At 46.9% G+C, this 230,874-nt stretch overlaps 2 protein-coding genes across 3 annotated transcripts; both read left to right on the top strand.

Moving 5' to 3' along the window:
- Window positions 1-43,567: 43,567 nt before the first annotated feature.
- Window positions 43,568-120,627, top strand: LOC137521966 (uncharacterized). 2 transcript variants are annotated; one of them, XM_068241938.1, is made up of 6 exons: window positions 43,568-43,723; window positions 55,450-55,505; window positions 74,890-74,946; window positions 106,108-106,386; window positions 110,431-110,665; window positions 119,428-120,627. In XM_068241938.1, exons 2-6 carry the CDS (start codon window positions 55,493-55,495, stop codon window positions 119,555-119,557), a joined length of 714 nt encoding a protein of 237 aa, XP_068098039.1. In that variant the 5' UTR covers window positions 43,568-43,723; window positions 55,450-55,492; the 3' UTR covers window positions 119,558-120,627. The 2 variants fall into 2 exon arrangements, with proteins under 2 accessions (XP_068098039.1, XP_068098038.1); XM_068241937.1 differs by lacking the exons at window positions 43,568-43,723; window positions 55,450-55,505 and having other exon boundaries at window positions 74,720-74,946.
- Window positions 120,628-143,845: 23,218 nt separating this feature from the next.
- Window positions 143,846-202,422, top strand: LOC137523073 (uncharacterized). Its single transcript, XM_068243271.1, has 7 exons — window positions 143,846-144,061; window positions 170,313-170,405; window positions 175,622-176,952; window positions 182,326-182,385; window positions 183,667-184,011; window positions 191,436-191,634; window positions 202,242-202,422. Exons 2-7 carry the CDS (start codon window positions 170,323-170,325, stop codon window positions 202,309-202,311), a joined length of 2,088 nt encoding a protein of 695 aa, XP_068099372.1. The 5' UTR covers window positions 143,846-144,061; window positions 170,313-170,322; the 3' UTR covers window positions 202,312-202,422.
- The last annotated feature ends 28,452 nt before the right edge of the window (window positions 202,423-230,874 follow it).

Here is a 230,874-nt window from a genome sequence, read left to right as displayed (position 1 = left end):
TAGAGAACTAATATTGTACTTGGGGGAGGGCCCCTTGGGACCCATCTGACCCAAGGGCCCCAATGCGGTCGCTACCTCTGCAACCCCTTCTGCTACGCCACTGCATGTGCGAGAGATCAGGTCCACTTTAAAATTAGGCACCGCCCTGATGATATCACACACCACTCCGTTCCGCCCGCTGATTGGCCCCCAGGATCCAGGTAGAAGAGAGGATCTCGGTGTCCGGGAATAGGAGCCTGGAGTCCAGCTGGACAGCGCTAATCACACGCGGGACCCAGGTAAGGCTGCAGTGCAGTGATTTTAGCTACCCCAAGCTGAGCTCGGGGCTACCGCTCCTTTGCTATTTTTTCCTACCACCAGGGAGATCAAAGGAATACTGTAGGGGGTCGGGGGAAAAAGAGTTGAACTTACCCGGGGCTTCTAATGGCCCCAGGCAGACCTCTTGTGCCCGCGCAGCCACTCACCGATGCTCCGGCCCCTGCCTCAAGTTCACTTCTGGAATTGCCAACTTTAAATTCGGAAAACCACTGTGCCATCATTGCTGTGTCCTCGCTCCCGTTGACATCACCAGGAGCATACTGCGCAGTCGTAGACCGTACTGGGCCTCTGCAATACACTCCTGGTGACGTCAGTGGGAGCGAGAACGCGGCCGTCCAGGTGCTGTGGTTTTCCCACTTTAAAGTTGCAAAGTCGGGGCGTGGCTTACGCGGAGAGGAAGACGGACTCGCTCTGAGGTAGCTCCGTCTAAAGCCTGGACAAAGCGGCTCCAAACACTGACCCACCCGGAGAAAAACCAACCATGGCCAGCCAAGAGGAGATGGAGATGGTAGCAGACCCAGACCCCTCGCGTAAGAGGAAAGGCGCATTCTCCCGGCCGAAAAAGCTGACAGACTTCTTTGCCCCAGCAGCGGAGATGCGCTCTCAAGATGGCGCCGGCCCGAGTCCTACGCAGCAGCCAGACTCACAGGCAAACAGCGGAGATCCGCAACAACCATTGGAGGAGATGCCCCAGTCTTCCTACCCTGTCTCCCCCACCGACAGCCCAGCAAAATCAAAGCCCAGACGGGAACAGGACAACGCGGAAAGCAGAAGGGTAGGTCAATCTGACGCTCCACTCACAACATGCGCAGGCCTAGCCGCGCCATACCCTATGGAAGCCTTCCCTGCTACGGAGCAGCCTGCTTCGCAGGCATTCATAAAAGACATATTACTGACATTCAGAACATCCCTGTTCACAGAAATCTCTGTTATCACATCTGAACTGCGTCAGGGCCTAGCAAATATGGGTGAAAGGATACACAGATCAGAATGCAAAATATCAGAACTGACTAAAGAACACAACACAATGGTGGATGTTACTGAGGCCCACACTGCTGATATTGCATGGCTAAAAACAAAGTCGGCTGACTTGGAACATAGGAGTAGACGGAATAATCTGAAATTCAACAAATCTCCACAAACGAACTCAAACCTTATATTAAATCAGTAATCAAATCGGTCCTTCCACAAGTATCTGATATAGAATTGACCATAGATAGAGCTCACCGACTACCAAAGCCAGCATTCTTAGCCGACACAGTGCCAAGGGATGTAATCATTCGCTTTTTGTTTTACGAAGTTAAAGAAGAGCTTATGATAGCTATCCGGAAAGCGGGCTCCTTCCCAGACCCATATGCCCACATTCATTTGTATGCGGACCTTTCACCAGCAACGCTGCAGCTTCGCAAAGAACTCCAACCATTCACTAAGACACTCCAATCCTTACAAGTTCAATATAAATGGGGGTTCCCTACGAAGCTTATTTTTTCTTTCAGAAATAAACAATATGTGATCATATCCTACGACTCTGGCTTCAAGCTGTTTAAGCAGCTCCAAATTCAGATCCCGAGCGACTACCAGCGTAATGCAACCACGGCCACCTCTTGCAAAATTGCACAAGATTGGAGGGTTCAAAATAAGCGTTGAAACCAGGTTTTAGCCCAATAGACCTGCCTCTCTTTTTCTCTCTCCAATGCCTTCAGTTGGAGTTTGTGACAAATTGACGAAAGATGGTATATCTTACAGTTTATGTCCCAAAACTGGTGCAGGTCGTGGAACTTTGCTGCACCTATTATTGCAGCCACTTACTTGGTTTATGTTTAAACATAGTTGTGATAGTTTAGTATGTTTAATCCTTAGTGTTTATATTACTCTTAAGTATATCGGTCCTAGCTGTGCATATTCGTACTGCTTATATGTGATTTATCCCTATCTAGAAATGGCACTATTTAAATCTTATGCTACTTTTTTCCAGCACTACCATTTTCCATGTCCCTAAACTGCACATCCCTTAATGTGAGGGGTCTAAACTCCCCCTTCAAAAGAAATATCTTTTGGAAAGAAATATTATCCTGCTCTGCTCAAATTGTATTAGTCCAGGAAACCCACCTTATCGCCAAAGATACACATTTATGCACCCATCCAAGGTTCCCAATTATATACCACAGCACATTTATAAAAAAAAAGAGGGGTATTATTGGCCTTTAACAAGGACCTAAAGGTAACTCCGTCAACTGTTGATATTGATCCATTAGGGAGATTTATTATCCTTGTGGGGCACATTAATGACAGAATGATCAAGATTGTAGCGGTTTATGGCCCCAATACAGGGCAAAAAAACTTCTTCCATAAGCTTCTGGAGAGGGTAAATGCGGTCAAACAAGGCCTGGTGTTGCTGGGGGGGACTTCAATGCAACTATGTCCCCATTGGACTCATCCTCCAGCTCCAGCAGATCCTCTGTCTCAATAGACAAACAATTGAAATGGTTTAATCTATATGACCCTTGGAGAATCTTACATGGTTCAGAGAGGGACTACTCTCACTTTTCCCACGTACATAGATCACATTCAAGGATCGACTTTTTCTTAACAGACAAGATTATGCTTCAAGAAGTGATATCAGCGACAATAGGAATTAAAACCTGGTCGGACCATGCACCGGTCCATATCTGCATCAAGGATGGCCCAATCATACAAAAACCCCTTTTCTGAAAAATTAACAGCTCTTTACTCACCGACCAAGTCTTTGTACAAAAGCTTAAAAACGAAATCAAAGAATTTCCGGAGAGAAATGACAACCCAGACAGTAGCCCAGCCTTAACCTGGTCCGCACTTAAAGCGTTTATTAAAGTTGGGCCGAACCTCCGATTTTTCGGTTCGGTTCACGTTAAAGTTCGCGAACCGCAATAGACTTCAATGGGGATGCGAACTTTGAAAAAAAAAAAATTATGCTGGCCACAAAAGTGATGGAAAAGATGTTTCAAGGGGTCTAACACCTGGAGGGGGGCATGACGGAGTGGGATACACGCCAAAAGTCCCCGGGAAAAATCTGGATTTGACGCAAAGCAGCGTTTTAAGGGCAGAAATCACATTGAATGCTAAATTGCAGGCCTAAAGTGCTTTAAAACATCTTGCATGTGTATACATCAATCAGGTAGTGTAATTAAGGTACTGCTTCACACTGACACACCAAACTCACCGTGTAACGCACCGCAAACAGCTGTTTGTGTAGTGACGGCCGTGCTGGACTGGAGCGCACCATGGCGAGAGTGCAGGTTTTGGTGGCTTTACAGCCCATATGGTCGCCTGGCTGATGTAGCTGAATGACAGAACAGTGACTGTCCAGCTGATCAAATTTGGTCTGACCACAATGAAGCAACGACCTTATTATCTTTTGTGTGCCCCCCGCAGAGGCGTATCTGGGCAAAATAGCGCCTATGGCAAACACTGAAATTGCGCCCCCCCCCCAACACACACACACGGTCAGAGCCCCCTTCCCCAGTAAAAACAGCATTCTTTCTCACATTCATGGTTGTCTGGGTAAGTTATAGATTATACTGTACACATTGGGGGTAGCAGAGATCAGCACATACTGCAGCTGGTTTATGATCAATACAGGCACACAGAGTAACAGCTTATACAGTACATACTGGGGGTTGCAGAGATCAGTACATACTGCAGCTGGTTTACTATCAGTACAGGCACAGAGTAACCGCTTATACTGTACATACTGGAGGTAGCAGAGATCAGCACACACTGCAGCTAGTTTACTATCAGTACAGGCACAGAGTAACAGCTTATACTGTACATACTGGAGGTAGCAGAGATCAGCACACACTGCAGTCAGCTTGCTATCAGTACAGTACAGGCACATGGAAGCCCATTATTATATTAACCACACTTTGCTACTGAAGGGGAGGATGGGGGTTTATTCGCCATGCTATATGGGGGTAAAGAAGGCGTGCAACACTTGATACAAGGGAGGAGGGAGGGGCCCCATAAAGGGGGAAAACATCTCTATATAAGTATATAAATATATAATTTGTGCATATACATTTACAAACATACATACACACACCATACATTTATACTATGCATAGTCAGATACAGCACAAATACAGCACACACACACACACACAAGCAGCAATTTACGCACGGATCCATGCATCAGCGCACACACACATACAAGCAGCCATTCGCACACAGATCCATAAATCAGCACACACATACAAGCAGCCATTTGCACACACAGATCCGTACATCAGCACACACATACAAGCAGCCATTCGCACACACAGATCCGTACATCAGCACACACATACAAGCAGCCATTCGCACACACAGATCCGTACATCAGCACACACATACAAGCAGCCATTCGCACACACAGATCCGTACATCAGCACACACATACAAGCAGCCATTCGCACACACAGATCCTTACATCAGCACACACATACAAGCAGCCATTCGCACACAGATCCATACATCAGCACACACATACAAGCAGCCATTTCCACACACAGATCCATGCATCAGCACACACATACAAGCAGCCATTTCCACACACAGATCCATGCATCAGCACACACATACAAGCAGCCATTTCCACACACAGATCCATGCATCAGCACACACATACAAGCTGCCATTTCCACACACAGATCCATGCATCAGCACACACATACAAGCAGCCATTTCCACACACAGATCCATACATCAGCACACACATACAAGCAGCCATTTCCACACACAGATCCATGCATCAGCACACACATACAAGCTGCCATTTCCACACACAGATCCATGCATCAGCACACACATACAAGCAGCCATTCGCACACAGATCCTTACATCAGCACACACATACAAGCAGCCATTCGCACACAGATCCATACATCAGCACACACATACAAGCTGCCATTTCCACACACAGATCCTTACATCAGCACACACATACAAGCAGCCATTTCCACACACAGATCCATACATCAGCACACACATACAAGCAGCCATTTCCACACACAGATCCATACATCAGCACACACATACAAGCAGCCATTTCCACACACAGATCCATGCATCAGCACACACATACAAGCAGCCATTTCCACACACAGATCCATGCATCAGCACACACATACAAGCTGCCATTTCCACACACAGATCCATGCATCAGCACACACATACAAGCAGCCATTTCCACACACAGATCCATGCATCAGCACACACATACAAGCAGCCATTTCCACACACAGATCCATACATCAGCACACACATACAAGCTGCCATTTCCACACACAGATCCATGCATCAGCACACACATACAAGCAGCCATTTCCACACACAGATCCATGCATCAGCACACACATACAAGCTGCCATTTCCACACACAGATCCATGCATCAGCACACACATACAAGCAGCCATTTCCACACACAGATCCATACATCAGCACACACATACAAGCAGCCATTTCCACACACAGATCCATGCATCAGCACACACATACAAGCAGCCATTTCCACACACAGATCCATGCATCAGCACACACATACAAGCTGCCATTTCCACACACAGATCCATGCATCAGCACACACATACAAGCTGCCATTTCCACACACAGATCCATGCATCAGCACACACATACAAGCTGCCATTTCCACGCACAGATCCATGCATCAGCACACACATACAAGCAGCCATTTCCACGCACAGATCCATACATCAGCACACACATACAAGCAGCCATTTCCACACACAGATCCATACATCAGCACACACATACAAGCAGCCATTTCCACACACAGATCCATACATCAGCACACACATACAAGCAGCCATTTCCACACACAGATCCATACATCAGCACACACATACAAGCAGCCATTTCCACACACAGATCCATGCATCAGCACACACATACAAGCAGCCATTTCCACACACAGATCCATGCATCAGCACACACATACAAGCAGCCATTTCCACACACAGATCCATGCATCAGCACACACATACAAGCTGCCATTTCCACACACAGATCCATGCATCAGCACACACATACAAGCTGCCATTTCCACACACAGATCCATGCATCAGCACACACATACAAGCAGCCATTTCCACACACAGATCCATGCATCAGCACACACATACAAGCAGCCATTTCCACACACAGATCCATGCATCAGCACACACATACAAGCAGCCATTTCCACACACAGATCCATGCATCAGCACACACATACAAGCAGCCATTTTCACACACAGATCCATGCATCAGCACACACATACAAGCAGCCATTTCCACACACAGATCCATGCATCAGCACACACATACAAGCAGCCATTTCCACACACAGATCCATGCATCAGCACACACATACAAGCAGCCATTTCCACACACAGATCCATGCATCAGCACACACATACAAGCAGCCATTTCCACACACAGATCCATGCATCAGCACACACATACAAGCAGCCATTTCCACACACAGATCCATGCATCAGCACACACATACAAGCTGCCATTTCCACACACAGATCCATGCATCAGCACACACATACAAGCTGCCATTTCCACACACAGATCCATGCATCAGAACACACATACAAGCTGCCATTTCCACACACAGATCCATGCATCAGCACACACATACAAGCTGCCATTTCCACACACAGATCCATGCATCAGCACACACATACAAGCTGCCATTTCCACACACAGATCCATGCATCAGCACACACATACAAGCTGCCATTTCCACACACAGATCCATGCATCAGCACACACATACAAGCTGCCATTTCCACACACAGATCCATGCATCAGCACACACATACAAGCTGCCATTTCCACACACAGATCCATGCATCAGCACACACATACAAGCTGCCATTTCCACACACAGATCCATGCATCAGCACACACATACAAGCTGCCATTTCCACACACAGATCCATGCATCAGCACACACATACAAGCTGCCATTTCCACACACAGATCCATGCATCAGCACACACATACAAGCTGCCATTTCCACACACAGATCCATGCATCAGCACACACATACAAGCTGCCATTTCCACACACAGATCCATGCATCAGCACACACATACAAGCTGCCATTTCCACACACAGATCCATGCATCAGCACACACATACAAGCTGCCATTTCCACACACAGATCCATGCATCAGCACACACATACAAGCTGCCATTTCCACACACAGATCCATGCATCAGCACACACATACAAGCTGCCATTTCCACACACAGATCCATGCATCAGCACACACATACAAGCTGCCATTTCCACACACAGATCCATGCATCAGCACACACATACAAGCTGCCATTTCCACACACAGATCCATGCATCAGCACACACATACAAGCTGCCATTTCCACACACAGATCCATGCATCAGCACACACATACAAGCTGCCATTTCCACACACAGATCCATGCATCAGCACACACATACAAGCTGCCATTTCCACACACAGATCCATGCATCAGCACACACATACAAGCTGCCATTTCCACACACAGATCCATGCATCAGCACACACATACAAGCTGCCATTTCCACACACAGATCCATGCATCAGCACACACATACAAGCTGCCATTTCCACACACAGATCCATGCATCAGCACACACATACAAGCTGCCATTTCCACACACAGATCCATGCATCAGCACACACATACAAGCTGCCATTTCCACACACAGATCCATGCATCAGCACACACATACAAGCTGCCATTTCCACACACAGATCCATGCATCAGCACACACATACAAGCTGCCATTTCCACACACAGATCCATGCATCAGCACACACATACAAGCTGCCATTTCCACACACAGATCCATGCATCAGCACACACATACAAGCTGCCATTTCCACACACAGATCCATGCATCAGCACACACATACAAGCTGCCATTTCCACACACAGATCCATGCATCAGCACACACATACAAGCTGCCATTTCCACACACAGATCCATGCATCAGCACACACATACAAGCTGCCATTTCCACACACAGATCCATGCAGCAGCACACACATACAAGCTGCCATTTCCACACACAGATCCATGCAGCAGCACACACATACAAGCTGCCATTTCCACACACAGATCCATGCAGCAGCACACACATACAAGCTGCCATTTCCACACACAGATCCATGCAGCAGCACACACATACAAGCTGCCATTTCCACACACAGATCCATGCAGCAGCACACACATACAAGCTGCCATTTCCACACACAGATCCATGCAGCAGCACACACATACAAGCTGCCATTTCCACACACAGATCCATGCAGCAGCACACACATACAAGCTGCCATTTCCACACACAGATCCATGCAGCAGCACACACATACAAGCTGCCATTTCCACACACAGATCCATGCAGCAGCACACACATACAAGCTGCCATTTCCACACACAGATCCATGCAGCAGCACACACATACAAGCTGCCATTTCCACACACAGATCCATGCAGCAGCACACACATACAAGCTGCCATTTCCACACACAGATCCATGCAGCAGCACACACATACAAGCTGCCATTTCCACACACAGATCCATGCAGCAGCACACACATACAAGCTGCCATTTCCACACACAGATCCATGCATCAGCACACACATACAAGCTGCCATTTCCACACACAGATCCATGCATCAGCACACACATACAAGCTGCCATTTCCACACACAGATCCATGCAGCAGCACACACATACAAGCTGCCATTTCCACACACAGATCCATGCATCAGCACACACATACAAGCTGCCATTTCCACACACAGATCCATGCATCAGCACACACATACAAGCTGCCATTTCCACACACAGTTCCATGCATCAGCACACACATACAAGCTGCCATTTCCACACACAGATCCATGCATCAGCACACACATACAAGCTGCCATTTCCACACACAGATCCATGCATCAGCACACACATACAAGCTGCCATTTCCACACACAGATCCATGCATCAGCACACACATACAAGCTGCCATTTCCACACACAGATCCATGCATCAGCACACACATACAAGCTGCCATTTCCACACACAGATCCATGCAGCAGCACACACATACAAGCTGCCATTTCCACACACAGATCCATGCAGCAGCACACACATACAAGCTGCCATTTCCACACACAGATCCATGCAGCAGCACACACATACAAGCTGCCATTTCCACACACAGATCCATGCAGCAGCACACACATACAAGCTGCCATTTCCACACACAGATCCATGCAGCAGCACACACATACAAGCTGCCATTTCCACACACAGATCCATGCAGCAGCACACACATACAAGCTGCCATTTCCACACACAGATCCATGCAGCAGCACACACATACAAGCTGCCATTTCCACACACAGATCCATGCAGCAGCACACACATACAAGCAGCCATTTCCACACACAGATCCATGCATCAGCACACACATACAAGCTGCCATTTCCACACACAGATCCATGCAGCAGCACACACATACAAGCAGCCATTTCCACACACAGATCCATGCAGCAGCACACACATACAAGCAGCCATTTCCACACACAGATCCATGCATCAGCACACACATACAAGCTGCCATTTCCACACACAGATCCATGCATCAGCACACACATACAAGCTGCCATTTCCACACACAGATCCATGCATCAGCACACACATACAAGCTGCCATTTCCACACACAGATCCATGCAGCAGCACACACATACAAGCTGCCATTTCCACACACAGATCCATGCAGCAGCACACACATACAAGCTGCCATTTCCACACACAGATCCATACATCAGCACACACAAACAGCAGTGGCGTTCCTACCGTCAAGCGGCAGGGGCGGCCCGCACCGGGTGTCTTGATGCTTAGGGGGTGACACCCGGAGTCCTGTTTTGCCGCCCCTGCCGCCAGTGCACATGTTGTGCAAATTTGGGATTTTACACCCCCCCCCGTGGCCGTCCCCGCTGACAACCTATGTGTGTCGTCCCCTCCCCCCCCGGGGCCTTCCCCGGTGACAGGCAGGACTCAGGAGCAGCCCAGCTTCAGACCTCCGACCAGCCGGCGACCAGTATGCGGGCGCTAGGACCCAGCGGACACCGCACTGATATGCGGAAGTGACATCACTTCCGCATATACGGCGTGGTGTTCACTGAGTTCGGTGCGCCCGCATACTGGTCGCCGGCTGATACTGAGGTCTGAAGCTGGGCTGCTCCTGCCTGTCACCGGGGAAGGCCTGTGAGGTGAGGGGGGGGGGGGGGTAGGTTGTCAGCGGGGACGGCCACGGGGGGTGTAAAATCCCAAATTTGAACAACGAGTGAAGGGCACCTGTCACTATCTAACCTGCGGGGGATCCCTATTACTATCTAACCTAGGGGGTCCCTGTCACTAACTGGGGGTCGCTGTCACTATCTTACCTGGGGCAGTGGGGGGTCCCTGTCACTATCTAACCTGGGGGGTCCCTGTCACTATCTAACCTGGGGGGGTCCCTGTCACTAACCTGGGGGTCGCTGTCACTATCTAACCTGGGGGGGTCCCTGTCACTCTCTAACCTGGGGGGGTCCCTGTCACTATCTAACCTGGGGGGGTCCCAGTCACTAACTAACCTGGGGGTCGCTGTCACTATCTAACCTGGGGGGTCACTGTCACTATCTAACCTGGGGGTCACTGTCACTATCTAACCTGGGGGTCGCTGTCACTATCTAACCTGGGGGTCGCTGTCACTATCTAACCTGGGGGGGTCCCTGTCACTAACCGGGGGTTGCAGTCACTAACTAACCTGGGGGTCGCTGTCACTATCTAACCTGGGGGGTCCCTGTCACTATCTAACTGGGGGTCGCTGTCACTAACTAACCTGGGGGTCGCTGTCACTATCTAACCTGGGGGGTTGCCGTCGCTGTCACTATCTAACCTGGGGGGTCGCTGTCACTATCTAACCTGGGGGGTCGCTGTCACTATCTAACCTGGGGGGTCGCTGTCACTATCTAACCTGGGGGGTCCCTGTCACTATCTAACCTGGGGGGTCCCTTTCACTAACCTGGGGGGTCGCTGTCACTATCTAACCTGGGGGGTCCCTGTCACTATCTAAACGGCGGTCGCTGTCACTAACCTGAGGGTCGCTGTCACTAACCTGGGGGGTCCCTGTCACTGCCTAACCTGGGGGGTCCCTGTCACTGCCTAACCTGGGGGGTCCCTGTCACTGCCTAACCTGGGAGGTCCCTGTCACTGCCTAACCGGGGGTTGCTGTCACTAACCTGGGGGTCGCTGTCACTATCTAACCTGGGGGGTCCCTGTCACTATCTAACCTGGGGTCGCTGTCACTAACCTGGGGGTCCCTGTCACTATCTAACTGGGGGTTGCTGTCACTATCTAACCTGGGGGGTCCCTGTCACTATCTAACCTGGGGGGTCCCTGTCACTATCTAACCGGGGGTCGCTGTCACTAACCTGGGGGTCGCTGTCACTAACCTGGGGGGTCCCTGTCACTATCTAACCTGGGGGGTCGCTGTCACTATCTAACCTGGGGGGTCCCTGTCACTATCTAACCGAGGGTCGCTGTCACTATCTAACCTGGGGGTCCCTGTCACTATCTAACCTGGGGGGTCCCTGTCACTATCTAACCGGGGGTCGCTGTCACTATCTAACCTGGGGGGTCCCTGTCACTATCTAACCTGGGGGGGTCCCTGTCACTATCTAACCGGGGGGGTCGCTGTCACTATCTAACCTGGGGGTCGCTGTCACTATCTAACCTGGGGGATCCCTGTCACTATCTAACTGGGGGTCGCTGTCACTATCTAACCTGGGGGGTCCCTGTCACTATCTAACCTGGGGGTCGCTGTCACTATCTAACCTGGGGGGTCGCTGTCACTACCTAACCTGGGGTTTCCTGTCACTATCTAACCTGGGGGTCGCTGTCACTATCTAACCTGGGGGTCACTGTCACTATCTAACCTGGGGGTCACTGTCACTATCTAACCTGGGGGTCACTATGTAACCTGGGGGGGTCCCTGTCACTATCTAACCTGGGGGGTCCCTGTCACTATCTAACCTGGGGGGTCCCTGTCACTATCTAACCTGGGGGGGGTCGCTGTCTAACCTGGGGGGGGTCGCTGTCTAACCTGGGGGGGGTCGCTGTCTAACCTGGGGGGGTCGCTGTCTAACCTGGGGGGGGGTCGCTGTCTAACCTGGGGGGTCGCTGTCGCTATCTAAACTGGGGGTCCCTGTCACTATCTAGAATTCAAATATACCAGCACTCCAGCTTTCTCAAAGAATCACGCTCTTTTATTGATATTGGTAACCACACACGCCTTGAGAAAGGGGGACCCTGCGAGGCCCCGAAACAATTGTCGGTCATTTCTGTGGATATGTTAGCTCAATAAAAGAGCGTGATTCTTTGAGAAAGCTGGAGTGCTGGTATATTTGAATTCTGGACTTATACTTTGGTGGTTTGCCTATACCACAATACCAAGCACCCTACCTAAGATGGTGTGCCCAGTCACAACTTTTCCTGTTCCTGTCACTATCTAAACTGGGGGCACCAGTCACTAGCTGAACTGGGGGGCACCAGTCACTAGCTGAACTGGGGGGCACCAGTCACTAGCTGAACTGGGGGGCACCAGTCACTAGCTAAACTGGGGGGCACCAGTCACTAGCTAAACTGGGGGGCACCTGTCACTAGCTGAACTGGGGGGCACCTGTCACTAGCTGAACTGGGGGGCACCTGTCACTAGCTGAACTGGGGGGCACCTGTCACTACCTAAACTGGGGGGCACCTGTCACTACCTAAACTGGGGGGTACCTGTCACTACCTAAACTGGGGGGTACCTGTCACTAACTGAACTGGGGGGCTCCAGTCACTAATTGAGCTGGGGGGCTCCTGTAACTACTTAAACTGGGGGGCTCCTGGCACTACCTAAACTGTGGGGCACCTCTCACTACCTAAACTATCTAGGCCAGCCAGCCCAACATAACCACCAGCCAACCAGCCCAGAATCACTGGCAAAAAGGCCACAGCATCACCACCAGTCAGGCCAGCATTTACTTCAACCAGCCAGTCCAGCCACAGCATCACCGCCAGCCAGCCCAGCCACAGCATCACCGCCAGTCAGGCCACAGCATCACTGCCAGGCCTTTCAGCTCACACATCATCGCCAATCCAGACAAAAATAGTATTGCCAGCCAGGCACAGCAGCCAGTAGAGGAGAATTCAGAAGCCAGGTGAGAGGTGTCTACCATATTAATGGGGCATTTTGCCTATTTATTTGAAATGCTGTCTATTTATGTGCCTCATGACTGCTGAATTTGTCTTGTTGGTGGCCTCATGGTTACTGGATTTGTCTTTTTGGGGGCCTCATGATTTGTTGTGGGCCTCAAGATTGCTGAATTTGTCTTGCTGGGGGCCTCATGATTGCTGAATTTGTCTTGTTGGGGGACTCATTTATTGGGGGCCTCATGATTGCTGAATTTGACTTGTTGGGGGCCTCAAGATTGCTGAATTTGTCTTGTTGGGGGCCTCATGATTTGTTGGGGGCCTCAAGATTGCTGAATTTGTCTTGTTGGGGGCCTCATGATTGCTAACTGCGAGACTATGGGAAAAGCGGAATCAACCTCATATGAGACAATAGCATTGAGGCCTGGAACCCACTGAAAACCGCAAACGCAAAACGCAACCGCTAGCGTTTTGTCTGAGCGGTTTGCAAGCGGATTCATGCGCGTTTTTGGTCGTGTTTTGCAACATTGTATTTTTTTGCTCAGCGGTTGTGTAGCGTTTTGCGTTTTTATCCTGATTGGTCCTGTGAATTATTTTTCATTTTGTTACAGTGTGCTGAACCGCAAAACGCTAGCAAAACCGCTCAGTTTAGGTTTTGCTGAGCGTTTCCGCTAGCGGTTCAATACTTTACATTGAAGCGCTAACGCTCCCAAAATGCTGCATGTCCTGCGTTTGCGTTTCTGGGAAATGCAAACGCTCCTGTGGAAGTTGCCCCATCCATTAACATTAGCCCAGCGTTTTGGCAAACTGCTAGCGTATCGCAGTGCTGCCAAAACGCTGCCAAAAGCGCTCCTGTGGGTTCCAGCCCTAAAGGAGTTATCCGGGCAGTTTTAATAAAATTAACCGGGGGCTTCCTCCAGCCCCAAGCTCCCAGGACCTCCCTCGCCGCATCTCTGCTCTCAGCCGTTCGCCGGAGCTCCGACTCGGTCCCCGGCGATGATGTCAGAGCGACCTGGAGGTTGCTCTGTACTGCGCCTGCGCGATCGGCGCTGTCAATCACCGCCACGTGGGCCGGAGCGGACTGCGCAGGTGGTAGTAGTTCTTAGCCTCCGGCGAACGGCTGAGAGCAGAGATGCGGCGAGGGAGGTCCTGGGAGCTTGGGGCGTTCATTTTATTAAAACTGCCCGGATAACTCCTTTAAACCTACTTTTTTTTTTTTTTTTTTTTTTTAGCTTTTTAAAACAGAAAATAAAACTGGGGGGGTTTTAAAAAAAAAAAAAATACATTTTTCAGGAGTAGGATGGATGAAATTGTTTATCTTCACAGTTTATTTTCAACTTGGATTTTCCATAATGTTCATGTATGAGTTAAAATGTTTGTATTTAGTTTAAATTGCTGTTGGCACTTTGCGATAGATAAGTGACTTTTCGCCACCACTGTCCTAATCTAATGTCCCACCATTGCTAAGTTCATGTAAACTAGTCTCCACCCGTGACCACACCCACATTTTGGTATATGACCACACACATTTTTTGCGCAACGTAGCCCCAATTACGGGGGGGCAGGGCTGTGGAGTCTGAGTCGAAGAGTCGGAGTCTGGGCAATTTTGGGCACCTGGAGTTGGAGTTGGAGTCGTTGATTTCATAAACTGAGGAGTCGGGTGATTTTGGTACAAAATCCACAGCCCTGTTAAGTATTAAGACTAAGGAGTCGGAGTTGAAGCTATTTTGGGTAGTCGGAGTTGGAGTCGTGGTTTCATAAACTGAGGAGTCGGAAGATTTTTGTACCGACTCCACAGCCCGGGGGGGGGGGGGGGGGGGGTGACTGTGGATAACCAGCACCGGGTGCCAAATACCCTAGGTACGCCACTGACAAACAGTACACACATACAAGCAGCCTTTTCCACACACAGATCCATACATCAGCACACACATACAAGCTGCCATTTCCACACACAGATCCATGCATCAGCACACACATACAAGCTGCCATTTCCACACACAGATCCATGCATCAGCACACACATACAAGCTGCCATTTCCACACACAGATCCATGCATCAGCATCAGCACACACATACAAGCTGCCATTTCCACACACAGATCCATACATCAGCACACACATACAAGCAACCATTTCCACACAGATCCGTACATCAGCACACACATACAAGCTGCCATTTCCACACACAGATCCATGCATCAGCACACACATACAAGCTGCCATTTCCACACACAGATCCATGCATCAGCACACACATACAAGCTGCCATTTCCACACACAGATCCATACATCAGCACACACATACAAGCTGCCATTTCCACACACAGATCCATACATCAGCACACACATACAAGCAGCCATTTCCACACACAGATCCATACATCAGCACACACATACAAGCAGCCATTTCCACACACAGATCCATGCATCAGCACACACATACAAGCTGCCATTTCCACACACAGATCCATGCATCAGCACACACATACAAGCTGCCATTTCCACACACAGATCCGTACATCAGCACACACATACAAGCTGCCATTTCCACACACAGATCCATGCATCAGCACACACATACAAGCTGCCATTTCCACACACAGATCCATGCATCAGCACACACATACAAGCAGCCATTTCCACACACAGATCCATGCATCAGCACACACATACAAGCTGCCATTTCCACACACAGATCCATGCATCAGCACACACATACAAGCTGCCATTTCCACACACAGATCCATGCATCAGCACACATATACAAGCTGCCATTTCCACACACAGATCCATGCATCAGCACACACATACAAGCAGCCATTTCCACACACAGATCCATGCATCAGCACACACATACAAGCTGCCATTTCCACACACAGATCCATGCATCAGCACACACATACAAGCTGCCATTTCCACACACAGATCCATGCATCAGCACACACATACAAGCTGCCATTTCCACACACAGATCCATGCATCAGCACACACATACAAGCTGCCATTTCCACACACAGATCCATACATCAGCACACACATACAAGCTGCCATTTCCACACACAGATCCATACATCAGCACACACATACAAGCTGCCATTTCCACACACAGATCCATACATCAGCACACACATACAAGCTGCCATTTCCACACACAGATCCATACATCAGCACACACATACAAGCAGCCATTTCCACACACAGATCCATACATCAGCACACACATACAAGCTGCCATTTCCACACACAGATCCATGCATCAGCACACACATACAAGCTGCCATTTCCACACACAGATCCATGCATCAGCACACACATACAAGCTGCCATTTCCACACACAGATCCGTACATCAGCACACACATACAAGCTGCCATTTCCACACACAGATCCGTACATCAGCACACACATACAAGCTGCCATTTCCACACACAGATCCGTACATCAGCACACACATACAAGCTGCCATTTCCACACACAGATCCGTACATCAGCACACACATACAAGCTGCCATTTCCACACACAGATCCGTACATCAGCACACACATACAAGCTGCCATTTCCACACACAGATCCGTACATCAGCACACACATACAAGCTGCCATTTCCACACACAGATCCATGCATCAGCACACACATACAAGCTGCCATTTCCACACACAGATCCATACATCAGCACACACATACAAGCTGCCATTTCCACACACAGATCCATGCATCAGCACACACATACAAGCTGCCATTTCCACACACAGATCCGTACATCAGCACACACATACAAGCTGCCATTTCCACACACAGATCCATGCATCAGCACACACATACAAGCTGCCATTTCCACACACAGATCCATGCATCAGCACACACATACAAGCTGCCATTTCCACACACAGATCCGTACATCAGCACACACATACAAGCAGCCATTCACACACACAGATCCGTACATCAGCACACACATACAAGCAACCATTTCCACACACAGATCCATACATCAGCACACACATACAAGCTGCCATTTCCACACACAGATCCATACATCAGCACACACATACAAGCTGCCATTTCCACACACAGATCCATACATCAGCACACACATACAAGCTGCCATTTCCACACACAGATCCGTGCATCAGCACACACATACAAGCTGCCATTTCCACACACAGATCCGTACATCAGCACACACATACAAGCAGCCATTCACACACACAGATCCGTACATCAGCACACACATACAAGCAACCATTTCCACACACAGATCCATACATCAGCACACACATACAAGCTGCCATTTCCACACACAGATCCATACATCAGCACACACATACAAGCTGCCATTTCCACACACAGATCCGTACATCAGCACACACATACAAGCAGCCATTTCCACACACAGATCCGTACATCAGCACACACATACAAGCTGCCATTTCCACACACAGATCCATACATCAGCACACACATACAAGCAGCCATTTCCACACACAGATCCATACATCAGCACACACATACAAGCTGCCATTTCCACACACAGATCCATGCATCAGCACACACATACAAGCTGCCATTTCCACACACAGATCCGTACATCAGCACACACATACAAGCTGCCATTTCCACACACAGATCCATACATCAGCACACACATACAAGCTGCCATTTCCACACACAGATCCATACATCAGCACACACATACAAGCTGCCATTTCCACACACAGATCCATGCATCAGCACACACATACAAGCTGCCATTTCCACACACAGATCCATACATCAGCACACACATACAAGCTGCCATTTCCACACACAGATCCATGCATCAGCACACACATACAAGCTGCCATTTCCACACACAGATCCATGCATCAGCACACACATACAAGCTGCCATTTCCACACACAGATCCATGCAGCAGCACACACATACAAGCAGCCATTTCCACACACAGATCCATACATCAGCACACACATACAGCACACACATACAAGCTGCCATTTCCACACAGATCCGTACATCAGCACACACATACAAGCAGCCATTCACACACAGATCCGTACATCAGCACACACATACAAGCAGCCATTCACACACAGATCCGTACATCAGCACACACATACAAGCTGCCATTTCCACACACAGATCCATGCATCAGCACACACATACAAGCTGCCATTTCCACACACAGATCCATACATCAGCACACACATACAAGCTGCCATTTCCACACACAGATCCATGCAGCAGCACACACATACAAGCTGCCATTTCCACACACAGATCCATGCATCAGCACACACATACAAGCTGCCATTTCCACACACAGATCCATGCAGCAGCACACACATACAAGCTGCCATTTCCACACACAGATCCATGCATCAGCACACACATACAAGCTGCCATTTCCACACACAGATCCATGCATCAGCACACACATACAAGCTGCCATTTCCACACACAGATCCATACATCAGCACACACATACAAGCTGCCATTTCCACACACAGATCCATACATCAGCACACACATACAAGCTGCCATTTCCACACACAGATCCATACATCAGCACACACATACAAGCAGCCATTTCCACACACAGATCCATACATCAGCACACACATACAAGCTGCCATTTCCACACACAGATCCATACATCAGCACACACATACAAGCTGCCATTTCCACACACAGATCCATACATCAGCACACACATACAAGCTGCCATTTCCACACACAGATCCATGCATCAGCACACACATACAAGCTGCCATTTCCACACACAGATCCATACATCAGCACACACATACAAGCTGCCATTTCCACACACAGATCCATGCATCAGCACACACATACAAGCTGCCATTTCCACACACAGATCCATGCATCAGCACACACATACAAGCTGCCATTTCCACACACAGATCCATGCATCAGCACACACATACAGGCTGCCATTTCCACACACAGATCCATGCATCAGCACACACATACAAGCTGCCATTTCCACACACAGATCCGTACATCAGCACACACATACAAGCTGCCATTTCCACACACAGATCCGTACATCAGCACACACATACAAGCTGCCATTTCCACACACAGATCCATACATCAGCACACACATACAAGCTGCCATTTCCACACACAGATCCGTACATCAGCACACACATACAAGCTGCCATTTCCACACACAGATCCGTACATCAGCACACACATACAAGCTGCCATTTCCACACACAGATCCATACATCAGCACACACATACAAGCTGCCATTTCCACACACAGATCCATGCATCAGCACACACATACAAGCTGCCATTTCCACACACAGATCCATACATCAGCACACACATACAAGCTGCCATTTCCACACACAGATCCATGCATCAGCACACACATACAAGCAGCCATTCACACACACAGATCCGTACATCAGCACACACATACAAGCAACCATTCACACACACAGATCCGTACATCAGCACACACATACAAGCTGCCATTTCCACACACAGATCCGTACATCAGCACACACATACAAGCTGCCATTTCCACACACAGATCCATGCATCAGCACACACATACAGGCTGCCATTTCCACACACAGATCCATGCATCAGCACACACATACAAGCTGCCATTTCCACACACAGATCCATGCATCAGCACACACATACAAGCTGCCATTTCCACACACAGATCCATACATCAGCACACACATACAAGCTGCCATTTCCACACACAGATCCATGCATCAGCACACACATACAAGCTGCCATTTCCACACACAGATCCATACATCAGCACACACATACAAGCTGCCATTTCCACACACAGATCCATGCATCAGCACACACATACAAGCAGCCATTCACACACACAGATCCGTACATCAGCACACACATACAAGCAACCATTTCCACACACAGATCCATACATCAGCACACACATACAAGCTGCCATTTCCACACACAGATCCATACATCAGCACACACATACAAGCTGCCATTTCCACACACAGATCCGTACATCAGCACACACATACAAGCTGCCATTTCCACACACAGATCCGTACATCAGCACACACATACAAGCTGCCATTTCCACACACAGATCCATACATCAGCACACACATACAAGCAGCCATTTCCACACACAGATCCGTACATCAGCACACACATACAAGCTGCCATTTCCACACACAGATCCATACATCAGCACACACATACAAGCAGCCATTTCCACACACAGATCCATACATCAGCACACACATACAAGCAGCCATTTCCACACACAGATCCATACATCAGCACACACATACAAGCAGCCATTTCCACACACAGATCCATACATCAGCACACACATACAAGCAGCCATTTCCACACACAGATCCATGCATCAGCACACACATACAAGCTGCCATTTCCACACACAGATCCATACATCAGCACACACATACAAGCTGCCATTTCCACACACAGATCCATGCATCAGCACACACATACAAGCTGCCATTTCCACACACAGATCCGTACATCAGCACACACATACAAGCTGCCATTTCCACACACAGATCCGTACATCAGCACACACATACAAGCTGCCATTTCCACACACAGATCCGTACATCAGCACACACATACAAGCTGCCATTTCCACACACAGATCCATACATCAGCACACACATACAAGCTGCCATTTCCACACACAGATCCGTACATCAGCACACACATACAAGCTGCCATTTCCACACACAGATCCATACATCAGCACACACATACAAGCTGCCATTTCCACACACAGATCCATGCATCAGCACACACATACAAGCAGCCATTCACACACACAGATCCGTACATCAGCACACACATACAAGCAACCATTTCCACACACAGATCCATACATCAGCACACACATACAAGCTGCCATTCACACACACAGATCCGTACATCAGCACACACATACAAGCTGCCATTTCCACACACAGATCCGTACATCAGCACACACATACAAGCAGCCATTTCCACACACAGATCCGTACATCAGCACACACATACAAGCTGCCATTTCCACACACAGATCCATACATCAGCACACACATACAAGCAGCCATTTCCACACACAGATCCATACATCAGCACACACATACAAGCTGCCATTTCCACACACAGATCCATGCATCAGCACACACATACAAGCTGCCATTTCCACACACAGATCCGTACATCAGCACACACATACAAGCTGCCATTTCCACACACAGATCCATGCATCAGCACACACATACAAGCTGCCATTTCCACACACAGATCCATACATCAGCACACACATACAAGCTGCCATTTCCACACACAGATCCATGCATCAGCACACACATACAAGCTGCCATTTCCACACACAGATCCATACATCAGCACACACATACAAGCTGCCATTTCCACACACAGATCCATGCATCAGCACACACATACAAGCTGCCATTTCCACACACAGATCCATACATCAGCACACACATACAAGCTGCCATTTCCACACACAGATCCATGCATCAGCACACACATACAAGCTGCCATTTCCACACACAGATCCATGCATCAGCACACACATACAAGCTGCCATTTCCACACACAGATCCATGCATCAGCACACACATACAAGCTGCCATTTCCACACACAGATCCATACATCAGCACACACATACAAGCTGCCATTTCCACACACAGATCCATGCAGCAGCACACACATACAAGCAGCCATTTCCACACACAGATCCATACATCAGCACACACATACAGCACACACATACAAGCTGCCATTTCCACACAGATCCGTACATCAGCACACACATACAAGCAGCCATTCACACACAGATCCGTACATCAGCACACACATACAAGCAGCCATTCACACACAGATCCGTACATCAGCACACACATACAAGCTGCCATTTCCACACACAGATCCATGCATCAGCACACACATACAAGCTGCCATTTCCACACACAGATCCATGCATCAGCACACACATACAAGCTGCCATTTCCACACACAGATCCATACATCAGCACACACATACAAGCTGCCATTTCCACACACAGATCCATGCAGCAGCACACACATACAAGCTGCCATTTCCACACACAGATCCATGCATCAGCACACACATACAAGCTGCCATTTCCACACACAGAACCATGCAGCAGCACACACATACAAGCTGCCATTTCCACACACAGATCCATGCAGCAGCACACACATACAAGCTGCCATTTCCACACACAGATCCATGCATCAGCACACACATACAAGCTGCCATTTCCACACACAGATCCATGCAGCAGCACACACATACAAGCTGCCATTTCCACACACAGATCCATGCATCAGCACACACATACAAGCTGCCATTTCCACACACAGATCCATACATCAGCACACACATACAAGCTGCCATTTCCACACACAGATCCATACATCAGCACACACATACAAGCTGCCATTTCCACACACAGATCCATACATCAGCACACACATACAAGCTGCCATTTCCACACACAGAACCATGCATCAGCACACACATACAAGCTGCCATTTCCACACACAGATCCATACATCAGCACACACATACAAGCTGCCATTTCCACACACAGATCCATGCATCAGCACACACATACAAGCAGCCATTCGCACACACAGATCCGTACATCAGCACACACATACAAGCTGCCATTTCCACACACAGATCCATGCATCAGCACACACATACAAGCAGCCATTCGCACACACAGATCCATACATCAGCACACACATACAAGCTGCCATTTCCACACACAGATCCATGCATCAGCACACACATACAAGCAGCCATTCGCACACACAGATCCGTACATCAGCACACACATACAAGCAGCCATTCACACACAGATCCATACATCAGCACACACATACAGCACACACATACAAGCTGCCATTTCCACACACAGATCCATGCAGCAGCACACACAAACAGCACACACATACAAGCAGCCTTTTCCACACACTATGCATACATAAAATAAGCACCTCCATCTCACAGCACTCTGTAACGCTGTCTCCCGTGCACATGCGTCTGTTTCTCTCTCTCTCTCCCTCCTCTTCTCCCGGCGTCCTCATTTTCCCGAGGGAGGGGGAAGCTGGACGGGCTCACATTCCTCCAGTTCCTCTGTCTGTGTTATCAGCTCAGCAGTGCGCAGAGCTGAAGCTGTACATTTCTGGGCAGAAGGGAAATGTAAATCAGGCTCCAGCCTGATCTAACAGTATATTTAATTTTACACGTAGCAGCTTGTTACAACTTCCCCCCTCCCCTGGTAAAAGTGGTGCATCCCCTGCACCCAACGCACACTAATGATTCGTCTGACAGGAAGTCAGCGGGCCAGCGGGGACAGCAGCAGCGCTGATCAGAGCAGCAATAAGGAGACAGCGGGCAGCACAGAACGGGCAGGCATGGCGCCCATGGGTGCTATGGCGCCCATGGCACTAGCCATGCCTGCACCCCTCTAAATACGCCACTGCCCCCCCGAGACACTCATCTAGGCGCCAGTCATTGCTTCATTGTGATACGCAAGCCCCTTCACCATGGCAAGGTAATGATCACGAAGGGGAATGGGCGCATGTACATGCCTTTTCTTTTGTTGTTGCAGCTGCCCGCAGTGCAGCCAGAAAAATTAGGCAGTCATGTACACGCACCAGAAAAATTATTACAGCGGCCGCTGGTAGCAGCGGCCTAAAAAAATCAGCAATCCGCCTGGAGTCCCTCCCCCTGTTGGTGGTGGCGGAGAAGGTAGTCAAGCGGCCTGCAGGCAGACATGCTGTGTGGAGGAACTGGGAGCGACTTAGTCTTCTTGGGGCAGGCCAGGCAGCCAGTCACACGGCGTGCAGGCAGAGATGCTGTGTGTGCGGGGACTGACTTAGTCTTGGGGCGGGCAGCAGCCCTCCGGGATCCATGCCTCATTCATTTTGATAAAGGTGAGGTACTTAACACTTTTGTGACTTAGGCGACTTCTCTTCTCAGTGACAATGCCTCCAGCTGCGCTGAAGGTCCTTTCTGACAGGACGCTTGCGGCAGGGCAGGAGAGAAGTTGGATGGCAAATTGGGACAGCTCTGGCCACAGGTCAAGCCTGCGCACGCAGTAGTTCAAGGGTTCCTCATCGCTGTTCACAGCAGTGTCTACATCCACACTTAAGGCCAGGTAGTCGGCTACCTGCCGTTCCAGGCGTTGGTGGAGGGTGGATCCAGAAGGGCTACGGCGAGGCGTTGGACTAAAGAACGTCCGCATGTCCGACATCACCATGAGATCGCTGGAGCGTCCTGTCTTTGACTGCGTGGACACGGGAGGAGGATTAGTGGCAGTGGTACCTTGCTGGCGTTGTGCTGTCACATCACCCTTAAAGGCATTGTAAAGCATAGTTGACAGCTTGTTCTGCATGTGCTGCATACTTTCCACCTTCAAGTGAGTTGGTAACAGGTCCGCCACTTTGTGCCTGTACCGAGGGTCTAGTAGTGTGGCCACCCAGTACAGCTCATTCCCCTTGAGGTTTTTATACGGGGGTCCCTCAACAGGCAGGACAGCATAAAAGATTACATCTGCACAAAGTCGGATCCAGTACCCTCCATCTCCTCTTGCTCTTCCTCAGTGACGTCACGTAAGTAAACCTCCTCCCCCCAGCCGCGAACAATACCACGGGAAGGTTGAGCAGCACAAGCCCCCTGCGACGCCTGCTGCGGTTGTTCTCCTGCCGCCGTCCCCTCCTCCTCCCCCAAAGAAACACCTTGCTCATCATCCTCTGAGTCTGACTCGTCTTCTGCACACGACTTCTCTTCTTCTTCCTCCTCCCCCCTCTGTGCTGCCGCAGGTGTTGAGGAAACAGCTGGGTCTGATGAAAATTGGTCCCATGCCTGTTCCTGCCGTAACGGTTCCTGGTCACGCTCATTCGCAGCTTCATCCGCCACTCTACGCACAGCACGCTCCAAGAAGTAAGCGTAGGGAATGAAGTCGCTGATGGTGCCCTCACTGCGGCTCACCAGGTTGGTTACCTCCTCAAACGGCCACATGAGCCTGCATGCATTTTTCATCAGTGTCCAGTTGTCGGGCCAGAATATGCCCATCTTCCCAGACTGTTTCATTCTACTGTAGTTGTAGAGGTACTGGGTGACGGCTTTCTTCTGTTTTAGCAGGCGGGAGAACATGAGCAGGGTCGAATTCCAGCGAGTCGGGCTATCGCAAATCAGGCGTCTCACCGGCATGTTGTTTTTCCGCTGAATTTCCGCAAAGCGTGCCATGGCTGTGTAAGACCGCCTCAAATGCCCACAGAACTTCCTGGCCTGCTTCAGGACATCCGCTAAGCCAGGGTACTTTGCCACAAATCTTTGAACAACTAGATTCATGACATGTGCCATGCAGGGTATGTGTGTCAGCTTCCCCATATGCAAAGCGGCAAGCAGATTGCTGCCGTTGTCGCACACCACGTTGCCTATCTCCAGGTGGTGCGGGGTCAGCCACTCATCCACCTGTTTCTTAAGAGCAGCCAGGAGAGCTGCTCCAGTGTGACTCTCCGCTTTTAGACAAGACATGTCTAAGATGGCGTGACACCGTCATACCTGGCATGTAGCATAGGCCCTGCGGAGCTGGGGCTGTGTAGCTGGAGAGGAGAACTGCCACTCAGCCAAGGAGGAGGAGGACAGCAAAGAGCATGTAGCAGGAGGAGAGGAGGTGGCAGGAGGCCTGCCTGCAAGCCGTGGAGGTGTCACAATTTGGTCCGCTGCGCCCTGCTTGCCATCGTTCACCACCAGGTTGACCCAATGGGCTGTGTACGTAATGTAGCGGCCCTGCCCGTGCTTGGCAGACCAGGCATCCGTGGTCAGGTGGACCCTTGACCCAACGCTCTTCGCAAGAGATGACACCACTTGCCTCTCAACTTCACAATGCAGTTGGGGTATGGCCTTTCTCGAAAAATAAGTGCGGCCTGGCATCTTCCACTGCGGTGTTCCGATGGCCACAAATTTACGGAAGGCCTCAGAGTCCACCAGCCGGTATGGTAACAGCTGGCGAGCTAACAGTTCCGCCACGCCAGCTGTCAGACGCCGGGCAAGGGGGTGACTGGCCGAAATTGGCTTCTTCCGCTCAAACATTTCCTTCACGGACACCTGACTGCTGCTGTGGGCAGAGGAGCAGGAAGCGCTCAAGGGCAGAGGCGGAGTGGAGGAGGGTGCCTGTGAAGGTGGAAGGGAGAAAGCGGCAGAAGCAGATGATGCACCTGAAGGAGGAAGAGGAGAAGGAGGGTGACTTTTCTTTTGTGTGCTGCTGCTGCTTTTGCTCAGGTGGCCATCCCATTGCTGTTTGTGCCTTTTCTCCAGGTGCCTTCGTAAGGCACTTGTCCCTACGTGAGTGTTGGCCTTTCCACGGCTCAATTTTTGTTGGCAGAGCGAACAGATGGCTTTGGTCCGATCTGAGGCACACACATTAAAAAATTTCCACACCGCTGAGCCACCCTGGGATGTGGGCACTTTGGGGACCTCAGCAGCTGATGCTGAAGGGCAAGTTGGCTGGCTGTACATAGGTGGCGATACATGGTGCCGGACACTGCCACCAGCTGTTTCTGACGAAGAGCTGCCCCAGCTTCTTTTAGCAACTTCTCTCCTCCTACTCCCCCTCTGAACTGTGCCCCTCTTCATCTCCTCTATTGGGAACATACAGAGGATCCCTATCATCGTCATCATCGTAATCATCCTGCCCAGCTTCGCTTGCCTCCGAAAAATCCAAACATGCACCATCAGTAGGTCCTTCATCCTCCTTACACGTTACATCCATAGTGTTGCCGCGTAACTCAGACATATGAGCTGGTGAAAATTCATCTGGCTGTAACAATGGCTGTGCATCAGTGATTTCAACACTAAATAATTCTTGCGAAGTGTCAAATGCAGCGGAAGTGGTGCTAGTAGTAGCGCTGGTGGCTGAGCAAGATGAGGTGTTCTGTGTCGCAAAATACTCAACCACGTCCTGACAATCTTGGGATGTGATGGGAAGTGCCTTCTTCCGAGCACTGTACTGTGGGCCAGGTCCACACGAAATTACATTTACACGACCTCGCGCAGACCTGCCGGGTGGCCTTCCTCTGGCTCTGGCACTACCTCTTCCTCTACCTGTTTTGTCCATATCGGGTATGCACGGAGTGGTATATCACACTGCGTGCACTCACGTAGGTAGGTGGGTTCACTTAACTACACAGGTATGCACACTGATGCGGTGGGTTCACTGAATAGAACAGGTATACAGTGGCGGGTTCACTGAACAGTACAGGTATACAGTGGCGGGTTCACTGAACACAACAGGTATGCAGTGGCGGGTTCACTGAACAGAACAGGTATACAGTGGCAGGTTCACAGAACAGAACAGGTTTGCAGTGGCGGGTTCACAGAACAGGTATGCAGTGGCAGGTTCACTGAACACAACAGGTATGCAGTGGCGGGTTCACTGAACAGAACAGGTATACAGTGGCGGGTTCACTGAAAAGAACAGGTATGCAGTGGCGGGTTCACAGAACAGGTAGGCAGTGGCAGGTTCACTGAACACAACAGGTATGCAGTGGCGGGTTCACTGAACAGGTATACAGTGGCGGGTCCACTGAACAGAACAGGTATGCAGTGGCAGGTTCACTGAACACAACAGGTATGCAGTGGCGGGTTCACTGAACAGAACAGGTATGCAGTGGCGGGTTCACTGAACAGAACAGGTATACAGTGGCGGGTTCACTGAACAGTACAGGTATGCAGTGGCAGGTTCACTGAACACAACAGGTATGCAGTGGCGGGTTCACTGAACAGAACAGGTATACAGTGGCGGGTTCACTGAACAGTACAGGTATACAGTGGCGGGTTCACTGAACACAACAGGTATGCAGTGGCGGGTTCACTGAACAGAACAGGTATACAGTGGCGGGTTCACTGAACACAACAGGTATGCAGTAGCGGGTTCACTGAACAGGTATACAGTGGCGGGTTCACTGAACAGAACAGGTATACAGTGGCGGGTTCACTGAACACAACAGGTATGCAGTGGCGGGTTCACAGAACAGGTATGCAGTGGCAGGTTCACTGAACACAACAGGTATGCAGTGGCGGGTTCACTGAACAGGTATACAGTGGCGGGTTCACTGAACACAACAGGTATGCAGTGGCAGGTTCACTGAACACAACAGGTATGCAGTGGCGGGTTCACTGAACAGGTATACAGTGGCGGGTCCACTGAACAGAACAGGTATGCAGTGGCGGGTTCACTGAACACAACAGGTATGCAGTGGTGGGTTCACTGAACAGGTATGCAGTGGCAGGTTCACTGAACAGGTATGCAGTGGTGGGTTCACTGAACATGTATGCAGTGGTGGGTTCACTGAACAGGTATGTAGTGGTGGGTTCACAGTACAGGTATGCAGTGGTGGGTTCACAGAACAGGTATGCAGTGGTGGGTTCACAGAACAGGTATGCAGTGGCGGGTTCACAGAACAGGTATGCAGTGGCAGGTTCACTGAACACAACAGGTATGCAGTGGCGGGTTCACTGAACAGGTATACAGTGCCGGGTCCACTGAACAGAACAGGTATGCAGTGGCGGGTTCACTGAACACAACAGGTATGCAGTGGTGGGTTCACTGAACAGGTATGCAGTGGTGGGTTCACAGAACAGGTATGCAGTTGTGGGTTCACAGAACAGGTATGCAGTGGCAGCCTGGCAGGTTCACTGAACAGGTATGCAGTGGTGGGTTCACAGAACAGGTATGCAGTGGCAGCCTGGCAGGTTCACCGAACAGGTATGCAGTGGTGGGTTCACAGAACAGGTATGCAGTGGCGGTTTCAATGAACAGGTATGCAGTGGTGGGTTCAATGAACAGGTATGCAGTGGTGGGTTCACAGAACAGGTATGCAGCCAGGAACAAGCTAAGCCTAACTAATCTTTCCCTATGAGAGACAGTCTGCAGCAGCTCGCCCTACTCTCACTAATGCAGGCAGCACACGAGTGACTGTAATGGCCGCCGCTGCCTGCCTTATATAAGGGAGGTGGGGCTCCAGGGGCTAGTGTAGCCTAATTGGCCCCATTTCAGACTATATAGATCATTTCCTACAGCCCCTGGTTCAACAAACAGAAGCTTACACAAGGGACTCATTGCACGTATTAGAAATCCTTGAACAATATCAGTGGAAAGAGGGGTATATTTGGGCATCCCTTGATGTCTGTTCATTGTACACTTGTATCCCTCACGATAAAGGCATTGAGGCAGTCAAATTCCATCTACTTTAGGATGGTTCCTTTAATCCTGAACAGGCGCAGTTTATCTTGGACCTCCTGAGTTTCGCGCTCAAACACAACTATTTTACTTTCTTGGATCAATTCTACCTCCAGACATGCGGAACGTCGATGGGGACAGGATTTGCCCCCAGTTTCGCAAACCTATTCATATCTCACTGGGAACATCAATATATTTGGTCTGACCATGCCTATAGAGAAAATATAATACTCTATACTCGTTATATTGACGATATCCTGCTAATCTGGGATGGCCCACGGAAAAATTCGAGGAATTTGTGAGGTATTGCAACAACAGTACAACTGGTTTGGAGTTCACATCTGTAATGGACAGAGAAAAAATAATCTTCCTTGACTTAGAGTTGTTCATAGATGATAAATCCCAGATATGTACCCAGACCCACTTTAAACCCACAGCGGGCAACTTTTATCTGCATGCTGATAGTTGCCACCATCCCAAATGGGTGTATAATATTCCACGCAGCCAATTTTGTCGACTAAGGAGGAACTGCACAAAAGACCCAGATTACCAAAGACAATCAAAACAGCTGGCAGACAAATTCTTGGAAAAAGGGTACAAAAGCAGTGTGGTAAATAGGGCAATAGAAGAGTTCAAAGATAAAGAAAAAACGGGACAGAATAGGAATATGGAACAAAAGGATCAAACTCCAACATTCATCACTGGCTATACGGAAAGTTCTCGCCGTATCCAAAGTATTGTCAGAAAAAACTGGCCGATTATACTACAGGACCCTTTACTCAAAACCTCTCTTCAAAAAGGCACGCTCCCTAAAAAACCAAATAGCACCGAGTAATAGGAAACAGAAGACACCACAGACATGGTTAAGAACCACCATCATTGGCAATTACAGACACGATGTGGATGCTGCTCGTTCATGATGCACGGCGTAAAACAATTTGTCCATCCAACAGGGTGGTCCATCGCACAAAAACAATTTTTTAACTGTGCATCAGAATTTGTTATATATGTCCTGGAATGTAGCTGCAGACAACTTTATGTAGGAAGAACTACTAGACCCCTAAGAAAACGTTTGGGGGAGCATAAATGCAATATTCTTTCTAAAACCGAAAAACATAGTGTCCCCAGACACTTCAATAAATTCCATCAGTCGGATCCTGGGTGCCTGAAGATTTATGGTTTAGAACAAATCTCAGCCTCTCTTACTAGAGGGTTGAGATACAAAAAACTCTGTGAACAGGAAGTATTCTGGATCTTCAAGCTGAACACTTTGTCTCCGGAAGGTCTGAATGAAGACCTAGAAGTCCGCAGTTTCCTGCAGTGATGCCGCCAGCCCCAAACACAATAGAAATAGACATTGGACTCCTTAGTTATCCCCTTCCCCTCCCCCCCTCCCCTCTTTCCTACTTTTCCTTTCCCTCCTGATCCTTCACGTGGTCTCTTCTCCTTTCACCTCCTTTCCTCACAACCCTGGGGGTGTTCACGGGCACACCATCCCTCCCCTTCCCCTGTCCCTCTCCCACTCCCTTTCCGCCCCCCCCCTTCTTTTCCCCCCTCCCCCTTTTTTTCCTATCCCGCTCCTTGGGGTTCCCGGGTCAACTTGTCCTTAGGTCCCCCACGCCCCCCCCCCCCTTTTTTTCCCGTCTCTCTGGTCCATTAGCGTATACCTGTAGTGTATCATGGTTGTTATATTTGTATGTCATTTAACCGTACCATCTGTTTGTTTCAACTGTAATAGCATACATGAATGCGTATCACTGTGCAATGCACAGTGACATCAGCCATCACGAATGCGACCTAATGGTCGCACTTCGAAGGCTCTGACCTGTATATAAAATGAGCGTCCCTGCGTTAAGCAGTTTGTGGATGAATTGCTGCTATTCCCCATAGCTGCAATCTCCCTAGGACTAACGCCCATAGGCGCATTTCCCTCGTTCCCATGTGTGTCCATCCCCTCCCAAGATGAGATGAAATGGGAGCAAATAGCCCCATACTTTATGAGGTGAGGACATCTATGGTAGGGATAACCTGACGCCGGCGCATAAGCTGCGCGGTGCCAGCAACTAACACTAATAAAATCCGGGCCAACCGCTAATAAAATGCTGAGCCAGCCGCCAACAAAACCCCTTTCGCCCCCCTCCCGCCTGACATGGGCGCAGATATTGCGCAGACATAGGCTGTGATGGGCCAGCCGCTAATAAAACCTGGGCCAGCCGCTAATTAAACGCTGGGCCAACCGCCAACAATACCCCTTCCGCCTGATAAGAGCGCAGATATTGCGCTAGGTCAGCCGCTCAATAGGCACATCATCTCTTTAGTCCCCGCCCATTTAAACTAGGGAGCGCGACACGGCATTGATACCATCTAGTAGTGGAAGTAGCTAATTGACATAGAGCAAGATTGCGGAGGACGCATAATAAGCATAATAATAATAATCCAGTGGACCAAATGGGGTGCATCCACATTTCTAAAAAATTCCATTTTTATACAATTCCACTTATAGTAAGGCTTGCGCTCATCACTCAATAATAGATGGCGACGGAATCTCCTTGCCCAGTTATATATGGGTCGTCCCCTATAATTAAACACCACTGACAGGCCAGTCACCTATAACTAAGTGTTTTGTTTTATTAATAATAACAATCATAAGGAACCGCGCTCCTCCGACCGGACATTGAGTCTGTGGCTGATTGATGACTTTCAAAGTTTAAATTGTATTTAGTAATTTTTAATTTTTAATTGTTTCTAACAGTTTATTGTTGCAGAACGTGTTTCTTATACAAAATTAGCATTTGCTAACAGGTCGGCGAATAGCCGATGATTCTTAATTTAAGCAGGGCAAATTTCCCCGTTCGCTTGGAGTGACACAAGCAGTCACTCCCCCATCCCTCCCACATCGGGTAGTATAAAACAGAGCCGCACACGCCGTCACGTCACCTGATGAAGGCGTGGTTAGTGCCGAAACGCGTCGTGACGTCAGACGGCTCCAGCGTGACCAAGCCCCGCCCACCGAATCCAGCTCCGCGTCGGGAGACACCGCACCTGCTGTTTTGGCCAAACACAGGGTAGGAGAGGACGGCTGGCAGGCCTGAGAAGCGCTTTTGTTTTTAACCCACTGTTAGTGTAACCTGTATGCGTGAAATTTTAAGTAAAGAAATGTATTACACCAAAGGAGCGCTCTTGTCTCTTCTACTATTTTTCTTAGGTCACTGGCACCACCCAGCAACCAGGAGCAGCACCTTGAAACCATCACAGCCCATACCGAGTAAGGGGGTAGCGCAGGAGAATCTCTTCCTTCAATACACTGGGCCTGCTGACTGTGATGTAGAGGGTCAAAGTTGACCCTCAATGGTGCATTATGGGGCGAACCGAACTTCCGCAAACGTTCGCCTGCGGGACGCGAACGCGAACCACGGAAGTTATCATTGAACCGTTCGCAGGCGAACCGTTCGGCCCAACTCTAGCGTTTATGCGAGGCCTCTTAATAAGACAGGGTTCCATAGTTAAAAGAGACAGGACTAAAAAATACAACGACTTACTGGCCCAAATCCAATCCAAGGAAAAGATTTTTAAAATCTCTAGTACACTAGAAGTAGAAAGAGAATTATTTCACCTCAGGGAGGAACTTCGTTCCCTCCTCCTCCACCAATACGATTTTATGCTACAAAAAGCAAACTTAACATTTTATTCTCAGAACAACAAGGCCAGCAAACTCCTAGCTAGACAATTACAAAGCAAACGTCTGAAATTCAGAATACATTTCATGACTCACCCTATCTCCAAGAACAAAATCACTAACCCTAAAGAGATTGCAGATCTATTTAGTGATTTTTATGCCAACCTATACAATCTTAAAAATGACCCACAGACTCCACAACCTTCAGAAGACTCTATAAATACATTTTTAGAATCTATTAAATTACCCAAGGTATCAGAATCACAGCTAGAATCTCTAAATAACCCGTTTACTGAATCAGAAATCCTGAAAACCATCAAAAACGTAAAACGAAATAAGGCACCAGGCCCGGATGGCTACAACAACGAATATTATCTAACATTTGCAGAGTCTTTAGCTCCCTCTCTTAAATCATTATTTAACTCCTTCCAAGAAGGGAATAATATTCCGAGTGAATACCTAGAAGAAATTATAACCGTTATCCCCAAACCTGGGAAAGATCAGTCCTCTCCAGCAAACTTCCGACCCATTTCATTACTAAACACCGACCTTAAATTGTATGCAAAACTTTTGGCTAATCGCTTGATGCAGATAACTCCAAATCTACTGGCATTTGATCAAGTGGGTTTTACCAGGGGAAGACAAGTCAATGATGGAACTAGACGTCTGCTGGGTATATTGAGACATGTAGAGCTCTGTTGAATGCCTTCGGTGCTTCTTACACTGGACGCGGAGAAGGCATTCGACAGAGTTCATTGGCAATTCCTCAAAAGCACACTTATTAAATTTGGATTTTCCGGCTCTATATTAACAGCAATACTTGCTTTATATACAGTACCGTCGGCCAGAGTCAATGCGGCAGGTTTCATTTCAAAATCTTTTAGTATATCGAACGGAACCCGACAAGGGTGCCCCCTCTCGCCAATTATATTCGTACTCTTAATGAAGACATTGGCCCAAAAAATCCGTTCCAACCCTAAGATAAAAGGGGTTCAGATTGGTAATAACCAACATGTTATAAACATGTTCGCAGACGACGTAGCATTGATTCTGACCGAACCGGTTAATTCTTTAGAGCAAGTAATGAAGGAATTAAAATTATTCTCAGAAGCCTCATTATATAAACTACCGTATTTTTCGGACTATAAGACGCACTTTTTCTCCCCCAAAAGTGGGGAGAAAAAGTCCCTGCGTCTTATAGTCCGAAGGTAGCAAAAAAAAAAGTACAAATATTGCAAAAAAACAAAAACCGTTTCTCACTATTTCCGTCTGTGATGCTCTGGGTGTGTGGTTTGCTCCATGCCGCCAGTCTGCCTCATTGCCCGCTCTCCATGCAGCCAATGATCCGCCTCCATTCCCCTCTATGCAGCCGCCAATCTGCCTCATTGCCCGCTCTCCATGCAGCCAATCATCCGCCTCCATTCCCCTCTATGCAGCCGCCAATCATCCGCCTTGATGCCCGCAATGATCCGCCTCTGGCCAGCTCTTCATGCTTCCATACCATGTGCTTGCACGGAAGCTGCAGCGGCTGCGGCGGGGGCAGCGATTCAGGGCTAATTGCAGTGGCTGTTATCTTCTAAGTTGCTGCATGGCGGCGGGCAGAAGAGGCGCGATCCCAGGCTAATTGAAGGCAGCGGCTGTTATCCTGTATCCAGCACGGCGGCGGCAGCGTGGCATTAGACGGGAGATCGTAGCGGTAGTTATGACTACCGATGCCTCAGTACTTCCTTGTTTACGCCCCCTCATGACGTAGGACACGCATGAGCGTCCTACGTCATGAGGGGGCGTTAACAAGGAAGTACTGAGACATCGGTAGTCATAACTACCGCTACGATCTCCCGTCTAATGCCACGCTGCCGCCGCCGTGCTGGATACAGGATAACAGCCGCTGCCTTCAATTAGCCCTGGGTCGCTATTCATCTGGCCCCCCCGCCGCCGTGCAGTAACTTAGAAGATTACAGCCGCTGCCTTCAATTAGCCTTGGATCGCTCCTCATCTGGCCCCCCCGCCGCCGTGCAGGAACTTAGAAGATTACAGCCGCTGCAATTAGCCCTGAATCGCTGCTCTTCTGCACCCCAAAGCCCCCCACCGCCAGCCACAATACCTGGAAGAGGACAGCCGATGCAGCTCCTGCTGAGATGCCTGACTTGTGACAACACTCCTCTGCCACGTCAATCATCACAGCTGACAACAAAGGACAGGACAACTCAGGGACAACTAAATAGGTGAGATCATCTATGTTGAAGTGTTTAGTTATTGTAACTGGTGGGGAGGCAGGGGTTAGTTTAATGTAGGGTGTAGTGTTACTGGTGGGGCAGCAGGGGTGGGTTAGTGTGGTGTAGTAACTGGTGGGGGAATCAGGGACTAGTGTAATGCAATGTAGTGTGGTGCAAGGTTATTGGTGGGGCATCAGGCTTTAGTGTAGGGTACTTAGTCTAGCTGGTGGGGCAGCAGGAGCTAGTGTAGCTGGGCACTGAAGCTTAGTTATTGTGTAGCTGGTGCAGACAGCTTGGGGGGGAAAAGGCCTACAAGACACCCCTGCACCATGGATGCACCCAGGTTTAATATATTTTTTTTCTTGGTTTTTGTCCTCTAAACCTGGGTGCGTCTTATAGTCCGGAGCGTCTTATAGTCCGAAAAATACGGTAAACCATAACAAGTCGCTTCTCCTAGATTTTAATATATCTCCCACAGAGAAGGCCAAAATAACAGACGAGTTCCCCTTTCCATGGGAAGATTCTGAGGTTCCATACCTAGGAATAAAAGTACCTAATGCCACTGATAAACTATTTTCCTGCAATTATGTACCCCTGCTGACTTCTATTAAAAAAGAGTGTACGAAAGTGTCAAAAAAATGGATGTCCTGGTCCGGCCGAATTGCCGCTCTCAAAATGTTCATTCTCCCAAAAATCCTCTACATGTTCAGAACGGTCAATATCCCACTGAACAAATCGTACCTATCAGAGTTAAAAAAATGTGTATCCCACTTTGTTTGGCAAGGGAAAAAAGTAAGGGTTCCCCACAAGATTATGATCTTGCCAAAAAAATGGGGAGGTATGGGCCTCCCGTGTATAGACTCATACTACTACGCCACCTTACTAGATATGATTAAAAACTGGTGGAACCCCTCGCTCTCTAAACCCTGGGCAGAAATGGAGAAATGTTTTCTAACTAAAGATCCCCGCCTAACATTAATGAGCATGGTTTTAGGAGCAAAGGCCCCTACTTCGCAATATCCAACAATCAAATCATTGCTGCTTGCATGGGAACACTTCCTTAAACATCCTCCTGACATCAATCTGAAACATAGTCCTATTTTCCCCCTTTCAGTGGTAAAGCAATTCATTCCAGACCTAAATTTGAATTCTTGGCAAGCAAAGAAACCTATGTCCTTTAACAATTTATTCAATGGTGCAGAGATAAAAAGATTTACTGATTTACAGACAGAATACAAGCTTCCCTCGTCCCAACTTTTTAACTACCACAGAATATACCATTGGATAAAATCTCACAACGTAAGTCTTCCCAAACTACCAGACCACATACTTACCCTAATAAATTTCAAAGGTCCAAGCAGAGGAGAGATATCCACCTGGTATGAAACATTACTCACCACATCAAAATCGCCCCTTGAACGATACGCCCTAAGTTGGTCAAACGACCTAAACTGCCAGATCTCATCAGACCAACTAACTGCAGCCACTAACACAACCTTAAAGATCTCCAAATGTAACTCCCACTGGGAACAGACTCGAAAGCTCCTATTTCGTTGGTATTAAACCCCAAGAAGGCTAGCATCATTCACAAAGGAAGTCTCTCCCTTATGTTGGCATTGTGCATCCGCACAAGGTACACTAGTACACATGTTTTGGGATTGTCCAGTGATATTTACCTTCTGGAAACAGATTGAGGCCTTAATAAACAACGCCTTTAAGCTAAACCTGAAAATCTCACCACAATTAGCATGACTACTAGTGGGATTAGAGAAGCTCCCAAAACAAATCAGACCTCACATAACCCATGTTATACTGACAGCGCTCACACTTATATCCGCAAACTGGAAAACAGCAAACCAAATCTCAATAGAACAGTTAAAACATACAGTCAAAAGAAACCTGCTTATGGAACAAAAAGTCAAAGACAGATCAATGGGGGGAAAATATGACTTTTATATCCCAGAGTCCTGGATGGGGAACTAATTCAACTAATTCAGAGAATGAATATGGATCGATACTTAAGATTTCCTTTTCCTTTTATTGATATTAGGTTTTTAAGTTCAATGCTAAGGCTTTTATCGGTTAAATGCCCACTTAGGCCAATTAAACAGATCTGAGTCATTTCATGCTGAAGAAGCAAATGTCCAAATGCATGTACCAACTGATTAGTGAATTCCAAGATGCACGGTAATTTTTCAGTTATAATTCTTAACCTATTGAGGCTCCCCTGAGCCAGCTAATCAATAGGATCAGGTTTGTCCATTCCAGGAGTAGGGAGAGAAAATTACCTCCAGCTGCTCTGAGAAATGACAAAACAACGATGAGTGCATAAATGAATATATATATGATTAATCAGCATAAAGTTCATGAGTACTGTGTGAATGTTTATGGCGCTTTTGAACCCAAAGTGACTTTGTATGCAACAAGCATCGTTCTGTTTGAACACAATGTATGACCGTTTTCATTCAATAAACGTTTTATGAAAAAAAAAGTTGCAAAGTCCGTAAGTGAACTGGAGATGGAGCCCGGAGCATCGGCAAGCAAACACAGTGAATCCAGCGCAGGAGACTTGGGCGCACAGCGAGTAACGTTGGCTCCGTCAGAATAATTTGGCTTTCAGCAATTATTGGAAGCCGAATTATATCATTCCCCACCATCCATGGCAGCCTGGAGGGGGAATAGTAATTAACACGGCCCGGACTTGTGCAGCAGCAGGATCAGCCATATACCGGCTGTATCCTGCACCCAAGTCTCCCGCACCGCTTCCTCTCGTACTCTCGGTGAGTGGCTGCATGGGCGCAGGACGTCTGCGGGGAACCATTAGAAGCATCCATGTGATGTCACGTCAGTACGTCCATGTCTGTGAGGAGGGGAGGAGGGAAGAGGCGCTCTGCTCAGCTTGCTGTTGCCGCAGTGCGTTCATCTCACCACAAGGGGCAAGGTGGAAAGCGAGGCAGAGGAAACCATGGCAACCGGGCCAGCGTGGAATCAGGTAAAGTATATTCCTCCCTGTCTGCCATTCACTTCGGAGAGTAGTCAGGGGGGGGTGGGTCTGTGGGCTAACCTTCAGGGTTTACCCTTGGGCCCCGGGGGCCCTTAAACCAGCCCTGGGAAGCCCCCCCCCCCGTCTATGTGAGCAGGCAGCTAAAATCGCAACATGCTGCGTAAGATATCAAAAGGAGAGAAATGGGGACACAAGGAGAGGCATCACTAGAAATCATCAGGCCCCCCTGCAAAGATTTGGATGCCCCCAGGCCCGCTCAGGGCTGTTTTGGGGGGCAGGAGAAGTTGCAGCATGAGGGGAAAGCGTCGCCACATATCAGTGGGTAGGGGGGACAGCCCCCTTCACCTCGCGCTCTCCCCTCAGTGCTCCCCTCTAGCATCAGTGGCAGCAGGCGGTGGACGGGAACACATACCTCCATCCACCGCGGAGGTCTGATCTCTAAGTGCCTCACGCTACTTCCTGTTTGAACAGGAAGTAGCATCAGACTGATCAGTGATTGATGCTGGAGGGGAGCGCTGAGGGGAGAGCCCGAGGTGAGGGACTGTCCCTGAACACGCTGATGTGTGGCCACGCTCTCCCCTCATGCTGCAAGCCCTCCAACCCCCAAGATGGGCCTCCCTGCGGGTGCGGGGGCTGCAGCCCCTGTTGTTACACCACTGGACACAAGAAACAAACTGTACAGTATAATGTCTAAAACATTGTGCAAACTTAATTGGAGTGCAAAAAAATAGTCCAACAACTGAAACAATGCAATGCTTAATAGTGCTGTCAACAACCAAATCTAAAATTAGTAGACCGACACATCGCATTTTATACCGACAATCACACAACCCCATACAGTATAACACTATTTATGCATGTCCCAGAAGGACTGTAATGTCCACAATGAGACAGCTCGCTGTACATAAGGATCCCGCAGTAAGCCAGAAGCAGACACTACAAGTAAGTTTATTAGTCCACAAGACAGTGCGAAGCCAAATATATAACCTACTGCACACACAGAGGGCTCCAAGCAGTAGGAAATGACCAGGTTATAGCATAGGCATAGACATAAACAAAAGCATATGTTGGCGAGTGCGTTTAGAAAGCAAGTCCACATCTATCCAATTGTAGCAGAAGTTTAACTAAAAATCATGGGGGCCCCAGCAAAACTATAATGTAACCCCCCAATGCTCACACCTCTTCCCTTGCCAACCCCTAGTGTCCCTCACAGCCTGGGGGCCCATCTCATAAGGGTCATAAAACAAGTGTGGACTTCATGATCGTCACACCCATAACAAGTGTAGCCACAAAACCACCTGATCTGAAGGATAGTCCCCTGTATCAGAGGAAGGGAAGGTTAGTAGTTGGAGCCCCCACAGCTCTGGGCCCCCCTGCAGGGGCTGCTCGCTCACCTGTAATTATTCCCCTGAATTGTAGCCAAAGGTGTATTAATGCTTATTTGGAATGGTAACAGCAACAGCAAGCTATGTAAGAAGCACACATGGCCTCACCTGTCCTGCAAGCACGTGTCTGCATATGCTAGCATGCCATCTATGACAACATATGCCCATATAAGGAATCCACCTGTGAGTGCCGCTGAGACCTGTCACTTCCGGATCTCGGCGCTTGTCCCCCGCTGCTGGCCCTGCCGGTGACTCACTGGCCGCTCATGCTGATAGACGGAGGGCGTGTTCTAAGTTCACCCTCCGCAAAGGTAAACAATAGTCAGCTGGCCCGCTCAGCTGACTAGAGCGATGTCAGCTGACCTAGTGCTTTACAGGGCGGTGCTGTGTGATTGGTTGTGCGGAAGGTGGCCGGCCAATGATTGGATTGTGAATGATATTTAAATGTGCAGAGTGCTCCCAGTAATCACCCGTGATAAGCATAGCTTTGGCTAGTTGCTGGGTGAGCACTTTGATCGTGGTTTGATATTCTGGACTTTGACCTTGGATTGTGTTTGACTATTCTGCTGTGATTAACCTTTGCTTGCTTCCTGGACATCGCTTGTCTGCTGCCTGGATTGACCTTGCCTGTTTACTGGATACTCCCTTGTCTGCTGCCTAGATTGACCCTTGCTTGTTTACCGCATACTCTCTGCCTGCTGCCTGGACCGACCATTGCCTGCTATTGGATACCTCTTACATGTTATCTAGGTTGTTACCTGGGGGCTTGCCTGTCCTCCTTGTTACTGACTCTCAACGCTGATTGCTTCAGTTCCTCTGAATCCAGGTAATGACCTATGTGATACCTCTGAACTGTTGAACTGTGTTATTAGTCTTAGTAGTAGTTCCTGGTGGTATATCTGCCTTCTACGTCAGCTTGTATGCCTTGCTCGCCTAAGTCCTAATTAGGGCCAGCTAGCGGTGTGCCAGGCAGGAATAGCTAGGTGAAGAGTGAGACCTATCACCTGGGCATACACGCTGACTCCTAAAAATATATCACCAAGCCTTACAGCCCAGAAGTGGTGTGGACCACAGATCTCACCACACTTGATCCTCCTGCTTGTCAAGTGGAACCGTCTACTGCTCACCAAAGATGCTGTGTCCGCAAAGTCCACATGCAATCAAAATCTGGCCATGGTAAAGTCCAGACAGGTCATGCCACCCGCTTAAAGATACCAATGTGTTTCACCCAGCAGCTTTGTTGGGATTCCTCATAGCGAAAAAAAGTTCTTGCACGCCAGAGCCTTTTTCCACCGCACAGCTGAATTGCAAAATCACAAATCGCCAGAGAAATCGTGAGATGTATTTTCCACTATAGTGATTCGATTTGGAAATCGCAAATCATAATCGCTTTTTGGAGCGATTTTTAGAGTGACAATGCAATGCAAATGAAAAATCGCAATCGCAAAACAGAATTAATAGCTGACATTTGTATTTTGTGATGTGATTGCTAGTGGAAAAGGGCCCTAATAAAGTTAGCACGATGATCTAGACCATATACGGCTTGAACCTTGTGCCCACCCTTGTTCCTTCATTCTGATATCTATTGCATCTTTAGGCCTACACCTCTGCACTATAGGTGAGTCAGTGACAGCTACCATATATTTAAAAAGGCACCTATTGTCCCATTCCAGTTACCCCTTTTCCCAACTTAAAAATGTTCCATAAGATAGCAGCAAAGGGAGAAGCAGGGAAAGTGTTCGTTACATTGCCTGGTATGGGCACGCCGCCAATAAAATGGCCATGTGGTTCAGAATTAATTATCAGAGCTTACAGTGGACATCTATTCAAAATTTCACCTGCGCTGTAAAAGGCTAACCATGCAAATTTCATAAATGTACTTAAAGGAGTGATCCAAGCTACTAAAAAAAAAAGATCCACTTACCTGGTGCTTTCTCCAACCAGTGGCAGCCATCCTGTGCCCTCGCAGCAGCTCCGGTGGCTCCCGGTCTTCTCCGCTGGCGCAGCCGACCTCTCCAGGTCAGGTTCCAGGTCGGCTTTCTTCTGCGCTCCACCACACGGTTCACGTGGTCTCTCCGACGTCATCAGGACAGTACTGTGCAGGCGCAGAACTACTGTGCCTGCGCAGTACCGTCCTGATGACGTCGGATAGACCACGTGAGAAGCCGACCCGGAACTCGACCTGGCGAAGTCAGCTGCGCCAGCGGAGAAGACCGGGAACCACCGGAGCTGCGGCAAGAGCACAGGACGGCTGCCACGGGCTGGAGGAAGCCCCAGGTAAGTGGATATTTTTTTTTAGTAGCTTGGATGTATCCTTTAAAGTAAATTTGGAAAAAAAAGTTGGATACTTGCCTAAGCAGAGGCAAGGCTCTGGATCTTGTTGAGCTTTCCTGGTCCTCTCTCCTGCCCTCATTCCAGCTCTGTTCCCTGGTGAAGTTATTCGACCAGCTGGTTGACCGCACCTTCAGTACTCTTCATGATGGCTTTGAAAGTACTTGGGTCTCCCAGCACCTCTGAAGACGAATGGATCACGCATGCACAAATACGGGCTCGCACATGCACAGTACAAACCGTGCCCATCTTTGGAAGCACTCAGGGACAAGAGTGCTTCTGAAGCGTGTTAAGGTGTCCAGAAGACACAGAATTTCCACAGGGGATGCAGTGGACCGAGAGCACAGTGAGGGGATCGGGAAGACTCTATGGCATCCAGAGCATTTCCTCTACATAGGTGAGTATTCATCTTTTTTTTTTTCAGCGTCACTTCAAATTTGCTTTAAAAGGTTAACAGACTGGTGATGTTTCTCAATTGCTTGCCAAAGATTATTATTGCCAAGGAAAGTCCCCGGATTGCTCTTTGAACACTAACGACAGCTAATAAAACTCAAAAGGCTTTTTTTTTTGTTTCTTTTTATCTGCAGAATTCCATAACTGGAAGCCGCTCTGTAAGCGTGATAAACATGCTGGAATGGATTTCCATATTATGACAGCTCCTAGCAATGCTGTAACCGCAGCTGGGTGGACTTGTGGTTTGTACACAGAATATCACTTTGTGTCAAATGCAATAGAATAACTAAAATAAAGACAATAAAGGGCAATAAAGATCAGGGAAAAAATGTTTGTATTGCATGTTATGCCTCCTATGCATTCTCCTCTCATGAGTTTATTACTAAAAGTAAACATAATATTTGTAGCCTGTGGTATCTAGCAACACACAGTTATTATCAGGTTAATATGATGCAACACTGACAGCTTTCTATTGTGTGAGCGTCTGGCCACTAAGTTACATTATGATGAATCATTTCAGTGGGCGTAACAAGCAGCAGGAAACTTTTTGAACGAGTTCAAAACTTCATCAGAGACGACAAGCACAGTCGCTGTGCAGATCTTCTTTCGCTTTATGTGTTTTTCAGCCTTGCATGGAGACCCTTCTCCTTTAGGAGCAGATTGTGGGGAAGCCATTTAACAGTCTCATGGTCAGAAGGAACAGCCAGAAGACATAGGATTAGCATCTCCAGCCCAGGTAGGTCATTGAATGAAGATCCAAATCTACTCACTAGTTCTTTCCACAAGTAGGGATGATCAATTACATGCTTATAATTCTTTATTGATACAAATTTATGCTAATTTAATGGAAATGTAAGCAGCATAAGCTTGCCTAAATTAGCATCTCCCAATCACCGAAATATGTTATGATGTTGTTTGACCTGTATTATATCATCCTGAGTTTTTTATTATTATCTACTATTGGAATGTGATGTTAAAGAGAACCCGAGGTGTGTTTAAAGAATGTTATCTGCATACAGAGGCTGGATCTGCCTATACAGCCCAGCCTCTGTTGCTATCCCAAACCCCCCTAAGGTCCCCCTGCACTCTGCAATCCCTCATAAATCACAGCCGTGCTGTGAGGCTGTGTCTACATCTGTAGTGTCAGTCTCAGCTGCTCCCCCGCCTCCTGCATAGCTCCGGTCCCTGCCCCCGTCCCTTCCCTCCAATCAGCAGGGAGGGAAGGGATGCAGGCGGGGACTGGAGCTCTGCAGGAGGCAGGGAGAGCAGCAGACTGACACTATAGAGATAAACACAGCCAGCTCTGACAAGCTGTTTGTCAGCAGCGTGGCTGTGATTTATGAGGGATTGCAAAGTGCAGGGGGACCTTAGGGGGGTTTGGGATAGCAACAGAGGCTGGGCTGTATAGGCAGATCCAGCCTCTGTATGCAGATAATATTCTTCAAACCCACCTCGGGTTCTCTTTAAGTGTTTATAGGCTGTGGTTTATCTACCTGCTAAGAGGGCACTCCGCTCACGGACTTCCTGCACATATTGTAGCCAACTTGGCTACCCAGAGGTTTTTTAAATAGTATTAAAAAGCCCAACCAGTGCCTGTGCCAGCATTTTAATCCATTAGCAGCTTGAAACTAATTTTTCGTTTGAAAGCTGCTGTGCATTCTAAACCTGTCGCAATCTCATTTGGCCGCCAGGGCCGGCGCTACCATAGAGGCAAAGGGGGCAATTGCCCCAGGGCCCCAGAGCTTGTAGGGGCCCCCAGTGGCTACAAGAGGAAAAAAAATTCAAATCGACCTTATAGTTTTTGAGAAAATCGATTTTAAAGTTTCAAAGGAAAAAAAATACACATTTAAAAACCCGCCGACTTTAATGGTTAATAGCAAATCCACCTTAAATGCTAGAAACCCTACATTTGCAGGATATGTTAAGGAGATCATTGGGAATAAGAGGAAACAACTATTTTTCAAAAAGACCTTATAGTTTTTGAGAAAATCGATTTTAAAGTGTTGAAGGAAAAAAGTATACTTTTAAATGCAGTAAATGTCACTTTCAGTAGCAAACCTAACGGTAGTATAATTTTACATGCATCAAAAGAAAGAGCAATACATTTCCTGACGTGGTTTCCAGGGGGTCCATACGCAGCCGCAGCGCTTTGGCCAGGGATCGCTATACAGCCGCAATATGGCTGTATGAAGATCCCTGGCATTTTTTCCTATTTTCCCAATATTTTTTTTTTATGTTTAGAGTGTGGGAATTTTTAAAAAAAAATTATGTGGGGTCCCCCCTCCTGAAAGTTTTTAACCCCTTGTCCTCAATGCAGGCTGGGATAGCCGGAATGTGGAACTCCGACCAATTGGGACTTCACACCCTGACTATACCAGCTGCAAAAAAGGTCCCTTAATGCCGATTTTTGTTCCGGGGTATCTGTTGGGGGGGCCCCCGAGGTTTATTTTGCCCTTGGGCCCCATTGTTGCTTAAACCGGCCCTGTTGGCCGCCTAGTGAAGCCATGCGAAGTGGGCGGCAGGGAGCGGTTATAGTTACCTGTTCTGGACGGCTTCTTCTGTTTCTCCAACTCTGGCTCTGAAATTACGACAGGTCTTCCGGGTCCCGATCACATCCGATCACATAATACGACATTTACGACATGACATCACATTTTCCGAGAATTGCTAGCAATCGCTGCAGTGAGATCACTGCCATAAACTTTTAAAGCGGAATGAAACCCTGCATTTCTTCTTTGCTGTAATAGATTATTCAAAGCATATTATATACAACCAGCATTTTTTTTTTACTAGAACAGCATTCAAAGGGTTACACACAAAGCTGGAGGAATCCAAACTAGAGATAATGTTATGTTGTGTTTAATTGTATCAAGTGAGAAATGTAAACAAACACTCCTCTGACACTGCAGGCTCTCCTGAAGACAGTGAGACAATCAGAAAGTATCAGAAAGCATTTCTGCTTACTTTAGAAAATGAATAAAGCAGTTATGAATAAAATGCAAAGTCAGCTTTCAGAGCAAAAAAAGTGTACTTTGGTAACGTATAATATCTAAATAAGTAATAATACTTATGCACAAATGCAAATATAATAACCGTATGGCATATAAAAAGTAGGAAAACATGTTTTTATTGACTATTATGTCAGGGTTTTATACCGCTTTAATAACTCTAGTGCTTTTCAAAGGGTAAGAACACATCGCTCCCAGTGTGCTCCCAGCATCTCTACTCACGCCTCCTGTGACAGAGCTCTGAGACCTATACAGTAGCTGACAGTTCTGCAGTCACTGAGCATCAAAATTACAGTTCAGCTCCTCTGATCAGTAGTTAATTGTGAAGGATAGCGGAATAGCCGCCGCGTGCTCTGACGGCGTGGCGGCTGTTTCCGCATCTTCCCTGGCGGTTTACGAGCGGCGACATGTCTCTGATTTCGTTCAGCCCTCCTGTGCACACAGGCTGAGGAATACGCGCGCGCGCGTGGAGAGGCAGAAGCTTTATGGGAAGCAGAGACGGATCAGCTGACTCCCTTGGTCAGCTGATCCGAGTATGGAAGCGGATTGGCTGGCAGGGACTGGGCGGCGCTGATTAGTGCCGCACTATATAACCACTTGTCCCTCAGTCTCTCGTTGTCTGCCGTTGCAAATGCTTAACGTGTTAGCACTCAGACCTCAGTCAGATCCTACAGTGTGTTAGAACCAGGAAGGACCTGGGAAATCACACTGAGCTAGATTATTCTCGCATGTCTTGTATATTATGCTTAAGACTAGTTCCAGGGTGTTGTGACTACGGACCTCACACCCAAGCTTAGGAAACTGTCTTAAATGCTATGTTATACTCTAGACTAGTTCCAGGGTTTTGTGACTACGGACCTCACACCCAAGCTTAGGAAACTGTCTTAACCACTTGCCGACCGCCTACTTCATATTGGCGGCGGCAAAGTGGCAGCCCCAGGACCACGTAACGCAGATTGGCGTCAGGTCCTGGGGCACTCTCTGGCCGGGGATCGCGCGCTGGGATGCGCGCGCATCCACCGGCAATAGGCTCCGCCCACCCGCGACGTCAACCCGCCGGCCAATCGGAAGCGCCGGCGGGTTGTTAATCCGACGATCGCCGGATAGGAAGCGTATAATACGCTTTGTAATGTTTACAAAGTGTATTATACAGGCTGCCTCCTGCCCTGGTGGTACCAGTGTCCGAGGGACCACCAGGGCAGACTGCAGCCACCCTAGTCTGCACCCAAACACACTGATCTGCCCTCCCCTGCCCCCTGATCGCCCGCAGTACCCCTCAGACCCCCCCCTGCCCACCCCCCAGACCACCATTTGCACACAATCACCCCCCTAATCACCCATCAATCACTCCCTGTCACTATCTGTCAACGCTATTTTTTTTTTTAGTCCCTAAACTGCCCCCTGCTCCCTCCTGATCACCCCCCCACCCCTCAGATTCTCCCCAGACCCCCCCAGACCCTCCCCCCCCCTGTGTACTGTATGCATCTATCCCCCCTGATCAACTGTCAATCACCTGTCAATCACCTGTCAATCACCTGTCAATCACCCGTCAATCACCCCCTGTCACTGCCACCCATCAATCAGCCCCTAACCTGCCCCTTGCGGGCAATCTGATCACCCACCCACACCAATAGATCGCCCGCAGATCCGACATCAGATCACCTCCCAAATCCATCGTTTACATCTATTCTCTCCTCAAAACACCCACTAATTACCCATCAATCACCCATCAATCACCCCCTATCACCACCTGTCACTGTTACCCATCAGATTAGACCCTTGCGGGCACCCAATCGCCCGCCCACACACTCAGATTGCCCTCAACCCCCCCTTATCGATTCGCCAGTGCATTATTTACATCCGTTCTTCCCTGTAATAACCCACTGATCACCTGTCAATCACCCCCTGTCACTGCCACCCATCAATCACCCCCTGTCACTGCCACCCATCAATCAGCCCCTAACCTGCCCCTTGCGGGCAATCTGATCACCCACCCACACCAATAGATCGCCCGCAGATCCGACATCAGATCACCTCCCAAATCCATCGTTTACATCTATTCTCTCCTCTAAACACCCACTAATTACCCATCAATCACCCCCTATCACCACCTGTCACTGTTACCCATCAGATTAGACCCTTGCGGGCACCCAATCGCCCGCCCACACGCTCAGATTGCCCTCAAACCCCCCCTTATCGATTCGCCAGTGCATTATTTACATCCGTTCTTCCCTGTAATAACCCACTGATCACCTGTCAATCACCCCCTGTCACTGCCACCCATCAATCACCCCCTGTCACTGCCACCCATCAATCAGCCCCTAACCTGCCCCTTGCGGGCAATCTGATCACCCACCCACACCAATAGATCGCCCGCAGATCCGACATCAGATCACCTCCCAAGTGCAGTGTTTACATCTCTTCTCTCCTCTAAACACCCACTAATTACCCATCAATCACCCCCTATCACCACCTGTCACTGTTACCCATCAGATTAGACCCTAATCTGCCCCTTGCGGGCACCCAATCACCCGCCCACACCTCAGAACGCCCTCAGACCCCAGCCCTGATCACCTCGCTAGTGCATTGCTTGCATCTATTTCCCCCCTCTAATCACACCTTGAGACACCCATAAATCACCTCCTGTCACCCCCTAGCACACCTACCCATCAGATCAGGCCCTAATTTGCCCCGTGTGGGCTCCTGATCACTCGGCCAAACCCTCAGATCCCCCTCAGACCCCCTTCCGATCACCTCCCCAGTGCATTGATTGCATCTATTTTCCCCTCTAACCGCCCCCTGAGACACCCATCAATCACCTCCTGTCACCCCCCTAGCACTCCTATCCATCAGATCAGGCCCAATACATCCTGTCATCTAAGAGGCCACCCTGCTTATGACCGTTTCCACAAAATTTGCCCTCTCATAGACCACCTGTCATCAAAATTTGCAGATGCTTATACCCCTGAACAGTCATTTTGAGAAATTTGGTTTCCAGACTACTCACAGTTTTGGGCCCGTAAAATGCCAGGGCAGTATAGGAACCCCACAAGTGACCCCATTTTAGAAAGAAGACACCCCAAGGTATTCTGTTAGGTGTATGATGAGTTCATAGAAGATTTTATTTTTTGTCAAAAGTTAGCGGAAATTGGATTTTTATTGTTTTTTTCACAAAGTGTCATTTTTCACTAACTTGTGACAAAAAATAAAATCTTCTATGAACTCACCATACCCCTAACGGAATACCTTGGGGTGTCTTCTTTCTAAAATGGGGTCACTTGTGGGGTTCCTATACTGCCCTGGCATTTTAGGGGCCCTAAACCGTGGGGAGTAGTCTAGAAAACAAATGCCTCAAAATGACCTGTGAATAGGACGTTGGGCCCCTTAGCGCACCTAGGCTGCAAAAAAGTGTCACACATGTAGTATCGCCATACTCAGGAGAAGTAGTATAATGTGTTTTGTGGTGTATTTTTACACATACCCATGCTGGGTGGGAGAAATCTCTCTGTAAATGGACAATTGTGTGTAAAAAAAATCAAAAATGTGTCATTTACAGAGATATTTCTCCCACCCAGCATGGTTATATGTAAAAATACACCACAAAACACATTATACTACTTCTTCTGAGTACGGCGATACCACATGTGTGACACTTTTTTGCAGCCTAACTGTGCTAAGGGGCCCAAAGTCCAATGAGTACCTTTAGGATTTCACAGGTCATTTTGAGACATTTGGGTTCAAGACGACTACTCACGGTTTAGGGCCCCTAAAATGCCAGGGCAGTATTGGAACCCCACAAATGACCCCATTCTAAGAAGAAGACACCCCAAGGTATTCCGTTAGGAGTATGGTGAGTTCATAGAAGATTTTATTTTTTGTCACAAGTTAGCGGAAATTGATATGTATTGTTTTTTTTTTCACAAAGTGTCATTTTCCGCTAACTTGTGAAAAAAAAAAAATCTTCTATGAACTCACCATACCCCTAACGGAATACCTTGGGGTGTCTTCATTCTAAAATGGGGTCACTTGTGGGGTTCCTATACTGCCCTGGCATTTTAGGGGCCCTAAACCGTGAGGAGTAGTCTAGAATCCAAATGCCTCAAAATGACCTGTGAATAGGACGTTAGGCCCCTTAGCGCACCTAGGTTGCAAAAAAGTGTCACACATGTGGTATCGCCGTACTCAGAAGAAGTAGTATAATGTGTTTTGAGGTGTATTTTTATACATACCCATGCTGGGTGGGAGAAATCTCTCTGTAAATGGACAATTGTGTGTAAAAAAAATCAAATAATTGTCATTTACAGAGATATTTCTCCCACCTAGCATCTGTATGTGTAAAAATACACCCCAAAACACATTATACTACTTCTCCTGAGTACGGCGGTACCACATGTGTGGCACTTTCTTGCACCCTAAGTGCGCTAAGGGGCCCAAAGTCCAATGAGTACCTTTAGGATTTCACAGGTCATTTTGCGACATTTGGTTTCAAGACTACTCCTCACGGTTTAGGGCCCCTAAAATGCCAGGGCAGTATAGGAACCCCACAAATGACCCCATTTTAGAAAGAAGACACCCCAAGGTATTCCGTTAGGAGTATGGTGAGTTCATAGAAGATTTTATTTTTGTCACAAGTTAGCAGAAAATGACACTTTGTGAAAAAAAACAATTAAAATCAATTTCCGCTAACTTGTGACAAAAAAAAAATCTTCTATGAACTCACCATCCTCCTAATGGAATACCTTGGGGTGTCTTCTTTCTAAAATGGGGTAATTTGTGGGATTCCTATACTGTCCTGGCATTTTAGGGGCCCTAAACCGTGAGGAGCAGTCTTGAAACGAAATTTCTTAAAATGACCTGTGAAATCCTAAAGGTACTCATTGGACTTTGGGCCCCTTAGCGCAGTTAGGGTGCAAAAAAGTGCCACACATGTGGTATCGCCGTACTCAGGAGAAGTAGTATAATGTGTTTTGGGGTGTATTTTTCCACATACCCATGCTGAGTGGGAGAAATATCTCTATAAATTGACAATTGTGTGTTAAAAAAAGAAAACAATTGTCATTTACGGAGATATTTCTCCCACCCAGCATGGGTATGTGTAAAAATACACCCCAAAACACATTATACTACTTCTCCTGAGTACGGCAATACCACATGTGTGGCACTTTTTTGCAGCCTAACTGCGCTAAGGGGCCCAAAGTCCAATGAGCATCTTTAGGCTTTACAGGGGTGCTTACAATTAGGCACCCCCCAAAATGCCAGGACAGTGAACACACCACACAAATGACCCCATTTTGGAAAGTAGACACTTCAAGGTATTCAGAGAGTAGCATAGTGAGTCTGTGGCAGATTTCATTTTTTTTTGTCGCAAGTTAGAAGAAATGGAAACTTTTTTTTTTTTTTGTTACAAGGTGTCATTTTCCGCTAACTTGTGACAAAAAATAAAATCTTCTATGAACTCACCATGCCTCTCACTGAATACTTTGGGATGTCTTCTTTCCAAAATGGGGTCATTTGGGGGGGATTTGTACTATCCTGGAATTTTAGCCCCTCATGAAACCTGACAGGTGCGCAGAAAAGTCAGAGATGCTTGAAAATGGGAAAATTCACTTTTGGCACCATAGTTTGTAAACGCTATAACTTTTACCCAATCCAATAAATATACACTGAATGGGTTTTTTTTTATCAAAGACATGTAGCAGAATAACTTTCGCGCTCAAATGTATAGGAAATTTTACTTTATTTGAAAAATGTCAGCACAGAAAGTTAAAAAAGTCATTTTTTTGACAAAATTCATGTCTTTTTTGATGAATATAATAAAAACTAAAACTCGCAGCAGCAATCAAATAGCACCGAAAGAAAGCTGTATTAGTGACAAGAAAAGGAGGTAAAATTCATTTAGGTGGTAGGTTGTATGACTGAGCAATAAACCGTGAAAGCTGCAGTGGTCCGAATGGAAAAAAAGGCTCTGGTCCTTAAGGGGTTTTATGACTGCAGTCCTTAAGTGGTTAAAGAGAACCCGAGGTGGGTTTGAAGAATATTATCTGCATACAGAGGCTGGATCTGCCTATACAGCCCAGCCTCTGTTGCTATCCCAAACCCCCCTAAGGTCTCCCTGCACTCTGCAATCCCTCATAAATCACAGCCACGCTGCTGACAAACAGCTTGTCAGAGCTGGTTGTGTTTATCTCTATAGTGTCAGTCTGCTGCTCTCCCCGCCTCCTGCAGAACTCCAGTCCCCGCCTGCATCCCTTCCCTCCCTGCTGATTGGAGGGAAGGGATGGGGGCAGGGACCGGAGCTATGCAGGAGGCGGGGGAGCAGCTGAGACTGACACTACAGATGTAAACACAGCCTCACAGCATGGCTGTGATTTATGAGGGATTGCAGAGTGCAGGGGGACCTTAGTGGGGTTTGGGATAGCAACAGAGGCTGGGCTGTATAGGCAGATCCAGCCTCTGTATGCAGATAATATTCTTCAAACCCACCTCGGGTTCTCTTTAAATGCTATGTTATGCTCTAGACTAGTTCCAGGGTGTTGTGACTACGGACCTCACACCCAAGCTTAGGAAACTGTCTCAATGCTATGTTATGCAATAGACTAGTTCCGGGGTGTTGTGATTACGGAGCTCACACCCAAGACTAGGAATCTATATCAGTATTGTGTATGCTAGTTCCAGGGTGCTGTTACTACAAACATCACACTCAGGACTAGCACAGTGTATCTGTACTACCTTTGCCCGCCACTAGGGTGTAGAGAGCCAGAGCCTCTCATCCAGTAGGGCAAGTTTTTCTATTAGCAGCAGGGCTTCCTGCAACCTAGCCTAGGCCCCTCTCCTAGGGAGCCTTTGGCTTACAGGGATTCAACCTTTAGCCTGGGGTGAATTCTCTCTATATTCTGATCTCCAGTTTCACTGGTGATTCTCGCTCAAAGTGTTACTGTTATACTATACACTCTTATCTCAGGTGTCCAGAGGTTAGACATACCTGGATTATTGGTGATACTGCAGATCATCCATAATCTGGTGTATATCTGTATTACTGGTGATTCTGCAGATCGCCAATAATCAGATTATCTCTGCGTGTTGACACCGATCGTTACATTAATTTATTTATTTTTTGTTTTCTTTCCCCCCCTCCCCCCCCCCCCCCCCCATTCATAATCCTTTCCCCTTATCCTTTCATATTGAATTTTTTTTTATTTGAATGTGATCTATTTGATTCTTTTTTTATTGATTAATTTTATTACTATCCACAATTTTGATCTTGTTTGCTCCCCTCCTCCCAAATTGATAAATTTAAAAGATTAATTATTTTTCATCTGATCTGCTAACCTCCCATCCCCCACCCCCTACTTTTAACACTAACCTTCGGCGCTTCAAACATCATTGGACCAATCACTGCACTCGATCAGTAGCAGTGACCTATCAGATGTCATTGTCATTGCTACTGATTGATTGGCCAAATGACAGTGCCGTGGTTGCACCCGTGAGACCATCGGCACCAATTAGCAAAAGGAGCAGCGGGTGGCTGTGATTGGCTGGTCTGGTGCCAGCACCCCCGCCTGATTGGTTGCGTGCCAAAGCTTCTGACTGGCCATGGTGATCTCTCGCTGGTGATGTGGTTCATGGTAGATCAGCCCCTGGGCATAGTATGGTGATCTCTCGCTGGTGATGTGGTTCATGGTAGATCAGCCCCTGGGCATAGTATGGTGATCTCTCGCTGGTGATGTGGTTCATGGTAGATCAGCCCCTGGGCATAGTATGGTGATCTCTCGCTGGTGATGTGGTTCATGGTAGATCAGCCCCTGGGCATAGTATGGTGATCTCTCGCTGGTGATGTGGTTCATGGTAGATCAGCCCCTGGGCATAGTATGGTGATCTCTCGCTGGTGATGTGGTTCATGGTAGATCAGCCCCTGGGCATAGTATGGTGATCTCTTGCTGGTGATGTGGTTCATGGTAGATCAGCCCCTGGGCATAGTATGGTGATCTCTCGCTGGTGATGTGGTTCATGGTAGATCAGCCCCTGGGCATAGTATGGTGATCTCTCACTGGTGATGTGGTTCATGGTAGATCAGCCCCTGGGCATAGTATGGTGATCTCTCGCTGGTGATGTGATTCATGGTAGATCAGCCCCTGGGCATAGTATGGTGATCTCTCGCTGGTGATGTGGTTCATGGGAGATCAGCCCCTGGGCATAAAATGGTGATCTCTCGCTGGTGATGTGGTTCATGGTAGATCAGCCCCTGGGCATAGTATGGTGATCTCTCGCTGGTGATGTGGTTCATGGTTGATCAGCCCCTGGGCATAGTATGGTGATCTCTCGCTGGTGATGTGGTTCATGGTAGATCAGCCCCTGGGCATAGTATGGTGATCTCTCGCTGGTGATGTGGTTCATGGTAGATCAGCCCCTGGGCATAGCATGGTGATCTCTCGCTGGTGATGTGGTTCATGGTAGATCAGCCCCTGGGCATAGCATGGTGATCTCTCGCTGGTGACGTGGTTCATGGTAGATCAGCCCCTGGGCATAGTATGGTGATCTCTTGCTGGTGATGTGGTTCATGGTAGATCAGCCCCTGGGCATAGTATGGTGATCTCTCGCTGGTGATGTGGTTCATGGTAGATCAGCCCCTGGGCATAGTATGGTGATCTCTCGCTGGTGATGTGGTTCATGGTAGATCAGCCCCTGGGCATAGTATGGTGATCTCTCGCTGGTGATGTGGTTCATGGTAGATCAGCCCCTGGGCATAGCATGGTGATCTCTCGCTGGTGATGTGGTTCATGGTTGATCAGCCCCTGGACATAGTATTGTGATCTCTCGCTGGTGATGTGGTTCATGGTAGATCAGCCCCTGGGCATAGTATGGTGATATCTTGCTGGTGATGTGGTTCATGGTAGATCAGCACCTGGGCATAGCATGGTGATCTCTCGCTGGTGATGTGGTTCATGGTTGATCAGCCCCTGGGCATTGTAGTAGGAAGTTTAGAGCTAGGTTTTTGAGAATTACAGGGTTAGTGTGAGAGCATAGGCTAGAATTTCAGTTTGACACACGTTATAGTATAACATTAATAATATATTACTGATATTATTACGGATCACTGCTTAACCACACTAATTTGTGTATATGTTAAATGTACACTACAACAGACTTTGTTCCAACAAAATAAACTTTTTAACAGTTTTAAGATAGGCTGCATTTGCATCAGTACTGAGGCCTGACAAGCACATTGATGTGCACAAAAAAACTAATACTTATACCAATGATGTAATGGAAATTGTGTAATGTTGTCTGTCCAATCACCACACTGATCACATACATACAGGAAACGCATCAGAGATAACTGGTCTAGAGAAATGGCCAATCAGGAACTCTGGGCCTGATTTACTCTGTATGTACAAATTATTATTGTTTTTATAGATTTTATTTCGTATTCATATTGTATTTCCATCTTCTGCAGCCGGAAAGCATAAGAGTGGGTGAAGTACCAGGCAAATGAGAAAATGAATCTTTTCGGTAAGTGTCATGTTCAAAGTAGTGCTTTGACACTTTTTTTGATAAACATTTATCTTTACGTTTATGTTATTTTATTTATTTATTGTATTTATAAAGCGCCAACATATTACGCAGCGCTGGACATTAGTTTAGGTTACAGACAATATTTAGTGGTGACATACACCAATAAGACAATACAGGAATATGAAAATCAGTCCAGTTAGTCACTGGATGGAAGCATGGAAATTAGGCCAGTTGAGTTCACTCAATACTTCACTCAGAAACCATAGGATGGGTGTACGGTGTACATTAAAGTCTGGAGGGTGAAGGATAGTATTAGGCTCCAGTTATGGAAATGATATTATACATATTTTTCAGGGAGATCAGTTAGTGTTAAAAGGACACCTGACCAGTGGTGCTCGAATGTACCCAAATTCGATTCGAGTACATTCGAATTCGGGTCCGGGTCAAATTCGGGTTCGGCCGTGATCACGACAAGTAGAATTCGATTCGAATTTGATCCGTGATCGATAATTGAATTCGGGTATTACCCCGAATTCGTGATCACGAATTCGCCTTAAAGAGACTCCGTAACAAAAATTGCATCCTGTTTTTTATCATCCTACAAGTTCCAAAAGCTATTCTAATGTGTTCTGGCTTACTGCAGCACTTTCTGCTATCACAGTCTCTGTAATAAATCAATGTATCTTTCCCTTGTCAGACTTGTCAGCCTGTGTCTGGAAGGCTGCCAAGTTCTTCAGTGTTGTGGTTCTGCTATGAATTCCCCCTTCCAGGCCCCTCTATGCACACTACCTGTGTATTATTTAGATTAGAGCAGCTTCTCTCTTCTCTCGTATCTTTTACAAGCTGGATAAATCGTCCTCTGAGCTGGCTGGGCTTTCACATACCTAAAGGGAACCTTAACTGAACGGGGGGTAAAGAGTTTCACTTACCTGGGGCTATTACCAGCCCCCTGCAGCAGTCCCGTGCCCTCGGCGCCGCTCTGGAATCCTCTGGTCCCCCGCTGTCATTTAGTTTCGTTTTTGCCGACTCACCAGTCGCCGGCCACCATGCGTATTATTGGACGCATTCACCAATGCAATTAGCGCTATTGCGGACCGCAACGCGTACAAAAATACGCGTTGCCGCATATCTACGTGTGCGGAATGCGGCAACGCGTATTTTTGTACGCGTTGCGGTCCGCAATAGCGCTAATTGCATTGGTAAATGCGTCCAATAATACGCATGGCGGCCGGCGACTGGTGAGTCGTCAAAAACGAAACTAAGTGACAGCGGGGGACCAGAGGATTCCAGAGCGGCGCCGAGGGCACGGGACTGCTGCAGGGGGCTGGTCCCAGGTAAGTGAAACTCTTTACCCCCCGTTCAGTTAAGGTTCCCTTTAAGAATTACAGACAAGGGCATAGCTGTTTGCAGGAGAAAAAAGAGCTGCCTGAAACTTCAGTGCATGAGAACTGCAGGGAGAAAGAAACACACAAATGATCTCTTGAGATTCAAAAGGAAGGCTGTATACAGCCTGCTTGTGGTTGTATTTTCTATGTGTGGACATACAGTACATCAACCTACTTCCTGTTTTGGTGGCCATTTTGTTTGTTTATAAACATACATTTTAAAACTGTTTTTAACCACTTTTAATGCGGCGAGGAGCGGCGAAATTGTGACAGAGGGTAATAGGAGATGTCCCCTAACGCACTGGTATGTTTACTTTTGTGCGATTTTAACAATACAGATTCTCTTTAAAGAGAATCTGTACTCTAATATTCTTACACTAAAAAGCATACCATTCTATTCCTTATTTTCTCCTGTGCCCCTCTGTGCTGTTTCTGCCACTCTCTGCTGCAATCCTGGCTTGTAATTAACAGTTTTAGGCAGTGTTTACAAACAAACTAACCAGCTTGTAATAGGCTCACATAAACAGAGTGTGTGAGTCATACAGAGCCTGCAGGGGGCCTGGAGGGGGTGTGTATAGCTTCTACCAATCACAAGCAGCCCTGCACATTCCACACATTCAAGCCTTAGCCCGACAGACACGACAGAGGAAAGGAGATAAGATTTATTACAGAGACAGTGCAATTAGGAAAGGCTGCAGTAAGCCAGAGCACATTAGAACAGGCATAGGATAGAAGAACTAAGGCTGAAAAATTTGTTACAGAGTCTCTTTAAAGCTTTTTTTTTTTTAAAGGGAAATCACAATGAAATAAGTGTAATTAAAAAAAAAATTGATGGAAAACTTTTTTCTGCATTTCTTGTTTATTCTTCTTCTTATTCTTCACCACCATTTTTTTTTGTGTGTGTTCATATTCTTCCTCTTGTACCCAACTTAATGTTTATTCCCTTACAGAACTCAACTGTTATAAAATTTGTTCTTCAACAGCATAGCTAAATTTGTAGCGTAATAATAGCTAGTGGCGCATGGCAGCAGCACATAATTCTGCAGATCCTGGCAGCGGGAACACAGACAGCAGGAGGTGAAATGCAGCAGCAGGAAGAGGAGTGACGTGTGGCAGCAGGCAATGTAACGGGCCGTGGTACCTAGCATTGGTACCACAGCTGTAATAATAAACACCAACAGCAGGAGGTTCCGGACAGCAGTCGTGAAGCCCACATTGTGTCCAATACACAACTGGGACAGCACAGTTTTCAACCCAGACACCTCAGTTTTTTTTTTTTAATGTAGCTATTGTAGTGGCGTAATAGCTAGTGGCGCATGGCAGCAGCGCTTATGTGGACCTTGGCGGTGGGAACACAGACAGCAGGAGGTTAATTACAGCAACAGGAGGAGGAGGAGTGACGTGTGGCAGCAGGAAATGTAACGGGCCATGGTCCCTAGCGTTGGTACCACGGCTGTAATAATAAACACCAACAGCAGGAGGTTCCAGACAGCAGTAGAGATGTCCCGAACCTCCGATTTTAGGTTTGTGAACCTCCGCAAAGGTTCGTGAACTTTCGCGAAACGCAATAGACTTTAATGGGGAGGCGAACTTTGAAAACTAGAAACATTTATGCTGGCCACAAAAGTGATGGAAAACATGTTTCAAGGGGTCTAACACCTGGAGGGGGGCATGGCGGAGTGGAATACATGCCAAAAGTCCCGGGGAAAAATCTGGATTTGACGCAAAGCAGCGTTTTAAGGGCAAAAATCACATTGAATGCTAAATTGCAGGCCTAACGTGCTTTAAAATATCTTGCATGTGTATATGTTACGGCCAAAACCAGAAATCGACCAATTCTAGAATTGGCCGGCCGTTTCTAGAACTGGCCGATTTGACGTAGGCCAAAGTCCAAAATGCTGAGAATTTCTGACATTGGCCGGCCAGTTTGCAAAATGGCCAAAGTCAGTCAGCCAAAGTCCAAAACGCACAAATCCCAGAACATCCCGCGTCCTGTCCAGCACCATGAATGGCACTCAGAACGTCCCCTCTGCTCTGAAAGATACACAACAGCATAATAACCTTTACAGAAAAACATTTCTTTGTTAAAGCTGATGCAAATCCTGCACCAAATCAGAGTGTCTACTTCCTGATTTTGTGGAAGCAGACATCTTCTTAGCATCCTGTGCTTTCAAAATAGCTGCTCTGCCGTGGCAGTCAAGTGAGACAGGGGAGAGATCAAATTACAGTGGTGATTAGTCTTAGATGAGGGGGAATTAGACAGGCTTAACTTTCTAAATACCTACAGGGTGCATTTTCGCTATGATTTCCTTCTGTTCTATGCACACTTTAATGAGGCAGCCGGGAGTGGGAGCAGCCAAAGTAGTGATAAGTCATTTATGAGAAATATTGTCACCCCATATGTCACCTGAAGGCTGTAGCCCTGGGTCCTGTGTCACCTCGTTCTCTATATGCAGCCCCGGGTCCCGGAAATATAAGGAGAAAGCAACAGGCAGCATTTAGGCAGCCCAGGGTCCTTGCACAAGAGCAGCGATGAAAGGCAGCCTCGGGTCCTTTCAAGCCTATCATAGGACCTGGCTGCTGGAACGGCGGTGGGGACAGTGTGACTTACGGCAGCGGGACTTGCGACAGTGGGGAGAGCGCGTGACATGTAGCTGCGGGGAGAGCTCAGCGTGGCTTTCGGCGGCGGATAAATCTACACAGAACTTGCGACAGTGAGGAGAGCGGCAGCAGGGAGAGGTGAGCGACACTTCGGGACTTGGCCGGCCACATAGAGCCACAATGCGTTCTGGCCGGCCAAAGTCTGCAATTACAGTATATTTCTAACATTGGCCGCATCAGCCGGCCACTTCTCGTTTTGACCGGCCAGAACCCGAAGTGGCCAGACTTCGGGTTCTGGCCGTAACATATACATCAATCAGGTAGTGTAATTAGTGTACTGCTTCACACTGACACACCAAACTCACTGTGTAACGTACCGCAAACAGCTGTTTGTGTAGTGACGGCCATGCTGGACTACTGCGCAACATGGCGAGATTGATCTTCCTCACTCAGTGATGTCAGGTAATGTCTGACTGCCTTATTAACTTTCCATGGTTCTTTCTCTACCATAGTTAAAGCTTACGTCTATTTTTTAAAATTACTGTTTCTACTGGCTCTACAAAAATGTTAGGGAGGGCAAGTCTGGCATCCATTCAACTGTGCGATAAACTTTCTTTGGTACTTTCTCACTACCATGGTGTCCACGGCGGGTAACAGGCCAGGGAATCCTGGTTCAATTCCGGTCCGGAGTGGGAGCCTAAGAAGTGGCTACCACCACACGGAAGTAGTGTTGGGCGAACATCTAGATGTTCGGGTTCGGGCCGAACAGGCCGAACATGGCCGCGATGTTCGGGTGTTCGACCCGAACTCCGAACATAATGGAAGTCAATGGGGACCCGAACTTTTGTGCTTTGTAAAGCCTTCTTACATGCTACATACCCCAAATTTACAGGGTATGTGCACCTTGGGAGTGGGTACAAGAGGAAAAAAAATTTAGCAAAAAGAGCTTATAGTTTTTGAGAAAATCGATTTTAAAGTTTCAAAGGGAAAACTGTCTTTTAAATGCGGGACATGTCTGTTTTCTTTGCACAGGTAACATGCTTTTTGTCGGCATGCAGTCATAAATGTAATACATATAAGAGGTTCCAGGAAAAGGGACCGGTAACGCTAACCCAGCAGCAGCACACGTGATGGAACAGGAGGAGGGTGGCGCAGGAGGAGAAGGCCACGCTTTGAGACACAACAACCCAGGCCTTGCATGAGGACAAGAAGCGTGCGGATAGCAATTTGCATTTTGTCGCCATGCAGTCATAAATGTAATACAGATGAGAGGTTCAATTAACAGGGACCGGAAACGCTAACCCATCACAGATGTTCATTGTTCATGTTACTTGGTTGGGGTCCGGGAGTGTTGCGTAGTCGTTTCCAATCCAGGATTGATTCATTTTAATTTGAGTCAGACGGTCTGCATTTTCTGTGGAGAGGCGGATACGCCGCCGATCTGTGACGATGCCTCCGGCAGCACTGAAACAGCGTTCCGACATAACGCTGGCTGCCGGGCAAGCCAGCACCTCTATTGCGTACATTGCCAGTTTGTGCCAGGTGTCTAGCTTCGATACCCAATAGTTGAAGGGTGCAGATGGATTGTTCAACACAGCTACGCCATCTGACATGTAGTCCTTGACCATCTTCTCCAGGCGATCGGTGTTGGAGGTGGATCTGCACGCTTGCTGTTCTGTGTGCTGCTGCATGGGTGTCAGAAAATTTTCCCACTCCAAGGACACTGCCGATACCATTCCCTTTTGGGCACTAGCTGCGGCTTGTGTTGTTTGCTGTCCTCCTGGTCGTCCTGGGTTTGCGGAAGTCAGTCTGTCGGCGTACAACTGGCTAGAGGAGGGGGAGGATGTCAATCTCCTCTCTGGAGTCTCCACAAGGGCCTGCTGGTATTCTTCCATTTTGACCTGTCTGGCTCTTTCTTCAAGCAGTTTTGGAACATTGTGTTTGTACCGTGGATCCAGAAGGGTATAAACCCAGTAATTGGTGTTGTCCAGAATGCGCACAATGCGTGGGTCGCGTTCAATGCAGTCCTAGGCCGAAGAGGTCATAGCCTAGGGTCACAAAACCTGTTTATTTGGGCAATTTCAATGGTGGCGAGTCTGACGTACATAAATCGCAGCAATGGCCGTTAGCAACGTCTGAATCTCACGAAATGTCTCATGCAGGTAGAAGACATATTGTTAGACTTGGGCTCCAAAGATGGGGTCCCTACATCTCTGCAAACCAGAGTTACAGGGCTCCAAATTTGGTAAAATCCCCCATAGGCTTTCATTGGGCCTCCTATTTACAGTTCCAAAATCTCACATCTTTTCAAAGGGCAATTACTCACCAGTACCAAATTTTCTAGCATTGTAGGGACCCTTAGGGGGAACATGACTGGTGAGTTTCGGGCCCCTAGGCCGAAGAGGTCATAGCCTAGGGTCACAAAAACCTGTTTATTTGGGCTATTTCAATGGTAGTGATGGTGGCGTACATAAATCTCAGCAATGGCCGTTAGCAAAGTCTGAATCTCACGAAATGTCTCATGCAGGTAGAAGACATATTGTTAGACTTGGATTCCAAAGATGGGGTCCCTACATCTCTGCAAACCAGAGTTACAGGGGTCCAAAATTGGTAAAATCCCCCATAGGATTGCATTGCCTCCCTATTTCACTTTCCAAAATCTCACATCTTTTCAAAGGGCAATGGCTCAGCAGTACCAAATTTTCTAGCATTGTAGGGACCCTTAGGGGGAACATGACTGGTGAGTTTCGGGCCCCTAGGCCGAAGAGGTCATAGCCTAGGGTCACAAAAACCTGTTTATTTGGGCTATTTCAATGGTAGTGATGGTGGCGTACATAAATCGCAGCCATGGCCGTTAGCAACGTCTGAATCTCACAAAATGTCTCATGCAGGTAGAAGACATATTGTTAGACTTGGATTCCAAAGATGGGGTCCCTACATCTCTGCAAACCAGAGTTACAGGGGTCCAAAATTGGTAAAATCCCCCATAGGATTGCATTGCCTCCCTATTTCACTTTCCAAAATCTCACATCTTTTCAAAGGGCAATGGCTCAGCAGTACCAAATTTTCTAGCATTGTAGGGACCCTTAGGAGGAACATGACTGGTGAGTTTCGGGCCCCTAGGCCGAAGAGGTCATAGCCTAGGGTCACAAAAACCTGTTTATTTGGGCTATTTCAATGGTAGTGATGGTGGCGTACATAAATCTCAGCAATGGCCGTTAGCAAAGTCTGAATCTCACGAAATGTCTCATGCAGGTAGAAGACATATTGTTAGACTTGGATTCCAAAGATGGGGTCCCTACATCTCTGCAAACCAGAGTTACAGGGGTCCAAAATTGGTAAAATCCCCCATAGGATTGCATTGCCTCCCTATTTCACTTTCCAAAATCTCACATCTTTTCAAAGGGCAATGGCTCAGCAGTACCAAATTTTCTAGCATTGTAGGGACCCTTAGGGGGAACATGACTGGTGAGTTTTGCCACTGCTGACTGAGCCATTGCCCTTTGAAATGGTGTGAGATTTTGGAACGGTAAATAGGAGGCCCAATGAAATCCTATGGGGGATTTTACCAATTTTGGACCCCTGTAACTCTGGTTTGCAGAGATGTAGGGACCCCATCTTTGGAATCCAAGTCTAACAATATGTCTTCTACCTGCATGAGACATTTCGTGAGATTCAGACTTTGCTAACGGTCATTGCTGAGATTTATGTACGCCACCATCACTACCATTGAAATAGCCCAAATAAACAGGTTTTTGTGACCCTAGGCTATGACCTCTTTGGCCTAGGGGCCCGAAACTCACCAGTCATGTTCCCCCTAAGGGTCCCTACAATGCTAGAAAATTTGGTACTGCTGAGCCATTGCCCTTTGAAAAGATGTGAGATTTTGGAAAGTGAAATAGGGAGGCAATGCAATCCTATGGGGGATTTTACCAATTTTGGACCCCTGTAACTCTGGTTTGCAGAGATGTAGGGACCCCATCTTTGGAATCCAAGTCTAACAATATGTCTTCTACCTGCATGAGACATTTAGTGAGATTCAGACGTTGCTAACGGCCATGGCTGCGATTTATGTACGCCACCATCACTACTATTGAAATAGCCCAAATAAACAGGTTTTTGTGACCCTAGGCTATGACCTCTTCGGCCTAGGGGCCCGAAACTCACCAGTAATGTTCCCCCTAAGGGTCCCTACAATGCTAGAAAATTTGCCACTGCTGAGTAATTGCCCTTTGAAAAGATGTGAGATTTTGGAACTGTAAATAGGAGGCCCAATGTAAGCCTATGGGGGTTTTACCAAATTTGGAGCCCTGTAACTCTGGTTTGCAGAGATGTAGGGACCCCATCTTTGGAGCCCAAGTCTAACAAAATGTCTTCTACCTGCATGAGACATTTCGTGAGATTCAGACGTTGCTAACGGCCATTGCTGCGATTTATGTACGTCAGACTCGCCACCATTGAAATTGCCCAAATAAACATGTTTTGTGACCCTAGGCTATGACCTCTTCGGCCTAGGACTGCATTGAACGCGACCCACGCATTGTGCGCATTCTGGACAACACCAATTACTGGGTTTATACCCTTCTGGATCCACGGTACAAACACAATGTTCCAAAACTGCTTGAAGAAAGAGCCAGACAGGTCAAAATGGAAGAATACCAGCAGGCCCTTGTGGAGACTTTAGAGAGGAGATTGACATCCTCCCCCTCCTCTAGCCAGTTGTACGCCGACAGACTGACTTCCGCAAACCCAGGACGACCAGGAGGACAGCAAACAACACAAGCCGCAGCTAGTGCCCAAAAGGGAATGGTATCGGCAGTGTCCTTGGAGTGGGAAAATTTTCTGACACCCATGCAGCAGCACACAGAACAGCAAGCGTGCAGATCCACCTCCAACACCGATCGCCTGGAGAAGATGGTCAAGGACTACATGTCAGATGGCGTAGCTGTGTTGAACAATCCATCTGCACCCTTCAACTATTGGGTATCGAAGCTAGACACCTGGCACAAACTGGCAATGTACGCAATAGAGGTGCTGGCTTGCCCGGCAGCCAGCGTTATGTCGTAACGCTGTTTCAGTGCTGCCGGAGGCATCGTCACAGATCGGCGGCGTATCCGCCTCTCCACAGAAAATGCAGACCGTCTGACTCAAATTAAAATGAATCAATCCTGGATTGGAAACGACTACGCAACACTCCCGGACCCCAACCAAGTAACATGAACATCTGTGATGGGTTAGCGTTTCCGGTCCCTGTTTATTGAACCTCTCATCTGTATTACATTTATGACTGCATGGCGACAAAATGCAAATTGCTATCCGCACGCTTCTTGTCCTCATGCAAGGCCTGGGTTGTTGTGTCTCAAAGCGTGGCCTTCTCCTCCTGCGCCACCCTCCTCCTGTTCCATCACGTGTGCTGCTGCTGGGTTAGCATTACCGGTCCCTTTTCCTGGAACCTCTTATATGTATTACATTTATGACTGCATGCCGACAAAAAGCATGTTACCTGTGCAAAGAAAACAGACATTTCCCGCATTTAAAAGACAGTTTTCCCTTTGAAACTTTAAAATCGATTTTCTCAAAAACTATAAGCTCTTTTTGCTAAAAAAAAATTTCCTCTTGTACCCACTCCCAAGGTGCACATACCCTGTAAATGTGGGGTATGTAGCATATAAGGAGGCTTTACAAAGCACGAAAGTTCGGGTCCCCATTGACTTCCATTATGTTCGGAGTTCGGCCATGTTCGGCCCGAACCCGAACATCTAGATGTTCGCCCAACACTACACGTGACCCGTTCGGCCAATCACAGCGCTAGCCGAACGTTCGGGTAACGTTCGGCCATGCGCTCTTAGTTCGGCCATATGGCCGAACCCGAACATCACCCGAACAGGGTGATGTTCTGCAGAACCCGAACAGTGGCGAACACTGTTCGCCCAACACTACACGGAAGGCAGCAGGCACGCTGTGGGCAAAGGAGCAGGAATGGCTACCACCACACATCCCAGGAAGGCAGCAGTCACGCAAGTCCTGACTGTGAGAGCAGAAGGAATAACAGAACAGGACTTTTTTGAAGCCCTGCTGTATAGGACGAGCTGCAGAGATCTACAGCTTAGGTGGGGGAATCTGTCCATAGGACAACAATTAGTCGTGACTCGTGAGTGATGGAGGACCGGAGTGCTGGTGGTTGCACTGGTGTCGCTGGCGCTGGAGGTCTGGCTGGAAACGGTAGCTTGCTGCTCCGCCATCCTTTCCACCACAGCCTGTGCCTGACTCTCCGCAATGGGCCAGTGATGACGACCCATGGCAAAGATGGGCGCAACACGCTGCTGCTGCGCCTCTGCTCCCTCCTCCACAACTCTGCAGTCAGTGGCTGGCGGCGGACCAGTCACAGACCTGCCGGCAGTGGCTTTGGCAATGGCGCTGCCTCTCCTGGTGGTGCCTCTACCTCTGCCAGTCATCGTACAATTATACAAATACAGTAAGAAAAACAAAAAAATATATATGTAGAAAGGGCGGGAAAGGGTGTAAACTTTAATAAAGAGTCTGGGTGTAACGATCGGTGTCAGCACACTGAGAGAATCTGATTATTGGTGATCTGCAGTATCACCAAGAATACAGATATATACCTGATTATTGATGATCTGCAGAATCACAGATAATCCAAGTATAACTAACCTCTGGACACCTATATAGTGTGAGTGTTCGGTGCAACAGTAATGACTTTGAGTTGGACCACCCGAGGAGCAGGTGGTCTTCGGCAGTATGAGTGATCCTGCCCTCTGGGAAGTATGGAGACTTTCCAGCAGCCTGGGACCTCCTACGGGGTGGAGCCCCAGGCTGAAGGTAGGAGGGACCTGACTGAGTGACACCTGGAAGGTTGATGTCACTAGTAGGTCAGGAGAAGATCTCTTAAGGAGAGAGATAGCCAGAAGTGCAATAGGTCATAACAGATATCAAACAATGCCTAGTCTTGGGTGTGAGGTCCGTGGTCTCGACACCCCGGAACTAGTCTGAAGTATAATATGATGGTGCACAGTGTCCCTAGTCTTGGGTGTGAGGTCCGTGGTCTCGACACCCTGGAACTAGTCTGAAGTATAACACAATGGTAATACCGAGTCCCTAATCTTGGGTGTGAGGTCCGTGGTCTCGACACCCTGGAACTAGTCTGAAGTATAACACAATGATAATACAGAGTCCCTAGTCTTGGGTGCTTTCACGTAAGTGTTCGCAACGGCAGACCCAGCCACACCAGCCGCACGCTGCTGCGTGCAAACCGCCGTGCTGGACGCGGAATCAGCCGCCTTGCTGCCAGTACACGCGGCGGCTTTTCCGCGTTCTATTACACTGGGTTGGTGGGTGAGTGACCCAAAAAAAAAGGAAAGGTTTTTTTTTTTTAAATACTAGTAGACAGACAGTACTAGTAGTGTAGTCTACAGTAGTCGATAACTAACTCGTGTGACCGAGAGTGACAATCAAAGTCTGTCACACAGGGACGCAATCAATAGGGTCAGGCAGAGATGACAGGCAGTCACAGATCACAACAGATGCTGGCCTGTACAGTAACTAACACAGTACTGAAGCTAATAAACTCAACGACTAACAGTAGAAATTAAGTAAACTAGTACTAGTACACTACACAACTAACTATAATCCCTAACCTAACTAAGCTAGTAGGCTAGGCTAAGGCTACCTAGGCTAGCAGGCCTAGCCTGCACATAGACCTAACACTAGCCTAGCACAGGATACAGTTTATACACTACACTAGCTGACTGAACTATAACACTCAAATCACTAACTATCTATAAATCAATATAATATATGTGTTCAGGAGGTAAAACGCTCTGTTTTAACAGTTGCAAAGCACTTGCTAGACACACAGCAGCACTGGAGATGCTCTTAGTACCGCTCAGTCACATGCAAGGACGGTCTCCGCAACATGGCCGCCACCTTACATACAGAAGGGGAGGGCCAGGCTCCCCTCCTCTGATTGGCTGCTAGTGCCTCGGCTGGGGGCCTTCTGATTGGCCCAATGACGTCATCACCAGGATACCGAAGCCGAATTTGTGATCATGCGTTAACACCCGAGTCACGGACGAATTCGAGAGGCACTATTCGGGTACATTCGACTTCGAATTTGGGAACAGTATCGCTATTCGAATTCGAATTTGAGTTCGGCAGGCATGAAAATCTACCCGTGATCACGGGGTGAATTCAAATTCGCGAATTTGGAGAGGAACCCTGCACCTGACCCAAGGCCAAGAAACCTTAGCTAAGCACAGAGGTCATTTCATGCTGGATCCACATCCCTTGAAAATGTGGCTTTTAGTTAAAGTAAATTTTTTAGACAGGAAGAGGCAGGCTTACCATGATGTTTCCTCCTATCACCCTCCCATTCCCTCCTCTTTCCTTTAAAGGGAGTGAATAGGCGGGGAAGGGAAGTGAATGGGAGGGTAATAGGAGGGAACATTGTTGCAAGCCCACCACTTCCTGTCTGAACACTTGACTTTAGCCAAAAATCAAATGTTTTAAAGAGTGATTTAGGAGACCAGGGGGAACAAGGAGAGGAACGGACAAGGCACAGAGTATGTGGCTCCAGCATGAGCATACCTTATTGCTTACTTTAGGTATTTTTACCTTGGGTTGGATGTGCTTTAAAGTGTACTTGAGACATAGGGCTTGATTCACAAAAGAGTGCTAACTGTTAGCACGGCCGTTTTCGCGCGAATTTTCGCATTGCGCACGTTCGCGAATTTGCGCGTGAAACCGTTATCGTTTCACGCGAAAATTCGTGAGCGCGCGCAATGCGAAAATTCACGCGAAAACGGCCGTGCTAACAGTTAGCACTCTTTTGTGAATCAAGCCCCTAGAGCGATAAAAGTTTTATACATACCTGGGGCTTCCTCCAGCCACCTCTGCAGCCAATCGCTCTCATGCCATCTTTCTTCGCCTCCTTGTTCACCCGGTAGCAGAGCGATCCTGGCCACGGGAGCATGGCGGGGAACATGCATGCACATGCGCAGTGCGCTCTGACCAGCCAAGCTAAGAGGGCTTCTACTGGCCACACAAGGGGCCTGATTCACAAAGCGGTGCAAACACTTTGCACGCCTGTGAAAAGCCCTTTATCACACCTAAACTTAGTTTAGGCATGATGTAAAGAAACTCGCGCGAAGCTCCTGCGCGCAAAGTTTTGCGCGTGCAATCGCGGACGCGCGCGAGCAGCGCACCGCGCTTCGCGCGCAGCACCCATTAAGCCCTATGGGACTTTGCGCGCGCGCGGGAGCTTCGCGCGAGTTAGAGCACAAAGCAGTGATAACTTTGCTAGTGCAAAGGTTATCACGCCTAAAGTCTTTTAGGCGTGATAACTGAGTTATCACCGCTTTGTGGATCAGGCCCAAGGAGGCAGAGGAAGATGGCATGGGAGCGATCTGTGCGGAGGGGGCTGGAAGAACCCCCAGGTTTGTATAAAACCTTTATTTCGTTATAGCAGTAGGAGAACAGAGGCGCCAGCAGGATAAAAGTGGATAACAACTTTAAAATTTGCTGGGAGGAAGCGGTGGACTTACCTCCATAAAGCAGACTTGAAAGACTGTCTGAATAGTAGTCACATTTATTAATTAGTACCCCAAAACAGTGCGAGCACTGTTTTGGGGTACTAATTAATAAATGTGACTACTATTCAGACAGTCTTTCGTGTCTGCTTTATGGAGGTAAGTCCACCGCTTCCTCCCAGCAAATTTTAAAGTTTTTATCCACTTTTATCCTGCTGGCGCCTCTGTTCTCCTACGGCTATACCGTGTCCACCCCTGGTGGAGGTGTGATCTACCCCCTTTCGCATCTACAGAGAGCGACTTCTTATCCCTGAGTGAGGACAGGTCTAATCTCCTCACCTGCCTATACAGTGGTTGCCTCTGTGGTAACCGATGTTTGTGAGTATAATTTTCTCACGATAACCTTTACTTAATTTATGCTTAACATACTACACTATATTGGGCTCTCGGTTTCTCTACACTTTATTTCGTTATGTCTCACGTTTGATTTAAGATAAGGAGATAGTGAATCATAAACTTCCAAGGGAACCTGAAGTGAGTAAAATTATTTAAAATAAACACATGATGTAGCTGCAAATGAATAATACATATGTAGCAGGTAGAAGTAGATGGTGGAAATCTGTTTTTTATTATTATTATTATTATTATTACCTTTCAGCAGCTGAGAGATAGTGGTGCTGCTGACACAGGTTTGCAGGGGGGAGAGGTGTGTGGCCCACTGCACTGATGGCTGCAGGAGGAGAGAGAGAGCGAATGCACGCTTAGCTATTGACGTGTGCACGCCTCCAGGTTGCCTAGCAACGGGGAAAGCGTGGCGGGGAGCGAGCGCAGAGAAGCTCGAGATACAAGGGGGGCGCTCACGCTGAGAGCGCAAGGATCAGGGAGGCGGATGGCGTGTGGGGAGCCGTTGGAGAGAGCTGGTTTTAACCAGCTCTCTCTGTGGTGATTGAGCAGAATCGACGGTGGAAGCGGAGGGGACGGACCCAGCTGTAAGGGAGCAGAGGGATCTGAGGGAACAACCGCGGCAGGGAGCAAGTCCTGGTGGATTTCTTTTCCTCAGCAGCCATAAAGCCCTATAAGCCCATATGAAGAGGGAGAGACGATGGAATAGAGGAAAAATACAGAAATGCAGCCAATGCCAGTGTCTGTCTATCCAAGCGAAGAGAGGACATACGTGATGAGTATAATTATTATTTTTGTCAGGCCGTGAGAGATAAAGTTTGAAAGACAATTTTGAATCCCTGAAGAAAAAAAAATTAACCAGAGACAGGCAGGTAGTTAATTCGCTGAATAATCCTAGAGAACGGTGCGTTCTCCAGGATTATTCAGCGGATTAACTACCTGCCTGTCTCTGGTTAATTTGTTTTTTTTCTCTTCTCTGAGCTTGTTTTTTTGTTTGTTTTTTTTCTCAGGAGTAAACATAATTGAAGACCATTGCTGTTAGGAATTTATGTTATGACTGGCTTTCTGTGCAGATTTCAGTACTCAACCTCAGTGAGACTGTTCAGCTCATCCTCTCTGCTGCTAATAACTACTCCCTTGCATGGATATTGCTCTGTTTAGCTTTCAGCAAGAGCTCACTAAGTACAATCTGGGTTGTTTCTAGAGAAAATTATTATCCCACTGCGATCCAGGTTCCCTTTTATGTGAAAACCACCACCGCCTGCTATATTTCTATGCACATATATTGATTTTGATGCTTTATATGGGGCGGGGTAAACTTTCTTAAAGTTACCAGCCCAGTTTCCCTTTATACTTACCTCCAGAGAGAGAGAGAGTTGTCCAGCTGAATTCCTGAAATAAAGAGGAGAGATAACTGTGCCGTGATGTTTGGATGATCCTAGAGAGAGAAAGATAGAGAAAAAGAATATTTACTGTCTAAAGAGTGGATTGCAGACAACAAAAGAACAAAAAAAAATTCTCTTTTTGGATTTTTTTTTTATTGTTACTGCATGTTTTGTTTACAGGTTTACATATATGAAGAATCTTTTTGTGGGGACTTACCTGTGGAAACAGAGAATGGAACCATTAACCTGAGCAAAGTTTTATTTTATTTTTGTACATTAGACTATTTATTAATTTTATTAATTCACTAACTATTATTATTATCCTATTTATGTATTTATTTATTTAGTAATCTAACCTATTTATTTATTTTTTAATATAATTTATTTATTTATTTATTTCCTACCAAAAAATCTGGATTAAAGACTCTACAGTTGGAATATATCTAGATTTTCCTTTCAGGACAGTATCAGAAGTTGGGACTGTTACCACAATATTGGGTTTGAAAAAGGGTTTTTGCTGATCAGCAAAATTAAAGTTTATTTTCTTTTGAGCTAGTAATTTATGTGATAGCTACATAGACCGTTCACATTTTACGATTTTCATATAGTAGATTTAAAAAGAAGAGATAGGGATGAACGTTTCCCTTATGCAAAAATAAATGCTTACTATTTTCTTTTTACAACAATTCCTACCAGTTCTGACAATGTTTTGTCAGAACTGAAATATAGCACTTGCTATCAGTTATATATCAGTTGCTGTCAGTTATAACTGATGTGCAAGGTAATGTCCATGTTTCCCTATGGCTGAAGTGGGCAATATTACAGTTGAACAGTGTGCTGACCAGGAAGCTGTTACAGGGTCATCAGCATTTTCAGAATGGAGGACGGAAAATTCCCTTGATCACAGCTGACAAACAGGGAGAAAGAGGTTGAGTAGTAGACTACATGGGAGGTAACTATGACCTGTGTATGGTTATTTTGACTTTTAATTTTCAGTTCAGGTTAGCTTTAAGTTTGGTAGGTAGTATTAAAGCATAAGTCTGAGAAAGTTACTCTCTGAGTAATTAATTATTCTCAGGTTTTGGTGCCCTGGTCAAGCAATGTTGAAAATATGGAGTTACATTGTAATTTATCGCCCTTATGAGCCCCAAATCTTCTACCGCCTAGTCTAGGTTGATATTCGTATACATAACCAATCCAGGAAGCTATTCACTGACATGATTCATTGGGGCTTCCTGCATTTAGTGTTTCTGTAAAGCAGTTACTGGCTTTTACTGAAATAGTCATTTCCTGAACCCGCACCACAATTCCTTCAATAAACAAAAAACAGGAAGGCATAAGGCCCATCTGTGGACCCACTTCTTGTGGACATGTACAGAATGTTGCTGAAGTGTGCAAATGCAAGATGGGAGGACTGGAGGCACATCAATTGTGATACAATATGTAATTTGTGGAGTTAAGTAATAGGAAAAATCTTACCTTGTGATAAGAGATTAAGATTTTTATTGTTAGACACCAATAAAAAGACAACGCGTTTCACAGGACATGTCTGCATCCTCAGGTCACTACGAGACAGTGTCTGATCTATGTATCTCCATTTAAGAGCGCTATATTCAGGCCTGGTCTGCCCATGATGCCAAGTGAGGCGACTTCCTCAGGCGGAAGAAGTCTGGGGGCAGCACCAGGCAGAAAAAGGAAGTGGAGAGAGTGCCTGGCCAACCTATACTGGGGGCAACTGTACGTGGCTAACCTATATTGGGGGCAACTGTACCTGGCCAACCTATACTGGGGACACCAGTGCCTGGCTAACCTATACTGGGGGCAACTGTACCTGGCTAACCTATACTGGGGCAACTGCACCTGGCTAACCTATACTGGGGGCAACTGTACCTGGCTAACCTATACTGGGGGTAACTGTGCCTGGCTAACCTATACTGGGGGCAACTGTGCCTGGCTAACCTATACTGGAGACAACTGTACCTGGTGAACCTATACTGGGGACACCAGTGCCTGGCTAACTATACTGGGGGAAACTGTACCTGGCTAACCTATACTGGGGGCAACTGTACCTGGCTAAACTATACTGGGGGCAACTGTGCCTGGCTAACCTATACTGGGGGCAACTGTGCCTGGCTAACCTATACTGGAGACAACTGTACCTGGCTAACCTATACTGGAGACAACTGTACCTAGCTACCAATACTGGGGGCACCTATACCTGGCTACCTACCTTTACTGAGGGTGTTTTTTTGGGGGCTCACCGCAGCAACGTGCGGAGCAAATTGTCGGGTGCTGTGCAATCATTCCAATTCATCCTCACAAGTTTGCCTCAGGCAGCAGGAAGTCTAGAACCGGCCCTGGCTATTTTGTATCACTATTGGGGCGCCTCTTTCCATCTTGCATTGACTCCTCCCCTGTCCCCGGGTAACCTCTGCGACTACATCCAGTGGTCCTTTGTCTTTTCTGGCGCACGACCCACGTTGACCCAACCGAGTCATCATTACCAGGTGGAGATGGTCCTTCTCCACATGCCTGAAATTGTGGTTGTCTATAGCAACCCATGTCCCTAAGTAGTTGTTATTTCTTTACATTTCCCATTTCCTAGAAATGCTTCACGAAGCTTCTCTTTTTGTCTCCTTTTCTTACCGGTACCTGGATTTCCAAACCTGAAATTCATCTACCGGACCTCCCAGAAATGTGTAATAGGAAGAAAGTTAGTCCAGCTCATGATATTGTAGACAACACAGGAAGATGACTGATCCTGGATTTGAATAGCATGTTCAAATGCCCCTGTGTGTTTGTTAGAGCCTGTTTATAAATAAAAAAACTTTTTAGACAGCTGCAACCCCTAAATGCGCACAAATCAGGCGAGTACGAAGGAAACCGCCGCCGGGAGACTTGGGTGCAAGATGCAACCAATATACGGCTCACCCTGATCCTGTACAAGTCCTAGCGGCGTTAATTACCGTTCCCCCTCCAGGTCCAATGATGGAATGATGGCCGAATTACATTGCTGGTGGCCGAATTACAGTGTTTTAAAAATAACTTCAGCTCTGTCTTCTGACATCGCCGAAGTTACTCACTGTACCGCTATAGCTGTAATTCCTATTACGGTCTATGGTGGCGCCAGCTGCACCCAAGTCTCCTGCGCTGGATTCCTTGTGTTCGCATCAGTCTACCTGGAGGCATTCTTTGCCATAGAATAGGTACAGGCTCTAGCCAGGATTTAAACCCTGGGCCCATATGCAATTCACTTTTTCTCCTGAGTTTTCTCCTAGGAGAAAAGTTTTCATCTTCGATTTATAAAAACTTTTTAGCACTTTGCAATGGACAAAGTACCGACAAGTAGGTGAAAAAGTACCATCAAAATTATTTTGAGTATTTGTTTACTTGCTGGTGGTTTAAAAGGAATTTCATTGACAAGTTTGAAAATTTCACCTGGGAGAAAACTCAGGAGAAAAACTGAATTGCATATGGGCCCCGGTCTCTTATAGTATAGGTGTTTTTTCTAACACTAGCCAGCCACTACTACTGTGCAGCATAGACAGGGGTGGAGTTAGTCTGTGAGTGGGTGAGCAGTAGGTGGTGGTTTAACACTCTAGGGGTGTGGTCTTCTGGGAAGGTGTGAGTCAATGACTTGATAAGCACAGACATGATAGGTAAGCTAAATAAAGTATGTCTTATTTTAATTTTTTTTCAGTTAATATGGAGTTTCATCCCCCTTTAAAATCTGACAGAACCGACCGGTTTTGGACTCATCCAAATGCATTTTCAAATGCATTTCCTGAATGGCAAGTGCTAAGTCTAACTGCCAAAATAGTCAGATAACAGCCAGCCTCCCTACTTGCTTGCACACTATTTTGTCAGTTAGACTGAGCAACTGCCATTCAGGAAATACTTTTGAAAACAAAGAAAGCCCTGAGAATTGGTTCTGTCATATGTTAACTGCTTACTTTTTGGCTGTAGTAGTTCTATCCACGATATCCCCAAAAATGTTGTTGTTTTTTCTGCAGTTAGGCTTTTACTCCATCTCTTTGTTTGCTCACCATGTTTTTTCTGGCAGGTACACTGGTGAAGTGGTCAGTTTTTCTGTCTTATTTTCCATTGCCGCAAGCAAAATGTGAGTAACTTCAGTTCAAACTGCCATGTAAATATTGTGAACGTATAATATAGTCATATGTTTGTTTTGTTGAAGCATTGCCAAGCCACTTTTTTTAAAACAATTATTGGGGGTGAAAACATACACCCTAAAAGGAAAAAAGCACAGAGACAACAGGAGCCCAAATGGTGCAGTATGTCACAGCAGTGGTGCTCAAATACCCCTTTTCAAAATTCGAGTTAGGTCGAATTCGAATAGTAAATTATTCGAGATCAGTCGAATATTCGAGTCTAATAATTTTTACTATTCGATTCGACCTCGGAATTCGAGCTCATTATTCGAGTCGGTATTCAAGCTCATTATTCGAGCTGACTATTCGAAATGGCCTTAAATAGCTTCCAACACTTGTTTTGAGGGTGAATGATGCAAGAAACCTCTTTTTTTCCAAGTAACAACAGCAAGTGATTATGTGGGGATGTTCCTTTAAAAAAAAAAGTTGAAAAGAGAAGTTGTGTCCAGAAATTTGTTCAGTACTGTATATACTTCTTCTTCTTCTTCTTCTTCTTTATCTTCTATATCTTCTTCTTCTTCTATATCTTCTTCTTCTATATCTTCTTCTTCTTCTTCTTCTTCTTCTTCTTCTTCTTCTTCTTCTTCTTCTTCTTCTTCTTCTTCTTCTTCTTCTTCTTCTTCTTCTTCTTCTTCTTCTTCTTCTTCTTCTTCTTCTTCTTCTTCTTCTTCTTCTTCTTCTTCTTCTTCTTCTTCTTCTTCTTCTTCTTCTTCTTCTTCTTCTTCTTCTTCTTCCAATACAATACACAACTGGGACAACACAGTTTGTCCAATACACAACTGGGACAACACAGTTTTCAACCCGGGCACCTCAGAAAAATAAAACCTTTTTTTTTTTTTTTTTGTTTTGTTTGTACAACAAATTACACAGATATAGCTATTTTTTGACGTAATAGCTGGTGGCAGAGTGGCAGCAGAAGGTAAATCTGTGTACCCTGGCAGTGGGAAACACAGACAGACAGACAGCAGCAGCAGCAGGAGGAATGGAGGAGTAATTATGTGTGCAGCTATTGTTTGACGTAATAGCTGGTGGCAGAGTGGCAGCAGAAGGGAAATCTGTGTACCCTGGCAGTGGGAAACACAGACAGACAGCAGCATCAGCAGGAGGAATGGAGGAGTAGTGTGAGTGTGGCAGCAGGCAGGCAGCGTGACATAATAGCCCTGGTACCTAGCGGTGATACCAGGCCGTAAATGAACACAACAGGAGGTCCCAGACAGCGGTCGTGCAGCCCACATCGTGTCCAATACACAACTGGGACAACACAGTTTTCAACCCGGGCACCTCAGAAAAATTAAACTTTTTTTTTTTTAATGGTTTTTTGGTTTTGTTTGTAAAACAAATTACACAGATATAGCTATTTTTTGACGTAGTAGCTGGTGGCAGAGTGGCAGCAGAAGGTAAATCTGTGTACCCTGGCAGTGGGAAACACAGACAGACAGACAGCAGCAGCAGCAGGAGGAATAGAGGAGTAATTATGTGTGCAGCTATTGTTTGACGTAATAGCTGGTGGCAGAGTGGCAGCAGAAGGGAAATCTGTGTACCCTGGCAGTGGGAAACACAGACAGACAGCAGCATCAGCAGGAGGAATGGAGGAGTAGTGTGAGTGTGGCAGCAGGCAGGCAGCGTGACATAATAGCCCTGGTACCTAGCGGTGATACCAGGCCGTAAATGAACACAACAGGAGGTCCCAGACAGCGGTCGTGCAGCCCACATCGTGTCCAATACACAACTGGGACAACACAGTTTTCAACCCGGGCACCTCAGAAAAATTAAACTTTTTTTTTTTAATGGTTTTTTGGTTTTGTTTGTAAAACAAATTACACAGATATAGCTATTTTTTGACGTAGTAGCTGGTGGCAGAGTGGCAGCAGAAGGTAAATCTGTGTACCCTGGCAGTGGGAAACACAGACAGACAGACAGCAGCAGCAGCAGGAGGAATAGAGGAGTAATTATGTGTGCAGCTATTGTTTGACGTAATAGCTGGTGGCAGAGTGGCAGCAGAAGGGAAATCTGTGTACCCTGGCAGTGGGAAACACAGACAGACAGCAGCATCAGCAGGAGGAATGGAGGAGTAGTGTGAGTGTGGCAGCAGGCAGGCAGCGTGACATAATAGCCCTGGTACCTAGCGGTGATACCAGGCCGTATATGAACACAACAGGAGGTCCCAGACAGCGGTCGTGCAGCCCACATCGTGTCCAATACACAACTGGGACAACACAGTTTTCAACCCGGGCACCTCAGAAAAATTAAACCTTTTTTTTTTTTTAATGGTTTTTTGGTTTTGTTTGCAAAACAAATTACACAGATATAGCTATTTTTTGACGTAATAGCTGGTGGCAGAGTGGCAGCAGAAGGTAAATCTGTGTACCCTGGCAGTGGGAAACACAGACAGACAGACAGCAGCAGCAGCAGGAGGAATGGAGGAGTAATTATGTGTGCAGCTATTGTTTGACGTAATAGCTGGTGGCAGAGTGGCAGCAGAAGGGAAATCTGTGTACCCTGGCAGTGGGAAACACAGACAGACAGCAGCATCAGCAGGAGGAATGGAGGAGTAGTGTGAGTGTGGCAGCAGGCAGGCAGCGTGACATAATAGCCCTGGTACCTAGCGGTGATACCAGGCCGTAAATGAACACAACAGGAGGTCCCAGACAGCGGTCGTGCAGCCCACATCGTGTCCAATACACAACTGGGACAACACAGTTTTCAACCCGGGCACCTCAGAAAAATTAAACTTTTTTTTTTTTAATGGTTTTTTGGTTTTGTTTGTAAAACAAATTACACAGATATAGCTATTTTTTGACGTAGTAGCTGGTGGCAGAGTGGCAGCAGAAGGTAAATCTGTGTACCCTGGCAGTGGGAAACACAGACAGACAGACAGCAGCAGCAGCAGGAGGAATAGAGGAGTAATTATGTGTGCAGCTATTGTTTGACGTAATAGCTGGTGGCAGAGTGGCAGCAGAAGGGAAATCTGTGTACCCTGGCAGTGGGAAACACAGACAGACAGCAGCATCAGCAGGAGGAATGGAGGAGTAGTGTGAGTGTGGCAGCAGGCAGGCAGCGTGACATAATAGCCCTGGTACCTAGCGGTGATACCAGGCCGTAAATGAACACAACAGGAGGTCCCAGACAGCGGTCGTGCAGCCCACATCGTGTCCAATACACAACTGGGACAACACAGTTTTCAACCCGGGCACCTCAGAAAAATTAAACTTTTTTTTTTTAATGGTTTTTTGGTTTTGTTTGTAAAACAAATTACACAGATATAGCTATTTTTTGACGTAGTAGCTGGTGGCAGAGTGGCAGCAGAAGGTAAATCTGTGTACCCTGGCAGTGGGAAACACAGACAGACAGACAGCAGCAGCAGCAGGAGGAATAGAGGAGTAATTATGTGTGCAGCTATTGTTTGACGTAATAGCTGGTGGCAGAGTGGCAGCAGAAGGGAAATCTGTGTACCCTGGCAGTGGGAAACACAGACAGACAGCAGCATCAGCAGGAGGAATGGAGGAGTAGTGTGAGTGTGGCAGCAGGCAGGCAGCGTGACATAATAGCCCTGGTACCTAGCGGTGATACCAGGCCGTATATGAACACAACAGGAGGTCCCAGACAGCGGTCGTGCAGCCCACATCGTGTCCAATACACAACTGGGACAACACAGTTTTCAACCCGGGCACCTCAGAAAAATTAAACCTTTTTTTTTTTTTTAATGGTTTTTTGGTTTTGTTTGCAAAACAAATTACACAGATATAGCTATTTTTTGACGTAATAGCTGGTGGCAGAGTGGCAGCAGAAGGTAAATCTGTGTACCCTGGCAGTGGGAAACACAGACAGACAGACAGCAGCAGCAGCAGGAGGAATGGAGGAGTAATTATGTGTGCAGCTATTGTTTGACGTAATAGCTGGTGGCAGAGTGGCAGCAGAAGGGAAATCTGTGTACCCTGGCAGTGGGAAACACAGACAGACAGCAGCATCAGCAGGAGGAATGGAGGAGTAGTGTGAGTGTGGCAGCAGGCAGGCAGCGTGACATAATAGCCCTGGTACCTAGCGGTGATACCAGGCCGTAAATGAACACAACAGGAGGTCCCAGACAGCGGTCGTGCAGCCCACATCGTGTCCAATACACAACTGGGACAACACAGTTTTCAACCCGGGCACCTCAGAAAAATTAAACCTTTTTTTTTTTTTAATGGTTTTTTGGTTTTGTTTGTAAAACAAATTACACAGATATAGCTATTTTTTGACGTAATAGCTGGTGGCTGAGTGGCAGCAGAAGGTAAATCTGTGTACCCTGGCAGTGGGAAACACAGACAGACAGCAGAAGGGCAGTACACAGCAGCCCACTGTAGGTGTAAAATGTGTGGCTGCAGGCGACGTAATAGTCAAAGTGAACCAGGCTGGCTTAGTGAGCAGGAGCCAGGAGGTGGTAAAGGGTGGTAAGGCACATTAACGATGGTTCTTAGCCAGTTCATGTCCCCCTCTCGCCGACAACAGGGGCCAGGAACTCGCCTTCCACCCACGCCTGGTTCATCTTGAGAAACGTCAGTCTGTCCACAGACTTGTGAGACAGACGTGAGCGTTTCTCGGTGACCACGCCACCAGCTGCACTGAAGCAGCGCTCGGACAGCACGCTGGAAGGGGGGCAGGACAGCACTTCCAGGGCGTACTGCGCCAGCTCGCTCCAGATCTCCAGGCGCTTGACCCAATACTCCATGGGATCAACAGGGGCATCGCTGTCAAGCCCGCTGTAGGACCCCATGTAGTCAGCCACCATGCGGGTCAGGCGCTGGCTGTGACCGGTGGAGGATGCTGCTGCATGCACCTCCTCTCTAGTCACTGCTGCCGGAGCCTCTACAGTTCGGTAGAGCTCGTGGCTGAGAGACAGCAGGTCTGTGGGGCGCTTGCTGCTGGATGCAGGCACCTGCTGCTGCCTCTGTGCTGGCTGCTGGACAGTGGGGGTGGAAGGCTGGGGGAAGGCTTCCTCCAAGCGCTCAACAAGGGCCTGCTGCAAGCTCCTTATTTGTTGCGCTGGGTCTCCTCCTGCAGGCGGCAGGAACTGGCTCAACTTCCCCTTGAGGCGTGGGTCCAACATCATGCTGATCCAGATGTCCTCCCTCTGCTTCATCTGGATCACCCTGGGGTCTCTGCGCAGGCACGTCAGCATGTGCGCTGCCATTGGGAAGAGGCGGGCCACGTCTGCTGGCACATCGACGGCAGTGCTGCTGTCCTCATCCTCCTCCTCTGCCTCGTCAGCCTCATCCTCTCTCCACCCCCGCACCAACTCAGCTGCACTGTGCTGCTCCCCCTCATCAGCAGCAAGGTCAGGGACCTCCACCAAGTCCTCCTCCTCCTCCCCCTCAGAGGTGGACTGTGCAGCTGCTTGCCGCTCCTGCTGGTCCAAGGCTGCCGCTCCCTGTTCCAGCAAAGCATCGAGGGCCCTGTTCAGCAGACAAACCAGGGGCACCCACTCGCAGACCATAGCATGGTCCCTGCTCACCATGTTAGTGGCCTGCAGAAAGGGAGCCAGCACTAAGCACACCTGCTGCATGTGCCTCCAGTCATCATCGGGGACGATGGACGGGATGTTGCTGGTCTTGTCCCTTCTCTGAGCGGCGGAAACAGTGGCCAGGGCAAGGTACTGGTTGACAGCGTGCTTCTGTTCAACCAGACGCTCCAACATCGCCAGGGTGGAGTTCCAGCGAGTCGGAACGTCAATGATCAGCCGATGGCGTGGCAGCTCCAGCTCCTTTTGCACGTCTTCCAGGCTCGCACAGGCTGCAGCCGAGCGCCGGAAGTGACGCACAACGTTCCTTGCCGTTTCCAGCAGTTCGCCCATCCCCTGGTAGGTGCGCAGGAACTTCTGCACCACCAGGTTCAGCACGTGGGCAAGACAGGGGATGTGGGTCAGGTTTCCCCTGTCTATTGCGGCAACCAGATTGGCCCCATTGTCGGCCACCACCTCTCCGACTCTGAGGCCTCTGGGGGTCAGCCAAATCCTCTCCTGCTCCTGGAGTTTGGCCAACACATGGGTTGCCGTCAGCTTGGTCTTCCCAAGGCTGACCAAGTGCAGCAGCGCTTGGCAGTGGCGGGCCTTCACGCTGCTGCTGAGGCGGGGGGTTTGGCCAGGTGTGCCGGAGGATGGCAGAGGATCGGAGGAACCTGCTGCAGTTCCCCTGACCCTGCGGGGTGGCACCACCCACTGTGTTGCTGCTGCTGCTGTGCCCGCTGCTGTTCTCCCATCCTCACCCCCTTCCACCAAGCTGACCCAGTGGACAGTGAAGGACAGGTAGCGGCCTGTCCCGAAGCGGCTGCTCCAGGAGTCCATGGTGACGTGGACCCTTTCACCAACCGCGTGCTCCAGCCCTCGCTCCACATTGGCCATCACAAAGCGGTGCAGTGCAGGAATGGCCTTGCGGGAGAAAAAGTGTCTGCTGGGGAGCTGCCAGTCTGGGGCTGCGCAAGCAAGCAGCGCACGAATGTCGCTCCCCTCCTGCACGAGCGTGTACGGCAGGAGTTGGGAGCACATGGCCCGTGCCAGCAAGCCGTTCAGCTGACGCACGCGACGGCTGCTGGGAGGCAGAGCCCTAACCACCCCCTGGAAGGACTCGCTCAAAAGGCTCTGGCGTGGCCTTTTGCTGGCACGGGAATCAGCAGACACAGCGGAGGAGGCCACTGAGGACTGGCTGCCAGAACAGGCCTCAGTGTCGGCGGCAGGAGTTGCAGAGGGGGGAGGAGCAGTGCGTTTCCGCACTCCTGCTGGTGCTGCTGGAGGAGCAGGAGGGCGGGTGGCTGCTGTTGCTGCTGCTGCTGCTGCTGAAGGCTGTGCAGTGATGGGTGTGGTGCCACTGCCAGCACCAGATGCCTTCAGCCTCTGGAACTCCTCATGCTGGTGGAAATGTTTCGCAGCAAGGTGGTTGATGAGCGAGCTGGTGCTGAACTTTAAGGGGTCTGCACCTCTGCTCAACATCCGCTGACAGTGGTTGCAAGTGGCGTACTTGCTGTACACAGTGGGCATGGTGAAATATCGCCAGATTGGTGACAGAAACATCCCCCTACGGCATGGAAGCGCTGCTGCCTGTCTCCCTGTGGTGGTTGGGGGGGGGGGGCTTGGGTGCGGTTGGTGGTGGTACTGGCAGATGCTGCTGCTGCTGCTGCTGAGCCTGAGACACCAGCAGGCTGTGGGACCTGCCTACTGCTGCCAATGCTTGCAATGATGCGCCTCCTTGCAAGGCCCACAAGAGCATCCTCCTCCTCCTCCTCAGAGCTGCCGAGGACGACATCCCCTGGAGGTGGTGGCACCCAGTCTCTGTCTGTCACCGGGTCATCATCATCCTCCCCCTCCTGAAACATGTCCTGCTGGGATGATGACCCCCCAAACTCCTCTCCTGATGCATGGATGGGCTGCTTGACTGTCGCCACAGTCTTGCTGTCCAATCCCTCATCCCCCAAAGTGCCCATCAGCATCTCCTCCTCAAGATCGCCAACAACAGCAGACAATTTACTCATGATGCCTGGGGTCAAAAGACTGCTGAATGACAGGTCGGCGAGTGACGGTGAACTGGCCTCCTCCCCAGACCCTGCTGGGCGGCTGCTGCGAACAGGGGTGGTGGTGGTGGTGGTGAGGGTGGACGCCTCGGATGCAGAGCTGATGGCGGGCTGCTCATCCTCCGTCATGAGTTGCACCACAGTGTCTGCATGCTTTTCCTCAATGGGACGTTTCCGACCCGGCTGGAGGAAAATCGGAGCAGGTGCTACACGCTGCTGCTGCTGTGTCTCTGCAGCGTGAGTTGCAGATGCTCCTGCTGGGCGGCGCCCAAGGCGTCCACGGCCAGTGGCTATGGGAGGAATGTTAGCCACTGACGCTGCTGCTGCTGCTGCGGAACTGTGCATGGTGGCGCGGCCGCGGCCTGCCACAATGCTGCTCCCTCTCCTCCTGATTCCATTGCTGCCCTTCCCCTTGCCCAAACCGCGCTGGCTGCCACTTCCAGACATCTTCGATGTTTTGGGCGTATAGACAAAAGTTTTTTAAAAGGACGGGTGAAAAGTGGGGTACTTTAATGGAGTGGGTTGGTGGGTGAGGTGACTGAGTGAGTGTCCCTAGTACAGTAAGTAAGTAGTAACAGTCAGGAAGTACAACTAGCAGTTACAATAATCAGTAGTAATGACAAGTAAATTTAGTGTGTGTACACTACAGACAGTGAGTGCACGCACGCGCAAACACGCGCAGGAGCTAGCCTATGAACAGTGACTGAGTGAGTGTCCCTAGTACAGTAAGTAAGTAAGTAAGTAGTAACAGTAAGTACAAACAACTAACTAATTACAATAATCAATCAGTTATCAGAAGGAAATAGAGTGTGTGTAGTGTGTGTACACAGACAGTGAGTGCACACACGCAGGAGCTAGTAGCCTATGAACAGTGACTGAGTGTCCTAGACTCCTAGTACAGTAAGAGTAAGTAGTAACAGTAAGTACAACTAACTAATTACAATAATCAATCAGTTATCAGAAGGAAATAGAGTGTGTGACTGTGTGTAGTGTGTGTACACAGACAGTGAGTGCACACACGCAGGAGCTAGTAGCCTATGAACAGTGACTGAGTGTCCTAGACTCCTAGTACAGTAAGAGTAAGTAGTAACAGTAAGTACAACTAACTAATTACAATAATCAATCAGTTATCAGAAGGAAATAGAGTGTGTGACTGTGTGTAGTGTGTGTACACAGACAGTGAGTGCACACACGCAGGAGCTAGTAGCCTATGAACAGTGACTGAGTGTCCTAGACTCCTAGTACAGTAAGAGTAAGTAGTAACAGTAAGTACAAACAACTAACTAATTACAATAATCAATCAGTTATCAGAAGGAAATAGAGTGTGTGTAGTGTGTGTACACAGACAGTGAGTGCACACACGCAGGAGCTAGTAGCCTATGAACAGTGACTGAGTGTCATAGACTCCTAGTACAGTAAGAGTAAGTAGTAACAGTAAGTACAAACAACTAACTAATTACAATAATCAATCAGTTATCAGAAGGAAATAGAGTGTGTGTAGTGTGTGTACACAGACAGTGAGTGCACACACGCAGGAGCTAGTAGCCTATGAACAGTGACTGAGTGTCCTAGACTCCTAGTACAGTAAGAGTAAGTAGTAACAGTAAGTACAACTAACTAATTACAATAAGCAATCAGTTATCAGAAGGAAATAGAGTGTGTGACTGTGTGTAGTGTGTGTACACAGACAGTGAGTGCACACACGCAGGAGCTAGTAGCCTATGAACAGTGACTGAGTGTCCTAGACTCCTAGTACAGTAAGAGTAAGTAGTAACAGTAAGTACAACTAACTAATTACAATAAGCAATCAGTTATCAGAAGGAAATAGAGTGTGTGTAGTGTGTGTACACAGACAGTGAGTGCACACACGCAGGAGCTAGTAGCCTATGAACAGTGACTGAGTGTCCTAGACTCCTAGTACAGTAAGAGTAAGTAGTAACAGTAAGTACAAACAACTAACTAATTACAATAATCAATCAGTTATCAGAAGGAAATAGAGTGTGTGTAGTGTGTACACAGACAGTGAGTGCACACACGCAGGAGCTAGTAGCCTATGAACAGTGACTGAGTGTCCTAGACTCCTAGTACAGTAAGTAGTAACAGTAAGTACAACTAACTAATTACAATAATCAATCAGTTATCAGAAGGAAATAGAGTGTGTGTAGTGTGTACACAGACAGTGAGTGCACACACGCAGGAGCTAGTAGCCTATGAACAGTGACTGAGTGTCCTAGACTCCTAGTACAGTAAGTAGTAACAGTAAGTAGTAGTACAACTAACTAATTACAATAATCAATTACAATAATCAATCAGTTATCAGAAGGAAATAGAGTGTGTGTAGTGTGTACACAGAAAGTGAGTGCACACACGCAGGAGCAGCTAGTAGCCTATGAACAGTGACAGTGAGTGTCCTAGTACAGTTACAGTATATAACTACAATACTAATACAATCAGTAGTAAAGGACAGCAGAAATACTGGTATAGAATAGAGAGAAATAAACAGAGGACAGGAGGACAGCTGCCCACACAGGCAGGCCCTGAGGCCTAAAGCTGTAAGCTTGCAGCAGCTGTCTCTGTCTATGTAACACAAAAGCTAATAACTAAAATACAAGGTCTATCTAACTAACAACAATATAGGTGTGTATAGGAGGTGTATGTGAGCAAAAACGCTAGGTAAATGACCACAATAGAGCTCTTGCTAAGCCAAAGCACAAAGGAGCAACTCTCTCTCTGTACAAGTCTCAGGCAAGCACGGAGAAACCTAACATGGCGGCCGCTATTTATAGGGTAGGGGCTGGCCAGGGTCCCCCTCTGTGATTGGCTGCCGTCAGAGGGCCTGGGAGCCCTCTGATTGGCTCTAAGGACATCAATCTGGGCTATGACGCTATTCGAGCTCGGTACCGAGCTCGAATAGCGCCGTTTGCTCGAATAGTGAATGGGCTATTCGAGTGTACTCGAATAGCCCATTCGAATAGCTCCAGCTATTCGGAGCTCGAATACCGAGCTCGAATAGCTGGAAAAGAGCTCGAATATTCAAGCTACTCGAATATTCGAGCTCTGCTGAGCACCACTGTGTCACAGTAGTTCGGACGAATAGGTGATAGTTGAATAATACTCACAAAGATTTGTTGCAGAAGGGCAACCGATCACAGTAGGCAGGTGGCGATTAGAGTTGGGCCGATCCTCCGATTTTAGGTTCGCGAACCGGGTTCGCGAACTTTCGCGGAACGTTCGGTTCGCGTTAAAGTTCGCGAACCGCAATAGACTTCAATGGGGATGCGAACTTTGAAAAAAAAATATATGCTGGCCACAAAAGTGATGGAAAAGATGTTTCAAGGGGTCTAACACCTGGAGGGGGGCATGGCGGAGTGGGATACACGCCAAAAGTCCCCGGGAAAAATCTGGATTTGACGCAAAGCAGCGTTTTAAGGGCAGAAATCACATTAAATGCTAAATGACAGGCCTAAAGTGCTTTAAAACAACTTGCATGTGTATACATCAATCAGGTAGTGTAATTAAGGTACTGCTTCACACTGACACACCAAACTCACCGTGTAACGCACCGCAAACAGCTGTTTGTGTAGTGACGGCAGTGGCGGGTTCACTGAACAGGAATACAGTGGCGGGTTCACAGAACAGGTATGCAGTGGCGGGTTCACTGAACAGTACAGGTATACAGTGGCGGGTTCACAGAACAGGTATGCAGTGGCAGGTTCACTGAACAGAACAGGTATGCAGTGGCGGGTTCACTGAACAGGTATACAGTGGCGGGTTCACTGAACAGAACAGGTATACAGTGGCAGGTTCACTGAACACAACAGGTATGCAGTGGCGGGTTCACTGAACAGTACAGGTATACAGTGGCGGGTTCACTGAACAGAACAGGTATACAGTAGCGGGTCCACTGAACAAAACAGGTATGCAGTGGCGGGTTCACTGAACAGTACAGGTATACAGGGGCGGGTTCACAGAACAGGTATGCAGTGGCAGGTTCACTGAACAGAACAGGTATGCAGTGGCGGGTTCACTGAACAGGTATACAGTGGCGTGTTCACTGAACAGAACAGGTATACAGTGGCGGGTCCACTGAACAGAACAGGTATGCAGTGGCGGGTTCACAGAACAGGTATGCAGTGGCAGGTTCACTGAACACAACAGGTATGCAGTGGCGGGTTCACTGAACACGTATACAGTGGCGGGTCCACTGAACAGAACAGGTATGCAGTGGCAGGTTCACTGAACACAACAGGTATGCAGTGGTGGGTTCACAGAACAGGTATGCAGTGGTGGGTTCACAGAACAGGTATGCAGTGGTGGGTTCACAGAACAGGTATGCAGTGGCAGGTTCACTGAACAGGTATGCAGTGGTGGGTTCACTGAACAGGTATGCAGTGGTGGGTTCACTAAACAGGTATGCAGTGGTGGGTTCACAGTACAGGTATGCAGTGGTGGGTTCACAGAACAGGTATGCAGTGTTGGGTTCACTGAACAGGTATGCAGTGGTGGGTTCACAGAACAGGTATGCAGTGTTGGGTTCACTGAACAGGTATGCAGTGGTGGGTTCACTGAACAGGTATGCAGTGGTGGGTTCACTGAACAGGTATGCAGTGGTGGGTTCACAGTACAGGTATGCAGTGGTGGGTTCACAGAACAGGTATGCAGTGTTGGGTTCACAGTACAGGTATGCAGTGGTGGGTTCACAGAACAGGTATGCAGTGTTGGGTTCACAGTACAGGTATGCAGTGGTGGGTTCACAGAACAGGTATGCAGCCAGGAACAAGCTAAGCCTAACTAATCTTTCCCTATGAGAGACAGTCTGCAGCAGCTCGCCCTACTCTCACTAATGCAGGCACACGAGTGACCGTAATGGCCGCCGCTGCCTGCCTTATATAAGGGGGGTGGGGCTCCAGGGGCTAGTGTAGCCTAATTGGCTACACTGGGCCTGCTGACTGTGATGTAGAGGGTCAAAGTTGACCCTCCATGTGCATTATGGGGCGAACCGAACTTCCGCAAAGGTTCGCCTGCGGGACGCGAACGCGAACCACGGAAGTTCGCATGGAACCGTTCGCAGGCGAACCGTTCGGCCCAACTCTAGTGGCGATCTATAACCCCGACTCCACTCGGGTGTCCAGGTAACCTGGAGGCGGTCACACTCATGTAAAAAGCACACACACTCTGATATGCCTTTGAGGTGGTTAAGACCACCATGGGTCAGATGTAGAGAACCCTCCCAAAGGCGGGTAAAACCACAGGATAAAAGAGGTGCCCAGGTAAGGTAAAATATGTTAAAACAAATAAAACTGATAAAAGTGAGGTGGCTTACCACAATGAAGACCAATTCATATACAAGATACATTTTTATTATAAAGCACAAGCAATGCGTTTCGTGGGAGCTTGCCCACTTCCTCAGGCCAAATGAAAGTGCCAGCAGATGCTGCTAGCCACATGTTAGATGCCTTACATGTGGCAGCTTCTAGCTAGCAGCATCAGTTTTATTTGTTTTTAACATTTATTATTTTATCTTATTCGGGCGCCTCTTCCCCTTTATCCTGTCCTTTTTTGAAAAGACACCCCCCCCCCCCTTTTAAAAACAGAATCACATAGGTCCACTTCCTGTCTACAATATCCCTCTTTTTCATTTTCGTAGGTAAACAGAGGCGCCAACAGGATAAAAACATTCACTAAAAGTTTTAAAATATGCCGGGAGGAAGTGGTGAACTTAGCCTCCAAAAGCAGACTAGACAACTGTCTGACATAAACAAATGAATGCTTTATTGGTACCCCAAATGGATAGTGCATTTCGCAGGACAAAGCCCGCTTCATCAGGCAGTAGGCAGGGGACAAACAGTAGCCATTCAGCAGCACGTATAGCGCCTCTGTCTGGCGTTATCCAGTTGGGGTACCAATAAAGCATTTATTTGTTTATGTCAGACAGTTGTCTTGTCTGCTTTTGGAGTAAGTCCACCACTTCCTCCCGGCATATTTTAAAACTTTTAGTGAATGTTTTTATCCTGTTGGCACCTCTGTTTACCTACGAGTTTGCAGTGTCCACCCTTGGTGGAGGGCGGACCTACCCCTATCCTTCTTCCTATCTACAGAGAGCGACATCTTAACCCTGAGTGAGGACAGGTCTAATCTCCTCACCTGCCTACACAGTGGTTGCCTTAGCGGTAAGCCTTGTTTGGGAGTATATTTTTCTCACACTACATTGTACCAGAATATCCTCCACATACTACACTATATTGGGCTCTCGGTATCTCCTTTTTATCTCTCTTTGATTTTCCTTATTCCTTTACATAATGCATCTGGTCTTGCATGCAGATTTCATGGAAGTTATATGCCGCTTGAAATAAAGCCAGCCATTTGGGCCCCAGGAGCCACGTGGTAAAATTGGCGCTGCATAGACTGTAATGTTAATCGTGGCTGTGCCGGTGCCCAGGGGGTATTGGCACCCGGTAATTATTATAATTACTGTAGGCAGTGTATTGGCAGAGGGAGTTTTTAGAAGTGAAGGCGGTGCTTATAACGGTGGGGATTAGATTCAGGCACCGTTAGAGGGAGGGTTCAAGTGAGAATAGGATAAGGTTGGGTGACAGTAAAATATAGCTGAAAGTAAGTAATACTTTACTACGGAAATTAGAACCCAAGAGCAGAATAGCGGTAATTCATTTTCTAGTGGCTATCCCTGTTGCCCAAATTACTGCAGCAGTCTTTTTGGGTGTACGCCATTTGACTCGCCCAATTCCAAGCAGCGTACAATGTGCATTCATTCAATTTGTGTGCAGGTGGAAATAATCAGCATCTCCTTGACCAGGCATCCATAGAGTTCTGCATGTCTAGAGGTGTGAAGGTGTGACTAGTGTTATGGGGGAGGCATGTACGTAGGTCAGGTGGCTGCATGTCTGGAGGTGTGAAGGTGTGACTAGTGTTATGGGGGAGGCATGTACGTAGGTCAGGTGGCTGCATGTCTGGAGGTGTGAAGGTGTGACTAGGGTTATGGTGGAGACATGTACGTAGGTCAGGTGGCTGCATGTCTAGAGGTGTGAAGGTGTGACTAGGGTTATGGGGGAGGCATGTACGTAGATCAGGTGGCTGCATGTCTGGAGGTGTGAAGGTGTGACTAGTGTTATGGGGGAGGCATGTACGTAGGTCAGGTGGCTGCATGTCTGGAGGTGTGAAGGTGTGACTAGGGTTATGGTGGAGGCATGTACGTAGGTCAGGTGGCTGCATGTCTGGAGGTGTGAAGGTGTGACTTGGGTTATGGGGGAGGCATGTACGTAGGTCAGGTGGCTGCATGTCTGGAGGTGTGAATGTGTGACTAGTGTTATGGTGGAGGCATGTACGTAGGTCAGGTGGCTGCATGTCTGGAGGTGTGAAGGTGTGACTAGGGTTATGGGGAAGGCATGTACGTAGGTCAGGTGGCTGCATGTCTGGAGGTGTGAAGGTGTGACTAGTGTTATGGGGGAGGCATGTACGTAGGTCAGGTGGCTGCATGTCTGGAGGTGTGAATGTGTGACTAGTGTTATGGGGGAGGCATGTACGTAGGTCAGGTGGCTGCATGTCTGGAGGTGTGAATGTGTGACTAGTGTTATGGTGGAGGCATGTACGTAGGTCAGGTGGCTGCATGTCTGGAGGTGTGAAGGTGTGACTAGGGTTATGGGGAAGGCATGTACGTAGGTCAGGTGGCTGCATGTCTGGAGGTGTGAAGGTGTGACTAGTGTTATGGGGGAGGCATGTACGTAGGTCAGGTGGCTGCATGTCTGGAGGTATGAAGGTGTGACTAGGGTTATGGGGGAGGCATGTACGTAGGTCAGTTGGCTGCATGTCTGGAGGTGTGAAGGTGTGACTAGGGTTATGGGGGAGGCATGTATGTAGGTCAGGTGGCTGCATGTCTGGAGGTGTGAAGGTGTGACTTGGGTTATGGGGGAGGCATGTACGTAGGTCATGTGGCTGCATGTCTGGAGGTGTGAAGGTGTGACTAGTTTTATGAGGGAGACATGTACGTAGGTTAGGTGGCTGCATGTCTGGAGGTGTGAAGGTGTGACTAGTGTTATGGGGGAGGCATGTACGTAGGTCAGGTGGCTGCATGTCTGGAGGTGTGAAGGTGTGACTAGTGTTATGGGGGAGGCATGTACGTAGGTCAGGTGGCTGCATGTCTGGAGGTGTGAAGGTGTGACTAGGGTTATGGTGGAGACATGTACGTAGGTCAGGTGGCTGCATGTCTAGAGGTGTGAAGGTGTGACTAGGGTTATGGGGGAGGCATGTACGTAGATCAGGTGGCTGCATGTCTGGAGGTGTGAAGGTGTGACTAGTGTTATGGGGGAGGCATGTACGTAGGTCAGGTGGCTGCATGTCTGGAGGTGTGAAGGTGTGACTAGGGTTATGGTGGAGGCATGTACGTAGGTCAGGTGGCTGCATGTCTGGAGGTGTGAAGGTGTGACTTGGGTTATGGGGGAGGCATGTACGTAGGTCAGGTGGCTGCATGTCTGGAGGTGTGAAGGTGTGACTAGTGTTATGGTGGAGGCATGTACGTAGGTCAGGTGGCTGCATGTCTGGAGGTGTGAAGGTGTGACTAGTGTTATGGGGGAGGCATGTACGTAGGTCAGGTGGCTGCATGTCTGGAGGTGTGAAGGTGTGACTAGGGTTATGGTGGAGACATGTACGTAGGTCAGGTGGCTGCATGTCTAGAGGTGTGAAGGTGTGACTAGGGTTATGGGGGAGGCATGTACGTAGATCAGGTGGCTGCATGTCTGGAGGTGTGAAGGTGTGACTAGTGTTATGGGGGAGGCATGTACGTAGGTCAGGTGGCTGCATGTCTGGAGGTGTGAAGGTGTGACTAGGGTTATGGTGGAGGCATGTACGTAGGTCAGGTGGCTGCATGTCTGGAGGTGTGAAGGTGTGACTTGGGTTATGGGGGAGGCATGTACGTAGGTCAGGTGGCTGCATGTCTGGAGGTGTGAATGTGTGACTAGTGTTATGGTGGAGGCATGTACGTAGGTCAGGTGGCTGCATGTCTGGAGGTGTGAAGGTGTGACTAGGGTTATGGGGAAGGCATGTACGTAGGTCAGGTGGCTGCATGTCTGGAGGTGTGAAGGTGTGACTAGTGTTATGGGGGAGGCATGTACGTAGGTCAGGTGGCTGCATGTCTGGAGGTGTGAATGTGTGACTAGTGTTATGGGGGAGGCATGTACGTAGGTCAGGTGGCTGCATGTCTGGAGGTGTGAATGTGTGACTAGTGTTATGGTGGAGGCATGTACGTAGGTCAGGTGGCTGCATGTCTGGAGGTGTGAAGGTGTGACTAGGGTTATGGGGAAGGCATGTACGTAGGTCAGGTGGCTGCATGTCTGGAGGTGTGAAGGTGTGACTAGTGTTATGGGGGAGGCATGTACGTAGGTCAGGTGGCTGCATGTCTGGAGGTATGAAGGTGTGACTAGGGTTATGGGGGAGGCATGTACGTAGGTCAGTTGGCTGCATGTCTGGAGGTGTGAAGGTGTGACTAGGGTTATGGGGGAGGCATGTATGTAGGTCAGGTGGCTGCATGTCTGGAGGTGTGAAGGTGTGACTTGGGTTATGGGGGAGGCATGTACGTAGGTCATGTGGCTGCATGTCTGGAGGTGTGAAGGTGTGACTAGTTTTATGAGGGAGACATGTACGTAGGTTAGGTGGCTGCATGTCTGGAGGTGTGAAGGTGTGACTAGTGTTATGGGGGAGGCATGTACGTAGGTCAGGTGGCTGCATGTCTGGAGGTGTGAAGGTGTTACTAAGGTTATGGTGGAGGCATGTACGTAGGTCAGGTGGCTGCATGTCTGGAGGTGTGAAGGTGTGACTAGTGTTATGGTGGAGGCATGTACGTAGGTCAGGTGGCTGCATGTCTGGAGGTGTGAAGGTGTGACTAGGGTTATGGGGGAGGCATGTACGTAGGTCAGGTGGCTGCATGTCTGGAGGTGTGAAGGTGTGACTAGTGTTATGGTGGAGGCATGTACGTAGGTCAGGTGGCTGCATGTCTGGAGGTGTGAAGGTGTGACTAGGGTTATGGGGGAGGCATGTACGTAGGTCAGGTGGCTGCATGTCTGGAGGTGTGAAGGTGTGACTAGTGTTATGGGGGAGGCATGTACGTAGGTCAGGTGGCTGCATGTCTGAAGGTGTGAAGGTGTGATTAGGGTTATGGTGAAGGCATGTACGTAGGTCAGGTGGCTGCATGTCTGGAGGTGTGAAGGTGTGATTAGGGTTATGGTGGAAGAATGGACGTAGGTCAGGTGGCTGCATGTCTGGAGGTGTGAAGGTGTGACTAGGGTTATGGTGGAGGCATGTACGTAGGTCAGGTGGCTGCATGTCTGGAGGTGTGAAGGTGTTACTAGGGTTATGGTGGAGGCATGTACGTAGGTCAGGTGGCTGCATGTCTAGAGGTGTGAAGGTGTGACTAGGGTTATGGGGGAGGCATGTACGTAGGTCAGGTGGCTGCATGTCTGGAGGTATGAAGGTGTGACTAGGGCTATGGGGGAGGCATGTACGTAGGTCAGGTGGCTGCATGTCTGAAGGTGTGAAGGTGTGACTAGTGTTATGGTGGAGGCATGTACGTAGGTCAGGTGGCTGCATGTCCGGAGGTGTGAAGGTGTGACTAGGGTTATGGGGGAGGCATGTACGTAGGTCAGGTGGCTGCATGTCTGGAGGTGTGAAGGTGTGACTTGGGTTATGGGGGAGGCATGTACGTAGGTCATGTGGCTGCATGTCTGGAGGTGTGAAAGTGTGACTAGTTTTATGAGGGAGACATGTACGTAGGTCAGGTGGCTGCATGTCTGGAGGTGTGAAGGTGTGACTTGGGTTATGGGGGAGGCATGTACGTAGGTCAGGTGGCTGCATGTCTGGAGGTGTGAAGGTGTGACTAGGGTTATGGTGGAGGCATGTACGTAGGTCAGGTGGCTGCATGTCTGGAGGTGTGAAGGTGTGATTAGGATTATGGTGGAGGCATGTACGTAGGTCAGGTGGCTGCATGTCTGGAGGTGTGAAGGTGTGACTAGGGTTATGGTGGAGGCATGTACGTAGGTCAGGTGGCTGCATGTCTGGAGGTGTGAAGGTGTGACTAGGGTTATGGGGGAGGCATGTACGTAGGTCAGGTGGCTGCATGTCTGGAGGTGTGAAGGTGTGACGAGGGTTATGGTGGAGGCATGTACGTAGGTCAGGTGGCTGCATGTCTGGAGGTGTGAAGGTGTGATTAGGATTATGGTGGAGGCATGTACGTAGGTCAGGTGGCTGCATGTCTGGAGGTGTGAAGGTGTGACTAGTGTTATGGTGGAGGCATGTACGTAGGTCAGGTGGCTGCATTTCTGGAGGTGTGAAGGTGTGACTAGGGTTATGGGGGAGGCATGTACGTAGGTCAGGTGGCTGCATGTCTGGAGGTGTGAAGGTGTGACTAGTGTTATGGAAGAGGCATGTACGTAGGTCAGGTGGCTGCATGTCTGGAGGTGTGAAGGTGTGATTAGGGTTATGGTGGAGGCATGTACGTAGGTCAGGTGGCTGCATGTCTGGAGGTGTGAAGGTGTGACTAGGGTTATGGTGGAAGAATGTACGTAGGTCAGGTGGCTGCATGTCTGGAGGTGTGAAGGTGTGACTAGGGTTATGGTGGAGGCATGTACGTAGGTCAGGTGGCTGCATGTCTGGAGGTGTGAAGGTGTGACTAGTGTTATGGTGGAGGCATGTACGTAGGTCAGGTGGCTGCATGTCTGGAGGTGTAAGGGTGTGACAAGTGTTATGGGGGAGGCATGTACGTAGGTCAGGTGGCTGCATGTCTGGAGGTGTGAAGGTGTGACTAGTGTTATGGGGGAGGCATGTACGTAGGTCAGGTGGCTGCATGTCTGGAGGTGTGAAGGTGTTACTAGGGTTATGGTGGAGGCATGTACGTAGGTCAGGTGGCTGCATGTCTGGAGGTGTGAAGGTGTGACTAGTGTTATGGTGGAGGCATGTACGTAGGTCAGGTGGCTGCATGTCTGGAGGTGTGAAGGTGTGACTAGTGTTATGGGGGAGGCATGTACGTAGGTCAGGTGGCTGCATGTCTGAAGGTGTGAAGGTGTGACTAGTGTTATGGGGGAGGCATGTACGTAGGTCAGGTGGCTGCATGTCTGGAGGTGTGAAGGTGTGACTTGGGTTATGGGGGAGGCATGTACGTAGGTCAGGTGGCTGCATGTCTGGAGGTGTGAAGGTGTGATTAGGGTTATGGTGGAGGCATGTACGTAGGTCAGGTGGCTGCATGTCTGGAGGTGTGAAGGTGTGACTAGGGTTATGGTGGAAGAATGTACGTAGGTCAGGTGGCTGCATGTCTGGAGGTGTGAAGATGTGACTATTGTCATGGGGGAGGCATGTACGTAGGTCAGGTGGCTGCATGTCTGGAGGTGTGAAGGTGTGATTAGTGTTATGGGGGAGGCATGTACGTAGGTCAGGTGGCTGCATGTCTGGAGGTGTGAAGGTGTTACTAGGGTTATGGTGGAGGCATGTACGTAGGTCAGGTGGCTGCATGTCTGGAGGTGTGAAGGTGTGACTAGTGTTATGGTGGAGGCATGTACGTAGGTCAGGTGGCTGCATGTCTGGAGGTGTGAAGGTGTGACTAGTGTTATGGGGGAGGCATGTACGTAGGTCAGGTGGCTGCATGTCTGGAGGTGTGAAGGTGTGACTAGTGTTATGGGGGAGGCATGTACGTAGGTCAGGTGGCTGCATGTCTGGAGGTGTGAAGGTGTGACTAGGGTTATGGTGGAGGCATGTACGTAGGTCAGGTGGCTGCATGTCTGGAGGTGTGAAGGTGTGACTTGGGTTATGGGGGAGGCATGTACGTAGGTCAGGTGGCTGCATGTCTGGAGGTGTGAATGTGTGACTAGTGTTATGGTGGAGGCATGTACGTAGGTCAGGTGGCTGCATGTCTGGAGGTGTGAAGGTGTGACTAGGGTTATGGGGAAGGCATGTACGTAGGTCAGGTGGCTGCATGTCTGGAGGTGTGAAGGTGTGACTAGTGTTATGGGGGAGGCATGTACGTAGGTCAGGTGGCTGCATGTCTGGAGGTGTGAATGTGTGACTAGTGTTATGGGGGAGGCATGTACGTAGGTCAGGTGGCTGCATGTCTGGAGGTGTGAATGTGTGACTAGTGTTATGGTGGAGGCATGTACGTAGGTCAGGTGGCTGCATGTCTGGAGGTGTGAAGGTGTGACTAGGGTTATGGGGAAGGCATGTACGTAGGTCAGGTGGCTGCATGTCTGGAGGTGTGAAGGTGTGACTAGTGTTATGGGGGAGGCATGTACGTAGGTCAGGTGGCTGCATGTCTGGAGGTATGAAGGTGTGACTAGGGTTATGGGGGAGGCATGTACGTAGGTCAGTTGGCTGCATGTCTGGAGGTGTGAAGGTGTGACTAGGGTTATGGGGGAGGCATGTATGTAGGTCAGGTGGCTGCATGTCTGGAGGTGTGAAGGTGTGACTTGGGTTATGGGGGAGGCATGTACGTAGGTCATGTGGCTGCATGTCTGGAGGTGTGAAGGTGTGACTAGTTTTATGAGGGAGACATGTACGTAGGTTAGGTGGCTGCATGTCTGGAGGTGTGAAGGTGTGACTAGTGTTATGGGGGAGGCATGTACGTAGGTCAGGTGGCTGCATGTCTGGAGGTGTGAAGGTGTTACTAAGGTTATGGTGGAGGCATGTACGTAGGTCAGGTGGCTGCATGTCTGGAGGTGTGAAGGTGTGACTAGTGTTATGGTGGAGGCATGTACGTAGGTCAGGTGGCTGCATGTCTGGAGGTGTGAAGGTGTGACTAGGGTTATGGGGGAGGCATGTACGTAGGTCAGGTGGCTGCATGTCTGGAGGTGTGAAGGTGTGACTAGTGTTATGGTGGAGGCATGTACGTAGGTCAGGTGGCTGCATGTCTGGAGGTGTGAAGGTGTGACTAGGGTTATGGGGGAGGCATGTACGTAGGTCAGGTGGCTGCATGTCTGGAGGTGTGAAGGTGTGACTAGTGTTATGGGGGAGGCATGTACGTAGGTCAGGTGGCTGCATGTCTGAAGGTGTGAAGGTGTGATTAGGGTTATGGTGAAGGCATGTACGTAGGTCAGGTGGCTGCATGTCTGGAGGTGTGAAGGTGTGATTAGGGTTATGGTGGAAGAATGGACGTAGGTCAGGTGGCTGCATGTCTGGAGGTGTGAAGGTGTGACTAGGGTTATGGTGGAGGCATGTACGTAGGTCAGGTGGCTGCATGTCTGGAGGTGTGAAGGTGTTACTAGGGTTATGGTGGAGGCATGTACGTAGGTCAGGTGGCTGCATGTCTAGAGGTGTGAAGGTGTGACTAGGGTTATGGGGGAGGCATGTACGTAGGTCAGGTGGCTGCATGTCTGGAGGTATGAAGGTGTGACTAGGGCTATGGGGGAGGCATGTACGTAGGTCAGGTGGCTGCATGTCTGAAGGTGTGAAGGTGTGACTAGTGTTATGGTGGAGGCATGTACGTAGGTCAGGTGGCTGCATGTCCGGAGGTGTGAAGGTGTGACTAGGGTTATGGGGGAGGCATGTACGTAGGTCAGGTGGCTGCATGTCTGGAGGTGTGAAGGTGTGACTTGGGTTATGGGGGAGGCATGTACGTAGGTCATGTGGCTGCATGTCTGGAGGTGTGAAAGTGTGACTAGTTTTATGAGGGAGACATGTACGTAGGTCAGGTGGCTGCATGTCTGGAGGTGTGAAGGTGTGACTTGGGTTATGGGGGAGGCATGTACGTAGGTCAGGTGGCTGCATGTCTGGAGGTGTGAAGGTGTGACTAGGGTTATGGTGGAGGCATGTACGTAGGTCAGGTGGCTGCATGTCTGGAGGTGTGAAGGTGTGATTAGGATTATGGTGGAGGCATGTACGTAGGTCAGGTGGCTGCATGTCTGGAGGTGTGAAGGTGTGACTAGGGTTATGGTGGAGGCATGTACGTAGGTCAGGTGGCTGCATGTCTGGAGGTGTGAAGGTGTGACTAGGGTTATGGGGGAGGCATGTACGTAGGTCAGGTGGCTGCATGTCTGGAGGTGTGAAGGTGTGACGAGGGTTATGGTGGAGGCATGTACGTAGGTCAGGTGGCTGCATGTCTGGAGGTGTGAAGGTGTGATTAGGATTATGGTGGAGGCATGTACGTAGGTCAGGTGGCTGCATGTCTGGAGGTGTGAAGGTGTGACTAGTGTTATGGTGGAGGCATGTACGTAGGTCAGGTGGCTGCATTTCTGGAGGTGTGAAGGTGTGACTAGGGTTATGGGGGAGGCATGTACGTAGGTCAGGTGGCTGCATGTCTGGAGGTGTGAAGGTGTGACTAGTGTTATGGAAGAGGCATGTACGTAGGTCAGGTGGCTGCATGTCTGGAGGTGTGAAGGTGTGATTAGGGTTATGGTGGAGGCATGTACGTAGGTCAGGTGGCTGCATGTCTGGAGGTGTGAAGGTGTGACTAGGGTTATGGTGGAAGAATGTACGTAGGTCAGGTGGCTGCATGTCTGGAGGTGTGAAGGTGTGACTAGGGTTATGGTGGAGGCATGTACGTAGGTCAGGTGGCTGCATGTCTGGAGGTGTGAAGGTGTGACTAGTGTTATGGTGGAGGCATGTACGTAGGTCAGGTGGCTGCATGTCTGGAGGTGTAAGGGTGTGACAAGTGTTATGGGGGAGGCATGTACGTAGGTCAGGTGGCTGCATGTCTGGAGGTGTGAAGGTGTGACTAGTGTTATGGGGGAGGCATGTACGTAGGTCAGGTGGCTGCATGTCTGGAGGTGTGAAGGTGTTACTAGGGTTATGGTGGAGGCATGTACGTAGGTCAGGTGGCTGCATGTCTGGAGGTGTGAAGGTGTGACTAGTGTTATGGTGGAGGCATGTACGTAGGTCAGGTGGCTGCATGTCTGGAGGTGTGAAGGTGTGACTAGTGTTATGGGGGAGGCATGTACGTAGGTCAGGTGGCTGCATGTCTGAAGGTGTGAAGGTGTGACTAGTGTTATGGGGGAGGCATGTACGTAGGTCAGGTGGCTGCATGTCTGGAGGTGTGAAGGTGTGACTTGGGTTATGGGGGAGGCATGTACGTAGGTCAGGTGGCTGCATGTCTGGAGGTGTGAAGGTGTGATTAGGGTTATGGTGGAGGCATGTACGTAGGTCAGGTGGCTGCATGTCTGGAGGTGTGAAGGTGTGACTAGGGTTATGGTGGAAGAATGTACGTAGGTCAGGTGGCTGCATGTCTGGAGGTGTGAAGATGTGACTATTGTCATGGGGGAGGCATGTACGTAGGTCAGGTGGCTGCATGTCTGGAGGTGTGAAGGTGTGATTAGTGTTATGGGGGAGGCATGTACGTAGGTCAGGTGGCTGCATGTCTGGAGGTGTGAAGGTGTTACTAGGGTTATGGTGGAGGCATGTACGTAGGTCGGTGGCTGCATGTCTGGAGGTGTGAAGGTGTGACTAGTGTTATGGTGGAGGCATGTACGTAGGTCAGGTGGCTGCATGTCTGGAGGTGTGAAGGTGTGACTAGTGTTATGGGGGAGGCATGTACGTAGGTCAGGTGGCTGCATGTCTGGAGGTGTGACGGTGTGACTAGTGTTATGGGGGAGGCATGTACGTAGGTCAGGTGGCTGCATGTCTGGAGGTGTGAAGGTGTGACTTGGGTTATGGGGGAGGCATGTACGTAGGTCAGGTGGCTGCATGTCTGGAGGTGTGAAGGTGTGATTAGGGTTATGGTGGAGGCATGTACGTAGGTCAGGTGGCTGCATGTCTGGAGGTGTGAAGGTGTGACTAGGGTTATGGTGGAAGAATGTACGTAGGTCAGGTGGCTGCATGTCTGGAGGTGTGAAGGTGTGACTAGGGTTATGGTAGAGGCATGTACGTAGGTCAGGTGGCTGCATGTCTGGAGGTGTGAAGGTGTTACTAGGGTTATGGTGGAGGCATGTACGTAGGTCAGGTGGCTGCATGTCTGGAGGTGTGAAGGTGTGACTAGTGTTATGGTCAGGGGCGTCGCTAGCCCTGTTTTAGGGGGGCACGTGCCCCCAATCTGTCCTGGGGTGCCACGGATCTCCGCCCGGCCGCCCCCTCTGTCAAGACTCAGCGGCTCCCTCCAGCCGCCGCGTCACTGACAGTCTCAGACCTCTGGATCAGGCGGAGAGCCGGCGACCAATCGTGCGGGCGCTAGGACCCAGCGCCCGCACTGATATGCGGAAGTGACATCACTTCCGCATATCGAGCGGGTGCGTCCAGCGCCCGCTCGTACATCTGGTCGGGTCGCCGCTGATCCTGAGGTCTGCTGAGAGGTAGGGGGGGAGCGGCGGCGGCGGCTAGAGGGGGGGCCTCCCTGTCACTCACTCACTCACTCACTCCCTAAAGGGGCTCCCTGTCACTCACTCCCTAAAGGGGCTCCCTGTCACTCACTCCCTAAAGGGGCTCCCTGGCACGCACTCACTCCCTAAAGGGGCTCCCTGGCACTCACTCACTCCCTAAAGGGGCTCCCTGGCACGCACTCACTCCCTAAAGGGGCTCCCTGGCACGCACTCACTCACTAAAGGGGCTCCCTGGCACGTACTCACTCCCTAAAGGGCCTCCCTGTCACTCACTCCCTAAAGGGGCTCCCTGGCACTCACTCATTTCCTAAAGGGGCTCCCTGTCACTCACTCACTACCTAAAGGGCCTCCCTGTCACTCACTCACTCCCTAAAGGGGCTCCCTGGCACTCACTCACTGCCTAAAGGGGCTCCCTGTCACTCACTCACTTCCTAAAGGGGCTCCCTGGCACTCACTCACTTCCTAAAGGGGCTCCCTGGCACTCACTCACTACCTAAAGGTGCTCCCTGTCACTCACTATCGGGGTCCCTGTCACTCACTACCTAACTGGAGGCGCCTGTCACTAGCTAACCTGGGGGTCCCTGTCACTCACTACCTAACTTGGGGGGCTACCATATTAAGGGGGCATTCTGCCTATTTATGTGAAATGCTGTCTATTTATGTGCCTCATGACTGCTGAATGTGTCTTGTTGGGAGCCTTATGATTTGTTGGGGGCCTCATGATTGCTGAATTTGTCTTGTTGGGGGCCTCATGATTTGTTGGGGGCCTCATGATTGCTGAATTTGTCTTGTTGGGGGCCTCATGATTTGTTGGGGGCCTCATGATTGCTGAATTTGTCTTGTTGGGGGCCTCATGATTTGTTGGGGGCCTCATGATTGCTGAATTTGTCTTGTTGGGGGCCTCATGATTGCTGAATATGTCTTGTTGGGGGTCACATGATTGCTAACTGCGAGACTATGGGAAAAGCTGAATCCTTATCATATGAGACAATAGCATTAAACCTACTTTTTTAGCGTTTTAAAACAGAAAATAAAACTGGGAGGTTCTAAAAAATTGAATACATTTTTCAGGAGTAGGATGGATGAAATTGTTTATCTTCACAGTTTATTTTCAACTTGGATTTTCCATAATGTTCATGTATGAGTTAAAACGTTTGTACAGTATTTAGTTTAAATTGCTGTTGCCACTTTGCGATAGATAAGTGACTTTTGGGTTGCAGTTTGGGCACTCGGCCTTCAAAAGGTTCGCCACCACTGTCCTAATCTGATGTCCCACCATTGCTAGGTTCATGTAAATTTGTCTCCACCCGTTACCACACCTATATTCTGGTCCATGGCCCACCCATTTTTTGGTGCGGCGCGATAAGCACGCCGCACAACGTGATTGTCATATTTTTGGCACGCTAGCTGCAGTGTGCTGAATTCTGCTGCCTACAGTATGTACAGTATACGCTGTTCTCTAGTGCTTGCACTGTGTGCTGATTTACCTCCAGTGTGTACAGTGTAAGGTGTTACTCTGTGCCTTTATTGATTGTAAACCAGCTGTATTGTATGCTGATCCCTGCTACTTTCAGTATGTACAGTATTAGCTGTAAAGCCTGGTACACACATACAATTTTGATTAGCCAATTTTAGCTCTGTTCATAAAATTCATTGTCTGTTGGCCCACTTACTGCACGGGGGTGGGAAAATTGGGGGTCAGTGATTGACCAATCAAAATTGTATTTGCGTATACATCTTTGATCTATGCCTATACTGATTGTAAATGATCGAAATAAAGGACAGGGGGCTCCGTCCAATATTTCGGTGGGCAGGCCCGTTATCCGTAGCTTACACCGCTGCTAAGTTCATGTACATTTGGCCCCACCCATGGCCACGCCCACTCACCTCATGGCCACGCCCATTTTTGCCGCGGCGCGCGCACATGTACCTCCCCGCCTGGTGCCCACAGGTGCCACTGATCTCCAAGGACCCTAGAAACGCCCCTGGTTATGGGGGAGGCATGTACGTAGGTCAGGTGGCTGCATGTCTGGAGGTGTGAAGGTGTGACTAGTGTTATGGTCAGGGGCGTCGCTAGCCCTGTTTTAGGGGGGCACGTGCCCCCAATCTGTCCTGGGATGCCACGGATCTCCGCCCGGCCGCCCCCTCTGTCAAGACTCAGCGGCTCCCTCCAGCCGCCGCGTCACTGACAGTCTCAGACCTCTGGATCAGGCGGAGAGCCGGCGACCAATCGTGCGGGCGCTAGGACCCAGCGCCCGCACTGATATGCGGAAGTGACATCACTTCCGCATATCGAGCGGGTGCGTCCAGCGCCCGCTCGTACATCTGGTCGGGTCGCCGCTGATCCTGAGGTCTGCTGAGAGGTAGGGGGGGAGCGGCGGCGGCGGCTAGAGGGGGGGCCTCCCTGTCACTCACTCACTCACTCACTCCCTAAAGGGGCTCCCTGTCACTCACTCCCTAAAGGGGCTCCCTGTCACTCACTCCCTAAAGGGGCTCCCTGGCACGCACTCACTCCCTAAAGGGGCTCCCTGGCACTCACTCACTCCCTAAAGGGGCTCCCTGGCACGCACTCACTCCCTAAAGGGGCTCCCTGGCACGCACTCACTCACTAAAGGGGCTCCCTGGCACGCACTCACTCCCTAAAGGGCCTCCCTGTCACTCACTCCCTAAAGGGGCTCCCTGGCACTCACTCATTTCCTAAAGGGGCTCCCTGTCACTCACTCACTACCTAAAGGGCCTCCCTGTCACTCACTCACTCCCTAAAGGGGCTCCCTGGCACTCACTCACTGCCTAAAGGGGCTCCCTGTCACTCACTCACTTCCTAAAGGGGCTCCCTGGCACTCACTCACTTCCTAAAGGGGCTCCCTGGCACTCACTCACTACCTAAAGGTGCTCCCTGTCACTCACTATCGGGGTCCCTGTCACTCACTACCTAACTGGAGGCGCCTGTCACTAGCTAACCTGGGGGTCCCTGTCACTCACTACCTAACTTGGGGGGCTACCATATTAAGGGGGCATTCTGCCTATTTATGTGAAATGCTGTCTATTTATGTGCCTCATGACTGCTGAATGTGTCTTGTTGGGAGCCTTATGATTTGTTGGGGGCCTCATGATTGCTGAATTTGTCTTGTTGGGGGCCTCATGATTTGTTGGGGGCCTCATGATTGCTGAATTTGTCTTGTTGGGGGCCTCATGATTTGTTGGGGGCCTCATGATTGCTGAATTTGTCTTGTTGGGGGCCTCATGATTTGTTGGGGGCCTCATGATTGCTGAATTTGTCTTGTTGGGGGCCTCATGATTGCTGAATATGTCTTGTTGGGGGTCACATGATTGCTAACTGCGAGACTATGGGAAAAGCTGAATCCTTATCATATGAGACAATAGCATTAAACCTACTTTTTTAGCGTTTTAAAACAGAAAATAAAACTGGGAGGTTCTAAAAAATTGAATACATTTTTCAGGAGTAGGATGGATGAAATTGTTTATCTTCACAGTTTATTTTCAACTTGGATTTTCCATAATGTTCATGTATGAGTTAAAACGTTTGTACAGTATTTAGTTTAAATTGCTGTTGCCACTTTGCGATAGATAAGTGACTTTTGGGTTGCAGTTTGGGCACTCGGCCTTCAAAAGGTTCGCCACCACTGTCCTAATCTGATGTCCCACCATTGCTAGGTTCATGTAAATTTGTCTCCACCCGTTACCACACCTATATTCTGGTCCATGGCCCACCCATTTTTTGGTGCGGCGCGATAAGCACGCCGCACAACGTGATTGTCATATTTTTGGCACGCTAGCTGCAGTGTGCTGAATTCTGCTGCCTACAGTATGTACAGTATACGCTGTTCTCTAGTGCTTGCACTGTGTGCTGATTTACCTCCAGTGTGTACAGTGTAAGGTGTTACTCTGTGCCTTTATTGATTGTAAACCAGCTGTATTGTATGCTGATCCCTGCTACTTTCAGTATGTACAGTATTAGCTGTAAAGCCTGGTACACACATACAATTTTGATTAGCCAATTTTAGCTCTGTTCATAAAATTCATTGTCTGTTGGCCCACTTACTGCACGGGGGTGGGAAAATTGGGGGTCAGTGATTGACCAATCAAAATTGTATTTGCGTATACATCTTTGATCTATGCCTATACTGATTGTAAATGATCGAAATAAAGGACAGGGGGCTCCGTCCAATATTTCGGTGGGCAGGCCCGTTATCCGTAGCTTACACCGCTGCTAAGTTCATGTACATTTGGCCCCACCCATGGCCACGCCCACTCACCTCATGGCCACGCCCATTTTTGCCGCGGCGCGCGCACATGTACCTCCCCGCCTGGTGCCCACAGGTGCCACTGATCTCCAAGGACCCTAGAAACGCCCCTGGTTATGGGGGAGGCATGTACGTAGGTCAGGTGGCTGCATGTCTGGAGGTGTGAAGGTGTGACTAGTGTTATGGGGGAGGCATGCACGTAGGTCAGGTGGCTGCATGTCTGGAGGTGTGAAGGTGTGATTAGTGTTATGGGGGAGGCATGTACGTAGGTCAGGTGGCTGCATGTCTGGAGGTGTGAAGGTGTGACTAGGGTTATGGGGGAGGCATGTACGTAGGTCAGGTGGCTGCATGTCTAGAGGTGTGAAGGTGTGACTAGGGTTATGGGGGAGGCATGTACGTAGGTCAGGTGGCTGCATGTCTGGAGGTGTGAAGGTGTGACTAGTGTTATGGGGGAGGCATGTACGTAGGTCAGGTGGCTGCATGTCTGGAGGTGTGAAGGTGTGACTAGGGTTATGGTGGTGGCATGTACGTAGGTCAGGTGCCGCATGTACCTCCCCGCCTGGTGCCCACAGGTGCCACTGATCTCCAAGGACCCTAGAAACGCCCCTGGTTATGGGGGAGGCATGTACGTAGGTCAGGTGGCTGCATGTCTGGAGGTGTGAAGGTGTCACTAGTGTTATGGGGGAGGCATGCACGTAGGTCAGGTGGCTGCATGTCTGGAGGTGTGAAGGTGTGATTAGTGTTATGGGGGAGGCATGTACGTAGGTCAGGTGGCTGCATGTCTGGAGGTGTGAAGGTGTGACTTGGGTTATGGGGGAGGCATGTACGTAGGTCAGGTGGCTGCATGTCTGGAGGTGTGAAGGTGTGACTTGGGTTATGGGGGAGGCATGTACGTAGGTCAGGTGGCTGCATGTCTGGAGGTGTGAAGGTGTGACTAGGGTTATGGGGGAGGCATGTACGTAGGTCAGGTGGCTGCATGTCTAGAGGTGTGAAGGTGTGACTAGGGTTATGGGGGAGGCATGTACGTAGGTCAGGTGGCTGCATGTCTGGAGGTGTGAAGGTGTGACTAGTGTTATGGGGGAGGCATGTACGTAGGTCAGGTGGCTGCATGTCTGGAGGTGTGAAGGTGTGACTAGGGTTATGGTGGTGGCATGTACGTAGGTCAGGTGGCTGCATGTCTAGAGGTGTGAAGGTGTGACTAGGGTTATGGTGGTGGCATGTACGTAGGTCAGGTGGCTGCATGTCTGGAGGTGTGAAGAAGGTGTGACTAGGGTTATGGGGGAGGCATGTACGTAGGTCAGGTGGCTGCATGTCTGGAGGTGTGAAGGTGTGACTACGGTTATGGTGGTGGCATGTATGTAGATCAGGTGGCTACAAGGCTGAAGGTATGGCTTGCAGCAAGGTGAATAGGATATGAGTGCCTCTGATCAGATTGTTCTTTTACTGCTTACAATGATGTACATTTTAATGTTTTTGAGAGCCACAAAAAAATGGCAAGGAGGGTGGCATTTGGCCCACGGCCTTGAGTTTGACACCTGTGATATAGAGCAGTGTTTCTCAACATTTCATGGGTATGTACCCCTTTTGAAAGCCTCTGCTGGCCAAGTACCCCCTGATATAGTAAGAACTATCTCAAGTACCCCTTGATACAGATACACTGAATAGTAGTACTTGATAATTGTTTCTAAACCGTTTCCAAGCATTTGCTATTGTTTTTAATTAGCTGAAATACTAGTTTGGCTGTTTAAATAGGATTTGTTGTTTTCTGAAACTATACATTTATTAAACTTAATTAAATACATCAAGCCCAAGTACCCCCCTGGACCCATCAGAAGTACCCCCTGGGGTACGCGTACCGCATGTTGAGAACCTAGGATATAGAGTAAAGAGTGGTTGGTGTAAAAATAAAAAGTGTGTGTGTGTAACCAGGCTTATGTGGTAAACTTAGAGATTACTTTAGCTTTGTGTTGGATTTCCTGACTTCTGGATGTTTGCTGTCAAATTTTCTTAACAGCCGCCCCATTCTGGCAGCAGTATTGGTTCTGTACACCCGAAGAAACCATCCTAAACCAAACATTAACCATCAGGAATCTAAACAAGGATGCCTCACAGAAATGTACGTTCACGCCTTCAGTCTTTCCATGCTATTTCAACTGCAGTAAATTGGAATCTAAAGTCTTCATTGCAAACGAGAGCTGTTTGGAAATGGTGGCATCTGATAATGCATCCCAGAAGTTTAATCTGGAGTATGGCAGAGGTCGGAATGGAAAACACCTTCCCCCAGTTCTTGGAGGTAAAGACTACGACATGACATGTGATTTGTTATGGTACCTGTCATAAGTGTTCACCTATAGTGATGGTCTTGTCTTGGAGAAGTCATGGAGAAGCATGTGATTTGTTTGGTCAGCTGACAGATTTGCAAAGCTCTGATTTGCTGTGACCACATCCTGCTTTAGCATATGGAGCAGGATTTTCCATAAGGCACTCTAGGCATGTGCCTACAGGCGCTTGATGATGGAAAGGCGGCTCACTTCCCTCCCCAAATGCCTCCCCCCCTTCCCTATACATGAGTGGTTACTCCTCCAGCTCTTGGCATTCCACTGATGAGATCTCCCTTCAGCTGGAGGCACCTCTAGCTGCGTACAAGAGGAATCGGTGCAGGAGACTTGGGCACAGGATACAGCCTGTATGGCTTATCCTGCTCCTGCACAAATTCCCATAGATGTTAAATACTATTCCCCCTCCAGGCCGCCATGGATGGGAGGGAATTAAATAATTTGGCTTCCGGCAATTACTGGAGGCTGAATTATTGTGTTTTATAAGTAACTTCAGCTCAGTCTTCTGATGGCGCTGAAGTTACTCACTGCTGCGCCCAAGTCTCCTGCGCTGGAATGAAAGTGTTCGCCTCTAGCTACCTAATACATACCCCCCAACAGTCCCGATTTCGTTGGGACTGTCCCGATTTGGGGGGTCTCTCCCGATGTCCTGTTATGACACCCCCCTCCCCCCCCCCCCCCAGTGTCCTGGGCGGCTGGGGGGTCAGATGTGCAAAAAAAATGATCGAGGCCCCAGCCGGCGGCTGTGGTGTGTGGGATGCGGTGTGTGGGATAATATTGTCCCTCCCTCCCTCTGAATGTGCCCCCCAGTGTCCCCCTGTATGCAGAGTTTAAGAGCGCAGCGGAGCGGGTAGTCTTACCATGCATCCTCGCGTACCGGGCTCTGTCTTCCATCTACTTCCTGTGACGTCACAGGAAGCAGGAAGCAGAGAACAGCCAGAGATGCCCGGTATGCGAGGATGAATGGTAAGACTGCCCGCTCCACTTATATATATATATTGTCTTGCCACTTAACTGTCCCTGCGGGTCTCACAATCAAATCTCTACTATAGTCATATGTCTATGTATGCATCGTCTAGTATATGTATCGTAGTCTAGGGCCAATTTAAGGGGACGCTAATTAACGTATCTGTATGTTTTTGGGATGTGGGAGGAAACCTGAGTGCCCAGAGGAAACCCACGCAGACACGGGGAGAACATACAAACTCCTTGCAGATGTTACCCTGGCTGTAATTCGAAACGGGGACCCAGCCCTGCAAGGCGAGTACGCTAACCACTACGCCACCGTGCTGCCTGACCTGACCATCACTAGTCACCTACAGTATTTCAATTTTTCTGAATAGTTCACTCTGAAAAAGACTTGGGATTAAGGCAAAGTATGGGTCAAGAATGGACATTTATTGCAGGATCCAGTTCAGGCCTGGAACCCAGTAGAAAGGGCAAAACGCTATCGCAATCGCTAGCGATTTGTGATAGCGTTTTGCAAGCGATTTTGGGAGTGATTTCCCTGCTCCAATACAAATCATTAGAATGGAAATGCTCCCAAAATGCTGCATGTAGAGATGAATCGAACCTCCGATTTTAAGTTCGCGAACCTCGAACGCGAACTTCCAAAAGACTTCAATGGGCAGGCGAACTTTCAAAACTTCAAACATTAATTCTGGCCAGAAAAGTGATGGAAAAGATGTTTCAAGGGGTCTAACACCTGGAGGGGGGGATGGCGGAGTGGGATACACGCCAAAAGTCCCCGGGAAAGAATCTGGATGTGACGCAAAGCAGCGTTTTATGGTCAGAAATCACATTGAATGCTAAATTGCAGGCCTAACGTGCTTTAAAACATCTTGCATGTGTATACATCAATCAGGGAGTGTAATTAGAGTACTGCTATACACTGACAGACCAAACTCACTGTGTAACGCACCCCAAACAGCTGTTTGTGTAGTGACGGCTGTGCTGGAGTGGTGCGCACCATGGCGAGAGTGCAGGCGATGGCGGTTTTCAAGCCCATATGGTCGCCGGGCTAAGGTAGCTTAATGATAGAACGACATTGACTGTCCAGCTGATCGAATTTGGTCTGTCCACAATGTCCAGCAATGACCTTATTATCTTGGGTGTGCCACTCCCCCCCCCCCTTCCCCCAAGACACTCAAATAGCCGTCCATCATTGCTTCATTGTGATACGCAAGCCCCTTCACCGCTGCAAGGTAATGATCACGAAGGGGAATTGACACATGTACATTTTGTTTTGTTGTTGCAGCCGCAGTTCAGCCAGAAAAAGTAGGCGGGCATGTACACGCACCAGAAAAATTATTATAGCGGCCGCTGCTAGCACCTTAAAAATTCAGGAATCCACCTGGTGTCCTGGACCCTGTTGGCGGTGGCGGAGAAGGCAGTGGCCTGCAGGCATAGCGTCATAGCAGAGACTATGACGGCAGAGCCCTGTGAGCGGGTCAGGAGCCAATAAAAGCAGCTCCTGACCGGCTCACAGGAACTCTGCCGTCATAGAGATAGCAGAGTGGGTGGCCCAGGTTCAATTGGTTAAAGGACCTCTGTCGCAAAAATCCTAAAAGTTAAAATACATGTTAACATATGCAAATAAGATGTACGTTTCTTCCATTGTAAAATGAGCCATAAACTACTTTTCTCCTATGTTGCTGTCACTTACAGTAAGTAGTAGAAATCTGACAATTCCGACAGATTCTGGACTAGCCCATCTTCTCATAGAGGGGTTCTCAGGGTTTTCTTTATTTTTAAAAGCACTTAGTGAATGGCAGTTGCTCCGTCCAACTGCCAAAAAAGTGTGCAGCGAGCAGGGAGGCTGGCCAGCATCTTTATATAAATCTTTTTCAGGGAATGTCTTTATAAAGAATACAGGCCATGCTGAGAATCCCCTATGGAGAGATGGACTAACCCAAAACTTGTGGGTAATGTCAGATTTATACTACCTACTGTAAGTGACAGCAACATAGGAGAAAAGTCATATATTGCTCATTTTATTCAGGAAGAAATGTACTTCTTATTTGTATGTGCTTTAAATTTTAAGATTTTCGCGACACGTCCTCTTTAACCTCTTGAGGACTGCAGTGCTAAACCCCCCTAGTGACCAGGCCATTTTTAATAAAATAGGCCACTGCAGCTTTAAGGCCACGCTGCAGGGCCGCACAACACAGCACACAAGTGATTCCCCCCCCCCTTTTCTCCCCACCAACAGAGCTCCCTGTTGGTGGGATCTGATCGTTCCCCCCATGTTTTTTTTTTTTTTAATGAATAGTATTGTTAGTGTTTTTTAAGTAAAAAACACTGTTTCTTTAAATGTCTTCCCTCCCTCCCTCCCCACAGCCGGCCAATTATGGCGATCGGCTGTCATAGGCTTCTGCCTATGAGAGCCGATCGCTCTCTTGTCCCCCAGGGGGACAGCCGCGTGACACGGCTGTCCCCAGTACAGCGTTGCTGCCGATCGCAGCGCTGTACATGTAAATAGATGGCGATCACGCCATCTAATAGCCGCTCGGAGACTGAAGGCGGGGCGTAGCTCCGCCCCCCCAAGCATGAGATGCGTGCGAAGCCTGCGCGCGATCTCCTGTTTCCAATAAAGGCTTGTTCCCTCTATGTTAGTTGTCCTGCTGTTTGATGAAGCGGATGGCGGACTCAAAATAGACAGGACTTATTAACCCATTCCAGTTGAATTTCATTGCTATTCATGGTAAACAGCACACCCCGGAATGGCATTGGATCCGGTTCTGGAGCCTGTGCATCCATCAAGGTACCAACCTGGCATAGTGTGAACCCAGCCTAAATAGGAATCAGCTGGGTTATGAGTTAATAAAGATAGATAGATAGATAGATAGATAGATAGATAGATAGATAGATAGATAGATAGATAGATAGATAGATAGATAGATAGATAGATAGAGTAGATATGCAAAACAACAGATAGATATTGCAAGCTATGTTCATAAAATGCATATAGAGTACAATCATTTACTTTTTCTTTTATTCAGGTCTATTGAGTGAAGAACAAGTAGGGGCAAAAATACAGCAATATACAACGAGTGGACAAGAAAACAGAAGTCTCTCAGTGAATACACATTCCAGCAAATCAACTCCAACATCTCCAAAAAGTAGCAATAAGTTGGACAGGCATCTTCACTTCACTTTGCGCTTTGCAGCATTTGCAGTAGCAGTGTCTCTTGTGTTGTTCTTGGCCTTTGCGTCCTACTACATTTCTAGAAAAAAGTAGGTCCTTCCAACTTCTGGACTTATGTTGTAACAGCTGTTGACATTTGCTAAAATGCATTCCAGCAGTGAATACTTCTTGCTAGGCAGGTACCCTGGAGACTTCGGTCTCCTCAATGAGGACTGGGTGGATGGTGGGAGGGTGTTTCTTGAAGTCTACGATCAGTTCAATGGTCTTTGCCATGTTTATTGTCCTTGAACCAGTTGCAGATCCTCTCAATATCACTATGGTAAGCATAACACAGGGTAGGGACACCAAGAGCCAAATATAGTGCAGTATGTACTGGCAGTTGAAATGAAGTATGATAGAGTAATGTACTCAAAAAGCAGGGATACCTCAAAAGCAACCACTGTATAGGCAGGTGGGGAGATTGGACCTGATCCCACTCAGGATTAACCCCCCTGGCGGTATGATTATTTCCGGATTTTAGGGTCTTTTTAAAAGGTTTCATACCCTAAAATTAGGAAAAAATCATGTCACCAGAACGCCAGCAGCAGCCCCTGCTCTCACTCACCTCTCTGGGCTCCAGCGCTGCAATTTTATCTCCGTCCCCCGGGTGGCTCTGTACCTCTTTGGTGAGATCAATGACGGCGATCTCACCAAAGTGATTTAGAGCCTCGGGGGACAGGAAGTAGAACGGCTACCGATGTCTGGATCCCCTGGCAGGTGAGTAAAAGCCCCTGTCGCGCAATACTCTGCATAGAGCTCCCAGCGGCTAGCCTGAACATAGCTCGGGATTACCGCTAGGGAGGTTAAGAAGTCACTCTCCGTAGATGAGGATAAAAAGGGGTAACAACCCATCTACCAGGGGTGGACTTGATATAGAGCAGTATGGATAGAGGGGAGGAAATAGTACAAAGCTGGGAGCTGCGTGCGGGGATCGCAGAGGAAGGTGAGGTTGTAACTACCTGTGCCTGCTCCCCCCACTTCTCCTCCCAGCCCCCCCCCCCCCCCTCCACTCATGCCACTCAATCTGGCTGAAATGGCCCTGGGGGCGGGAGGCTCATGGCTGGAGCACCCGGGCATAATGCATCCGGGGCACCATAGCTACAGGTTCGGGGCGTGGCCTCGGATCCAACCCCCTAGCGACACACATGTTGTCAAGATTCAGGAACACTAGGGTGGCATGTTGCCTCTGTTGGGAACGCATTATTCACATGCAATAAAAAAATGATCGTTGAACACCTGCAACAGGCCTGGATTTACATCCCAGGAGCCTATAGGCACAGATGTTCTGGCACCTAGAGTTTGCTTTCCACAAACCTCCGCCACACCGTACTGCAAGTGTGCTAGCTGTCCCGGCTGTCACTTCTCCCTTACTTCCCCTGCCCGGTGTAGGCAGCCACAGGTGCCCCTTAATATTGAGGGTACTTCTGGCTACCTAATGCTAAATGGCTAGAGGTGCCCCCAAGTATTAGGTAGCTAGAGGTGCCCCCGACTGAAGGGAAATCTTGTCAGTAAAACGCCAAAAGCTGAGTGAGTTATTCTCATTTCTCATTTATGCTCCACACAGGACTCTGTAAAAGTAAATTGGGAGGGAGATAATTTAGGAGGGGATGGGTGCTGCCTTTTCATCATCAGATGCCCGTTGGCATGAGCCTACAGTGCCTTATAGCCAATTCGGCCCTGCCTGTATAGTTAAAAAGAACTCAGCCAACATGTGAAATTTCAATGAATTATTCCCCTAAATAAAAAGTTAAGGCCAATTTTGAAGGACAGTTGATACAGCCCTCTTATGGTTCACTAAACCAAAAGTGTGCATATTAACCATTGACACAAGTGTTGAATTATGCCCATGCCCACCTGGAGTGGTAGATCTTAATCCAATACTAGTGAACGGATAAAAACAAGGAACACCAAGAGCCCCAATAGTGTAATATGTACTGGTAAATGGTTACTAGATAGAGTAAATATTAATACTCACAGACCAGGGTTACCATTAGGCAACCACTGTAAAGGCAGGTGGGGAGATTTTCCTGACCCCACTCAGGAATAAGAAGTCGCTCTCTGTAGATAAGAAAAAAGGGGGTTCAACCCTCCACACAGGGTGGACTCAATATTATGCAGGAGAACAGAGGCGCCAAAAGGATAAAAGGAAGCTAAATGAGCTTAAAAACCAAATTCTTGGTAAATAGAGGAGGTAGTGGTGGACTTACCTCCTCCAAGTAGACACACAACGACTGTAGTAAAGACAGTCAATATATTTTATTCATGAACTCCAAATATGCAACGCGTTTCGCAGGTTTGATCCCGCTTCATCAGGCAATAACAACGGAGCAATAGCATATGTGGTCAGTAGAAGAGCCAGTGGAAGGTGCCTGGCTCTTTTACTGACCACATATGCTATTGCTCTGTTGTTATTGCCTGATGAAGCGGGATTACTACAGTCGTTGTGTGTCTACTTGGAAGAGGTAAGTCCACCACTACCTCCTCTATTTACCAAGAATTTGGTTTTTAAGCTCATTTAGCTTCCTTTTATCCTTTTGGCGCCTCTGTTCTCCTGCATAATATTAGTGAACAGATGATGAGATGTTGGAGGAGCACCACAACCCTACATCATGAATCTAGAAATGTTACTGGTTATAAACAGTGTAACCCTGGACCATGCTGTCATTGGTCAGAAGTGATAGCCAATTACCTCCAACTACCATGGATACACAAATATAAGCCCCACCCACAATGTGCTTATACTGCATGGCAGCCCTCCAAAAATCCAACTGTGCCTGCTGTTGATCAGTAGCCACTCCTCCACAGGCCAAAGCGTAGGCTGTGCCATGCTATAACCCCCCCGTGCAGAGCGCACTTCCAGCAGTCAGTGGCTGTGCATCCCCCTTCCTGCCCGAGTGCTTCCCCCTCATCGCATGCAGAGAGGAGTGTATTTCCACTGGTCAGCAGCTGGTCCCTCCCCCACGCCATATGCAGAGTTTAGCAGAGCATACATGTACCATTGACTCAATCGTTGGCCTTCTCTGTTGCACTTGAAGTCTCACATCTCTATGACGCTCTACTGTGGCACACCTATTGACCTATTGAGAGGCGCCACTTAAGGGGACCATAGAGATGAGACAACAGAGAGAGCTGAAGAGAGACCCCAACTGAGCGAACAGGTGAGTCAACTCTACAAGCAGGGCCGGATTTACCATAAGGCACTGCAGGCATGTGTCTATAGGCACCTCATGATAGAAAGGCGGCTCACCCCCCTCCCCAGGCGCCTCCCTCCCTCCTTCCCTATACAGAGTCCTGATGAGAGTGTAAATAAGATGTTACTCACCCAGCTCTTGGCATTCCACTGATGAGATCTCAGTCAGGGGCACCTCCAACTACTTAATATTGAGGTTTCTATAGCTACCTAATATTGAAGGTACTTCTGGCTTCCTAATACTTAGGGGCACCTGTAGCTAAGTACGCTGGGCAGTAAGTAATGGAAAAGTGACAGCTGGGCCAGCCAGCACACTTGTGGTGCAATTTGGTGGCGTTTGTAGGTTCAAAGTGGGTGGAGTCTAAGGTGCCAGGACATCTGTGCCTATAGGCTCCGGTGAGGTAAATCCGGGCCTGTCTACAAGCATGCTCTGCTCCACTCCGCATATGGGGAATGGCTGCCTAATAGTGAGGGGGGCACATCTAGCTATACTGGGGTGGGGCTACTAGGGTACATCTGGCCAATTATACTGGGGAGGTGGTTACCTAATATGAGCTTTACTGGGGATGAGATGCCTAATAGGGGTGGCATATCTGGTTAACCATACTGGGGAGTGGGGCTACCTAATACTGGGGCATATCTGTCTATCTATGCTGAGGAGGAGGGCCTACCTAATACTGGGGCATATCTGTCTCTCTATGCTGAGGAGGAGGGCCTACCTAATACTGGGGCATATCTGTCTCTCTATGCTGGGGAGGAGGGCCTACCTAATACTGGGGCATATCTGTCTATCTATGCTGGGGAGGAGGGCCTACCTAATACTGGGGCATATCTGTCTCTCTATGCTGAGGAGGAGGGCCTACCTAATACTGGGGCATATCTGTCTATCTATGCTGGGGAGGAGGGCCTACCTAATACTGGGGCATATCTGTCTATCTATGCTGGGGAGGAGGGCCTACCTAATACTGGGGCATATCTGTCTATCTATGCTGAGGAGGAGGGCCTACCTAATACTGGGGCATATCTGTCTATCTATGCTGAGGAGGAGGTCCTTCCTAATACTGGGGCATATCTGTCTATCTATGCTGAGGAGGAGGGCCTACCTAATACTGGGGCATATCTGTCTATCTATGCTGAGGAGGAGGTCCTTCCTAATACTGGGGCATATCTGTCTATCTATGCTGAGGAGGAGGGCCTACCTAATACTGGTGCATATCTGTCTATCTATGCTGTGGAGGAGGGCCTACCTAATACTGGGGCATATCTGTTTATCTATGCTGGGGAGGAGGGCCTACCTAATACTGGTGCATATCTGTCTATCTATGCTGAGGAGGAGGGCCTACCTAATACTGGGGCATATCTGTCTATCTTTTCTGGGGAGGAGGGCCTACCTAATACTGGAGCATATCTGTCTATCTATGCTGAGGAGGAGAACCTACCTAATACTGGGGCATATCTGTCTATCTATGCTGGGGAGGAGGGCCTACCTAATACTGGTGCATATCTGTCTATTTTTTCTGGGGAGGAGGGCCTACCTAATACTGGGGCATATCTGTCTATCTATGCTGGGGAGGAGGGCCTACCTAATACTGGGGCATATCTGTCTATCTATGCTGAGGAGGAGGGCCTACCTAATACTGGGGCATATCTGTCTATCTATGCTGAGGAGGAGAGCCTACCTAATACTGGGGCATATCTGTCTATCTATGCTGAGGAGGAGGGCCTATCTAATACTGGGGCATATCTGTCTATCTTTTCTGGGGAGGAGGGCCTACCTAATACTGGAGCATATCTGTCTATCTATGCTGAGGAGGAGGGCCTACCTAATACTTGGGCATATCTGTCTATCTATGCTGAGGAGGAGGGCCTACCTAATACTGGGGCATATCTGTCTATCTATGCTGAGGAGGAGGGCCTACCTAATACTGGGGCATATCTGTCTATCTATGCTGAGGAGGAGGGCCTACCTAATACTGGGGCATATCTGTCTTTCTATGCAGAGGAGGAGGGCCTACCTAATACTGGGGCATATCTGTCTATCTATGCTGGGGAGGAGGGCCTACCTAATACTGGGGCATATCTGTCTATCTATGCTGAGGAGGAGGGCCTACCTAATACTGGGGCATATCTGTCTATCTATGCTGAGGAGGAGGGCCTACCTAATACTGGGGCATATCTGTCTATCTATGCTGAGGAGGAGGGCCTACCTAATACTGGGGCATATCTGTCTATCTATGCTGAGGAGGAGGGCCTACCTAATACTGGGGCATATCTGTCTATCTATGCTGAGGAGGAGGGCCTACCTAATACTGGGGCATATCTGTCTATCTATGCTGGGGAGGAGGGCCTTCCTAATACTGGGGCATATCTGTCTATCTATGCTGGGGAGGAGGGCCTACCTAATACTGGGGCATATCTGTCTATCTATGCTGGAGAAGAGGGCCTACCTAATACTGGGGCATATCTGTCTTTCTATGCTGAGGAGGAGGGCCTACCTAATACTGGTGCATATCTGTCTATCTATGCTGAGGAGGAGGGCCTACCTAATACTGGAGCATATCTGTCTATCTATGCTGGGGAGGAGGGCCTACCTAATACTGGGGCATATCTGTCTATCTATGCTGAGGAGGAGGGCCTACCTAATACTGGGGCATATCTGTCTATCTATGCTGAGGAGGAGGACCTACCTAATACTGGGGCATATCTGTCTATCTATGCTGGGGAGGAGGGCCTACCTAATACTGGTGTATATCTGTCTATATTTTCTGGGGAGGAGGGCCTACCTAATACTGGTGTATATCTGTCTATCTTTTCTGGGGAGGAGGGCCTACCTAATACTGGGGCATATCTGTCTATCTATGCTGGGGAGGAGGGCCTACCTAATACTGGTGCATATCTGTCTATCTTTTATGGGGAGGAGGGCCTACATAATACTGGGGCATATCTGTCTATCTATGCTGAGGAGGAGGGCCTACCTAATACTGAGGCATATCTGTCTATCTATGCTGAGGAGGAGGACCTACCTAATACTGGGGCATATCTGTCTATCTATGCTGGGGAGGAGGGCCTACCTAATACTGGTGTATATCTGTCTATATTTTCTGGGGAGGAGGGCCTACCTAATACTGGTGTATATCTGTCTATCTTTTCTGGGGAGGAGGGCCTACCTAATACTGGGGCATATCTGTCTATCTATGCTGGGGAGGAGGGCCTACCTAATACTGGTGCATATCTGTCTATCTTTTATGGGGAGGAGGGCCTACATAATACTGGGGCATATCTGTCTATCTATGCTGAGGAGGAGGGCCTACCTAATACTGAGGCATATCTGTCTATCTATGCTGAGGAGGAGGACCTACCTAATACTGGGGCATATCTGTCTATCTATGCTGGGGAGGAGGGCCTACCTAATACTGGTGCATATCTGTCTATCTTTTCTGGGGAGGAGAGCCTACCTAATACTGGGGCATATCTGTCTATCTTTTCTGGGGAGGAGAGCCTACCTAATACTGGGGCATATCTGTCTATCTATGCTGGGGAAGAGGATTTACCTAATACTGGGGCACATCTCGCTATATATGCTAGGGAGGGGGCCTATTCTTGAGTTCATCATTTTCCCCTGATTTCTGAGGTAAAACCAGGTACCTCAGCTTCTATTTGGCATAAGAGAGGCCAAGCTAGATTATAAAAAAAAGATTGAGGAACATTTGGACAGTAACAATGGCAGGCAAGTGTGGATGGGTATCCAGCATATGACCAATTATCGAAATAATTCTGGAGATGTGGGCGGTGATTCATCGTTAGCTGAGGAACTGAATTATTACTTTGCACGGTTTGAAGTGGATTCATATGAGACAGCTTTACCCCATTCAGATATCAATAACAGTGCCCCTTATGTATTGGGGGAGCATGATGTGAGACGTACGTTGCGAGCCATCAACCCACGAAAGGCAGTCGGACCAGATGGTGTCTCAGGACGTGTTTTAAAAGAATGTGCAGACCAACTAGCTGGGGTCTTCACTAGGATTTTTAATCAGTCCCTGTCTCAATCAATTGTACCAACTTGTTTAAAATCCTCTCTTATAGTTCCTCTGGCCAAAAAACAGACCATCACTAGCCTTAATGATTACAGGCCAGTCGCATTGACACCTGTGATTATGAAGTGTTTTGAGAAGCTCATCAGGAACTATATATTGTCTTTTGTTCCTCCCATGTTTGACCAACATCAGTTTGCCTATAGATCAAATAGGTCTACAGAGGATGCGGTGGCTACTGTCCTCCATGTTGTACTGTCCCATCTAGAGCAGCGAGGGATTTATGCACGATTGCTTTTTATTGATTTTAGTTCTGCTTTTAATACTATTATACCCCATAGACTGGTGACCAAGTTGTCAGACATAGGGCTTCCATATTCAACTTGCCTCTGGATTAAGAACTTTTTGAGCGATCGTCCTCAGAGGGTTAGATTGGGTACAAATTTCTCTTCATCTATCAGTCTCAGCACTGGCTCTCCTCAGGGCTGTGTGCTGAGCCCCCTGCTCTATACCCTCTACACTCATGATTGTGTTCCTGCCCACCATAGTAATACCATTGTTAAGTTTGCTGATGACACTACAGTGGTGGGGCTCATATCAGGGGGGGATGAGTCTGCCTATAGGGATGAGGTAGAAAGGCTGGAAATGTGGTGTAGAGACAATAATCTGCTCCTAAATGTAGCTAAAACCAAGGAGCTTATAGTGGATTTTAGGAAGAAGGCAGATGACATTCAGCCACTTATTATAAATGGAAATATTGTAGAAAGGGTCACAGACTTTCGGTTTTTAGGAGTTACTATTAAAGAGGACCTGACTTGGGGGTCACATATTGCTGAAGTAGTGAAAAAGGCACAGAAGAGGCTATATTTTTTAAGGGTGCTTAGGAAGAATAATATTCCTGAGAAATTGTTGGTGTCTTTTTACCGCAGTACAGTGGAGAGTGTCCTAGTCTACTGTCTCTGTGCGTGGTTTTCAAGCTGCACAGTAGCACAGAAAAAGCAGCTTCATAGGGTAATTAAGGTTGCCCAGAGGATAGTGGGCTGTCCTCTTCTTCCATTAGAAGAATTATATACTTCTTTTTGTTTCAGGAATACTAAGAAAATTTTAAGCGATGCCTCACATCCAGGACATGTGTTATTTGAACATCTGCCTTCTGGAAAACGTTTTAGACTTATAAAAACTAAGACAAACAGACTAAAGAACAGTTTTTATCCTTCAGCCATTTCTATGTTAAATGCTGCTAAGTGGCCATGTTGATAAGGGGTGTGTGCAATGCAATGTATGTAAGAATGGAATGTTATGCTGTCTTTGCTTTTGCTGGAAAATTGCACTTAAGAATTTCGTTGTACAATTTCGGTTGTTACAATGACAATAAAGATTTTCTATTCTATTCTATTCTATTTTCTATTCTATTTCTATTCTATTATACTCGAGTATATACAGAACTTTCTGTTGTTCAGAGAAACCAACTCTAATATAAGCAGTAACCGTTCAACTGCTTTTCCTTGTAAACACTATTCTAGCTTTTTAGATATAATTGAATTTTTTTTTTAAATGAATATTGATAGCTTTGCTTTATTTATTCCAGATGTTTGCAAAATCAACCATCAAATGACTATGAACTTCAGCAAGTCCAAAGTGTGGAGGAGGAAACAACAAGCCAGCTTCTCGCCAATGGAACATCAGGAGCCGACCCTGAAAAGAAACATGCTGGTTAAACTGTCAACAAAATTGCAGGGACAAACAAAGAACTTCTTCCAGTAAAAATGAAGTCTTTATACATGTTACATTGAATTTGGTCATCACAATTGGTTCCAGATTGCTGGAGCCTTGCCTTATAGATATTTTATTCTTCTCTTACATCTCCAGAGTAGCAGTGAGGCTGCTTAGGTGTTTTCTTTGGGGTTTTTTTGTGAAATGAGTCTTACGTTGCTAAAAATCCAGCCTTGAAATTCAGAACACATGTCCAGCAGCAGAGGAGTAAAAGGGCTTCATTTCAGGCCTTGTTTTTTGGGTTGTGTCTCTTCTTAACTGTTCTAACAGCAAGTTTCACATTTTGACATTGATGAGAATACTTACAAATATATATGGGCATGAAAAAAAAACCTTTTGAACAAATGCACTGAAGTCAAATGAGAAGAGAATACACTTTTTAAGGAAGTTCCATTTTTCGTGACATTCATGAATGAAAGTAATCCTGATAAAGGAAAGGCCTACACTTTTGAAATGTGTTGGCTGTGATTGGTTGGTAGCAAGTGACGTCACTACCGGACATCCAGGTTTATGCCAGTGATAGAACTTTGGATCTGTTAAACCATCGGTACCGCCCCTGACCGCCACCATTCAGGGCTGTGTGTTGGTCAAGCGGGTTCCAAGGACAAACATCTCTCCAGGAAAATGCCTCACCACCTCAGGGAAGACTTCTGAGAGACAGAGGTCTGGGAGTTTAAACAGATGTTCATTGAGATGTGTGGTTCTTTCAAAATGGTGGCTCTTTTTTACATTTAACTAACGGACAATGGCCTCAATTCACTAAGCTTATCTCCTGTCTTTAATAACTCTTCTAGAGTTGTTACCATGGTGATAAGGCATGTAGTATTCAGGAAACATTTTACCTCAGGCAAACCTAAAGTTAAAGGTAGCCATACACTGGTCGATTTGCCATCAGATTCGACCAACAGATAGATCCCTCTCTGATCGAATCTGATCAGAGAGGGATCGTATGGCTACCTTTACTGCAAACAGATTGTGAACCAATTTCAGCCTGAAACCGTTCACAATCTGTGGTGGTGGTGCTGCCGCCGCTCCCCCCCCCCCCCCCTGCATACATTACCTGCTCCGCCGGCGCGACTGCCCCCGGTCACTGCTGCTCCGTCTCCGCTCTGGTCTCCAGGTCCGGCATGCTTTACTTCTTCCTGCCCGGCAGGAAGTTTAAACAGTAGAGCGCCCTCTACTGTTTAAACTTCCTGCCGGGCAGGAGGAAGTGAAGCATGCTGGACCCGGAGACCAGACCAGAGTGGAGACGGAGCAGCGGTGACCGGGGGCAGTCGCGCCGGCGGAGCAGGTAATGTATTGCCGCTCTATTGCGTCGGTCGTCGGGCACTCGAACGCCGCTAGCGACGCGCTCCCTACTCGTGGGCGATCGACGGTAATTTTCCGCACGGAGCGATCGACAGGATCGGACGAAATGGATCGAAATTCAGCGTGTAGCGGGAACGATGTGATAGCAGATTCGATCCCAGTGATCGAATCTGCTGTCGATCTGGCGGGAATCGGCCTAGTGTATGGCCAGCTTAACGCTTCTGTCTTTAAGTTAACTCTTTAATCCTTAAAATAACTCCAGAGTTAAAGACAGGCTGTTCATTAACTGCGTGTGAAAACAACTACAGAGGAGGTAACTTAACTGCAGAGGAGGTAACGTAAGGAATGAAGAGATAAGATAACTCTCTCTTGTGTGGAGGTAAGTTTTCTCTTTCCTTATTATCTCCAGCATGATCTTAGTGAATTGAGGCCATTGTAATGGTAAAATCATTACCATTACTGTTACATATATGCTGGATATAGATAGATCATCTTTACAGTTATATCTTGGAACTGTCCCAATTATTAGAATTATTGAGTATGTTGATGTTTACCTAATATAAGATTTAATTTTTAATTCCTGTTAATTAATTTCCTGTTAAGGAAAAAATAAGTCTATATTAGACAGCTTACTTAGTCTATTTTAGATGGCTATATTTTTACAGCAAAACATTTTACAGGCGAAAAATCAATATTTTTTACCATGAAAATATAAGAAAAATAAAACTTATTTTTGATGGCATTTTTACTTAGAAATCAAATTTAACATTCTTTTCGCAAAAAAAGTGAATACAAAAAGAATGTTATTTTCACACATCACTGTTTGTCACAAAAGCAGCTGAGTGTGAAAAAGAGTAAAAAAAAAATTGTGATCCAGTAACAAATAAGACAATAATAATAGCAGCTTTAACAGGAATATGACACAGAAAGCACAAAAGCAGCAAGTTTAAAAGATCCACTCCAGTGAAAAACGTAAGCAGTTAAAACCTGACTCAGACAGGAAGTGACTACAGTGTGACCCTCATTGATAAGAAGCCATTTTCTGCTAGGAAAGTGTTTTATAGTTGGAATATCTTATCCGTGAGGGTCACACTGTAGTCACTTCCTGTCTGAGTCAGGACTGAGTCAGCCACTTACATACCTGATATTAAACTCTTTCAGACAGAGAAAGTAAAAAAGGAACACAGCATAGTTATTTGTGTGCTAGGCACTGTACATACACATGTCTATCTCATGATGTCACATGTCATCTCGGGTAGCCTTTAACAACAAAGAAAACCCTGGGGATCTCCCATGAGGAGATAGACTAGTCCAAAACCTGTCGATTCTGCCAACTGGTTATTTTTTTGCCTAGAGTGGTCCTTTAACAGGATACGTAACATAACAACTTACTGCCAAGCTTAATGCCAAGTGCTGGAACAGATTGCTTCTGGGTAAACTTAGACACTTCCTAGAGCAAACAGTTAATTATTAAACCTGTCATTAAAGAGGAACTTCAGCCTAAACAAACATACTGTCATTAAGTTACATTAGTTATCTTCATTAAAACAGATAGGTAATATAATCTCCTACCCACCCTGTTTTAAAAGAACAGGCAAATGTTTGATTTCATGGGGGCAGCCATCTTTTTGGTTGAAAGGAGGTTACAGGGAGCATGAGACACAGTTCCAACTGTCCTGTGTCCTGATCACCCCTCCCAGTTGCTAGGCAACGTGAATAACAACATAGGAAATCCCATCATGCTCTGCACAGCATCAGGGGAAAAAAGCCTGGGCTTTTTTTCTTTGATGGGTGGAGCTTAGCTAAAAATGCAGCTAAAAATGATGCGTTGGTAAGATAAACAAAGTTCTGATGCTGTGAAACTGTAAAAGAAACACCGAGCCTTTTTCAGTACTGCTGAGTAGATTTTTAGTCCGGAGGTTCACTGTAATTTATGGCCCGGTAAACCAGGAATGCAGCCAGACAGGTTGCTTTGCCAGTTATTCCACCTGACGTATGCATTGTTGATTCTCTAGAGTTATCTCTTACACGTGTGACTTGGTAAAAGAACAAAGCAGCGAGCATGTTCACAGTATAATGTCCTCCCCCTTACACAGACAGTAATTACAACTTAGAAGATAAAACATGGGTTTTGTTGAACAATTTAAAGAATCACTATTGCGAAAATTGTAAAATGTAAAATACATGTAAACACAGAGTAAAATGAACCATACGCGTACGCATTTCTCCGTCCCTTTTTCCATCCTTTCACCACCAGGGACGGAGAAATCCGTACTTTCCGCGCTCCCGCTCGCTCTAGCGCGCACTCCCGCTCGTAAACACGCCGCCGGCCGCTCGCCCGCAGATCAATGAACGGGAAAATCCATTCCCGTTTGTTGAACTAAGCCCCGCAATAATCTGCTGCTTCTCCAATAAGCAGCGCGATTATTGTGAAAAAAAAAAAAACGTTCTCAGCCTCCTAGTACTTCCTGCAAGCGTCCGGAAGGACGCTTGCAGGCCGCATTAAACAAAAAGTTACTGTTGCCATCTTGTGGCCAAATAGTAAAACTACACCCTAAAACATTTTTCACATACAAATAAATTAGTTTTACACAAAAAATTTACTCCTTACCTCCCACACTCCCCAATTATTATTTTTTTGTAATAAAAAATAAAATAAAAAAATTACAATAAAAATAAATAAATAAATAGTTACCTTAGGGACTGAACTTTTTAAATATTTATGTCAAGAGGGTATAACACTGTTACTTTATAAACTATGGGCTTGTAAATAGGGATGGACGCAAAACTGAAAAAAATGCACCTTTATTTCCAAATAAAATATTGGCGCCAAACATTGTGATAGGGACATAATTTAAACGGTTTTATAACCGGGACAAAAGGGCAAATAAATTTCATGGGTTTTAATTACAGTAGTATGCATTATTTAAAAACTACAAAGGCCGAAAACTGAAAAATAATACATTTTTTCCCACATTTTTTTCCTATTTTCCCATTAAAACACATTTAGAATAAAATAATTCTTGGCATAATGTCCCACCTAAAGAAAGCCTAATTGGTGGCAAAAAAAACAAGATATAGTTCATTTCATTGTGATAAGTAATAATAAAGTTATAGACGAATGAATGGAAGGAGCGCTGAAAGGTGAAAATTGCTCTGGTGCTCAAGGGGTAAAACCCCTCAGTGGTGAAGTGGTTAAAGGACAACTACAGAGGCTGCCATATTTATTCCCTTTTAAGCAATACCTGCTGCCTGGCTATCCTGATGATCCTCTGCGTCTAATACTTGTTAAGCCATAGCCCCTGAACAAGCATGCAGAAGATCAGGTGTTTCTGGCATTATTGTCAGATCTGAAAAGATTAGCTGCATGCTTGTTTCTGGTGTGATTCAGACACTACTGCAGCCAAATAGACCAAAAGGGCTGCCAGGAAACTGGAAGTGTTTAAAAGGAAATAAATATCACAACCCCCATTTCCCTCTCACTTGATAAAGGCCCTCTTTAGGATCCAGAGGCGTTCTCCTTCTTAGGTAAGTACCCCTTGGGGGCACTTTTTCCCTCCAAGTTTACTGTAAAGGCATTAGAATCACATGTACATTTGTATAATGTAAGCCCAGGTTCACAGTGGGCATTGCGATCCCTGTAATAGCAGAAACGCAACAGAATGGAAAACTCGTTGCCACACGTTATGCACTCATTGCATTGCATTCAGTGAAGCATACAGACAATGAGAAGTATGCTTCACTATAATGGTTAACATGCCTGTTTGGCGGTAATGTACTGCATGCACTGTGAGCTTCACATAGCGGTTACATTGCAGTGTGCCGTCCGGCGTCACATTGCGTCCGGAATGAGGCACCGCATTGTGCCAATGCAGCCTAAGACTCAGCTGCCATTTACCGCAGATCCGCTCTCCACAGAGTGGCGCAACAGTTATGATGTGATATTGACATTTATATTTTGGACAGGTATTATATGGAGCAGACAGAATTATATATATACTAGTTGACCTAAGCCTGTTTAAAAACGGGCTCTAGGTCTTTTCACGCCACCGATGCCGCCAGTCAGTGTGCATGCACACGCACCCGTCCAAGGAGCGTGTGTTTACACAACCGTGTGATTGTTTGTCACACGTGTCCATTGATCCCTGAGCGCCTGCAGTGCAAGATTTCCCATCTTTTTCTCTCCGCGCCTGTAGGCAAGTGCCTGCAGTGCCTTATGGTAAAACCAACCCTGTGTAGCTTGCCAAATTTAAGCGATTGTCTGTAGTTCACCAACACTTTTGGAACATCAGCGCTGTGTAATATGTTGGCGCTTTATAAATACAATAAATAAACATGCGCTAACTTTTGTTAGGGGAAGGGTTGATTGAATTGCGTTTTCTCCCCAAAAGTGTAATTTTCTTAAATAAAACATATTTTAAAAATGTTTTTCAGTCAAGGACCAGATTTCTAAAATAAGCTAGCTAGCTTTTAAAGGGACCCTGAGCGGTAAATACACACAAAATTTGGACATCCCTGGGGCTTCCTCCAGCCCCCCCTTAGCCCATGAGGCAAGTTCCCTTTTATTTACTGCTCAGGTTCCCTTTAAGTAGTTTTTCCTTGAAGATATGAAACAAAATAGGCGTTTAGTTTCCAGCAAGGCCTTTTATTTGCAGCTTACTGCCAAGTGCTGGAACAGGTGGCTTCTGTGTAAACTAAGAAGCTTTGTAGAGAAAATTGTTGTGGCAGCCGCAGACAGTGGTTACACCTGATCCATGTATGCACTGTGTTCACCACAGTTGTCTTTGGCACAAGTGACCTGGATTAAGAACAAAGCAACAAGTACAGTATATTCACAGTATAAAGCCTTCACCCTCAACACGACGGCAATTTCAGCTTTGGAGATAAAACATGGCTTTTGCTGGACTTGTGAAGCATAAGCATAAGCACATCATTTTAACCAATTCACCACTGAGGGGTTTTACCCCTTCAGCGTCCGAGCAATTTTCACCTTTCAACGCTCCTTCCATTCATTCGTCTATAACTTTATTATTACTTATCGCAATGAAATGAACTATATCTTGTTTTTTTGACACCAATTAGGCTTTCTTTAGCTGGGACATTATGCCAAGAATTATTTTATTCTAAATGTGTTTTAATGGGAAAATAGGAAAACATTTGGGGAAAAAATCATTATTTTTCAGTTTTCGGACATTATAGTTTTTAAATAATGCATGCTACTGTAATTAAAATCCATGAAATGTATTTGCCCATTTGTCCCGGTTATTACATAGTTTAAATTATGTCCCTATCACAATTTTTTCAGTTTTGTGTCCATCCCTAATTACAAGCCCATAATTTATAAAGTAACAGTGTTATACCCTCCTGACATAAATATTTAAAGAATTCAGTCCCTAAGGTAACTATTTATGTATTTTTTTTTTATTATATTTTTTTTTCTATTACAAAAATTGGTGGAGTGTGGGAGGTAATGAGTTAATTTATAATGTAAACCTATGTATTTGTATATGAAAAAAATGCTTTTGGGTGTAGTTTTACTATTTGGCCACAAGATAGCCACAGTATCTTTTTGTGCATGCGACCTGTAAGCGTAGGAAGTATGCTTACAGGAAGTACAATGAGGCTGGGAAGCTTTTTTTTCACAATGATTGCACTGCTTCTCATAGAAGCAGCCGATCATTACTGGGGGGCTGAGATCAACAAAAGGGAACGTTTTTTCCCATTCATTGATCTCCGGGCGAGCGGCTGGCAGCGTGCACGAGCAAGCGGGAGCGCGCGCACGAGCGAGCGGGAGCACTGAAAACGAGGTGCGTATACAGTATCTACGCTCCTGGTGGGGAAAGGGTTTTAAAAGGAACGTAGATATACGCACCTGTGGGGGTAACTTGGTTAAAAGGAGTTCTCCGGGGGAAGGGTGGGGGCTAAAAATAAAAATAGACACTTCTATCAGCCTCCTGTAGCTGTCATGTCCCATGCTGTCCTCCTCCGATCACCTGTTCCCCGCTGCCAGCCCGGGTGTAGTGCGGCATCCCACTCAACTGTGGCTGCATGCTCGCTCCCGCACACGTCATCAGAAGCTTAACGCGCAGGCGCAGTACAAAAAACTTCAGATGACGCGAACGGTCGTGCACATTACTCGTCTTGTTAGACGAATAATTGCCCAGTGCCGGCGGCTGGGAATGGCAGATCTGGGGAGGACGGCGCAGGACATTACAGCTACAGGGGGCTGATAGTTAGCACCCAGGCCATCTCAATAGAACATTAAACATGCATGCTAACAATGTGGCTCATTACTAAAAAAAAAAAAAGAAACTTCAATTTTACCTCTTCTTTTTACATTTAAGACAAATTTATGTTTAAAATAAACCAAAGACAAATAAATACAAAAGATTCATACATACCTGGGGCTTCCTTCAGCTCCCTCCGCATCGATTGCTCTCACAACGTCTTCCTCCACCTTCTAATGGTCCCAGTAGAAGCCCCGTAAGTTTGGTGAGTCGGGGCAGACTGCACATGCGCGGCCCAGGCCACATGCGCACACCCCGCTGCACTCCCATAGCTGGAGGTGCAGAGCACTCCCAGCCGGAGGGTGGGGGCACGCGCAGTTGCAGAGCACATGCGCTGACTGACCACGACTGGGCAAATTTACGGGGCTTCTACTGGGACCAGGAGAAGGCGGAGGAAGATGTTGTGGCAACAATCAATGTGGAGGGGGCTGGAGGAAGCCCCAGGTATGTATAAATCTTTTGTATTTCTTCGTCTCTGGTACACTTTAACGGAGGTATTTATTAACCTACCTCCACGCCCTGCAGACCGCAAACGTTTCAAGCAGATTAGGATGAATATAATTATTTTATTGCACACGTTAGCAGAGGGCAAACAAAAGCTTTCATCAGCGGAGGGTGGGTAGATAAAACACTGTCTCAGGGCTGGTGCACACCGAGCAGCTTTTTCAGCGTTTCTGCAGCCGCTTGCGGCTGCGGATCCGCTTGGTCAATGTATCTCAATGGGCTGGTGCACACCAGAGCGGGAGGCGTTTTGCAGAAACGCATACTCCCGGGGTGAGGCATTTTTTGGATTGCGGATGCGTTTCTGCCTCAATGTTAAGTATAGGAAAAACGCAAACCGCTCTGAAAAACACCTGTTCAGAGCAGATTTGCCGGCGTTTTTGTTACAGTAGCTGTTCAGTAACAGCTTTACTGTAACAATATATGAAATCTACTGCACCAAAACCGCTACACAAAACCGCAAAATGCTAGCTGAAACGCTGCAGAAAAAGAAGAAAAAGCGTTTCAAAATCTGCTAGCATTTTGCGGATCTGCTAACGGGTTTTGGTGTGCACCAGGCCGCAAAGGATTTACAGAAGTCACAGATGCTTTCTTCACACCTTCACATGGATAAATAATAAGCAGCTAGAAGGGGAGGGTGGAACATGGCAGCTCCTATAGCTATAAGAATCCAGGAAAAAAGTGGTGTTTGGTTCTCTTTAAGCAACCAGCATGTTTTGCAACTTCAGCATTATCACTGTTGAAGAGTGAGTTTGGTTTTTTTGCAAATGCAAAACAGAAATTTGCCTTCTTTAAGTGGTTTTAACCAAAATATTCAATACAAATATGTTTTCCTACTTTTTATAACCCATACAATTATGATATTTGCTTTTGTGCACAAGTATTATTATAAGTTCCCAAAGTTCCGTTTATTTACTTTGAAAGCTGCTGGTGCATTTTATACATAACTGGTTTTATTCATCTTGTATTGAAGGCAGAAATGCTTTCTGAGTGTCTGTCTGTGTTCAGGAGAGTCTGCACAGTCAGAGAATGTGTCACATTTCTCATTTGATACAATTAAGTAAACACAAGAAATCATTATCTCCAGTTCAGATGAGTCCAGCTTTCTCTGCACTGAGCTTGTAACTCCTGTGTTTAACTAATTGAATGCTGTTCTAGTAAAAAAAAATGGTGGTAGTATAGAATATGTTGTGAATAATATTTTAGAGCAAAGAAGAAATGTTGCTGGGTTTCATTCCGCTTTCAAACAGAAGGTATTTGTAATTATTCAGATTGGAGTAAGCAACTCCCACAATGCATCACTGCTGAATATGCAAATTGTCCCTTTATTGTCTTTGTAAGCACACCTCCAGAGCTGCTGGAATGCAATGATGTGTCAGCAGCTTGTTATTTGTACAGAGCCACACTAATCCAACATGCATACAGACTGTTTCAGACTGGTTGATCCTCATCAGTGCATGGCATGGATTAAAATATGGCTCTGTAGGGTAGGACTTGAAGCACCCAGAGTTACAGACTACCCAGCAAGCTCATGGTGAACCAGAACTAGGAGTGTGCAAGTGGCTACAAAGGACCAAAAAAAAAAAAGCCCTTACTAAAATGTTAAGCAAAACAAAAGTTTGCCTTCTAAAAAAAGGAATTATTTGTGATTACCCAGGTTGGATTGCCCATATCATGTCCCCCATGATGCATCACTGCTGAATATGCAAATTTTCCCTATATTGTCCCTGAAAGCCAAACATACCTGTTTCAAGAAGGCACATTTTTGTTTTCCACAACATTTTAGTAAGAGGGCTTTTTGGTCCATTTTTAGCCCCTAATGGCCCATACTCACGAGCTACAAATATCGCTGCAACACGCGGCGCGCGCGTGTTGCGGCGACAGGTCGCCCGTGAGTATGCGGCGTTGCACGGGCGCGCACCCCGAACTGTCGCTCGTCGCTGATGTCGCCAGGCGATTGAACCGCTCAATCGCCTGGCGACAGTTGCCGCCGCAACTCCGCCGCATCTGTCGCTAGTCCGCGTGAGTATGTGGACTAGCGACAGCAACCTCTATCCACAACACGGAGTTTCCGGCAGCGGGGGAGGAGCGTCGGCGACAGCTTCCGTCGCTCAGCTGATCCCTCTTCCGCGTGTGTACGCGGAGGGAGCTGGCGACGAGCTGTTGCCGGCCTGTCGCGCACACGCTCACGTGTGCTGGCGACAGGCCACTTTTGTCCCTTGTGAGTATGGGCCATTACACACTCCAGGGAGTTCTGGTTCATGATCTTGCTGGGCAATCTGTTACTCTGGGTTTTGGCAAAGTGAGGCTTCTACCGTATCAGACGAGATATCCAGGAGGCAGAAAAAGTCTGGCACTATAGCTTAATTGCTACCATTAAACTATAGTGCCAGACTATTTCTGCCTCCTGCATATTTGCATAGACTTTGTCTTCACTGTCTTGAGCAAATAGTTTTGACTGGGTGATACTATCTTTGACAAGCATCCATTTTCGGGGTCTTCCCATTGTTTATTACAGCAAAGTCCGAGTGCCTGCCAGCTCTCCTGCCAGAATTTTATCAGACAAGGCAGGTCATTCCGTTGTGGGGTGACTCCTGATGGAGACTGTATAGACTGCAATCAGCGGCGTAACAAAAGGAGATGCAGCCCCTGCCCCCCTGGGCCTGCTCAGGGCCGTTTTTAGGGGGAGAGCCCTCACCTCGGGCTCTCCCCTCAGCGCACTCGCCTCCTGCAATTATCAGTGGCAGCGGGCGGCTGACAGAAACACATACTTCCCTGCATTCCACGCACCGGAGGTTCCGCTCTCTAAGTGTCTGACCCTACTTCCTGTTTAAACAGGAAGTAGCATGAAGCACTTATAGATGGACTTCTGCAGGGGATGGAGGTATGTATTCCTGCCGCCACCCGCTGCCACTGATAATTGCAGGAGGGTAGTGTGCTGAGGGGAGAGCCCGAGGTGGGGAGTGGGGGGCCCAGTGATTTTTTTTGCAGGGGCCCAGTGATTTTTTTTTTTGCAGGGGGGCCCGGGGATTTCTAGTTACGCCCCTGACTACAATTTTAATTGCGACTATAGCTTTTGTATTTTCATATGTTTGTGTTTTTATGTGTTTGCATTTGGGATTTGGGTTTTTCATGTGTTTTTTATTCACAATCATCATACTTTAAAGTGAATAATTTGCTTAGAACCTTTCTTTCTATGTCTGGTTAATGTATAAATGTAACGAGGAATTGGACGTTTAATAGTAACAATGGGGCCCATGGGCAAAATTAACCCGGGGGCCCCCAATGGAAACTCCTAGGCAAAAAATAAGCATTAAGGGCCCTTTTGTGCAGCCACATTTCCCTCCTGGGCCCCTGAGCCAGCTGCTGACCCCTCCCAATCACCTCTCAACGTAACTGTGCTCCCCGGGGCAGTCTTTGGCAGTGTAGTATCTGCCAGGTGAGACACTACTCTGCCAAAGACTCTGCAGAGGCCTCAGGGAGCAACAGTTAAGATAAGAGGGAGACACCTTGGGGCCCCTACTGGCTCTGGGGCCTCCGGGTGTGATTTGCCTTTATTGTAGCGCCGGCCGTGATTGGACTAGTTTTGCTTGAGAAGCAGAATTCACAGAGAAGCAGGTGATCAGTTAGTTTTCAATGCTCTGATTTGATTGGTGACACTCACTTTCTTAAGTAGGAAACAATTGCAGCCATTCAGAGCTTTATAAACATATCACCTGATAAAACTGATCATATGCTGCTCTGTGTGTTCTGCTACACATAGGTGACTCTAGTTTGTTTTAATTGTTGTCTGTGTCCCCTGCCACCACTTTCATTTCTTGTGACTTGGGGCAGTCAATGAGATGGTAATAATTCCATGTTGATCCAAATGTAAGGGTGGCCACTAATGATCCAATCTTTTTCATCCAATTTTACCAAATCTATGTAGTATAAGGGTAGATTAAGTGAATATATTGAATGGATAATTAACCTATTTTGGTTCCTGGACGTAGAAACTACGTCCAGGAACCATGCGCGCTACCGCGCGCTCCCGCGGCCGATCGCGCGCGTGCACGCGTGCTCCCGGCCCGCGGTTCGTTAGCCAGGCAATCAGTGAATCGGGCTACGGTGCCCGATCACTGATTCCTCTCCCCCGCTGAAAAAGCGACAGCTTCTCTCGGAAGCTGCGCCTTTTCTTGTTGTTACCTCCCGCATGCGTCGCTCTAAGCGTATGTTACACTTAGAGTGACGTCATGTAAATAAACTCATGGCCGCCATCTTGTGGCCAAAAAGTAATACTACAACTAAAAGTAAAAAAAAATGAAAATCAACACACATTTACATTATAAACCCATTGTTTACCTCCCACCCTCCTAAAACTACCCAAATAAAATGTTTAATATAAAAAAAAAAAAATTACAATAAAAAAAAAAACATGTAAATATTTACCTAAGGGTCTAAACTTTTTAAATATCAATGTAAAGATGAAATATTTCTATATATTTTTTTATTTTAAACTTGTAAATAGTGATAGATGCAAAACGAAAAAAATGCACCTTTATTTCCAAATAAAATATTGTCGCCATACATCGTGATAGGGACATAATTTTAACGGTGTAATAACCGGGACATATGGGCAAATACAATACGTGAGTTTTAATTATGGAGGCATGTATTATTTTAAAACTATAATGGCTGAAACCTGAGAAATAATGAATTTTTTCCATTTTTTTCTTATTCTTCCTGATAAAATGCATCTACAGTAAAGTGGCTCTTAGCAAAATGTACCCCCCAAAGAAAGCCTAATTGGTGGCGGAAAAAACAAGATATAGATCAGTTCATTGTGATAAGTAGTGATAAAGTAATAGGCTAATGAATGGGAGGTGAACATTTCTCAAGTGAAAACGACGGAATGCGAATGGATTAAGGTAGTTACCTTATATTACATAGAAATGGTAAGATTGGATGAAAAAGATTGGATCATTAGTGGCCACCATTATGCTGCTTGGTATTTGACCAATTAACTACTTCAGCCATACACTCAGATCAGGATCATCCACCAGGCAACATAGGCAGGTGCCTGGGGCCTAGTGGGTGTCATGGGACCCATCAGCCACCTTCTCTGACCTCTCTCCACTTCAGCTTACAAAAAAAACACAGGGGGCCCCAGACTTCCTTTAAATGCAATGATTGTTCTATTTGCAAACTGCAAAAATTAACATAAATCTAGCTAACAGGCTGTGTGAGGAAGATATTTAAAGGGATGGTTTGCTTAATAAACCTGGGATGCACAGAGCTTTTCACTAGCTGTCAGTGCTAGTCGTAATGGAAAAATCTACGCTTACGGATCATTACGCGTAATTTTACGCTATTACGCATTATGCAATTACGGTTACGGCGCAGGAAATTATCTACGGTTCATCACTGTAATTACGCGTTAACTTACGCAGTTACGCATAATGATACCGTAATGTAGGCGCTTACGCTACGATGTTATGCGTAGTGCCGTAATACCCATTAATGCGTACTTTTTGACGCATACGGACAGCTATTGCGTACACATCATTCGTATGCGTCAAAACGTACGCTTATATACTGAAGGGCGGCAGAAGATACTATTGGTTGCTTAGGATGTTGACTGATTGGCTACTCTTAGAAAAGGGGAGTTTTTACGTTAGTTATTACGCGTAAAATTACGCGTAAGTCTTCGTAAAATTACGCATACCTACCAATTACGGTACACAGCATAATTACGATACCACTTAACTGCTTACGCGTAAATAATTACGCGTAAGACCGTAAGTTACGCATATCGCTTACGCGTAAATTTGCATTGAATTACGATGCGTAATGACGCTCATGCGTAATTTCAGCCCAGCACTGCTAGCTGTAGATTCACAGCTAGCCTTCAATGAAATGCCTAAGAACAGATACAAGAAAGAAAACCGTGTCAAACATTTTTCTGATGAAATATTGTACAAATTCTACTAAAGGAGGTCATGTAGTACCCACAGCAGCTCATCATATTTGAAGGAAAAAAAACTGAGCAGCAAAAAGAAAATAAATAAAAATATAAGGTAATGCAAAAATGTGTAATGTAAAAATGTTTTGCAGAAATACCGGTACTTCATTTTTAACCATATAAATAATTAAAATGTTGGTTGTGTAATTCACTGTTTTTTCCCCTCGGTTGGCCGCTCACTGGTGAGAAGAAAACTTCCTCAGGAAATGTGGGTAAGCCTCCTACGGCCTACTGACTTCACACTTGTTACTGATGGGGGAACAGGTTGCCGGGCAACGGAGGGATAGAACAGGAAGTTCAAGGAGAAGAGTTCGAAATCTGTTGTTCTGACAAACGCGGCCACCTCTGACAGCATGAAGCCTGAACTTCAGATTCTTATGCAATCAAAGGAAGCAACGCAATTTAATCTGCTCCATACTGCAATTTCCAGCATGAAATAGTTTCTTTCTTGTAAAACAAGTGTTATAATATTACAGGAAATCCTGGATGGAAGCCAATCTAACAAGCTTCTGCCTGAACTGCGCCTGGCTTTTGAAATACATTTGCCAGATTTTTTTTTTTTTTATTGAAGTGTCGCAACTCAGAATTGCCTTTGTTTGAGCCGAACTGCAGATTAAATTAATGAATTAAAGAGGCCCTGTAGTATCATAGAGTAGAATGCAGTAGATTATTCATTTTTTATGTAATTTTGCTGGTATTTTACTGCTTTATATTTGTATGTAACCCTACCCTATCTGCTTAGCTGATTTCAGTACTTTTGGTAGTAAAGATAAGCAGGCAAATGCAGCAAAACTGATTTTACAGGCTCATTGGAAAAGTTATCCCAGGCAGTGGTGTATCTAGAGGAGTGCAGGCATGTCTCTTTCCCAGGGCTGAATTTACCATAAGGCGCTATAGGCACGTGCCTACAGGCGCCTGATATTGGAAAGGCACCTCACTCCCCTCCTCTAGAGCCTCCCTCCCAGCTTCCCTATGCAGAGTCCTGATGAGAGCATAAATTAGAGGTTACTCACCCTGCTCTCTGCATTCCACTGACCAGATCTCCCTTCAGTCAGGGGCACCTCTAGCTACTTAATACTAATACTAATGGGCCCCTGTAGGGTTAGGGTTAGGGTTGATGGGCAAGGGAAGTAAGGGAAGAGTGACAGCTGGGCCAGCCAGCACAGTTGTGGTGCAGTTCAGTGGGGGTTTGTAGGGTCATGGAGGATGAAGTCTAGGGTGCCAGGAGATCTGTGCCTATAGGCTCCTGTGAGGTAAATCCAGGCCTGCTCTTGCCATGGGAGGCACAGCGCTATGGGTGCCACATTGCTATTGGTGCCGTGCCTGCCCTGGTGCCTCCCCCTCAGACAGATATGAAAGTTAAGCCTAGTATAGTAAACCCGTATATAATAAAACTTCTGTTATAGTAAACCTGTTTTTGGCCCCTGCAGCATTTTATATCCAGCTATAGTGGAAAGTGGGTGGAGAATGCACCATACATCAGTCTGAGACCCATGAGCTGTGGTCCGCACCCAGGCTGGCAGCCACTTGTGGCCTACTGGCTATCTGCACGCTACTCTGGGCCTGTGTGGATTACCTTAAAGGGGAACTGAAGTAAGAGGTATACGGAGGCTGCCATATTTATTTCCTTTTTAATCAATACCAGTTGCCTGGCAGCCCTGCTGGTTTATTTCTCTGCAGTGGTATCTGAATAACACCAGAAACAAGCATGCAGCTAGTCTTGTCAGATCTGACTTTAAAGGGGAACTGAAGAGAGAGGTATATTGAGGCTGTCATGTTTATTTCCTTTGAATCAATACCAGTTGCCTGGCAGCCCTGCTGGTCTATTTCTCTGCAGTAGTATCTGATTAAAACCAGAAACAAGCATGCAGCTAGTCTTTTCAGATCAGACTTATAAGTCTGAACCACTGAAACACCTGATCTGCTGCATGCTTGTTCAGGGGCTATGGCTAATAGTATTAGAGGCAGAGGATCAGCAGGGCTGCCAGGCAACTGGTATTGCTTAAAAGGAAATAAACATGGCAGCCTCCATATACCTCTCTCCTCAGTTCCCCTTTAAAAGCTCCAGCCAGTGACACTTATGCTTTCTGTGTAAGCTGCTGCCTGATTACTGAGGTAATTGCCTGTCAGCTGTGAGATGCTTGTGCATGGCTGCAATGCTGCAGCATCAGTCCGGCTGCACAGAAATGTGGACAGAGGAGCATGCATCAGTTCTGTACCTGCATTATCTGGTGACACCTATGCCTCCTGTGTAAACTTCTGCCTGATCACTGAGGTAATTGCCTGTCATCTGTGACTTGTTTGTGCATGGCTGCAACGCTACAGTATCATCCAGGCTGCACAGACATGTGGACAGAGGAGCATACTATAAGTACTGTACCTGCATTATCTGGTGACACCTATGCCTCCTGTGTAAGCATCTGCCTGATCACTGAGGTAATTGCCTGTCATCTGTGACTTATTTGTGCATGGCTGCAATGCTACAGTATCATCCAGGCTGCACAGAAATGTGGGCAGAGAAGCATACTATCAGTACTGTACCTAAATTAACTGGTGAGACCTACGCTTCCTGTGCAAGCTGTTGTGTGATTATTACAGGAAATTCCCTGCATATTGAGCAATGTGCATTTTGATCTAGCTTATACACTGTGCTCGCTTGCTGAAGCATTGAAAAGAAAAAAATGGCTCCCAATTATTGCCCGAATTATGATCCAGTACTGCAGTATATTTTATGTGCTTGAGTGTGACAGTTTCTGATATAGCAAACCACTTTGTCCGGTCACTTGGAGTTTACTATAAAGAGATTCTACTGTATTATGATTAGTGTGATAGTGAGATATTTTTATATATAAATACTACACTTATTTCGGCTGTTTGTAGCCACTCTTTTCTTTTCTTTATTCAATTTCCTCTTTTATCCCTTGCTTGGCAAACTACAGGACCCACAATCCTTTAGGTCAGGGAGGGGAAGTGACGTAGCGCTACTCTAGCGCTGCTGATGCTCCCTGGTGGTGCGCGGCCGCGCACACGATGATGTTGGGTGACGTCCCCTGGCCCTGCCCACTTTACTGGGGTCTGCTATTTAATAGCCGAGCACGCTTAGTTGTTTTTATGCCCAGTGGAAGCCGCCAGACTTTAAAGAGCGGCGAATTGCGACGGCTAGTGGTGGATGCCATCCCCCAATTCTTTTACTGACCTTTCTATCGGTAAGCAGCAGCACTTTCCTGTCAGTGTGTATACACTGTCTTCTGCACTATTTTGCACTTTATTTCTCTTTGCATATGCACTTATTGTTGCCTTGTGTTTCCCTTGTCCACTTTCTGGACCTTCTCTGCACCTTATGACATATTAATTATTTGTCTGTTTTGCACATTTTTACACCTTGCTGCGGTAACCCTTGTATTAACTGATTATCTGGATGGACATGTGATCTCTTTCCATTTATTATGCCCTCTGTGTAACTGTGATTACTTTAGTGGTCAGTAATTTGTATGGATCAATCAACCCAGGATTTATATGTGTGATTTCCACACTTTTATATGTACTATTGTTGATTGGCTTTATATCCAGCATGGCTTTTTAAAGGATACCACAACTGACATGTGACATGATGAGATAGACATGTGTATGTACAGTGCCTAGCACACAGATAACTATGCTGTGTTCCTTGTTTTCTTTCTCTGCCTGAAAGAGTTAAACATCAGGTATGTAAGTGGCTGACTCAGTCCTGACTCAGACAGGAAGTGACTACAGTGTGACCCTCACTGATAAGAAATTCCAACTATAAAACACTTTCCTAGAAGAAAATGGCTTCTGAGAGCAATAAAGAGATAAACAAGGGGGGAATTCTTATCAGTGAGGTCACACCAGGGGTGCCTCTAGCCATTTTGTCACTCCAGGCGAGAAAACCTGTGGCGCGCCCCCCCCCCCCCCCCCCCTGTAATGCAGCAGCATTTCACCAGAAAATAATCACAATATGTTGCCGTTTCACTAGAAAATAATTGTAATGCGTCAGCGTTTCATCACAGTCAGGAACATGACTGTACTCTGTAAAGTGCTGCAGAAGATTTCAGGGCTATATAAATACATAATATTAATATGGAAGGACATTAGACATTGACTATGGTAGGGATTAGATTGTGAGCTCCTCTGAGGACAGTCAGTGACATGACTATGTATTCTGTAAAGTGCTGCAGAAGATGTCGGTGCTATATAAATACATAATAATATTATGGTAGGACATTAGGCTGTGACCATGTTAGGATTAGAGTGTGAGCTCCTCTGAGGACAGTCAGTGACATGACTATGTACTCTGTAAAGTGCTGCAGACAATGTCAGTGCTATATAAATATATAATAATAATATGGTAGGACATTAGACTATGACTATGGTAGGATTAGATTGTGAGCTCTTCTAAGGACGGTCAGTGACATGACTATGTACTCTGTAAAGTGCTGCAGAAGATGTCAGTGCTATATAAATACATAATAATAATAATAATAAGGTAGGACATTAGACTATAACTATGGTAGGATTAGAGTGTGCGCTCTTCTAAGGACGGTCAGTGACATGACTATGTACTCTGTAAAGTGCTGCAGAAGATGTCAGTGCTATATAAATACATAATAATAATATGGTAGGACATTAGACTATAACTATGGTAGGATTAGAGTGTGAGCTCCTCTGAGGACAGTCAGTGACATGACTATGTGCTCTGTAACTATGTAAAGACAGATAACATGACATGACAACAACATTATGAAATAAAAGCATTATAATCTTTGAGAGCCTGAGCTGAAGCTCGGGTTCACAAAGAGATACTTAGCCAAAGAGAGGGAAGCCTCAGGATCTTATTGAGCTTTTGAGGCTTCATTCAGCGCCGTCTGCTCTCCCACTACCAAGTGCAGACTCCCTACACATTATGCTATACATGTGCGGCTCCAGCTTGCTACACATGCGCAGTGGCTGTGCTGATGCCAGAAGAGGAGAGGAGCTGTGCATGGCAAGGGTGGACCGCAGAACTCTGAGGGAAGCCTCAATAGAATCCTGAAGCTTCCCTCTCTTTAGCGAAGTATCTTTTGAACCCAGCTTCAGTTTAGGTACACTAATACAGGGCAATAAACAAGTTATTTAAAGGAATACTTAAGTCTGATAAAAAAGAAGACTTTTACTCACCCTGGGCTCCCCTCAGCCCCCTGCAGCTGAACGGTGTCCTCTCCGTGTCCCTCCGATACATCTGGACTCGCCGGCAGCCATTTCCGGTTTGCCCGTCACCGGCCGACAGGCTGGGAACGCGGCTGATTATCCGCGTCCCCGGCCGCAATAGCGCCCTCTATAATGCTATTGCGGCCAGGGACGCAGCTAATCAGCCGCGTTCCCAGCCTGTCGGCCGGTGACGGCCAAACCGGAAATGGCTGCCGGCGAGACCAGGCGCATCGGAGATACACGGCAAGGGCACCGTTCAGCTGCAGGGGGATGAGGGGAGCCCAGGGTGAGTAAAGGTCTTTTTTTATCAGACTTAAGTATTTATTTAATGAGATAAAGGAAAGTGAGAAAAATAAGTGAAAGACACAGCAGACTAGGAGAGAAGGCATGGAGATAGAGGGACAGTAGGAGATGGCAGAGAAAGATGCAGGAAAGTGGGAGAGTGTCATAAAAGAGGTGAGGTACAGGAAACAGATTGGGGGGAGGGAGAGATGCCAGAAAATGGAGAGTCAGAGTGAGTGTGGGAGAGACAGATGTGTCTCACCACAGGTGGTCCTGTTTCACAGGGTCAGATTGAAGCACTGGGAGGGGGTACATAATGAGGGAGGGACGGGGATGGAATATATGGAGCCAGAGACAAGCAGGACCATCACAGGGAATTCAGACACAGGATCGTTTCAGCCAGCCATGATTACAGTTTATGTAAACTGTGCATGTACCTTCTAAGGTGCTTTCCTGCTCCTGTCCCTATGGCTGCCATCGTTGTCACCAGGATGCAGAGGATTGCTGGCCAGATGGAGCACACAGCAGGACACAGCTGATCTCTCCCCACTTCCTGACATGCTCTCCGTGCTGCAGCTCTGTCCCTTAGGCAGCCCTGTGATGGCATCCGTGCATGTTGTCACTGATGCCTGAAACTTTGAAACTCCCCGGGAATGAGAGGGGGCGGGCACACAATCAGCCATAGAGCAGGAAGCTTTCTGATGCTCTCTATGTGTGCCACATCCTTCCTCCTGGGCGGAGCAACGGCACTCGTCTCTTGTGCTATGTGGATTGGAATGGATCAGCTCCGTTCCTGGCTGCCCTCCTGCGGGGCGGGGCGGGGCGGGGGTTAGCTTCTCCATGCAGCCAGGCTGGTTGTCTCTTTCTCCCCCTTCGTATGCGGCAAGAAGAAGTAGAGCAGCCGGCAGATGATACCGCTGAGCTCCCGCGGTTTAAAGAGGCCATGCCAAGGGAGCATAAATGACAGAAAAGTGCGCCTTTGAACTGGATGGCGCTCTAGGCAGATCGCTGTAGTGCCAGTGCCCAAAGGCGGCCCTGGGTCACACTGTAGTCACTTCCTGTCTGAGTCAGGACTGAGTCAGCCACTTACATACCTGATATTTAACTCTTTCAGGCAGAGAAAGAAAAAAAGGAACACAGCATAGTTATTTGTGTGCTCGGCACTGTGCATTCACATGTCTATCTCATTATGTCACATTTCAGTTGTGGTATCCTTTAAGTGTTTTTATATATGTTTTTTCTGAATAAAGATGTGATTATATTGATAGATATTATCTGAGTGGTGCGGTTTTTTTAGGGAACTTCTGTTTCTTGTTCATTTTTGATTGCTTCATTGTTCCTTTCTGCACACTGTAATATTGTTATACGTAATTCTTTGAATTTGTGAGTGATGGTGCTTGCCCGCTTGTGTGTGTTGGTCATTGATTAGTGTGATAGTGAGGGTAAGACCTCGTTTACACTATACTCGCTGCTGTGCACATTCCGGCAGCGCGTATAGTGTGCGATCAGCAAAAACATCAGAAGCGCATAGAGAGCACTTCTGACGTGCAGACTATGCGCGCTGCGCAGCAGTGTGATGTGTTACCGCACTGCTGCATGCATTTTTATCAAAGTGCATTGCTAATTCACTGTAATGAATGGGTTAAGCAGCGCAACGCGGATGGCGTGCGATCAGGTGCGCTTGCGTCCAAACGCACGGCCATAGGCGTTGCTTAACGTGAACGAGGCCTTAGCGATTCTGGATGTAAGCCTGGCCTCAGGGGCATAAAGAGACAATTTGCATATTCAGTAGCGGTGCATCGTGGGAAACCACAGTTACACACTTAAATCTGAATTATCGCAAATAATTTTCGTTTTAAAGGACAACTGAATTGAGAAGAATAGGGAGCTTGCCATATTTATTTCCTTTTAAACAGTTCCAGATGCCTGGCAGCCCCGCTGATCTATTTGACTGCAGGAATGTCTGAATCACACCAGAAACAAGCATGTAGCTAAAATAATGTCAGAAAGACCTAATCTGCTTCATGCTTGTTCAGGGTCTATGGCTAATGCTACGTACACACATGCGACAACGATCGTTCGTTGAGGACGACGAACGAACTTTTAATTGACGAAAGAACGACCGAAGTAAAGTTAGTTGTAAAAAGTGTGTAACGATCACATCGTTAGAATGAACGTTACACCACGTAAAAGCACTTAATGCGCCTGCGCATAAAATTGTGAAGTTCCTTGGAGAAAAAGTGAAATACGCATGTCCAGCCTGGTACGAACGATCGTTTCCAACGATGTACCACTTTTGCTAACGATCGTCGGTGGTAAAAATCCGCCAAGACAGAACTTTGTTCTGTAGCGATTTGCCTCGTTCGTCGTTTGCCTTAATAGTCGTTGGTTCGTTTTTTGTAACGATCGTCGTTGGTAAAGATCGGGGAACGATCGTTACAAACGACTATAGTCGCATGTGTGTACGCACCTTAAAAGTATTAGAGACAGAGGATCAGCAAGATAGCCAGGCAACTGGTATTGTTTAATTGGAACTAAATATTGCAGCCTCCATATCCCCTCTTACTTCAGTTGTACTTTAAGAAGGCAAACCACACTAAACATTGCTTTTTAGTAGGAGAGCTTTTCAGTCTCTTTCAATCCCCTATACTTTCCTACCGTCTTTCCCCGAATATACGACACTGTCTTATATTGTTGTTGGGGAGGAAATATGTGCTAGAGCTTATTTTTGGGCGGGGGGGGGGGGGGGGAGGGGCTAGATGCTTTGTGTATGGGGAGGTGTGTGGGCTCTTACCGCACCTCCATTGTGGCTGCGTCCCCCTCCGTTCCAATCAATTTCTCCGGTGGTGGTGGTGGCGGCGGCATTGTATTCAAGCTATGAGGGCGCCCTTTGACCCTCACACTGCACGCAGTACGCTTTGCCGGCTTTGCGCTGGCGCTCCCTTCCTATCATAATCATGCGCCTGGCTGATGCGTCCCAGGCGCACATTGAATATTACATGAGCGGAGCGTCAGCGCCAAGCCGGCAAAGCCTACTGCGTGCAGCGTGAGGGTCAAAGGGCGCCCTCATAGCTTGAATACCATGTCGCCGCCGCCGCCACCACTGGGGAAATTACTTGGAATGGAGGGGGACGCAGCCACAAGGTAGGTGCGGTAAGAGCCCACACACCTCCCCATACACACAGCGCCCCCCCCCCCCCCCCCCCCTAGCTAGGCCTTATTTTCGGAGTAGGTCTTATATTTCAAGCATGCTTGAAATATAAGGGAGGCCTTACTTTCGGGGTAGGTCTTATTTTAGGGGAAAGACAGTAGTGGTTTTGGGTCACCTCAAACTGCTTGGTTACTCTGTTGTGAGGGTTGTGTAATGGTGGCCACTAACGGTCCAATTTCTAGCGAAAAATCGTTCGATCGGATTGGTTGTGAATAATCTCATTTGATGGGCAGAATCAATTACAAATGATTGTAAAAACGATTGGATTTTCATCAAACTAAAATTTGGATTTTCTTGTTGGCAGTGATAGATAGGGAGAAAAGATTGCTTCGCTGATGGTGTAGTGAACAATTTTTCTTCCGTTCAGAATTACCTGATCACTCGAACAATTTTTCGCTAGAAATTGGATGTTAGTAGTCACCATTAAGGTGGCCACACACCATACAATTTTTTTAAATATCTGTTCATTTCAAGAATTGCAATCAATTTTTCTGACTGATTGTAACATTTTAAAAATCCGACCAATGTACCACACACCTATGTTCAATGTTTCCCCCAATTATGATAACCATGATTGGAAACTCTGAGAAAATTGCTAGGGTGTGTATATTAATAAATTGACAATCTAACACACACCATACAATCTTCAGAAAAATTGAAGAAAAATTGGCAGCATTCTGGATCGATAAAATCGAAAAAAAACGGGAAATCCGATCGGATTTTCCAGTCGAATTAAAAAAAAGCTTTCGATTTTTATGCGGGAGATCCGATCATATTTATCGAATTGCTGTAAAATCGGATCATTTTATTGTATCGTGTGTTGCCAGCTTAAAGGAATACTGTAGGGGGGTTGGGGGAAAATGAGCTGAACTTACCCGGGGCTTCAAATGGTCCCCTGCAGACGTCCTGTGCCCGCGCAGCCACTCACCGATGCTCCGGCCCCGCCTCCAGTTCACTTCTGGAATTTCTGACTTTAAAGTCTGAAAACCACTGCGCCGGCATAGCCGTGTCCTCGCTTCCCCTGATGTCACCAGGAGCGCACGGCGTAGGCACAGACCATGCTGGGCCTGCGCAGTATGCTCCTGGTGACATCAGCAGGAACGAGGACACGACAACGCAGGCGCAGTGGTTTTCAGACTTTAAAGTCAGAAATTCCAGAAGTGAACCGGAGGCGGGGCCGGAGCATAGGGGAGTGGCTGTGCGGGCACACGGTGTCTGCGGAGGGAAGCCCTGGGTAAGTTCAACTCATTTTCCTCCGACCCCCCCTACAGTATCCCTTTAAGAGAAGTCTGTACATAAGAGATGTACCCAGGCTACAGTTATTGTACGTAGAAATCTCTGCCCCTCGCAAGTCCCAGGCTGTGTGCTGATAGCGTTGCATGCTCAGATCTGCTGATGAGGTCAGTAGAGGAGGGGCAGATATAGGAAGTGGGTGGCACTGGCAGGGAATGTCAGAGTTGAGTTCTGCAACTACGCACATTTCTAAAAGTTTTAACAATTGATCTAAATCAATTTTTTCAAAAGAAGAACACCCCCTGAAGCCTCATAATGCTTCCTGTGCTACACTGACGGTGTACTATTAACCCTTTACTAGCCAGGAAATCTATTATCCCGTCTTCCAGCTGCAGGAGGGGATCGACAGAAACGACTTCAAGTAAGTGACTCGCAGATCACACACCAGTAATCTGTGTACAGCAGGCGCCTCATGTCAGTGTCTGCATTACATCAGCCCAGTAGTTATTAGAATGTCATTTTCAGCAGGTGTTATCTTATCTTGTTACCTTAAAGGGGAACTGAAGTTAGAGGTATATGGAGGCTGCCATATTGATTTCCTTTTAAGCAATACCAGTTGCCTGGCAGTCCTGGTCAGCTTTCTGCCCGCATTAGTGTGAATCACACACCGGAAACAAGCATGCAGCTAATCTTTTCAGATCTGACAATAATGTCAAAAACACCTGATCTGCTGCATGCTAGTTTAGGGGCTATGGCTGAAAGTATTAGAGACAGAGGACCAGCAGGATAGTCAGGCAACTGGTATTGCTTAAAGGAAATAATTATGGCACCCTCCATATACCTCTTACTACAGTTGTCTTTTAAAGTGGACCTGAACTCTTGTACAGGACAGAAGGAAAACAGAGAAAAATACACCCTGTATGTACTATTTATAGAAAACAAAAGTTTGCTTTCTTAAAACAGAAAGACTTTGCGATAATTCAGGTTGGAGTGAGCTTGAGATGTCTCCAAGTGCTATAAATAGTCTGTACTATTTATAGAGTTTAGCCTGTCACATTTCCCCACATCTGTGACTAAGCACAAGTTGTAATTTGATCCCTCAGCTGTGTCAGCTGGCTGCCTTGGCAGCACACTGCGGATTTATTGCAGGATTTGTATCAGCTGCAACAAAGAAATGTTTTTCATCTAAAGGTTATTATGCTGTTGCTTATCTATTAAAGCAGAGAGGAAGTTCTGAGTTTTGGTCAGCTTTAAAGCCTAGGACACACCTTCAATTTTGATTGGTCACTAACCATCTTACCACCTCCGCGTAGCATAAGAGTTTACCTGGGTAACCTGTCTATAGTATTAGAAGTCTTAAACCAATGGTGTCTTTTGTCTCTTCTTTCTGGCTACTTACACACCAGGACGTTGCGTTTAGGGGACGTTATAGGGCACATAACGTGACGCAACGCCTGGTGTCGTTGGAGCAGGACGCTACCAAGAGCCGCGTTACAAGCAGCTCTTAGTGCGCCTGTCGGAGGCACTGCGGAGACCACGTGAGCGGAACTCTCCACATCACGTGGTTCCGCCAGCCAATCCGCGGCCGCTCCAGGATGTAAACACTGCAAGTGCAGTGAATAATAAGTAGCCATGTGCCTGGCTACGTAGCACCCTCTCCCCGCCTCCTCTCCGCCCATAAAATGAAAAAAAAAAACTACTGAGCATGTGCAAACAGTCTAACGCGGCTTAGCCGCGTGTAAAGTACTGCATGCAGTATGTCATGTAGACGTGCTGCGTTACACTGTAACGCAACGTGGGCACTGTGAACAGCCCATTGATTTTTCATTGCTGTGCGGTGGGGCTGCGTTACAGGCTGCACTAACGTGCGCCTGTAACGTCCCACTGTGAAAGCAGCCTCTGTGAAGTTTGACAACTTTCTCAGCATACATCGCCAGCCTTAAAGGGGAACTTCAGCCTAAACAAACATACTGTCATTAAGTTACATTAGTTATGTTAATTAAAATAGATAGATAATATAATCTCTTACCCACCCTGTTTTAAAAGAAAAGGCAAATGTTTGTGATTTTATTGGAGCAGCCATCTTTTTGGTTGAAAGGAGGTGACAGGGAGCATGAGACACAGTTCCAACCGTCCTAGGCAACGAGAACAACAACATCAGAAATCCCATCATGCTTTGCACAGCATCAGGGGAAAAATGTCCGGGCAGTTTTATTCTGTGCAGCTAAAAATGAGGCTTGGGTAAGAAAAACAAAGTTCTGATGCTGTGAAACTGTTAAAGAAACACCAAGCCTTTTCAGTGCCGCTGAGTAGATTTTTAGTCTGGAGCTTCACTTTAAAGCATGCTGGGAATTGTAGTTCATAGAACATTATCCCCCACCTATCTTACAACCTTTTCTGGGGTTAATGTGGGTTGTACAGTCATCTGTTATTACTGCACAAAAACAAATGCTGTAAGGATGTGTAAAATACTTACTGGGAAAATATACACACTATTAAACTATTACAGTATTTCTTTGTTGGAAAAAAAAGTATTTATAATCTGCAGGTGCTCCTCCTACATGGGGGAGGTGGTGACATTGGCCAACCAATCAAAATGAAAGGTCTATACCAGGCTTAAAGTGAACCTGAACCTTTGCACAGGACAAAAGGAAAACAGAGATAAATGCACCCTGTATGTACAGTACTATTTATAGAGTTTAGCCTGTCTAATTTCCCCTCATCTGTGACTAATCACAAGTTGTAATTTGATCTCTCAGCTGTGTCAGCTGCCTGTCATGGCAGAGCAGCTAATGTGTAAACACAGGATGTTAACAATATGGCTGCTTTCATGAAAGCAGGAAGTGGACACACTGCAGATTTATTGCAGGATTTGTAACAGAGAAATGTTTTTCTTTAAAGTAAACCTGAGACGGGCAAAGTAAAAGATTTTATACTCAAAAAATCTATACTTCAAAAAATCTGCAGCGTGCTTACTTCCTGCTTTCATGGAAGCAGACATAGGGTTAACATCCTGTGTTTACATATTATCTGCTCTGCCGATGTAGCCGGCTGACACAGCTGAGAGATCAAACTACAATTGTGATAAGTAACAGATGAGGGGGAGTTAAACAGGCTAAACGCTCTAAATACGTACAGGTTGCATTTCTCTACACTTTCCTTCTGTTTTGTGCAAGAGTTCAGGTCCACTTTAAAGATTATTTATTTTATCTGAAAAGTGCAGACGTATCACACAACACTGAACAGTAAGTATGGGGTGCAGATGACAAGCCTGCCTACATAATAAGCATAAACTATCACATAGGAGGATGAGAGATCTTTGTCCGATTGAGCTTACAATCTAGGAGGTGGAAGGAGATAGTATACAGTAGAAAGAAGAGTTGGAACTGTAGTTCATTGGACATAGTTAGGAGAGAGGAAGATGGGTGGGAAGGTTTGAAGAGGGGCTTCTTGAGTTAGTTTTTAAATGTACTAAAAAGTTGAAGCAAGCCTAATGGCATTAGGGTGAGAATTCCAAAAAGCAGGTGCAGCCCTAGGGAAGTCTTGGAGCCGTGCATGAGAAGATGTTAGTAGTGAGGAAAGGAGAGGGCAGTTAGGGGTGTTTTCCATCACTCAAGTTTGTCAAAAACAGGAAAATGAAAATGACTGATACTTACTGATTTTAAGTTTTAAATCATAATTGAATTTAATCATCACTCCATCACTTCACCATTAACCCTCCTGGCGGTAAGCCCGAGCTGAGCTCGGGGTAAGCCGCCGAAAGGCACCGCTCAGGCCCCGCTGGGCCGATTTGCATAATTTTTTTTTTGCTGCACGCAGCTAGCACTTTGCTAGCTGCGTGCAGTGCCCGATCGCCGCCACTCTCCGCCGATCCGCCGCTATCCATCGCGCCGCAGCCGCCCCCCCCCCCCCAGACCCCGTGCGCTGCCTGGCCAATCAGTGCCAGGCAGCTCTATGGGGTGGATCGGAATCCCCTTTGACGTCACGACGTCGATGACGTCGGTGACGTCATCCCGCCCCGTCGCCATGGCGACGGGGGAAGCCCTCCGGGAGATCCCGTTCTTTGAACGGTATCTCCGGATCTCCGATCGCCGGCGGCGATCGGAGGGGCTGGGGGGATACCGCTGAGCAGCGGCTATCATGTAGCGAGCCTTTGTCTCGCTACATGAAAAAAAAAAAAAAAAAAAAAAAAGATTTGCTGCCCCCTGGCGATTTTTTAGCAAACCGCCAAGAGGGTTAAAAGACATTTTAAAATGTGTGTTTACAGATTTTTTTTTTCCTGATGTATAAGTCGTGTTTGAATTACAAACAGGAGTGAGGAGAATGTACATTTGTAATAGGCGGTATTCGTTTTTGGTGTAACAATTAGATGCCAATAATATAATTAGTGATGTAGCGAGCATCAAATGTTGCATTTGCGAACGCTAATTTACTGCAAATGTTTGCGAACCGCCTGTTCGCGGCAGGCCTCAGGCCCAGTGCACACCGAGCGGTTTTAGCAGCGATCCGCCAGTAAAAACGCTTGGCTAACGTATCTCAATGGGATGGTGCACACCAGCGGTTTGAGGTTTTTAGCAAACCACAAACGTGGCTCCTGCTGCATTTTTGCGGTTTGCAGAAGTGTTTCTGCCTCAATGTTAAGTATAGGAAAAACGCAAACCGCTCTGGAAAACGCTAGATCAGGGCGGTTTTCCAGGAGTTTTTGTTACAGAAGCTGTTCAGTAACAGCTTTACTGTAACAGTATTTGTAATCTGCTTCACAAAAACGCTCCAAAAAACGCTAGGCATGCATAGAAAACCTCTCTAAACATACCTAGAATCGCTCTAAAAACTGCTGCAAAAACTGCTAGTGTTTTGAGGATCTGCTAGAAGTTTTGGTGTGCACTGGGCCTCATAGACTTAAAAAGAAACTCCGACCAAAAATTGAACTTTATCCCAATCAGTAGCTGATACCCCCTTTTACATGAGAAATCTATTCCGTTTCACAAACAGACCATCAGGGGGCGCTGTATGACTGATATTGTGGTGAAACCCCTCCCACAAGTAACCCCTCCCACAAGAAAAGTTTGAACTTTTGTGGGAAATAACGGAAAATTGAATACTCACCTAACGGTAATTTTCCTTTCCTGATGCATCCATGTCAGCACAACGGGTATTGGCTCCGCCCAATGACCCCACAGGACACATGTGTATAAAGTTTTGCCCCACCCTTCCATACATGTCTCGTAACTAGTGCCTCACCGAACAGTGGGCGGGTCCCTTGTGCTGACATGGATGCATCAGGAAAGGAAAATTACCGTTAGGTGAGTATTCAATTTTCCGTTTTCCTAATGCCTCCATGTCAGCACAAAGGGATGTAACTAGACAGAAAGGAATACGGGAGGGAACTGGAGCAGGTGCAAACAAAATTTGTTTATTCACATTATAAGAGAAAAAGATTTGTAATTATACAGTGGGTGTAATATTGGAGTAGGAAGATAGAACAGCTCTCCCAAACTCCACGGTCGTAGTGCTGGCCGTGTCGACTTGATAATGCCTTATGAAGGTGTTTATCGTGCTCCAATTGGCCGCTTGACATATTTTGGTAGCAGAGATATTGGAGTGAGCTGCCCAGGATGCGGACAATCCCCTGGTCGAGTGTGCCCTTATCTCACTCGGAGGCTCTTTCCCAGCTGCCCTATAAGCTCCCTGGATTGTTCGAACCAGCCATGAGGCTATAGTTCTCGATGAAGCTGCCTCCCCTTTGCGATAACCTGCCGGCACGATGAATAATCTATCCGTTTTCCTGATATCCTTCGTTGCTTCCAGGTAGGATTTCAATGACCTTGCCACATCCAACGAGGAGGACACCTGAGAATCCCCTTGCACGAAGCAAGGTAGCGACCATTCTTGATTAATATGAAGGGTGGACGGTACCTTAGGTAGGAATCCATTCACTGGACGAATCTCAACTCTGTCCGGATAAAAAGACAGATAGGGTTCGAGATGACTAAGGGCCTGAAGTTCTGATGATCTTCTTGCTGAAGTAATTGCTACCAGAAAGACGGATTTTAGCGTCTTGAACCAGAGTGAGCAGTCTTCTAGAGGTTCGAATGGAGATTTGGTTAAGTAGTTTAGAACCAGAGGTAAGTCCCATTTCGGAAAGATCGCTCTGGCAGGAGGTCTGACTCTCATAACACCTGCCACAAACTGCTTCACTAAAGGCTCCAAAGCCCATCGGTGACCCGTCAAGGCCGAGACAGCTGAGATCTGTACCTTCACCGAGTGATAAGCCAATCCCTTATTAAGACCAGTTTGAAGAAAGGCTAATACCTGCTGAATTGGTGGGTGTAGAAAATCGAATCCTGTTTTAGCCGCAAATTGCGTAAACACCTTCCAGATTCTATAGTACGTTGAGTTTGTTGTGTGTTTTCTAGCTTTGAGAAGAGTATCGATTACTGCCTCCGAACAGCCTAAAGTTCTTAGTTTCCGCCTCTCAATTTCCAGGCCTTCAATTTCAGGCGAGAGGGATTCGGGTGCAGTATCGGTCCCTGGGATAGGAGAGTCCTGGACACCGGTATCTGAATCGGCGGAGCTACTGCCATCCGAGATATCATAGGGAACCAGGGTCTCTTTGGCCACCATGGCAGTACCGCCAGTAGAATCACGGGCTCCAACTGTAATCTTTGTAGAAGTCTCATGATTAAGGGAACCGGAGGGAAGACATAGGCAACTTGGAATGTCCATGCCGCAGTTAGTGCATCGTATGCTTCTGCATCTCTCTCTCGGCCCCGGCTCATGAATCTTTGGCACTTCCTGTTGGCCCTGGTTGCCATGAGATCTAGTTCTGGTTCTTGCCAATGGGTGCAGATCATCCTGAAGACTGAGTCCTCCAGCTCCCACTCGTTGTTCGAGATGGTTGTTCTGCTCAGGTAATCTGGAACTATGTTTGAGGACCCCGGAATGTATGTTGCTGTGAGCGATTTCAGTTCCCTTATTGCTAGCGAAAATATCTGGGAGGTCTCCTCCATAAGAGACTGACTTCGGGAGCCCCCCTGATTTCTTATGTAAGCCACCGCCGTCCGATTGTCCATCTGGAGTAGTATATCTTTCCCCCGAGTCTGGGTTTGAAAGTGCCGAAGGGCACATAGGGCTGCCCTTAGTTCCAGCTTGTTGGCTGGCCAATATCTCAGGGATGATGGCCATTTCCCTTGTATTACCCTTGACTCGCAGACAGCTCCCCAGCCTCTCGTGCTGGCATCCGTGCTTATTATCATTGGAACCCCTGGTTTTAGTGGTAACTTCCTCCTCAGGTTCTCCATTTTCAACCACCAAGGAAGGTCCTTCTTCATACAGGCCGTGATCAGTATTGTTTGGCGTAAGCTGACTCCATCCCATTGTGCTAGAAACCCTAATTGTAGACTTCTTAAGTGCCAATGGGCCCATGGGATCAATGGAATTGTGGAGGACATTGTCCCCAATACTCTGAGGCATGACCTTGCTGTCGCTACTGTTGAAAGGAGTAACTGTAAAACTCTCTGCACTATTACTGGGATCTTTCCTTCCGGTAAGCTCACTGTATTTTCCGTAGTATGAAATCTGGCTCCAAGGTAGACCAGTTCCTGAGAAGGTTCGAGGTGGCTTTTGGTATAATTCACTAGCCATCCGAATTGCTTGAGAATGTCCAGCAGTATGTCTCTGTACGTCGTCCCCTTGTCCACTGACTCTGACAACAGAAGTATGTCGTCCAGGTAATGGAAAACACGGATGTTCTGTAACCTGACGATCGCTATTACTTCCAGAAGGAGTTTCGAGAATGTTCTGGGTGCCGTGCAGATGCCAAAAGGCAGGCATACAAACTGAAAATGTAGATTCCCCACTAGTGTTGGGCGAACAGTGTTCGCCACTGTTCGGGTTCTGCAGAACATCACCCTGTTCGGGTGATGTTCGAGTTCGGCCGAACACCTGACGGTGCTCGGCCAAACCGTTCGGCCATATGGCCGAACTAAGAGCGCATGGCCGAACGTTCCCCGAACGTTCGGCTAGCGCTGTGATTGGCCGAACGGGTCACGTGGTTCGGACCCGAACGCGCTCTGATTGGCCGAACTGTCACGTGGTTCGGGTAAATAAATACCCGAACCACGTCATATCTCCGCCATTTGTCTGTGGGTTTAGCTTTGGGTAGGCAGGCAGGGTAGTTCGCGCTCCAGCCACGCTAGCCAGGGTCCCCCCTGTCATTGTGTCACTGCTGGGAACAGTAGTACACCGCTTGCTCAGCCACACTATATAGCATTCTGTTTACTGCCACTCTGTGTACCTCGCTCAGCCACACTATATAGCATTCTGTTTACTGCCACTCTGTGTCTGCTGGGAATAGTGGTACACCGCTCGCTCAGCCACACTATATAGCATTCTGTTCACTGTTCTGTGTCTGCTTGGAATAGTGGTACACCGCTCGCTCAGCCACACTATATAGCATTCTGTTTACTGTTCTGTGTCTGCTGGGAATAGTGGTACACCGCTCGCTCAGCCACACTATATAGCATTCTGTTTACTGTTCTGTGTCTGCTGGGAATAGTGGTACACCGCTCGCTCAGCCACACTATATAGCATTCTGTTCACTGTTCTGTGTCTGCTGGGAATAGTGGTACACCGCTCGCTCAGCCACACTATATAGCATTCTGTTTACTGTTCTGTGTCTGCTGGGAATAGTGGTACACCGCTCGCTCAGCCACACTATATAGCATTCTGTTTACTGTTCTGTGTCTGCTGGGAATAGTGGTACACCGCTCGCTCAGCCACACTATATAGCATTCTGTTCACTGTTCTGTGTCTGCTGGGAATAGTGGTACACCGCTCGCTCAGCCACACTATATAGCATTCTGTTTACTGTTCTGTGTCTGCTGGGAATAGTGGTACACCGCTCGCTCAGCCACACTATATAGCATTCTGTTTACTGTTCTGTGTCTGCTGGGAATAGTGGTACACCGCTCGCTCAGCAACACTATATAGCATTCTGTTTACTGTTCTGTGTCTGCTGGGAACAGTAGTACACCGCTCGCTCAGCCAGAGTATATAGCATTGTGTTTACTGCCACTCTGTGTACACCGCTCAGCCAGACTATATACCATTGTTTACTGACACTCTGTGTACACCGCTCAGCCAGACTATATACCATTGTTTACTGACACTCTGTGTACACCGCTCAGCCAGACTATATACCATTGTTTACTGCCACTCTGATTCTGCTGGGAACAGTAGTACACCGCTCGCTCAGCCAGACTATATACCATTGTTTACTGACACTCTGTGTACACCGCTCAGCCAGACTATATACCATTGTTTACTGCCACTCTGATTCTGCTGGGAACAGTAGTACACCGCTCGCTCAGCCAGACTATATACCATTGTTTACTGACACTATATAGCAGACTATATAGCATTGTGTGTACACCGCTCAGCCAGACTATATACCATTGTTTACTGACACTCTGTGTACACCGCTCAGCCAGACTATATACCATTGTTTACTGCCACTCTGATTCTGCTGGGAACAGTAGTACACCGCTCGCTCAGCCAGACTATATACCATTGTTTACTGACACTCTGTGTACACCGCTCAGCCAGACTATATACCATTGTTTACTGCCACTCTGATTCTGCTGGGAACAGTAGTACACCGCTCGCTCAGCCAGACTATATAGCATTGTGTTTACTGCCACTCTGTGTACACCGCTCAGCCACACTATATAGCATTGCGTACTCTGCCAGTCAGTGTGTATATTGCTGGGATCAGTAATACTCCACTCACCGTCAACCACTATATGAGCTCAACATGAGTTCCCCAGAGACCTCCGCTGTGAGCAGCACTCCCAACAACAGCAACAGCCAACGCCCCACGCAAGCTATAACATCCACCCCAGCAGCCAGTGGTCAGCAGCAGCCCTCCCCGGAGGAGAACGTTGTGTCCATCAGTCCGTCGCCAGAGCGATTAATGAGGGCTGCCATTGAGGAGATGATGGGGCCTGATGTGGAGGAGGAGGTCTGGCTCAGGCCAGCATCCCAAGTTAATGTTGAGGACGATGAGGGGTCTGTGTCTGGGGATGTTGGGGTGGCAGAGGTGGTGGGTGGGTCAGACTCAGGAGAAGAGTTGTATGATGAGGATGATGATCGGGACCATCTGTATGTGCCTCAGAGTCCGACCCCGGAAAACATGTTGTATCGTGTGATTAGGTACTAAAATCTGCGTTCCCTCCCAGTAGTGTTGGGCGAACAGTGTTTGCCACTGTTCGGGTTCTGCAGAACATCACCCTGTTCGGGGTGACTATATAGCAGACTATATAGCATTGTGTTTAATGCCACTCTGTGTACACGGCTCAGCCACACTATATAGCATTGTGTTTACTTCCACTCTGTGTCTGCTGGGAACAGTAGTACACCGCTCACCCGCCACTGTATAGCATTGTGCTCTGTGTCACTGCTGACAATAGTGGTACACCGCTCACCCACCACTGTATAGCATTTCTGTACTGCCACTGTACTGCTGCCAGTCAGCGTGTACTTTAAGGATAAGTGAAATGAGGAAGAAATCCGGTGAAAGAGGGAGGGGCAAGGGAAGAGGTGTTTCCCCTGACGGTTCACGTACAGGCCACAGGGGAGCACCCAAGAAAACCCACTCAATACTGCCCATGTTGTCCAGGACAACAACCCTCACAGATCCAAAAGAACAGGACCAGATAATTACTTGGATGACCTCTCAAGCGTCCAGCAGTGGGTTAAGCAGCACCAGCACATCACGCACGAGGTCCGAGTCCTCAGCCAGTTAAAGTCTGGGCTTTCTTTGAAGACTGCACTGAGGATGTTACCATGGCGATTTGCAAGGTGTGCAAGACCCGCCTGAGCAGGGGGAAAAGTATTAACAACCTCTCCACCACCAGCATGAGCCGCCACATTCTATCCAAACATCCCACTCTGTGGGCAAACGCGGCAGGACAGGGTACCACCAGCAACACTGCCTCCCTTGGGTTCACCAGACTCACCACCAGACCCGCCTCAGCAGCAGCAGTAGCCCAGCCATTGCGTGGTTCACAACATTCACAAACATCAGACGATGCTGACACTGTCACTTTCCGGACTAGTGCTCTTGAGGTCTCCCAGTGTTCATCAAACACAACAACCAACAGCCCTTCGGTGTGCAGCGCTACGGTTGAGTTGTCTGTCTCTGAGATGTTTGAGCACAAGAGGAAATTGCCAGCAAATGACCCCCGGGCCGTGGCAGTAACAGCCAGCCAGCATAGCCAAGCTTCTGGCCTGCGAAATGCTGCCATATCGAGTGGTGGAGACAAACAGCTTCAAGGGCATGATGTCAGTGGCCATCCCACGTTACGTGGTTCCCAGCCGCTACCACTTTGCGCGCTCTGCAGTGCCTGAGTTGCATGAGCACGTGGTCAGCTAAATAACCCGAAGCTTGAAGAATGCCGTTGCCTGCAAGGTTCACCTCACCACTGACACCTGGACGAGTGCGTTCGGCCAGGGTCGATACATCTCCCTTACCGCGCACTGGGTGAACCTTGTGGAGCCTGGCAGCGATTCCTCACCTGCTACGGCGCGGGTGTTGCCCACGCCGCAAACAGCTGGATAACAACAGCAGCACCTACCTCTCTGACTCCTTCTCCTCCAACGCATCTCAAAGCTGTACCTCATCCGGAAATGCTAACCCAGCACCAGCAGCAGTAGGATCGTGGAAGCAGTGCAGCACAGCTGTTGGCATGCGTCAGCAAGCGTTGCTGAAGCTGATCTGCCTTGGGGATAAGCAGCACACAGGGGAGGAAATTTGGAGGGGAATAAAGGAACAGACGGATTTGTGGCTGGCACCGCTGGACCTGAAACCGGGCATGAAGCTAGACACCTGGCACGAACTGGCAATGTACGCAATAGAGGTGCTGGCTTGCCCGGCAGCCAGCGTTATGTCGGAACGCTGTTTCAGTGCTGCCGGAGGCATCATCACAGATCGGCGTATCCGCCTCTCCACAGAAAATGCAGACCGTCTGACTCAAATTAAAATGAATCAATCCTGGATTGGAAACGACTACGCAACACTCCTGGACCCCAACCAAGTAACATGACCGATGAACATCTGGGATGGTTTAGCGTTTCCGGTCCCTGTTTATTGAACCTCTCATCTGTATTACATTTATGACTGCATGGCGGCAAAAAGCATTGCTGCTATATCCGCACGCTTTTTGTCCTCATGCAAGGCCTGGGTTGTTGTGTCTCACAAAGCGTGGCCTTCTCCTCCTGCGCCTCCTCCTGTTCCATCACGTGTGCTGCTGCTGCTGCTGCTGCTGCTGGGTTACCGTTGCCGGTCCCTGTTTATGGAACCTCTTATCTTTATTACATTTATGACTACATGGCGGTACAAAGCATGCTATCCGCACGCTTTTTGTCCTCATGCAAGGCCTGGGTTGTTGTGTCTCACAAAGCGTGGCCTTCTCCTCCTGCGCCTCCTCCTGTTCCATCACGTGTGCTGCTGCTGCTGCTGCTGCTGCTGGGTTACCGTTGCCGGTCCCTGTTTATGGAACCTCTTATCTTTATTACATTTATGACTACATGGCGGTACAAAGCATGCTATCCGCACGCTTTTTGTCCTCATGCAAGGCCTGGGTTGTTGTGTCTCACAAAGCGTGGCCTTCTCCTCCTGCGCCTCCTCCTGTTCCATCACGTGTGCTGCTGCTGGGTTAGCGTTGCCGCGTGGTCCCTGTTTATTGAACCACTTATCTTTATTACATTTATGACTGCATGGTGGTACAAAGCATGCTATCCGCACGCTTCTTGTCCTCATGCAAGGCCTGGGTTGTTGTGTCTCAAAGCGTGGCCTTCTCCTCCTGCGCCACCCTCCTCCTGTTCCATCACGTGTGCTGCTGCTGGGTTAGCATTACCGGTCCCTTTTCCTGGAACCTCTTATATGTATTACATTTATGACTGCATGCCGACAAAAAGCATGTTACCTGTGCAAAGAAAACAGACATTTCCCGCATTTAAAAGACAGTTTTCCCTTTGAAACTTTAAAATCGATTTTCTCAAAAACTATAAGCTCTTTTTGCTAAATTTTTTTTTCCTCTTGTACCCACTCCCAAGGTGCACATACCCTGTAAATTTGGGGTATGTAGCATGTAAGGAGGCTTTACAAACCACAAAAGTTCGGGTCCCCATTGACTTCCATTATGTTCGGAGTTCGGGTCGAACACCCGAACATCGCGGCCATGTTCGGCCTGTTCGGCCCGAACCCGAACATCTAGATGTTCGCCCAACACTATTCCCCACTGCGAATCTTAAATATTTTTGGAGGTTTTCCTGGATGGGGACGTGGAGGTAGGCGTTCTCCAAATCTACTGACAGCATATAGTCCATAGGTTGAACCACTGAAATGATCGTGTTTAGTGACTCCATCTTGAACCGATCCAGATGGATATAGGTGTTCAATTCCTTTAGGTCCAAAACTCGCCTGAGATCTCCCGATTTTTTTCTGTACGAAAAAGAGTCTTGAGTAAAATCCCTTGTGTCTGTTTGCTGGAGGAACTAAGACAATTGCTTGCTTGATTAGGAGTTCTCGTAGATACTTCTCCAATATGTTTATCTTTTCTGGGCAAGAGGGTACCCTTGTAGTTTTGAAACGATCTATGAGAGGTTGCTTCTTGAATGTCCAGAAGTGGCCTGTCGTAACGGTACGAACTACCCAAGGTGATTTTATCTGCTTCCTCCACACCTGACTGAACTGTTTCAGTCTGGCACCGACAGGACCACTCTGGACAAGGAAATTGTCAAAAGGACTTCTTAGGCGTTGGCCCTGGGTGGGGGCCCTTCTGTTTGGCAAGTCTTCCTATCGATGCTTGTGTGGCTTGCCAGTTGTTTCTATTGACTCTTCCAGGTCTGTAGGATCTTGCGTTTCTGTACCTTGAGGTTTGGTACTGCTGTTGTGAGGTGTTACCTCTCTTTTTAGGCCGTCTATCCTGGGGTAACAGGCCCGACTTCCCGCCAGTAACTCTGGAAATAGCAGAGTCTAATTTCTCGCCAAATAGTGCCTTACCGTCGAACGGAATCTTGCACCATGACTGGCGGGAAGTCGGGTCCGCCGACCAAGACTTGAGCCATAACGCCCTTTTCGCTGTGACTGAGTACAGCATAGACCTTGCTGTCCCTCTTACAATGTCTATAGCAGCTTCTCCTACAAATTCTCCCGAGATCTTGAGGTCTTCTAATTTCCGAATGATAATTTCTTTATCCACATCTTCCATAATTGCTTGCTCGATGTCAGCCGTCCAGGCCTGAATAGCTTTGCCCACCGCTGTGAGTGCTATGGCGGGTTTGCATGCTCCTCCACAAGTCGTATAGATCTTTTTTAGGTCTAAGTCTTGTTTCCGGTCTAGAGAATCAATAAAGGAAATTGAGTCCTCAATAGGTAATGTGACATGCTTAGCGAGTCGGGCTACTGCCGCATCAACCACAGGTGCAGTGTCTAGGGTCTTAGTTCTTTTTTCTGGGAGCGGATACAGTTTTGCAAGTCTATTTGCTAACGGAACTTTCTTCTCCAACTTTTGCCATTCCTCTTGTATTATGGCATCTATCTAGTCCATGACCGGAAAGGCTAGCCTGGTCTTGTCTAGGTGTTTGTAGTTACTTTTCTTAGGTTTTTTCTTCTCCTCAGACTCTTCTTCTGAGTCCTCCCAGTCAAGTGCTTTGCGGACCGCTTTCACAAACGGATCCACTAGCGCAAAGTCAAATCCAATATCGATATCACTTTCGACTGATCTGGCGGCTGAAGTAGAAGGCTGATCACTTGTCGCCATTGGTTGCGCTGGGAGACTGGCTATGTAACTCTTCATAGAGTCTTGTACTGCCTTTTGAATGGCCTCTGTTATATCAATAGGCTCAGCTGGTGGTTCTTTATTTAAATCTCGAAAGCAAGAGGCGCAGACTAGCTTCCCCGGTACTACTTTCTTTCCACAGGCCCAACAGGGCTTTTCTCTGTATCTGTAAGGAGGAGACTTGGATCTGGACCTCGATCTTCTCTTAGATCTGCTGCGAGATCGCCTCTTATAGTAGTCCCTTGAAGGGAAGTGTGAATACCTCCGTGGTCTGTTTCCAGGGCTGTAAGAACAGAGAGCAATTATGAGTTTCCATAATTCATAAAAGCTAATTCAATATCACAATTATCTGTGACCCCCTTACCAAGAGAAAGAGCGCTGATCTATAAAGGGCACATGGGCATCCATATTGGCAGCAGAAATGATGCTGCAAGAAAGAAAAGAAAGACACCTGACAATAGTATCTAGGATATATTTCCCTATGGAGAGTGACCAAGACAGCCCCCAGATTGGCTCTTACCTAATGCGAGTCCTAGAGATGATAAAAAAACTCGTCCGTCAGCCATACAATCAGTCTAGGACTGAGGACGCTGAGTAGTAGGGTTTTAAATATCCCAGAAGTCGCCCGCCCCGCCCCCTACCTGACGCACAGCCGCTCCACCAATGGGAATGCCGGCAAGTGAGCTCCTCACTTCCGCTTCCGCCCTGTGGAACGCGGCTGCACGCTGCTTGGAGCGCACGCCAGGCCGACAACAGGAAATAGAACAAACCAGCCTCGCGCCACGAGCTCCGTCTCAAGGGAGCCGCTGACCAATCACAAAGGGGGACACAGAATCCGGAGAAACGGGAAAAAAAAGGGAGGAAAGATGCCCAAGCCGAAAACACTCATTTAGAGTGAGTATACATAACTTAAGGTCTGCGAATGGTTATGAGCTGCCATTGGTGGCTACTACCCACAGCATCCATGGACCCCTAAGACCAGCAGAATGGGGTCCCCACGTAGAAGCCTGTTTAAGGCTTACGAGTGGCATCGCATCAGGGGAGGTACCTGTGCGGAATAGGCTACCTGATGCAGCCGGTAAGGGGGAAAATGATAAAAAAAAGTACCTGCAGGAATCACCTGCGACGTCCTGTGAGGTGGGACAGGAAAAAAAGACATGTATGGAAGGGTGGGGCAAAACTTTATACACATGTGTCCTGTGGGGTCATTGGGCGGAGCCAATACCCGTTGTGCTGACATGGAGGCATTAGGAAAGCTGTTTACAGCTGTTTCCAACTGCCAAAAACCATGCAGCAGCTACATCACCTTCCAGCAGTAAAATGTTCACTGGAGTTCCTCTTTAAATGACAGGAAACCGGCTGCAGACTTTAGCGGTTAATAACAAAACCCTGCTCATGCTAGAAACACCAAATTTGCCAGATATGTTGAGGAGGACAGTGGGGAGAAGATAAAAACACAATTTCAAAGACCTTATTGTTTTAGAGAAAATCGATTTTTAAAGTTATGATAGGAAAATAAGTATACATTTAAATGTGGGAAATGACAGATAATGTATCAACCTATGGGTAATTCCATGGCCGTTCGACATAGTTCTGCACTTGACCTCAAAATTTGACCACATTTTTTCCCGTGATCAGTGACCCCTAAACCCCAATCCCCCCCCCCCCTCCCCCAACCAAATTTTAGCGAAAGATTCTGAAATTTGAGGTAGAATAAAGCCTCTCTCACAGTGGGACGTTGCGTTTGATGCGACGTTAAAGTCGCACAACGTGCCCCTAACGCAGCGCATGTAGGTTATGAAATTGGATGTTGTTTTGTACTACGTTATGTGTCTCTTGGTGCGCCATTTTCGTCGCATACTGATGGAATGAAAACAGCGCATGCGTTACATTTAAAAAAAAAAACATTACTGAGCATGTGCAACACACATAACGCAGCAGATTTGTTGCTAAACGCACAGCATGCAGCACTTTCTATATTGCTACACGTTACACACAACGCAACGCGTGCACTGTGAATGCCGCACAGACTTTGCATTGCTGTGCGTTAGTCTGCGTTAAAGTATTTTCTAACGTGCAACTTTAATGTCGCACTGTGAAAGAGGCCTTATGTTAAAAAATCATAGCTTCGTCAAAAATCATTGCACAGACGGCAGATTGAGCTTGTTGGAAAGTTATCTTTCTAAAGTTTAATGAAAAAACATAAAAAGTTTGGGATATGTTTTTGAGTTTTGGATATGTTAAGGCTGCTTTCACAGTGCACGTTAGTGCAGCCTGTAATACAGCCCAACTCACAGCAATGAAAAGTCAATGTGCTGTTCACAGTGCCCACGTTGCGTTACATTGTAACGCAGCACGTTTTAAAAAAGTGCTGCCTGCTGTACGCTATAAGCGTGTAAGCCGCGTTAGATTGTTTGCACATGCTCAGTGATGTTGGAGGAGGAGGTCTCCCCTCCTCCTCAGCGGCCAGCCACATGGCTAATTAATATTCACTGCACTCAGTGATGTGCAGTGTTTACTTTCTGGAGCGGCCGCTCTGTGTGGCGATTGGCCGGCGGGACCACGTGATGCGGATCACGTGGTCTCCGCATCACATTGCACAAAAAAGGCGCACCAAGAGCTGCATAATGCAGCACCACCAGGCGTTGCGTTAGGGGCACGTAATGCGACCATAACGTCCCCTAAAATGCAATGTCCTGTTGGGAAAGAAGCCTAAAGGGCACACTTAGAACTACCTTTCCTCAAAGTTTGACGTTTTTGGTCTTGCTTACTTTACGAGAAATGACTCTGTTGATAACGCAGTGCACCCTGAGACGTCGCGGTGCTGGGCGTGTCTAGGAGACTCGTGTCCCCTCCCTTCCCTTTGCTTCTCCCCCCTCTTGTTAAAAAAGGAGGGTTGCGGAACTCAAAATACAAGTATTTCCCGTAAATTTTGGAGAGGTCAACTGCAGAACTATGCACTTACCCCTATCAGTAGTGTAAATGTACATATATCAAAAGAAAGAGCAGTGAATTTCATGATGGAGTTTCCAGGTGGTCAAATTTGGTGCTTCTAGCACGCAGGGAAGGGGGGGAGGGGCTTTGCTATTGACCGCTAATCTCGGCGGCCAGTGACTTTAATGTAAAAAATGCAAACGCAATTTTTTTACTCAAAACATTTCCGTTAAATGCAAACTGCGAACAGCCCAAGTTCACCAGGAACTGTCCGTCTGCAAACTGTTCGAGCCATCTCTAATAATAATGGAGCCAATAGTATATTCTGCCAAAGGGATCGACGGTTGTTTCTCGTTCCAGACAGAAATGTGATGACTCCGACTCCTCAAACTCCTACTAAATTGTAATAAAAATAAATAAAACACATGGCCTGATCCAATTCCTTTTGTTGCCTATATTTTCTCTGAGGTGAATTTTGCATCTTATCAATAAATCACCTAGAATTTCACAATTGCAGCCACACGTCATTACAATTTCAAAATTCAATTGATTTGGCATAATCCATTCATAATTTTACATAATTGCATGTCTTTAGCGGTTAATAGCAAATCCCCCATGCTTGCTATTGTCGCCACCTTGTAGTTTTTGAGAAAATCGAATTTTAAAGTTCAAAGGAAAAATATTTTTTCAAACTCGGTAAAATGACATTTTGCTGTGGTACAGGGAACCTAAAGTGAGACAAAGGACCCCAGTTTAACTTATTTGTGGCATCTTCCAGCCACCTCTAGTCATCCTGGTCCTTCACTGTCATTCTGGTCTTCTCCCTTCAGCAGCTGTGCCCGTCCGAAATCTGGCCAACTTAGCCAGTCGCGGGCTATTGTGCATGCGTGGCCATGCGCCTCCTTGATTGGTCTCCCTAGCCCGGGAGCATTCAGTACATGGGCAATTGCAATATACAAAAAAGTGGGGACCTTACTGTCACTTTAGGTTTTTTTTTCCAAGTGTTCCATCGCAAAATGTCATTTTACCAAATAAAAAAAAATAAAAACATTTTTCCTTTGAATATTTAAAATCGATTTTCTGAAAAACTACAAGGTCTTTTTGGAAAAATGTTTTTGACTTGTTCCCGCTATTCCCCTTAACCTACGTAGCAATTTTGGTGATGATAGCATGTTGTTGGAGGCATTGCTAATAAACGCTAAATTCTGCGTAATATTACGCAAAAAAAATTGTAAAATAATGGATCCTGATTGCAAATGAAATTGATTACGATTTTTTACCGAAATTTCACATTACCATTTTGGAAATGAAGATGCTGAATTATGATTGTGCGAAATGTGTGTTCAACACTAGCAGGAACAAGCAGCTCCCCCCCCCCCCCAGTAGTCACCTGCTCACAAACACAGTGGTGATGAAATTTGTGCCCCCCCCCCACCCCCTCCTCCAGCTCAGAGGCTGAAAGCCCCCAACTATACATTATAACATTTTGGTCACATGTAGCTATTACAGGATATGTTTGTGATGAAGGTGTAGGCAGAAATAGACAGAAACAATGTCATTCTATGAAGTTAGGCTGCAGTAGAACTTGGGCAGCCTGCTGCTGGATGGGTGTGCCCAGATCTGCTGGTGAGATCAGGAGGAGGAGATCCAGGAAGTTATCTACTCGAGATTTAGAACTTAAACAGTCTCAGCCGCACACTACAGAAAAAGTGCTCCCTTGGGGTAAGTAATGTGTATCATAGGGATACACTATACTGTACTGTAACCTGCAGTAACCCTTTCCTAGCCCGGGAATAGTTTACTCAATCCTCTTGCAGCTCTGAACACTGTAAACATGGAAATGAGTCCAACTCAGGTGACCCATGGACCTGCAACTTACGTTCTACTGACCTTTCCATCGTAATGCAGGAAGTGTTATGTCATATTATTATATTATGACTCTGTGATGGGCCTCATGGCCGGTGCAGCTGCTGTGTTTTTGTTTGGGATCCTGGAGCTAGCTTTGACTGGGCCCAACTGCTGAGCTTAACAAGCTGCACCAATTTGCATTACATCTGCATAAAATCAGCTTCAGCTTAGAATTACAGCAAAGTCCACGTTTTCTGGGAACTCAGGCAACTGTAAGTCTAAACTAACCGGCATGCCTGTGGGGATATCAGGGACTCTGTTTGGGGGGGGGGGTTAGGGGGTGTTTTCTGGCATTAAAATACTCACCGAGTCCCCCACGACATCTGGTAGCCTTCCTGTAGCTCCTAGAGGGCCACTAGTGGCATCCGGCGTCAGTGCACGGCTCCCGGGGTGTCACGTGACCAAGTGCGGGTCAGGTAACATGCCGGCTTGCGTGGAGGATATAGGCAATCCACTAGGATCAACATGACGGCTACAAGACATCCCTGGAGGCTCGGTGAGTATACAGTGGGATGTGAAAGTTTGGGCAAGCCTGTTAATCGTCATGATTTTCCTGTATAAATCGTTGGTTGTTATGATAAAAAATGTCAGTTAAATATATCATATAGGAGACCCACACAGTGATATTTGAGAAGTGAAATGACGTTTATTGGATTTACAGAAAGTGTGCAATAATTGTTTAAGGAATATTAGGCAAGTGCATACATTTGAGCACCACCAAAAAAGAAATGAAATCAATATTTAGTAGATCCTCCTTTTGCAGAAATGACAGCCTCTAAACGCTTTCTGTAGATTCCAATGAGAGTCTGGATTTTGGTTGAAGGTATTTTGGACCAATCCTCTTTACAAAACATCTCTACAGGGTGAGCCATTTATATGGATACACCTTAATAAAATGGGAATGGTTGGTGATATTAACTTCCTGTTTGTGGCACATTAGTATATGTGAGGGGGGAAACTTTTCAAGATGGGTGGTGACCATGGCGGCCATTTTGAAGTTGTCCTTTTTGAATTCAACTTTTGTTTTTTTTAATAGGAAGAGGGTCATGTGACACGTCAAACGTATTGGGAATTTCACAAGAAAAACAATGGTGTGCTTGGTTTTAACGTAACTTTATTCTTTCATGAGTTATTTACAAGTTTCTGACCACTTACAAAATGTGTTCAATGTGCTGCCCATTGTGTTGTATTGTCAATGCAACTCTCTTCTCCCACTCTTCACACACTGAAAGCAACACCGCAGGAGAAATGGCCCCCAAGGCCTCCCGTTCTGACCCCCTTAGACTTTAATCTTTGGGGTCATCTGAAGGCAATTGTCTATGCTGTGAAGATATGAGAGATGCAGCACCTGAAAATACGGATGCTGGAAGCCTGTGCTAGCGTTTCTCCTGCGGTGTTGCTATCAGTGTGTGAAGAGTGGGAGAAGAGAGTTGCATTGACAATCCAATACAATGGGCAGCACATTGAACACATTTTGTAAGTGGTCAGAAACTTGTAAATAACTCATCTATATATATAAAATCGGATGTATGTGTGTGTGTGTGTGTGTGTGTGTGTGTGTGTGTGTATGTGTGTGTGTGTGTATGTGCCGCGATCACTCGAAAACCCCTTGACCGATTTGAACGAAACTTGGTATACAGGTTCCTTACTACCTGGGATGATAGGTTCTGGGGGTCTCGCGGCCCCCCTGCCCACCTGGGCGGAGCTACAAACAGCAAATCAGATTCCACCCATTCAAGTCAATGGAAAAAATGTAAAAGGCTGCCATTCTCACAGTAATCAAGCCACAGTCCCCACACTTGGCACAGTTGGTCACTTGGTGACCGAGGTTACAAATCCAGGAAAAGCGGGTGGAGCATAAAACAGCCAATCAAAATTCAGCCATTCCTTTTAAATGGGAAAAAATGCAGCCATTCTTACACTGTTAATCGCAGGGTTCTCAAACTTGCCACACTTCGCCACTGGGTGAATAAGATTAAGATTTTGGAAAGTGGGTGGAGCCTACAACAGCCAATCAAAATTCACCTATTGCGTTTAAAGGGGAATATTTAAACTGCTGCCATTCTTACACTGTTTATGGCAGAGGCTTCAGACTTGCTGCAGTCAGTCATTAGGTGACTGGGGTCCAAATTCACTAAAGGGGCGGGGCCACAAACAGCCAATCAGATTTCTTTGCTGGATAAACTGCTTCCATTCACACAATTTTGATGCCAGGAACCTGAAAGCTCACAAAATTGGTCATTGAGTGACTGTGTGACAAGGTTACACAAAGTGGGTGGAGCCAAAACCACATTTTACTGGGAAAATATAAACTGCAGCCATTCTTACACTGTTAATGGCAGGGTTGTCAAACTTTGCACAGTTGGTCATTGAGTGAATGTGATTAAGATTTTGGGAAGTGGGTAGAGCCTACAACAGCCAATCAAAATTCAACTTTTGATTGTCAAAGGGAATATTTAAACTGCAACCATTCTTATACTGTTAATAGCAGATGCCTCAAACCTGGTACAGCTGGGCACTGGGTGACTGGGGTTCAAATTCAGAAAGGGGCGGAGCCACAAACAGCCAATCAGATATACAAAGTATTGATACCAAGGATCCCAAAGCTGATAAACTTGGTAATTGAGTGACTATATGTCAAGGTTACAAAAAGTGGGCGGTGCCAGAAACTTAATTTTTTACATGGCAGGGTTCCCAAACTTGATACAATTGGCCACTGGGTGCCTGGGATTATTATTCAGAAATGTGGGTGGAGCCTACAACAGCCAATCAAAATTCAGCTATTGATTTTCATGGGGAATATTTACATTGCTACCATTCTTACACTGTTAATGGCAGAGGCCTCAAACCTGATACAGTCAGTAATTGGGTGACTGGGGACCAAATTCACTAAAGGCGGTGGAGCCACAAACAGCCAATCAGATTTGTTAGATTGATTTCAGCCATTCTGTTATTGGCAGGGTTCTCAAACTTGACACAGTTGGCCACTGGGTGACTAGGATTAATATTTAGGAAAGTGGGTGGAGTGTACAGCAGCCAATCAAAATTCATCTTTTGATTTTCAAGGGGAATATTTACATTGCTGCCATTCTTGCACTGTTAATGGCACAGATTATTATACAGAAAAGTGGGTGGAGCCTAAAAAAAACAATCAAAATTCACCTGTTGATTTTCAAAGGGAATATTAAAATTGCTGCCATTCTTGCACTGTTAATGGCACAAGCCTCAAACCTGGTACAGTTGATCATTGGGTCACTGGGGTTCAAATTCAGAAAAGGGGATAGAGGAGGCATGGGCAAACTTGGCCCTCCAGCTGTTGAGGAACTACAAGTCCCACAATGCATTGCAGGAGTCTGACAGCCACAGTCATGACTCATAAAGGCAAATGCATTGTGGGATTTGTAGTTCCTTAACAGCTGGAGGGCCAAGTTTGCCCATGCCTGTGATAGAGCCACAAACAGCCAATCAGATGTTTCATTTCACTGGGAAAATACAAATTATTGATGCCAAGGACCCAAAGCTCACAAACATGGTCATTGAGTGACTGTGTGTCCAGTTTACAAAAAGTGGGCGGAGCCAAAAACAAATTTCAATGGGAAAATGTAAACTGCAGCCCTTCTTCACTGTTAATGGCAGGGATCTCAAACTTTGCCAAGATGGTCACTGGGTGACTGAGATTAATATTCAGGGAAGTGGGTGGAGCCTATAATAGCCAAAATAGCCAAAATAGTCACAATTCACCTGTTGATTTTCAAAAGGAATATTTAAATTGCTGCCATTTTTACACTGGTATTAGCAGATCAGAGCAGTTTCTAGGCTAAATTTCACCCAGGGCGAGGGTGTAAAAATCGCCCCCCACCCCACCCCCATGGAGCCAGGCATAGGTGCCCGCAGTACAGGTTGAACAGGTTAGCTACGTAGGTGCCTCCAGTATAGGGTAGCCTGCATAGTTGCCCCCAGTGTAGGTTAGATAGGTAGGTGCCTGCTTTATAGGTTATCTACGTTGGTGCCTCCAGTATAGGGTAGCCCGTATAGTTGCCACCAGTGTGGGTTAGATAGGTAGGTGCCCCCAGTATAGTTTAGATAGGTAGGTGCCCGCAGTATAGGTTAGATAGGTAGGTTCCCGCAGTATAGGTTCGATAGGTAGGTTCCCCCAGTATGGGTTAGATCGGTAGGTTCCCCCAGTATAGGTTCAATAGGTAGGTTCCCCCAGTATAGGTTAGATAGGTAGGTCCCCCCAGTATGGGTTAGATAGGTAGGTTCCTGCAGTTTAGGATAGTTAGGTAGGTTCCCGCAGTATAGCTTGGCTAGGTAGGTTCCCGCAGTATAGGTTAGTTAGGTAGGTTCCCGCAGTATAGGTTAGTTAGGTAAGTTCCCGCAGTATAGGATAGTTAGGTAGGTTCCTACAGTATAGCTTGGCTAGGTAGGTTCTCGCAGTATAGGTTAGTTAGGTAGGTTCCCGCAGTATAGGTTAGTTAGGTAGGTTCCCGCAGTATAGGTTAGTTAGGTAGGTTCCCGCAGTATAGGATAGTTAGGTAGGTTCCTACAGTATAGCTTGGCTAGGTAGGTTCCCGCAGTATAGGTTAGTTAGGTAGGTTCCCGCAGTATAGGTTAGTTAGGTAGGTTCCCGCAGTATAGGTTAGTTAGGTAGGTTCCCGCAGTATAGGTTAGTTAGGTAGGTTCCCGCAGTATAGGTTAGTTAGGTAGGTAGGTTCCTGCAGTGTAGGATAAATAGGTAGGTTCCTGCAGTTTAGGTTAGTTAGGTAGGTTCCCACAGTTTAGGTTAGTTGGTATGGGCGGTATGAGTTGGGCGCAGGAGCGGGGGGAGCGAACATAATAGTAATAACTCACCTGCTTCCGCCGAACCCGCGCTGCTTCAATGTCCTTCCTTTCCCGGCATCTATCTCATTAGTCACAGTGCTTCCTGTGATGACATGCGGTATGTCATCACAGGGGGCGCTGTTACCAGGCGACGGACGCCGGGAGAGGAAAGATATTGAAACTGCGGGGAACGGATGAAGAAGGTGAGTTATAACTATTATGTCCGTTCCCCCGCTCCGGCGCCCCCCCTCCTGCCGCACAATAAAGCACCCCGGGCGATTGCACGTATCACACACCCATAGAAACGGGGCTGTAGCAGATGCCTCAAACCTGCTATAGTTGGTCATTGGGTGACTGGGGTTCAAATGTTGGAGAGGAGTGCAGCCACAGACAGCCAATCTGATTTGTTTAATTTCTATGGGAATATACAAATTATTGATGCCAAAGACCCCGAAGTTCACAAACTTGGTCATTGAGTGTTCGTGCATTAGGGTTAGAAAAAGTGGGCGGAGCCAAAACCGGTCAAATACATACACAGGCAGTTCCACGTCATTAGTGGGTGGAGACAAATGCAAATTTCACTGGGAAAATGTAAACTGCAGCCATACTTACACTGTTAATGGTAGGGTTCTCAAACTTTGCACAGTTGGTCACTGGGTGACTGGGTTAAATATTCAGAAAAGTGGGTGGAGCCTACAAAAGTGAATCAAACTTCACCTATTGCTTCTCAAGGGGAATATTTAATTGCTGCCATTCTTGCACTGTTAATGGCACAGGCCTCAAACCTGCTACAGTTGGTCATTGGGTGACTGGGGTTCAAATTCAGAAAAGGGGTGGAGCCACAAACAGCCAATCAGATTTTTTTCATTTCAATGCAAATTATTGTTTCCAAAGACCGCAAAGCTCACAAACTTGGTCATTGAGTAATTGTGTGTTAGGGTTAGAAAAAGTGGGCGGAGCCAACACTAGCCAAATACATACCCGGGCAACGCCGGGCAATCAGCTAGTGAAAGAATAAAGTTACATTAAAACCAAGCACACCATTGTTTTTCTTGTGAAATTCCCAATAAGTTTGATGTGTCACATGCCCACGTGTACCCGCCCACCCAGCCGGCCCCCTGGCCCGTCCTGCTCCTGTCCCAGGCTGTCTCAGCGGCACATGCACAGTAGCGCAAACACAGGGACACACACACAGGGACAGGGCGCAGAGACACAGGGGTTTTATTATTTAGGATTCCATTTTAAAAGTTCTGATTTAAGGGATTTCATTAACACAGGGTGAGTTATTCAAATATAAACCTTGAGGATGCTTAGCTACTTATACTCCGATGTATTTCATGGATTTTTCATTCCAGATGTAATTGACATTATTTTTCAAATGTTTTTCTAGTTTCAGGGACAAATGAACTATACAGTTCCAGACCACATACAGTTCCGTAATTTAGACAAGACACAGAAAATGTATATTGCGCTTTTCTCCTGTGAACTCAAAGCGCCAGAGCTGCAGCCACTTAAAGCGTACCTGTAAGGAAAAAAAGTTCCCCCATGGGGTACTCACCTCGGCAGGGGGAAGCCTTTGGATCCAAAAGAGGCTTTCCCCATCCTCCTCCGTCCCTCCGTTCAAGCTCTGGGACCCCAAAAAAGAGCTTGTTGAAGCATGTTGGTAGCTTGTGCAATCTTTGTCGGACTTAGGTCCGGGGCTTGCTTGCTCTTGTTCTATTAGGTTAGCCAATAACTGGAAAAAAATTGCCCACAAACATATTCAAGCTTCTCTTTTTTTCCTCTCTCTCGCTTTCTCTGAAGGGGCGTTGTAAGCATGCTCTTCCTCTTTTTTGTCTTTTTTTTCCTCGTCTTCTCCACCTTTTCTCACTATCTTTTCTTCTCTAATAGCTCACTCTTTTCATTGGCTGACTGACTCTCATTTCTGTCTTGCTCTTTCCCTCCTCCTATCTCTTTTCAAGCAAACCATGATGTGAATTCAAGGTCCAGCTCTAAGAGCTAGTAGATGAAGCCTATTACCCTTGCTGGGCCAAGATAGGTCTACAATTCCACTGAGAGTTTGCGAAGGGAAAAAAAGAAAGAAAAAAAGGCAAATATTTAAAAATTGAAAAGAGGGAATTGTTTTTTCATTAATACTAAATTAACCAAATTTCTATTTCAAAACAGGGCAGTCAAGATGGCGGAGGGAGACCCCGATGTGCCACTATCCGTTCCGGAGACGCAGGCAGCAAAGACAGACAGCAAATCGGATTGCAAGAGGTAATGATTGTTGTTATTTTACAGATTAAAGGTTTCATCGATCTAAAATGAATATAATTATTATTATTTAGTATTTATATAGCGCCAACATCTTATGCAGCGCTGTACAGTATATATATTGTCTTGTCACTAACTGTCCCTCAAAGGAGCTCACAATCTAGTCCCTACCATTGTCATATGTCTATGTATATATTGTAGTCTAGGGCCAATTTTAGGGGGGAGCCAATTAACTTATCTGTATGTTTTTGGGGTGTGGAAGGAAACCGGAGTGCCCGGAGTAAACCCACGCAGACACGGGAAGAACATACAAACTCCTTGCAGATGTTGACCTGGCTGGGATTTGAACCAGGGACCCAGCGCTGTAAGGCAAGAGCGCTAACCCCTATGCCATATGCCACACTAGGCGTTATCATGAACATCTGAGGAACAAAGCTCAGCTCTATGATTTTTCAGTTTTAAATTTCAGTTTTTGAAATCATAGAAAGAGGTTAGAATCATTTCTGTAACTGAAACTACAAAACAGTGTTCTCACAATTCCTGTTTGAGTAACGTTAACCACATCAAATGGGGAGGGGGAACTACACATATCATGAAGAGTCTAACTTTAGGTCAGTTTTACACTTGCAGCGTGCATTGTGGTACGTTGCCCCCACCCCCGCTGAATAACACCGCAACGCACAAAATATCAAACATAGGACCCTGCGACAGAGTGCACCAATGGGGTCATATGCATAGTGGTTTGTAGTTTGCCGGGTACTTTATGAGTGCACGTTTTTGCAATTTTTTTGTGGACGTTTTTATGCAAATTATCAGATTGGTGCATACCAATGAAATTTACATGAAAATGTATCTAGTTAACTTCAAAATCAGACATTACATTGACTTGTATTAACCAAAAATCACACACACAAAAAGAAGACCTGCCACGTGATTTTAAAGTGTACCAGAAGGGGAAAAATGTCTAACGGGTCCTCAGCTCAGTAGAGGGAAGCCTCTGGATAACACAGAGGTTTCCCCCCCTCCCCCTCGGCTCCATCCATCCAGCAATGGGCCCCCAAAACTCTTGGACAAGGGCTTCTCAAAGATTGGGCGTGGCAGCACTGTGCAGGCGCAGGATGACTTCTGCCTACGCAGCCGCACGGAGCCGATTGGGCTTGGTATTGTCCGCCAAGCCTGAGCTGCTGTTACTTCACAAGTGACGGGATCCTGCGCCTGCTCACTATGGCCATGCTTGTTCATGGAATTGCCACCAAAGCAGATTACAGAATCCACAGACTTCTGATTTCTGTTTCTGTTTTCCAATTTCTGAGTTTTCCTGGGAGTCCTTCTTTGGTTGTTTTTTTGCATTCTCTGATTGGCCAAATACTTCCGAGTAGACTCTGCATTCTCTGATTGGCCAAATACTTCCGAGTAGACTCTGCATTCTCTGATTGGCCAAATACTTCCGAGTAGACTCTGCATTCTCTGATTGGTCCAATGCTTCCGAGTAGACTCTGCATTCTCTGATTGGTCCAATGCTTCCGAGTAGACTCTGCATTCTCTGATTGGTCTAATGCTTCCGAGTAGACTCTGCATTCTCTGATTGGTCCAATGCTTCCGAGTAGACTCTGCATTCTCTGATTGGTCCGATGCTTCCGAGTAGACTCTGCATTCTCTGATTGGTCTAATGCTTCCGAGTAGACTCTGCATTCTCTGATTGGTCCAATGCTTCCGAGTAGACTCTGCATTCTCTGATTGGTCCAATGCTTCCGAGTAGACACTGCATTCTCTGATTGGTCCAATGCTTCCGAGTAGACTCTGCATTCTCTGATTGGTCCAATGCTTCAGAGTAGACTCTGCATTCTCTGATTGGCAAATACTTCCGAGTAGACTCTGCACTCTCTGATTGGTCCAATGCTTCCGAGTAGACTCTGCATTCTCTGATTGGTCCAATGCTTCCGAGTTCTGCAACTAGGCTAAAATTACCGAGTTGCGGTATTTCCACAGAAATCAGATTTACAATATCTTGTTTTCCATTTTCCAGGGAGTCCTTTTTGTGGGGGGGAGGGTTATTTTTTTTGCATTGCCTGATTGGTCAATTAGTTCCGAGTTGTATCCTCTGATTGGTCCAATGCTTCAGAGCTTTGTGATTGAGCTAAAATGACCAAGTTGCAGTAATACAGTATTTACAAGGAAATCCAATTTCCATTTTCCCAGTTCCGATCAGAAGCGTGGAAATTTCCATTCTGTGAAATCCGTATGAGCATCCCTACAGAGATTTGCAAAATGCAAAAACAAAAAAAAAGCAGAAAAAGGCAGAAAACATGTGATGTCATTGAAATACATGAGCTGGGCAATGCAAAAAGTACACGCAAATTCAAAGACGTGTGACCGGCCTCTGACAGTACCCTCATTCATGCTAGTAGTGACTGGCTTGGTTGGCCAGTAGGGTTGATCTAGTAGTCCTCGAGTTTATAGTTCATTCCTAAGAAATCAACATCATGAAGATATTTGGAGGTGATGACATGCCCTGCGCGTTGTGTTCTTTCAAGTAACGTGAAAATCATTTCAGTACATTAAAAACAGATTGTCCCATACACCATGTAGTCAGTCAGAGGATTTATAATGAACTAGTAGACCTAAGCCCATTAATATAACAGGCTCTAGGTCCGTGTGGCAACCGCCCTCCCACCCCTGTGACCGCCGCCGCATAGTCAGCACGCATATGCGCACACGGTCGCATGGCCCCCTGCCCCAATGGCTGTCCGTGCTGCACATGCACAGTAGCGCAAACACACAGACACAGGGACAGGGGACGCAGCGACACTTATACATATTATTAAATAGGACGTGAAAAGAAACCATGACTGTACACGGGCATTAAGCCAAGACATTCAAAGTCGGTTAACGAGTTAGTATCAAGCCTTGATGTGGGTCATAAAAGGGAAACTTTTCCGCTAGCTACAAAACCTGTGGCCTTGTAAAACTTCCTTGTGTAACCACAATTCAAACATAGGCCTCAATTCACTAAGCTTTATCAAACACTTTATCAAACGTTTGATAATTTTCCTCATGGGTAAAATCTAATTTTGAATTCACTAAGGTGTTATAGATTTATTGATCATTTCATCGATAAAACATTCGATAAATCTATAACACCTTAGTGAATTCAAAATTAGATTTTACCCATGAGGAAAATTATCAAACGTTTGATAAAGTGCTTCATAGAGCTTAGTGAATTGAGGCCATAGAAGACAGTCTTATGTGCGGGACTAGATAAGCCAAGATGTTGCCGGGAGTATAATGTCAGAAGGTCCGGGGATGACCACTTCTTCGCTATTCCTTATCTCTGTGCAGTTATATCCTGGGCACAGAAATACAAACTATTTATTATATTATTTCACTTTCTACTGCAGAATGATCCTATAATACAGGAGAACACCTGGCTAATTTAAAAACCGTAAAAACCAAGAAACCGTAACCAAGAATTGAACTTCATCCCAATCAGTAGCTGATACCCCCTTTTACATGAGAAATCTATTCCTTTTCACTAATAGATCATCAGGGGGCGCTGTATGGGTGACATTGTGGTGAAACCCCTCCCACAGTGTGATGTCAGCACCATGGTTCTGACATCAAACTGTGGAAGCTTTGTTGAATTGTGGGAAATAACAGCTGTTTCAAACTGCCAAAAAAGCAAGCAGCAGCTATGTCCAGTGACATCACCTGCCAGCAGTAAAAATTTCACCATGTGATAAATGTCAGAATGTAAGTCAGGGAGAGGAAAGATTTCAGAATGGGCAAACGCTGATTATTTATACATAATTATTGTACAAAATGTAGCACTTTTTTATTACATTATTTTGACTGGCGTTCCTCTTTAATATCATACTATTATTATTGATTAAAATAGCGCCGTCATGTTCCGTGGCGCTGTACAGACTAAAAACTAACGTAAGTAAAGGAATAGACATGGTACATAATACGGAGTTGTTAGACAACATTAATGTCACAGTGACTAATAATACGTGCCTAACAAAACACACAGCGAATGACAAGAAACAAAAGGGAGAGAACTCTGCCCTTGCAAGCTTATAGTCTAAAGGAATAGGGAGGAGATAAGAGGTAAGGCCATGCCTAGACTGTATATCTGGGGTGAGGAGTTCAAGCATACCTGCTCCAAGGTGAATCTACCCAAGGTAAGCACAGAAGCATGTTACATAGAGGAAGAGGCAGGCTTACTATGATGTTCCTGCCTATAACTCTCTCATTACCTTCTTTTCCACGCCCTATTCTCTCCTCTTAAGGGGAGGGTGATAGGAGGGAACATCATGGCAAGCCCGCCTCCTCCTGTCGGAAATTTTGACTTTTGACATTTTTCAAAGAGTGATTGTGGAGACCGGGAGGGAATGAGGAGAGGAAAAGAGAGTACACATAGCTATTTGGATCTAATATTAACATACCTCTGTAGCTTTGTCTCAGGTCAGGTATGCTTTAAATCCCATTCAACAAGAAGCAGAGAATGGTCAAAATAGGGAATGGCCTTATGCTAGATTGCTTGTCTGAAAAGATTTTGAGGGTATACCCAGATAGCTCATGGTGATCCAGAACTATTAGGAAAGTATAATGGGCTAATAGAGACCAAAATGCCCTCCTACTAAAGCAAAGCTGAGTATAATTGAGGGTTGGAGGATGATGGGAGGGTTAGACATGGGGAGGAAATTCTAAAGGAGGAATGAGGCATGTGAGAAGTCTTGTATATGCGAATGTAAGGCGGTAAATCTATTGGAGGACAGAAGAAGATTGTATGCAGAGTCGAGGTTACAGTTGGGTTGGTAGCATGATATAATAAAGGTAAGTGGGAGTCAATGTAAAAGGATCAGTGCTGGGTAGTGGTAGCAGACTAAGATGAAACAGACATGAGAAGGTTCTTGCAGTACCTTGGTGGTTTGTGACTATTGGTCTGTAAGGTTAAATTGCTATCCAGCAAGCCACTCAGCTGCCCATGACCTGTACTCCTCTTCCTGGTCATTTACATTAGACGTTTTAATCAGAGCACGATGTAATGGACTTTCTTAGGAGTGTGATTTCTATTGCATGGCATGACTAGAAGTTATTCTGTACAATTAAATGGTTGATAATTTACATGGAAATAATTTGATCTGGAAAGTTTAGCTCTACGTTTTAAGGATCTGATTGTGTCATCTCTTCATGTTCCTCTTCCTATATCTTCACAGGAATCAGGTACTACCCTTAAGTACAGAAGAAACCTCACATATTTCTGTGGGTGGGACTCAAAGTGATAAGACAGCTATGATTATGAACCCTAGTAATGTTATGGACAACCTATCCATACGGGATAAAAACAAGGAGAAAACATGTGAGCTTCCAGACCAAGATAATGTCCTTGGACCTTCCACAACTAAAGAAGAGCTCAAAACACACAATACTGGACATGTCTTTATAGCCGATGAGATGAAAAACAATACCAGTAATATGAATGGCAATGTCTTATGTGGGAAAGATGTGAAACCTGCTTTGACTAAGAACTATAGAAAGCTTACAGGTGACATCAAAAGTGAAAAACAAAGCTGTGATTTTCAGAATGAGAGCAGCATAACAAAAGCTTGTAATACTCGAGAACAAGATACACTTCAACGTGACTCTGCAGATATTGGATTGAAAGGCATGGCTCTGTTAACTTCTGAGTCAGAGAAAAACTTAGCAAATACTGGACTGGGCAATTGCACCGATGTACGTTCTCATCTTGACATCAAAGTTCACCCAGGTGGACCTGATAAAATGAGTCCTTCAATGGACATTGAGCTTTACAGTGATACCAGCAGTGGGAGTGGAGCAGATGAGAATACTTCAAGTGAGAATAAAAGAGACATCAGCTCGTTGCTGACCGTAAGGCCAGTAGACAACCAGCCTCATACCAATGCCACCGGAGCGAGTAAAGAAATTGATGAGTCGGGCATCAAGCCCTTGATGGACACAGACCTTATACAGGATGGCAAATTACTCAGTGAAGCTTCTAACACCAGAACCAATACATTCTCATACGTTGATGAAGATGCCCCAATGTCTATAGACCAAGAAGTGGACAATCTTACTTCCAAAGATTGCATTTCTTTGCTTGGAAGTGAGACTCATAACCTCATAAAGAAGAGAGGAAGGAGGTGCAAAAGAGTCAAGAAACCAAAACAAAGAAGGGAAGAGTCCCACACTATAGCTGCTCAGATCAACAGACGAGCTGAAAGCGAAGTCTCAAGAAAACACAGGTTTAAAATTTTGGTTGAAAAGCTTCCTCAAAGAGAATGCACTCCCAAAGGAAGGAAACATAGAAATCCTGACCAATCCATCAAGATAAGAAAACCCCCAAATGTAGTAGGAGTATTTAAAGTATTCAGGTTGAAGGTCATAAAGGGTATGAAAAGATTGGGTAAAACCATCGGTGAAGGTTCCAAGACAGAGAGACGTGAGGATGTAGGAATGACAAGTTCGGGCCAATCCGACAACAGTGGCAGAGGCCAGAGGGGGAAGAAAAAGAAGAGCAAGCATTGCTGTAAGTGTAATAATTCATAAAAATACACAGTTCTCTTTCTCAGGTTTATTTGTATCTGTATTGAACATTTTAGGACGTGGTGGGTTCTTTTCTAAGCCCCTAGCTTACTTCTGTGTACTCTACACAGATTGTGGTATTTCAAAGTAAATTCAGGAAGCCGTTTTTTACCAGTAATGATCAGAAGATCTTCCTGTAGTTGCTGTATCCGCAGAGAAGGTACTTCCTATTAATGCAATAGATGTTTCCTGATCGCGTACCACAATCACTGAACAATACCCACCAATTCCTGTGAAAAGTTATGGCAGAGAATAGTCATGTAAAAGGGGACTTTTTCACAGGGGATATAATTTGGTATGCATGTCATGTGTAAATCACAATGTCAAAGGTGCAAAGGGGACTGACACAAATCTGGTGCATAAACAGGCGCAGGGGTGGAGCAGTGGCTCCGAGGAACCAATCAGAATGCTTGATCTTGACAACTGCTCTATTGTTTTACCAATGTTCCTTGCACTAGTTTTGATAAATTCTATAGGAATACAGCAAACGCTGAATAAGCAATCTACAGTGAGACAAAAGAAGTTAGTTATTTACCCTGGAAATATGTAAAGTGCATAAACATTATTCAGTATAGGCATAGTAATGGTCAGATGAGGAAATGTATACAGGTAGTCCCCAGTTAACCAATAAGATAGGGACATTGTGCCATCTCTGTCCCCTGTACCGCCTCTGTCCCTTCCCTCGTGCCTCCAGTGTCCCCTTCTATGTTGCACCTCTGCCTCTACTGAGTCTCTCTGTACCCCTCTGCCCCCTGTGTCTAGTCTGTGCCCCTCCCCCATGCCTCCAGTGACAACCTCTGTGTGGCACCTCTGCCTCTACTGTGTCCCTCTGTACCCCCTCTGCCCCCTGTACCACATCTGTGACCCTCCTTCTCCCCCGTGCCTCCAGTGACCCCCTCTGTGTGCCACATCTGCCTCTAGTGTCCCTCTGTACCCATTTGTACCCCTTTGTGCCTCCTTCTGTCCCAGTGATGATTTTATTGGGCTAATTTCACAGAACTCGCGATATGGTATTGCAATATTTAGTACCGCAGCAAAATGTAATTTTACCAAGTTTAAAAAAACATTTTTCTTTGAATTTGAATTTGTTTGAAAATCGATTTTCTCAAAAATTTCAAGGCCTTCTTTTTCTAAAATGTTTTGACTTGTTCCCACTGAATCGAGCATTTTCGGACTGTTCGTATCGTCGTGTCTTTCGAAAGTCAGGTGTTGTAAGCTGGGGACTACCTGTAACACAAAAATTCAGTAAAAACCTTAAATAGAAAAACATTTTTGTATACTCAGAGAATATATGAATAGCATAGTCATGTGCAGAAAATTGCTAAGGTATCAAAGTTTCACACAAAATAAAAATGAAACAATTGAATGACTACCGGTAATGGCTGTACATACAGAGAAGCTGCTGACATAGGCCTTGATTCATTAACCCTTCTGGGACCGGAGGCCTAACCCCCCTTAAAGAGAACCCGAGGTGGGTTTGAAGAATATTATCTGCATACAGAGGCTGGATCTGCCTATACAGCCCAGCCTCTGTTGCTATCCCAAACCCCCCTAAGGTCCCCCTGCACTCTGCAATCCCTCATAAATCACAGCCACGCTGCTGACAAACAGCTTGTCAGAGCTGGCTGTGTTTATCTCTATAGTGTCAGTCTGCTGCTCTTCCCGCCTCCTGCAGAACTCCAGTCCCCGCCTGCATCCCTTCCCTCCCTGCTGATTGGAGGGAAGGGACGGGGGCGGGGACCGGAGCTATGCAGGAGGCGGGGGAGCAGCTGAGACTGACACTACAGATGTAAATACAGCCTCACAGCATGGCTGTGATTTATGAGGAATTGCAGAGTGCAGGGGGACCTTAGTGGGGTTTGGGATAGCAACAGAGGCTGGGCTGTATAGGCAGAACCAGCCTCTGTATGCAGATAACATTCTTTAAACACACCTCGGGTTCTCTTCAAGGACCAGGCAAATTTACATGCGGGGGGGGGGGGGGGGGCCCATTTGGGTGGTTTGTGTGTCCCCTGTGTGGCCAGGTCCCCCTGTATGCAGCAGCATTTACTTACCTCCCAGGCTCCAACAATGAGCCACTGTGGACCCCTCAGCTCTGGCCGGCAGGGAGGTGAGTGGATCCTCTCCATAGAGATAGTGATCTCGTGATCCGCAGCCACATGCAATGCCTTCTGGTCACTGACGTCAGAGCGAGCGGGGATGCCGGCCAGAGCGGAGGGGAGCGCTGATCGTCGGGGGAATGGCAGGGAGGTGAGTGGATCCTCTTCCACCACATCTGTCACAGTGATCACTATGATCCGCCGGCGATCGTAGTGATCTCGTGATCAGCAGCCATACGCGATGCCTTCTGGTCACTGAGGGGAGATGTCAGCTGTCATATGACAGCTTAATCTCCCCTCTCTGGTGCGCACAATTGCGTCGGGAGTGGAAACGGGAGGTGGCGTAGATCCTACACCGCATCAGCCTAGAACAGCCACAAGTGCGGCGTAAGATCTCGGTACCCAAAAGCTTAAAGTGATACTTAAGTCTACAAAAAAAAATGACTTTTACTCACCTGGGGCTCCCCTCAGCCCCCTGCAGCTGAACGGTGCCCTCGCCGTGTCCCTCCGATGCACCTGGTCTCGCCGGCGGCCACTTCCGGTTTGGCCGTCACCGGCCGACAGGCTGGGAACGCGGCTGATTATCCGCGTCCCCGGCCGCAATAGCGCCCTCTATAACGCTATTGCGGCCGGGGACGCGGATAATCAGCCACGTTCCCAGCCTGTCGGCCGGTGACGGCCAAGCCGGAAGTGGCCGCCGGCGAGACCAGGCACATCGGAGGGACATGGCGAGGGCACCGTTCAGCTGCAGGGGGCTGAGGGGAGCCCCAGGTGAGTAAAAGTCATTTTTTTTTTTTTTTTTGTAGACTTAAGGTTTCCTTTAAGCTGTGCTGCTAAAGCAGCATAATGTGAGGGAGCAAACAAGAAAATGATAGGTAATTTTGCGCTCTCATATAACTGATGTCCTGCTATTTCACTCCGTGATTTACAAATGCGCAGCTCCTTGTTGGATATGGTGTAAGAAACTAGAGAAAAAAAGGAGCACACTATAGTGTAAAACCAGGGGCGTAGCAATAGGGGTTGCAGAGGTTGTGACCGCATCGGGGCCTTTGGGACCGAAGGGCCCTGCCTCAACTTCAGTATTAGCTCTCTATTGGTCCTGTGCTCATAATAATCACTTCTATAGAATAGTGGTAATCATTAACAAACTGCACCTCTGACACTGTAGTCGCCATTGGCAGGTTTTGGTGCGCCGTATCAATTGCTATGTATAGAGTGCTTGGGGGGCCCCATTGTAAAACTTGCATCGGGGCCCACAGCTCCTTAGCTACGCCACTGTGTAAAACCACAGGATGATTTTATTGCAGACATTGTTACATGCCATTTACAACAGCCTTTCTGTAAGTAGTTTTTATTGTGTGCAATAAAATCATCCTGTGGTTTCACACTAGACAAGACAAGACAAATAACATTTATATTGCGCTTTTCTCCTGGCGGACTCAAAGGACCAGAGCTGCAGCCACTAGGGCGTGCTCTATAGGCAGTAGCAGTGTTAGGGAGACTTGCCTAAGGTCTCCCTACTGAATAGGTGCTGGCTTACTGAACAGGCAGAGCCGAGATTCGAACCTTGGTCTCCTGTGTCAGAGGCAGAGCCCTTAACCATTACACCGTCAGCCAACTGCTAATGTGAGGGAGCGCTCGTTTAAATGAAGAGCAGCCGATATGCACGCTTTACACAGCAGCGTTCGCCTTCCTTAGTTATGCGCGTTGCTTACATAGCAATGTGCGCAACTTTAAAGGGAAGGTTCAGGGACGCTGTGAAAAAAATAAAAATGCAAATCCACTTACCTGGGGCTTCCTCCAGCCCGTGGCAGGCAGGAGGTGCCCTCGGCGCGGCTCAGCAGGCTCCCGGTTTCCTCCGGTGGCCAGGCCGGCTGCCAGGTCGGGCTCTTCTGCGCTCCAATGTGCGTCTAACTTGTGTGCGCTGACGTCATCGGACGTCCTCCGGGCTGTACTGCGCAGGCTCAGAACTACTGAGCATGCGCAGAACAGCCCGGAGGACGTCCGATGACGTCAGCGCGCACCAGTGAGCCGCACATTGGAGCGCAGAAGAGCCCGACCTGGCAGCCGGCCTGGCCAGGTCGGGCGTGCCACCGGAGAAGACCGGGAGCCTGCGGAGCCGCGCCGAGGGCACCTCCTGCCTGCCACGGGCTGGAGGAAGCCCCAGGTAAGTGGATTTGGATTATTATTTTTCACAGCGTCCCTGAACCTTCCCTTTAATTAAATACAGGTGGTCCTGTAAAGTATCGCTTCTGCAATATTATGTTAGCTAACCTAGTAGCAGCCGCTAGTGGAGTATTGAGGTAGCGATACTTCACAGAACCATCCGCACTTAAAGGTATGTGCAAAATGAGTCAAGGCCATAGTGAGCTGTAGAAAGGATGCTAATAGTCAAGATACACAATATGAATACACATGTACATGCAGTAGAAGTAAGTAGTAAGGCATCGGAAGGTGGGGTCATGAGTAGAATTACTTGTGTGTAGCAGAAATCATGGAGAGGCATATGATAAGTTGATCAGGTGGTAGATTTGTAAGGATCTGATTTGCCTGTCATGATCATGTGTTGTCTCTGCTTCCTGTCCTGTGTTGGCCAAAACAGGAAGTGATCATAGCAAATCAGAGCGTTACAAATCTATCACCTGACCTGAACACATGCTGCAGCATGATTCCTGTGACACACAAGCAATCCTAGACACGAGGTGCACAATGTTGCCAAGATTTGGGGCTCCTTCCGGGTAGCTGCAGAGGTTTGGACAGTAGCTCTGCCTCTACTCACGTCAATCTGCGCTGATCACCGCCTCTCCCAGCCCCTTTTAGTCTTCTTTCACTGAGAGGGGCGGGGAGAGGCAGTGATCAGTGCAGATGGACGTGAGTAGAGGCAGAGCTACAGCGCAAAGCTCTGCCTCCTCCGGGCGGCAAAATCCACGAACTGGAAAGTCGTGGAATTTTGCCCCGGGATTTTGGGGGGTTAAAGACCTCGTTCTGCTGCGTCCCCGCAGCGAATCAGCTTGGGTTATAATGATAACGAAGCCTCCAGCATAAAAGCTCTTTAACAAGTGCAGTGCAGGAAAATAGAAAGGGCCTTCACACAATGTCTTAGTAGGAAGACTAGTACTATCTGTACCTATGTTTATCTCACCATGTCACATGTTAGTTCAGGTACACTATAATTTCATCCCTGCATCACTTTAAAGTACATTCTCAATCTCTTCTAGGTCCCATGATGATGAGAGCCATTGTGGCCCTGGCTTGTATTTTAGCCTTTCTAGCAGAAGGTAAGTCCGGCTCAAACTGTTCTGCACCTTCTACACATAAAATGACTAAGCTAGGTCGGCTTACTAAACCCCCTTGGCGGTATGAAACATTCCGCCAGGGGGAAGCGCAACAGTTTTCTTTTAATTTTTTTTTTTGTTTAAATCATGTAGCGAGCCCCGCCCTCTTCGATCAGGAAATCCCGTTTAAAGAACGGGATTTCCTGGAGGGATTCCCCCGTCGCCATGGCGACGGGGCGGGATGACGTCAGCGACGTCGGGACGTCATTGGGAGTCCCGATCCACCCCTCGGCGCTGCCTGGTACTGATTGGCCAGGCAGCGCATGGGGTCTGGGGGGGGGCGCACGCTGCACCGGATAGCGGCGATCGGCGCGGGGCGGCGGCGATCGGGGTGCTGGTGCAGCTAGCAAAGTGCTAGCTGCGTTCAGCAAAAAAAAAAATATGTAAATCGGCCCAGCAGGGCCTGAGCGGCACCCTCCGGCGGCTTACCCCGTGTCACACACGGGGTTACTGCTAAGGAGGTTAATGAGGAAGTGTGCTGAATAAGTACTTAAAGTGCACCTCCGTCCAAAAAAGGTTTTGGATGGCAATACACATATGCAGTCTATGCACTGTGTACAGTTAGATGAACATGAAAAGCTTTCATCTGGTAGATCATAGTGGGGATAGAACAGACCAACATTTATATCTGTAGTAGCACTTCCTTCTTTCTCCTCATGCTGAAGCCTTGCCAAATACCCCCTCAGCACCCTTAGGTCCTTCGCTCCAGCCTGGTTTCCTCCCCTGCTCTCTGCCTGCCTGTATCAAATTACATCTCTTTTCACAGAGAGGAGAGACGGCAGGACTGCTGCAGCATGTCTTATCATGTCTGTTTGCCATAATTCTTATTTCTGATGTCTGTCTGCCTGCTTGGATTAGATCACATCTCTTTTCACAGTGATGTAGGCTGGGAGCGGGGCATGGGGGGTGGAGCTATAACATCAATCCCCCAGCATCCTTTGTACCTATAGTTTGGAAAGAAAAAAATCACCCGGGCCCAATTTCACACTGGGGGTGGGGATTTCAAGACCATATGTGGAATACAGACCCTGGGGGTGAGAAAATCACACTTTATCATGTGTGATTTTTTTATACTTTGGCAACTTATTAGTTTTAAAGCTAACTGTAATTTTTAATTTAGGTACTCATTAATTTCATTACCTCACCCCCATACCCCCTGTTTTGTTTTACATTTAAATAGATAATTTTATATGACATTTCTATTGTATGGATTTGTCCCTGCAGGTACAACAGCTAGCCCAACTGGCAGCAATACTGGTTTCATCCACCCAACAATGAATCCATTGGCAGCAATACTGGTTTCGTCCAACTGGCAGCAATACTGGTTTTGTCCACCCAACAATGAATCCATGGCAAACCAACTATTGAAAATCAAGTATATGAAGTTGGGATGTAACTTCACATTCTCAGAAGTCCCTCGCTATGTCTCCTGCACTGACTTCGAAGCTGAGGTTTTTATCATGAATAACACCTGCCTGGAGATGCTGACACCTCTCCGGGACACTGAGCCGTGGTTTCTGGAGTATGGCATGACCCGCAATGGAAAAAGCCTTCGTGCAACTCGTGGAGGTAGAGAAGTGCTTCTTATGTGTGTCCCACTCTTGCTTTGATTGGCCACTTTGGCTGAGAAACATTGTAGCCTGTGTACAAGGTTTAGTAGGAATGAGTAAATCATTAATATAGTTTACCAGGAGGTACAGATCGCCCAGCAAGCTCATGGTGAAACGGAACTCCTAGGAGTTCTGCTAGGAGTTACCGAAAGGTAAACTATTCAAATGTTTAGTGATGATGACACAGACAGCAAGGAGCACACTGGCTGGAAAGGTGAGAGCTCTCCGCTACCACTATACTCTGTATCGGCCACGGGGGATCACTATACAGAAGTGGTGGGTACAAAGAACTTGGGGAGAGGCCTGGTGCTGACTCTCATGCAATGCTCTATTCGGTTCATAGGATGCTCAGACTTTTTTGGGGGGTTATGGGGAGATGCATCAGCAAAAAATGTGGTGGGTCAATTTTAAGTCGCACACAATTGCGTTAAATTTCATTGCAAGCTAGGATTATCTGCAACTCATTGACCAACATTTGTGAAGAGTTTGGCCATAGTATATATATATATATATATATATATATATATATATATATATATATATATATATATATATATATATATATATTACATACATACATACAGTGGGTTGCAAAAGTATTCGGCCCCCTTGAAGTTTTCCACATTTTGTCACATTACTGCCACAAACATGAAGCAATTTTATTGGAATTCCACGTGAAAAAGCAATACAAAGTGGTGTACATGTGAGAAGTGGAACGAAAATCATACATGATTCCAAACATTTTTTGCAAATCAATAACTGCAAAGTGGTGTGTGCGTAATTTTTAGGCCCCCTGAGTCAATACTTTGTAAAACCACCTTTTGCTGCAATTACAGCTGCCAGTCTTTTAGGTTATGTCTCTACCAGCTTTCCACATCTAGAGACTGAAATTCTTGCCCATTCTTCTTTGCAAAACAGCTCCAGTCAGATTAGATGGACAGAGTTTGTGAACAGCAGTTTTTTAGATCTTGCCACAGATTCTCAATAGGATTTAGAATTGGACTCTGACTGGGCCATTCTATATGTTTTGTTTTAAACCATTCCATTGTTTCCCTGGTTTTATGTTTAGGGTCATTGTCCTGCTGGAAGGTGAACCTACGCCCCAGTCTCAAGTCTTTTGCAGACTCCAAGAGGTTTTCTTCCAAGATTGCCCTGTATTTGGCTCCATTCATCTTCCCATCAACTCTGACCAGCTTTCCTGTCCCAGCTGAAGAGAAGCACCCCCCGAGCATGATGCTGCCACCACCATATTTGAAAGTGGGGATAGTGTGTTCAGAGTGATGTGCAGTTTCAGTTTTTATCCACACATAACATTTTGCATTTTGGCCAAAAAGTTCCATTTTGGTCTCATCTGATCAGAGCACCTTCTTCCTCGTTTTCTGTGTCCCCCACATGGCTTGTGGCAAACTGCAAACAGGACTTCTTATGCTTTTCTGTTGACAATGGCTTTCTTCTTGCCACTCTTCCATAAAGGCCAACTTTGTACAGTGCATGACTAATAGTTGTCCTATGGACAGATTCCCCCACCTGAGCTGTAGATCTCTGCAGCTCGTCCAGAGTCACCATGGGCCTCTTGACTGCATTTCTGATCAGCGCTCTCCTTGTTCGGCCTGTGAGTTTAGGTGGACGGCCTTGTCTTGGTAGGTTTACAGTTGTGCCATACTCCTTCCATTTCTGAATGATCGCTTGAACAGTGCTCCGTGGGATGTTCAAGGCTTTGGAAATCTTTTTGTAGCCTAAGCCTGCTTTAAATTTCTCAATAACCTTATCCCTGACCTGTCTGGTGTGTTCTTTGGACTTCATAGTGTTGTTGCTCCCAATATTCTCTTAGACAACCTCTGAGGCCGTCACAGAGCAGCTGTATTTGTACTGACATTAGATTACACACAGGTGCACCTATTTAGTCATTAGCACTCATCAGGCAATGTCTATGGGCAACTGACTGCACTCATACCAAAGGGGGCTGAATAATTACGCACACCCCACTTTGCAGTTATTTATTTGTAAAAAATGTTTGAAATGATGTATGATTTTCGATCCACTTCTCACATGTACACCACTTTGTATTGGTCTTTCACGTGGAATTGCTTTATGTTTGTGGCAGTAATGTGACAAAATGTGGAAAACTTCAAGGGGGCCGAATACTTTTGCAAGCCACTATATATATATATATATATATATATATATATATATATATATATATATATACATACATACACAAACAGGATCTTCTAAAAAAATTTGCATATTGTGATAAAGTTCATTATTTTCTGTAATGTTCTGATAAACATTAGACTTTCATATATTTTAGATTCAAATACACACAACTGAAGTAGTTCAAGCCTTTTATTGTTTTAATATTGATGATTTTGGCATACAGCTCATGAAAATCCAAATTTCCTATCTCAAAAAATTAGCATATTTCATCCGACCAATAAAAGAAAAGTGTTTTTAAAACAAAAAAGTCAACCTTCAAATAATTATGTTCAGTTATGCACTCAATACTTGGCCGGGGATCCTTTTGCAGAAATGACTGCTTCAATGCGGCGTGGCATGGAGGCAATCAGCCTGTGGCACTGCTCAGGTGTTATGGAGGCCCAGGATGCTTCGATAGCAGCCTTAAGCTCATCCAGAGTGTTGGGTCTTCCATCTCTCAACTTTCTCTTCACAATATCCCACAGATTCTCTATGGGGTTCAGGTCAGGAGAGTTGGCAGGCCAATTGAGCACAGTAATACCATGGTCCGTAAACCATTTACCGGTGGTTTGGGCACTGTGAGCAGGTGCCAGGTCGTGCTGAAAAATGAAATCTTCATCTCCATAAAGCTTTTCAGCAGATGGAAGCATGAAGTGCTCCAAAATCTCCTGATAGCTAGCTGCATTGACCCTGCCCTTGATAAAACACAGTGGACCAACACCAGCAGCTGACATGGCACCCCAGACCATCACTGACTGTGGGTACTTGACACTGGACTTCAGGCATTTTGGCATTTCCCTCTCCCTAGTCTTCCTCCAGACTCTGGCACCTTGATTTCTGAAAGACATGTAAAAGTTGCTTTCATCCGAAAAAAGTACTTTGGACCACTGAGCAACAGTCCAGTGCTGCTTCTCTGTAGCCCAGGTCAGGCGCTTCTGCCGCTGTTTCTGGTTCAAAATTGGGTTCATGCTTCTATCTGCTGAAAAGCTTTATGGAGATGAAGATTTCATTTTTCAGCATGATCTGGCACCTGCTCACAGTGCCAAAACCACTGGTAAATGGTTTACTGACCATGGTATTACTGTGCTCAATTGGCCTGCCAACTCTCCTGACCTGAACCCCACAGAGAATCTGTGGGATATTGTGAAGAGAAAGTTGAGAGACGCAAGACCCAACACTCTGGATGAGCTTAAGGCCACTATCAAAGCATCCTGGGCCTCCATAACACCTGAGCAGTGCCACAGGCTGATTGCCTCCATGCCACGCCGCATTGAAGCAGCCATTTCTGCAAAAGGATTACCGACCAAGTACTGAGTGCATAACTGAACATAATTATTTGAAGGTTGACTTTTTTTGTTTTAAAAACACTTTTCTTTCATTGGTCGGATGAAATATGCTAATTTTTTGAGATAGGAAATTTGGGTTTTCATGAGCTGTATGCCAAAATCATCAATATTAAAACAATAAAAGGCTTGGACTACTTCAGTTGTGTGTATTTGAATCTAAAATATATGAAAGTCTAATGTTTATCAGTACATTACAGAAAATAATGAACTTTATCACAATATGCTAAATTTTTGAGAAGATCATATATATATATATATATATATATATATATATATATATATTTTATTGTATTTTATTTTTTTTATTTTAGAATTGTCAGGGTCTGAACTGGAACTTTGCACAGGGCTGATCAGATTCAGAAGCTGCTTATAAATTTGCTGACTGGTTCATTAATTAGACATATTTTTGGAGGTCATCTAAATTCCCTAATCTCACTCTGATTAAAGCGACCGGACCCAAACCAAATATTTTTTTAATTAAAAATATTTAGTTGCACCACTCTGACACATACAAAGATAAATAAACACTCCTTCAAACCTATGAGCATTTCAGTGCATGCTTTTCACCCTTCTCTTTTCATAACTAGGGTTATACCGGTGGCAGCCATTACTTCTGAGCTTAGTAGGAGGTTTTAGATCATGGGTGTGTTTGTCATCAGCTCCCCTCCCTCACAGGGGCGTCGTCTATGTGAAATCTCACACATGCTGAGATCACCTCCCCTGTGACATCATCAGTAACAGCCTGTGTTCTGTATTTGTTTTTTATCTCCTCCACCAGTCTGCCGGATTCTGTCTCGGCAATATGAAAGGAAGGGAGGGGTTCCTTCAATAAATGTAAAATATTTTATATTTGTCTTCATGCAGCTGAAAAAAGGCTGCTATTTATTATTATAATTTAGAAAATAGATTTTATTTCCGAAATCTTGTATTTTTAATTTTGGTCCACTTTAAGCATCTGTGGGAGGTGCTGGAAAAACAAGGCAGCTCCGCGGAGGCCTCAAATGTTAGAGGAAAGCTGAAGTTAGAGGAATACGGAGGCTGCCATTGTCACTACCTTATAAACAATGCCAGTTACCTGGCTATCCTGCTGAGCTTTTGGCTTTAGTGATGTTTGAGGGCTCTTTCCCACTGTTGCGATGCGATTTCGGCCGCATTCCGACGCTTGTAAAAACGCATGCGGATGCGTTTCCACATGCGTTTTTACCCGCGATTTCGCATGCGATTTCGCATGGCAGGGTGCCATGCGAAATTAACCATGACACTGCCAGGGCTAAATAAAATTGAAAAAGGTGCGAAATCGCACGCGAAATCGCGGGTAAAAACGCATGTAACAAACGCATGCGTTTTTACTATTAAATACATTAGCGGCGATTCGCACGGATTCCCGACGCAGGCGAAATCGTTGGCTCTTTTGTGCGTTTTTTTCACGCTGAAAAAAACGCACCTCAACAACGCTACAGTGGAAACAGGCCCATCCACTTGTATTACATGTGCGGATCTGCATGCGTTGGACGCATGCAGATTCGCGATAGTGGAAACGAGCCCTGACTCACACCCCTGCAACAAGCATGCAGCCAGTGGAGCTACACCAGAGTCACTGCATCTGATCTGCATGCTCATTCTGGGCCAGTGACTTATAGTATTAGAGGCGGAGCATCAGCACAGTAACAATTAATAGGAATTGAAATTTCCGATCGGAAAGCGGAAATCGGATTTCTGAGAAATCTGATTTACTGCAGCTCTGTCATTTTAGCCCAATCACAGAACTGGGAAGGATTGGACCCATCAGAGAATGCAACATTTTTCTACAAAAATCGGATTACCGCGATAACTTCAGACCAGTCAGAAGATTCCGTTTTTCTGATTTCCAATTTTCCGGCATTTTTTTTTTGTCATTTTTGCATTTTCTAAAGCAAAAAAAAAAAAAAAAATGACATAAAATACTTCTCAGAAATTGGAAATCCGATAACAGGAAAACGGAAATCGGAGAAACGGAAAATCAGATATTGGCTTTGGCTGAAATTGGCATTTTTGACTATTCCTATTAATCAACCTTTAGCCCCTAAACCTGATTGGTTCCTTCAAATGGTCTGGTACTCAAAGGGTGTGTGTGGGTGAAGGAAGGGGGGGGGGGGTTAACTACTTCCTACAGTATACAGTTTAAAGGCTGTCCCCAATCCTCTTTACAGTACTTGACATTAAAGAGGAACTCCAGTGAAAATAATGTAGTAAAAAAGTGCTTCATTTTTTACCATAATTATGTATAAATGATTTAGTCAGTGTTTGCTCATTGTAAAATCCTTCCTCTCCCAGATTCACATTCTGACATGTATTACATGGTGACATTGTTACTGTGGGCAGGTTATGTAGCTGCTCCTAGCTGTTTTGGCTGTTAGAGACAGCTGTAAACAGCTATTTCCTGTCTGTGAACATTGTTACATTGTGGCAGTTTGCCCAGAGTACCGCGGGCCCAGAGCTTCTTGTGGCAGGGGTTTCAGCACAAAATCAGTCATACAGCACCCCCTGATGGTCTGTTTGTGAAAATCATTATATTTCTCATGTAAAAGGGGGTATCAGCTACTGATTGGGATAAAGTTCAATTCTAGGTTGGAGTTTCTCTTTAATTTGATTATTATTTAGTATTTATATAGCACCGACATCTTCCGCAGCGCTGTACAGAGTATATATAGTCTTGTCTCAAACTCACAAACTGTCCCTCGGAGGAGCTCACAATCTAGTCCCTACCATAGGTTTTTATTATGTCTATTATTGTGTAGTGTATACCGTATGTAGTCTAGGGCCAATTCTTAGGGGGAAGCCAATTAACTTATCTGTATGTTTTTGGGACGTGGGAGGAAACCGGATCGGCCCCGGAGGAAACCCACACAGACACGGGGAGAACATACAAACTCCTTGTAGATGTTGACCTGGCTGGGATTCAAACCGGGGACCCAGCGATGCAAGGCGAGAGCGCTGACCACTACACCCCCGTGCTGCCCGATAATGATAAATATTGCTCCTGACCACGCTCCCCTCTGTGTATGACCACAAACGCACTGTGCAGGCACAAAGTATGGCCCACGCCGGCACGGAGCCTCTTGTGCATAGTTTTTGTCTCGTCCTCTTGCACAAGTGACCCCATGTTACTGTTTCAAAGTTGGGAGTGCCGCTGTGAATATGAAGTAGGTCCCGGCTGGCAGCAGGGGGCTCGGGTAAGCCTCCTAGACCCGTCTGGGAAGGTCCAGAGGCAGGCCCGGATTAACATCACAGGAGCCTATAGGCGCAGACGGTCTGACACCCTACAATTTGGCCTCTAAGAACCGACAAACCCCCACCGAACTGCACCGCAAATGTGCTTGCTGTCACTTCTCCCTTATTTCCCCTGCCTGTCATAGGTTGCTATAGATTTCCCTAAATACTGAGTGTACCTCTGGCTACCTAATACTAAGTAGCTAGAAGTGCCCCCAGGTATTAGGTAGCTAGTGGTGCCCCGACTGAAGGGAGATCTCGTCAGTGGACTGCTGAGAGCAGGGTAAGTAACCTCCCATTTATGCTCCACTTGGGACTCTGCATAGGGAAGGAGGGAGGCATTCAAGGAGGACAGTGAGTCACCTTTCTATCACCAGGCGCCTGTAGGCACGGGCCTACAGTGCCTTATGGTAAATCCGGCCCTGTCCAGAGGCTTCCACCTACTAAGGTAAGTATATAACTTTTTTTTATTCCTGACTACAGTTAAGCCTTGAGCATGAAAGTAGATCATACAAAAAGCAGCAAAAATTCCCTGGAAATAGTTTTCATGGTATTTCACTACAATGATTTTTTTTTCTTTACTCTTTTTTAGAGTTGGTGAATGCAACACAAGTACAGGAAAAAATCAGTCGGTACACCAGACGCAATCAGGATGCAACGACTCCCAGCGCACCGCCTCCTACTGAGGGGGGAGGAGCTAATGAGTACGGCACATGGCTAATACCAACTGTAATCTCCATCATTGCCGGAGTGGTGCTAATAATAATAATAGCAATAATAATTTATAAACGGTAAGTGGAAAAAAGCACATTCACAATCATACTGGTCTTCATGAGAAATAGTTAGGCAAGTGTATAGGGGCACGATCACTGAAACTGGAAAATATGAATACATTCCCACAAATGTGCATTTTACTTAAAGAGGAACTCCAGTGAAAATAATGTAATACAAAAAGTGCTTCATTGTTACAATAATTATGTATAAATGCTTTAGTCAGTGTTTGCCCATTGTAAAATCTTTCCTCTCCCCGATTTACATTCTGACATTTATCACATGGTGACATTTTTACTGCTGGTAGGTGATGTAGCTGCTGCATGCTTTTTTGGGCAGTTTGAAACAGCTGTAAACAGCTATTTCCCACAATGCAGCAAGGTTCACAGACAGGAAACTGCCAGAAGTACCACGGCACTCAGCGCTTCTTGTGGGAGGAGTTTCACCACAATATCAGCCATACAGCGCCCCCTGATGGTCTGTTTGTGAAAAGGAATAGATTTCTCATGTAAAGGGGGTATCAGCTACTGATAAAGTTCAATTCTTGGTCGGAGTTTCTCTTTAAAGAGAATCTGTACTCTAATATTCTTACAATAAAAAGCATACCATTCTATTCCTTATGTTCCCCTGTGCCCCTCTGTGCTGTTTCTGCCACTCTCTGCTGCAATCCTGGCTTGTATATAACAGTTTTAGGCAGTGTTTACAAACAAACTAACCAGCTTCTAATAGGCTCAGCTAAGCATAGTGTATGAGTCATTCAGAGTATGCAGGGGGCCTGCAGAGGGTGTGTATCGCTTCTACCAATCACAAGCAGCCCTGCACATTCCACACAATCAAGCTTTAGCCCGACAAACAGGACAGAGGAAAGATACATTGATTTATTACAGAGACAGTGCAGTTAGGAAAGACTGCAGTAAGCCAGAGCAGATTAGAACAGGCATAGGAACTTATAGGATAGAAGAACTAAGGCTGAAAAATTTGTTACAGAGTCCCTTTAAGAACAAATGTTTAGAACTTTATTTCCATGTAGCTTGTTACTCTCACCTGAGGGCTCCTACCTGTTACCAGCAGGTTTGATGGAGCAGAGTGTTCTGTACACGCAGATAGGCACCCAGTATAACAAGTTACAACTCTTTACTGAAGAATAACATGCAGAGATGGAAACATACGCCACCATCAGGAAGTGCAGCTTACTTGGATTGTAGGTGGGAAGCCAAACGCTCTGAAACCCCCATGAAAACCTACCCACTGGTGCAGGATCAGGTTAGCCAAACTTGATACTTTAACTCTGTTGGCGCCTCTGTATTGTATTGTCTAAGTGATAATTATCCTCACTGATAAGAAATTCCAACTATAAAACACTTTCCTAGCAGAAAAGTACTTTTGAGAGCAAGAAACTGCTGGTGACTGGATAGTGTAATGGTTAAGGGCTCTGCCTCTGATACAGGAGACCAGAGTTTGAATCTTGGCTCTGAATGTTCAGTAAGCCAGCAACTAGGAGACTTTGGGCCAGTCTCCCTAACACTACTACTGCCTATAGAGCGCATCCTAGTGGCTGCAGCTCTGGCACTTTGAGTCCGCCAGGAGAAAAGCATGATATAAATGTTCTGTCTTTGTTTGTTTGTTTGAAACAGATAAAAAGTGTCAATAGTTCATAGATTTTAGCTCTGGCATACTTCAATGACTGTGTCATTGAGCAAAAACAATAAAACAGTTAAAACTTAAAAAGTAGATTTAGACATAAAAAAAAACTGTGAAATATCTTAAAATGTCATTTTTAGGAGAAGGAAGATAGATACAATTGTTTATTTCATTCGTTTATTTTCGCCTCGGGTGTCCTTTAAACATCAAAACTGCTCTAGTCCATAATTTGAGCTGCATTTTACCCTGGAACGGTGCCTATGTATACAGACATGTTTTACAATTTACAGTTTATATCATCTTGCCTGTTGAAAGGCCACTTTCACACTGACATGTTGCTATGCGTCAGACAATGTAATCTGAAATGTTATACAACTATATTGTAATAGGATGAAAGTTCACGTTGGCACGTTAGCAGTGCGGTTTGCTGGAATCATAATAGCGCCCGGCATGCTGTGCAGTATCAGACAAAGTGCAGATCTAGGCCTGGTGCACACCAAAACCCGCTAGCAGATCCGCAAAATGCTAGCAGATTTTGAAACGCTTTTTCTTATTTTTCTGCAGCGTTTCAGCTAGCATTTTGCGGTTTTGTGAAGCGTTTTTGGTGCAGTAGATTTCATATATTGTTACAGTAAAGCTGTTACTGAACAGCTACTGTAACAAAAACGCCGGCAAATCTGCTCTGAACAGGCGTTTTTCAGAGCGGTTTGCGTTTTTCCTATACTTAACATTGAGGCAGAAACGCCTCCGCAATCCAAAATCTGCAGCAGCCCGGGAGTATGCGTTTCTGCAAAACGCCTCCCGCTCTGGTGTGCCCCAGCACATTGAAATACATTACCCAAGCGGATCGCAAACCGAAGCAGAACCGCTCTGGTGTGCACTAGGCCCTACAGTTGATACAGGCACGAGATGTTAGCAGCAGATCCTTTAAAGTGGCCCTGACCTATTGCACAGGACATAAGGAAAGCACAGAAAAATCAACCCTGTGTGTATTTAGAGTGAAGAGCTTGTGTCATTCCCTCTCATCTCCAATACTCACAAGTGTACTTTGAGCTCTCAGCTGTGTCAGCAGAGGAATGCATCAGCTAATATGTAAACCACAGAGGAAGTTAATCAGCTCTGCTGAGACACTAATTACCTCACCTGTGCATGTTTGTGGTTTCCTGCAAAACATGTACTGTTAGTGGGCTTTGAGGACAGGGTTGGGGAACACTGTGAGAGCAGAGAGGAAGTTCTGAGTTCAGGTGGTCCACTTTAGAGGGATGCTATCATGACAGGGATGTGAAGGCTGCCTTTTTAACGTAAATCTGGATCCACACTTTTTCCCCTTCTAAGCTCACATTTTTGTCACTTACCTTACATGTGCACTCCATAGCAAGAATGGAGCTAGTCTACTTTAGGGGACCCACCGTAAATCCCCATAGAGAATTTGAGCTGTGCTGAAAACGGAGCGAATTTCCGCTTTCAGCTCTTCTAAACCCCCACAAGTTATATATCTATGGAAAGCTGAGAATCTACTCTAACGAATGATGCTACTTTCGGTGAGCAAAAGGTGAAACTCACCGTGTACGAGGCGCCGAACGGCCGCGATCGCGGCTCCGTCGGCCATCTTGGTTCTGTGTTGCTCCTATTTTCTCTCTCCTCATTGGAGGGATTGTTAGCTGGGGGCGTGCCAGAGAGAAGGGGAAAAAAAAAGTGAAATGTTTTCTACTGGCTTAGTTCCTATTACTACTGCGCTGGGCGGTGTGTTGGCAGATGGGAGGGGGGAGCAGGAGGATGTAATTTCCTATCTGTTCGGCACAGTTTAATTTCATTCGGCCAAACTATTATTTTTCACAGCCCTGAAGGTCGGTAGACATATGGCCTCAATTCACGGAGTTTTATCAAACACTTTATCAAACGTTTGATAAACGTTTGATAAATTACCTCATGGGTAAAATCTAATTTTGAATTCACTAAGGTGTTATATATTTGTCAAATGTTTTACCGATAAAACGTTCAACAAATTTATAACACCTTAGTGAGATTTTACCCATGAGGTAAATTATCAAACGTTTGATAAAGTGTTTGATAAACGTTTGATAATGCTCTGTGAATTGAGGCCTATAGTAACTTGCGAGTCTTGTGAGAGCAGTTTCTGGCACGCCCCCAGCTAACAATCCCTCCAATGAGGAAGGAGAAAAGTAGGAGCAGTACAGATGTAAAGATGGCTGACGGAGCCGCGATCACGGCCATTCGGCGCCTTGTACACAGTGAGTTTCAGCTTTTGCTCACCGAAAGTGGCACCATTCGTTAGAGCAGATTCTGAGCTTTCCATAGATATATGACTTGTGGGGGTATAAACAGGCTGAAAGCGGAAATTCGCTCCGTTTTCAGCACAGCTCAAATTCTCTATGGGGATTTACGGTGGGTCCCCTAAAGTAGACTAGCTCCGCAAGAACCCCCCTTACATGTGCAGCCCCTTCTATATATTGCAGCAGCTTCATGCATGTTATTTAGAACTAGTAAAAAAAGCCTCGCCCGTCCCCCACCGCTGTCTGCAGAACATGTACACAGGGAGATGTTGCTTACTTGGCAGTTGAAAAAAGCTGTTATTTCCCACAATGCAATGAGGTTCACAGACAGCAAACTGTCAGGTCTGGAGGCAGGGACACAGGAAGACACAGAGACACAGGGGTTTTATTGTATGGGATTATTATTTTCCCAAATAAAATAGGCCTGCAATAAGACCTCCCTACAAAGTACAGTCTTTCCCTAAAAGTAAGACACTGTCTTATATTCTTTTGCGGGGAGAAATATGTGCTAGTGCTTATTTTGGGGGGAGGGGCTTACTATCCGGAGAAGGGTAGACGCTTTGTGTATGGGGAGGTGTGTGGTCTGTTACCGCACCTCCCTTGTGGCTGCGTCCCCTCCGCTCCGAGTAACTTCTCCGGTGTAGCGGTGGCATAGTAGTCAAGCTGTGAGGGCGCCCCAGAGGCGTTGCTAGTCCCAAAGATCAGTGGCACATGCCCCGGATCTATTCTGGGGTGCCCCGGATGTCCCCCAGACAGAGTCAGGCAGCGGGTGGCAGTACTCATCTCCAGGCACTTGGCCTCCTGATTCTGCAGACATCTTCTCTTCCGGGCTCCGCCCCCTAGTAGCTCAGAATGAATCAGACACCAGCTGGGTGCTGTGATGCCTTTATGGGGGCAGCATGCAGGGAGCTGTGAGTCGTCTATGTGCATAGGCAAACACAGGGGGGGATTACAGCTGCCCAGAATCCCCCCTCAGACCTGGGTCGGTGCAGTGTCTGGGGACAGGCACATGTTGAGACACCAGAATATCTGCAGGCATCCTGCAGCTCACAGCACCGTGCTGCTGCAAACACTATGTGCCGCCCCGCCCCCTTTCTTTCCTGGCTACAGTTGACTTTGGATGGAGCAGCAGCATGTGTACAGAGCATGGAGCAGCTCTGGGGATCGTAACAGAGCCAGGTATGAGCACAGCCCTGTGCCTTGCTGTGTGAATTCTTCACTTTCCCCTTCATTAGCAATGGTAGCTGTCCTCATTATTATCTGTATCCAAACTGCTCCTGATCAATCCCGTTGTCGATCGGAAGCCGATCGGACATTTAGGAAATAATTTTCAGATCCTGTCAGTGGGACGCGAAATTGCATTATGTGTACCCGTCATGATGTACCATATTATTATATTGTGAATGGCTGATGGAGAGCTTTCAGGAATCCCCCCCTTGAAAATCCTGGGTTTGCCCCTGATGTGGGTCGTCTCTAAAAGATGTGGTGCCTCAATGGGAGGCTCATGGGAGCATGGGAGGGGGTTCACTAGAAGGTCAGGGAATACTACAGGGGGCTTCCAGCCAACCTGGCAGCAGGCCAGCGAGCCCAGCAGAAAGGGGAGGGGGCTTCATTCAACATTTTGCTGGGCAGGCCTACTTAGACCACTGTTAAGTACATGTATATTTGGCTCCACCCATGACCACACCCACATTCTAGTGCGTGACAACATTTTTCAACTGAAGTGCCCAAAAGTGCCCCGGATTTCTTAGGATCCTAGCAATGCCCGTGGCGCCCTTTGACCCTCACACTGACGCTGTACGCAGTACGCTAGATCGACTCTGCGCTGGCGCTCCCCTCTTGTAATAATCAATGTGCGCCTGGGACGCATCAGCCTGGCGCATATGATTCTGACAGGAGGGGAGTGCCAGCGCAGAGTCGATCTAGCGTACTGCATACAGCATCAGTGTGAGGGTCAAAGGGCGCCCTGACAGCTTGCATACTATGCCGCCACTACACTGGAGAAGTTACTCAGAACAGAGGGGGACGCAGCCACAAGGGAGGTGCGATGACAGACCACTCCCCTCCCCATACACAAAGCGTCCCACAGCTAGGCCTTATTTTCATGGTAGGTCTTATCTTAGGGGAAATACGGTACAACAACAGTAAAATGTGAACTAGGTCAGAGTTATCAGACCATAGAAAGGAAGCAGCTCTTCCTCTTTTGGTGTCATTATTTATCACACAGGATATCACAATGAGCCACACCTACAGCTAGGAGAGTTCATTCATGGTTTTTTTATTTCTGTATTTTTGCATTTACGTACGACGCTGTGATCCCCTCTTCTCTTTAGAAACAGATTTCTTACTAAACGGCTGACAGGAACTGTCACTGCTGCACATACAGAACTGGTTTGCCTGCCGGAAAGCTAGCCTGTGACTGAGGCTCTTATATTCTAAAGCCTGGTACACACCTACAAGTTTGATTGGCCAATCACTGGCTAGTGGCCAAGTTTACCACCTCCACATAGTGGCCAATAGATTTGAATACTATGAGCAGATTGTGTAGCTGAGCTCTGACCTCGTAAAATTGGCCAATCATTGACCAATCAATATTGGAGGTTTATACTCACTCTTACATAATCTCCCTCATAGGCTCTAAAAATCAGTGCTCTGGAGTGATGCATTATGGGTCTTGCCTTTCAGACATGTGGGAATAGATTCCCACAATCAATTAAGGTGGCCACACACCATACCATTTTTTAAATATCTGTTCAATTTAAGAATTGTAATCAATTTTTCTGACTGATTGTAACATTTCAAAAATATGACCAATGTACCACACACCTATGTTCAATTTTCTACCCAATTATGCTAATTGTGTGTATATTAATAAACTGACAATCCAACACACACCATACAATCTTTAGAGAAATTGAAAAAAAAATCTGTCATTCCGGATCGATAAAAATCGAAAAAAACAGGAAATCCGATCGAATTTTTCAGTCGAATGAAATAAAAAACTTTCGATCTATCGGGAGATATGATCGTTTTTATCGAATTGCCATAAAATCGGATCATTTTATTGTATCGTGTGTGGCCACCTTTAGCCTCTGCTTTAAAGAGGAACTGTAACGGTAAAACGTCCCCTGGGGGGTACTCACCTCGGGTGGGGGAAGCCTCCGGATCCTAATGAGGCTTCCCACGCCGTCCTGCGTCCCTCAGGGGTCTTGCTGCAGCCCTCCGTACAGCCGTGACGTAATATTTACCTTCCTGGCTCCTGCGCAGGCGCTCTGATGGCTGTCGGCTCCGAAGTAGGCGGAAATACCCGATCGCCGTCGGGTCTGCTCTACTGCGCAGGCGCAAGTCTCCGGCGCCTGCGCAGTAGAGCGGACCCGACAGAGATCGGGTATTTCCGTCTATTTCCGAGCCGAATGCAGCCACAGCGCCCCCGCTGGAGCCAGCAAAGGTAAATATTGAAGCTACAGCCGGCTCTGTTGCCGGCTGTTCAGAGGGCTGCAGCGAGACCCCCGTGGGACAGAGGACAGCGTGGGAAGCCTCATTAGGATCCGGAGGCTTCCCCCACCCGAGGTGAGTACCCCCCAGGGGATCTTTTTCAAGTTACAGAGTCTCTTTAAGCGTCTTGCTACCTAATACTGGGGCTACTCTGGGCATGTGTACCTGGGATGCCAGGAATGAGGGGGGGGGGGGGGGGATCTATTACTTCTTGCTACCTAATACTGGGGCTTCTCTGCCTACCAAACCTGAAAGTCCCACCTGACATATACCGGGGGTGCTATGTCTAACTAAAGGTGGCCACACATGATACAATAAAATGATCTGATTTTACAGCAATTCGATAAAAAAGATCGGATCTCCCCAAAAAAATCGAAAGCTTTTTTTTTCATTCGACTGAAAAATCCGATCGGATTTCCCGTTTTCTTTGATTTTTATCGATCAGGAATGCCAGATATTTTTCTTCAATCTTTCTAAAGATTGTATGGTGTGTGTTAGACTGTCAATTTATTAATATGCACACCCTTGCAATTTTGTCAGAGTTTCCAATCATTTTTATCATAATTGGGGAAAAATTGAACATAGGCGTGTCGTACGTACATTGGTCATATTTTTGAAATGTTACCATCAGTCAGAAAAATTGATTGCAATTCTTAAAAATAAAATTGTATGGTGTGTGGCCACCTTAAGTATTACTGGGGTCTCCTCTGGCTACAAAAACTGGGAAAGGGCCTATCTCTGACTACCTATACTTGGTGGCTACATCTGGCTACCTATACTGGGGGGGGGCTATGTCTAGCTACGGTATAATCATAGCATGCTCTGGTTCAGAGCTGGGACAATGTCCTACAGCACCAGGCTGAGACACCAAAGTGCTACCCCCGTCCCTCTCACCCCAGCCGTCACACACTGATTGTAATTAGAGTAAGAGGTGTCCCCAACACCTTATTCTTTGGTTATCTGGATTGCAGACACTGCCATATATCCCCTTTTTCCTATTACTCTCTGCTTCAAACACAATAGGGGAATGATAGCTGAGTGAGTTGTGTGCCCCCTGCACTGCACCCTGAGGCTGGAGCCTCTCTCGCCTCGGCCCGGGCCTGCGCCCCCTCCTACACTGCGCCCTGAGGCTGGGGCCTCTCTCGCCTCTGCCTCGGCCCGGCCCCCGGGGCCCCTCCTGCACTGCGCCCTGAGGCTGGAGCCTCTCGCCTCGGCCCTGCGCCCCCTCCTACACTGCGCCCTGAGACTGGAGCCTCTCTCGCCTCGCCCTGCGCCCTCCTACACTGCGCCCTGAGGCTGGAGCCTCTCTTGCCTCTGCCTGACCCTGCGCCCCCTCCTACACTGTGCCCTGAGGCTGGAGCCTCTCTTGCCTCTGCCTCGCCCTGCGCCTCCTCCTACACTGCTTTGAGTCCGCCAGTGGCCCTTTGATCATCTGCCAACCTGTACTGAGGGTCAAATTTGGCTTCCTATAATAGGGAGCTACCTCTGACTAACTATTGGGGGCCCCACTAGCTACCAACTCCTGGGGGGTACTTCTGGAGGGTACGTGACTTAAGGGTGCCTGGAAATGTGGGCGCTAGTTAGGGCCGATAGTAAAATATTGTTTTTTAATATTGATATTTTACTATTGAAACGTAAGATATCGATATTAAATACCGATATTTTATTATCCCCCATATCATTGCGTTCGCCGCAATGATCTGCGGTGACCACAGCTAACTGCGAGCCGGTCACGCTTCCGCTGGAGCTGCTGCTGGACCTGCAGCCTCGTGTGATGAGAGATGACAGAAGTGAGGTTTGCCCCGGCCTAGCAGCTCCTCCAGGAAGCGCAGCATGTTTAGTTCAGAGGACCGCCTAGTTTGTGTAATAGGAGCATGCTTGCCTCCTATCCACACAGGGCTGACTGCCAGCAGCAGCACTCAGCAGATGGCAGCTCCGACATCCCCTACAGGGCCGGATTACCGACCAGGCACCTGAAGCATTTGCTTGGGGCCCCAGTGTCTGTCTAAGGGCCCCTGGCAAGGTAGGCATGACTCCCCTGAGTTCCCTTCTCTCCCTCCCTAGTCCCTCTCCGTGTGGCTGGGCAGTGCGGGTACAATACAGTAAGAAACTCCCCGGCTTCCGGCATTCCTGCGATAACAGCTCTCTCCCGCAGTGCCCCCGGCGTCCTCTCCATGCTTACAGCATTGGCATGTGACAGTACATGCTCGGCACGTCACATGACAAGAGTTGCGCCGTACGTGCTGTCACATGGTGCCGCTGTAACTAGGAAGAGGAGGCCGGGGGCGCTGCTGAAGAGAGCTGTCATGTTCATCGCAGCCGGGAACATCAGAAGCCGGCGAGTCTTTTATTAAGTGCTCCGCTTGCACTTCTCTGCAGAGGGAGGGGACACTCTAGGCTTGCTGGATGAAACCCAGCACACCTAGCGTCCCACCTCCCTCTGCAGAGTGTGAGCGGAGTGTTTCTCCATGAACGTAACATTTTTAAAGGGTGGTTAAGGGAGGGGGGCCCAAATCGGGTATTTTGCTTAGGGCCTCATTTAGCCCTAATCCGGCTCTGATCCCGAAAGGCTACCAGCCTGACCCAGAGCAGACGCAGCGCAAAGGTGAAGCATGAGAACTGTGTAAACAAGAGGAGACAGATCTGTGTTGCGGGCTGACCCAGGAGCCAGCTACCGCACTTGCATTTTTCTTGCGTTTTGCGTGCGTTTTTAGCGCATTTGCGGTTCGCACATACAAAACGCGTAAGCATTTTGTATGCGTTTTCCGTGCGTTTTTCAATTGCGTTTTATGCAAATCACTAGGAAGACAACAGGAAGTGGAAATACATCAGAAAACATAAAAAAAAAAATTGCATGAAAAATGCATACAAAAACGCATTACATTGCGTTATCATTAACATTCATTATGTGCGTTTTTTGAAAAATATGCAACAAAACCAGCGTTTTTAAAAATGTATCTTTTAAAACGCATACAAAACGCAAACACGTTTTTGTATATACGTTTTTTGATGCGGCCCATTGACTACCATTGCAGGCAAAAACGATACATTTTCCACAACGCTAGCGTTTCTGCTAAGTGAGTTCCCAGCCAGAGTCTGTGTGCATGTGGGGGAGGGGAGGGTTAGATTTTACACACAGCCTACAAAACTGCTCTGATATATGTAAGTAAGTAACACGTGTTGTTTCTCTATTACAGAAGACGGCAAGAGAGAAATCACAGTGTGGATACACCAGCAGATGAACTACAACCAATGAACAGGAACTGATCATCGTAGAAGGAACTGTTACTGGCCCGGACCATCTCACTGTAAACACACAAAACTAAATGGATTGCAGCCTGGCTGAAGTAAATGGCATCTCCTGCTACTGAAATAGGACTACATTGCTTCCCATGTGTCAGGCTAGAATCCAATAACCTTTTATTGAAATGGTTTTTAATCACTCAACCACTGAGAGATACTGAGAGGTGAATTGCTCAATACTGCCCCATTACTTGTGTAATGGTATTACACTCCCAAGTCACTCTTCTCTTGCAGATACTCCACTTCTGATCCACATACCTCCCAACTTTTTGAGATGAGAAAGAGGGACACTTAAAGGGATACTGTAGGGGGGGGGTCGTGGGAAAATGAGTTGAACTTACCCGGGGCTTCTAATGGTCCCCCGCAGACATCCTGTGTTGGCGCAGCCACTCACCGATGCTCCGGCCCCGCCTCCGGTTCACTTCTGGAATTTCAGACTTTAAAGACTGAAAACCACTGTGCCTGCGTTGCCGTGTCCTCGATCCCGCTGATGTCATCAAGAGCGCACAGCGCTTGCCCAGTATGGTCTGTGTCTGTGCAGTACACTCCTGGTGACATCAGCTGAAGCGAGGACACGGCAACGCAGGCGCAGTGGTTTTCTGACTTTAAAGTCAGAAATTCCAGAAGTGAACCGGAGGCAGGGCTGGAGCATCGGTGAGTGGCTGCGCCAACACAGGATGTCTGCGGGGGACCATTAGAAGCCCCGGGTAAGTTCAGCTCATTTTCCCCCGACCCCCCTACAGTATCCCTTTAAATCACGCCTATGTCACACCCCCGTCACACTCCTAGTCACGCATACCGTAAAGATTTCATAAGAAAAATATGTTGTTTTATAATTCAAACCACACTGGTCCTTTCTATCCTGGTTCATTACTGACCAGAAAGATTAGCAGGACAGCTGAGCAACCGGCATTGTTGAAAAATAAATAACTATGGCAGCCTCTGTAACCCTCTCACTAAGAGAATACTTCTTTACCTGTTTTGGTACCTTTTTACCTTGTGCTAAAAAATGTTTTCATACATAGGATGAAAATGTATCTCCTGGGAGGAAACGCAACAGAAAAGTTAATTGAATAGGAGAGAGATAAATTATAATTATTATATAATTATAATTCCCTTTTTCTCCTTAATTTTCTCCAAGTTGATATTTTCACACCGTCAATAAAATGCCATTTAAAGTGAACCTCCAGACTAAAAATCTACTCAGCAGAAATGAAAAGGCTTGGTGTTTCAGTTTCACAGTATCAGAACTTTGTTTTTATTACCTAAATATCATTATGAGCTGCATTTTTAGCTAAGCTCCGCCCCATCAAAGAAAACTGCCCGTGCTTTTTTCCCCTGATGCTTTGCAAAACATGATGGGAATTCCTATGTTGTTGTTCATGTTACCTAGCAACTGGGAGGGGTGATCAGGACACAGGACAGTTGGAACTGTGTCTCATGCTCCCTGTCACCTCCTTTCAACCAAAAAGATGGCTGCCCTCATGAAATCACAAACATTTGCCTGTTCTTTTAAAACATGGTGGGTAAGAGATTATATTACCTATCTATTTTAATTAACATAACTAATGTAACTTAATGACTTCTAAATAACGCTCCCCGCCAATTGGCGTGCACACGGCAGCAGCCCCAGGACCGCTCACCGCCAATTGGCGTGAAGTCCTGGGGCGGGGTTTTGCAGGAGATTGCACGCGTCGCAATAGGGAAAGCGTTAGTTAGGCTGTTGTTAGCTGGCTGCTCACTATTATTTATTGCGATCGCCGCTAGGAGACTGTTAGTCTATTTACACTGTACATCGCTGCGATCTACGGCTGCGCTGTACTGAGGATACAGCTGTCCCCCTGGGCGGCAGGGAAGCAATCAGCTGTCATAGGCTAATGCCCATGACAGCCGATCACTGTGATTGGCTGGCGGGGGGAGGGAGGGGCGGCAATTAAAATAAATTACAAAAAAGGGAAAATGTATTCAAAAATAAAATAAAAATAAATAAATAAAAAAACATGCTGACAAGGATCAGAGCCCACCAACAGAAATCTCTGTTGGTGGGCAGAAAAGGGGGGGGGGGGTCACTTGTGTGCTAGTTTGTACGGCCGTGCAGCGAGGCCTTAAAGCTGCAGTGGCCTAAATTGTAAAAAATATCCTGGTCACTAGGGGGGTGTAGGCATGCAGTCCTCAAGTGATTAAAGAGACACTGAAGCGAAAAAAAAAAATGATGATATTATGATTTGTATGTGTAGCACAGCTAAGAAATAAAACATTAAGATCAGATACATCAGTCTAATTGTTTCCAGTACAGGAAGAGTTGAGAAACTCCAGTTGTTATCTCTATGCAAACAAGCCATTAAGCTCTCAGGGCCCTTTTCCACCAGCGCGTTTGCGCTGGCTGAATCGCAAAAACGCAAACCGCTAGCGATTTTACAATCGCTACGGTTTGCTTTTTAACATAGGAATCGCGGTAGGTCATTTCCACTACCGCGATTCGCTTTTGACAGGAACGCGAACGCGCGGCGGAGCGATATTTGCCGCGATTTTGCTATGCAGTGCATAGCGTAGCAAAATCGCGGCCGCGAGCATCGGGGAATCGCCGGTTTTGCGATTCAGCAATCGCTAGCGTTCAGCGTGAACGCTAGCGATTGCTAGTGGAAAAGGGCCCTCAGACTAAGTTAGTCGTGGAGAGGGCTGTTATCTGACTTTTATTATCTCAACTGTAAGTGAACTGTTTACTTTTCCTCTTCTAGAGGAGAGGTCATTACTTCACAGACTGCTCTGAAAGACTCATTTTGAATGCAGAGTGTTGTGTAATCTGCACATATTATAGAATGATGCAATGTTAGAAAAAACACTATATACCTGAAAATAAAAGTATGAGAATATTTTCTTTGCTGCTAATCTTCTAGTAATTATTCATAGTACACAACCAATTCATTATATCATATTTTTTTTTTCACTTCAGTGTCTCTTTAAGCCCCCAGCAAGCAAGAAAATACACAAAATCATTTTGATAGCATGTTTCCTACTACTTTAGGTGCTTTTTAAATTAAAAAATGCTGAAAAAGTATTTTGAATAAAAGATTAAAATGATCACCCCGCAAAAAACTCAGGAGAAACAGTGAATTGCATATTGCTGTGTTGAATCACAAAACTTGTATGGGCTGTTTTTATGTTAACCTCGTCCATAAAATGCATTTTCAACTTTGAACTGAATTTTAGATATATTAAAAATTATGCTTACATCTGAATTGCCGGCTTACCACAATTTAACCCTCTTAGCTTTTAGGGACAATTTATGTTGGAATCTGGAATTCTATGTAATAAAACCCGTCGTTGCGTCCTCCTCTGTCCGTGCGTCTGTACCAGCTGCTTGTTGTGCATGGGCGGTAGAATTTTGGGCAGCGGTCGTGGACGGGTGCTCATGGACAGGAGCACAGAGAGGGTTGTCGCAGTGGTTTGCGTGCGCAGGGAGGGGGTCACGGTCCTGTGCGAGTGCAGGGGTTCTTACGGCTGTTCTTGTGCAGTGGTTACCTGTTATTACACAGGCCAGGCTTGGGACTAGTATTTAATAATAGTCAGTTCTTCAGATCTCTGCCCCCCTCCCTAGATGGGATAAGTGTGAGACCCCTTTCGAACTTACTGCATCGAGTTACGCCACAAAAATTTGGAATGACGCAAGAGTTGCAGTGCGTTAGGCGTATTAAACCCGGAAGTAAAACATAATTTCACTGTAAAGTTTGCCTCGCTGAATGTCTACATGACTTTGTTAACCTGCGGTGCGACCTTTCGGGACAAGGAAAAAGTCTGAAAGGGGCCTAATAGCACATTAGTACCCCCTTACCCATTCCAAAAAATAAGAAATAAATTAAAAAAAACTCACAAACAAACTGTAACGATTGTGGAACTTTCTCCGTGATCAGCGCACAACGCGTGCGCTGACACGGCGGAAATCCTCCACAAGCGTATAATTAGCAGGAACCCAGCAAAAGGTGCTACGCACCCGTAGAGGGAAAATTCCTGTCGGCAGATGGCGCTGGGGAGTGCAGAGGAACCAATCCTCTGTACCTCCACAAGTGCCAGACAGGAATTGTACAAAACGCAGAACGCAATCGCGAGAGAGGCGATTGCGAATGAGACGAGCAAAGGGACAGGTTGTATGTGTGTGCGCCAACCTAGTCGCCACCCCGCGACAGTGCACACACAACAGCAGATATGAAACAGGAACGCGATCGCGAGAGGTGCGATCGCCAGACGTGACACAAGACAGATCAGAACAGAATACAAGGTTAGCAAAGGCACAGCAAATAATACAATGAGGAGATACGGAAAATAACAAACGCTAGCTAACCGCGAACACCGCACTCATTCGCAACAGTGCACGCGGTTATGCGCGGTCTCCACGTGATAAGCAAAATAGAGACAAGCACGCCTAACTAACCATTGACAGACAAACATGAAACAGAGGACGCGAGTGCTTGCTCAACGGTTACCTCACCGAGCCTCCAGCAAGCGCTTGTAGCAGACAAGACAGACACACGAAAACAGGAACAGGCGGGAGATAGGATCCACAGCACTAGCGAAAGTGACTAGCGCGATCCAGGTACAGAGTAGCAGAACAGAAGGATCCACAGCACTAGCGGAAAGTGGCTAGCGCGATCCCGGTAGACAGAACAGAAGGATCCACAGCGCTAGCGAAAAGTGGCTAGCGCGATCCAAGGAGACAGGACAGAAGGATCCACAGCGCTAGCGAAAAATGGCTAGCGCGATCCAATGAGACAGAACAGAAGGATCCACAGCGCTAGCGAAAAGTGGCTAGCGCGATCCAATGAGACAGATCAGAAGAGATAGCTGGTAGCAACCGCTGCACCAGCTATACTCCAAGAACAGAAATCAGAACCATTTCCTGTCGACCACCGTTGGGACAGGACAATGGCAACAGAACAAACAGATAAGCAATCCTAACTGCACTAAGGAAACCTGCCTAGTGCAGTTTTCCAGGAATTACTCTAAGCTGAACTTCAATCAAAGAGCATGGCTGACACTCTCCAGAGTGTTTCACAGGAAGGAATCCATATGAACAGCCCAGCATTGTGGGAAAGACATAGTACTTATAGTACACGCCTCCAATGAATGTGGCCAGGCAATTTGCATGACAACTTATGAAAATTCCTCTGCAAGCACAAGCTGCAAAACTGACAGAAGCTCTTCTTTCCAGAGTCCTGCAGCATGCAAACCTACACAATGGTCAAAAAGCTGCCTGCCTGCACAGGCAGCTGAGCAAATCATCACACAAACCATTTTATTAGTGATCCCACACCATGTGCTAGAATTGATGAAGCCAGGCCAGTGTTGTTGGAATGACAGCATACAGTGACAAGGAAAAGGGACGACAAAAATTCAGCTCAAATATGTAAAACGAAAATTTGTACTTTCTTCCCCAGTTTTACCTTTTTTTTGTTTTGTTTGTTTTTGTTTTGTTTTTTAGCTCTGATGTATGGATTTTTTTTTATTAAATATATTCATCTGCTAAGAACTATTTATGTTAAACTTTATGCTTAAACTAAAATTATTGTCTTTTTTAAAAAATGCTAATATAAATAAAATGCAATGATGAGTAAAAGTGAGAGCTCAGATAAGACAATTGTGCTTCCTTGTCAATTCTTCATTGTGGGTGTGGCTGGAGTTATGGTTGGGCGGGGCATAACAGAATGTGAGGTTAGGGTAGGACTGGAGGTGTGATGTGGGCATGACCTTAGCTGTGGAATAGTGAAAGGGGGAATGATTGGCCATGTGGTGGGAGGGGCGACTGGATGTCTGGTGGGTTTGTGATTAGATGTCTGACAGGGGTGTGACAGGAAGTGAGGGAGGAGGGGCATGACCGGATGTGTGGTGAAGCATGACCACCACATGAGGTGTGATAGAGTGACTGGAGATGTGGTGGGGGTGCTATTAAAAGTGTAGTAGGGACATGACTGATGATGCTGTGAGGTAATATATGAGGTAGAACTGGGGTCATGTATGGAGGAAGGGTGCATTCATATGATGTGCATTGCACTGTAATACTGCATGTGAACTCGCAGCCCACACAATTGTATGGACATCTTAACATTTCTGAATTGTAATGGATTGTGTAAGGACTCTTCAAGATGGAGGGCTGAACTGCAAACTTTTGAAGGAGTTCAGAGTTCCGTCATTTGGTGGCAATTTAAAGTAAACCAGAGCTCTAGAAAAGAAAAAGTTTTTTATACATACCTGGGGCTTCCTCCAGCCTCATCCGCTCAGATCGCTGACGTAAGAGAAGTGCGCTGTTTGCATATCTCCCCAGCAGCCTCTGGAGAGATATGTAGAGGGCGCACTTCTCCTGCGTAGCTGGCTCCGATGATGGAAGTGACGGAACCCGGTCCTCGTAGCTGCGGGCAGTGGAGGACGGCAGCGTGGGAGCGTTCCGAGCTTATGGGTCTGGAGGAAGCCCCAGGTATGTATAAATTTTTTTCTTTTCTAGAGCTCTGGTACACTTTAAATGCAGCTGAATGGTCAGCGTTTGACACATGGTTGTGTACTCTGTGGCAGAAAAATGAAACGTGTGTCTGAGCGTGGCCACGCTCACATGTGATTCTGCGGAGGCTAAATATACAAAAGTCCAACTTCATTATGTAACCACATTGGTAGATTACATGGATGGCATAGTGGATATCCCTCTCGCCTTGCAGCGCTGCTTCCATGGTCCAAATCCCAGCCAGAGGACTATCTGCAAGAAGTTTGTATGTTCTCTCTGGGCCTGTATAGGTTTCCTCCCACATCCCAAAAACATGCAGTTAAATGAATTGGCTTCATCCTAAAAATAGGCCCTAGACTACAGTGGACGTCACATGACTATGTACTCTGTAAAGTGCTGCAGAAGATGTCACTGGTTATATAAATACATAAAATAATATGGTAGGACATTAGACTATGACTATGGTAAGATTAGAGTGTGAGCTCCTCTGAGGACAGTCAGTGACATGACTGTACTCTGTAAAGTGCTGCAGAAGATGTCATTGCTATATAAATACATAATAATAATATGGTAGGACATTAGACTATGACTATGGTAGGATTAGAGTGTGAGCTCCTCTGAGGACAGTCAGTGACATGACTATGTACTCTGTAATGTGCTGCAGAAGGTGTCATTGCTATATAAATACATAATAATAATATGGTAGGACATTAGACTATGACTATGGTGGGATTAGAGTGTGAGCTTCTCTGAGGACAGTCAGTGACATGACTACGTACTCTGTAATGTGCTGCAGAAGATGTCAGTGCTATATAAATCTATATATATAAAATCGGATGTATGTGTGTGTGTGTGTGTGTGTGTGTGTGTGTGTATGTGTGTGTGTGTGTATGTGCCGCGATCACTCGAAAACCCCTTGACCGATTTGAACGAAACTTGGTATACAGGTTCCTTACTACCTGGGATGATAGGTTCTGGGGGTCTCGCGGCCCCCCTGCCCACCTGGGCGGAGCTACAAACAGCAAATCAGATTCCACCCATTCAAGTCAATGGAAAAAATGTAAAAGGCTGCCATTCTCACAGTAATCAAGCCAGAGTCCCCACACTTGGCACAGTTGGTCACTTGGTGACCGAGGTTACAAATCCAGGAAAAGCGGGTGGAGCATAAAACAGCCAATCAAAATTCAGCCATTCCTTTTAAATGGGAAAAAATGCAGCCATTCTTACACTGTTAATCGCAGGGTTCTCAAACTTGCCACACTTCGCCACTGGGTGAATAAGATTAAGATTTTGGAAAGTGGGTGGAGCCTACAACAGCCAATCAAAATTCACCTATTGCGTTTAAAGGGGAATATTTAAACTGCTGCCATTCTTACACTGTTTATGGCAGAGGCTTCAGACTTGCTGCAGTCAGTCATTAGGTGACTGGGGTCCAAATTCACTAAAGGGGCGGGGCCACAAACAGCCAATCAGATTTCTTTGCTGGATAAACTGCTTCCATTCACACAATTTTGATGCCAGGAACCTGAAAGCTCACAAAATTGGTCATTGAGTGACTGTGTGACAAGGTTACACAAAGTGGGTGGAGCCAAAAACACATTTTACTGGGAAAATATAAACTGCAGCCATTCTTACACTGTTAATGGCAGGGTTGTCAAACTTTGCACAGTTGGTCATTGAGTGAATGTGATTAAGATTTTGGGAAGTGGGTAGAGCCTACAACAGCCAATCAAAATTCAACTTTTGATTGTCAAAGGGAATATTTAAACTGCAACCATTCTTATACTGTTAATAGCAGATGCCTCAAACCTGGTACAGCTGGGCACTGGGTGACTGGGGTTCAAATTCAGAAAGGGGCGGAGCCACAAACAGCCAATCAGATATACAAAGTATTGATACCAAGGATCCCAAAGCTGATAAACTTGGTAATTGAGTGACTATATGTCAAGGTTACAAAAAGTGGGCGGTGCCAGAAACTTAATTTTTTACATGGCAGGGTTCCCAAACTTGATACAATTGGCCACTGGGTGCCTGGGATTATTATTCAGAAATGTGGGTGGAGCCTACAACAGCCAATCAAAATTCAGCTATTGATTTTCATGGGGAATATTTACATTGCTACCATTCTTACACTGTTAATGGCAGAGGCCTCAAACCTGATACAGTCAGTAATTGGGTGACTGGGGACCAAATTCACTAAAGGCGGTGGAGCCACAAACAGCCAATCAGATTTGTTAGATTGATTTCAGCCATTCTGTTATTGGCAGGGTTCTCAAACTTGACACAGTTGGCCACTGGGTGACTAGGATTAATATTTAGGAAAGTGGGTGGAGTGTACAGCAGCCAATCAAAATTCATCTTTTGATTTTCAAGGGGAATATTTACATTGCTGCCATTCTTGCACTGTTAATGGCACAGATTATTATACAGAAAAGTGGGTGGAGCCTAAAAAAAACAATCAAAATTCACCTGTTGATTTTCAAAGGGAATATTAAAATTGCTGCCATTCTTGCACTGTTAATGGCACAAGCCTCAAACCTGGTACAGTTGATCATTGGGTCACTGGGGTTCAAATTCAGAAAAGGGGATAGAGGAGGCATGGGCAAACTTGGCCCTCCAGCTGTTGAGGAACTACAAGTCCCACAATGCATTGCAGGAGTTTGACAGCCACAGTCATGACTCATAAAGGCAAATGCATTGTGGGATTTGTAGTTCCTTAACAGCTGGAGGGCCAAGTTTGCCCATGCCTGTGATAGAGCCACAAACAGCCAATCAGATGTTTCATTTCACTGGGAAAATACAAATTATTGATGCCAAGGACCCAAAGCTCACAAACATGGTCATTGAGTGACTGTGTGTCCAGTTTACAAAAAGTGGGCGGAGCCAAAAACAAATTTCAATGGGAAAATGTAAACTGCAGCCCTTCTTCACTGTTAATGGCAGGGATCTCAAACTTTGCCAAGATGGTCACTGGGTGACTGAGATTAATATTCAGGGAAGTGGGTGGAGCCTATAATAGCCAAAATAGCCAAAATAGTCAAAATTTACCTGTTGATTTTCAAAAGGAATATTTAAATTGCTGCCATTTTTACACTGGTATTAGCAGATCAGAGCAGTTTCTAGGCTAAATTTCACCCAGGGCGAGGGTGTAAAAATCGCCCCCCACCCCACCCCCATGGAGCCAGGCATAGGTGCCCGCAGTACAGGTTGAACAGGTTAGCTACGTAGGTGCCTCCAGTATAGGGTAGCCTGCATAGTTGCCCCCAGTGTAGGTTAGATAGGTAGGTGCCTGCTTTATAGGTTATCTACGTTGGTGCCTCCAGTATAGGGTAGCCCGTATAGTTGCCACCAGTGTGGGTTAGATAGGTAGGTGCCCCCAGTATAGTTTAGATAGGTAGGTGCCCGCAGTATAGGTTAGATAGGTAGGTTCCCGCAGTATAGGTTCGATAGGTAGGTTCCCCCAGTATGGGTTAGATCGGTAGGTTCCCCCAGTATAGGTTCAATAGGTAGGTTCCCCCAGTATAGGTTAGATAGGTAGGTCCCCCCAGTATGGGTTAGATAGGTAGGTTCCTGCAGTTTAGGATAGTTAGGTAGGTTCCCGCAGTATAGCTTGGCTAGGTAGGTTCCCGCAGTATAGGTTAGTTAGGTAGGTTCCCGCAGTATAGGTTAGTTAGGTAAGTTCCCGCAGTATAGGATAGTTAGGTAGGTTCCCACAGTATAGCTTGGCTAGGTAGGTTCTCGCAGTATAGGTTAGTTAGGTAGGTTCCCGCAGTATAGGTTAGTTAGGTAGGTTCCCGCAGTATAGGTTAGTTAGGTAGGTTCCCGCAGTATAGGATAGTTAGGTAGGTTCCTACAGTATAGCTTGGCTAGGTAGGTTCCCGCAGTATAGGTTAGTTAGGTAGGTTCCCGCAGTATAGGTTAGTTAGGTAGGTTCCCGCAGTATAGGTTAGTTAGGTAGGTTCCCGCAGTATAGGTTAGTTAGGTAGGTTCCCGCAGTATAGGTTAGTTAGGTAGGTAGGTTCCTGCAGTGTAGGATAAATAGGTAGGTTCCTGCAGTTTAGGTTAGTTAGGTAGGTTCCCACAGTTTAGGTTAGTTGGTATGGGCGGTATGAGTTGGGCGCAGGAGCGGGGGGAGCGAACATAATAGTAATAACTCACCTGCTTCCGCCGAACCCGCGCTGCTTCAATGTCCTTCCTTTCCCGGCATCTATCTCATTAGTCACAGTGCTTCCTGTGATGACATGCGGTATGTCATCACAGGGGGCGCTGTTACCAGGCGACGGACGCCGGGAGAGGAAAGATATTGAAACTGCGGGGAACGGATGAAGAAGGTGAGTTATAACTATTATGTCCGTTCCCCCGCTCCGGCGCCCCCCCTCCTGCCGCACAATAAAGCACCCCGGGCGATTGCACGTATCACACACCCATAGAAACGGGGCTGTAGCAGATGCCTCAAACCTGCTATAGTTGGTCATTGGGTGACTGGGGTTCAAATGTTGGAGAGGAGTGCAGCCACAGACAGCCAATCTGATTTGTTTAATTTCTATGGGAATATACAAATTATTGATGCCAAAGACCCCGAAGTTCACAAACTTGGTCATTGAGTGTTCGTGCATTAGGGTTAGAAAAAGTGGGCGGAGCCAAAACCGGTCAAATACATACACAGGCAGTTCCACGTCATTAGTGGGTGGAGACAAATGCAAATTTCACTGGGAAAATGTAAACTGCAGCCATACTTACACTGTTAATGGTAGGGTTCTCAAACTTTGCACAGTTGGTCACTGGGTGACTGGGTTAAATATTCAGAAAAGTGGGTGGAGCCTACAAAAGTGAATCAAACTTCACCTATTGCTTCTCAAGGGGAATATTTAATTGCTGCCATTCTTGCACTGTTAATGGCACAGGCCTCAAACCTGCTACAGTTGGTCATTGGGTGACTGGGGTTCAAATTCAGAAAAGGGGTGGAGCCACAAACAGCCAATCAGATTTTTTTCATTTCAATGCAAATTATTGTTTCCAAAGACCGCAAAGCTCACAAACTTGGTCATTGAGTAATTGTGTGTTAGGGTTAGAAAAAGTGGGCGGAGCCAACACTAGCCAAATACATACCCGGGCAACGCCGGGCAATCAGCTAGTACATAATAATAATATGGTAGGACATTAGACTATGACTATGGTAGGATTAGAGTGTGAGCTCCTCTGAGGACAGTCTGTGACATGACTATGTACTCTGTAATGTGCTGCAGGAGATGTCAGTGCTATATAAATACATAATAATAATAATAATTAATAATAATAGGACCCAATTAGTGGTCAATGTTGGTGGAATAACTATATTCTGTAATATACAATACAATAACATTTCTATAGCACTTTTCTCCAAAAGCACTCAAAGCGCTTAGGCTCTCTCAGATTCAGTAGTTGGTAGTAAGATGAAGTATTCACACAACAAAAGTTATATTTCTGCAAATGCCAAACTGAACAGGTGGGTTTTCAGTCTGGATTTAAACACGGCCAGGGATGGAGCTGTCCTAATCTGCTGAGGTAGGGAGTTCCAAAACGTAGGGGCAGCATGACAGAAGGCTCTGGGACCAAAAGTTTCCAAGTGGACTCTGGGTATATGACTATATAATTAGAACCCGTGGATCTGACATTGCAGGGATTGCTACACAGCTGTAACATTTCTTTCATGTATCCAATATATTCAAGACTTCCTTGGCCAGAAGTATTGCTGCTTTACTTGTATGGTAATTTGTCTCTTGCACAGATAATAAGCTTATACTGAGCTGTCAGAAGGCTAAGTGGCAATATACAGTATTTCACAACAGCCTTTGTGTCTTGGTATGCTGGCCATGTTCCAGAGGTCCTGTGCAGGATGTGGCAATTATCATGAATGTGTATGAGTTCACAGCTGAAGTCTGCAGCCTGTTATAGAACCAAATATGACTTAATCACCATGACTAATCAGATTTTACTAGCGAGACCACCGTGGGACACAGGAGGACGGGGGAAGCCTCGATAGGATCCGGAGGCTTCCCCCACCCGAGATGAGTACCCCCCGGCCCCAGGGGAACTTTTTTTAGTTACAGGTTTTCTTTAAATGTATGGCATAGTGGTTAGCCCTCTCGCCTTGCCATCCTGGATCCCTGGTCCGAATACCAGCCAGGCCAGAGCACTATCTGCAAGGAGTTTGTATGTTCTTTCTGTGTCTGTGTGGGTTTCCTCCGGGCACTCCAGTTTCCTCCCGCACCCCAAAAACATACAGATAAGTTAATTGGCTTCCCGTAAAGCCTTATCTATATGGTACAATTTGCCGTCAGATAGACTGATCTATTAGAAGGATCTAACAAGAAATTGCATCGTGTGTAGACGTCCAAATTGATTGAGATCAATTTTGTGATAGATTTTGCTTTGCTAAGTACCCAAAATCTATTGCAAAATCTAATGCAATCCGATTGGACCGGTTGGAAATTATCTAATAGATCCGATCTGACAGAAAATTGTACTGTGTAGATGAGGCTTTAGATCATTTCCAACCGGTCCAATGTGGCATGGTTAGATAAACGTTTACAGTCCCAATGCTAATTACAGCTCGGCTGTGTTCTGTTTTTTCCACTGTAAGGGTTAAGAATCCAGGGCTATAAATGATACTTTCTCTTCAGAGTAACATTCACTGATAACTAATTACAGACCATAAAACTTTTTTGCAAGGAAGAGAAACACTTCTGAATGGGAACCGATAAAAAAGGCTAAAGGGGCCCATACACTGGTCGGTTTCAGCCATCGATCGATCGGTGCTATAGAATCGATCGATTGGAAATCGATTCTATCAAATCTGTCGATTGATCGATTTGCGGCTGATTTTGATCAATTTGAACTGACAGAATGTAAAATCTAGGTCGATCTGCTGCTGAAATCTATTGGAAATCTGTTCCTAGTGCGTGGCACACATCAGATAGATTCCTGTCAGATTCGACTTGACAGGCATCTGCCAGAAAGCTATTTGATGGTGGAATCTGCTGCAAATCTATCAGTGTATGGCCACCTTAACAGTTCAAGATGGGAGCTCATTAACACTCATTCACCTGAGCCAATAAAAATGTTAAAGGGAACCAGAGAGGATGAACTATACATACCTGGGGCTTCCTCCAGCCCCATACGCACGGATCGCTCCCACGCCGCCGTCCTCCGCTGCCTGGATCCGCCGCCACCGGGTCCTGTCATTGCCGCGAGTCGGCCAGTCGGCCGGCGGACGCGGCCAATTCTCCGCATCACTGGGTGCTCTCTCCATACAGATACGCATGTGGCTGCCTACTGCGCAGCCGCATGCGTACATGTATGGAGGGAGCCCCTGTGATGCGGACAATTGGCCGCGTCCGCCGGAAGTGACAGGGCCCGGTACTGGCGGATCCAGGAAGCGGAGGACGGCGGCGTGGGAGCGATTCAGGCTTATGGGGCTGGAAGAAGCCCCAGGTATGTATACAATCTTTGCCTTTTTTGACCCCCCATTCCTCTCTGGTTCCCTTTAAATGCAAAATAAGACTATTATATTCCAGGAAAGTCCTGTTTAGAATCATAACGTTAGATACAATTATCTCAGTTTGTTTTCACTTCAGGTTTCCTTTAAAAGTACACCTTATGGCACAAACCTCAGCACACTGAATACACCTGCTGTACAGTATATCCATTGTCACAGCTCCTGTGCTGAAGGACACACTGATTCCTTTTTATGGTCAATTCCTGTTTACACTAAGAGGGCAGAGGGTGGATTTCATGTGACAATGTACAAACAAGGCAAGGATTAGAAACTCACTCTGCCTGTTATTTATCTCTTTCTGCTGACAGGCTGGGGTGATACACAGCTCGGGAGGCATACAATAGCTGGGGAGGATTTCTGTTGTGTGCTTAGTGCCAGAGAAGGATTAGGGCCCCAGACAAGATAGCAGTTTTTGCGTTCCGCTGATGGTCACCTGGCTTACAGTATTTAGTTAGATTTGGTGGGAGTAGCATTCACCAGGCCCCTAAACTCTCTCCGGGCCCTAGGCAGCTGCCTGGGTTTGCTTTGTGGATGATCCAGCTCTGCTTAGTGCTGTGTAGGGCTGGTAATGAGATGCAATGAAATCTGACTAGATAGGCATTTTATGTTAAAGGACAACTGAAGTGAGCAGACTATGGAGGCTGCCATGTTTATTTCCTTTTAAACAATACCAGTTGCCTGGAAGCCCTGCTGGTCTAATTGGCTGCAGTAGTGTCTGAATCACACCAGAAATAAGCATGCAGCTAATCTTGTCAGATCTGACAATAATGTCAGAAACCGCTGATCTGCTGCATGCTTGTTCTGGGGCTATGGATAAAAGTATTAGAGGCATAGGGTCAGCAGGACAGCCAGGTAACTGGTATTACTTAAAATGAAATAAGTATGGCAGCCTCCATATACCTCTCACTTCAGTTGTCCTTTAAAGAGAAACTCCAACCTAGAATTGAACTTTATCCCAATCAGTAGCTGATACCCCCTTTTACATGAGAAATATATTGCTTTTCACAAACAGACCATTAGGGGGCGCTGTATGGCTTCTTGCACACTGCAAGCGATTCCGATTCAGATTCCGCTTTTTAATCAGTTTTTACCTCCGATTCAGATTCAGATTTGCAGTGTGCAAGGAGCAAACTGCAAATCTGAATCTGAAGTAAAAACAGATTAAAAAGCGGAATCTGAATCTGAATTGCTTGCAGTGTGCAAGAGGCCTATGACTGATTTTGTGCTGAAACCCCTCCCACAAGAAGCTCTGGGACCGCGGTACTTTTGGCAGTTTGTTACAATGTAACAAGGCTCACAGACAGGAAATGGCTGTTTACAGCTGTCTTTAACAGCCAAAACAGCTAGGAGCAGCTACATAACCTGCCCACAGTAAAAATGTCAACATGTAATAAATGTCAGAATGTAAATCGGGGAGAGGAAAGATTTTACAATGAGCAAACACTGACTAAATCATTTATTTATAATTATTGTAAAAATGAAGCACTTTTTTGCTACATTATTTTCACTGGAGTTCCTCTCCATCCAACTGGTAAATGAACCAATGAAACTGCAGCAGCTCATACATTTGATTGATCCATTTTCTAGCTGCATACACTGTATATTGATTGATTAATCTATATAAGGAACTGCGTGCAATGCATATTTTACACTGACAATAAAATGCAGTTTAAGCCCCCAGCAAGCAAGAAATTACTCAAAATGATTTCAATAGTACCTTTTCACCTACTTTTAGTATGTTTTCAATTCAAAAGTGCTGAAAAAATATATTAAGTAGAAGATGAAAAGAATTATCTTCTAGGAGACAATTCAGGAGAAAAAAAGTGAATTGCATATGGGCCTGGGTGTTTTGAGTTGCCTCCAACAATCTGGTGAAAAAAGCGGTGTCATCTATTGACCTCTCGGTGGGATTTGGGTTGTAGCTGACAGCGGCGTACGGGGATTTTCCCTTTCTGATGTTTCTGGCTGATTAACTGAGAGCAAATCTGTAGCTGAGAACAAATCTCAGCTAGGGAAATTCCTGTTGTCATAACCTTATCTGCTTCATGAGGATTTGCCAGGAAGCAGAGCTCACACCGGACACACAACTTCAGACGAGAAAACAAACAATTATTCAGCTTTTAGGGCCTGTGTCCACCTTGTCATTTTTCTGATAATTTTCCCGACCAACATTGTTTTCTTTTTCTTTTTTGAGCAATAAATGGTCGATTCTGCGATCTCACGACGTGGGTACAGGCGCGCAATCATGCAAATGTCGCTTAGCGTAGTGCGGTGATAACGTCCGTCACGGCGGTTCGGATCTTTAAGATACCCGACGACTCCCACGCAAAATACCGCGATTGTCTGAAGTTTTGTTTGCGCCTGTCGTGTAATGTTGTGGATTTTGACTACTCTCTGCCTGCCGCCTGTACCGACCTCTGACTGGATTTTGTCTACTCTCTACCTGCTACCTGTACCGACCTCTGCCTGGATTTTGTCTACTCTCTACCTGCCGCCTGTACCGACCTCTACCTGGATTTTGGCTACTCTCTGCCTGCCGCCTGCACCGACCTCTGCCTGGATTTTGTCTACTCTCTGCCTGCCGCCTGCACCGACCTCTGCCTGGATTTTGTCTACTCTCTACCTGCCACCTGTACCGACCTCTACCTGGATTTTGTCTACTCTCTGCCTGCCGCCTGCACCGACCTCTGCCTGGATTTTGACTACTCTCTGCCTGCCGCCTGCACTGACCTCTGTCTGGATTTTGACTACTTTCTGCCTTTATTCATAAATTTAATTATTTCAACAATTTTGTGTTCTAGTCTTTTATTATACGCGGGATGTCTACCAGGCCTTTATTCTGACATATTTTGGTGAGTTATGACTTAAGAATTGGAGGCCTTGAGAAAAAATGTATCACTTTCAGACCCATAAATCCAGACAGAAATGCACCGCCAGGGAGGTTACTGTCCTCTGAAATTGTGCACATATTTTTGAGGGTTGGTGCTTGGAAAATACGCATGTGATTGTCCACAGCAGCACAATAGAAAATATGGTAAGAATGCGTGCCAGCAATTGTACTGTGTGTGGCCACCTATAGAGATACCTGTGTACACCAGGTTCACAATGTGGAGTACACGTCTTAGGGCCCATTTCCATTTGCGAATGGGAGCCGAAGGGATGCAATGCGGCTACGCATCACTTCCGCTCCCATTCACGTCATTTCCTCTCCCATTCGCGTCACTTCCGCATTCCTCGATGCGGAAGTGAATGGAGGAGGCGGGACGCAGAAGCGGGCGGATGCGGCCATGTGAGAATCTGCAGCATGCTGCTGATTCTCTGATTGCTCTGCACCACTCTAAATAACCAGCATGCAATGAAAACTGTTCCATTGACTTGCTTTGGTTTCAGTTCGGCAGTGGTGCAATGCGGGTATGTACCCGCAATGCACTGTGTGTAGTGGAAACGGGCCCTAAGGCTTTGGTCACCTGTGCCTGCGCAGTAGAGCGGACCCGACAGAGATCGGCTATTTTCGCCTATCTCCGTTTTCACATTTTCTTAAAATGCCTTAAAGTGGACCTGTCAGTCAGAACTTCCTCTCTGCTCTAAAAGATAAGAAACAGCATAATACCCTTTACAGAAAAGCATTTATTTGTTACATCTGATCTGATACAAAATGGGTGAGGATAAAAGGGCTACTCGATCCTGAGTTGAAAATGATGCAATCTAGGCCCGTCAGATGGTAATCAGAGGACAGACCTGGAGGTAAATACTAGTGGAAAGTCTACAGTGAAGCATGCAGTACATTGAAAGTATGCTTCACTGTCACTGTAAAGGGCAAGTTGTCACATAAACACATTGCATGCTGGGCATTATTCCAATGGAGGGGAGCAATGGCAACGCATCTAAAAACCGGGCCCCACCCGAGTGGCTACCAATAGCATACCTCCCAACTTTTTGAGATCAGAAAGAGGGACACTCAAGCCACGCCCCACCACACCCCTAGTCACGCATACTATAAAGATTTCATAAGAAAAATATGTTGTTTTATAATTCAAACCACACTGGTCCTTTCTAGCCTGGTTCATTTTCCTTCATATAAAAATGTGAAAATAAGAAATATATGCATTTAAAGGGACACTTAAGTCAAACAAAAAAAAATGAGTTTTACTCACCTGGGGCTTCCAATAGCCCGATGCAGCTGTCCGGTGCCCTCACCGTGTCCCTCCGATCCTCCTGTCCCCGCCGGCAGCCACTTCCTGTTTCGGTGACAGGAGCTGACAGGCTGGGGACGCGAGTGATTCTAAGCGTTCCTGGCCACAATAGCGCCATCTATGCTGCTATAGCATATATCATATAGCAGCATAGAGAATGTGTCTGGGAACGCGAAGAATCACTCGCGTCCCCAGCCTGTCAGCTCCTGTCACCGAAACAGGAAGTGGCTGCTGGCGGGGCCAGGAGGATCGGAGGGAGATGGCGAGGGCACCGGACAGCTGCAGGGGGCTATTGGAAGCCCCAGGTGAGTAAAACTCATTTTTTTTGTTTGACTTAAGTGTCCCTTTAAGGCCTCTTTCACAGTGGGGCGGTGCTTTTGATGCAACGTTAAGGTCCCATAACGTGCCCCTAACGCAACGCATTGTGCACTATAACTTGGACGTTATAGTACATTCTTTAGCCCTGCATTTGGTGCGCCGTTTTCGTCGCACAGTGATGGAATGAAAACGGCGCATGCGTTACATTAAATAAAAAACCTTACTGAGCATGTGCAACACACACAACCCAGCAGATTTATTGGTAAACACACAGCATGCAGCACGTTCTAAATATTGCTACACGTTACACACAACGCAATGTGTGCACTGTGAATGTCGCACAGACTTTGTATTGCTGTGAGTTAGTTCACGTTAAAACATTTTCCAACGCGCAACTTTAACGTCGCACTGTGAAAGGCCTAAAGGACGGAAATGAAGTTTAGAGTCAATGAAACATATTTTTTAGTAGAAAGGTGCATCTATTTACATAAATCTGTACAAAAGTCCTGAAAGAGGGACACATGAGTTGGAAAGAGGGACAGGGCTCCCAAAGAGGGACTGTCCCTCCAAAAGAGGGAAAGTTGGGAGCTATGACCAACAGAGGTGTGCAGAGCCTTCTAGAAGCAACATACATGCCTTGTATTCAAAACAGATGCTCACACCTGTGCACTGAAGCCCTAATCTCTGGGGGAAAACAGAATGCAAACATAAAATAACAAATGGGAGCAGCTAGCTATAAGGTAAACTTACATTTGTAGACAGCAGGGAGAGGTGGCTGCTTCTAAATGACTGCCAGCCTAGGTGTGCAGAACCTGATTATAGGCATGGAGCCCGCCGCACCGTCGCTGTGCTGAAGTGAACCTACCAGACAATTATAGTCACATCTTACTGAAATACGACTGTACTGTCCCTCGCGACGCAACGGCCACAGTGTGAACGGCTTGATCACATCTAGGGAGTTTTGCTGGCTTTTTTTAAGCGCCAGCAATGTTCTAAATTAGACTGACCAGATTTTTGTGGGTCCAACCTGGGACAGGGAGGGTGGGCGCGGGGAGGGGGGGGGGGCGGCGCGAAAAGTGGGGAGGACTGAGGAGTGCACAGCGATGAAGACCGGGATGGAGGGCTGCTGCGGCGAAAAATGGGCGTGGCCATGACATTGTATGGGCGGAGCTAACGTAATGATGTAACAGCGAGGCATAAGAAAGCAGTGTTTACGCCATGATGTGGACAAACGAGACTTTGCATCATGGGTGTGCAGAAACTGTGTGATGCTAATAGTATACCGTAACCACAAAGCAGCAAACATAGCCATCTATGACCATTAAATAATAAATGCAGTAACAGTTACCCCGGACACCAGAAAATAAACGCAATACGCAACATGTCAGCACAAAATAACCGCAATGCGGGCAACATGTCAGTATAAAATAAACGCAATGCGGGCAAACATGTCAGTACAAAATAAACGCAATGCGGGCAAACATGTCAGTACAAAATAAACACAATGCGGGCAACATGTCAGTACAAAATAAACGCAATGCGGGCAAACATGTCAGTACAAAATAAACGCAATGCGGGCAAACATGTCAGTACAAAATAAAAACGCAATGCGGGCAAACATGTCAGTACAAAATAAACGCAATGCGGGCAAACATTTCACCAGAAAATTAACGCAATGGGGGCAAACATTTCACTAGAAAGTAAACGCAATGCGGGCAAACATTTCCCCAGAAAAAAAACGCAATGCGGGCAAACATTTCCCCAGAAAAGAAACGCAATGCGGGCAAACATTTCACCAGAAAAGAAACGCAATGCGGGCAAACATTTCACCAGAAAAGAAACACAATGCGGGCAAACATTTCACCAGAGAAGAAACGCACTGCGGGCAAACATTTCACCTGGAAAAGAAACGCAATGCGGGCAAACATTTCACCTGAAAAAGAAACGCAATGCGGGCAAACATTTCACCTGAAAAAGAAACGCAATGCGGGCAAACATTTCACCAGAAAAGAAACGCAATGCGGGCAAACATTTCACCAGAAAAGAAATGCAATGCGGGCAAACATTTCACCTGGAAAAGAAACGCAATGCGGGCAAACATTTCCCCAGAAAAGAAACGCAATGCGGGCAAACATTTCACTAGAAAGTAAACGCAATGCGGGCAAACATTTCACCAGAAAAGAACCGCAATGCGGGCAAACATTTCACCAGAAAAGAATCGCAATGCGGGCAAACATTTCACCAGAAAAGAAACGCAATGCGGGCAAACATTTCACCAGAAAAGAAACGCAATGCGGGCAAACATTTCACCAGAAAAGAAACGCAATGCGGGCAAACATTTCACCAGAAAAGAAACGCAATGCGGGCAAATATTTCACCTGAAAAAGAAACGCAATGCGGGCAAACATTTCACCTGGAAAAGAAACGCAATGCGGGCAAACATTTCACCTGGAAAAGAAACGCAATGCGGGAAAACATTTCACCAGAAAAGAAACGCAATGCGGGAAAACATTTCACCAGAAAAGAAACGCAATGCGGGCAAACATTTCACCTGGAAAAGAAACGCAATGCGGGCAAACATTTCACCTGGAAAAGAAACGCAATGCGGGCAAACATTTCACCTGGAAAAGAAAGCATTTACTCACCTGGCAGAAGTCTCCTCTGGCGCGCTGCTCATGGGACCTCCTTCCTCCTGCTGCAGAGTTCCGCACTGACAGGCAGAGCGGGGCTACGGTAAGATGGCTGCTGAAGCCCTGTACTGGAGACTATGTGTGTCTCCAGTACAGGGCTTCGGCAGCCATCTTGCTGTAGCCCTGCTCGCCTGCCGGTGTCGGAACACCGGAAGGCAATAAGGAGGCTGGAGCTGGGCTGCGGGCAATGAACTGGCACGGCGTCTATAGACGCCGCTGCCAGTTCATAAGGATAGAGTGACCAGAGTCCCGAGGCCGGGACATTCCGCTGCTGAAAGCGGGACGTTTCCCGGGACCTCATGCTGCCTGGGACAGCGGACCCCGAATCTGGGACGTCTGGTCACTCTATCTAAATCAGCCTAAAAGTGCTGGTGCAATGATTCCCTGTAAGAGAGTGCACATCTGAGCGGTTGTTTCCGATCCGCTCACCAAAGCGCTGCCTGGACCATTTTCTGAGCGATTTGCCTCAATGGCAGGTGTAGAGTAATCGCAAAGCGCTTGAAGAAGCGCTTTGTATAGTGATTTCCCCAGCGCTTTCATGAATAATACATTCAGAGGCGTATCTGGGTAATACGGCGCCTATGGCAAAGAATGAAATTGCGCCCCCCCTGTTCAAGTTTGGAGGGTTCAGTCCAACAAGAAGTGGGAGATTACAATTGAAAACTGCCAGAGAGGCAGTTTAGCTTTTATCTGCAACCTGCACTACTGTCATAAGACAGATGTGTCCCTAGATACTAGAATTAAGTTACTGGGTTACCCAAATACCAGTTTAAAATGCCCCCAGATACATACACTCAGCAGCCATGGTCCCCTAGATATTAGAATTAACTAGTCATGTGCCTCAAAATTAAATAGCTTCCAGATAAAATATTAAAGTAGTCACATTCCTCCAGATAAAAGAATCAAGTAGTCACATGCCTCCAGATAAAATAAAGTAGTCACATGCCTCCAGATAAAATAAAGTAGTCACATGCCTCCATATAAAATAAAGTAGTCACATGCCTCCATATAAAATAAAGTAGTCACATGCCTCCAGATAAAATAAAGTAGTCACATGCCTCCAGATAAAATAAAGTAGTCACATGCCTCCAGATAAAATAAAGTAGTCACATGCCTCCAGATAAAATAAAGTAGTCACATGCCTCCAGATAAAATAAAGTAGTCACATGCCTCCAGATAAAATAAAGTAGTCACATGCCTCCAGATAAAATAAAGTAGTCACATGCCTCCAGATAAAATAAAGTAGTCACATGCCTCCAGATTAAACTATCATGAAGTACTGTAGTTATGTCCCGCCCAATAAAAACAAAGTTGTCACAATAATCCAGATAAAATAGTCACACATCTCCATATAAAATTAAGTAGCCAGGTGCCTCACATTAAACAGGCAGGTGCATCAAGCCAAATCCATCCTGCATACATAAATCAAGTAGCCATGTTCCTCAGATAAAAGAATCAAGTAGCCATGTACACATATATGTTGTATATCAGTATTAGGTAGCATGATGTGTCCCTAGATATTAGGTAGCCATAGCTGTCATCCAATTGCTGGCTGGGTGCAGGGTGCTTGCTGGGGGCTGTGTGCAGGAAGCTGGCTGGTGCACGATGCAAGCTGGGGCAGGGTGCTGGCTTGCAGGGGGCAGGGTGATGGCTTGCAGGGGGCAGGGTGCTGGCTTGCAGGGACCAGGGTGCTGGATGGGGCAGGGTGCTGTCTGGGGCAGGGTGCTGGCTTGCAGGGGGCAGGGTGCTGGCTTGCAGGGGGCAGGGTGATGGCTGGGGCAGGGTGCTGGCTTGCAGGGTGCAGGGGGCAGGGTGCTGGCTGGGGCAGGGACCAGGGTGCTGGCTTGCAGGCTGCGGCAGGGTGCTGGCTGGGGCAGGGTGCTGGCTTGCAGGGGGCAGGGTGATGGCTGGGGCAGGGTGATGGGTGCTGGCTTGCAGGGACCAGGGTGCTGGCTGGGGCAGGGACCAGGGTGCTGGCTGGGGCAGGGACCAGGGTGCTGGCTTGCAGGGTGCTGGCTGGGGCAGGGTGCTGGCTTGCAGGGGGCAGGGTGCTGGCTTGCAGGGGGCAGGGTGATGGCTGGGGCAGGGTGATGGGTGCTGGCTTTCAGGGACCAGGGTGCTGGCTGGGGCAGGGACCAGGGTGCTGGCTTGCAGGGTGCTGGCTGGGGCAGGGTGCTGGCTTGCAGGGGGCAGGGTGCTGGCTTGCAGGGGGCAGGGTGATGGCTGGGGTAGGGTGCTGGCTTGCAGGGACAAGGGTGCTGGCTGGGGCAGGGACCAGGGTGCTGGCTTGCAGGGGCAGGGTGCTGGCTGGGGCAGGGACGAGGGTGCTGGCTTGCAGGGGGCAGGCTGGGGCAGGGGGCAGGCTGCTGGCTTGCAGGGGGCAGGGTGCTGGCTTTCAGGGGGCAGGGTGCTGGCTGGGGCAGGGTGCTGGCTTGCAGGGGGCAGGGTGATGGCTGGGGCAGGGTGCTGGCTTGCAGGGGGCAGGGTGCTGGCTTGCAGGGACCAGGGTGCTGGCTGGGGCAGGGACCAGGGTGCTGGCTTGCAGGGTGATGGCTGGGGCAGGGTGCTGGCTTGCAGGGGGCAGGGTGCTGGCTTACAGGGGGCAGGGTGATGGCTGGGGTAGGGTGCTGGCTTGCAGGGACAAGGGTGCTGGCTGGGGCAGGGACCAGGGTGCTGGCTTGAAGGGGGCAGGGTGCTGGCTGGGGCAGGGTGATTGCTTGCAGGGGGCAGGGTGCTGGCTTGCGTGCTCGCTGGGTGCCATACCAGTGCTCAGATCAGTGTGCCGCCGGCCCGCCGCTACTTAGGAATCCAGACCCATGTGACGCCTCCCCCGCCGCTGCCTGGGCATCCTCCTCCTTTTAGTACCACATCGGAGGGATCAGCGCGACACCAGAGACAGAAAAGGGTGCACATGTTGCTTGCACCCGGTATACTACGAATGCGGAAGTTACCGATGATGTCACTTCCGCATTCGTAGTATACCGGGCGCAAGCAACATGTGCGCCATTTCTCTGGTGTCGCGCTGATCCCTCCGATGTGGTACCAAAAGGAGGAGGTTGCCCAGGCAGCGGCGGGGGAGGCGTCACATGGGTCTGGATTCCTAAGTAGCGGCGGGCCGGCGGCACACTGATCTGAGAAGCCGCAGCATCAGCGAGGGCTACACCGGAGGGGAGGGAGAATACAGCGGTGGCATGGGGGCAGGCATGGCGCCCATGGTGCACTGTCGCCCATGGCACTAGCCTTGCCTGCACCCCTTTAGATACGCGTCTGAATACATTATGTTTATTCATTTCCAGGTACAAAGAGTTCACTGCCCGACTGACCTCAGGAAGTGAAAAAACGGATTCTCTCTGCAAAAGCGCTTAGTGGGCAGCACGGTGGTGTAGTGGTTAGCGATCTCGCCTTGCAGCGCTGGGCCCCTGGTTCAAATCCCAGCCGGGACACTATCTGCACGGCGTTTGTATGTTCTCCCCGTGTCTGCGTTGGCTTCCTCCGGGCACTCCGGTTTCCTCCAACATTCCACACACATAAAGATAAGTTAATTGGCTTCCCCCTAAATTGGAATACATACATAGACATATGACTATGGTAGGGATTAGATTGTAAGCTCCTCTGAGGACAGTCAGTGACATGACTATATTCTCTGTAAAGTGCTGCAGAAGATGTCAGTGCTATATAAATACATAATAATAATATGGTAGGACATTAGGCTATGACTATGGTAGGGATTAGATTGTAAGCTCCTCTGAGGACAGTCAGTGACATGACTATGTACTCTGTAAAGTGCTGCAGGAGATGTCAGTGCTATATAAATACATAATAATAATATGGTAGGACATTACACTATGACTCTGGTAGGGATTAGATTGTGAGCTCCTCTGAGGACAGTCAGGGACATGACTATATTCTCTGTAAAGTGCTGCAGAAGATGTCAGTGCTATATAAATACATAATAATAATATGGTAGGACATTACACTATGACTCTGGTAGGGATGAGATTGTGAGCTCCTCTGAGGACAGTCAGTGACATGACTATGTACTCTGTAATGTGCTGCAGGAGATGTCAGTACTATATAAATACATAATAATAATATGGTAGGACATTAGACGATGGCTATGGTAGGATTAGATTGTGAGCTCCTCCGAGGACAGTCAGTGACATGACTATGTACTCTGTAATGTGCTGCAGAAGATGTCAGTGCTATATAAATACGTAATAATAATATGGTGGGACATTAGACTATGACTACGGTAGGATTAGAGTGTGAGCTCCTCTGAGGACAGTCAGTGACATGACTATGTACTCTGTAATGTGCTGCAGAAGATGTCAGTGCTATATAAATACATAATAATAATATGGTAGGACATTAGACGATGGCTATGGTAGGATTAGATTGTGAGCTCCTCTGAGGACAGTCAGTGACATGACTATGTACACTGTAATGTGCTGCAGAAGATGTCAGTGCTATATAAAAACATAATAATAATATGGTAGGACATTAGACGATGGCTATGGTAGGATTAGATTGTGAGCCTCTCTGAGCTGGTAGTTAGTGACAACACAATATATTGTATACAGCACTGCTGAAGATGTCGGTGCTATATAAATAATAAAAATAATAATATAAAAAAAGTGTTTTATACAAAATTGAAGTGCGCAGGTAAGCGCCGGGAGGGGGCAAAAAAAAATTTAACAAAAAAAAAAATAGAAAATCGCTAGCATCAGCTTTTAGATGTGAAAAAGGCCTTAAGCTCAACACACACCATACAATCTTGGTTGTACAGATTTACCAAATCTATGTAGTATAAGGGCCAACAGATTGAAAATACCTTGAATGATTGATTGGATAAGCTCTTATACTACATGAAAGTGGTAAGATTGAACAACCAAGATTGTATGGTGTGTGTTGAGCCTTAGACTCTCACTGGTGAGATCTGCTGCTTATTTAGAAGCCGGAGAAAAAATACAAATTTCTAGCAGGTAAAACTGTAGATACGAGATTCCGCTGTTTTTATAAAAATAACAAAAATCGTATTCCAAGTGCTGATTGTGACTGCAGTCAAAATATCAATTCACCCTATTTCCCGATATGACCCTAGTTAAGAACTGTAAAATCCTCCATCTAGTGGCAAACAACTTGTAGCAAATCCAAGTTTCTATGTCTTACGTACTCTGATGAACTACAACCCAGGCAGGGCCGGATTTTTTGTAAAGGCCAGAAAGGCTCGGGCCTTGAGTGGTTTTTGCCCAGTGGCTGGACTTGGAAGAGACAATTTGGCTACAAGTAGATGAGGGGGGCTACCAGTGGGGAGCAGCACACAGAAGAGGGGAGTTGCTGCCAGGACTGGATTTCTGTAAAGGCCAAAAAGGCTCGGGCCTTGGGCGGCTGCAGCCAAGAGGGCGTCTGGATATGAAAGAGGGGCTGCTACATATGAAAGAGGATTTTAACAAGAGAAAGATGCACGGTGATGTAGTGCATAAGAAAAATGCCTTGCAGCGCTGGGCACCCAGTTTGAATCCCAGCCAGGGTACTACCTGCACAGTGTTTGTATGTTCTCCTTATGTTTGTGTGAGTTTCCTCTGGGTATTCTGGTTTCCTCCAACATCCCAAAAACATACAGAGAAGTAATTTGCTTCCCCATAAATTGACCCCACTTATTTTGGATGCATGACTATGACAGGATTAGATTGTGAGCTCCTCTGGGGACAGTCAGTGACATGACTATGTACTCTGTAATGTGCTGCAGAAGATGTCAGTGCTATATAAATACATAATAATGTGGTAGGACATTAGACTATGACTATGGTAGGATTAGAGTGTGAGCTCCTCTGAGGACAGTCTGTGACATGACTATGTACTCTGTAATGTGCTGCAGAAGATGTCAGTGCTATATAAATACATAAAAATAATATGGTAGGACATTAGACTATGACTATGGTAGGGATTAGATTGTGAGCTCCTCTGGGGACAGTCAGTGACATGACTATGTACTCTGTAATATGCTGCAGAAGATGTCAGTGCTATATAAATACATAATAATAATAATATGGTAGGACATTAGACTATGACAGGATTAGATTGTGAGCTCCTCTGGGGACAGTCAGTGACATGACTATGTACTCTGTAATGTGCTGCAGAAGATGTCAGTGCTCTATAAATACATAATAATAATATGGTAGGACATTAGACTATGGCTATGGTAGGATTAGAGTGTCAGCTCCTCTGAGGACAGTCAGTGACATGGCTATGTACTCTGTACAGTGCTGCAGAAGATGTCAGTGCTATATAAATACATAATAATAATAATATGGTAGGACATTAGACTATGACTATGGTAGGATTAGAGTGTGAGCTCCTCTGAGGACAGTCAGTGACATGGCTATGTACTCTGTACAGTGCTGCAGAAGATGTCAGTGCTATATAAATACATAATAATAATATGGTAGGACATTAGACTATGACTATGGTGGGATTAGAGTGTCAGCTCCTCTGAGGACAGTCAGTGACATGGCTATGCACTCTGTAATGTGCTGCAGAAGATGTCAGTGCTATATAAATACATAATACTAATATGGTAGGAAATTAGACTATGACTATGGTGGGATTAGAGTGTCAGCTCCTCTGAGGACAGTCAGTGACATGACTATGTACTCTGTAAAGTGCTGCAGAAGATGTCAGTGCTATATAAATACATAATAATAATATGGTAGGACATTAGACTATGGCTATGGTAGGATTAGAGTGTCAGCTCCTCTGAGGACAGTCAGTGACATGGCTATGTACTCTGTACAGTGCTGCAGAAGATGTCAGTGCTATATAAATACATAATAATAATAATAATAATATGGTAGGACATTAGACTATGACTATGGTGGGATTAGAGTGTCAGCTCCTCTGAGGACAGTCAGTGACATGGCTATGTACCCTGTAATGTGCTGCAGAAGATGTCAGTGCTATATAAATACATAATAATAATATGGTAGGACATTAGACTATGACTATGGTGGGATTAGAGTGTCAGCTCCTCTGAGGACAGTCAGTGACATGGCTATGTACTCTGTAAAGTGCTGCAGAAGATGTCAGTGCTATATAAATACATAATAATAATATGGTAGGACATTAGACTATGACTATGGTAGGATTAGAGTGTGAGCTCCTCTGAGGGCAGTCAGTGACATGACTATGTACTCTGTAATGTGCTGCAGAAGATGTCAGTGCTATATAAATACATAATAATAATATGGTAGGACATTAGGCTATGACTATGGTAGGATTAGATTGTGAGCTCCTCTGTGGACA

The sequence above is a fragment of the Hyperolius riggenbachi genome, chromosome 6 (assembly GCF_040937935.1).
Source record: "Hyperolius riggenbachi isolate aHypRig1 chromosome 6, aHypRig1.pri, whole genome shotgun sequence".
Lineage (NCBI taxonomy): Eukaryota > Metazoa > Chordata > Amphibia > Anura > Hyperoliidae > Hyperolius > Hyperolius riggenbachi.
The sequence above is the reverse complement of the archived record's forward strand: the minus strand, read 5'-3'. Positions and strand labels throughout refer to the sequence as shown.

Bases quoted from the DNA above. Each gene is read 5' to 3' on its own strand.
- LOC137521966 (XM_068241937.1), top strand. From the start codon at position 74,874: ATGTTTTTTCTGGCAGGTACACTGGTGAAGTGGTCAGTTTTTCTGTCT. The intron at 74,947-106,107 runs GTGAGTAACTTC...TTTTCTTAACAG, and splicing joins TCCATTGCCGCAAGCAAAAT to CCGCCCCATTCTGGCAGCAG. The intron at 106,387-110,430 runs GTAAAGACTACG...TCTTTTATTCAG, and splicing joins CCTTCCCCCAGTTCTTGGAG to GTCTATTGAGTGAAGAACAA.
- LOC137523073 (XM_068243271.1), top strand. From the start codon at position 170,323: ATGGCGGAGGGAGACCCCGATGTGCCACTATCCGTTCCGGAGACGCAG. The intron at 182,386-183,666 runs GTAAGTCCGGCT...TTGTCCCTGCAG, and splicing joins TTTAGCCTTTCTAGCAGAAG to GTACAACAGCTAGCCCAACT. The intron at 184,012-191,435 runs GTAGAGAAGTGC...ACTCTTTTTTAG, and splicing joins CCTTCGTGCAACTCGTGGAG to AGTTGGTGAATGCAACACAA.